This window comes from Molossus molossus, unplaced genomic scaffold, assembly GCF_014108415.1.
Source record: "Molossus molossus isolate mMolMol1 unplaced genomic scaffold, mMolMol1.p scaffold_m16_p_11, whole genome shotgun sequence".
NCBI lineage: Eukaryota > Metazoa > Chordata > Mammalia > Chiroptera > Molossidae > Molossus > Molossus molossus.
The window spans coordinates 43008348-43266897 of NW_023425346.1; the positions used below are offsets into that span (position 1 = coordinate 43008348).

A 258550-nucleotide genomic window follows, 5' to 3' on the forward strand; every position below is an offset into this window, starting at 1 on the left:
TAGGGTATTGGGGGGTGGCGTTTAATCTCTATTTAAATGCCTATAACGCTAATTGAATTTTAAAATTAAAATAGTCATTTATTTCATTTTTAAAAATAAAAATATATTTTAGCTCTGTGATTTGTCTAGCAAAAGATTATTATTTTAACAAAATCAACATATAATTTTATTTTAATGATTTAAAAAAATAAAATGCCTAGATGCTGACCTGGAATAATGTGTAAGCAAAGGAAACCAAAGCGACCAGTCACTTGACACAAAACATAAATTTCAATGTCTGTGTTATAAATATTTGTTAAAGTATTTTATTTTTCTAAGTGTTCATTGTGAAAATTATGGAAATAATAAAATAAAATAAAAATCACCCACAACCCAGCTAGTTAGAGATAACCACTGTTATTATTTTACAGTATATGCTTACAGCATAATTTACATATATATTAAAAATAATTAGAATACATGACATCTCTCATTGTAAGCTACACTTTTCATTTAAAATATATCACAAATGTGTCCTATTTTATTAAATATTTGTCAACATAATTATTTTGAATGACTATATAGTGCACCACAGTTTATCTAACAAGTTCTCTAACACTGTATATTTGATGGCTTTTATTTTCCTACATTATAAACAATGCTATGACTAACTTCTCTGTAGACAATTATTTCCTTCCCATAAGTTTCTAAAAGAAGAACTTCAGGTAAAAACATTTTGTTTTGTTTTTGCAAATTTTGAACATAAACCCAAAGTGTCTTACAAAATGGATGTGTATGAGACTGCCCATTTTTTCATATCTTCAGCAACACTAAATGTTTTTAAGTTTCTCTAATTTAATGTTTGAAAAAAAAATTTTGTTCTTCTGCCTTTCGTTACTTTGATTACTTAAAAAATTTAATGTATTTCATATGTTTATTTGCTATTAATATTGTTTCATTGTGGCTTGCTTTTTTCCTATACATCTTTCTTTTTTTTTCTGTTGAGATGTTTGGTTTTAAAAACTAATTTGAGAGTTCTTTACATAGTAGAATAGTAACACTGTACTATACATTTTATAAGTTTTTTTTTCAGGATAATATCATATTTTGTTATTGACTTTTTCACTTTTAAATGATCAATTTCTGAAATGTTTTCATTAACATGTCTACCCTTGCACGTATGTTAAGAAATTATTTCTCACAAAGATTAAATATCTCCTTATATTTTTTCCAACATAGTTGATGACTTTGTTTTTGTTGTTGTTTGTTTTCATTTCATGCATCTAATGATTTAATTAATCTGCAATTTACTTTGATTTATTATGTGAGGTGAGGATTTGATTATTTTTTCTATTGTTAAGTAATTGTCCCTGAATATTTATTGAATAATATACTTTTTCCTACTGATTTAAAAAGACTTTGAATCAAGCTGAAAGCTTTTCTATTTCAGGGTCCACTCCTGAGATTAATTTCTGCTCCACTGATTTTTCTATTCTTCCACCTTTATCATAATGTCCTAATTATACATTCTTACATCTGGTATCACAAGTGTCTCTTCAGTAGTTTTTCCCCAAAGTTTTCTTTGTAATGTTTTCCTATTTATTCTTTGTATACTTCAGAATTACTTTATTAAATTAAAAAAATTCGCTTGAGAACATATGTTTTGCTATGGAAAAATGCCAAAGATATATTAAGTGAACAAAGCCAGTCATAGGACAGTATATACACCATCTCTCCTATCATTATAAAAAGTTGGAAAAATCACAGAAGTGTATGTGCATATCCATGTGTATGTGAGTGTGTGCTTTTTAGATACATACAACATTTCTGGAAGAATAGACCAAAAAAAGAAGAAAAAAAAAACTTATTAACAATGGTTACCTTTGGGGAGTGGGAATGGACACTGTGGAGATGAGGGGATTTTGCTTATTACTATAAGGTGGACTTTATAGGTAGCTGGGACTTTAAAAATTCACCAAAAACTCAAAACAGAATTACATTAAATTTATAAGTGAATTGGGACATCCTTCTAATATTGTCTTTTCCCATATAGGAACATTTTTTAAAACATTGTATGCCTCTCAGTAAAGTTTTGTAATTTACTTCAGATGGGTCCTACACAAGCTCTGTAGTTTATTAGTTTATTAGTTTATCCCTGGGTTTATATATTTATAAGTACATGCAAATTATGAATCTATATCAATAGACTTTTATTTACATAAATATAGGTATATAATGTTATAAATATATATATTGCATAATTGCTATTGTTTGTAAAGTCCATTTGTCTTTTTGAAGACTATTTTCTAATTATATATTTTTTTTAAATAATTGAGGAAAAGTTGACCTAAAAATTTTCTTGACTTTAACTTTAAAAATAATATTGAAGTAATTGGTCAGTTCAAGTTTAGGCTAAAATTATTGGTTTACGGAGAAATCCTCTAATTTTACTCAATGTAATTGTTTTTATTTATATGATTTTTTTGAATTATGCAAACATAGCTTAAGAAAATAGCAATTATGAGTAATATTCTAAAATATAGATGAATGTCACTTTTTGAAAATAAATGCAAAGGAACAGTAAACAAAAATAATTATTAGTATAGATAGGATATCCATGAATAAATTATGAGAACCTAGACAAGGAAGAAAAAATAGATATGATCTATTTTTCCATATATATAGTAGAAGATACTATTTGCCATACTTCTTTTCAAAAAGGAAAGTGTTTTATTGCTATTGTTCTTAACTATAAATATATAATATTCTCACTGCAAAACACATTCAAATATTATAGAAAAAAGTACTTTCTTATATGGTCAACTATAATCCTGTCATCTAGGAAAAAACCAGTTAATAGTATTTGCCTATTCTTCAAGAACTAATTTTATTTATTTATAAAGTGAGACTACTATACATACTGCTTTTTAGCCTCTTTTTTCCTTCTTAAGTATAATCACTGCTTTCTCTTAATGTCCATAAATGCAGGTTTTCATAATTCCTAGTGGCTACCATTAAGATGTATATTATATTTCATGGTATTCCATGATTTATTTGATTAATTTTCCATAGATTAACACTTAGGTAGTTTCTAATATTTCACAATTAATATTCTAACACATCTTTTTGCATTTGATCCATTATTTCCTTAAGAAATAAAAATGCTAGATCAAAAAGTCTGCATAACTTTAAGACTTTTGATAATACTGCCAAACTGTCCTCCAAAAATGTCTCAGTGATTTTGTTTTCAAACCTATTCAATACTGAGTGTTAATATTATCTTTTAAATCTTGTGTAATCTAATAGGTGAGGAATGGTATTTCATTGTTCTTTTAATTTCAAAAACTTGATTACTAATGAGGCTTATTGAGGTTTCATATGTTTACTGTCTGTTGTTATTTTTATATTTGTAAATTAACTATTCTATTCAAGTCCTGCTTTTCTTTTGGAGTATATATCTTATTGTTCTTGACTTTTAAATGGCTCTTAAAAATTAAAAATATTAATCTTTTATTTGTGATATGTATTTCTTTCAGTATGTCTTTAACCTTTTTACCTTGTTTTTGTCATTTTTGCCACACAAAGTTTTTATGTAATCATATTTATAAGTTATCACTAAATTTAATGTGTTTGGTGTCATTCTTAGAAAGACATTCTTTATGACAAGATTATTAAGAAAAAAATTCTCCTATAGTTTAGTCTCACTGTATTTATGTTTTCATATTTTACATATATATATATATATATATATATGTATTTTATCCTCACCCGAGGACATTTTTCCATTTTTTGTACAGGGAGGGAGAGAGAGAGGAAGGGAGAGAGAGACAGAAACATCGACGTGAAGGGACACATCGAGTGGCTGCCACCCGCACGACCAACCAGGGCCGGGGACAAACTGCAACCGAAGTATGTGCCCTTAACGGGAACCGAACCCGGGTCTCTCCGGACCACAGGCCGACGCTCTAACCGCTGAGCCAAACTGGCCAGGGCTACATTTATATTTTTAACCAATATAGACTTTCTTTTCTAATGGCTAAGTAGATATCTAACCATATTTTTTTCCAAATGATTAATTAATATTTTCACACTATTTTTTAACAATCTATATTTTCTCCACTAAGTTTTTGGATATACTGTAATCTAGATCCATATTTTATCTGGATTAACTACAATATTACATTTATCTGATTTAATGTGACCTGTTTTAGTGAAAAATTGAGAATATTACCCAGATTTTTCTGTAGTAGTGCTGTGTAACAAATATCCCCCAAATTTCAATGGCTCACAACAATAAACATTTATTTCTCTCTCATGGTTATCTGGGTCAACTGTAACATTGCAGTGTTCTGCTGGACACAATGGGCTTTGCTTTGGGCTCCAGGTCATGTTTATGACTATTCCACACGCCTCTTTTTTTCAGGCTGAAGTAGTAACAGCTCCCTTGACCATATTCTTCTGATGAAGAATGGCCATAGTTCAACAGAGCTGGTGAAAACTTAGCCACACTTCTTAAATCTCAACTTAGCACATTCCCTTTTTCATCCGCATTCCCATTGGTCCGAGAAATTCACATGGTGAAGCCCTAAGTGAATGAGAAAGAAAAGTGTATCGCCTTTACAGGACTTGGAGAAAATGAGCATTTGTAAACAAAAAAATACTTCTACCACATTGAGCTAGTTATATTTTTTAAGTCTCAGGTTCTTTGCTCTTAAAATACAATTATTGTTAAGATGCAATGACATAGATAATAAATGTCAAACACATTGACACCTGGCATCTAGTAATTCAATACGTGTGCATCTGCTTTCTCACAGTACACTATAGCTTTGCAAGATACTTCAATATGTCGAAGAGCAGAATAGGTCTTCACCATCACTATTTTTTTGTTCTTTTTTACATTTTTTCATCACTCTTTTTTTTTTTTACAGAATTTTTCTGACTATTCTCTACCATTTTTTTTTTCCAGATGAATGAATAGATATTTGACTCCATCACATATGTTCATCTCATACTAACTGAGGAAAGCACCTTCTCAATCACACTACTTTTAGAAGAATGAGCAAATTTTTTCAAGGTCTTACCAACAGAAGTTAAGAGATGACTCTTTTTTTTTAAGTTTTTTTTTTTTTAAATCTATTGGGGTGACATTGGTTAATAAAATTATATGTTTCAGGTGTATAATTCTATGATACATCATCTTTATATTGTATTGTGTGTTCACCACCCCAAGTCAAGTCCCCTTCCATCACCATTTATCCCCCCTATACCCTCTCCTACCTCCGTGCACCCCTCTTCCCCCCTGGTAATCAACAGCGTGGTGATTACTGTGGAAATCAGTATGGGGTTACCTCAAAAAATTAAAAGTGGAACTGCCTATGACCCAGTGAATCCACTTCTGAAGAAACCTGTAACACAAATTTATATGCACCCTTATGTTCATTGTAGTGTTTTTTATAATAGCCAAGATTTGGAAGCAGCCCAAGTGTCCATCAGTAGACAAATGGATAAAAAAGCTGTGGTACATTTACACAACGGAATACTACTCACCTTTAAAAAAAAAAAAAAAAAAGATTTACACAATGGAATACTACTCGCCTTTAAAAAAAGGAAATCTTACCCTTTGTGGCAGCATGGATGGACCTGGAGAGCATTATGCTAAATGAAATAAGCCAGTCACAGAAAGACAAGTATTCTATAATTTCACTTATATGTAGAATCGAATGAACAAAATAAGGGATTACTCTTGGGACCCATAATAATCAACATAGTCTTTGTTTATTCAGAAAAGTCAAAGCCAGGAATGCAATTCCCCTTTCCACTGAAGACTGAATCTCTCTGTCTGAGCTGAAGCATGGAAGATGTCTGACCAGAGCAGAGCCGCAGAGCAAGCCGACCACTGACAGCAGAGCAGAGCAGAGCTGTCCAGCCAGAGAGGGGCCTGGCCCAGGGCTGCCTCACAGCTGTGCTGTGCTGTTCTCGCGACTGACCTGTTTTGCACTGAATAAAGTTTTATTCTTTACCACACCCCAAATTGAGGATTCCAAATTGGGGATTCCTGTTGGCACTGAATTGGCACCAACACCGTTGGTTAACAGGTTTCTTCTCATTTGCTGATAACAAAAGGGTCTCCAAGGATATCTGCAGAATATTTAGGGTGAACTTACCTTCATTGTCCAAATTGGCACCCTTTTGGAAGTGAAAGGGAGCACTATTACTAATTACAGTAAGGCAACAGGCGTAAACAAAGTCATCTGGTATTAGACCTAGTGATTTTCATGCCATAAACTCTCTCTCAACATGAGTAAGGACAGCTGTCTTTCTCCTCCTATTCCTTTCTGGGCACACCATCACCACACCCATAGATTGTCCTATGTGATCCCTGGTATCCTTCTCAATTTTTTATTAAAAAAATATTTTTTATTGTGTCCAACTTTTTTTTTTACCTTTGTTCTGTAAGAATTGTTCTAACATTTCTTTAGTGGTGCATTTGGAAGAGAGGAAAGGGGACTAAAATTAGTGATAAAGTCAAGTAATGTCTAGGGAAGGATGCCGGGGAGAGTGGGTTGGGTCTAGTTTGATCAGCAGAACGTCAGTGTGTCTTGGTGGCAACAGGGACTTTTGTCCCCTCAGTAATTCAGAACACTTAGAAGCAATTTTCACACAAAATAAAACAAAAAGTCAAAACTATACTGCACAAATTTTCAAGTGATGTTAAATTAATTGAGGTGGTTAGTATCCTGAAAACAATACACTAAAATTTATTTTAGGATAATGATCATATAAAAATAGTGCTCAAAAGAAGCAACTGAAAGGAACACTCATAAGCATTCAGTGCAATATAGGATTGCACTAGAGTCTAGGCAAAAAAGACTAAAGGAAAAGACTTTGAGGCTTATCTGCAAAGTACCGTCAACAATGTGGGAGAAAACAAACATAATTTTTATGATTTCCTAAATAACGTTAAATAGACAAGGGACAGCTTCTCCTCTGTATCATGTATTAATTATACTTTTGTTTGAAAATTACTTTCTGTTGGATCATACTTTTAAAATATTTAGAGATATTGATGAAAGTTCAAAAACAGAAAAATAACCAAAGAGATCTAATTTAGGTTTTTGAGGAAAGCTAAAGGAATTGGCATTATTTCATTTTAAAGTCTAAGGTGTGACTTGATTAGTATTTAATTGTAAGATTTATTTTAAGAGAAAAGATGCTGAACAAGGGTTCTCTATGTCTACATAAGAACAAAATATTAATTAAAATAGACAGTTTTGCCCAGCCGGTGTGGCTCAGTGGATTGAGTGTTGTCCCATGGACTGAGAAGACTTGGTTCGATTCCTGGTCAGGGCACACGCCCAGGTTGAGGGTTCGATCCCCAGTAGAGTACGTGCAGGAGGCAGCCGATTGAAGTTTTTCTCTCACATCGATGTTTGTATCTCTCTCTAAAAAAAAAATCAATAAAAACATTAAAAAAACAAAAAGACAGTTTTACATGACTTTTATAAAGATATTGATTGTAAGGTTGAGGAAACACTATAGTAAATATCAAGAAATATTTTGAAATTTCTATTTCTGGAAGGAGAAATATTCTATTTTATAAGAGAATAGACAATTATCAATCTGGTTAAAATTGCTATTTGAAGGTCAGTGACAGACAAGATAAACCCTTCTAATACTGTGAGCCTATGAATTTATCTCAAGATAAGTTGCCCAACACTTCAATCTGTATTATTCATTAATAAATTAACTCAACTATTTATTATGTAGTTCCATCATAATATACTGACATATTTATGTACATTTTAAATATGAAACAAAATAATACGGGGCTGTACTTTTATTCCTTCTTAATAAATAGCAATAGATATATTAGAAATTCATTTGGTCAGTTATGGTATGTGGATTGTTTTGGGATATTACTCACAAGCACCCAATAAAATGTTACCAAAACTATACTCATTCATTCTTTTTTTTTTTTTTTTTTTTGGTATGTGCCCCTAGCAAGAACCAAACCTGGGACTCTCTGATCCACAGGCTGACGCTCCAACTGCTGAGCCAAACCGACCAGGGTCATTCTTGATTATAGCATACAAATTCTGGGTTTAAATGTATTTATTTTTTCTTTATGAATCCTTTTCTTTTTAAAATTAATAATGTCTTTTTTTAAAAAATATTTATTGTTGAATCTAGAATGTATTACAGATGTTCCACATTTTCCCCCCATTGACTCCCTCTTCCCCACTCCCGCCCCCCTTCTGCCTTTTCCCACACTATTGTCTGTGTCCATTGGTTATGCATATAAGTTCTTTGGTTTATTTCTTCCCACCCCCCCAACCCCTTTCCCTTTAAGGTTTGTCAGTCTAGCAATGAATTTGTACTTTTTTTTTTTTTTTTTATCCTCATCCGAGGACATTTTTCCATTTTTTGTACAGATAGAGTGGGAGGGAGAGAGAGGAAGAGAGAGAGAGGGAAACATCGATGTGAAAGGGACACATCGAGTGGCTGCCACCCGCACGACCAACCAGGGCCGGGGACAAACCGCAACCGAGATACATGCCCTTAGCGGGAACCGAACCCGGGTCTCTCCAGACCGCAGGCGGACGCTCTAACCGCTGAGCAAACTGGCCAGGGCGAATTTGTACTTCTTAATCCCTTCACCTTTTTCACCCATTCCCCCAACCCCCTCCCATCTGGCGACCAACAATATGTTCTCTGTATCTATGGGAATGTTTCTGATCTACCTGTTCATTTTGTTTGTAGATTCCATTGTTGATAGATATGTATTCATTGCCATTTTGTTTGTTCATATATTTTATCTTTTTCTTCAAAAACACCCTTCATCATTTCATATAATAACGGTTTGGTGGTGATGAACTCCTTTACCTTTTTCTTGTCTGGGAAAGTTTTTATATGTCCATCGATTCTAAATGCCAGCTTTGCAGGATAGAGTAATCTTGGTTGTAGGTTCTTGCTTTTCATCACTCTGAATATTTCTTGCCACTCCCTTCTGGCCTGCAAAGTTTCTTTTGAGAAATCAGCTGACAGCCTTATGGGAACTCACTTGTAGGTAACTAGCTGCTTTTCTCTTGCTGCTTTTAAGATTCTCTCTTTGTCTTGACCCTTTTGCATTTTTTTTTTTTTTATCCTCACCCGAGGACATTTTTCCGTTTTTTGTTCAGGTAGAGTGGGAGAGAGAGAGAGGAACAGAGAGAGAGAGAGAGAGAAACATCGATGTGAAAGGAACACATCGAGTGGCTGCCACCCGCACAACCGACCAGGGCCGGGGACAAACTGCAACCGAGGTACGTGCCCTTAGCGGGAACCGAACCCGGGTCTCTCAGGACCGCAGGCCGACGCTCTAACCGCTGAGCCAAACCGGCCAGGGTGAACCTTTTGCATTTAGATGATGATGTGTCGTGGTGTTCATCTTGCTTGGGACTCTCTGTGCATCCTGGACTTGTATGTCTGTTTCCTTCACCAAGTTAGGAAAGTTTTCTGCCATTATTGTTTCAAACAGGTTTTCGATTTCTTGTTCTCGCTCTTCTCCTTCTGGCACCCCCAAGATGCGAATGTTGGCACACTTGAAGTTGTCCCAGAGGCTCCTTACACTATCCTCATTTTTTTGGATTCTTTTTTCTTTTTGCTGTTCTGATTGGGCATTTTTGCTTTCTTATATTCCAAATCGATGGTTTGCTTCTTGGATTTACATACTCTAGTATTGAAGCTATGTACATTATTCTTTATTTCAGTTAATGCCTCCTTCAATTCTGACTGGTCCTTTTTTATGCTCTTGAGGCCCTCACTAAGTTCACTGAGGTTCTCACTAAGTTCATTGAGTATCCTTATAAGCAGTATTTTGAACTCAGCATCTGTTAGGTTGCTTATCTCCATTTCGCTTAGTTCTTTTCTTGGGGTTTTGTTCTGTTCTTTCATTTGGGACCTGTTTCTTTGTCTCCTCATTTTGGCTGCCTCCCTGTGTTTGTTTCTGGGTATTACTTAACAAGCGGTATGGGGCTAGCTGAGATCAGATGCTGCTTGTTTGAAAGAATTTAGGAAAAACCTGAAGCAGGATCCAAGACAGGCCAATCCTATGGTTAAGTAAGTGGCAACAGCTTGGGTGGGCCTGAAAGTTGGGTGGGGAGGGGCGGGGCCTCAGGGAGTCACCAGGGCGGGGCTACCAGAGTGAGGCAGGTTCCTGGAGTCCCAGATATGGCTGCTGTCTGCCGCCCCAGGGAAGGGCTCACCAAAGGAACAAAGGCCTCTGACAGCACGTTTGTCCCGGAGAAAGCCCCCTCTCCAGCCCTCGCTCCAATGCCAAACAGCTCAGTTCTTCCCTGTATGTCTCTGGCGCCCCTCGAGCTGCCTCCCCTCCAAGCTTAGAGGGGGAGAGTCCGATAAGTTCGTGCTCCGATAAGTTCCAGCCGCTTCAGCTCCCCTGAGCCTCAGTTTCCGCTAGTTTTCCAGCCAGAAGTTATGGGGATTCTCTTCCTGGCACTGGAACCCTGAGCGGGGCACCTGGTGTGGGATGGGGACCCCTCAGTCCTCAGGAAGGACCTTCCCAGCCGAGGTATCCTCCTGATTTTTATCCGCCACACTTGGGTGTGGGACCAGCCTGTCTGCCTCCGCCCCTCCTACAAGTCTGGATGTGGCTGCTGCTTTAATTCCGTAGTTGTAGGACTTCCATTCAGCTTGATTTCCAGGGGTTTTGAATGATGGTTGTTCTGTAGTTTAGTTGTAACTTTGATGTGGTTGTGGGAGGACACGATACCGCCTTTACCTACGCCGCCATCTTGACTGGAAGTCCTACATTAATTTGTTTTTGTTACGGATGTTTCTTCCTAGACACCCTCCTCCTGATCCTGCCCTCCACCCCAACATTGTTGTCTATGTCCATTGGTTACGCATACATGCATATAAGTTCTTTGGTTTATGTCATCCCTCTCCCCTAGCCCCCTGCTCTGAGGTTTGTCAGTCTGAACCATACTCCTTCCTTCCTATGTCTCTGGGTCTATTTTCTTTATCAGCTTATTTTGTACATTCCACAAATAAGTGAGATCATGTGGTTTAAATGTATTTTTAAGCATTACTTTAAGTCTTAATTTTAGAACCATTTAAAAAAATTTTTTTTCCCTTTATTGATTTTAGAGAGAGAGGAAAGGAAAGGGAGAGACAGAAACATTGATAAGAGAGAACATCAATTGGCCACCTCCTGCATGCCCCCTACTGGGGATTTGGCCCACACCTGGGCATGTGCCCTGACGGGGAATCGACCAGCGACCTCTTGATGCATGAGTCGATGCTTAACCACTGAGCCACACCAGCCGGGCTAGAGCCATATATTTTTAGTTGTCCTCCAAAGACCCAAGTTTTGGAACTAAAATGCCCCTTTAAATGTTACTTGTTAGTTTCGAAAACCTAATTTTTGAAAGGGAATATTCAGTGCATTTTAAAAGAGGTCTTTTATACAAAAACACCCAAGCAATTCACAGAATAAAGGCAATCGTGGGGAGCTGAGACATCCTTTGTTTTCAATCTTATGAGGCAGTGGCTGTTTCTTGTGTGTATGTATATAACAAATGAGAAGTTGTAAGAAAGAATAAATGTCAATTTTCAAATATATGACACAAACCTCTCTATTAATTTAGATTCAATAGTAAGAAATGTGTTTTGGACAATTGTTAAGAAATTCTATACATATCTATTCTACAGGGTATATGTATATCAAATCACCATGTTGTACACTTTAAACATATGCAATTACACTTGTCATTTATTCTTCAATAAAGTTAAAAATAAAAAGAAATGTGTTTTGGTAAAAAGAAAGAATAGAGTAACAGGGTTTTGTTTTTATTTAATCATCTGCCAATGGTCCTGAGAAATATGTGCATATATGTAGAAAGCACATTAGTTTATTCCCAACTCTTGGCTCAGTGGTGTAGCCTTTATACAAGAAAATAAGTGCATTGGCATATTATAAATGAGTCAATTTATGCTGTCCAATTTTTAAAGTATTTTTCCAAAACTGTTGATATTATCAGCACTGATTTCCTTCTGGCCCAAATGAAGGCCTGTTCTCATTTTTCTTACTTTACTCATCTTTACCTGATTAAATGGCCTTCATTGCTTGAAAGCCTTCCAACACATTACATGGTTTTGGTTTTTTAAATTGCATTATTCCAACTGTTGATAACTTCATATTTGTATGGCTAATAGCCTATCAAAATGTGCTGGTGTCTGTGTTAGTTTTGAATTAATAAATCTGAATGTCCCTTAAAGTTTTCTTTGCATTGGAGCTAGAGAGATCAATTTATTTGAAAGAGTGTGATCACAAGGGATAGCCTTGCTTTCTTAGTCATAGAGTCTCCAATGCACTCACACAGATGCACAACTAGGAAATAATGTAAGCTGTCGACTTCAATTTAAAAATCAAGTTAGGGCCCTGGCTGGTTTGGCTCAGCAGTTAGAGTGTCGGCCCGTGAACCAGAGAGTCCCAGGTTTGGTTCCCGGTCAGGGCACATGCCAAGATTGTGGACTAAATCCCCAGTGGGGGGCATGCAGGAGGAGGCCAATCAATGTTCTCTCTCATCGATGTTTCTCTCTCTCTCCCTCTCCCTTCTTCTCTTTCTAAAATCAACAAAGAAAAAAAATCAAGTTAGGAAACAGGAGGGACACCTGTACCAATAAATAATTTTAAAAATCAGCCCTGGCCGGTTTTGGCTCAGCGGTTAGAGTATCGGCCTGCGGTCCAGAGAGACCCGGGTTCGGTTCCCGCTAAGGGTGCGTACCTCGGTTGCAGTTTGTCCCCGGCCCTGGTTGGTCGTGTGGGTGGCAGCCACTCAATGTGTCCCTTTCACATCAATGTTTCTCTTTCTCTCTCTCCTCCTCTCTCTCCCTCCCACTCTATTTGAACAAAAAAATGGAAAAATGTCCTCAAGTGAGGATAAAAATTTTTTTAAATCAATTTAGTTTTAGATTATTTTGTATTTTATTCAAACATTTATTCCCTTTTATTTTTTCCCCCCCATAAAACAAAGAAATTGCATCCTGGGATTTTGCTGTCAGAACTATGATCTTAAGAGTAAACAGAGTGTAACTTACTGTCCCACCACTAAACAGCATGTGAGGCTTGACAGCACTCAATACTTATTTGTTGGTTGGATGAACCGACAATGTAACATAATAGTTTCAAAACTGAACCTTTGGTTCTCTGAACTTCTATATTGTTTTGTTGCTTTTAAAGCTGCAGTTTAAAAGTCCTTAGCAACCTGGCCACTGTGGCTCACTGAATGAGCTTTGACCCTGCACCAAGAGATCACTGCTTCAATTCCCGGTCAGGGCACATGCCCAGGTTGTGGGCCTGATCCCCAGTGCGGGGCATGCAGGAGGCAGTGAATCGACGTTCTCTCTCATCGATGTTTCTATCTCTCTCTCCATTCCTCTCTCTCTAAAATCAATAAAGAAAAAATATTTAAAATATATATAAAAAAAATGTCCTTAGCAGATATTTTTGTTCATTGTGGTTGGCAATTTGGCAGTGTTCATCAAAATTTAGCACACATGCATTGACCTAGAAATTCCAGTTCTTTTACTATATCATATAAAATACTCAAATTCACCCACAAAGATAGGTGTACAAGGCTACTCATTGCATCATTGGTTTCAATAGAAACTCCTTGAAAGAACCTAAATGTTCATCATTGGCAGGTGGTAAAATAAATTGAGGTGCATCTGTACTTGGACCACAATGCAGAAGTTTTAAAAGTAAGTGGTGGATCTGTATATATGTATATAGAAAGAGCTCCAAGATGTATTGTTGAGAGTAAAATAAATAAATAAATAAACAAACAAATAAATAAATCTAAACAATTTATGTGATGTAAATGCATAAAAATATGTTCTGAAACGATAGACACTACACTTTTAATTTTGTTTATCTCTGGAATAGGATGATATAATTAAATGTTTTAATGTATTGATAAGGGCTTTCACTTTTTACTCTAATATATTGGTATACAATTGGTTTTAACAACAATTGGTATATTGTTCTAAATTTTAATTATATTAAATAATTAAATAAACCTGTGATTTTAAATAAAAACCACAATGCTTATTTAAACAGAAAAATTTCCCTGGTAAACAATTATTAAAACATAATGTAAAATATTTATAATTATTCTCTACATCTCTGTCTTTCTGCCATTCCTCTCTTCACACATCCCACCCATTACAATGCTATAAAAAGCAAACTAAGAAAAGTCTCTTTAAAAACAGAAAAATGAGGGTTCAGGAAGAGATGAGATAAACCAAAGAACTTATATGCGTATATACATAACCAGTGGACATAGAAAATAGTGTGGGGAAGGCAGGAGGAGGGTGGGAGAGGGGAGGAGGGGTCAATGGGGAAAAAGGGGGAGACATCTGTAACACTTTCAACAATAAAGTTAAAAGAAATAATAAAATTAGATCATGTGGTTTTGTTTTTTAAATAGAATACAATAAAAACAGAAAAAGAAAAATAAAGATATACTTGAGAAATACCTTGTTCAGATTATGTCCATCTCCTTGTTTAATGGTAAATAATAAATTTCTATTTAACTCAGAGGATACTATTCATACACATGGTACTGAGAGCACCGGAGAAACTGAAGTATTGGTCCCTCTTAATAAATGTCCAGAGGGATGCAGCTGATCATTTCCACCAGAAGTTAAAGGTAGAAGAGTTCCTAAATGCTTTTGAATGAGTGGCTGCATCCCATGTTAGCATTTTATCTAATTGTTCTACAGTGAATAATATCGTACTGGGTTAATATTTTTCTTTAAATACATCTTACATTGCTTTAATTTCACTAGCTATGAATATTTATTAATGTATGTTCTGTTGTAATATATTATTTTTACTTATTTGCCTATCTTACATGACATTGTTTATTGCTAAGACCAAATCTTGTGCCTTTGTATTTTAAGTATAAGAACTACAAAAGCATTATATATCTCTTGTCATTTCTTACTCTCTACTTTTATAAATACTTGTATACAATCTAAAACTGAATTATAAAATTATTTTCTGTTTCTATGTTATCATATGAGAGATATTTTAAATAATAAGAAAGATAAATAGTAATATATAATGAGAAATTGCCTTCCAAAGAAAGTAAATTTTTTAAATGTTACAAATGCTTAAACTTACTTACTCTATGTAAACTATCACTTAGGTTTCAGCTACAGGTTTTGATCTCCACTTTTCAAAACTCTATCTCAACCAAGACTTTCTTTATTGTCTCTGAAGACTAATTTAACCTGAGCAGATTTCTTTCTTGAAAAGAGAAAAATGTGTGATTGAGGCCCAAGGCTGTTTCATTCAATGCCAAGAAAATATGGGCGTCACCTGTCCCAATAACCTTCATAGAATCTGATCTGGTCGGTAGAATTACAAACCAAAAAATCATTTCAGAAAACTTACCACTATTCTAAGTGAAAAGGCATTATGCTAATAAAATGGAACAAAAATTTATAAGAGTTACTCCTTTCTATTGTAACCAAATTCAGAAACAGTGATCCATTTTTCCCAAGGGAACTTTTTTACTAAGTTGGTAGAAAATAAAATTTCTTTCATACATTTTTCTATTAAAGCATTTCAAGGAAGAAAGAAGAAGGTAAAAACCTTAAAGTTGGAAAATACAGCAAAAAATGATGTGGCCTTTGGTTGTCTTTAGTTATTCTTATTATTTACTTTATTCTTTAAATCTACTTCTCTTTTCTTTCTAAAAGTGTTGTACTTCTAAAGTCAATGGAAAATGAAGGCATTATTGTAGACCATGTAACCAAAGATATGTTAATGATGCGTAAAATGTGGAAAATCTCACTGAGGTCTTAACAGTCATTCAGGACATTGGCCTCTCCTTACATTCTATTTTCTCACTTCCTATCACCTCCATTTTTAATTGGTACTGCCATCATTACTGAGATGAGCAGAGTAAATGATGCTGTGAGAGCAACAACTTTCATTTATTATTATTTTTAAAATATGTTTTATTGAGTTTTATAGGGAGAGGGGGAAAGAGATAGAAACATCGATGAGAGAGAATCATCGATCAGCTGCCTCCTGCAGGCCCCTTACTGGGCATGTGCCCTGGCTGGGATTTGAACCAGTGACCTCTTGGTCCATGGGTCAATGCTCAACCACAGAGCCACACCAACTGGGCACAACTTTCATTTAAATATAGTTCGATTTTTTTGTTCAGTATTCACCTCAGGATATTTTTCTATTGATTTTCTTTTTTTAGATAGAGAGGGATGGAGGAGGGAAGAGAGAGAGAGAAAGAGAAACATCCATTGATTTGCTCTCCCCCTCAACGCACACATGATCCCAACCAGGACTATTTTCCATACAAATCTAAAGAATATACATTGGAAGAAATGTCTACGTCTTCATCTGAAAAGAAAATGTTATATTACTTTACTATAAATATAACCAGTCCTCAAGTAACCTTCACTCAAAAGAGCCAAAGGCAAGGTCAATGCATCTCATTTACGGAAACCACCATTTATCTTTCTGACGCTGACAATTTTTAGTAAGGGTAGACTTTTCAAAAGTTAACAGACTTTTTATATTTACCTGTATCTGTATAAAGGAATAAATGAGACTATAGGACTAACTTTATTTATTAGCTAGCCTATGTTTCTATAGGAATCAAACTCCAACAAATCTGCTTCTAATAATCTTTGTCCTGTCCTTTGGGTCAGCTGAGACACCATTTTTTATATCTTTTTTCTGAGGATATTTCCATAGTACTTCAAAATCCAAATAATCTTGATGATCCCATCTAACACAAGTTTGGTTAGAGGTATATTACCTACCTGCAATTAAACAGCAAAAATAAACTTCTGTTCAACAACGAGTGGAAAAAGTATTCTGAAGTAACGTCTCAAACTTGGTGCACTTCTCTTTAGGGTACAGTGAACAACGAAACACGTTTCTTTCCCAATTTTCTTGGTTAAATTGACTTTTTTTTTTTAATCGTCACCGAAGGATACTTTTCCATTTATCTTCAGCTAGAGTGTGAGGGAGAGAGAGAGTGAGAGAGCGAAACATCGATATGAGAGAGACACACCGACTGGTTGCCTCCTGCACTACCCAGACCAGGGGTGGATCCAACTACAACCGAGGTAGGAGGTTCGTGTCCTTGGGCAAAATCCGGTTCTAACTCTTGGGTCTGTGGGCCCACAGGCTAACTGCTGAACCAAACTGGCCAGGGATAAATTGCCTTTTCTAGAAAAGCAGGCCACCGACATGGTTCTCCTCTGAGATGAGAAGCAGAGATGTTGGGTTGCTTCACCCACAAGGTTGCTGTGACTAACACATGGGTGTGCTCTGAACCGGATCCTTGCTGTGCCTGCCACCGCCCCGTTTTCTAGGCTCTGAGGAAGGCAGCGTCCAGGACTTTGCTGGGAGGACAACTTCCCAGTGCCATGTTTTAAGGCTGACCTCCATCTCTTTAAAATAGCTGGGGTCGCCCTGGCCGGTTTGGCTGCGCGGTTGGAGCCTCCGCCTGCGGACCAGAGAGCCCCGGGTTTGGTTCCCGCTAAGGGCGCGCACCAAAAAAATAAAATAAAAAAATCTTTACAAAACTTTATTTAAAGACAAAATAGCTGGGTTATCCACGTTTGAAAAGCAACTACTGCGTAAGCAGCCTGACTTAAACTGACAAAAGCAAGGAAATTCTGGATCCATAATTCACCTCCCCCCCCCGACCCCGCAACCCGCCATATTAGCGTGAACACACCAAAATACCAGCTTGTGTTTACAGTCTCAGGCCTCCTGACAGCGGACGGGCGCGTGTACACGAGCACTGCTCTGTGTGCACTGAATAGGATCACGACCCGGAGAGCTGGCAATGTAAACACAAGCTGGTATTATGGTGTGACTGGCGGTTTGTGGTTCTTTGTTTGGATACTTTAAAAATGGGCACCCTGGCAAGAACGGAAGAGGCAGAAAGCAGAACTGCTCTTAAATGACTTCTCTCATCTTTGTCCTTTCTCAGGTAGACCCCAGATAACTTACCCACTTGACCAGGTTCCCCCACAAGCATTTGCTTTTGCCTGCTTGGCTACACTTCAACGCAACAGTTTTGTTTTCAAATGCAGGCCGTTAATACTTTGCCTTTGGTAATGTAAAATTATTTTCTGAGTATTTGCAAGCACTGTACTTGTCTAGTTAATATTTGTATCAAAATCTTCCATGTGGCAAATGCATTGTAATGTTTGGTGTGTTTAAGCAACAACCTAAATGCCTTGTGTGGTCTTGTTTTAATATTTGTAAATTAGCAATGGTTCTTTTACCCTAAATGAGGATGGGCATCAACATAACCCTATTAGACAACTTATCTACCTACTATTCTTGCCTATGGTATTTTAATCGTTGGTTTTGAAGTGCAGGAGTTGACCTCAGGAGAAATATAAAGCATAAAAACACTAAAATTACAAGCTTTATTTTAGCATAACATCTACTGGCATAGTTGGTCCTTTAGTTTTCCATGCAGTCTTTGTCATTTCTCCACCTTAACCCTAAATAAGTTCAATCATTGGCTCTCCATGTGAACTTTGATTCTGAAATAGATTTGTTTGTAGGATGAAGAGAAAACCATACATTTCAGGGAGAAAATTAAGACTTATAAAGGAGAAAGGTTAAAAAAAACTTATTACTTGAAAAATGTCAACATAGCTCAGATATACTTGACTCTGTGATAAAGTACATCATCTTACTTTTTTTTTTTTTTTTTTATCCTCACCCGAGGGTATTTTTCCATTTTTTGTACAGATAGAGTGGGAGGGAGAGAGAGAGGAAGGGAGAGAGAGAGAAACATCGACGTGAAGGGACACATCGAGTGGCTGCCACCCGCACAACCAACCAGGACCGGGGACAAACTGGAACCGAAGTACATGCCCTTAGCGGGAACTGAACCCAGGTCTCTCCGGACCGCAGGCTGACGCTCTAACCGCTTAGCCAAACCAGCCAGGGCCATCATCTTACTTTTTAAAGACCAAACTTTTCTCTTTGGAATTCAGTATGCCATCACTACCAAAAATCAGTAACTAAAGGAACAGCAGGTTGTTTTGCAGATTCCTTTTCTTAAATAATAATTACAAATAGATTTTACACCCATGGAGGCAGCCATTCCCCACTGTATGTAAGTTGATTTCTGACAGCTGTTTATTTTAGAATCCAATAAGTAATTGAAAAACAAAACTGATTTTCTCAATACAGTTGAAAAGCAGTTAATATAAAGAAGTAAACACAGACAACTCATGGTTGTAGACAGTTTTGATGTGGACTGCAGTACTTAAATAACAGGGGTTTATGCTTGGGGGTTTTAATGACATGCCACTCAAATGGAAGCAAGTGAATTCACAAGTGTTGTCAGTCACTTTAGACTAAAACGAAATAACTCTTAAGATATCAAATAATTTGCACTAAAATTCTGTGGCCAACAATTTGCCTTGTGTACTTAAAACCTATTGTGCCTGATGACTTCACGAAAATACACAACTTGACTGGTCTTTGCCATCTCATATCTTGATTATTTCTCTCCATGTGAAATGCCTCCCCAAGACAGCTTGCAAGCATTTCACAAATGATAATAAAGGAACCACCTACATAAGCACCATTACTGACAGATCTGGACCATCTTATTTTCACCTGATATGTGTTCAGGCTCAATTGAAAACTAAATTATGGAATGACTAGATTTACTGGAATAGTGAGTGTGGCCTTATCTTACACACACATTTTGAGAACAAGTGTATGAAGCTATTTTGGAGATTCAGTATCTGGTAATATGTTCAGATATACAAATAATTATTGTAAAAAGAACTGATATTTTCACAAGTTTTATCCCCGATACCACCTAAATTCATATCCTGTGTGCTATAGTTCACATCCTAAAGAAAAAAATATCTCATCCTACAGGATTTCGTCGCTTTTAACTTCAGTGTTTTAGTTTTAGAGATTTAAAAAAAATATATCTTCACTTCAAATATATGATTGTAATTTTTCAGAAAGTTTAAAGCATCTTTGAGCCTTATCACTCCTCACCATTTGCTCTGGCCCATCCAGTTTCCAATGCCACTTTTCTTAGCTGCCTCATGCTATTAGTGTCTGTGGGTGGCAAACACATAAATACATGTGTGTGTTTTTTTAGATTAGAAGGCCTTTGGCAAATTTACCTTGTGGAAACCCACTAGAAAGGTAAAGTGGGGGTCAGAAAAGCTGCAACAATGCCCCAATTCTACATCTCTAGCAATAAGGATTTTTTAAAAAGATATATGGAGATGGAGGGTGGTGATAATTGTACAAAAATGTGAATGTACTTAATGACACTGAATTCTGCACTTAAAAGTGGCTAAAATGGTAATTCTTATATTATGTATATTTTAAACAATTTTAAAAATAGAGGTTAAGATTAATTTGAATGAGAAATTAGAGGTGACTCTAAGAACCCACGTACCCCACACACAAAAAACTATTATACTACAATAAGGATGTAAACATATCTGAGAAATTAAGCAGAAAAAAACAAACTTTCTTCCCAGTTTATTGCAGCAAACATTTTTATTTATTTATCCTCACCGAGGACATTTTTTCCATATTTTGTTCAGATAGAGTGAGAGGGAGAAAGGAAGAAAGAGAGAGAGAGAGAGGAAGACAGAGAGAGAGAAACAGGAAGACAGAGAGAAAGAGAAACATCAACGTGAAAGGGACACATCGAGTGGCTGCCTCCCGCACGACCCAACCAGGGCCCGGGGACAAACTGCAACCGAGGTACGTGCCCTCAGAGGGAACCAAACCCAGGTCTCTCTGGACCGCAGGCCTATGTTCTAACCGCTGAGCCAAACCGGCCAGGGCTATTGCAGCAAACATTTAAGAATCCTTTGTCATTGGAGTTCATTCAAACATAAATATCATGTAAAGTAGCCAAAAGATAATATCAAACTAAGATAACCTTTATTAAGTTTAGTCTCTCCTCTATATTTTTTATAACTGGACATCTCTTTTTTTTCCCCCCAGTTTGTTTGTTTGTTTTTTGGTTCATGCCCCTAGTGGGAACCAAACCCAGGACTCTCTGGTCCGCAAGCCAAAGCTCCAATCGCTGAGCCAAACCAGCCAGGGCCAGTTTGTGATTTTTTTAAAGCTCATGCACATGAGCATAAAACTTGTTTATATCACGTGTATATACATGAAAAAGAATAAAGTAAAAAAAAAGTGAAAAATAGCACTGCCTTAAATACTGATGAACTTTAAGTAGTTGAATTTTTTAAAGTAAACTCTAAGTCATACTGTAGGGCCTACTTTCCCACTTTTTAATAGCGTTCTAAAAAAACTCAAACCTTGAAGTGCATGCAATTAGAAACATGCAACAGTGAGGCTAGGCTTAGTCACAGTACTATTTCAATGCAAGCTGCTTCTATTTTTGGTGTCCCACAGAGAAATAGAATTAGAATGTTCTAACCTCTGCTCATTTTGTAGGTGAGAGCATAGAGCTTACTGCTAAAAAAAATTGGGGCGGGGGTATCCTTTCTAGCTAATTCTTTCTCATGTATTATGTACTACGTAATTATTGTACTATGATGTGGACAATTAAGAACAAACGTTAATTTTGTATACATAATCTGTTCCAAACTTTCATGACAGATTGTCATGAATGTATCTGATCTACGAGCATCGGAACATGGTTTCTGCCTCATATTCATAGTATTCTAATGGTTCTGTGCCCTAGCTGTGTGTTTTTTAAGGCTTCTCCATGATCTAAAATAGAGTAGTGTTACATAAATGTATAGAATCTTAGGGTTGGGTGAATTTTAAACTCATCCAGTTCAAGCACTCATCTGATGTTTGAATCTCTTCAAGTACTTACATGGCCTTAGCATTAATAGTCTTTGCAGCTAACTGAGGGTAATGTTCACTTCTACTAGAGCATATGTGATTGACAACAGGAAAACTAATAAGCCGGGAGAAAATTCTTATTTCTTCATCTGCAAAAGATTTATGAGATCGAGAATTAAATGAAATAACCTATATAATCATGCCAGCACAGTGCCAGAAATATAATATATACTAACAATAGTTATTTTTAAATCTATATATATCACACTCACTACTCCTTGTGTTTCAAGTGTCTAATGCTAGTTAATGTCACATAGGTTTTGGGGTAGCTGGTTGTCTGTGATTATATTAATGTTAGGGTTACTAAAGTGTCATTAGTATAATGTTATGATATAGAACAGTTTACAATTTTTAAACATGAAAATAAAGATGCTTCTATTATATATTCGATTCTTGTGGTGTTAGGGTTATGGCTGTACCATGATATATTTACATACATATTTAGCTGGTCATTAAATTCACCTTTCTGTTAACTCACTAATGCTAACGTCTCAGTTACAAACTATAAAAATCACCACGTATTTTGGAATCGTATGATAAATTCAGTAAGTGCTCATCTTCACAAATGTAATATTGTTCTTCTACTTCATTCATACACTTTATTAACTAGTTATTGAGGAGTACTAAAACCTATTAACTTCTTCATCTAAACTATCCTTTATGTCTATTTCTTAATTTCATATTAAGATGTTAAAAACCCCACAACATTTTCCTCTGGTAAAATCACACTTGAGCTATGTTTTTAAATGTTCTTAAAGATTTCTAGTTCTATGGCTACGATTATTATTAAAGCAATCTTTATATAAGTAGTTTTGTTGAAGATAAACTAATTCGAATTATGAGTGTGACCTAAAACTTCTTAAAGTAATTAGCAGCTCTGGTTTACCTGAAGGATGCAGTTATCAGGAGCATGTAGTTTAACATCAGCACATCTCTAATACCGACGTTATTTAAAGCCATACATTAAGAGTCATAAGCATCTGTAGCGACAGAAGCAGCATGTAGCAAAGCACTAGAAAACTGGAATAGAATTAATTGGTTTTGGTCTACCCACTTCAAATTAGAAAATAGGAACAGAAGAAAAAAACCCACATTGAATGTATTCGTTAGGCAGGATCAGCAATCATGCTGCCCACACATGATCTGCAATTAATTTGTAAATAAGAAGATTCATCACCTGGAGGATAATAAACTCTAGTTTTATGACCTAAAAGACTAGACAAGAAAAAAAAACAAAACACTAATGAATGTACTGTATAAACACAGGGACAAGAATGTACATTAGTTGAGTAAGTGAGGATAACAAGGAGACTCTGTTTTGTTATTAAAGTAGGCCAAAAGATACATGACACAAATCTGGAGATGTCCCTACTTCTAAGAACAGGGTCACTTAAAAGGCATGGAACAGTGTTACTACCAGGTAAGTTGGGCAAAAGTTGATTTTTTTTTTATTATTTATTTTTTTATCCTCACCCGAAGACATTTTTCATTCAGATAGAGTGGGGAGGGAGAGAGAGAGAAAGAAACATTGATGTGAAAGGGACACATCGAGTGGCTGCCACCCGCACGACCCAACCAGGGCCGGGGACAAACTGCAACCAAGGTACATGCCCTTAGCGGGAACCGAACCCGGGTCTCTCTGGACTGCAGGCTGACACTCTAACCGCTGAGCCAAACCGGCCAGGGCCAAAAGTTGATTTTTAGAAAGAGCGTTGTAAAAATAAGTAGGGCTCAGTGCAAAAAAAAAAGGAAAGAAAACTGAGACAATTACCTTAATTTTAATTACATTTGCATATTAGAAAGTCCTACTCATTAATAGTAACCTGATGTGACTTTAGTTTACCATCTTCAGATATGACTTAGACTATGAAGAGATGTACCCAAACATTATTTATTGAGAAAATAAGTATTAAATTGAATTATCAGTATTGTCTTACTTTGGAAAAGGCATTGATGTGAAAATCAATTTCCTTCCTGTAAGTTACAGTTGTACAACACACCTTAATTTTGAATCCAAAATAAAACACTCAGCTTCACATCTATAGAAGTGAGAATTTCTTCTTTACTGTCAACTAAGAATTCTGAGAAACACAGAGAGGTAAAAGAATCAATAAGGTGTTTATTTAAAATACAGAGTCCTAGTCTCTGCTTCATAACAGTCAAAACACAATCTCTGGAAGTGGGGGCCCTGCGATCTGTATATATTTGTGACAAAATCTCTACTTGAGTTAGATGAACACGAAAGTTTAAGAATGATTTCATTGGTTAATATCCATGTTTTCATAAATTTCTATAAATATTTCCTTTTTATAAACAAAATTATTTTTTCAATAGACATATGAAATTACATTTTCAAAGTGGAAAAAAACAGACTTGAAATTACTTATATGAAATAAGTTCTCAGACCTGAAGTCACCTTAATGAGAAGAATGAAATGAAAAGGAGAAAGGAGTCAAAGGGAAGTCTTAATATAGTAAACAGCATTTAAAATTATAATGTTTTGCACCTCAATTATTAAGTATAAATATAACCAATATATTCAAATATATCACTTGTTAAGCAACTTCAGCTATCAGAACATCTCTACTCAAACAGATCAGAGTACTCAAAACAGATGCCATAAAATATATTAAGCATATGTAGTTCATTAATAAGACTTATATTTGACCCAGTTTTGATAACTTCATTAGTCTGATTTATTTCATCAAAATACATTAGAAGGAGCAATATTTCAAAATAATGTTTGGGCAAAAAAAGACATTTGCTTCTAGAAGTTAATTTTATAAAGTAATATTTGGAAAGGAAAAATGCTTATTAAAAACAAGCCTCAAAATACTAGACTAGACAGAACAAACATCCTTCAGAACTGCCTGAAATTGAGCTGAATGGAAGTCATACAACTGCAAAATTAAAGAAGAAGCCACATCAAGACTGGATCCAGCTTGGGGGACGCAGCTTGAAAGGCACCAAAGACATATATGGAAGAACTGAGTTGTTTGCCACTGGGGCGAGGGTTGGAGAGGCAGCTTTCTCCTGGACAGACATGCTGGTGGAGGCCGTTGTTCCTTTGGTGAGCCCTTACCCCATTGGACAGGCAGACAGCCACCATATCTGGGACTCCAGCAACCTGGCTCATACTGTTTGCTCCACTCTGGTGATTCCCTGAGGCCCCGCCCCACTCAACTTTCAGGCCCACCCAAGCTGCTTCCAGTGGCTTTACCATAGGATTGGCCTGTTTTGGCTCCTGCTTCTTATTTTCCTAAATTCTCTCAAACAAGCAGCATCTGGCCACGGCGAGCCCCCTACCCCTTGCTAAGTGACCCCAGGCCAGGCAATAGAAGCAGCCAGTCTTGGTTCACAGTTTGGCTTCACCTGGGCATCTCCAAGCCCAGCACAAGAAGCAGCCATCTGCTGATCACTTAGTAGCTTATGCCTGGTGGCCCCAGGTAGAACATAGGCAGAAGCTGACCTTGCCCCAGAGCCAGCACACCCAGTGGACAGCTTCAGACCACATCGAAGCACCACCCCCAACCACCTCCACAAGTGACAGACTCAAGGAATAGACTCAGGGGGTACCAGAGCACTGCTGAAGTAAGTCTTGCTCTGTGTAGTGGGCCCCTGCACAGCTGATCATCCAAGGTAGTCAGAGGTCGGTGGTTAGTGGGCACAGCCAGTCCTTGCAGCTGCTCAGTCTGAGTAAAACCCTCTCACTGATGTGCCAATAGCAATCAAGACTCAATTACAACAGAAGGGTGTAAAGTCCAAATGTTGGGTGCACCTCGAGGGACCAGCTGGGTGATCAGGGAGGCTGTGCACTGGACCCTACAGGACACCTACTACAATAGGCCACCCTAAGAAGCCTAGGAAACATAGCAACTCAACCTGATACATAGAAACAAACATAAGGAGGCAGCCAAAATGAGGAGACAAAGAAACATGTCCCAAATGAAAGAACAGAACAAAACTCCAGGAAAAGAACTAAATGAAAGGGAGATAAGCAATCTAACAGATGCAGAGTTTAAAACACTACTTATAAGGATGCTCAATAAACTTAGTGAGGGCCTCAAAAGCATAATAAAGGACGAATCAGAAATGAAGGATGCACTAACTGAAATAAAGAATAATTTACAGGGAATCAGTAGTAGAGTAGGTAAAGCCAAGAAGCAAACCATCAATTTGAAATATAAGGAAGCAAAAAACACTCAATCAGAACAGCAAAAAGAATAAAGAATTTAAAAATGAGGATAGTATAAGCAGCCTGTGGGATAACTTCAAGTGTACCAACATTCACATCATGGGAGTGCCAAAAGGAGAAGAGAGAGGGCAAGAAATTGAAAACCTATTTGAAAAACTAATGACAGAAAACTTCCTTAACTTGATGAAGAAAACAGACATACAAGTCCAGGTAGCACAGAGAGTCCCAAACAAGATGAACCCAAAGAGGTCCACACCAAGACACATCATCATCAAAATACAAAACTTAAAAACAAAGAGAGTCTTAAAAGCAGCAAGAGAAAAACAGTTACCTACAACGGAGCTCCCATAAGGCTGTCAGTTGATTTCTCAAAAGAAACTTTGTAGGCTAGGAGGGAGTGGCAAGACATATTTAGAGTAATGAAAAGCAAGGACCTACAACCAAGATTACTCTATCCTGAAAAGCTATCATTTAGAATCGATGGACATATAAAGAGATTCCCAGACAAGAAAAAGCTAAAGGAGTTCATCACCACCAAACCAGTATCTATATGAAATGTTGAAGGGTCTTCTTGAAGAAGAAGATAAAAAATATGAACAATGAAATGGCAATAAATACATATCTATCAACAATGGAATCTACAAACCAAATGAGCAAGCAGAACAGAAACAGACTCATAGATACAGAGAACTATTTGTTGGTTTCCAGATGGGAGGGGTGTTGGGTGAGAAAGGTGAAGGGATTAAGAAGTACAAATTGGTTGTTAGACTGATGACCCTCAAAGGAAAGGGGGGAGGTGGGATGGGAATAGAGAAACCAAAGAAGTTATATGCATATATGCATAACCAATAGACACAGACAGCAGTGTGGGGAAAGCAGGAGGGGGGAAGGATTGGGGAGGAGGGGGTCAAGTGGAAAAAAAGAGGTACATCTGTAATACATTCAACAATAAAGATAAGTTTTAAAAAAATACTAGACTAGACTAAAATACTATAAAAAGTGAGCTTAAAATGCATAGTCATCTGGGGCTCTTTAATGTATGAGCAAACACTAGAATAATCTTGTGTTGTACTGTAATTGATGTTTATAATAATCACTGAAAATCATCGGGAAACAGGTTTATTACACTCTAGTTTAAGAGAGAGAAATGTATAGATCAATATAGAAAGATTTTAATCCAAATTATCTAAAATTGACAATTCTTTAAATCTTAAAGAGATAAATTTCACCCATTATTAAAATTCACGAGCAGGATATACCTCAAAGGAAGACAAGTTTATTTAAAAATAGTTTAACTTAAAAAATAGAGATTGTGTTATTTAGGCATAGGCGCCATCTAGTGTTAAAAGGCAACAGTTTCAGGGCAATTGTTTTGTCATTGGATTAGGATAATATGGAACTGGCTACATCCAGAGGTTTTGTTTAAGGTTTATAATAATTGTCAATTTTAAATTGTATGGTTTAAATTGAAAATTATTTAATTTCAAAATAACTTAGACTAATGGATATCACAAACTGAGGAAGAAGTTGAAAATGATGAAGGCATGTCACCATAAATGAAAATTTAGGAGGTAAAAATGAAAAATAAACACAAATAGAGTTTAAGAAAAAAAACTTTGTTTAATATGGGTTATGGATAACTACGTTGAGTTAATACATATATATATAAATATATATATACATAATTATTAGACTTTTGAAAGCAAGGTGGAACTTGACAATAATAATATGGAAGATGAAAGAGGAGTTTATTGGAGTTCAAGTATCTTAAAATCCTTGGTTTGGGAGACATGAAAGAGATACTGTCCAAATTTATACAGTGATAAGTTAAATAGTCATGTTAAGATATAAGGGTAGTGAGTTAAAAAAAAGGTTAAATGTATAATGTACAAGCTAAATCAATTGATTTATAGATTATATGCAATAATTATAATAATAACTAAGTGCTTTACAAATATTAAGACATTTAATTCTCACAAGAACTCCATTGAGTAAGTAGTATAATGTCCCCATTCTGGCTCCAGAATTCATGCTCTTAATCACTATGCTAGTGTTGTTTATATATGTCTTATTTGGTTACCATTGCAATATATATCAATATTTTTTGCACAGTTTACAATAAAGAATAGTAAATGTGGCATGAAAAGATATACAAAATGTTAATAATCAGTATACAGACCTGAAAGTCTTTATAGTTAAAAAAAAATAAGGACTAGACAAATTTTATATGATCTCACTGATTTGTGGAATATAATGAACATAACAGTTTGAGGACAATCCCTTAAGGAGTGGGGAGGTGAGAGAGGGATGAACCACAGAACTTATATGCATGTATGCATGAACAGTGGACATGGACAACAATCTGGGGAAGGGGCAGGGAGGGAAGGGGGAGGGGGGAATCAGTGGGGGAAAAAAGGAGAATCATTTGTAACAAAAATTAATAAAAAAAAAAAAAAACCTGAAAAAACAAACAAACAAAAAAAAATTTAAGACATTTGCTCAAGAAAACAAATAAATATAATGAGAAGCATTTCTATATAAATACTTAGAAAATACAACCAGAAAGATACCATTTACATTAGCATCAAATAATATACAATGTCTAAAAATACATTTTACAAAAAAATGTAAGATTCTTTTAGGGAGAGCATTATTGGACTATATTAAGGTAGAACTAAATAACTGGAGAACTATGCCATGTTCATGTTTCAGAAAACTCGACAGTAAAGATGTCCATTTTCCCCAAATTTATCTATAGAGTCAATACAATCTCAAATAAAATTTCACAAAGGAAAAAAAAAAATAAGGACTATAATATAATATTTGTTCTTGGAAATAGGTAAAGGATGTGGAGAGATAGACATATCCCTAAAATGAAAGTACCAGAAATTAGAATTAAATTTGATGATATATGAGAATTTATTATAGGAGAAGAGTGACATTTCAAATCATTAGAATGAAGAGAAAATAATAAATGGAAGAACAATTAAGTAGTAATCTTGGAAAATGTGAATTTGGAGATCTATGTTACTCCTTACATGAAAGTAAAATCCAGATAGATCAAGTTATAATGTAAAAGTCTTTGAAAAAGGAAGATATGATTGTTTAACACATTTTGTGCTGTAAAATACTTTCCTGAGTATATACAACCCAGAAACAAAAGCAACGTTGTTAGACTTTTTTGAAACCTTTATACAGTGAGAAACAACATAAATAAATCTGCAGAGCGCTCCAGGTTTTCCCATCCACCACCTCAACAAAGCCGTTCTGCATTTATCAGCTTTGTGTATTGGTGCTCCATGTCACATACCATCTGCAGATACCATTTGATGAAGTGTTCTAATGCTAGAATAAGAAAAAGAAGAGGAAGAGGAAGAAGTTGAAAACCACTCTCCAGTTGTGCACCTGGAGAAGCTACGTGATTTAAACTCACAGCAGCATAATGTGGTCCAGACTTGTGCAGTTTTTTTTCTTTCTTTTTACTACCCCTTTGTTAACACTAAATGAAACACTACATTAGCCACTGAACTAAATCCTCTTTTGAAGTAAATAAATAGCCTATTGACTTTTTCAGTTTGTTTAGTTCTTACTAGTTTTGATTGGTTTTAAATCTTTTGCATGTGCCCCATTATTGATTATTTAATTACTTATTAAATCACTATAGAGTATAGAAGTGTGCAGGTTAGAAAAAAATGAGTAGACTATTCAAAGAAATATGCAGTGTATGTGTTGCTTTTAGAGTTATTTTTAAATTCCTCCAAACAATTAAAAATTCATTAGAGACATTTTCCAACCTAATGAAATTTGGCATAATGCCAAATTTCCAAAGTATTTTATTTTGAGAAGATGTCACTTTTGATTCGAGGCAATTTTGTGCCACAGATTTCATGGTTAGTACTACAACTCTAGCTAGCCTTTTTGCATACTAGTCTCATAAAGTTACTTTTGTATTATACATCTGTAAAAGATTTGATCTGTTATGTATGTGAATATTATTTTTAAATGTTTTTGGTCAGAACGACTAATAGCTCAATTGCTCTGTTAAGCATTAATGCCCCAATTATGTTTTGAAACATAAAATAAAAGTTATCTCTCAGTGAAGAAAAATAATCTGCCCTTTAATTCTTAATCAAGTTATTTGTTGTCTCAGAATTACCATTCTTGAACCTTTCACTCAGTGGCTGAGATTTATTTAAAATTTTACCATCTATCTATCGAGAACTCTTGTCATTTTGTCAATGAACATTGAATCCTCTCCATGAATGAGCTCATTTTCACCCAAATCGTTAGGAAATTCATCTATTACAATAACAATTTATAGCATTAAGTTTATTGCTTAATTCATAAAATACACAATAATTATAGAAAAAAATCACAAAATGCTAAGAAAACTAATACAAAGATTAAAAGGGTTTATAGTGAACTAAACTACAAATCAAGTAAGTTCATTATAAAAATAGTTATATTCTAATAATAGTCTTCTTTATAGACCCAATTAATATCACCAACAAAGATGATCTTGTTTAAGCTACCTCATTAGAGGCCAAGAAAGCTTTTGAAGTTTAACTGGAGCAACATTTTCTGGTACTTAACACATTTTGATTTAATTTTCATATTTGTAAGTGGATCAAGTTATCTTATAAAAGGTTCAGGGCTTTATGTAAGTCCAAACCAATGAGTCACTAATATTTTTACACTTAAAGTAGGAGCTAATTGTCAGTTTGATAACATCTAAAGCTTTTAAACTAGGTAGTTAACTGGTGTCTTGTGAACTCTCTGCTCAAGATAGTTGAACCTGTTTCTTTCTAAGGCCCCAAGGATACACTGACAAGGCAGATGCAGCCCCTGTCCTTTGGAGCCTGAGTCTGAGTGGATAATAAAAGCTGACTTTCTTTTTACAGGTCCAGTACAGTGCTAAATGCATTATATACTATTCCATTTAGTCACATAATCCTACAATGTCATTAATATTGTGATTTAGATTTTACAGATAAGAAAACTGAAGTTTATAGAGGTTAGGTGACTTGCCAAAGGTAAGTAAGAAATGGAACTGGGATTTGATTCCAGAATTGTCAAATACCACAGTCTGGATTATTGAAGCTGTGTAAGTCTTAAAGTCAGCTAGTGTCAGTCCTTCAATTTTGTTCTCCTATTTTTTAGAGTTGTTTTGGTTATTTTAAGTCCTTGAATTTCCATTTGAATTTTAGAATCATCTCGGGGAGAATCTTAATATTGAATCTGGTTCAGTTACTTAGAAACACTTTGGTTCTTTGGAGTTTTACTTTAATTTTTTTTAAGCAGGACCAGATCTGCATTTAGTCTAGGAATAATTATTTCCCACTACTGAAGCATCCCCTACTTTGTACTCTAATGCTACTGCTTCAATTATAAGGGATTTTTTTTCTCCCAAGTCTATTGCTGTTAGAAACAAGCATCATTTCTGGCCCCTACCAGCCGGTCACCATTCCCTTGAATCCTTTCACATGATTCTTTCTCCAGCCACACACTTCACACTGATCACCACTGAACTCAAGTGGTCTCTGTAAAGATCTCTGGCATTCTCCCTCTGCATCTCTCTCCTCTCTAGTTCTCGGCCCTGTGAATTCTAGCAGCCTGGCTTCCCCAGACTCCCAGCTCTGTCTCCTCAATTCACATAGACCTCTGGGTTCTCCCTTCCTGTGCTGAGGCTTGGAAACTTTCTCCAGGCAGTAAGCTAGGAGAACTAGGGAACTAGAGGACTCTCCTTATTTGTTTTCCATCTCTCAGAATTCATTTTCCTTTGCTGTTCGATGTCCAATGTCTTAAGTTCCCTTGTTTTCCTCCTTCCTGTTAGAAATGACAGTACCTTTTGCAATTAACCTTAGATAGTAAATAAAAGTGATATGTGTAAATTCTAGTTCATACTCTTAATAGAAAGCTGGTAGCCCATACTTCCTCTTTTCCCCTTTAGGCATGCTGTTGTGTGAGAGGATACTGGAGCAGCTAAGTAGGAGGACCCCAGGCTCCTGGACAGCTTCATGGACCAGTGCCCCCCTGGCCCCCTCACCACCATGAACTTCCATGTGAGACAGAAAGAAATGTTATAACTTGTTTAAGTCATTACTATTTTGATCTTGCTAAAGCAACTAATATACCAACCAATTCAGCCAAGGGAGGTAAATAACTTCCACAAAGTCAATTTATAAGCCCAGATTGACCTATGATCAAAATAATAATTCAATGTTTCCCAAATTTGGGTCATTTCTGCATTCTTTTCACAATTTCTCCCCACCCACATTACTATTTGTGTTATTGTTTACTTTATATATTTTTTAAATAAATGCTTTAAAAAATTAAGTGTTGTTTTAAGAAATAATAGCCATTAAATAATGGGTCTGGTATGCTCTTTGTATATAGTACACAATAAAATAAGCATATATATCTATTAACGCAAAAAAATGTCCATGGACATATTGTACCACCAGGTACTCATGATGAACAATGAGAAATACATTGTATGTTAATGCTGCCTCTCAGTCATTTTACGCAATAACTACATTGATCACAGTGAGTTGAAAAATCAGACTCATCTGGGGTCGTCATTACATTACACATTTTCCCCTCTTTGTTGTCTCCATTAGAGTTTCCAGATAGTTGTTAACAAATTCCTCTGTTATTTGAAAGAACAGTCTTCTGACTTCCCAAAGTTCACTGTGAGGCATAGCTTCCTTGGAGCAGCATTCTAATCTCAGAGGACAGCTAAGCCCATATATCCGCCTGGCTCAGAAAGGAGGTGACCTTATGTAATCCAAATTGTCATAGAAATCTGACATTATACTTGTTTCCACTTTAGAAAAATAAAATTGTGACACAGAAAGAAATGACATTAAATGCACATAAGTTGCTTTTTCACCAAAAAAAAAAAAAAAAAAGTCACTGATTACTATGAGTTTTGACTTTGCTACTAACTCCCTACATGACCTATCCCATGCTATGTATCCTTTTTGGGTTTCATTTTACCGAAGTAGAAAATGAAGAGTTTGTAATTATAAAAAAAGGACAAATAACTTTATAGGAAAGAATGTGCCAAAGTTGTGAACTGGCATTTCAGAAAAGTAAAAGTATAAATGACCAACAAACATCTGAAAGATGTTTAAACCTTTTTAGTAATAAGAAACATGCAAATTAAAGCAAAATAGTGTTATTTTATTCCCATTAGATTGGCCAAAATTAAGAAATCTAACAAAATTTAGTGATGATGCAGAGCAATGAGAAAATTTGAATGATATATTGGAATACTGTTTGGTATTATCTAGTAAAATTGACAATATGCATGCCTTAGAACCTAGCAATTTGACTTCTAAGTACTATACACTCTAGAGAATCTCTTAGTGAGATAGACCAGGGAACACAGAGAATATTTATAGAAGTGTTCATAATAGCAAAAACCTGGAAACAATCCGAAAGTCTATCAACTGGAAAATGGATAGTGATATAGTCATACAACAATGAAAAACCTGGATAATAGATAGGCACAGATGGTAGAAATTTGCAAGTCTTCATAATGTACATGGTATAAACTTTAAGCCTGAATGAAATCATAAATGGAGTCCCGTAATGTAAAAAGAGACATTGGTTGAGAATGGCAGAGGATAATGGACCCTCAAACTCTCTTTTCAAAAAGGCAATGAAAACACAGGCATGTACAGTAGTCCCCTCTTATCCATGGGGGATACATTCGAGAACCCGCAGTGGATGCCTGAAACCACAGACAGGACCTAAACCCCACATATACTTTGCTTTTTCCTAAACATCCATAGCAATGATAAAGTTTAATTTATAAATTAGGCATATTAAGAGATTAGCAACAATAACTCATAATAAAATAAAATAATTATAACAATATACTGTAAGTTTGTGAATGTGATCTCTCTCTCTCTCAAAATCTTATTGTTCTGTACCTAACTTTCTTCTTCTTGTGATGATGTGAGATGATGCAGTGCCTATGTGATGAGATGAAGTGAGGTGAATGACATAGGCATTGAGGAGGACAGTCCACTAGGCAGGTAGCATATACAGCATGGATATGCTAAAAAAAAGGGGTGATTCATATCCTGAACAGGATGGAGCAGGATAACAAGAGACTTCATCATGCTATTCAGAATGGTTTGCAATTTAAAACTTATGAATTGTTTATTTGTGGGATTTTTCACTTAATATTTTGTACTGCAATTGACAGTGGGTAACTGAAACAGTGGAAAACAAAACCACAAAATAAGAGGGGAACTATTGTAAAACCTTTGTTTTAATAATCATCTGATATGAATTATTTTTTCCATTTTATTTTTTTATTATTATTATATAAATATGTTTTTATTTATTTTTTAGAGAGAGGAGGGGAGAGAGATATAGAAACATTGATGTGAGAAACATTGCTTGGCTACCTCCTGCACGCCCCCTACTGGGGATCAAGACCGCAACTTGAGCATGTGCCCTGACTGGGAATTGAACCGGGACCTCTCAGTCCACGGGACAATGTTCAGTCCACTGACACGTAGTCTGGGCATCCCTTTTTCCACTTTAGATTGAAGGATATTTTCCATAAGGTTTTTAAAATCAGAAGGCCTTTTGTAATGTGCAAAATTGTGTAATACAATCACCAATTTTAAAAATCTTAATATACTGGGTGTCTGAACTTAAGGCACATGAATTTGGAATCATTTGAGTTACTCTGTATGTTTTATTTACTTTGCTAGGATACAGTAAATTACATTTTAGAGGCTTTTTGAAAACAGAGGTTATGCTTTTTTACCTAGTAGCAAATGGAATGTAGATCCTGGATTCTGATGTAGCCTCTTTATGATATTCCTTCTTCATTAAATTATTTGGTCAAACAGTTAATAAGAAATAATAAAAATTTTTTGAGAAGATTAAATTTTATTGACACCAAGGATACTCAGGCCACATCACCAAAAATTTTATGGCAATATCAGTAGTGCCTTTTAAATTAAATGACAAATTGGAAGAATTTAACAACATATGGTCGCTTTTTCTTGACATATATGATTAAGAATATATCTTTTTATCAAAATGTAAAATACCATCTGGCAGAAGTAACAATTATTCAATTGGTCTTATACATTAAATTAATTCACTGTACTTTAAAAAGTAAATATTTTCCTATTTTCTTTTTTCTTGTGCTAAATCTATATTTATTTATAATACTCAGAAACTGCATAATTCAAAACTATAATTAGGTATAACAATTAAAACTGATTTTGAATTTTGAATAGAAAACAATGTGTTTCTTAAATTTTTTCCAAGCATTTCTTAAAAATTCAAATGGCAACAGTCCTGATATTCATAATTGTAAAGCTGGGCTATCTGAAAATTTGCTGTTACAATATTTTATTAGACACATAGTCAGGCTTTGTATATAAAAGGAATTATATGTATATGCACATAATGCCCTTTAAAATGGGAGAAAAATTTTATAATAAGGTTGATGAAATTTGAGTGAATATGTTAATAATGCTACCAGCTAGAGATAGTCATTCATTTAACAAACCTATCAGGTTCAGAAGATACCAAATGAACAGAAAAGTTTCTCTGACATAATGTATATATTACATATTTAATAATGTGAACTTTTAGCATCTTATGATTTTAGGAAACATATCAAACGTTTCATAATTCCATACAAAGCCACAATGGGACTTACCCAAACAATGAATGCTTTGAGCATTAGCATATAATATTCATATCAGATATGTGGCCATTCAAATTCCATAAATTTAGTTATTTGTTTATTTTTAAAGAATTAATCATTCCAAGAGGGGTCTAAATCTGGGTTTAAAATGTTCTGACCCTGGCTGGTGTGGGTCACCTGGTTGGGCGTTCTATTCCAGGTTGTGTTCCCAGTCAGGGCACACGCCCAGGCTGTAGGCTCCAGCCCTGGTTGTGGGTGTGCAGGAGGCAGCCATCAATGTATTACCTTTACATCTATATTTCTCTCTCTCTCCCTTCCCCTTCCTCTCTCTCTTAAAAATTCAATTTAAAAATCTTTTGAGTCTGGTTGGTGTGGCTCAGTGGTTGAGTGTCAACCCACGCACCAAGAGGTTGCCAGTTCTATTCTCCATCAGGACACATGCCCAGGTTGTGGGCCCCATCCCCAGAGGGGAGCATGCAGGAGGCAGCCAATCGATGTTCTCTCTTGTGGATGTTTCTATCTCTCTCTCTCCGTCTCACTTCATCTCTCTCTAAAATCAATAAAGGAAAAAAATTTTTTTAATAAAAAGTAAAAATCTTTAAAAGCATGTTTCTGATCCTTTTGAGTATTATCAGTAAGCAAAGTACTTAGACAAGTATTATTTTAATTGTTAGAACCTACAATGGCCAGGCCATGTTTTCTGTTCTTAAGCTTAAAGTTTAGATGGGAAGGCAGACGAGTAAAACAAGGATGATAGAGTTTGATTTCAGAGTAATACACATGGCTGATTTTAACTGACCACGCTCCAAAAAAGTGGTGTGGAATAAGGGGTTAGGAGATGGGAGAGAGGCATTTCAGATAGGAGAAACAATGCGTTTGAAGATTCTGAGGCACAAAACAACACGATTAACCACAAATATTTTGGTGTGGCTAAGAAAAGGGATAAACCAACACATTTGAGGTTTTTTTTTCTTTTAAATTAACTTGATTGTAGTATAAATTATATGCAAAAAAGTACCCAATTTTCCTACACAGTTTGATGACTTTTTTTTCTTTATTGATTTTAGATAGAGAGGAAGAGAAAGATAAAAACATGGATGAGAATATTGATTGGCTGCCTCTTGCATGCCCCCCATTGAGGATTTGACCCACAACCTGGCATGTGCCCTGACCGGGAATCAAACTGGTGGCCTCCTGGTGCATGGGTCAACGCTCAACTACTGAGTCACACTGGCCGGGCAGTTTGATGAGTTTTGACAAACCATCATCACAATAAAGATATAGAACATTTCCAACAACCCTAAAATTTTTTCACACCCCAAGCAGTTAGTCCTCCCACCGAACTACTTCTAATTCCCAAGGTAACCAATGATCTGCCTTCTGTCATGTATTTGATTTCATTTGTTTAGAGTTTCATTAAAATGCTATTATACAGTATGTACTTTTTTGGGTCTCACTTCTTTTCCTCAATGTGATGTTTTTGAAAGTCATCTATGTTTTTGCATATATCAGTAATTTTCTTTTTATTGCTGAGGATTATAGCATTGTATGGATATACTACAACTTTATCCCTTTAACAGTTGGAAACATTTCTAGTTTAGGGCTTTTATTAATAAAACTATTATGAACTATCATATTCAAGTATTTAGTGTGAATATATGTTTTTATTTATTTTTGGTAAATAGATAGAGTTGTTAGGTGAAACAGTAATTGTGTTTTTAACTTCATTAAAAATGCCAGAACAGCCCTGGCTGGTTTGGCTCAGTGGTTGGAGCGTCGGCCTGTGGACCAGAGTCCTGGGGGTTCGGTTCCTGCTAGGGGCAAATACCAAAAAAAAAAAAAAAAAATGTCAGAACAATTTTCAAAGTTGTTATACCATTATAGTTACTGTTTGTATGGTATATATATTTTTTCATCCTCTTAGTTTCAACATATTTGTGTCATTGAATCTAAATTGTGTCTCTTGTGAACTGCGTATAGTTCGATAGTTTTTGTTTTTGTTTTTGTTTTTTCCCATTATGCCATTTGCTGCCTTTTAATGTTAATTACTGATATGATAGTATTTACATCTGCCATTTTGCTATTTGTTTTCTAAATGTTGTACTTTTTATTTCCCTTCTATTCCTCCATTACTGCTGCCTTTTGTGTTAAATACACATTTTGTGGTATCACCATTTTAATTTCCTGTCATTAATTTTATTATATATATATTTTTGAGGATTTTCTTAGTGGTTGTTCTGGGAATTAAAATGACCAAGTTATAACAATATAGTTCAGACTAATACCAACTTAACTTCAGTAGTACACAAAACTTTGCTACTATGTAGCTTCATTTCCTTTCCCGTCTTTTATGCTATTATTGTAATATAAGTTACATCTTCATACATTAAATGCCCATCAAAATACACTTATAAGTATTGCTTTATACAGTTGTCTTTTAAATCATATAGGAGAAAAATATGAATTACAAATAAAAATATATTTGTACTCTTTTATATTTACTTATATAGTTACTTATACGTGTCCTTTTCTTCCTTCATGTGAATTTGAGTTATTGTCTAGTGTCATTTCATTTCAGCCTGAAGGACTCCCTTCAGTATTTCTTGCAGGGCAAGTTTCCTAGTGACAATTCTCTCTAATTTTAGAGTGTTAATTTCTCCTTCATTTTTGAAGGATAGTGTGTTTGGATATAGAATTCTTTGTTGAAAGTCTTTTTCCTTCAGCATTTGAATGTCAACCCACGGCTTTCTGCTTCCATAGTTTTGGCTGTAAATCTGAGAATTATAAGTGGATTCTCGTTTGATACTTTCAAGATCCTCTCCTTGCTTTTGGCTTTTAGCAGGTAGATTATAATGCGTCCAGATGTGGATTTCTTTAAGTTTATCCGACTTGGAGTTTTAACAGTCTTGGATGTGTAGATTGTTTTTTATTAAATGTAGAAAATTTTTTACCACTATTTTTCAAATATTATTTCTGCTTTTTGTCTTTCTCTTCTCCTTTTGAGACTCCCATTATACATATGTTGATATGCTTGATTGTGTCCCACAGGCTTCTGAGGTTCTGTTTATATTTCTTTATTCTCTTTTCTACAGGCATGCATTGGAGTTTTGTGGGTTCAGTTCCAGACCAGCACAATACAGTGAATATCATAATAAGTGAGTCACATGAATTCTTTGGTTTACTAGCACATATAAAAGTTATATTGATACTGTTCTGTACTCTATTAAGTATACAAAAGCATTATGCCTGAAAAATACTCTATATACCTTAATTTTAAAATACTTAATTGCTAAAAACCTAATCATCATCTTAGTCTTCAGTGAGTCATAATGTTTTTGCTGGTGGAGGGTCTTGCCTTGATGTTTATGGATGCTGACTGTTCAGGATGGTGGTTGCTGGGGGCTGAGGTAGCTGTAGTGATTTCTTATAATAAGACAACAATGAAGTTTGTCGCATCAATTGACTCTTGCTTTCAGGAATGATTTCTCTACTGCATGTGATGCTATTTGATAGCATTTTCTCCACAGTGGAACTTTCGAAATTAGAGTCAATCTTCTCAAATCCTGCAGCTTTATTAACTAGGTGTTTGTAATAGTCTAAAATTTTTGTTGTCATTTCAACAAACTTCACAGCATCTTCACCAAGAGTAGATTCCATCTTAAGAAACCACTTTCTTTGTTCATAAGCAACTCCATTCATTGAAGTTATATCATGAAATTGCAGCAGTTCAGTCACATCTTAAGGCTCCATTTCTAATTCTAGTTCTCTTGCTATATTCACCATCTCTGGAGTTACTTTTTCCACTGAAGTCTTGAACCCTTCAAAGCCATCCAGGAGGGTTGAAATCAAGTTCTTCCAAACTCATGTTAATATTGATATGTTAATGTTCATGGTACCCCAAAACAATTACAACAGCAATATCAGAGATCACTGATTACAGCCTGGCCGGTGTGGCTCAGTGGCTGAGAATCGACTCATGCACCAAGAGATCGCCAGTTCAATTCCCTTCAGGGCACATGCCCAAGTTGTTGGCCAATCTCCAGTGGGGTTGTGCAGGAAGCAGCCAATCAATGTTCTCTCTCATCAATGTTTCTCTCTCTCTCTCTCCCCCTCTCTCTTCCTCTCTCTCTAATATCAATAAAGAAAAACATTTTTTTAAAAAGATCACTGATTATAGATCACCGTAACACATATGATAAAAAAAAAGTTTGAAATATTGTGAAAACTAACAAAATGTGACACAGAAACATTAAATGAGCAAATGCTGTTGGAAAAAAGTGATACTGATAGACTTACTCAATGCATTCAATTTGAAAAACAATCGGCAAAGTGCAATAAAGTGAAGTGCAATAAAACTGACCTGTATCTAAATTTGCAAATTCTTACTTCCACCTGATGAAATTTCTGTTGAGACCCTCGAATAAATTTTTTATTTTGGTTATTATACTTTTCAACTCCAGAATTTTTAATTATATTTTTTAAATGATGTCTATCTCTTTATTGATATTATCTATTTAGTGAAACACACTTCTCATATTTTTCTCTAGTTTTTTAGACATGGCTTCCTTTAGTATTATGAACATATTTAAAATATCTTATTTAGGCTAGATGGTGGCGGTGGGCAGGACCGGAGGGAGGGTAAGTGTGTGAGAGAGTGAGCTAGTGTGTGAGAGAGTGAGTGGACGTGAAGGTGGACGACCAAACCCGAGCAGTGCAGAGCCGTGGAGCAAAAGGTTCCTGTGCTGTGGACGGAACAGCCAGCTACCGCAGTAAGTGACCCTTCAGGGTGCTTCTCCCTGCGCCGCGGGGAGGTCCCACCATTTTGGAAGATCCCGGGTCTTCCCTTGGAGGAGGCAGTGTGAGCAGCTAGGGCCTAGCGACCTGAGCCCACCAGCGCAACTGGCACCATCGGACCAGTGGACACTCTGTGTCAAAATAGACCAGTGCACAGTAGTGGAATCCTCAAGGTGCTGGTCCAGAAGCCACAGACACCCCAGAGCCCAGCACCATCCCCCACAGTAGCAGCCTGATCAGAGTCGAGATATACCCCCAGCAACAGAGGCTGGGGAGCTAGACATTCATCCCCAGGCAACAGAAGCACAGAGCAGCAGCTGAGGCCCATCCCCAAAAACTACAGCCAAAGCTGAGCAGGAGTTGAGCCCCACAGGGCGGCAGCACTCCCCAGCCACCAGCAGTGGGAACTGGGGCTCCACAGAGCCCTGTGTGGTCCAGCAGTTCACAAGAGCAGTGGGAAGACGGAGCCCGAGAGAGACTGGTGCGATCCAGCTGTCCGCCTGTGGGAACTGCAGGGTGCAGGGGCACCAGAGAGGCCTGTGCGACCCAGCAGGGACTGTGCCATCCAATTACCCATAGGACCGGTGGGGTGCTGAAGCACCAAAGAGGACTGTGTGACCCTCAGCCCATAACATAGGCACAGAGCCGGGTCCGCAAAGGGACTGTGCCATCCAGTTACCCGTGGGACCTGCCAGGTGCAGGGGCACCAGAAAGGCCTGTGTGACCCAGCTGCACACAAGATTGGCCTAGAGGATATGAAAATGGAGGTGGAGTGAATAGAAGCTACACAGACAATCTCCCAGGACCAAACGGGAATTACAACTAAAATAAAGACAAATCCTTGAAAAAAGGCGACAGAAAAGCAGCAGGACAGGACCATATAACCAGGGACACTGGTAGAATCTGTGGAGGCAGGAGAAGGTGGCAGGCTGGGAGTCCATGGACAGCAGTCTTAACTGTGAGCAGCACCCAAGCCTGCTCCACAGCGCAGAGAGCGGGGACAGAGTGCTAAAATAGCCACAGCCATTCACCTGGGGGCTATGGCAGAGGGAGGGCAGACTGGGCTGGAACTCTGTGGGGACACCTGGGATTTCGAGGGCATTCAGAGTTTCTGCTGAGTTGTGGCCACAAAGGACGGTGGCCAGTGTGCTCCTTCCCTGAGCTGTGGGGAAAAGCAGAAGTCCCCCACCCCAACCCCGGAGATTCAACCTTTCCCAGGGGAGGCAAAGAAATGCAAATTGAAGCTCATTAACAACCAGCATCTATCCAACCCTCGGGAAATCATCTTATGCAGAACACCAGGGCTACATTCCAAGGCAGTGAGGAACTGAGACTACTAGCCTCCAGGAAAAAGCTAGAGGATAACAGAACCTTTCCTGGGCTTGCAAATTTACCCAGGAAAGTAAGACTTGACAGTGGCGTTTAACATAGGCGCACCTAGGCTCATCCAAACCCAGTAGAGGGAGCCACAAACAGCAGAACACCAACATCCACAGGGAAAATTTGGCAGGCTCCACAACCCACTGAGATAGCCAAAATGGTGAAACAAAGAAACAAATCCCAAATGAAAGAAGAAGAGAACTCTATCGAAGATGAGATAAATGAAATGTAGCTAAGCTAATTATCAGAGGTAGAATTCAGAGCCATGATCTTGAGGAAGCTCAACAGCATGAGTAAGGACATCAGCACCATGAGTAAAGATATAGAAACATTGAAAACCAAACAAGTGGAAATGAAGAATGACATAGCAGAAATTAAGAATACATTGGGCCCTGGCCGGTTTGGCTCAGCGGTTGGAGCGTCGGCCTGTGGACCAGAGAGTCCTGGGTTCGATTCCCACTAGGGGCACATACAAAGAAAAAGAACACATTGGAAGGACTAACCAGCAAAGTAGAGGAAGCTGAGGACCGGATCAGTGAATTAGAAGACAGGGTAGAAAAAAATCAACCAATCAGAAAAACAAAAAGAAAAAAATTAAAAAACAGGAAGACAGCTTAAGAGAACTGTGGGACAACTAGAAATGTAATAACATTTGCATCATAGGAGTCCCTGAAGAGGAAGAAAATGGGCAAGGGTTAGAGAATATATTTAAATAAACAGTGACAGAAAACTTTCCTAAGTTGGTGAAGGAAGAAGGCATTCAAGTTCAGGAAGCACAGAGAGCCCCAAGTAAGAAGAACCCAAACAGGCCCACACCAAGACACATAGTAATTAAAATGCCAAAAATTAAAGACAAAGAGAGAACCCTAAAGGCAACAAGAGATAAGCAACAGGTTACCTACAAAGGAAACCCCATAAAGCTCTCAGCTGACTTCTCAACAGAAAGACTACAGGCCAGAAGGGAGTGGCATGAAGTAATCAAGGTCATGAAAAACAAGGATCTGAATCCAAGACTACTCTACCCAGCAAGGATATCATTAAAAATAGAAGATCAAATAAGGAGCTTCCCAGACAATAAAAGGCTAAGGGGATATATTAACACCAAACCAGCACTGCAAGCTATGCTAAAAGGACTGCGGTAATAGTAGACGAAATAGGAAGAAAAATAGAACCACACTAAACAAAAATGGCAATAAATGAGTACATATCAATTATCACCTTAAATGTGAATGCTTTGAATGCTCCAATAACAAGACACAGAGTAGCTGACTGAATAAAAAAGCGTGATTCACATATATGTTGTTTACAAGAGACCCACCTCTCAACAAAAGACTCACATAGGTTGAAAGTGAAGGCATGGATAAAACTCTTCAAAGTAAATAGAAAAGAAAAAAAATGGTGGGGTAGTAGTACTCATATCTGATAAAGTAGATTTTAAAATGAAGGCCATAACTAGAGACATAGAAGGCCACTATATAATATTGAAAGGATCTATCCAACAGGAAGATATAACCTTGATAAACATATATGCACCCAATATAGGAGCACCAACATATATTAAAAATCTTTTGGAGGGCTTCAAAGAAGAAATCAACAGCAATACTATCATAGCAGGGGACTTGAATACCCCATTGACATCACTGGGTAGATCTTCTAGACAAAAAATTAACAAGGAAACACAGACTCTAAATGAAGCTCTAGATTAAATGGATTTAATAAATATCTACAGAAAATTATACCCCAAAATGGCAGAATTCACATTCTTCTCAAGTGCACATGGGACATTCTCAAAGGTAGACCACATGTTAGGGCAAAAACTAAGTTTTTACAAGTTCAAGAAGAGTGAAATCATATCAAGCATCTTCTCAGATCACAATGGCATGAAACTAGAAATCAATTGCAACAAGAACATGCAAAGACATTTGCAAACATGGAGGCTAAATAGCATGTTATTGAACAGTGAATGGGTTACTATGAAGATCAAGGAAGAAATTAAAAACTTCCTGGAAACCAGTGAAAATGAACACACAACAACACAAAATCTACGGGATGCAGTGAAAGCAGTTCTGAGAGGGAAGTTCATAGCACTACAGACCTACCACAAGAAGCAAGAAAAATTTCTAACAGAATATCTAACCTCACAACTTAAAGAACTAGAAAGCAAACAAAAAGAAAACCCCAGAGCAAGTACAAGGAAGGAAATAGAAAAGATCAGAGCAGAAATAAATGACATGAAGACCAAAAAAACAATTCAAAAGATCAATGAAACAAAGAGTGGGTCCTTTGAAAAGATAAACAAGATTGAAGGACCCTTAGCTAGACTCACCAAGAAACAAAGAGAGAGAACCCAAATGCATAAAATCAGAAATGAAAGAGGAGAAATAATAACTGATACCACAGAAATACAAAGGACTGTTAACAAATATTATGAACAATTATATGGCAACAAATTCGACAATCTAAGCAAAATGGACAAATTTCTAGAAACACATAGTCTCCCAAAACTGGACCAGGAAGAGATATAGAACTTTAACAGACCAATAACAACAGAAGAAACTGAAGATGTAATCAAGACTCTCCCATCATACAAAAGCCCAGGCCCGATGGCTTCATGGAGGTTTTACCAAACATTCAAAAAAGAACTAACACCCATCCTCCTCAAACGATTCCAAAAAATTCAAGAAGGAAGACTTCCAAACTTGTTTTATGAGGCCAGCATAATTCTAATTCCAAAACATGAAAAAGAGACTACAAAGAAAGAAAACTACAGACCAATATCTCTGATGAACATAGATGCCAAAATCCTGAACAAATTACTAGCAAATCGAATCCAGCAATACATCAAAAAAATGATTCACCCTGACCAAGTGGGATTCATCCCTAGGATGCAAGACTGGTACAATATTTGCAAATCAATAAATGTGATACACCACATAAACAAAATGAAAGATAAAAATCACATGATCATATCAATAGATGCTGAAAAAGCATTTGACAAAATCCAGTACCCATTTCTGATAAAAACGCTCAGCAATCTGGGAACAGAGGGATCATATCTCCACATAATAAAAGCCATAAATGAGAGACCTAAACCAACATTATACTCAATGGGCAAAAATTAAAAGCATTTCCCTTAAGAACAGGAACAAGACAAGGATGCCCACTTTTGCCACTCTTATTTAACATAATACTGGAAGTCTTAGCCACAGCAATCAGACAGGAAGAAAAAATAAATGGGATCAAAATTGGAAAGGAGGAAGTGAAACTGTCATTATTCGCAGATGAGATGACACTATACGTAGAAAACCTCAAAGATGCCATCAAAAATTTACTAGACTTAATAAATGAATTTGGCAAGGTAGCAGGATACAAAATTAATGTCAAGAAATCAATGGTATTCTTATACACCAATAATGAAGTCACGGAAAGAGAAACTAAAAAAACAATCCCATTTACCATTGCAGCAAAAAAAATTAAGATATCTAGGAATAAACTTAACCAAAGAAATAAAGGACCTATTCACAGAAAACTATAGGTCATTGAAAAAGGAAATAGAGGAAGATATAAAAAAGTGGAAGCACAGACCTTGTTCATGGATTGAAAGAATTAACATAATTAAAATGTCCATACTACCCAAAGCAATCTATAGATTCAATGCAATATCCATCAAAATACCAACAACATACTTCACAGAACTAGAACAAATACTTCAAAAGTTCATATGAAACCAAAAAAGACCTCAAATAGCCACAGTAATCTTGAAAAAGAAGAACAAAGTTGGAGGGATCACATTAGCAGGTTTCAGGTTATACTACAAAGCCACTGTAATCAAAACAGCCTGGTACTGGCACAAGAACAGGCATATAGATCAGTGGAACAGAACAATGAACCCAGAAATGGACCCAAGGCAATATGCTCAATTAATATTTGACAAAGGTGGCAAGAGCATACAGTGGAGTGAAGACAGCCTCTTCAATAAATGGTGTTGGGAAAATTGGACATCTACATGCCAAAAAGTGAAACTAGACCTCAACTTACACCATACACAAGAATAAACTCAAAATGGATAAAAGACTTAAATGTGACTCATGAAGCCATAAAAATCCTAGAAGAAAATGTAGGCAACAAAATTTTAGACATCATACGCAGCAGAATTTTCACTTACATATCACCTAAGGCATTAGAAACAAAGGAGAAAATGAACATATGGGATTACATCAAACTCAAAAGCTTCTGCACAGCAAAAGATACAATCATCAAAATGGAAAGGCAACCCACTCTATGGGAGAGCATACTTGCCAATGATATATCAGATAAGGGGTTAATTTCCAATATATATAGAGTGCTCATACAACTCAACAAAAGGAAGACAAAGAACCCAATTGAAAAATGGGCAGAGGAACCAAATAGACACCTCTCCAAACAGGACATACAAATGGCCAAGAGACATATGAAGAAATGTTCAACATCAGTAATCATCAGAGAGATGCAAATTAAAACAATAACGAGGTATCACCTCACACCTGTCAGAATGGTCGCCATCAACAAATCATCAAACAACAAGTGTTGGCGAGGGTTTGGAGAAAAGGGGACTCTAGTACACTGCTGGTGGGAATGCAGACTGGTGCAGCCACTATGGAAAACAATATGGTGTTACCTCAAAAAATTACAAATTGAACTCCCATTTGACCCAGTGATCCCACTTCTAGGAATATACCCTAAGAAGCCTGAAACACTAATCAGAAAAAATATATGTATCCCCATGTTTGTAGCAGCACTATTTACAATAGCTAAGATCTGGAAACAACCCAAATGTCCACCAGTAGACGAATGAATATAAAAGCTGTGGTACATATACATAATGAAGTACTATGCAGCTGTAAGAAAGAAAGATCTCTTATCCTCTGAGACTACATGGAGGGACCTGGAAAGTATTATCCGAAGCGAAACAAGCAAAACAGAGAAAAACAAGTATCCTATGATCTCACTTATTTGTGGAATATAATGAACATAACAGTCTGAGGAATGGGGTAGTCCCAGAGACGTGGAAGTGGGGTACAAACTGACAATTCCCAGAAGAGGGGGTGGTGGAGGGAAGATAAACCACAGAACTTATATGCATGTATGCATGAACAATGGACATGGATAACAAAGCTGGGGACAGGGCAGGGAGAGAGGGGAAGGGGGAAATCTGTGGGGGAAAAGGAGAAACATCTGTAACAAAAATAAATAAATTAATTAAAAATAAATAAATAAAATATCTCATTTAATGTCTTTATCTAGTAAGTCCAATGTATGAGCTTCCTCAAGAATAGTTTCTACTGATTGCTTTTACTCTTATGTATGGACATCACATTCTTGTTTCTTTGTATCATACTTTTTTTTTAATTTTGAAAACTGAACTTTTAATAATAAATAATAATAAAATAATAAGAGTATGGCAACTCAAGAAATCAAATTCTACCCTCTCCCCAAGATGTTTTTGTTTGTTCTAATAATTGTTTTGGTGACTTTTCTGAATTCATTCCTTCAGGTCTGTATCCTTGTTGTGCATGAGCCCTGAAGTCTTTGCTTAGTTGGCTTAGTGATCATTTGATGACTGGACAGAGATCTCCTTAAATATCTTCAAATAATGTCTCCCAGTCTTTGCTGAGGATCTTAGAATGTGTGTTGGACCATGCCTTCCACACTCAGCCAAGGAATTTCCAATTCTACCTTAGTCTTTACTTCTTACTTTTATCAACTTCAAGTTCGGCAAGAAGTGAAAGTTTAAGGCCTTCTCAGGTTTTTCTTGAGCAAACAAATGGCCCGAGGTATGTACAAACCCCAGGCAGGCATATTTCCGTTAGATTCCCAGGAATATGTCAGAATTTTAAAAAGTCTCTATGGACATCTCATTCTCCAGCTAAATACTTTAGTATGGGTGGAGCAAGGGTGATCCAAAAAAAGTTGAAGGATTTTTAATATTTTATTGGATATTATGAGGAGCCACTGGTGAAATTTTTTGCAAAGAAGGGGCATGACTGTATTTGCAAAGCAGAAAAAAAATCTTTGCCAATCAAGTGAAGAATGGATTGAAGGGGGACAGACTGGAGAGGGAGAAATCGAGGAGATTATTGCAGCTTCGAGGTAAATAGTGATGAAGATCTAAGTTAAGGATCAAGTAGAGAGAATGGAGAAAGGGGAGTGATGGATTGGGAAAGCTATTTTACAGATTAGACACTTCATGATTTCCAGGTTGATTAACTGGGAGGCCAGTGGGAACAAGTAAACAAGAGGGAAGTGTCAACTCTCCGGTAGGATTAGGAAAACTGGGTGAAAGATGGGTTCATTCACCAAAAATGTAAACAGAGAAGGCGCAGGTTTGGAGGAAAACATAAAGATGAGGATCTAAAATAATTAACATTACCTATGTTCAATAATCTATGTAATTTTTAGATAGAGATGGGGTATATTTGAGAGGGAAATTCCGTGTAATTGTGCTACTCAAAAAGCTTTTAATTCAGATGCTAAAATCCGTCTTTGCCCTCCACCCAGTAAACTCATCACCATTCTTGGTTTAAGGATGTTTTAAAGATGCTTATTATTTGCAATATACTTGACAAAGTAAGTGGGACTTCGTAAACATGCTGCCTTAAACGGAGCCTGTTCCTAAGTGTGATATAAACTTCCAATAGTCATTTCTTGGGCGGTTTTGCCCTCTGAAAGCCTAGTACAGAGCAGGTAATGGATAAAACGTTGTTGTCAATGCAAATTACATGGAGAAACACTAGTAAATGATTCCTTAAGCCCTGTCAATTAAATTGAGCTTAAAATAGATGGTTTTAACATTTGGTAAACGATGGTTTTCCTTGAAATCCAATCCTTGTCTTAAAGACAAGAAGGTGGGTGGATGGCACTGTGGAATAAAGCGTCTGATTCCCCTTCTTTTCCCACCCCTCCTTTTTCTCTTTTGCTTCTCAGATGACCACGTAAACCTTTTCGTTTTCGAGCAGGACCGCGGTGAACATCAAAGTGAAAGGGATTTTTCTCCTTGCTACCCTGCAGTGCTGTTTCCCAGCCAGTCACCTCCGGGCCGGGTGGGCCGGCGTCCCGGATCCGAGACGCTGGGGGCAGGGGCAGACCAGGGCGCTGGAGCGGCGGGAGCAGCGGGCTCTACTCCGCCCGCCCCCAGCCTGGACTCGGGAAGCCGGGCAGTCCGAGCCGGCTGTCCGAGGCGCTCCTCCGGGGACGCCGGCCGACTCCCGGGTCGTCTCCAATTGGCCGTCGGGGGAACGGAAGCCGAAGCAGCGCAGTGAACCCGGAAGTGCTTCGCAGCGGAGTCCCGGGCGACTCTTTTGAATGGAATCGGGCTGATTCATCGCCGGTTCGCAGAGCCAGATCCCGGCCGAGTCTGACCTCCTGCTGCCGCCCCCACCACCCCCGCGTCGCCGCAGCTGGAAGACCGGGGTCCAGACCGCAGACCCCCGCCCGCCTTCAGGTAAGACGGAGAAGTCCGGTCCTGGAGGTCCGCGGAGACGGCCGCGCTAGGCCGCGGCTAGCCCGGTGCTTTCCTGAGTCACGTTGCCCAGGCCAGTTGCGTCCGGAGGCCGGGGCCCTGACGGAGGGGCCGGGGCTCCTTCGTCTTCCTACCGGCCACCCGGGTCTCTGGCCGAGTTAGGTCTGCGGGTGATCTCCTTCCTCCCGGCGGCTCTGCTCCGCTGAATTCGCATCCTGGGCACCTCTCCTTCCTAGACCTGGAGAACCCGAGTTTAGGGCCTCAATTTGTGCTCTGTTGATAGTTGCTCCGGTTTTGAAAAACTTCAAAGCAGACAGAGGAAACAGGGGCGAGAGAATAAAATGAACTTTCTCATTGAATGCATGTTTGCTCGATCACTAGCCCTTCCCACAGGCCTTGGCTCTTTTCTTGGTGTTAGGTTTTCAGCTGCCTTCCAAAAAACAAACACAAACCCCGGAGAGTCACTGGTTTTTCATCTTGAAAATTTGCACAGCGAGGTGTGCTTATTCCTGCTATGCCTCTTAACTTTCAATGAGTAGTTGTTGGTGAATTGATTACATTTCCTGTTTTCAGTACAGTAGAGATCGGCTACTGTGTGTTACCTCTTAATTTTGTTGGGGACGTTACTTAGTTTCAGTCAAAGGAAGAAAAATGTAAACTTTTCGAAAGAGTGAATATAAATCTGGTGACTGAATGAAAAAGCTTTGAAATTAAAATGGTACCGGAAGTTAATAAAGATTTCATGGGAGAGGCAGGAAAGCAACTTTAAAAATTAGCATAGAAATATAGTTCTAGGGTGAAAATTTTTTTCACTGTTCCCAAAAGTATGTTTTTAGAGCTGCTGACTTAATGTTTATGAGTAAAGCAGTAAGGCAGTCATTGATAATGTTGAAATAATAGAAAAGAACTGAATACAATTTTAGTGGAGATGATTAATATAATGATGACCTGTTTGTCATGTAAGCCTACCATCCTTCAAAGTTTAAATTATGTTTCAAACAAATTGTATGGATTTTTGTGCATTTGAAGAGATTAAGATATATGGTGACTCAGAATTAACTAGTTGTGATGTGTTTAGTGAAGTGGCATTGAATGAAAAGCCCGAATATTGTCTTAAATTTGTTCCAGAACAAAATTATATCAGGTCAACAGAAGAAAGTTGGGAAGTCATAATCTTTCAATGAAGCTTCACCTGTTGAATTTAGGAGTCCTTTTTTTTTTTTGTCCTGGATGCTTAGCAAACGCTATATTGCTGTTCTAATGGACAAGCTGGATTTTAACCTCTAACATGGGTACATTCTATTTTTATACTTGTCATGTAAACTGTGTTTAATATCTAACTTCAGAACCCATGTTTGTAAATCAGTAACAAGAAGCAATAGTGCTTTTATTTTATTTATTTATTTATTTTAATCCTCAGCCGAGGACATTTTTCCATTTTTTGTTCAGGTAGAGTGGGAGGGAGAGAGAGGAACAGAGAGAGAGAAACATCGACGTGAAAGGGACACATCCAGTGGCTGCCACCCACACAACCAATCAGGGCCGGGGACAAATTGCAACCGAACCCGGGTCTCTCGGGACCGCAGGCTGATGCTATAACCGCTGAGCCAAACCGGCCAGGGCAATAGTGCTTTTATTTTATTTCCAATGGAATAAAAAGCAATGTTAGCCTTGGCCGGTTTGGCTCAGTGGTTAGAGCGTTGGCCGGTGGATCAGAAAGTCCCGATTGTGTTCCCACTAAGGCCACGTACCTCTGTTGCAGTTTGTCCCTGCCCTGGTTGGGGTCGTATGGGTGGCAACCAGTCAATGTGTCTTTCTCACATCGATGCTTCTCTCTCTTCCCTCTCTCCCTCAAGCTCTATCTGAAGATAAATGCAAAAATGTCCTCGGGTGAGGATTTAAAAAAAAAAAAAGCAATGTTCATTTAATAAATCAGTGTCTACCTGTGAAATCCTTACTTGGATACTTATGTGATTTCATACTCATGAACTTGTCAAATTTCCTATTAGATTTTTCCAAATTGCTCTTATTAGATATTTGTATTCTGTTTTGTGATATTTTCCTGTCCCCATCTGTAAAAGGAGAATTGAATTCAATAATCTCTGGCTCTAAGATAGTAATAATAGTAACAACAACAATAGTTATTGAGTACCTATGAATATTCCAGGTACTATAATAGGTGCTTTGTATGTATTCTATCAACAGACTTGCAAGGTAGGTATTGGCCCCATTTGATTCAGAAGCTATCTTGTTCTAGATCCTGTATTGAGTAGGTATTGAAATAAGGATTCAAATCTAGGTCTGATTGGCTCCAGAGCCTTTCAAGTTCTACTTGTTATCCTTTCACTTTCTGTATTTTTCATGGGTTTATATCATGCCTCCCCAGGTAGATTGTAAATTCTTTCAGTGCAAGCCACTAAGTTTCTTGGTGGATCTATTTTTGTATTACCTTATACACATGGTAGTAGTTAATGACTATTTTACTTGAATGCTGTAATTAGGAGACACCACAGAGATACTTATGATAATTCTATCCTCACTATTCTGAACTGGGGAAAATCTTCCTTTCAAAATCCTGTTTATATAATTAAGTTTAATGTTGACTCTTTGTATTTCTTCCACTGAAGAAAGCCCTTAAGAATGTGAAAGAAGTTCCTAATTACTTTCCACAAATCAGAGAGTAGAGGAATTAGAAATACAGCGAGATCACAAATGTGGAGTAGTTTTAAAAGGATTTAGCATCAGTCTGAGAAATAATAGTATTTAACTGCAGCATGGGTTGGGGAGTAATAGGGAAAATAAGAAACATAATGGTAAACCCAAACAGCTAAGGGTTTCATGATTTTGCTTTCATTTTATGAAATACTGGAATACCAATGTCTTGTGAAAAGGTTGAAAATTAAAAAAAATTCTCACATTCTTGATCCAGATTAAGATAATTTTGAAGGATCTCTGTTTTTTAAGTTTATTCATGGTTCCATAAATTTTCCTATAAATATCTGAGAATGATGTATTTTAATTACAACATGACTGTAATCTAATTGTATCAGGTTCTAATCAGGTATTAACTCAGGAGATGAAAGTATGGAAAAGCATTAATCTTTTGAAAGTAATGACACTTTGTACTGTTTTTACCAGTTAGAATACATTACTGTATGTATGGCATATTACATATAGTTAAATACTTGACTCATATTATCTGGTCATGTTTTAAGTAAAGTTAATCATATCATGAATAAGCTCTTAAGTCCTCCCCTTTTTGATAGGTGTAAAAACTTGGTTTAGATCCATAGACCTTTTGTATTGCTTTTATTTCTAAGAATTGGAATTATTTTCTTTTATAGTGTAACACTTGAATTTTATTTTTCATTAAAAAAATTTCTTTTTCTTTATTGATTTTAGAGAGAGAGGAAGGGAGAGGGAGAGAGAAATAGAAACATCAATGAGAGAGAACATGGCTTGGCCGCCTCCTGCACGACCCCTACTGGGAATTGGGCCCACAACCTGGGCATGTGCCCTGACCAGGAATCAAACTGGGGACCTCTTGGTGCATGGGTCAAAATTCAACCACTGAGCCATACCTGCTGGGCTATTTTTTATTTTTTTAATACTTTAATTTTATGAATCCCTGTGCTAAATTCTTTAAAATGCAAGTCCCTTCTCTCCACTGTGATTCATTTAGTGCTTTGAAGTATGCCCTGTGTTCTGAAACTCCCTAAGTGGCAAACTATGTAGGAAGAAGAATCTGTGTTGAATGAACTGTAGCTCTGCTCATAGGATAGTAGTGCTACTGACAGCAGTTAGCGTTCATTGTTACTTACTATGGGCCAAACATTGTGTTACATGTTGTTTATGTCCATTTTCTTCGTTAGTCTTTAAAACAACTCTATGAGATGGTGCTATCATTATCACCATTTTGCAGATGAGGAAACTGAGGTTGACAGACATGACTGATCCAAGGACACAGACCTAATAAGTGTTAGAGCCAGATTTTGAATCCTACAGAGTCATAGCTCTTAACCCTCATGTACCAAGAAAAATAGTCATCACTATTTCCCATTTGGGTCCAGTGGATCTTTGAAAAATTTTTATGCCTTTGAAGTCATGAATAATATATAAAAGTAAAAATAAAGAGAGTAAAAACAACTATATTAGAGATGTTAATAATTTTAAACAGAAAACACAGAGTTTTATTCTGTATTTTTCTCCTTTTGGAGGTACATGTACCTGAAATGGACAATATCCTTTGAATATAATTAACTGCTCATCATTCATCATACATGAACCTGGTTCATATCCATCTTGTAACTATCAGCTCCACATCTTAAATACCTCTCTAAATGGGCCCTAGCTTATTATTTCTTCTGGTTCTTCTTGCACTTGCAATGCTTGATATGAGTGTTAAACCTAACCTAACATAACCTAAAATTTACTTTTTTTTTGTTTTTAAGCTTTCTTTTTAAAAAAATATATTTCATTTATTGTTGACAGTATTACAGATGTCACCCCCATGTTATCCTCCTTTACCCGCCTCCTCTCAGCCCCTGCCCCACCCTAGGCCTTTACTACACTGTTGTCTGTGTCCACTGGTTATGCTAAAATTTATTATTTTAACTGTGTTTAGGTATACAGTACAGTGGCATTAAATACATTCACTTTGTTCTGCAATCACCACCACCATCCATCTCCAAAATATTTTTGTCTTCCCAGTTATAATACTTTTGAAAACATTGACAGTTCATAATTTTGTTGAAGAGAAGGAGAGTCATCATCTTTACTTGCAAAACATTTTTATTTTTAGATTTATGAATGCCAATTACAGTTAAGTCAGTGATTTTTTTTCTTGTTTCTACATTATCTATTTCCTTTTAATCACCTTTGTATTACACTTAAGCATTTGTTCACCTATGAACTGTATCAACATCATAAAAGGTAAAAGAATGTGCTACACATTCTTTATTCTTTATTTTTTTTCTTTGTGGGTTTTTAGTGAGAGAGAAAGGGAGAGGGAGAGAGAGATAGAAACATTGATGAGAGAGAACATCGATTGGCTGCCTCCTACATGCTCCCCACTGGGGATTTGGCCCACAACCTGGGCATGAGCCCTGACCTGGAATCGAACCGGTGGTGCATGGGTCAGTGCTCAACCACTGAGCCATACTTGGTGGGCTGTTATACATCTCTTTAGCAAAACAGGTTCTTGTTTTAAAATAGTGTGTCCTTGTTGAATACCTAACTGTATGAAAATGTCATATCTCTTTTTTGCTCTTAGAAATGTTGCTTGTTCAGTTATCCTTTTAAGAAATAATTTATCGAGGTGAAATCGGAATACCATAAAATTAACCCTTTTAAAGTGAACAGTTAGTACATTCACAATATGTGCAACTAATGCCTATCTGGTTCCAAAACATTTCCATCATTCTAAAGTAAAATCTGTTACTTTAAATCTGTTCAGCGATTCTCCATTTTACTCCATCCACCCAGCCCCTGGCAATCACCAATCTCCCTGCCTCTCTGGATTTATATATTTTGGATATTTTGTATAAATGGAATCATACAACTGTGGCCTTTTGTACATGGCTTATTTCAGATAGCATAATGTCTTGAGGTTCATCAACATTGTAAGATGTATCAGTACTTCATTCCTTTTTATAGCTGAATAATATTCCATATGTTCCATTGTTTGTACAATGCTGGATTTTTTTTTTTTTTTTTTAATTGACATTTGAGTGGTTTCCACTGTTTGGCTATTGTGATTAGTGATGCTGTAAACATGCATGTACCTGTACTTTAAAAATTATTTTTTTCTTATTTATTGATTTGAGAGAGAGAGAGAGAGAAAAACATTGATTTGTTGTTGCACTTATTTATGCCTTCATTGGTTGCTTCTTTTATGTGCCTGACTGGGAATTGAACCCTCAATCTTGGCATATCTTGGGATGATGCTCTAATCAACTGACCTACTTGGCCAGGCCCTGTATATGTACTTTTGAATACCTGTTTCACATCTTTTGGATGTGTATGTAGGAGTGGAATTGCTGGGACATATGTTAATTCTATGTTGAACTTTTTGAAGAGCTCTGAAACTATTTCCAGCATTCATTGATTCTTAAGTTTGAGAAAATGAATCTAGGATATTGTCTAGGATATTGTCATCTGAAGATGCATAGTCTGAGATTTTGTTTATATGAGTGGTTCTTAACTGGGAGTGATTTTGCCCTTTCAGGGAGCATTTGGCAATGTCTGGAGACATTTTTGATTATCACCACTGGGTAGGTGCTACTGGCATCTAGTGGTTAGAGGCCAGGGATGCTGCTAAATATCCTATAATATACAAGACAGCCCCCTTTAACAGTTTTTTTTATTCTGAATGTCAGTAGTGTCCCCCAAACCCTGACTTATACCATCAATTTTATTGTCATTGTTAGAGAATAGAGTACTGTTATTTCTTTCTTTACATTCATCTTGTGATTCTCTAATAATTGTGAAACATCTTTCTCAATTCTCTTTTTGCCATTATGGGTGGGATATGGAAAATTCTGAATTCTCAACTATTCAATGAAAGCTAAAAAAAAAAAAAGATTACAAAGACAATGTCTCTATAGTCTTTTATGTCTTTTTGAAGATGAAGCAATGCTTTGAACAGCACAATAAAAACTAAAGAATGATGTAACTAATGTAGTTCTTGATTGCTTCACTTTGGGTGGTTATCATTCTTCTATTTTCTTAATTTAGTCTTTTTTGGCATAATTGGGAATAATGGATTAAGAAATGATGAATTGCCCTGACCTTTGTGGCTCAGTGGTTACAGTGTTGGCCCACACACTGAAGGGTCTGGAGTTAGATTCCTGGTCAAGGGCACGTGCCTGGGTTGCAGGTTTGATCCCTAGGTTGGGGTGCATGTGGGAGGCAACAGATAGATGTGTGACTCTCTTTCATTGATGTTTCTCTTTCTCTCTCTCCCCCTCCCTCCTTTCCTCTGTCTCTCTGTCCCCTTTCTTCTCTCTAAAAATCAGTGGAAAGGGTATCCTTGGGTGAGGTTTAACAAAACAAAACAAAACAAAAAAAGAAAGAAATGTTGAACTAATTTCTAGGATAATGAAATAGCAAATTTTAAGATATAGGACAAATAACATCACAGCGAATCCATAATGTATCATAGATTTGTAATAATGTTGCAGTGGACCTATATGCTAATTGTACAATTCAATGAATTTTGTTCTATTTAAAAATATAAGTAGCCCTGACCGGTTTGATTCAGCGGTTGGAGCATCGGCCTGTGGACCAGAGTCCTGGGTTTGGTTCCCACTAGCCGCACATACCAAAAATAAAAAATAAATAAAAATATAAGTAAATTTTCTCTTTGTTCATTCAAACACCTCTAGAAAGAATAAAAGGCATGAGATGTCAATTTTTACATATAATTAGAACTGCTCAAAACACACACACACACACACACACACACACACACAGAAAAACCTTAGAAATAAAATTTTGATACAGGATTAATCACTATGTTTTATAGCTCCCCAGGCTGGTATTTCATTCTATACCCTCTGGAAATGGTGATTAAAAAAATCAGTTTTGATTTTTATTTCATTTTTAGAAATTTTGCTTCTTGTAAAGCTCTGGCTAAATTTTCTTCTTTAGTTCTCAATATAATTATATCTTATTTACTTTTTTTAGGAGAGAAGAAAGATACTTGGAAAAAATCATACCTGACAGTATTAGCAAGAGCTTGACTTAAGAAGGAACTTGTCAAAGTCAACAAATTGAGACTTAACACCAAGGACTTGTAGTTACTGACCAGGTGAGAATTAAGAATGTATTTTACTCTTACCTTTTTTTTTTAGGAAATGATGTAAAGATGTTATAAAACCATATCATTTTTTGCACACATCACATTATAAATCAGATAACCAGCTTTAAGGGCTCATGGAAGTCATTTAGATAACTAGCATTTTTGTTTTTGTTTGCTTTCTATAAACTTAAAAAGAGTGGTGTGATTTAGAACATGTATCAATATATTTTATTTCCAAAGTTAGTATTTTTATTAAATCTGATTATCTTATCTTAAATGTTTTAGTTTGTTAAATATTTTTTCCTGTTTGCCGAGACATCTAATTTTGGTAAAAACACAAATTTGATCTGCCAGATTTTCTTTCCCTCTATTCCCCACATTGCTCATGTATATTCACAGCATCTGGAGTCTGTGTAAAGTCATCAGAAACAACACAAGGGGAATAGATAAACTGAACACAGCTGGGAATTGACTTTGGCCTGGAGTATATAGAATGTCTAAAGCATACTGTATGGTGTTAAGTTTAAAAAATATTTTTTTAAATCCTCATCTGATGGTATCTTTTTATTGATTCATTTTTAGAGAGAGAGGAAAAGAGAGAGAGAAACATTGATCTGTTGCCTCCCTTACTGCCCCAACCGGGGATCCAAATAGAAACCTAGGTATGTGTTCTGACTGGGAATCAAACCCACCACCTTTTGGGATATGGGACAATGTTCCAACCTACTGAACCACCCTGCCAGGGTATGTTACTTTTTTTTTTTTTCCAATTGTTTTTAAGTTTGTAAGCTTGAAATAGTCCAAAAGAAATATTTTTCCTTTTGTAGTGTATTCCAGAGAAATGTCTTTAGTATTTTAAAATACACAGGTGTTTTGTTTTTTTCTGTCTATAGCTTTTAAAAAACGCTGTGTATTGAATGCCATATTTGAGCTGAAGAATTTTAAATTTTTTTTTTTTTTTTTCCTTTATCCTCACCCGAGGACATTTTTCCATTTTTTGTTCAGATAGAGTGGGAGGGAGAGAGAGAGAGAGAGAAACATCAACGTGAAAGGGACACATTGAGTGGTTGCCACCCACACGACCCAACCAGGGCCTGGGACAAACTGCAACCAAGGTACATGCCCTTAGCGGGAACCGAACCCGGTCTCTCTGGACCGCAGGCCGACGTTCTAACTGCTGAGCCAAACCAGCCAGGGCTTGAGCTGAAGAATTTTAATGAGAATTTGATGGAGATTTTATTTGTAAATATTGCTGTTAGGAGTGTGAGTTAAGGTTGTAAAGCAGAAAAATTTGTCTGGACTATCAGGTTTTCATATGTGCCTTTTCATTTTTAAAAAGGAGTTTATTTGTTTTGAATCTCACAAACTTCTGGAGTGAAAGCTGTATACTAAAGTATATGATTTCATTTATATAGAATTCAAAAACAGCAGAACTAATCTGTGTAATTAGAAGTCGGAATTCTACTCCTGTGGGGTAGAGACTGGGAATGGGGCATGAGAGGTGTTCTTAGGTGTTCTGTTCCTCCAGCTAGGTGGTGGTTATATAGGGGTGAGTTCACTTTGTGAAAATTCCATGGCTGTATCATTTATGTACTCTTCTATATCTGGACTTGAATAAAGTTTGCAGTGTTAACATTGTTAAATAGTCTCAGGATTAAATTCTTAGCAGGATTCAACAGAGTTAGGCAGTAAAGTAATGATCATAAGTACATTATTGAGTTTCAGTTTGCATAGTAGTTTTAACTAGTAAAACAATATGGACAAGTGGCTAAATAATCTGTTAGCATTTAGCTTAGAATATATATATACACACACACACACACACACACACACACACGTATATGTATATATATATATATATATATTTTTTATTTATTCTCACCCCAGGACATTTTTTTCCCCATTTTTTTATTCAGATAGAGCGGGAGGGAGAGAGAGAGAGAGAAACATTGACGTGAAAGGGACACATTGAGTGGCCGCCACCCGCACAACCCAACCAGGGCTGGGGACGAACTGCAGCTGAGGTACATGCCCTTAGCGGGAACTGAACCCAGGTCTCTCTGGACCACAGGCCAACGCTCTAACTGCTGAGCCAAACCAGGCAGGGCACTTAGAATATATTTGTAACAGTACCATTTTTCTGAAGCATACACTTAGGAAGAAGAGGAATTTTAAGGCATAGTAGCAAGTAGAAAAAATGCTTCGTTCTTATATTTAAGTATTTAGTTGTACTGAATATTAATTTTTATAACTTGATTACTCCTTTCTGTGTATTTGAGGCCATATTAGTACCCTTGCTATTTTTTTTCCTTTGAGTTTTTTGTGAAATTTTCAGGCTTCTCAGAATGTCTTCTTTAGTTATTCCAGATATAAAAAACAAATCAGATTGGTATTTCAAAGTTAATCTTCTCTGTATTGATTAACTCTAGGATTAAAATTGAGAACAGCTGAATTTCCTTAGTGAAAAAGGTACATATCTCTACAATACCTGAAATAACACAAATGTCTGTGTAGGTTCTAAAACACTATCTTAATGCATTTAATGTTTACTTTTAATATTCCTTTTAGTATAATGAATTCATTTTGTAAAAGCCTTTGATGCTAATTCAGAGATCCATAATCTGCTCACAATGTCTTTCACATGTAGTTTTGATGATAACTGACAAGCTGTAAGTTAATTAGCACAGAACTTACTAATGAGGATGTTAAAATTTAATTTAAAAGTGAGGATTTTTATTTGTACACTCTGGACAAATTGAAGGAAATTCAATATACATATGATAAGCATTTCAGGCACTTTTTCCTCATTCAGGTACTTTATTAGATAGCAATAAGAAAATATAATTAATGATAACAAAATTTTGAAATTATGCTAAGATTGCTTGTCTTTAAAACTGGGGATAACCCAAAACCAAAGCAGTAAAATAAGGTCTGTTAATTAGCATGGAAGACAGCTTCTTGAATTAATATGTGGTGTTAATTAACAGGAAGTCTGATGTTGTGTTGTAATTACCACCAATATTTTTGACATACTGGGTGACTGAAGGTGAATTATATAGATAGCAATTGAGTAAACACTTTTGTGCTTAGAAACGTTTTCCTTTGTTTCTGTTTTCTAGAAATATGGACAGACTTCTTAGACTTGGAGGAGGTATGCCTGGACTGGGCCAGGTTAGTATGCAGACTCTCTGTATTTATTTGTGTGTAAACTGCAAGTCCTTTTTGAGTTACCCAAAGAGAAAGAAATAGCTCTCCAGAATAGCCCCTCATAGGTAATAACATTTTGGTAAGAAGCCTACCTTATTTCCGGTTGCTGTGTTTCAACACTAAATAACATGTGAAGAACATTTTCTACTATCTTAATTTAATTTCCACCCAGCAATAAGAATAATCTCTATTTGCTTTTATTTAAAATTTGGGGATATGTGAGATTACTAGATTTGCCTTTTAGTAAAAAAGGAACTCAAAATATCTTACTGGAGGGTTTATAATGTAGACTTTAGAAGTGACATATGAAAAAGTAAACATGGTCTACTTTTGATAAGATGCAGAAAACTGACCCATAGAATGTTTGTATGTACAATCTTAAGACTGATAAATTCCTGTTAGTAATTATGATACATGGATAAATTAATAAGTAATATGTCTATTTTCTTTAAATTTGATACAGTTTTTTTTTTTTTTTTACTTTCTTATTAAAATAAAATAAGTTTTCTGTTGTTTTAATATTATCGTTTGTCTTGTTCCTTACTGTTGGGCAGATGACCTCTAAGTAGATTTCTATCTCAGGGTTTTCTGTCTTCGTCTAGTTAAAGAAGAAATTTCTGCCTCTTTTGAGTTCTATACTAATTATCTTTTCACTTCTCTATGAACAAGAAAGATGACTATGTGTTGTTCTTTTCTTTATGTAATGGATTGTTTTATTACCAAATTTTGGTGATATTTTTATAACTCATCTTTGGAAACCTTTTAGTTAACCGACTTTACCTCATTTCCATATTACTATCAATGACTTGGTCTTTCTTCATTCAAAGTAGTTTGAATTCTGTGTAAGAAACAGTTTTGTATGAAATTTTCAATGTTTTAGAGGCTTTTTTTTTTTCAATAATTCTTTGATTAGATTTATCCTCCTAATGACTAAAAAATATTTTAGAAAGTTGAAAACGTTTTGTGATTCGATATTTCATCCTTGAATAGACTTCAGTTACTTTTTGTTTACTTTTGCTAGTTTTAAATATTCTCATGTTTCTCTACTATCAGCCTGTTTCTTCATGATTCTTCAGTTTTATAAGGGGTAATCCATTTTTTATGAGGCCTAAGCATCTCTGAATTTAACTGTTCTAAAGCTGTTTCTATACTTTTTAAAAAATTCCTCACTGGAGGACATGTTCATTGATTTTTTTTGAGAGAGAGAGAGAGAGAGAGAGAGAGAGAGAGAGAAAGATGAATGTGTGAGAGAAACATCCATAGGTTGCCTCCCCCACACGCTCTGACTGGGGCTGAGGATCAAACCACAACTTAGGTTTGTGCCCTGACCAGGAATTGCATCCTCGACCTTTGAGTGTAAGGGATGATGCTTCAACCAACTGAGCCACATTGGCTAGGTCTGCTTCTATACTTTTGTAAACTTTTGATGGCTTCTAGAATAACTGTAATTTATTCTGGAATTAACAATAACAATGTTAAGACATATAAAAATGTCAGAAATGATCTAGGTGGTATGGAGGTACTGCAAATTTGCCTGCAAATTATTGGTAAGCATTTTGCCTTAGTAGACTTTTTAAGGGAAGTTGCATCAAATTTAAATACCGAAATAACTTTCCGTAAGCATTAGATGCAATAAATTATATTTTGATGTTGAGAAATTGCTGGATGTGAAATAATGGTTTTACCGACCACAAATTGAGCTGTAGGATATCTCAATAACCAGTGCAAACCTTTGCATTAACTGAAAAACTAAGTTATGGTTCAGTAACCTCTCTTTGATTTGTAATAATTTATTTAGCTCTTGGTCCTCAATTTTTTTCTCATTTGAACTTAAAATTACATTACTTAAGAATCTGTCATATGTATGTGTTTCATTGGCCCAATTAGATGACAAACTCTCAAGGAAATAATTTGTGGGGGTTCTTATTTCTGTGATATCTCCTTTATCAAATTTTATGCATTAAAGGATTAAACTTTTTCTAAAATTTTGTTTATCCTTATTCTAGACTAATTTGTCATATACTTATGATGTTACTTCTGTAATATGAAATGTTAAGTGCATTATTTTTAATAAATAGGAATAAAACATTAAATGTAATGTTTATTTTCAATAAGAAAAGTACTTTGGATTGATAATAGCCACTCTTGCCACTAGTTAATGCACAGCAGCCAATAAAAGTAGAAAAGGAGACATAAGTTGTACAGAATTTGCTGATAAGTTTTCAGATGGCCCTTTTAAAACATGGGAATAAGAGCAGAATAGGTTTCTTCATCCTTTCTGAGGACTCTTACCTTTCTCTGAATAGAAGGAACTTGCTCTTTTCCATGGCTGATCCTTCACCTTACTGTCTGGTTCCATCCTCTCTTGAAACCTTGCACTGTTGACTGACCTCTTCTCTGCCTACAAAGCTATTTAAGTCTCTTGTGTCCGAAAAACAAACGTCACTGCACCCTGCCATTAAACCTTTTCTTCTACTTATTACTGGAATTTCTGAGATAATAGCATATATTCACATATTCTACTTTCTTACTTCCCTTGACTCTCCTGAGATTATATTTTGGCCCTCCTCCATTACTGTACTGGAATTGCTTAAATTGTCAAGTCTATTTGCCTGCTTTTAGTTCCTTTTTTTTTTTTTAATACGTCTTTATTGATTTTTTAGAGAGGGAGGAAGGGAGAGAGAGATACATGGTTCAGCTGCCTCCTGCATGCCCCCTACTGGGGATTGAGCCTCCAACCCGGGCATGTGTCCTGATTGAGAATTGGATTAGGACCTCTCAGTCCATGAAATAATGCTCAATCCACTCAGCCACACCAGCTGGACTTTTAGTTCTCCTTTAAGTATTCCACACTGTTTACAGTGTCTTTCCCTTTTTTTTTTTTTTTTTGTTAGAGAGGAAAGGAGAGGGAGAGAGAGATAGAAACATTGATGAGCAAGAACATCGATTGGCCGCCTTCTGCATGCCCCCCACTGGGGATTGGGCCCACAACCTGGGCATGTGCTCTGACAGGGAATCAAACCGGCGACCTCTTGGTGCATGGGTTGACGCTCAACCACTGAGCCACACCGGCGGGGCAATGATGCCTTTTTTAATACTTTCTTTTTCATAAGCTTCATCATGGTAGTTTTTCCCTAGTTCTTCATTATGTTGTCTATACCTACAAAACAACTTAATTTAAAGTTTTTGGTTTTTTTTCTAATGGGAATTTTATACTTTTTTTTTTAATCCTCACCCGAGGACATATTTTTTGCATTTATCTTCAGATAGAGCATGAGGGAGAGAGGGGGGAAGAGAGAGAGGAACATTGGTGTGAGAAAGACACATCAAGTGGTTGTCACCTATACGATCCTAGGCAGGGCCCTTAGCAGGAACCAAACTGAGGTACATGCCCTTAGCAGGAACCAAACTGAGGTACGTGCCCTTAGCAGGAACCAAACCCAGGCCTCTCTGGTCTGCGGGCCAACGCTCTAACTGCTGAGCCAAACTGGCCAGGGCTAAAGTTTAATTTTTTTAATATTACATTTTTAAGTTAATATTTGGACAGTAGGCTAAAATAATTACATCTGTCCACAGTCTCCTACTTCAGTATAACTTAGTTTGAAGCAAAAACAAACAGATGTTTATTAGAACCATTAGAATTTGTAAACAAATTGCTTTAAATTTTGTGTGGTTTTTAATATACTTTGCTAAAGTGTTTACAAACTTGAAATTACTATAAGATGTGAGATGATTGTATTAAAAGCATTTACTGCTGTAGTTTGGCTACCTAATTATCTTTATAACTATCCCAGTTTAGGTCTTGGCAACTAAACTATTTCCAAAAGCAGGGCAGACAAAACCCAAGAGATGTGCGTAGCTAAAGCAGTCTCCAGTCTTTAAAAGCATTAGTTTAAGTCTAGGTCCATTTTAGTTTTAGAAACAGTCAAAGTAAGTTAAAAGTAAATGAAACTTAAGTAAAATGTCATTGGCATTTATTATCCTGTCTCTTATTTGAATTTGTTAGGCCAGTATTTTGAGAATCTCTGTGTCGGGTGTAATGCTATAGGGAATTACCAGAATATATAAGAACATCATTACTTAATCTAGTAGATACATGGTAGTTTACATTCTACTAGATACACGGCAATTATGTTTGAAGTGCCTGGCACATATGAACTTCTTTGAATGAGAGAATACTAGCTTGTTATAAATAATGTGATTTGTAAGTATAGTGGATGTAGGATTTAATTTTTTCCACAAAAAGGGAAAAATGGGCCTGAGATAATGTTGAAACTAAATTTTGGAATATATGCTAAGACATATTTAGAAAGCCTAGAGAATAGATAATGTGAGGGGAAATAATGGGAAAAGAAGGTGGTCAAAGACTTTGGAGAAGATTATGAAAGGTGTTGAGTGTCATTTTTGGTGAATTTTACTTTTTATCCTATAAACATCATAGTTTCATGCTTTTCCAAAGCAGTATGAGATAATTCGGTCTGTGCTTCTAGCGGTAGTTTGGAGAATAGGTAGAAGGGAAGAGACTAAAGGCAAGTCGTCAATTATAGGAAATATTTCTGACTTTTTACCTTCCAGGCACATTCTAGAATTATACTTTTTCATCAATTTTTAAGTTAGGCTGACCATGAATTTTACTTTGACCAACGGGATATGAGTTGGGAATTAACAGGTCACTTTTAGGTGGAAGCTTTAAGAGTCTTGCCTACAGTGGTAATCAAGGAAGCATAGAGATGGAATCTCTCATAGCTAGGTCCCTGAGGGAGAATAACACAACCTTCAAGTCAGAAATCCTGTGATTTTTGTGTGAAATGCCCTAAGTTTTTTGGTCTACAGTTTTTGTTTTAAATAACCTGGTGTAGGTCAAACTAAGCATGTATGCAGGCCTGTGTTGTCTGTTGTATTGGTTTGTGGCTCTCTGATACAGATTTCAGTAATTTCCACATGCAAAAATAAGGGGAAATACTGTAGACAGATGAGTGATCAGAGAAGACTTTCTGAAAGTGGTGAGGAGTAAGCTACCTTTTGAAGGATTATTTGTTAATAAGCTTTTTTTTTTCTTTTGATTTCCTAATATGGCTCTTGGATGAGAAATAATCTTTCTTTCTTTTTTTTTTTTTTAATCCTCACCCGAGGACATTTTTCCACTTTTTGTTCAGGTAGAGTGGGAGGGAGAGAGAGGAACAGAGAGAGAGAGAGAAACATCGATGTGAAAGGAACACATCGAGTGGCTGCCACCCGCACAACCGACCAGGGCCGGGGACAAACTGCAACCGAGGTACGTGCCCTTAGCAGGAACCGAACCCGGGTCTCTCAGGACCACAGGCCGACGCTCTAACCGCTGAGCCAAACCGGCCAGGGCGAGAAATAATCTTTCAATTACTTGTCTTTTAGGAGTTAGTCTAATGTTTTATAGAAAGGATTAATTTTAAATAGCAATGGGAAAATGACGAAATAATATAGTTTTTATGGGTGAGGAGTCTTAATATCACATTCTAATTTTCTCCAATTAATCATGAATTCAGTGTAGTTCCAATAAAAATGCCAACCAAAATTTTCTTGGACTTATGAAACTAATTCTAACATTCATATAGGAGAAAACAATCCAAGAATAGCAAAAAATTTCTTAGAAAGGAAAATGAAACTTGCTTTATCAAATATCAAAAGATATGTTAATGCTGTATGACTCAAGGAGTGTTATATTGGTATAGTGATAGCCAGTATAATCAGATAGAAAGCCCAGAAATAGATTTATGCATATATGGGAAATTAATTTGTGATAGAGATGGTATTAAAAATTAGTGGGGAAGGCGAGGTCTGCTCATTAAATAATGCAGAAGCAAGGGGCATTTTATGTGGGGGGGGGGGGACTAATATTAGATTCCTACCTTATTCGGTATATAAAAGTATATACCAAATGAAGACCTAACTGAAAATCAAATTTGACAGTTTTGGAAGACAAACCTATTTGGGTGGCTATTCTCCACAAATAAAGCAAAAGCAACTGTTAGTAAGGATAGAACCCTTGTGCATTTCCTGGTAGAAAGGTAAAATTGTGTGGCCTCTGTGGAAAACATAGACTTACCATATGATCCAGCAATTCCATTACTGAGTCTATGCCCCAGGGAATTGAAAGCAGGAACTCAAATAGATATGTGTACACCAGTGTTCATAGTAGCTTTATTCACAATAGCCAAAAGGTAGAAACAGCTTGTATGTCTTGATGGATGAATGAAACAAAATGTAATGTATATATACTATGAAATGTTATTCAGCCTTTAAAAGGAGGGAAATTCTGACATATGGTACAATGTGAATGAACCTTGACATTATGCTAAGTGGAATAAACCTGTCCCAAAAGGACAAGATATTGTATGATTCCACTGATATGAGGTACTAGTATAGTGGTGGTTGTCGGGGATGGGGCTCATAGTGGAGTGAGGAATTCGTGTTTAATGGGTACAGAGTTTCAGTTTGGGAAATGAAAAGTTTCTGGAGATGAGTAGTGGTTATGGTTGCATGACAGTGTGAATGTACTTAATGCCATTGAGTTGTACACTTAAAAGTGGCTCAAATGGTAAATCTTATATATAGTCTACCACAATAAAAATTCAATCACCTTATCTTTAAAATGAGATTAATAATATTCACCTTATATGGTTCTTATACAGATAACATAAACAAAGAGTGAACATGTCAAACACACACAGTAGATAGCCGCAAAAAATATTTTTGGAAGAAAATTTTATGTCCTTGTGACCTCACATAGGAAAGCACAACTCAAAAGAGAAAATTGGGAATTTGACTACCTCAATACATTACTAACTCTTGTCCCCACAAAGATGATAAGAAACACACTTTAAAGACAAGCTATAGAGGGAGAGAAGTTGTTTACAACACATTAAGCAAAACCATAAATCAGGAAGACACAAAGAAAACCTCACAGAGCAAAGAACATGAAATGGCAATTGGTAGAGAAAGAATTGCCAATAAGCATATGAAAAGATACTCAACCTCACTGTATATCAGGGAAAAGAAAATTAAAACAAGTATTCGGGTTTTTTTTGTTTGTTTTTACACCAAAGTCTGTTGAATTAAGTGTTAATAAAGACTTGGGGAAGCAAATTTTCTCATGTGAGGTTTTTCCCCGAGGGTGGGTTGGTGTGGGGTATGGGGGTTGGTTGAAAATTGTATGTCAGTATTTAAAACATTACCAGGCAAATGGAAGATCATAAATATATGTTGAATGAACACACTGTATGTGGAGTATAAATGATTAGTTACTTTGGAAAGAATTTTGACAGTATCTAGTACAGTTGAAAGTGCCCTAACTTCTGTGACTCAGCAATTTCATTTATTTACTTTAGAGAAACCTTTACACATGTGTGGAGACATGTGTAAGGATATTCTTTATGATATTGTTTGAATTATTGAAAAATTCCAAAATACTCAAACATCTATCTGGCAAAGTGTGTTAATGATGGACTATTATGCAGCAGTTAAAATGAACTAGATTCTATATATCAGTATGTATAATAAACCTTATAAACATATTAAGAGAGAAATTCAGGTTGTAGAGCTATATTTACAACATGAAAACAGTAACATTAATTTAAAAACATCAAAGAACACCTTTTTTACCTGTACATAACTCTTGAGTAAGAGGATTACAGAGTTTACAGCAGCACTGTCCAGTAGAACTTTCTACAGTGATGGAAATGCTCTATATCTGCACTGTCTAATATAGTATGCATGTAGCTATTAAGCCCTTGACATGTGACTGGAGCAATTGAAGAACTAAATTGTAAGTTTTATTTAATATTAATTAATTTAAATTTAATAGCCACGTGTAGCTGTTGAGTACTTGTGATGTGCTTAGTGTGACCAAAGAACTAAATTTTAGTTATATTTAAATGTACGTAGTCCCATGTAGCTGTGGCTACCGTATTGTACAGCACAGACCTAGATAACCCACACCAAATTCATGAGAAGGGAGGGAAGCTAAGGGAACTTCCATTTTATATGTAATGTTCTCTATTTTTAATAAACTAAAGCAAAAGAACAGTACATTATGAGTGACATTAAATGACATCAAATAACATTTTCCTTTTGTACTTATTAATAAAGCCACCAAGTAAAACAAAATAAGAATTTCTATTATTGTTCATTACTTTTTCTCATGTCTTACTTAGGCATTCCATATTTTCCCTCAGTCTTGGAGTTGAAGAGGTTAATACTAGACAGGTTGCCAGAGGCTAGATCATGCAGGGCCTTGCAGGAGGTTCTCTTCTAAGTGAGTTGGGGAGTCATTAGAGATTTTTGAGCAAAGGAGTTATGCTTATCAGACTTACATTTTAAAAGAAATTGCGAACTCTGGGGATGGGCTGTAAGAAGGTAAGAATGGAAGCATAGACAAGAAGCTACTACAATGCTTTTTTTTTTTTTTTAATCTCACCCAAGGACATTTTTGCATTTATCTTCAGAGAGAGTGGGAGGGAGAGAGGGAGGAAGAGCGCGAGAGAGAAACATCAATGTGAGAGAGACACATCGAGTGGTTGCCACCCACACAACCCAACCAGGGCTGGGGACAAACTACAACCCAGGTATATGCTTTTAGTGGGAACCGAACTCAGGTCTCTGATCCGTGGGCTGTTGCTCTAATTGCTGAGTCAAACCGGCAGGGCTCAAGAATGCTATTTTTAAATTATAGGTTATGATGTTTGTTTTATTTTAAATATTTTTTCTTTTTTATTGATTTTAGAGAGGGGAAGGGAGAGGGGGAGAGAGACAGAAACATCGATGAGAGAGAACATTGATTGGCTGCCTCCTGCATGCCCTCCCACCCCCCTTGGGATTGGGCCCACAACCTGGGCATGTGCCCTGACCCGGAATCGAACCGGCCACCTCTTGGTGCATGGGTCACTGCTCAACCACTGAGCCACACTGGCCAGGCATGATGTTTATTTTTTATTGTATATTTATTTGATAGAGAGATTCTGGTGTGGCTTAACGTGTACAATTAGTCTTTACACCTGTCACATTTGAAATAAAACTTGACTACTGTCACAGCAGCATGAAAATGAGCAGGCTTTTTGCAAAGGCTTTTTATGAGTTCACTTTATGTTCCTTGAGCTCTTTAGCCTGTCTGTGTTGACAATTTTATGTATGCTGATGGATGCTTCTGGCTACCTTTTATTCCCTTTGATTCTTTGAGTAGCTACTCTGATGTGATCCTCTGAACATTTGCAGAGACCTTTCTAAACATTGGTAGACTAATTTGGCCATTTTTCTTTTAAGAAGTAGGGAAGGGTCAAAAATTTTTAGTTGTTTTGTTTGTTTGCTTAAGTACTTACTAATAGTGATTTTGCTTTAGAAACAAAGCAAAAATACAAGACTCCTTTAAGTTTTTTCATTTGTTGCTCTTGTTGTGTGATAATTTTATTATTTTAAAAAAGTATAGTTTCTAATCATTCTATTCATGTAACTGAACGGTTCTACCACAGGAAATAAAGAGGTCGGGTCAAAAGCAAGCTAGTTAGAGCATATTCTTTCTAGTTGTCATTGCTGCATTCTTCTTTTAAAAAAAAAAAAAGTTTATTTATTATTTATTTTTTATTGATTTTAGAGAGACAGGAATGGAGGAAGAGAAAGAAACATCGATTGGCTGCCTCCTGCATGTCCCCCACTGGGGATCGAGCTGGCAACCTGGGCATGTGCCCTGACCAGAAATCGAACCAGTGACCTCTTGCTGCTTGGGTCTACACTCAACCACTGAGTCACACTGGCTGGGCACATTATTCTTTTAAATAGCTATTAAACCCCATGAAGAATGTGGTGCTCCTGAGAGGTCTGAAATCAACTCTTGAGAGTTCTCAAATAAGTAAAGGGGAAACAAATACATGGTGGGTGCATTCTAATCTGTCATTTTGTTTGAACATTCTAGTTGTGACTGGTCTTTCAAGGGGGAAGGTCTCTGACATTATGAATGTTAAATTTCTATTTTGAAATTACCCTAAATGATAAAGGGAATGAATGGTGATATATTTTCAGTTACAATGAAATTGTCTTTTAAAATTCATCACATTCTGATGAAATAAAGTCAAAATTGTGAGGAAAAATGAAATGTAAAGATTTTAAATTTGAAAAAAGGAAAAAAAGGATTTTAAATTTGAAATAAAGGATATGATAGATCTTGATATCTGATAACATTTTTTGATAGAAAGGGTATATGGGATGAGAAACAAGAAGATATCTCTAGTATAGGAAACTAAGATATTGCAGTATAATCTCAATATTCCAAATTTATGGGGATGTTATGATCATAAAAATCCAATCTTTGCTTTCCCTACCCACAACATAATTTTACATGTGTGATTTACTGGTTACGTTGCTCACTTGGAACATTGGTCTTTGGTTCCCTATCTTAAACTTGTATAACATAACTTTCAATTTTTCAGTTCATAATATCATTTGGACAGTTCTCATTTAAAATCTGGGCAGTCATGGCCAGTGTTCTCTCCCTCAACACACATTCAAAGTGGTTCTTTGTAGGATGTTATCTGGGTTGAGGGCCCTGGAAGTATGCCACCAGAGCAAGGCAATGATCTCCACTGGACAGACTCCCAGTGCTGCTTTTCAAACTGTTCCCAGTGATTTCACAGGCTCTTCCCTCCAGGATACTGAATACCACATATGTTGGGTACAATGGGAAGGCTTAGGGACAATAAAGAGTAAATTAATCATTGTGATAGTTAGACTTCACTCTTACTCATTGTATATACATTTCCCCTCTTTTTACTCGATTACGTTCTTACCTTTCTGTGGTAGCCCAGTGTTAATTAGTTCTTTATTTTCTAGTATGTAAACACCGGAGCCTGACTAATTGGAAGCAAAATGCTTATCTAAAGTAGATAAACCTAGTTTTGAAAAACACCCCTTTATGTTTTATAGAAAAGGTGTTTTTTGTTTGTTTGTTTTAATTTCATAGGAAACTATTTCGTTACCTAGTAGAATTATTTTTGTTATCATTATCTAGCTTTGTCACTGTGGAGAGATCATTTTGATTTTACTTTAGTTTGCACTTGGTTGTACAGTTTCTGGCTACTACTTCCTTCCCATTTGCAGGTTCTGGTTACATTATACAATTACTAATTTCTATTTTATAGACTAAATGAGATCTTCAAATATTTTGTAGCTCAGTCTTTCTACGAGGCTCTTTGTTGGCAGTTTCCTTGAGGGCAATGAGAATTGTAGCAATGCAGGGAGATAACAGATGCTCTCAATAGGGATTGTAATTGTCAGTGGGATCTGGAGCAAATGTATGGATCTGTAAAGAGGACCTACCTATTTTGACAGTTGTATTCCCTTCTAGAATTTATAGAAATGGGGTGGGGAAGGAGATGGACTAGTGCTGAGTGCCTCCCATGTTTGATGTGAGGTGTTCTATGCATTTACTCCTCACAGCAATCCTGTGTGGGTAGGGATCATCATTGCCATAGTATAGGGTTGAGCCTCAGAACTAACAAGAAGTGGAAGTTGAGTTGGAACATAAGCCTTTTGAATGCCAAAGCCTGTTCTACATCTACAGCATTTCCTCAGGTGGATAATATCTATAGTGTGGTCACTGGCTACTTGCTTCATAAAGTAAAACACCTTAAATAGTCTGGAAATTTTTACTGCATATAGGTGAAGAGTAAGATGCCTGCTTTTTAAATTTTAGGAAAGCTAAAATATTTGAGAGGGTTTTTCTTTATACCAAGATGCAATATTTGGTCTGTATTTTAAGATTATTTAAGGAATGTGTGAATATTTCATTTCAGTCCCTATGGTAATGTATTTCTTGACATATTGATAAAGGTAGAAGATACAAATAGTACAAGTTGTTTTTTTTTTTTATCCTCACTCGAGGACATTTTTCCATTTTTTGTTCAGATAGAGTGGGAGGGAGAGAGAGAGAGAGAGAAACATCGACGTGAAAGGGACACATTGAGTGGCTGCCACCCGCACAACCAACCACGGCCGGAGACAAACTGCAACCGAGGTATGTGCCTTTAGCGGGAACTGAACCCGGGTCTCTCTGGACCGCAGGCCGACGTTCCAACTGCTGAGCCAAACCGGCCAGGGCACAAATAGTACAAGTTTTTAATGAAGGTTTCTTACTCCTTTTAATTTATAAAATATTTTTCTTACTATTTAGAAGCTGATTAGTCCTGTAAACTAATTGCCAAACTATGTTTTTTCATTAAAAAAAAATTATTTTGGGAAAGAGACTTCTCTTATTAAGCTAATTTGAATGACCAATCTTGTTGTACCTTGACTTGTAATAATGAAAGAAGAGGTACAGAGAGCTGTTTTATTTGAATAATAGACTTGCCAATTAGCCATCAAGTGCTTCCATCTGTGAAATTGTTGATCAGATGGGTTAGCTGGGATGTTTCCAGACTAGGGCATCATAAATGGCACTTGAAAACTGTCACTTTGATGATGAGGTTTCAAGTATTACACTGCTTAATGCTGTGGAACCTTTATTTCCTTTTGCAGTACCATGTTTTTTTAGAACATACTGATCCCACTTATGAATTCTGTGGCATCAAGAGAACTTGGGAGACCTGCCACTGATGTAAAGTTCTGCTTAGTCTGCTACTCTGGCCTGTGCCGAGATTAAACCAGTGTTAACAGCTTCTTTCCTGGCCTTCACAGTAATGTTGTTTAGTGATCTGACTGGCACAGGCAGGTGATGCTCATTGCTCGTGGGCCATGGAGCTGGCACACACTGGCAAGTTTCTTTGCACTTTCCCATTAATATAAACTCACTTTCAAATGTCTTACTCCTGTATTGTATTTTATTCTTTTTTATCCTCACCCAAGGACATTTTTCCATTTTTTGTTCAGATAGAAAGGGAGGGAGGAAGGAGAGAGAGAGAGAGAGGGAGGGAGGGAGGGAGGAGAGAGAGAGAGAGAGGCATCGATGTGAAAGGGACACATCGCGTGGTTGCCACCCGCATGACCACCCCAGGGCCGGGGACAAGCTGCAACAGAGGTACATGCCCTTAGTGGGAACTGAACCCGGGTCTCTCTCGACCGCAGGCTGACGCTCTAACCGCTGGGCCAAACCAGCCAGGGCTTTCTCCTTTAAATAAATGTAGTCTAAGGCCACATGAATGTTGAGATTTCTACAAGTAGTATTTGTGTGAAATGAATTAAACATCTGCCCTATAAATTTTTAAGGATTTAAGTTAGTTATTGGTAAATATTACATTTTAAAATTTAACAATAACTTGAAAATATAAATTTCTGAAAATGTCGTATGTTCTTTCTCACTATGCCACATCTTTGTTGTTTGGTTTTATATTTTATAGGACATTTTCTTTAGTAAGTAGGCTTCTTTGAATGATTGTGGATATGATTAGATATTGTAATCCCTGAATAACATTCCTATCTGATAGTACTATACCATGATTTTGTTTTTCTACAAACCCAGATTCCTGAAATTTGACCAGGCTTCCTGGTCACCAGGCTGTATGGGGACAAATTCATGTCCTTGTCACTTTGTGGACTCCACCTTGGCCTTTTGTCTGCCCTGGCACACATCTCTGACCTGCCCAAAATCACTGTGAAAGGCAGTATGTATTGGGAAACAATGAAAGGCAGTGGTCTTGAGCTATACTTGATTCAAACAGTGGCTGAGATCCATGGTGTAAGATGAGTGAATGAAAATGCAGTGTTACCCTAGCTGGTTTGGCTCGGCGGTTAGAGTGTCGGCCTGCAGTCCAGAGAGACCCAGGTTCAGTTCCCGCTAAGGGCATGTACCACGGTTGCAGTTTGTCCCCGGCCCTGGTTGGGTCGTGCGGGAGGCAGCCACTTGATGTGTCCCTTTCACATCGATGTTTCTCTTTCTCTCTCTCTCCCTCCCACTCTAGCTGAACAAAAAATGTCCTCAGGTGAGGATAAAAAAAAAAGAAAGAAAGAAAGAAAGAAAATGCTGTGTTAATGTGCAGGGAAGAGGATAGTTTGGGATCCTGTTCCTGTTCATTTTTCTTTCAGGGTCAATTTTCATATATTAGCATCATTGCCAGGCTTTTTAACCTCCCTAAGCTGACCATCTTCTAATGAGAGAGAAGTATCTATTCAAATGTTTTGTTGTTTATTATTTGTAGTACCTGATCTCTGTGCCTTTTTTGTTCTCCAAGATTTGCCTCTTCCGTCTCCTAAAGCAATAATGCCCAGTAGTTATTAAATACTGTTGGTTAAGCAACAGGTTTCTGTTTTACAGGTGAGGAAATTGAGGCATATAGCAATTAAATCCGTATATTATGACATTTGAAGAAATACAACATTTGGGGGGAGGTGGGGAAGGACAGTGATCTCAGAGCAGAACTGAAAGACTATGTTGCTTTTCAGTTCTTTTCTGTAGAGCATTAAATGGAAGTAAAAGAAAAGATTAATAGATGTGAGTATGACCTGTGTCTTCCTTCCCAAAAGAACAGAACTTTCCCCTGTGCCTTTTAACCACAATTACTCTTTCAAGTGCTTTATAAGCATTTTTCTTCTGATATTTTTTTCTGGCCCTGTTCCCTCAATTCCTCAGAAATATCAAGTCTGTAATACTTTGCATGGTATCCCAAATAGTATCGTGAATAGATAAATGCTTAATAAAGTTAGGGTAGTGGTCAGATGTATTTCTAGGAAGTCATGAAGAGATGTTTCCTACCTTTTATCCTTTATCTGTTATGCCTCAGAACTTCTAAGCCTTTTTTTTTATTTGCTTCTAATTAGCAAATCAAGGACTTTTTGAAGAACTAAACAAGGTATTTCAAAATAGGTAAATAATTATTTTTAAATTAGTATATGACATGTTACAGAGTTCAGAAATTATAACTGTATATGTTGAATAAGTGTCCTGACTGTTTCTTCCCCTTCCCTATAAACAATAACTGTTACCAGTTTCTTTCTGTCCTTCCAAAGATATTCTATATTATTGTTGTCCAATAGAACTCTTGTGAGGGTGCGAATATATTATATACCTAGCTGCCTAATATTGTAGCTACAAGCCACGTGTGGCACCAAGTTCTTGAAATGTGGGTGGTTTAACTGAAGAACTAAATGTTTAAATTGAATTTAAAAGTATTTAAGTTTAAATACCTGCATGTGGCCAGTGCCTACTATATTGGACAGTACAGTGTCCATTCTTTATAGTATATATGCTGGAGTTGTCCCACCCCATATCTATACATATAAAGTCTGCTGTATTTTCTTTAAATGATTGTTTGCTATTCCATTTTGTGGATGAATCATGATTTATTTAACCAATCTTTTACTGATATACACTTAAGTTGTTTCTAGCTCAATATCTTCAAAAGGATATTTAGTACAACACTGGCAGCTTTGAATTTAGACTTCACCACTTACCTTGATCACCTTGAACACATTGGTTAACTTTGAGCCTCAACTTCCCTACTTGTACAATAGGCACAGCAATATTTACTTTGCAGAATTATATGATTAGTAGAGATAATGTATGTAATGGACCTCTAGAATAGTGCTAGGAGCTCAAATTAAGAGTGGTACATAATGATAACCTTATTATCACTTATTATTTTAATAATTAGACCATAACAAATCCAGAGGCCTGTGTTTAATGTTGAATTTTGGCAGAACATTTGAAAGCTTTGCTTAGCCCATTTTAGGTTGGTAAGTACAGGCACTCTCCACCTTTTCACTTGACTTTTCCAAATTGCACGTAGCCATCCGTACGTAGTTTAGTTTGCTAATTGAGGACTTTTGTATATCTGCTGGCAAAATTGTACATTTTGAGCTCTTACATGGTACCTTGCTTGTCAGCCAAAGGTTAAATTTTAGCAGCTTCACTGTCTAAATACTATATTGCTTGTATTTGAATAGTTTATGGTATATTGGAATATATTGGTATATTGTCATGTTTTCTTTTTTTTACTTTTTAATTGATTTTTTTTTAAGAGAGAGGAAGGGAGAGAGAGATAGAAACATCGATGGGAGAGAGATATATCAATTCCCTGCCTCCTGCATGCCCCCTACTGGTGATTGAGCCCAAAACCTGATCATGTGCCCTGACGAGGAATTGAACCGCGACCTCTCAGTCCTTGGAACAGTGCTCAATCCACTGAGTAACACTGGCTGGGCCATTGTCATCTTTTTTATATACTGAATTTATTTCTTTTTTCCAGTCTGAATGGCTTTTATTTGTTGCCTTACTGAACTGACTGGAATCTTCAATAAAATGTTGAATAAAAGTGATAAAGGGGGACATTTCTGTTTTGTTCATGATCTTGGGGGTAAATCATTCATTCTTTTCACTATCAAGCATGCTATTAGGTGTATGGTTTTTAATAGATGCTCTTATCAGGTTATAGAAGTTCCCTCTGTTCAGAGTTTTCATCAGGAAAGTATGTTGGGTTGTGTCATATCCTTTAACATGTTGACCCTTTATCACAACATAATGACCTTTACTTCTTGTAATATTCTTTGCTCTGAAATTGTTTGATATTAATGTAGACAGTCCAGCTTTCTTTTGGTTAGTGTTAATGTAGTATGTCTTTGCCTATACTTTTTTTGTTAACCTATTTAGGCCTTTATTTAACCTAGTTGAAGTACCTTTCTTATAGGCAGCATATAGGTAGGTCTTGTTTGTTTTTTATAATCTTGACTTTAAAAAAAATTATTTTTCAATATTCTGTGTGTTTCAGATATATAGCATAGTGGTTAGACGATCATGTACTTTACAGAGTGGTTCCCCAATATTTCAAGTACCCACCTGGCCCCATACATAGTAATTATGATATTATTGACTTTATTCTCTATGCTGTAATTTACATCTCTGTGACTATTCTGGAACTACCAATTTGTACTTCTTAATCCCTTCATCTTTTCCACCCATCTTCCTAGCCTCCTTCCCCTCTGTCAACCATTAGTCTGTTCTCTGTATCTGTGAGTCTGTTTTCATTTTGTTTGTTTATTTTGCTCTTCAGATTTTACATTAGTGAAATCATATGGTATTTGTCTTTCTCTGTCTGACTTCTTTCACTTAACATGGTACCCTGTAGGTTCATCCATGCCATCACAAAAGGTGAAATTTCATTTTTTTTTTTTTTTATGGCTGAGTAGTTTTCCATTGTGTATATGTACCACCGCTTTTTATCCACTCATCTATTTTTTTTCCAATCCTTACCTGAGAATTTGCCTCCTGATTTTCAGACAGAGAAACATTGATGTGAGAGAAAAACATCGAACGTTTGCCTCTCCTATTACGCACCCCCACTGGGGATCAAACCCACAACCCAGGTATGTGCCCTGACTGGGAATTGAACCCACAACCTTTTGGTGTACAGGACAACACTCCAACCAAGTCAATCTGTCAGGGCTCCACTTGTTTATTGATTCATGCTTATTGTAAATAATGCTGCAATAAACATGGAGGTGTATATGTTCTTTTGAATTAGTGTCTTTGGTTTCTTTGGATATATTCCCAGAAGTAGAATCACTGGGTCATAAGGCAATTCCATTTAATTTTTTGAAGAACCTCCACACTAGTCTTATAAGCTTGACTTTTTAATTGAGATATGTAGGTAATTTACATTTAATACATTTATCAATGTGATTAAGTTTAAATCTATCATATTATTTGCTTACTATTTTTCTTGTTTGTTCTTTTGTTGTATTTTTCATGTACTGCCTTTTTTTAGATTGAATTTTTAATAATTCCATTATACTGCCTTTGTTGGATTTCTCACTATAATTTGTTTTGTGTTTATTGCTTACTTTAAGGTTTATAGCATACATCTTTAACTTATCAGTTTACCTCCGGGTGATATACTACTTCACTTGCAGTACATGAATGTTAAAATAGTATACTTTATATCTGGAACTTCGTGTTATCATTGTTAATACATTTGCTTCTGGCAGCCATGCTTCTATTTTCTGTCTTTGTGAATCTGACTATTCTACTTTTTCATATAAACAGAGTAATACCTCATTTGCCTTTTGTGACTGGCTTGTTGTACTTAGCATAGTGTCTTCAAGGTTCATTCATGTTATAGCATGTATCAGAATTTTTTTCCTTTAAAATTTTTTTTATTATTTAAAAAACATTTTTTAATTGTTTTTAGAGAGAGAGAAGAAGGGAGAGATAGACAAAGAAAAACATCGATATGAGAGAAAAACCTAGAATGGTTGCCTCCCATACATACTTTGATAGTGGGTAATGAACCCACAACCTAGGCATGTGCCCTGACCAGAAATCGAACCAGCAACCTTTCAGTGCATGGGACAATGCTCAAACAACTTAGACGTACCAGCCAGGGCATTTAAAAATTTTTTTTATTTATTAAATGTATTGGGGTGACATTGATTAATAGGGTCATATAGGTTTCAAGTGTACATTTCTATGATACTTGATCAGTATATTGCATTGTGTGCCCACCAAAGTCAAACCGTCTTCCGTCACCATATATAATTCTAGCTTCTTGGATCTCTCGGTAATCTCAGCTCCATCACCTAAACTCAGAGAATCTCTAGGCCCTGCCTGTTTGCTTTCCCCTGGACTATAGCCTGGAAACTGTTTCAAGGCAGTTAACTGGGTAGTAGTTGGGCTCACCTCCTTTGTTTTCTGGTTCTCAGAGGTCACTGTCCTTTGCTGCCTAATCAACAACAGTGTCTTAACAAGCTCCTGTTTCATCTGTTTGTTTGTTTGTTTCAGGTGGGAATATAAATTTAGTTCCTGTTATTCTATCTTGGACATAAGCAGATATCTCTTTTATTTACTTTTTTTTTTTTGATACATGCCCCTAGCGGGAACTTAACCCGGGACTCTCTGGTCCACAGGCCAATGCTCCAACCACTGAGCCAAACCAGCCAGGGCTCTTTTATTTACTTTTTAATGGGAAGATTTTGTGTTGGGCTGGATATTCTAGATGGAGTGCGCTTTTCTGCTTGAACTTCAGAGAGATCAGTATTAAAATTGTACTTAGATTTCTTTGGGAAATATGCTGAAATTGAATAGTTAATTGAAACCAAATGAACGGGAAGTGCTATTAGCATTCAGAAGTACTACATAAACTTAACATTTGTGAAGCACTCACATGTGCTGGGCACTGTTCTAAGTACTTTAAGTGTATTAACTCATAATATTTGCAACAACTATATGAATTTGGGCTGTTATAACCTGCATTTTTCAGATGCACCTCAGGCATGGAGAAATGTAGTAAGAAAAGGTGAGCCACAGATGGGGAAAGACATCTAATATATAGTAGACAAAGCATTAGTTATCTCTCTTTATATATTTAGCTCCTACAGATCAGTAAGAAAAAAGACATTGTTTTTAAAGGGGCAAAAGATATGAACATTGGAAGAAACACAAATAGCCTAAATGCATGTTGGCTAATGGCAAGCGTACAACCATTTTGGAAAACATTTTTGTAAAATCTAGAAATGGTAAAGATTTGCCTACTCTACAGCCTAGCAGATCTTTTCCCAATTATATGTCCCATATGTATGCAAGGACATTCATAATAGCATTGTTTATAACAGAGGTCAGTATTCTTTTCTTAAAGGGCCAGACAGTAAATATCAAGGGTCTCTGTAGCAACTACTCAATTCCAGTCTGCCATTGTAGTGTTAAAGCAGCCATGTATAATACAAAAATGAATGGGCTTGACTCTATTCCAGTAAAACTTTTTTTGTTGTTGCAAAAACAACCAGCAGGCTTGCCCACAGGTAATAGTTTGTTGATCTCTAGATATAATGTCAAAAATTGAAAACAGCCTAATTGTCCATTAGTGGGAAAATTCAAAGTGTAATTCAAAGCTAATTACACTTAACAAAGGAATTCTGTAAAGTAGGTAATCTACATATCAACATGATTAATCCATACTAACATAATGAAGGGAAAAAGCAAGTGGAAAAATAATACATTCTACATGAAGTTTTCATATACAATTTTAAAAACATGCAATTACCATACAGTCTATTACCTGTGTATACTTATTAAGTGGAAGTATAAAGAAATGCACGATAATCACCAAAATTAGACTGGTGGCTGCAACTTGGGGAAGGGGAAGATGCAGTCATTCGAGGAGGATGAAACAGGAGCTTCAGCCCAACTGTTTTAGTGATGTTTTATTTCATAAGCTGTGTGGTATGTTTATTACTTACTAGGTATAGTTTTGTATCTCTTAAATATTGTTTAAGTTTTAAAAGAAAGTTTAAAAGAAGCACACTAACAGTGGTTAGTTAGAAAAAACATTAGTCGTTCACTCTGTGGAGAGTTGTCACTTGGCTCTCTCTTTCCTTCACCTACCTGCCTCATTTGCCTCTCCCCTCCCAGGAAGGCAACTTTCTATTCTTAGGCCTAAGACAGATCAGCTCTTTAAATTAATAACTCCTATGCCCCATCTGGTGCCTGATTGATTTCATATCTCAGTCTCTTGTTACTTTCTAAGAAAACAGTAGTTTTCTCTAGCCTCTCACTTATTCTATCCTTTGAATATACTTATCCTTCTGGGAGAAGAGATCTAAAGTTCTTTTTTTTTTTTTGGTACCTGCCCTTAGTGGGAACTAAACCTGGGACTCTGGTCTGCAGGCCGAAGTTCTAACCACTGAGCAAAACCGACCAGGGCCGGATCTAAAGTTCTTTTTTTTTTTTTTAATCCTCACTCGAGGACATTTTTCCATTTTTTTATTCAGATAGAGCTGGAGGGAGAGAGAGGAAGTAAGAGAGAAACATCGACGTGAAAGGGACACATCGAGTGGTTGCCACCCACACGACCCCAACCAGGGCCAGGGACAAACTGCAACCAAAGCACATGCCCTCAGTGGGAACCGAACCCGGGCCTCTCCGGACCACAGGCCGACACTCTAACCACTGAGCCAAACCAGCCAGGGCAGGATCTAAAGTTCTTAATGGAGACCACACAAGCAAAGGATTGCCTTTGGCATTTTCATGTATTCTTGGCTCACAGAGGCATCAGAATACCTGCTTGGCATGTTTTAGTGTGAGATAGTGATCAAAATAAAAGCTAAAACTGCATTTATTTATGAAGAGATTGAAAGGTTATTTATTTAGCATCTTTTCTTGTGTATATTAGATAATCCTTCTCTAGTGTGGAATTCTTTCCATGATGTCAGTATCCTCTTAACCTTAACGGCTTTTCTGTTAAGGTATACTATCAGGGAGCAATAGTAATATGCAGAGCACTGCCCCAGATGCCATGTGAAGTTACAAACAAGTAAATGCTGAGCCCTTACAGAGTGTTTTACTTAATGGGAACTTTAATGACACGATGAGGAGAAAAGTAACGTAGCCAAGAAAATCCAGTGCTTCTTTCCGAAGAGTGCTACTCAGGGCATGCATGGTGAGTCCACTGTTAGTTATACCAGGAGCAGAGGTTGGAGAGACCAGCAGGGTCTTATACACGATGTGCTCTGAACTGTGAATGTTGTCTTGCAGAAAATAAACAACATTTGTTGGTTAATGAATGATTAGTTAGGTATTTGGAGAGAGAAGCTATTTCAAAGTAGATCCGGATTTCCAACAAAAATAAAAATATGTGTATATATTATTCAGATGTAACTTTTATTTGTGCTCTTTTTATAAGAAGGACTTGAGTGAATTGAGTGACCATTTGCCAGGGTGCTTTGGTCTTAAAATTATTCACAGGACACTAACAAAGAATCACTCCGGGTGCTGAAAAATAAAAAAAAAGATTTTTGGGCCTCACCCCAGAGTAGTTTAAATCAGTATATCTGAGGGTGGGCCCAGGCATCAGAATATTTTAAGTTCTCCAGGTGATTCTGATGAATAAACAGGGTTAAGAACCACTGGCTTTTATGTTTGTTATTTATTTGCTTTCTGGGGAGGCTCTTTGAAAATAAGAATTGTTTGTATTATGTCCCCAAGGCTTATTTATGCTCTTTTATTATTTTGGTACCAAACCCAAGTTACAATTATATATTCATTTCTATATTTATTTGTATTATCTGTCATCTACATACCTTTTAAGGACTAACTCCACAATCATCATATACCTGATGCATATCATTGTGTATGGCACACAGAGCTTTCCCAAATCTTTCTTTTTCTTTTACTTTTTCTTATTTTCTCCTAGCCATGCCCATATTCACTTTTTTAAAAAATAAATTCCCTTTCCTCTGTATGGTGCTTTTTTCTTCTTATATATTGTTCCTTGATCTTCTTTCATCAGGTTTGACAAATCACATACTTGAAAAATATAAAGCAAGATGCAAATATAATATATTTGAAAATATATAGAGCAAGGTACACTCAGAATGGCAAGGTTATTAGTATTCTTTGTTAAAAGCTCCAAAGCCTGGCTTTACGGCTGTTTCGTTCTCTAACAGCTGATCACAGTAGCATCCACTTAACCTTCAGCTCCTTTGATCAGTGATCCAGATAATCCCAGCCTTGAACTGTCTTCTCTTCCAGTGGTACACATTACTTGGATGTCAGATAATCAGGTTTATAATATTATTTTTTGAAAGAACATTTGTTTTGAGAACCCTATATTAAAGAGAAATAGTCCCTGGCCTAAAGACTATGAGTCAGATATAACATTTGTACTAAATTCTGTAAATCAAAGAGATACTGCATATTACTGTAAGACAACATTTTGTATGGAAAAACACATCACCTCCCTTATTGTCTTGTATCTGTGTGTTTCTTTTAAGCATGTTTGATTTACATTTTAAAGTGCTGAATATTTTTCATAAAGGCAAAAGTGGATAATAAGAAAAGGCACTTGTGTGTGTGTGTGTTAAATTGATTTTAGAGAGTAAGGATGTGAGAGGGGCAGAGAGAGACAGACAGACAGACCGACATCCATGTGAGAGAGAAACACCCGATCGGGGACCAAACCTGCAACCTGGGCATGTGCCCTGACCAGGAATCCAACTGGTGCATAGGACAATGCTGAGCCAACTGAACCACACTGGCCAAGGCAAGAAAAGACATTTCTTTTAAAGGTTATGTTTTATTTTTATTTATTTATTATTATTATTTTAATTCTCACCTGAGGATATTTTTCTATTTATCTTCAGATAGAGTGAGAGAGGGAGAGAGAAAACATTGACATGAGAGGGACACATTGAGTGGTTGTCTCCCACAAGGCCCTGACCAGGGTGGGGGATGAACCGCAACCGAGGTACGTGCCCGTGGCTGGAATTGAACCTGCAACTCATTGGTCCATGGGCCGACGCTCTACCGCTGAGCCAAACCGGCCAGGGCTAAAGATGACCTTTAAAACAAAAGTTACATCTTCAGAAAAATACTCATTGAAATTGAAGCAGTATAAACTCATGTTTGACTTTTTAAGAACTCATGGTTTAGCCAGCTTATTTTATTGTTTATAAAGCTTTGACTGGTTATGTGCAGGATGATTGTTGTTTCATGTCTCTGTACCTTTAAATGTGTCATTTTCTTTTCTGGAAGTGGCTTTACCCATCACTCCCTTCCCCCTTTCTTTGCTTGGAAAAGTTCTACATAGTCTTCAACCCTTAGCATAAGGGCAGATTTTATCAAAAGATTGCTCTGGCTTTTGTGCCCTATATACATGCCGCTTTTTTTGCAGTTAATCTACTTTGTTACATTTAAGGTTTTTCTTTTTCTTGCCTGTCTACCTTTGTATAGCCAGTACATGGTATGTGGGCTCTTAAGTCTGTGACTATTGAATAAATAAATGAAAACATTCATTCTATGTATGTGTGTGAAACATTCTATACTTGGCTTTGCATAGTATAATTTAGAAGATTGGCTAATCAATGAATTATGAATGCTTTCCAAAATAACCAGTTAATTTGTGGCTGACTATATTTTACATGCTTTGTAATTTGAGTGCATAAATACATAGCACTATAGTTGAACAGTATAAAAGAAGAAGGGGCTACCCATGACTATAAGAACTTTAAAGCTAAAGCCAGTTATAGGGCCTATTATATAACAGTCTGATATCTTAACGTTCTGTTGTAGGGCATTCAGGGTCCTGCTTCATTCTGGAACACTATCTTCAGTTATAAATGATAGTGTGTTTTAGCCATCCTAAACATTTGTAGTTATCTTATGGCTTCTGAAGTTTTACTGAGTGATCCATGTGAATGATTATGCTTTATAGCAAAGGTTACCAACCATTGTGCTTGCTCCTTTCTCATTGCTGTGGCTCAGAATGAAAGTTACCCGGTATGAGAGATAGTCCCTATTCTGGTGAGACAGATTTCAAAGATGTCTAAAGTGGTTGGAGCTTATGGCATATTTCACACATACATTTTTAAGTAGGTGAAATTGTTTCAAAGTGAGTATCAAGGGTGGTCTTAAAGAAATGTCACAGTTGGTTATTGTGCACTGGGCCATCAGCCCCTATGTTACTTTGATCGGGTGTCTTTGTAACCAGGTACTGGTGCCATCTTCCCCTTTCTCTTCCTATTGCTATTATATTGCCTCACCCCACTGCCTGTTCCCCACTGAAGTTTTTATATTCTTAAAATATTGGCTCCACAGCAGCCACTTAGGTTTGCTCTATTGAAGGAACTCGTAGGTCCAGAGAAAGAATGTTTTCAGAGAAGCAAGAACTGAGTTTGTCAAACAATTGGAAGACTTCAAAGAAAGAGATGAGTGAAGTAGGGAAAGGAATATAGACTAGAATATAGGAATATAGTATAATTTTTTTTTTACATCCTCGAACCATTATATTGTCATTATTATCTAAGCCCTTGCTGATCAAATTTCTAATAAGTATATTATTATTATTATTATTTTAATCTTCACCCAAGGATGTTTTTCCATTTATCTTCAGATAGAGTGGGAGGGGGAGAGAGACACACACACATACATCGATGTGAGAGACACATCGACTGGTTGCCTCCCACATGACCTGGACCAAGGCTGGGGACTGAACTGCAACCGAGGTACATGCCCTTGATCATAATCGAACCCGTGACTCTTTGATCCGCGGGCCAACACTTTAACCGCTGAGCCAAACGGCCATGGTGTCTAATAAGTATATTATTGGTAATATTTACTCAAGAGCCCAGGTATATTACATCAGTGGGTGAAATTATGCCTCCATTGTCCTGTTGGTAATTTTTAATTGATTCATCACAAGCTACATAGTGTTAGGTATTGCAGGTTTTTTAGTTTTGGTTCTTAGTCTGATATTATTTTTATTAAAGAAATACTTCCAAGATTACTCAGAGATGAATGATGCAGCATATGCATGCTAATTTCTTAATTATACTATTTAGAATATTATTTATGTATTTGAATTTTATTTTAAATGCTTATAATGTTTAAAAATATATGAGAATATTAGCATTTATAAATAGAGCATTTCAAAGCAATGCATCATTATTTTGACATTTGCATTCTTATTTTTTTTCCTTCTTTTTGTCTTTTGTTTTTAAGAATTATTGTGCCATCCAGAAACCTCTGAGATCATGCCATAAAAGGAATTTTGGCTTTTTGGCTACCAGTCATCAGGATATGCTGTGACTATACACCTTACCAGAAAAATGAAACATAGTTAGAGTAGTGTTTAACATATATGTTTCAAAACATTTTTATATTGGGGATTCTTATATGAACATTGTGGGAATAAAAAAATTAGTACTGCTCCTTCCCAAGGTTAAAGTGATTAAGTTACCATCATGGGATAGTTGTTGGATCCTTAAACAGAAATGTAAAATCAAAACTCTATGTGACTAAAATGTTCCAAACTATTTCTAAACACTGTATTCGGTGTCTTCTTTTCACTGTTTAAAATAAGCAAATACAATTAGCTTATATGTTTTTCAGAGGGGAGAGTTGCAATAATACATTGCAATTAACTTGTTCCGTTCTTCCCTTCTGAATAATATAGTCATTGGAAGTGTCAGCCAAAGGACTTTTTTTTGGAACATTTTTTTTTTTAATTCTAAAAAGTAACAAGTTTTTAAAATTAATTGAAAGAACACAGCTGAAATCATGCATTGAAAGGGTTAAGTCGACATGAAAGAATTCATTTCCACTTTAATGACCTAGCCTTGCTGGGTTAGGACGATAGGGAACATGCTTCTGACTTGTACTCCTATTGCCAATTAACACCTCCTATAACAGGTTGCCTCAGCTAGTCATTGAAGCTCAGGCAGTAGAAATAGTTTACATGCAGCTTGTTTTTCACACTAGTTGTTTAATACTCACAAAATTAAAGTATTAAAAGGTTGTTTCTTACCTTTCTGAGTAAGAGATAAATAGTACAGTGGTAGTTATTTGTATATGTTTGAATTTGTGTGTGCTTTTTTTTTCTTCCGTTTTTTTAATTGAGGAAACTAAAGATGCTAGTTTCATCAGAATTTTAAATATTTGACAGAATTTGTTGAGGGTTATATTGGATACCATAAATTAAGAATTATTTTCTGCACAGACAACAGTGAAGTGATGGCCAGAGGGGAGGGGTGTACAGGGGTTGGGTGGAGGTGGACAAAGTTGGGGGGTGGGGAGACAGCTGTAAGAGTGTCAACAATAAAAATAAAGTAAAAAAAAGAATTTTTTTTCTGTTAACTATTCAGTATATTATGTTTAGGTTTTATTTTATTTTTAAAGTAGTCACCTTTGTTTATACAGTTTATTTTCTCTTTGTTGAAAAATACGTTTTAATAGACCTTTAAACATAATTCTGTAATGCAGGACCAAATATATACCTTTAAATAGCCAGTATAAAAATAAGTCCTATGTAATATTTACTCCTACCACAACTTTTTTTTACAAATTTTAAAATGTCATTTCCTAAGATAACTTTCTAATTTCAGTTATTTTTGGAGTGTTGAAGTTCAGTGATATTCTTTATTTTACATTTCTTTCAACTGACACTTTGGTTCAGGTTTAATCAGCAGGTATTTTAATAACATAATAAAATGGGCTAAGTAATTGATACCAGTTCACACTAAGAGAAAGGTGGAGTAATATAACTAATAGTGTTAACAAATTTGTTAAAAGGCCTGAGTAGGTAACACTTGGAGTTGTTAGTTTTTATTCTGTTATAATGGCAAATGCCTTTTTTTTTTTTTTTTTTTAACACTTAGTCAACAAGGGCTATCCAAGTAAAAGTCACACCTTTTTATGCTGGATCAGATTTTAACCTTCCAAATGGAAAAATAAAAAAACAAAAGCAGAAACTCAACCCATGTCTCATTTAATTTAACCACACTTAAAATGTATGGACCTGGATAATGATTTCTGTTTTACTAAATGTGGCAGATCAAAACTCATTGTAGAGAGGTAGCTTTGATGCCTCTGTGAAGTCCATCATAGGTATTATATCTCACTGGTTGGGTATATTTTCATGTATGTATAAAGGTCAGTCTCGCTCCTTGTGCCTATGGCTCATCTATTTACCCCACACTTCTGTTAGACAGCTGGTTTATAATCTTAGTTTAAAGGAACAGGGTTTCCCCCTTTTAAAAAAAACTTATTTAAAGAGTCAGACTTACTTGAGTGATTTCAAAGTTGCCTGTAAGAATTGGGTATTAAGAGATATAGAGTGAAAGTAATTATTTCAATGTCTTGTTTATATAGAGGTATGTGCATTTAGTTTTATGCTTTTTATAGCAGTTTTTAATAGTCGTATTCCAATTTTCAAATTTTAACATTCATTTAGGTTTCTATAGCAGAAAATTATAAAGTTGCAGAACATTCAGATGTTTCTTATTTTATTTATCTGTTGTCAGTGATGTGTGTGCTTCTATTTTATAGTGGCATTGTGTGACATACAGACCAATTTTCTTTAGTTTTTTTCTTTTGCTTAATACCACTTAAGTTATACCAGTGCCTCCAATTATTCTAACATTTGTTATTAAAGGACCTTAAAGTTACATCATGTTCAGTCTCCAAAAAAGTGACTTTCTGTACTTGTTTATATGTTGGTAAATTAGTTGTTGTAAGGTCAGCAGAATTAACTTGAATAGTTCACACACTACACAAGCTGATAATTTTAGAACTATGCAGTTGATAAAGCACCAGAAAAAAAACATGTTCTCTGTTATTTTTTTTATGATAGTAACAACCTAAGCTAGTTTTTAAAATTCAAATATATTTGGACCCATGTTTTCATTTTATTTATATTGTAGTTTTCACCTTAGTTTACCCAGCATTTAGCTTAATGTCTTAAGCATAAATTCAGAATAAATGAAAAATGATTGAATGGTTGTGGAAGAAGGTATAAAGGAGGTAAATGGTGATGGAAATATAATAAAGAGAAAAAAATAAAAGATGATTGAAGTAATTAAAATTCTGTACATTTCTTCAGACTTTTTTTTCCATCCTATACATGGGACATGTAGAATTTGTCATTACATGTGATTTTAGAAAACAGCCCCACGTGTTTTATGTGACTTAAATTTCCTACAGTGTATTTTAATAAAAAGATATATTTTTGTTTTCATAGTAGGGTATGTACTGTTTTATAAGTAAATTCAGTAGTGTCTTTTACTTGTAAAGCCCATTGAGCCCATCTAGATTTCAGAAAATACGGGGAGGCTCTTCAAGTATTCCCTGTTCTCAGTGGGTATACTAACTGCTTTTGGGTAGAAACAACATCCCAAGTCTTATTTCCATTTTCTTTAATAGGAAAAGGCTTCAGGTGGCAGAGGATTCTAAAATTGTAAACAAAGGAAAGGAACTAAGGTTCCAAAATAAAAGTACATTTGGGCATCTGAAAATGGGATGGTATGCTGTAGTGGAAAGAGCACACAGCTAGAAGTCAGAAATTGCATTTTAGTCCTGGTAATCTATGCCAATGTGTCTTTTGTCTGCCTTTCTAACTACATCATAAGCTTCTTGAATCCTTCATTTAACCATACAGCTAAAGTGCTAGGCACATGGTAAATACATATTATTTAGAGCCTGGGATTGATCTCTGCCTTCACATTTGAAAAAAATGATAAATTTTTTCAGAGCCTGAGAAAGAAACTCCAGATTTTCTCTGAGAGGACCATGTGGCCCATGGAATGATTCAGAAAACTTTAGGTTAAACAAAGATAAACAGATTTTTCCACTCCAGGATTTTTCTCAGAGTCTTTAATATTCTAACATACAATATAAATTTGGGGGGTAGAGTACATATGCAGTATATTCTAAACTTATTTGACTAAGAGTGAATTCTTTGGGTGGTATTTTCTTGAAACTGTTTTTTGTTTTTTTCAAAAACAAATTTAAAAAATCTGTCACACTGCAAAATAACAAAGAATTGATAAAATTTGGTGATATATTCAATATGAGGACTGAAGGAGAGTCAACAAATATTTGTGTAGGTTTCTAGTTTGAGACAAGATAATTAATTACAGTTATAAGTTGGGAAAGTTAGTTCGTAGAGAAACATAGTAAGTTTGATTTTTGAAGATGTTGGATTTGAGATGTCCCTTTGGAGACAATATGATGATTGTTATGTGAGGGAACCTAAAAACATCATCTGACTTAAGCAATTATCAAATGTTTGGGCCCCTTCTATGACATTTTCATAAACTTGAACACTTATATTTTAATAACTTTACTTACAGTGAACTCTAACTTCAACTCTTCTTTAGATAACCTGGACCAGTACAAGATTTTTCTTATATCGAACCCAAATTAATCCTATTAGCCATAGTTCTACAGACTATGTTGTCTAAAATCAGTGGTTCTCATAATTTAGCTAGCATTAGAATCACCTAGAGGGCTTTTTCAAAATCCAGTTTTCTGGGCTTTGCCCCCAGAATTTCTGATTCAGTAAGAATGTGCATTTCTAACAAATTCCCAGATGATGCTGATATGCTGTGTCTGTCTGGTTCAAGGACTGCACTTTGAAAACTATTAGTCTGAACTTTGTCTGACAACTTTTCATATACTCGAAGATCGCTGTTTTGTACCTGGAATCTTTCCTAAGCTGTATCAGGTTCTTTTTTTTTAATGAAGATTTAAAAAATAATTTTTTTTCTTTATTGCTTTTAGAGGGAGAGGGAGAGAGAGAGAGAGAAACATCGATGAGAGAGACTGAGAGAGAACATTGATTGGCCGCCTCCTGCATGTCCCACACTGGGGATTTGGCCCACAACCTGGGCATGTGCCCTGACCAGGAATCTTGATGCACAACCACTGAGCCACGCCGGCTAGGCTATATCAAGTTCTTTTGAACCTCCACTATATATTATGATTTTAAGCCATTTCCCCACACTGATAGCTTAGATTTTTGAGAATGAAGAAAATTTCTGAAGTGGAATCTTTTGCATATAGTCAGGAACTGGCCCCAAAAGGCTGCATCCTTAAGTGCTATAAAATACTTTGCTCTGGCAAACATTGAAGACTATGTGGTTGGTTGTCTTATGGGCTAATTCCTAATTTACCTCTTTTACTTCATAGCTCTCAAGAAGGGAGAGAAATCTACCTCCACATGAATGTTTTTAGCAGCCATGCTCCATTGTCTTAGTTTTCCTTTCCTTCCCTTCCCTTCCCTTCCCTTCCCTTCCCTTCCCACCCCACCCCACCCCACCCCACCCCACCCCACCCGAGGCTATTCTTCCATTTATCTTCAGACAGAGATGGGGGTTTAGGGGGAGAGAAACATCAATGTGAGAGAGACATCAATTGATTGCTGGACTTGAACCCACAACTCTTTGGTCTGCAGGTTGATTCTCTAACTGCTGAGCCACACTGGCCAGGGCTTAGTTTTCTTTTTAAATTAGGAGAGAATTCCTTCAAGATTGTAAGTTTAAAATATTCTGTATAGCAGCAGGCTGGCATACTTTTAACTTAAGGTAATATTGCTGATTAAGATGGCTACAGACATCAGAGATCTGAGAGAGGAGCTTTCAGTAATACTCTTTAATTGTTATATGTTATTTTGTTCCTAGGTTTATTTGCATTATTTTAAAAAAGAACTATCATGAACATTCGGGTTCATGCACATATTTTTGTTTGTTTACTTAAATATTTTCTAGGAGTGCAAAAGTAGGTAAAAAATTGTGTGTAGTTTAAGATTCTCAACATACATTGCTTAGTTGCTTTTCTGATATATTATTACCAATTCACAGTCCCACCAACAGTGCTGAGAGTATCTCTTTTATTAAACCCTCTTCAAAATTGGGCATTATAAACCTTGTTTGATAGAAAACAAAAACAACAGTGTTTTAATTGGCATATTTTAATTAAAGAAAGTCAACTAGTGAGGTTGGATATTTTTCATATTTATTTCTTCATGTGTTTGTTATGTAATGAATTGCTTTATATTCTTTGCCCATGTTTTCATTAAGGTTTTAGTATTTAACTTGGATATTGACTTTTTGTCCTAAACGGAACAACTATTTTTTTAGAGTTTCTTTTCTCGTTAGTTTTTTACTATTTAGTAATTTTAGATTATGTTGCTAGCTTTATATTGTTTTGTTTGTTCAGTTGGGTTTGTACCTAAAATGTGTTTTCTTACCTAGATCAGATGTAAATGCATAGAGTTGCTCATCAGTAAACAGTATTTCTTCATACCCCCCTCACACCAGCCCCTGGCAACTACCATTATATGTTCTGCCTTTATGATTTTGATTGCTCTAAGTAACTCATCATATGAGTGTAAACCTATAGTATTTGTATTTGTGCAGTATTTGTCTTTTTCTGACATGCTTATTTTATTTAGCATAATGTCCTTATCCATGTTGTATAGCATATTGCAGAATTTACTTTCTTTTTAAGGCTGAATAATATTCATTTGTATATATATACCACATTTTGCTTATTTTGTCCATTCATCCATCAATGGACAGCTGGATTGCCTCCATGTTTTAACTATTGTGAATATTATTGCTGTGAACATTGGTGTACAAATATCTCTTTAAGACCCTGCTTTTGATTCTTTTGGGTAGATATCCCAAAGTGGAATTGCTGCATTCTATGGTATTCTATTTTTAATTTTTAAAGAGCCACCATACGTTTTCTATAGTGACTGTACCATTTTATATTCCCACCAGTACACAGGGGTTCCAGTTTTTTCACATCCTTGTTTTCTGTTGTTGTTGTTGTTTTATAGTAGCCATCCTAATGGGTGTAATCTCATTGTAGATTTGATTGGCATTTTCCTAATGATCAGTGATGTTGAGCATCTTTTCATGTCCTGGTTGGCCATTTGTGTATCTTCCTTGGAGAAATGTCTATTCAGTTCTTTGCCCATTTTTGAATCAAGTTGTTTTGTTTTGTTTTGTTTTGTTTTGTTTTGTTTTTTGAGTTTCAAGAATTCTCTATAGTATATTCTGGATATTAATCCCTTGTCAGATGTATAATTTAGAGGTATTTTCTCCCATTCTGTGGATTGCCTTTTTACTCTGTCGATAGTGTCTTGACCCAGGGATATGTTTCTCATTGATTCGAGAGAGGGAGAGAGAAACATCGATGTGTGAGAGACATATCAGTTGATTGCCTCCTGTATGTGTCCCAAGCAGGAATCGAACCCATGACCCTTCAGTGCACAGGCCAGTGCTCTAACCAACTGAGCCATACCGGCCAGGGTGATGCACAAAGTGTTTTAATTTTATGAAGTCCAATGTGTATTTTGTCTTTTATTACTTGTGCCTTTGATGTCATATCCAAGAAATCATTGCCAAATCAGTGTTATGAAGCTTTTGTCCTATGTTTTCTTCTGTTATTGTTTTAGGTCTCACATTTATGTCCTTGATCCATTTTGAGTTCATTTCTGTATGGTGTTAGGTAAGGTTCTAGCTTCATTCTTTTGCATGTGGATATCCAGTTTTCTTAGCACCATTTGTTGAAAAGACTGTCCTTTCCTTTCTAAATGATGATTTATTTCTGGGTTCTCTATTCTATTCCATTGATCCGTATGTCTGTCTTTATGCCAGTGTCACACTGTTTGGTTATTGTACCTTTGTAGTAAGTTTTGAAATCAGGAACTTTGAATCCTCTAGTTTTGTTCTTTTATTTTCCCTAGAATTGTTTTTGTCTATTCATGGTCATTTGAGAGTCTGTATGATTTTTTAAGATGAGATTTTCTGTTTCTGCAAAATATATCATTGGGATTTTGATAGAGATTGCATGGAAACTATAGATCACTTTGGATAATACTGACATTTTAACAATAGTAAGTCCTTGAATCCATGAACACGAGATATGTTTTCATTTATTTATGTCTTCTTTAATTTTTTGCAGAAATGTTTTATAGTTTTTGTTATACAAATCTTTTACTTAATCTTTGGTTACGTTAATGTATACGTATTTTATTCTTTTTGATATTGTTATAAATGGAATTTTTAAAAATGTTTCTTTCTTTATTGATTTTTTTAGAGAGGAAAGGAGAAGGAGAGTGAGAGAGAAACATTGATGAGGGAGAACATCCATTGGCCGCCTCCTGCATGCACCACACTGGGGATCGGTCCCATAACCTGGGTGTTTGCCCTGACCAGGAATTGAACCTCTTGGTGCATGGGTCCAGTGCTCAACCACAGAGCCACACCGGCTGGGCAATGGAATTGTTTTTATAATTTCCTTTTCGGATTGTTCATACATAGAAAGACAAGTGAGTTTTGTGTGTTGTCTTTGTAGTCTGCTATTTTGCCGAATTAGTTTATTCTAACATGGTTTTGTTGTTGTTGGGAAATATATATATATGTATAACTATATAAGAGTGTCACCTGCAAACAGATACTTTTACTTCTTTTCAATTTCAATGTCTTTTATTTCTTTTTCTTGCCTAATTACTCTGGATAGAACTTTCAGTGCTATGTTTAATAGAAGTGGTAAGCGCTTCCAGTCTTCACTTATGGAGTCTTGTGTTTTTCATCTATGGCTTTTATTCTGTTGAGGTGATTTCCTTCTGTTTCTAGTTTGTTGAACGTTTTTATTGTAAAAAGGTGTTGAATTTTGTCAGATCCATGTTCTGCATTAGTTGAGATGATCGTGTTTTTTCCTTCATTCTGTTGATGTGGCATATTACATTGGTCCGTTTTTGCATGTTGAACCATCCTTGCACTGCAGGCATAAATTCCTCTTGGTCACGTGTATAATCCTTTTAATATGCTGCTGAGTTCTGTTTGCTGGTATTTTGCTGAGGATTTTTGCACCAATGTTCATAAGAGATATTAGTCTATAGTTTTCTTGTTCTATCTTTGTCTGACTTTGATATCAGGATAATGTTGACTCTTAGATTGAATTGGGAAATGTTTCCTTCAATATTTTTAGCATAGTTTTTGTTATGATTTTATTTTTTTAAGAATGTAAATCATTAATTTTTCTGGGTGGTATTATAATGTGATGTGGGAAAACATTTAGTTTTATATATTTTTGGTATCAAACAAAAGAATAATTAAAATAGAATATGTTCAGTTCTGTGGTGATAACTTTGAAATCTAAATGAAATGAACCCTATGTCTGAAGACGTAAGTAACCTAAATACCACTGAAAAAGTTATAACAATTAGCTCCAAAGTCAGCTTCAAAGACAAATATTTTACTAATGAACTCTTCAAATTTTTTAAAGATATGGATAATTTAGTGTGTATATATATAAATATTATTAGAACACGGAAAATGGGAAATTATAGCCTGGCTGGTGTGGCTCAGTGGTTGAGCATCGACCCATGCACGAAGAGGTCGCTTGTTCGGTTTCTGGTCAGGGCACATGCCCAGGTTGTGGGCCAAATCCCCAGTAGGGGGCATGCAGGAGGCGTCTAGTCAATATTCTCTCTCATCAAGTTTCTATCTCTCCCTCGCCCTTTTCCTCTCTCTAAAAAAAATCATAAAGAAAATAGGAAATTATAAAATATTTTATTTTATAAATCTAGCATAGTGATTAAAAAAAACCTGAGAAATCTAACAGAAAAAAGAAAATGCCAGACCAATCTCACTTATGAATAAGGAAATAAAAACCTTAAGTAAAAAAAAAAAATGTTAACCAAAAACCAAACTTGAACATCTTATCCTGGAAGTGCAAAGGTCATTAACACCCGGAAATCTATTAGTGTAATAATACATCACTGAAGAAAGGCAGGGTGAGTGAAAAATAGTGGTCATTGTGGCTTCTTTTACAAAAAAATATATAGGTATGTCACTGACAGACAAATCTCACCAATCTTTTGTTTTTTTCTTTGTAAACAGCATATACATGAATATCTTTTTTATTTATTTTTTAATTCTCACCTGAGGATGTATTTTCCATTGATTTTTAGAGAGAGGGGAAGAGAGGGGGAGAGAGGGAGAGAGAGAGAAAGAAAGAAAGATAGAAAGAGATAGAAACATCGATGTGAGAGAGACACATCGATTGGTTGCCTCCCACATGTGCCCCGACCAGGGCTGGGATCTAACTGGTGATCCTTTGGTCCATGAGCCGATGCTCTAACCACTGACCCATACTGGCCAGGGCATGAATATCTATCTTAAAGCCATTGCAAGAGACCTTTAACAAGGGACTTTACTTCTATTTTTTCATTACTGCTATAGTTGATCATACCTTATGTTGTTTGCTATTTTTCTTTACTCCCTTTCTGGTTCTGTACTGTTTTTGTTTTGTTTTTTTATGTCAGTGCTGAGTTTGCCTTTTCTTCTCTTTTTGCTAAGTATGCCTTTTGCTAAGGTGTACATTCACCTTTAACGTTTATCATGGTTATTGTTAAGTTCAAAAAACTTTTGAAATCCATATTTCTGTAATAGTCAAAGTCTATATGATGGCTTTTTTATTTTTAAGGTTCTAATTTTGATTTTTGGGGTTCAGCTGGATCATTTATTAAAAAGTTATCTGAGGGAGGAAGATACATAGTATCATGTTTTTTGAACCTTTACAGTAATATATTTGTGGGCCTTCAGACAACTTAAAAATTGAGTATAAGATTTTTAAGGGTTTCTCTCTTAAAACTCCAAACATTTAATGTTGCAAAGAAATCCAAAGTTGCATTTTTGCCTTTAGGTTATTTCGTTTTCTTCCTTGTATGGCTTTAGAAATTGTGTTTTATCCATGCAATTAAGATTAACTGAAGATTTTCAAGATATAATACTTTCGCCCTGGCCTGTTTGGCTCAGCGGTTGGAACATCGGCCTGTGGACCAGAGAGTCCCGGGTTCAGTTCCCATTAGGGGCACGTACCAAAAAAGGAAAAAGATATAATACTTTCTTCATTGATTATTACCTGATATTTAGTGATCCAAAAGTTAACTTTTCATTAAGAAAGTTTTCTTCAACTTTGTCTTTACTTACTGATTTTTTCCAATTCTTTTTTATCCTTAGGAACAACTGTTTGTTTTAAAGGTAGTGGTCAGGATTTGGAAGTATTTTCATGTTAGCTATACCATCTCAACCAATTTGTTCACACCTGGGGTTTACTGTGTTAAATTTGTTGTATAGGGGGAGGGGAGCAACTTCATAAAGTGAAGTGTAGAGTATGTTGTTCACAGCTCATTTACCTGGGGATTAGAAGTCTTCCCCCACTACACCTACTGTCTGCAGAAAGATCTCATAGCCCTATCTACATACTGTCTTTAGCTAAAAATCATACTCAGAGAATTTGCTGTTTGTATTGATTTTTCAGTTAATCGTGCTAGTCTAACAGCATTTTACATTCAAATTTCGGTAAGAAACATGTCTAATTGATGCATTATGGTTATTTTAGATTGGAGGTAGGTTAGCAATGCTGAAAGATTTAAGCCTTACGTCCATTGGACACTTACTTGCCTTAGTACTGAGCTTGATCTGTTTTCTATGTATTTGATATTTCAAACTTGCTTTATTATTTGTGTTGTACCTGAATAAAAGGATACTTTTTATTTTCCCAAAACTCTTAAAGCCAATCAAATTGTAACTTTAATTTAAAACTCATAAACTCTGTGTTTATAACAGTTGATATGCTTGTTTCTAGGGGCCACCTACAGATGCTCCTGCAGTGGACACAGCAGAACAAGTCTATATCTCTTCCCTGGCACTGTTAAAGGTAAGTATTGAATGGAGTAATTTGCTAGAGCTCTGTTGCTCTCACTGTGTCTTTTACTCTGGAATATTTGTCACCTTAACGCTCTCAAACATAAGCTATTGTTTTAGTTACATCAATAAAATAGAATTGTTTTATTTCCACTGAAACAAAATTAGGTTCTTAATTTTTTTTAAAAAAAGGACAACAATTTCAAAGCTTTGTGTCCACATATCTCCTTCTTACAGATGTTAAAACATGGTCGTGCTGGAGTTCCAATGGAAGTTATGGGTCTGATGCTTGGAGAATTTGTTGACGATTACACCGTCAGAGTGATTGATGTGTTTGCTATGCCACAGTCAGGAACAGTGAGTACTTTCATGGTTGCCTGCTGCAAGTAAATGTGTTTCTTTTCTCTTTACTGTTCCTATGCAAAATAACATTCATCATATTATATTTTCTCTTCCTGATAGGAAAAATTCATCATAAGATTAATGACAGAAATTTCTAGATTGTATTGAATTAAATTATTTATGTTTTAAGTGCATCATTCCCCGTAGGTCCACAAACTGAATGATGCTAACATTAAATCCGTTTTAAACTAACATAGCATACTGGGTTTATAAATTAGTTACTCTCAAATTATAGGATATTAATTTGATTAGTTTGAACACTTGGCTCAAAAGATTTAAGACTCTTAATTAGATTTTCATCAATATACATTATCTGATCCTCATATTTTGTTCCCATTGTTTTGAAATATGGCCCTTTTTAAAATGTTCTATATATGGTGATAAATGACTCTTAAGCTTCTACTCAAAATGTTAAGTTTAAAAAGAAATCTGTGGCAAATTTTAGTGCTTTTGCACAGGCATGGTAATATGTTTATGGAAGAAACATACAGAGTTTAAAAGTCATTGACTCTCTCTGTTTAGAATTGTTTTTTCTGTAACAATGATTATGTTCTGTTTCTCTGAATTGTTCAATGCATTGCATACCTTGTAGATTGGTATATATTTCAATTTAAAGAAAATGGCCAAGAAACAATAACCATTCTACCTACCTTCCTCAAAACACACATATCCTTCTCATCTGTTTGCTGAGAAAACTATATGTATATTTTTATGATAGATGTTTTTTCTCTAATGTTCAATCTTTTTCTTATTGAGCCTTATAAAATATCTAGGTTAAAAAATTGTTTTCATAAAACTGCTCTGTTTGAGGCTCTTTACTATAAGTATGTTTTGATAAAATAGATGCTAGAGAAAACAAATTTTGTTTTAAAATATTGCAATATGTGTGTGTATATATGTATAATAAGCATTTAAATGGAGTAGTTGCTACAGAATGCAGTTTATTTGTAAATAATGCAAAATATAGAAAAATATGCAATGAGATAAACTAATTTGGATCTGCTCATTTTGTCCTGATTATCCATTATGTTTATTTTGTACATTGGACATAGAAAAATGCACTACGTATTCACTAAAGATTTAGATTTGAATATTAGACTATTATTTGTATCTATCTTTCATGTTAGAATGTACAAAACATAAAATTAACTATTTTTTCTGTTATATGTGATTCTTATATGCTTTTTCGTTATAATAAAGGGATCTTAAACTTTAATATTCTGTATAAATGCTTGTTTGACCATATAAAAAGAAGATTTTGATCCCCATGTTTTCTCTAACAGAATTTAAAAGTTTTTCTTCTGGCCCAAGAGTTAGCACACTTTTTATGTAAAGACATATTCTTTTAAATGTAAAAAAACCAAAAAACCTTTCTTAGCCTGTAGGCAGCAGATTGCATGCCCTTGTTCTTGAGTATGCACTCTTAATTTGCATGCAAAATACTGTTTGTTTGGTGGGAAGAAAATGCTCATGTTAACTGGTTTGTTTAAGTAGATTAGACTTAAATTCCTGATGTTAGAAGTAAGCCTTTAGGAGCTATAATGGCAGTGGATCTATCTATGAAGAGATGATATGAAAGACTTTGATAGTTCCATGTTGTAAAATCTTCTTTTGGTTGAACTAGCAAAATAATGCAACGTTTAAAAGACTTGGTGATAGATAGTCTCTACTGGGGATTTTTTGTGTAAATGCTTTTATATTTGAGGTAAAATTCAAAGGTATGTATTTCCCTCCAACCACCTAATCTACCAACTCATCCTAACTGAAGCACTAAACTAACTTCCTCTTTTTCCATCCCATCCACCCACCTCAAAAACAACTGTGGGAAACTAATGCATTACTTTCTTTCTTCAAAATGTTTACATTATTGGAAAAAAGTTGCAATTGTTGATTGTTGTAATAGCTGAATAGTTGTGGAACTTTGGGTGAGATACTCATAAGTTATCAAAGGATGGCATTTGGAAATATGTTTCCTAGATATGTCTAACCAAAAAATAGTTAATTCAATGGTTTGGTATTTCTAATACGTACGTGTGCGTGCATATATACACACACACACACACACACACACACACACAGAGACATGACCATAAATTCTTAAAGGCTCCTGAAAATTGTTTTAACACATTAGCTAACAGCAGTTTAGTAGTTGGCAATTTTAGAAGCTTGACTGATAATATGTTTTATAATTGAAGGACAGGAGTGGATATCAAATTTGGGTATCTCAAAGTTATTTTGATATCTCAATAACATACCTATGTTTTCTTGGGTAGCTTTTTGTTAATTTACATTGTAACATAAGGTTTTTTTTATAGTTGTAAAAGCTAATTATTTTTCTTTCTTTTTTAAACCAGGGTGTCAGTGTAGAGGCAGTTGATCCAGTATTCCAAGCCAAAATGTTGGATATGCTGAAGCAGACAGGAAGGTAAGTATTTTAACTGATCATATAAAGGGATAATGGAAAATATTTTCAGAAATGTAACTCAAAATTTTGGATGTTTATGAATATCATTCCTAGGGTAAAAAAAAAAGCCATGTAGTTAATGTAAAAGTATCACTGTCAATGCTAGGCACTACCTATCTAGTCGCTCTTCCATCTAGAATTAAAGACATTTGCCAATCAGAAAACGACTTCATGTTAAAATTCTCAACCATCACATAGTAAGCTTTTGCTGTAGCTTCCCTCTGTTTAGCATATGGAGTTACTCTCTAGTCACTGATAATTGAGAGATTTTATATTCCATATATTTGAGAGTTGCAACTGAATAAGATTCTGAATATTTAATTATATCTGTAGGCATATGAGTTTTAAAGACAGGGCAAATAGAATCCAAATATTCTTCAAGTCCCCCCCCCCCTATATTAAACCTCTCAGTAGTTGTCATTCTCTTGCTCAAATTCTTCTACTGTGGAAAAAACTTCAAAATTAATGTTAGCAAAAGGCTCAGCAGCTGAGCAGAACAGTGCAAATTGGTTTTTGACTGAGTTCCTAGTTCTACTGCTGGTTTAATTGATATTTAATCTTTTCACAACAGTGGATCCTGGTGTCCATTGTTAAAAAATATACTCTGCCTGGAAAATCCAACTCCCAGAGCTAAGGAGTTAAAGAGTAGATATTTACTTGAATGCTGAAAGGGTAAAAACTGGCTCTGAGAAAGTGTGGTAACAAGGTGAAAAACTGAAAGCCTTATCTACCACTGCTAATGTGCATCTCTTAATGATAGCACTCCTTTATCACACTTACTCATTTCCATGTTTTCTGGATAGTGTGGTGTATGATTTCAGTGTTTCTAATGGTGCTTTTTCACACCTGTGTGTTTATCATCTCTTCTTAATATATACCCAGTTAGCATGTTGTTTCTTTTCATATTATAAATGTATTACTTGTTCTGTTCTGAACAGCTGAATGCCCTCTTTGTTTCAGGCCGGAGATGGTTGTTGGTTGGTATCACAGTCACCCTGGCTTTGGTTGTTGGCTTTCTGGTGTGGATATCAACACTCAGCAGAGCTTTGAAGCCTTGTCGGAGAGAGCTGTGGCAGTGGTTGTGGATCCCATTCAGAGTGTAAAAGGAAAGGTAGAGTAGATTCTGTCTTTATTAGCATCTACTGCCACATTTTGTTTACAGCTACATTAAATAAAAATTATTTTCTTTAAAGCAGAATTCTTAATTACACAACCCCTTCCCCCCTCCCCGACTGTTTACTTTAAAAAGAAGACTGTACAAGTTGATAAATGTGTCTTGGTATTATTTAGAGATTTGATTCTACTTTAATCAGGTATTGTCTAATTATAAATGTTTATCTTTAAATTTTATTTCATGGATTTAGGAATGTTAAACCATACTAAAAGCCTGCTATACACATTTCATTAATATTTTAATAAACATTACCTATTTTTATTTTAAAATGGGGAATTTGGGAATTGGCACATTTAAAAAATCTAGTTAAAGTGCTCTGTTTTGCAGACATTGTGCAGGCATATTCTGGAGTTGTATGTTCCAAATATTTTAGACAATGAAAACTTGCCCCAAAGACTTGGTATCAGTCATTCGAATTTTTGGAGTGAGGACACAAATGAATGATTAAATATGCTAAATGATTCTGAAAAGCGATTAACTTGCAAGCATATTGGGTTATAGTTGTTCTTTGTTGAAATCTTTTGTTCTTGTTTAGTTCTTTTTTTGTTTTTCTTTTTTGTTCGTTTGTTTGTTCTTTCTTTCTTTCTTTTTTTTTTTTTATTCTTTCTTTCTAGCCCCATATGCCATTTTCCTATTTCCTGCCTCATGACAGCAGGGAGCAGCTCTATTATCACCTTCACAGAGCTGTCTGCAAATGTGAGAGGCAATTCGATTTTGCTCAACCACAGGGAGAGTGGATTAGAAAAACTACAGAACATACAGAAATTGGCTAGGTGGTTACTGCTTTAAAATACTGCTGAGGTGTCTTGTTTGAGCATGTACTTCCATTGTAGTGTAGAATAATTGTTAAAATAAAATCACAATACATTTATGGAATTCTTTTTATGCAGCTTTTACAAATTATTTTTAGAGCACTTAAAAGTAAATATTAGCTTGCTATCTATCAGACCTGAAGTTTGATAGTACTGCAGATTACATTAACATCTGCTCACCAGCTCAAACAAACTAAATCTAGCTGTTAAAACATGGAGTTTTTATCTGTCATGAATTTGAAGTTAAACACTTGCTGATATCATATTATTATGATGAATAAAAATTGAGGTCTTTTATAAATTGTGATCTTATTAGATGTGATTTAGCTTTTCAGAAACAGAATCTAGCCACAAAAACAATAAGAATAGTTGATATACTAGGCAATTCAGAATAGATAACTTCTAATACTTGCTATATACCTGTATTTTAATTTACTTTTTTAACTAAGTGTACTGTTACTTAAATGATATAGATAAAAGGAGTTGAAAATCCTTGATTTTTGTTTTTAGTTTCCTGAACTAAAGTACAGTATAATGCTTCTTAAGTTTAATTCTCTGATAATTAACATACATTTTAGTAACTCATTTAAGTAATTACTCTTATTTTAGAAATGTAACAGAATTATCTGATTAAGTTTCCCTACCAAAATGTTTACAGATAATAATTGAAGCTTAATTTTAAATAAAATTAGAGTTTTATTTTGTATTAGTGTAATAGATTTTTTTCTGATACTTAGTTGGTTCATGTGGTGGTAGCCACTTTGAAAAGGAAAATATAAACTTATATACAATAAAAGAAAGCATTCTCAAAATAGAATGTAAATAAATTAATATGTATTTTATTTTTGGTTATCTTGTGTATAGTTTTTAAAATGGCAGTTTTAGTTTCCAAACCTAGTTTAAGTATTATACAACATTGGAATTTGCAATGTTTGCTTATAATTAATCATAATTCATATTAAAAGAATGCATTGCATTTAAAAATACTTGTATCACATGACTGTTGTCATGTGGTAAAATGTAGTATTTAAAAAATATATATATATAAAATTCTGAAATCACAAGTGTGTTCTTTTTTGTCATAAAATATTTTGTCAAAATATTTTTGAAAAATTTAAGTATTAGTATAAATATGTATTGTTGATAATTCATATCATTGTACCTAACTTATAGATTTTTACAATTATATTACCTAAAATAAGGACTACTTCTTTGTTAATTATGTAGCTTCATCTGTAAAGTTCTGAGTATGGTTATAATTTATGATTCTCAGTGTCAAGATGCCTCAGAACTATGAACTAAGTTAAATGCTAGTACATGGCCAGTGTTCCTAGTTAAATCATTAAAGTTAAGAATATAAACTTGTAAAACTGAATAACGTAGGACTCTGCCTTCCTCTTCCTTGCGCTTGCTTTCTCAAAGCTGTCAAAATATTTAGTAAGGCAATGAGTAGCTCAAGAGTTAAAAATGGCAGTCTATATGTAAATGATTTAAATTGGGTCTATGTTCTCTAAATACCTCTTTCATGTATATTTTTATTTTTCCATTTTTATAAATCTCAATATTATCTCTGTCTTTTTGAATGATAGATAAGCATGGATTCTTTCTTTGTAATCACAATTAATTCATAATGTGTTATTTCTTTTTATGTGACTTGACTGTATCATTATGGTATTACTGCTGTGTGCCAGGTATTGTGATAATTATTTTAACTTGTCTCATTTATTCTTTTCAGTAATTCTGGAGATAGGCACTATTATTATTCCATTTTATCAATGAAAAGATGAAACAATTAGGGTCAAAGATAATACTTTGCCCAAATCATACCATTTTTAAGCAGCAGAACAAGCTTGCAAATCTCAAGTTTAAATTTATAAAATTTCAGAGCTCAAGCTGTTTTACTTGCTCTTTAAAGTAGGCAGTTATGAATGATATCATTAGAGTGACTCAGGTCATCACAGTAGCAGAGGACCAGAGGTCATCACAAGAACTTCTCTTAACTTAAGTAGATAGGTATCACTCCTTTCAGCATTAGTCAGGGAAAGAAGCTACACATTTTCTCATAAGTTTTCAGTAGTTCTCTGTCTTCTTATAGTAGGTTTTATATATTAATTTTTTTTCTCATATCCTATTTGTTCTATTCATTTTTTTTTAAAAATTTAGACTCATCCCTGTTAGCTTTTGGGACGTACTGAGGGCAAACATTGAGACCAACATAAATAATCAAGTATATAATATGATAAACACTCTATATCACTTCATATATTATGTAATTCTGTAAATGTTTAAAAATCATATAGGTGAAAATCAATGATAGTAACAATTAAAATGGAGAGCTCTACTCCAAACTTACCAGTAAAGTAGATTTTATGATTCTGTTTTAGTTTTTGTAAAACATACACATTCAAATATTTTAAACCTCAGTTCTCAAGTGGCACATGGCACCCTCTAGCTTAATGTTTTGTTATCTTGTATATTCAGCTCACAACTGGGACTTGATCCAGCAGCAAATTTAGTAGTTAATTCAACTTGTAATATGACTATATTCTTTCCTTGGGGCAAAAGGAATGGTCACTTTGTACAAAGTCATAAAACTAGCAAACAACTATTACTACTTTTAAAAACTAATTTTCTTGTCAGGATTCCTGTCAGTAAAATGTTCATATGTTACTGCTAACTCCTAACAATCTCTGTGTCTGTTCTCTATTTTGAAAACATTAAAAAAACAAAACAAAACACTAATAACCTTTTAATCCAAATAAGTCTTGATTTTCTTGAAAATGTTTTATTTAATCAGAAATATTTAATGGACTTTTAAAAATATGTGTGTGTGAGTGAGAGAGAGAGAGAGAGAGAGAGAGCGCAAGAGAGACAGCTAGAAGCCCACAATCCAGGCATGTGCCCCGACCGGGGATTGAACCATTGACCTCTTGGTGCATGGGATGATACTCAACCACTGAGCCACACTGGCCTGGCCATTGGACTTTTAAAAATATGTATTTGTATTGACTCGTAGAGAGAGAGGAAGGGAGAGTGAGAAACATCGATGTGAGAGTAAAACATCAATATGAGAGTGAAACATCGATCTGCTGCCTCCTGCATGCCCCCCTACCAGGAATCAAACTAGCAACCTTTTGGTGCACAGGCTGATGTCCAACTAACTGAGCCACATCAACCAGGGCTCAATGGACTTTTGTAAAGGTGATATTTATCTAGTCGCAGATCAACTCACCATCAGCTATTACTTAAGTATACCCAATGTATCTGTATACTAACAATTCTGGGGTACCACATAAAGAAAAATGGTCTGTGTGTCTTTGAGAAAATGAGTCATATACATTTGGTATTACTAGTGAGCCAGGTAATATTATGCCAATTATATGCCGATAATCTTACATTGCATACTGATAGAATACAAATTATACTGATACTGCTTTGTTTCTATAAAATAAGTATTAAATTGGTTACTAGAGATAGATATAATTCAACAAATAACTTATTTGGAAACTTGTATGTACCAATATGCAATAAAGTACTTGTATAGCAAACAGTAAATGCAAATTAAATTAGAAGGGAGAAATGGATATAGGCTGCACAAAGTAGATAAAACTTGGACTGATCTTTGAGGGTTAGACAGGACATCACTCAGAAAAGAGCTTGTACCTGTGGGGAAGAATGTAGGAACAATACCATTCCAGGTGGTACTTACCTCTTTGTGAATTCTTCTTTCACAGATGTATAAGAATGTAAAATAAATAGTTTTTGTTGTTACTTTTTTTAAAATTAACGATTTACAAAAAAAAGATGGGGCTCTGAAGAATAAATACAAATACAGGAGAAAAGAATTAAGGAATGAATGTTAAAAGATCTTACCTTTTATTTTCAGCTATCTAGAAGGTTATGTCTTTTTCAGGGCAAGGGGGCAAATATTGTATTTACTAATAAGCTTTGTATTGGAAAGTTTTAAGGTGGTGGCGATTTTAAAGTACTCGACTAATAGTTTTGTTTTAGCTTTTTATTTAAAAAACATATCATTTAGGGAGGACATAGAGTAATGAAGAGCACAGGGTGTGGGATCAGGCCTGCATTAGAATTCCGTTTTTATATCTTCTTTACAGCAATACCTTGAGCAAGTGACCTAATCTTTTTGAGCTTCAGATTTCTCAACTATAAAATAAGGATTTTAACTATTATGATATTGTGAATATTATGGAATGACATATGTAATGATTAGCAATGCCGTAATAGGAGGTGTGCAGTAAATGGCATTTTATTATTCTGAATGTTAAAATAATTTATACTTAAAAGAATTAACCAGTAGCATATTTAAAAATGTGAATATCTCTGAAAACTTTGTTGAGAACAAGTCTATAAATTAATTACTAACTTGCCCATTTTAGTAAAATGAAGGTAATGACTATAAAAGAAATGAAAACTTTCCCTTCTTGTATTTTTACATCCTGATGAATTTAGGAATGCTTTTCTGATTCAGCTCATTTTTATTGAGCAATTACTGTTTTCTAGCATATTTCTCTGGGGCATGCTAATGAAGAAGAAAATGAATACGTTACATTAAAATTCTGGCCTTTCAAGTGATTAAATGTATTACAATTAAAATCATTTTGTGTTTTATTCATCTGTTTATGTGTTATCTTCCCCACAAAATTGGGGCCCCTTCCGGGGTGAAATGTTTTCATATCCTGGAATTTATATGTTGTCTGGCAAAAGTAGTTTTTTTCATAAACGTTTATAAAATAAAATCAAGGAATAAATGTATTATCAGTGGTCAGTTATCAGTTTGGCTTTCAGCATATAAAAAAACTGCAGTTACTTTTATGAGGTTTAGTAAGTAATTTTTATACATTAGCAGTCATAGGGTTGTTTATTAAATGCATGAATTGACAAGGTCAATGAGTCAGTTTGTTCATAGACATTAGCCTTGATGAATTTGAACTGTGTGTAATCAGAGCTAGAGTCTAACATGTCATTTGTCTTCTAAAAGTAGTGTAAGATATTTAGAATAGCTGTTACTTATAAGATTTTTTTTTTTTTATCACCATCCCATAAGGGTCAATTAGAGCTGGATAGTCCTAATATCAAATTGTACGTACACACATGCCCTTTCTTCATCAAGTTTTCCAGATTGAAAGAGAAAAATAGGACACAAAAATTCTATTTCATCCGGCTGGTGTGGCTCAGTGGTTGAGTGTTGATCCATGCACCAAGAAGTTGCCAGTTTGATTCAGGGCACATGCCTAGGTTGTAGGCCAAATCCCCAGTGTGGGGCATGCAGGAGGCAGCCAATCGATGTTCTCTCCTATCGACGTTTCTCTCTCTCTAAATTCAATAGAGAAAAAAAAATTTTTTTAATTATATTTGCACTTTTAATGTAGCTCTGTGAGCTTGTCCACCCAACTCTTGGAACAACTTTAGTTACTATATTATCTTCTGTTTGCTTTCTGTTTTCTCTTGTTACCAGTTTGAAGTTTTATAATTCTGTTAGATTTAATCTGTGAGGATAGCTAAGAAAATATTTTAGGTGTTAATATACCCATACTACCCCTGACAAACTTGATAGTTTATAACATTTAGCTAAGATAATCAGAAATCGTTAGCTGGGATGTTAAAGGAATTTTATGTTTACAATTCTAAGAAGGATAAATGTTATATATAAATTTAATATTTCTTAGTGTGGTTCTTTTAATTTAGAGCTTCTATATTAATAATACAATCTCTGAGCTAATTTACTGTTATTTACTACTTGCTATGCATTTTGAGTGATACAACTGTGCTTCTGATAATTTGATTCCAGCTGTTTCAGTAAAGAGAAAGGAAAACCTTTAAATCAATGTCCCATTATCTCTAAGAACTTTACTTATTCATTCTTTTGCTTCTTCGGTTCTTCTCTTTCCCCAGTCTAATCTTTGGTCATTCATTCAACAGACACTTTGTGACCACCACTCTATGCAAGTTATTACAATGGAGACACAGAAGAGTCACATCTACTCCTTGTCCTTAATGCCAGTGTTGTACCAGCAAATAGAAATGTGACTGTATAAGAGGCCTTTTCATAGCGCATATATATTATTTAAAATCATGTTCAAATCACTTGACATTAGCTCTTAAGTATGAGGATGTTTCTGGACCTGAAACTTAGTTTTGGCAATTTTAATATGTTATTACCATTGTAATTTCCTGAAGAGAGTATATTTTACTACAATGGTAAATTTTCTTCTAAATCATAGTTGATTCCTCAGTGATTATTCTTCGACTGCTGGTAAGCTGATTAGTAGATGTCCTCTGACACTTTCTACATTTCAGATACCCTTATTCTATGTGGTTTTTATTCTAAATTAAATACAAGCCAGTGCTTTGTGATGTTGAGTTTTTCAGTTCAGTATGCCATAAAAGAGTTTTTTTATGAATTCATACTGAGGAAATGGGAAGTGTGTATTTTATAAAGCTCATGATTAGATTTTTTTTTTCTTCATAGATAATGAATGTCTCTTTTTTTGGAAGGGAAAATAAACATGAATAGTAAAACTATATATAAAATAATATCCCCAAATGCTTTCTTGGAATGTTTTATTTCAACAGATATCTATTCTGCACCATATTATGTGTGCCAGGTACTCTACTGGGAAATGGATATTCAGTGGTGAATAAGACTCAAACCTTGCTGTTAAGAAACTAAATCTAATAGCAGTTTTTTCTTGCTTTTGTGTTAGGATAACTGTTACATCAAATAGCTTAGTGATGAAGAGTACTGGTTTTGGCATGCTGTGTATGTAACAAATCATAGTGGTATCACTTACTGGTTGTGTTATCTCATTTAATTTATTCAAGTCCTCTGATGACTTTCAGTTTCCTTATCCATAAATTGCGAATATTAATATCTACCTCTTAATTGTTGAGAGAATTAGACAAGATAATTTCTATAGAGGCATTTAACTAATAAGCCCAATAAACCTAGGTAAAAGTGATATTTAGAAAAGCGATTGACCTTTACATATTTTTCCTACGAAAATGGCCTTGTCTTTTGAGAGATAGCTATTTGAAAGATATATTTGCATTTTTCTTTGAAGGTGATGTTAAAGCAAAACAAATATATGTAAGTCTTTGATTCCCCTTATTCACCCTTTCTTTGTCCTTGCTGACATAGTCAAGTCCCAGCTCTTCGTCTCTAGAGCCTTTTATTCCTTTACTTTATTTGGAACTGTAAGTGAGCATACCACTTGTCTTGCTTTAGTTTGTTTACTAGAAAGGAATGGGGACCCCATTCACTTTATGTAGGCTGACTGAGTAGCCACCAGGTAGAATTGATACTCTGTGTTGATATCAGACCTGTGACCCAGAGATGATAGTCTCCTGTAGCTCATGAATAGTCCCCTGAGGAATTCATTTTAAAGTTCACTGTTTACTTGTCACATATATGTCTAGAAATACCTATCTTTCAGGAGTGTTAAGATTTTAGGCATATTGTCTTTTGTTTATAATCATGTTTTATTTTCCCATTATAGTTAACATACACGAATATATTAGACATTATAAAACCTATTAAGTGATCTTTCTGAAAAATCTCATACCCATCTGACACCATACATAGTTATTAGAATATTATTGACTATATTCCCTATGCTATATTTTACACCCCCATGACTACACTGTAACTACTGATTTGTACTACTAATTTGTACTTCTAAAGCTCTTCACCTTTTTCACCCATCCCCCCAATTCCCTTCCCTCCTGGCTTCTGTCAAAATGTTCTGTCTATCTATGAGTTTGTTTCTGTTCTGCTTGTTCATGTATTTTGATTTTTAGATTCAAGGAGCTTAGTGAGAAAACTTCAAGGAACTTAGTGAGAACAACAACAATATAGAAAAGAAATTGTCCTTTTTAAAAAGAGATAATATTCAGTATAACTGCATACTGCTTTTATTTTAATTAGGAATTTTCCTAAAGAAGTTATATGCCCTTAAATATCTCTCCCTAATTCATTTTGATGTTTTCATATGCCAAGTGTTCGTGGATGCCAGATTTATAATTCTGATTTGGTTTTTGAGGTACATAGCTTTTTTCTAACTTTAGTGCTGTATTCCAGTAGCTGTCTTCTGCTTTGTTTACTGTGTCACTTTGTGTGTTTCCAGAAGCAGATGCCAAAATGGGACTGGGTATGTAAGAGATTACAAGGGGAAACACCTGTGATGCATAAAGAGGACCCCCTCAGACAGTAGTACAGATGTAGTCCTATGGAAGAGAAAGGGTAGAACTTTGTAGGAAGAGCATTAGACTGCAGCATATTTCTAAAAAAGTTTCAGCCGGACTGATGGGGAGTCCTTGAGGCAAAGTTTCCCTTTAGGGGAATCCCTTATTTGGCAGGAATGGCTAGGTTCTAGTATTCCTACTGCGTAGTCATTGGCTGGGAGCAGCCCAAAGGAAGCATAACCTGGGGTGAACCCCCAGAGGACCTAAAGGTGCATCATATAGAGGCTGTGAGTCAGCTGTATTCTCCACAGCAAGTTCTGTTGAAAGGAAATCTGAGGTGGGCAACTCCATGACTGCCACACTTACCAACACTAGGAACTATGACGCAGGTACACATGTATTATTTTATTTAATCAAATGACCAACTCTGTGAGGTGTCATTCATGTACAAATGGAGACATTGAGAGGTTAAATATCTTATACTAGATCACTTAGCCTAGCAAGTGCTAGAGCTAGAATTCTAACTTAGGCAGGATTCTGACAGCAGAGTGTCAAGCATTTAAACACCTATATCAGATTTGACTACTGCATACACTAAAAAATCATGCCAAACTAGAAGACTTACTTATATGTTTTTAAACAAAGCTTTATGAATCTGAAAATGTCTAATTACCTTTTGCCATACTAGTTTATAAAGATCAGTTTGTTTTCATTAAGTCATGTATGTTCAAAAATTGTGGCTTTTCTGTTTGAATTTTGATGCACATCTTCACTTGAAAAAAAAGTACATTATGCTAGTTACTCCCCATCCTACTTTCCCCCCAATATATTGAAGTTGTACTACAGATCTCTAGCTACAGTAAGCAATTCTCCAAGGATGAAGAAAGAAAATGTACATACACATAGGAATTTCTTTTCCAGAGCTAAAATTGACATTTTATAAATAATTTGCGTGTTGCAAACTTGAGACTAAGAAATCATAGCAATTCAGTGATATGCATTTGGCATGAGTCAGTTTTAGTTCTTAGTGCTTTTCATTGGAAATGGCATAAAAAGTAAGATTTCTTTGAATTTTTTATGCTGTGGGCTTACAAGAGACATAAGATGTTTTTCTCTTGTAGATGTCTGGCAGTGCATGGCAGCAGAAGTAACGAAATGGTCACAAACCCCAGCAGTACTTCCCAGGTCACATGCACCCTTAATTTTTAAAGAATCTGGAAAGAGTCTAAGCAGTTGATAACAGGTCATTTCTAGGTGATAAAGGATGTTTGATATGGGGTGTTGCTTTTCTTTCCACACCTAGCGTTTTTATAGTCATTCAGAGACTTATTTTATGCGATGGTAGGTTGTATGATTTTAAAAATGTAACTTAACTGGTAACCGAATTTAACTCTTTTTCCTTTTTCTGGTGTTTGACATTGATTTTGAGGTCTTAAAACTTTTTTTCAAGCTTTAAAAAATATTATTCTAGTTCAGTTTATATATAAACACTTCCCATAGTCATTGACTTCAATAAAGTACAAGTGGAAATGCCATGCCAAAGGCAGCTCTTCTTTAAGTATATAACTACTGCCAGAAGTGCTTATGTATTTTCTTTCAAACATCTTTGTATTAAACTAATTTTAAGAACTTTACTTAACAAATAGATTCATTTGAATGTAAAAATTGGGAACTATAGATTGGTGCTTTAGAAATTTAGTTTAGTCTTTCAGTGACCTAGCAGTTGATATGAAAACTGAATTTAAAAATAAATAGCATATTGGATAAACTGTACTATACTCATGAAGGAAGCCAAAAATATGGATTAAGCTGAATTAAAAAATAATTCATTTTGAGTCCTAAACCATATTCATTATTAAATTGAAATGATAGGTCCTTGACCCTTGGGTGTGCGTGGAATAAATATGGAACACAGTATTGTTTTTAAAACTATTTTGCTTTTATAAGCTAAGACAGATGTACAAAAAAGATGTAGTTTTTATTTTGTATTGGCAGCTTCCAAATATTTAGTGTCTATTTCCAAGAGTTGCAATTAGTAAAGCAACCATGGTACTGAAATCTGCACATCCCACAAGCTAATTATATTTGCAAGGTCAGAGTGAATACATATTTTCAGAAAAATAAAGGGTTATATAAATATGTGTCTTCTACTTGGCTGTTATATCACAGTTTGTTGATCTGGAATATAATGTGTACAATTCACAAATTTGTCTGATAACAGAAAGTGGTGTGTGATTGTGTTTATTTTACTAACCAGTATATTCACAGCAATCACTTCCAAATATCTCTCCAGTAAAGATGTGTTAATTACAAAACAGACAAGGTCTTCTATTATATTAAAGCTACTAACAAGAAGACAGCAGGAATCACACATGTAAATAGCATCATCAACCCCTATTTTAGTCCTCTGTTTTGATCTGTGAGTTGCGCATAGACCAAAGGTGCTATTAAAGACTGAGTGTATGAAATAGGCAGCATTATATGAACAAAATTTATTCAACAAGAAAACAGACCTTTAACATGAATTTAACAAGCCTGAGAAATTATAAACTATCATATGCTGCAGATTCATGCAGTGATAATAAACAAAAAAGGAAAGTAAGAGGTTTCCCTAAGCTAGCCAAACTGCTAATGGTTTTGTTATAAGCTGTCTACTGTTGCAGTGACCTCTGAAAAGTCTCAAGGCACTTGTACCAGAAAAAAATTAAATGATTAGGCTGGTGAATAGAGATTCAATGTGGTGTGTAGGACTTCACCATGGAAGGGAATTATAAAAGTATAGCATCATGTTCCTGAAAATATTCTTCATACTTTAGCTTGCAAGTTTTTATTACATATTAAGAAGATAGTTTTTATGTAGTTTTTTTGGCTAAATTCCTGTTTGGATTTATAAGACATAAACTGAATTGGTTTAATGTATATATACTTTAAAACAAACTCTTTAGAAAATTCATATAGCTCCAAAAAATGAATTATTTCCCTTGTTCCCCCCTGTCCCCAATGCTTTAATTAATCCTTGGGAATTGGGGGTTCTTTGTTCAGTATATTGTATCTAAGCTTTCCATTCTTAACCATGGAGTGACCACTTTGCTGTCATTCTATTGCATCATGCTGTAAATACATAAACATGGAGAAACGCCTTCAACTTGTACACACCTCCAAGTGCTCACTAGGGCTTTTTCTTGAATCTTAGTGTGGCGTAATTAACACCTTCTTTACCCACTGCTCATTAGTGCACTGGACATTAATGAGTCTATTTTGATAAGTTGCTTTAAAGGAGAAACCCACTTATTCTCACAGCACAAAAAGCAATTATAAAATTTTATAGAATTTAAATGTAGACTGTATTGCCATATTTATACTTTCATTGTGTACTAAATCTAATTTTGGTCTGCAGGTTGTTGAACATGTTAGTTTCCTTAAGACAGTTGCTATAGTGATGGCAGCACATTCCTTTAATCTTAGTGTAAAGTATTCATTTTCTGTTGGTTATCATACTGCGACTCAGGAATGGTCCATCTAAGCATGTCATTTCACATAGGCCATCATTTATTAATTGATCAGTATATTAAATTGTTGAATTTTTCTCTTAGCTTTTTAATAGAATTAAAAATTTTATTCAGATTTATTTTTGACTGGTCATGAGATCTGTTTAGGTAGAATTTTCATTTCTTTTTTAAGTTTCACACCTGCTTATAATAGTCTAGAGAAATATTACAGAGATTTTTGCATGTAAAGTAGCTATCTTCTGTTTTAGTTTAAACGTGTTCAATATAAATAAAACGTATTCAGGCATTTTGTTGTGATACAAAGTAGAAGTTTCATGGTTTTGTAGACTGTTTTTTTCCTCTACAAATGATTTTACTAAAATCTTAAAAACAATTGGACCAAAATGATACTTTGCTCTTTAATATCTACCACTCATAGTAAGGGTAGCAATTCTTAATTCTGTGTTTATTTAGGTTGTACATCTATCTGTCAAAATAGTCACTTTTATTTTGGCTATATTTTAATTTTATCTTATTTTATGTGCTTTTTAGTAGAAAATGTTAGACAACTTTAAACAACTATTTTAAAGTATTATAATGTCTGATATTAGTACATTTATTTATTCATTCATTCATTTATTTATTTATTCATTTATTTATTTTATAGGCAGAGGAAGGGAGAGAGAGAGATGGAAACACTGATGAGAGAACATCGATTGGCCGCCTCTTCCACTGGGGATCGGGCCCACAACCTGCGCCTGTGCCCTGACCGGGAATCGAACCGGCAACCTCCTGGTGCATGGGTCGACACTCAACCACTTAGCCACACTGGTTGTGCTTAGTACCTATTTTCATTGTTGCTTTATAGAAAAACACAATTAGAAGCATTTGTAAGTATAAGGAAGAGGTGTAAACCTAGGCCATACTTATTTATATATAAATGTGAAAGTTAAGTCTGGATTGTAATCGATAAAAAGAAAGAAGACCAGCTGCTGTGGCTCAGGGGTTGAGCATCGACCCATGAACCAAGTCACCGGTTCAGTTCCCAGTCAGGGCACAGGCCCAGGTTGTGGGGCCCAATCCCCAGTGGGGAACATGCAGAGGGCGACCAATTGATGTCTCTCACCGATGTTTCTCTCTCTCCCTTACTCTCTCTCTAAAATCAACAAAGAAAAATTATTGGGAAAAAAAAAAAAAAAAGAGTTTTCAAAAACTATTAAATCATGCATGTTCTGGGGATACTTGTTTTTATTTTGAGGCAAGAGAAATCTTTGGGGAAATTCAAACTGTTAGAAGTAAAAGCAAAATTCAAAGTTGATTTATTTTTTATTCTTTATTTGTTTGGGCTACCAGAGTGGACAGAGGCCTTATATTGACTCACTTGTCATATTGCTGTGGTTTAAGCTTGTACTCTTTGATACTGTTGACCCTTTGTGGCAGCTTTTAGAAAGAGTGATTTTTGTTTTCTTTATGTCTTTAAATCTTTAGCATACAGCATGTAGTAATGCTTATTACAAACATCAGGCTTGATTAGATTTCAGTTGGTTTAACTTGAATATAAATTTTATTTTAATTTCTTGGTATTCTCAAGTAATAGTTATACAAATGAGAACCAGTCTAGTTTGCAATAGCTTTTAAAATGTTGATATATCCCAGTTGTGTAACACTATTAAAGACAAATTTGGAAATACTATATTATCCTGCTTTATGTGATCAGTGTATTGTGTTTATTCTCTCAGCAAGTGATTTCAGTTCCTTGAAAGAGGCATCTGTCTTAAAGTCCTAGTGCTTTACTTAAAACTTCACAACATTTAAGAGCTTTAATGAGTTCTTTCAAATCCATGGTAATGAACAGAAAAACAATATAAGAGTATGTGATTCTTGTTAAAACTCTTAATATATGAGCTAACAGATGACATTGTGTCATGTAAGAATATGAACCATGAACCATATACAGAAATATTGCATACACTTAGTACAGAGGATACCTATTGTTATTTCTTTACTGTGAACTTAGCACTTTGTCATTCTATACCATGTTCCTGGCTTAAAGCACAGATGACCTTGGTTTTCTTTTGTTGTGCCTCCTATTTTTGGCAGTGGCTTGGACACTTAAGGCCATCAGACAAGGTATAAAGTCTTTTATAGTCACAAGAAGTAAAAGGTATCTGACTAGAAGAGAATACATGGAGCAAGTGCCTTGCTGGTTGTAATTTTGTTGTCATTTCAAGTACTGTGGTGGTATAATTGATGTGACAGGGCTGGGCTTTAGATGTGGTCCCTTAGCTTGTGCTCACTTTCAGTTTTAGTTTCTCTTTGTCATTCATTTTGATTAGGTAAAATTTAGGTGACAAACATATGCACACCAATGGAGGCTGTTTGGTGTAAGTTTAGTAATGACTTATTTCAATAATAAAGATGCAAAGTTAATATTTTTCCTTACTGCTTCATGAAAATTGCAATAATTGGTGTCACTTTACATTACAAGAATGAGGGTGGTGTGCTGATGGCACAGTCAGCAGGAGGTTCTTTTTTATTAATATTATAATTAAATGATTTTCTGGAAATAGGCCAGAAACAGATGCAAGTTGATCATGCCTTGTCCACTGTTGCTTGGCATCATCACTTGCTTTTTAAAAAAGAATTGACCTGACACCTTGTTTTTACAGGTTGTTATTGATGCCTTCAGATTGATCAATGCTAATATGATGGTCCTAGGACATGAACCAAGACAAACAACCTCAAATCTGGGTCACTTAAACAAGCCATCTATCCAGGTAAAGCCTATATTTGTTAATGTGTTAAAAACTGTGTTTTACATTTTAAAAGCTGTTATAAATGACCATTCTAAGATTTAATATTTAGCATTTTAATTTGTTTACAATTAATTTTTCTTGTGCTTTAAAAGATTATGAAGTATTGTTGCAAAAGTAAGTTAGATTTGCTTATTATGTGAGTCAGTTTTTAGTAAAGTCTAAACTTTTCTAATAGTTTAAGGACACCTTTTTGGGGAGCATAGTAGAGCCTTTATCTTGAGATAACTTATGGCTTTGCATGGTTAACATTAGTAGTAAAAGATCAATAGGAGTTTCGGGTGGAGTGCATTAGGTGTCATTCATAATTGGTTAGTAGACATTTCTCATAGCAGCAAACAGTACTTAAAATTTTCTACTTTTTCTGTTTAATCTGCACCTTTAAAACATATCCTACAAAACACATCTAGATATTACCTTTGATTAGAGTTTTTATCTTGTTTGAAGTGATGTCAACCACACTTGTTACAGTTATTCAGACACTTAATATCCTCCTGAGTGATTTATGTTTTCTTTGTATCATTTACATGCCTCATTGTTTTTACACAAACCTTTGTAGTCTGCAAAAATTATTTTAAATGTGTTTTTAAATGTACTACAACCTGTGTCTATATAGTTAATTGCTTCTCTGAAGCAATTAATCTGAAGATTAATTAAAAGGACAGAAATACCATGTTTGGTTAAATAGAACACATAGGACAAAGACTTTATAGTAGCTATTGCTGTTCTCCCTCTGAAACCTTGTGCTGTCATACCATTGTCTTTGGGGAGTTGTGGCTTTAATAGTTAGCCATGGTTAAGCCTTTGTTATACTTTGATAACTGTACTTTTTGACATTTACTTATGTAACAGTCACTCATCTGAAATCTTCATCAGAGTGAAATGTTTTGTTTCAAAGGATTCGAGGTGTTGCTTTTGAAAAATGATTTTTTGTAAGTCAGGGAAAACTGCAAAGTATAATGAGTATGAAATAAGCTACCAGTGTTTTTGATTGGGTACAGACAAGCCCATGCTTGCATGTTCCAAGAGAATATATTATTGGACCTGTTTAGCTTGTGATAATGACCTTTCTGGTAAACCCCCATAACATCATACTACTTCATTATTTTTTTTGCAAAAGGTTAAGTAGCATCTCACAATCTAAGAACATTGTGATTACTTCATGGTATGTTTCTGCCAGAAGTTTTCACTAATTGCAAGTCAACAGCCACCTGTTGCAGATTTCATCTTTTAAATTTAAACACTGCCTTTTAACCTTAAAAACTCAGTATAGTCGATGTTAAAAATCTTTCTGTTCTATACTGCCCGCTTTTTATTTTTTGGACCTAACTTACAGTCTGTGACTTAAGATGGACCTTATAAAGCAGGTTCCAAACTGAAAAAGACCTGTGTATATAGTATATAACAACTACAGGATCATTGGTTTTCTTATTTTAGTTTGTTTTGCTTTCCATTTAAAATTTGTAAATATATTTATTTCACAGTTTATATAGCGCCCATCAGAATGACATATATCTGGGTGCTTTACAATATTAAGACAATTTCAATACTAAACACTCAAAATGGGGTTAAGCCAAAAAGTAACAGAATAAAGCTACACCTTAAAACAATTTAATAGTTTTCTTTTTGCTGTTGTTGTTAATCCTTACCTGAGGATGTGTTTTCAGTTATCTTCAGATAGAGTGGGGACAGGGGGGAGAGAAACAGAGATTGAGAGAGAGAGAGAAAGAGACATCGATGTGAGAGACACATGACTTGGTTTCCTCCCACACAACCCCAACCAGGGTGGGAATTGAACCTGAGACCCTTCAGTCCGTAGGCCGATGCTCTAACCATTGAGCAAAGCCAGCCAGGGCAATTTTTAAGTTTTTTAAGGCAAGCTACAAAGAAAGCAACCCAGAAGAACATGAACAGTAATAGCCATAATAGAATTTTAATACATGTCAGCAGAATTTTTAACTCGGGGATCAGAAGCTCTTCACAAAAGCCATGTTTTTTATTTAGAAAGAAAATGAATTCGTGTTAAGATGGGTTTTGCTCCTAAACCATCTGTCAGGTAGTGGAGTCAGAGACCCAATAGCAACCTTCAGCACTTATGCTGGTGGTCACTATGCTTTCCTAAGGCTGGCTTTTTTACTGTTATTCCTATAGTAGTAGTAGTAAAAAATTATGATTCTATTGGATGATGGTATTTAATAATTTAAGGAAAGTTTCTAATATATTAAGTAGGAAAAAGATTTAAAATAAGATATACAAGTTGCAAAACTATATATTATAAACTGTGCCTATATATTTACACCAAAATGTTAGTATCACTTATCTTTGGGTAGAAGGATTTTTTTTTTTTCCTTGTTTTTCCTTCTCCAGATATTTCTTAAACTTTCTACAGTGAAACATATATTGCTTTTAGAAAATGTGATTTTTAAACCACGAATAACAATGTTGAAATAACTACCACAAGACAAAGCTAATAAAGTTTATATTAACTTTCGTATTTTAAATAAGAGAAGCCATTAATAATCCTAGTAGAGAGGAAAAAGTATAATGCCTATACTATAGACTTTTTTGTTAATATATGAGATTTTGTATTATTTTGTGAATACAGAAATATAAATAATTTAGGTGGTGATTGATTTTGAAGTTTATTTTACTGTGCGGATTGTGTACTAGTTTTACATTTGTTATACCAACAAAATTATAAAGCTCTACTCTAAAGATTAACCAGAGGAACTGAAATAACCTGAAAGTTAATCAGCAGGAAGCATCTCAGAACTGCTCTTTGTTTAGTTCCTTCTCTAAACCATTCTTTGTCTAGAATAGATAGCATCTTAGACTGGTACTAAGTACCAACCTAGGCAGAACTTTCTTCTTGAAAGGGTGGCAGTCTTTGAGCAAAGGAAACATGGATCAGGATATCCAATGACCAAGTAAGTTAAGTGCTGTAAGTAAATCCAAAATACATTGTCATACAAGCAGTGCTATAAAAGTTGGCTAATTTCCCAGGTCAACCACCAAATGCTTATTTGGCCTGCAGTATATATTATAGAATAGAACGATACTTTAGAACACTGCTTCTGTGAGACACTGTTGCAGATTTCAAATGGCCAATTAATGAATGAGGATCTGGAACATATCCTGTTTTAATGAAGAATGGCTTAAATTTTCCTATGTCCATCATATCTTTGTTAAGTGTAACTGAAAAAGTTAAGTATTGATGTTTTAAGAAATTTTCTGGCTATGTAACTTTCTCCTTTATCTGCCTGACATGCTATGGCATTTGCTGGGATATTGTGTTTAATTTACAATTTGGCTTTTTCAAAAACTTAGTGTCTTCCTTGGTAAAACTAATCATATATTTGGCATATGCTGCTACAACTTGTAATTCAGTGTCAACTAGATTGGTTAATTTGAGAGAATTTATTATGTATTGAGCTAAAAACTAAGCTGTGCTTTTTGGGCTTGTGTGGAAAGAGGACTGCACGTGGCTAATGTACTTAGATTTGTGATAAATGCACTGGGAGTACACCGCAGGTGAGGAAATGAACTTGGAAGATGGCTTCGAGATATCATTCAATTTAAACTAATTTTTGTTTTGCTATTATACCTGCTAATCTTTCACGCTGCCTGTGTTAGTTCTACTACTTTTATCTAAATAATGTAATTGAAATTTACATAGGTAGTGCTTTCAAATACCAAACTATATATTTCAGCAGTACAGTTAATCTCCAAAATGTGGACCTGACTGTGGGCACATTGGCTGACTTCTATAATTGTTGACCATATCTGTTATTAACTATATGGCCGCTATGTAGAGGTACGTAGTTAGGACATTGCACAAAGGTACTTGGATGAGGGAACAGTTGGCACCTGAGAAATCTAGTGGAGCCAGGCTGTGTCTGTTTGGAGGACTGGGCACCTTTTTCTAATTCTTTCACCCAGTGGATACATTTCCTAGTTTGCATAAAGATGAGTAATTAAGAAAAGCCCGAATTTCACTTTTTTATCTGTACAGTACAGCATTTCTGTACACTTAAATTTAATTCTGGTGATTATTAATAATCCTGATGATTATTAAAATGGATAAGGATCTGATAGGTACTCTTAGTACTTTAATTTTGAATATCAACCATTTTACTATAGCAGATGGTAGGAATATAAGTGGATTATTACAATACATATTAAAATGTTTTAGTACTTGGAGTGATTTTTGCTAGCAAAGTAAGCTATGCTTTGTTTTTATTCTGATCCTTAAAGTTCAAAGACTTACTCCAAGAATTTCCTAAGACACATTATAGCATAGCACGGTAGAAAAAACATGAGCTTTGGAATCAGAAAGACTTGGATTCAAATCCCAGCTTTACCTTTTACTAGCTACAAACCAGGACAAATTAAGATTTGTGTCTTATTATCTTTATCTGTCAAACTACTTACTGGGTTGTTGTGAAGATTAGAAGACTTAACATATAAAGCAGATGCTAGGTGCTCAGTAAATAGTTCCATTCCACCCCTTCTACTTCGACACCATAATACCTACACTGTGAAAATCTAATAATTAGAGACCATGGCATTTGCTTTGGTTAGCTTTATCTTTAGTTCCTTGAAGTTAAACCCAGGGTCCTCTTTGTTTTTGTACTTGTTGAAAATATGTCCAAGTTATATTTCTGTATTTTGTCTTAGTAGGCTGATAGAGGGTCCCTCAGAATCCCATTCTGAACCTCATTTGAACTTTTTTGGCTAGTGTTAGATATTTGAGCAGTTATGAATGGATTCTAGCACAAGCAGGGTTATTGCTTCTTAATAAAGCCGTGCCATTAACTTTAATTTTTATTATGATTTGCCTGTTTGTCTTGGGGAAGAAAATCTTGCTAGTGAGATTGTAGACCCAGTAAGAGAAAACTCTCTACTTTGTTCATTGGGAGACATATGTAGACACAATTATTTGAATCTATTAGAACTGAATTAAGAAGGGAGAGCCCAGATTAATGTGAATAAAGAAGTAAGTGTCTTATGACTTTTTAGGCTTAATTTTTAAATAACAAGGAGCCCCCTAAATGTAAAATCAGGCTTAATACATTCTATATTATTTATAAATTATGAATAATTAATGTTTAATTTTGATTATGATGAGGCAAACCCTATCTCAAACTGAGCAAGGCTACTGAAACTGTTGAATTTGTGCTGCACTATATCATGTTTTGAAGAATGTGTGACCTATGAGGGGCAAAAAATTAATTTAATTTTTATTTAAGATAAAAAGCCTTTTTTAGATGATGATAAAGGTATTGTCTACAGGATATGTTAACAATTTCAGACAGCTGTATTTATTTTAATAAAAGAAAAATATTAATGTGTCTTTTTCAAATTATTTGTCTATATAGGCATTAATTCATGGACTAAACAGACATTATTACTCTATTACTATTAACTATCGGAAAAATGAACTGGAACAGAAGGTAAGTTTAAATTTTTATGTTAGAGGAAGAAAAAAAGTATTTTTCATACCATTGAAACTATGACCTGGTATATTTGAATTTTAATTGTTGACCTATTTCATGGATGTATTCCAAATACATATTTTCTTATTCCTGATGAATTGGAGCATAAAAGAAAGGAATGTTTTATTGAATATGTCATAAGACATTTTACCTTATTGGTAGGCGCTCAAGTAGGAAATAAACATTTCAGTTTGGCTCTATGATAAATTATAAAAATCTTTCCCCTAGTTCTTTGATTTTCTTGATTAATTTATCTTCTCCAATAAAATGATCTTTTGTAACTAAATTACTAAATAGTTTTCCACATTGGCAAGGACTAAATTAGATTGTAATTGTGTATTGCTTTTTAAAAAGTACCATGTTTACCTAAGGTAAACTAAAGGTGAGTCAAAAGGGAAATGCATTTTGGGGTTTTCAGATATTTAGAGCTAGATTCTTTTTTTTTTTAATTGATTTTTGGGAGGGAGGGAGGGATAGGAGGAAGGAAGAAGAAGGAGGAGGAGGAGGGGGGGAGAGAGAGAGAGAGAGATTGATTGATTGATTTGTTGTTCCACTTTTCATGTATTCATACCTGGCCAGGGCTAGACCTATATTCTTTTCCCTGTTTATACCTGGCAACTTTCAAATTTGACTACTTCTAAAATTACATAACATCTTAGTGGATTAACATTCTTTTGTTTCTACTATTTTAGGATTGTTTCAAGTATACTTTTTCTCTCCACTAACATCGAGTATTTAAATCTGCCTATTGCTTTTTGAAATTACAGTATGAACTGTTCTCTTTTTTTTTTTTTTCCTTTACTATTAAAATTACTCCTCCTTCAAATTAGCTGCTTGTGTTTTTCTCTCAGAAAAACAAAAAAAAATTTTAAGCCGCTGTGTACTATTGACAGGCCAGTAATTTTGGTTCCTTCATCCACTCTGAAGTCCAAACATGATAAGTAATCAGGAGTAAACAAGACCTTGCCAGATGAAATTGTTCCTCACAAAGATACCTTAAAAGGGGATTCTAATGCATATGATGAGTGGGATGGGGAGTTAGTTGGGCTCTCCATCTACTCCCTCTTTCTACTAGATGACTTCTAATTTTATCTCAAGTTTTATAAACTATTTTTTAACAGTTTAAAGCTACCAATAAACTCACCTAAAGGTCCTAGGGGCCGGAAGCTGCAGGGTACCAGTTCTTCCTTGGCCTGAGGGAAGACACAGCCATAAAGCTCTCTTCCAGTTGCTTGCTGGTGTCCCAAAGTTTATATCTGCTGTGGTAGATTTATTTAATCCTCACCCAAGGATATGTTGTACTGATTTGAGAGAGAGAGAGAGAGAAAGAGAGAGAGAGAGAGAGAGAGAGAGAGAGACTGAGAGAGACTAAGACCATTGATGTGTGTGAGAAACATCTCTCAGTTGCCTCCCATACACACCCCAACCGGGGATCAAACTGACAACCTAAGTATGTGCCCTGACTAGGAATTGAACCGGCAACCTTTTGGTGTACAGGACCACACTCCAACCAACTGAGCCACCTGGCCAGGTCTGCTGTGGTGAATTTAGTTGATAGCTTGAAGTATGTTTTCATCACTTTTTTTTTTCTTAAGTATGATCAAGTTTTTTTTAAAATTTTGATCATACTTTAGAAAATAGAGAAATACAAAACATTTGCATTTTTTAAAGTTAAAGCGTTCAAAAATTGGTTACATTTAATATTTTTCTTCATATATATTTCTCTAAGATTTAACAGACCAAAAGCAGACCTCACATTAAGCTTTATCAATATCACACACACAGAGGATTAATTCCATGAGAAACCAGTTGAACAGGTCATATATTTTTAATGCTCCAAACATACACTCCGATATGATGAGCCTTAGAGTCAGGTTGCAACCACAGGTTCATCACTTATCTTTAATTTTACATAGAATAAGTACCAACTGTGGAAAGAGGCATTTCTTAAACATAAACTGAAAAATTCATTCAGATATATATAAGTATTTTATCAGTCTGATATCTTACATCCAACTATTGGGAAATATTCATCTAATTATATTATATTTTTTCCCTTTTTTTATCACATAAACTTAGCCACAATCCGTGGCTTAAAAAAACACACATACAAATACATAAATTAATTGATGTGATAGTTATGTTCCTAGTATATCAATTCAGGTGCTTTCTTGTTACCAAAAGATTTGCCTTTACTCTTATGCCACCAACCTGTATACTTATTTAACTCCAAGCCTTATGTGAGGGTCCCAAGGAATCCTTGTCCAGGCATGGTAGGGATATCCTGCTGCTCTGTGGGAACTTGGTTTGCTTTTGAGGTGGTAGGAAAATCTAATTCTCAACACTTAATTACAGGTAGCTTTATAGCATGAGTATCTTCACCTGCCCTGAAATTTCCCAAGGATATATTTTCTAGAATACTATCAGTGGCAAAGATGGGAGGCAGTCAAAGAAATCGGAGCTACTCGTGCAGGAATTTTCCAGGCTTTCTCCTCCTTTCCTTTCTTCCTTCTTCCTTCTCCCTCCTTTTTCCTTTAACAGGTAGAGTAATTTTTCTACACTAAACTGAAACATTTCCAACTATGTCTTTGGATCTTCATGGCTCAGGGATCTCACTTAAGTAGACTGGTTCAACAACAATCATTCTGTAGTCACCATTTTTTTCCACGTTGGATAATTGTATTAATCGATAAAAAAAAAAAACAAAAAAAAACTTTTATTCAGTGATAGTCTGCTACTGAAGAACATCTTTAGAGTTAGATTTAAAAAAAACTATTTTGTCCTGGCTTGTTTTGCTCAGTAGTTAGAGCGTCAGCCCTTGGACCAAAGAGTCTCAGGTTCGATTCAGTCCCGGACCTGGTGGGAGGCAGCCAATCAATGTGTCTTTCTTGCATTGATATTTCTCTCCCTCCCACTCTGTCTGACAATAAATGGAAAAATATCCTTGGGTGAGTATTAAAAAAAAGAAGAAGAAAGGAAAACTATCTTAAGAGTCTAAACTTGAAAACTTATGAACTTCTGAGAATGTATACTCAGAACTAGGAGTCCAGTTTGCAAAACAATGAACTACGGTGTATGATCTCAATCTGCTCATGTAATTGCAAACTGGATGAATTTGTTATTTCCTTCCCAGTTTCATGACTTTTCATTCTGACCATAAAGACATTTTAATTTTTAAATTATGAATAGAATGTTAGAATATGAAAGTAACTTAGAGATTATCTAATGCAAGATTATCTAATAGATTATATAAACTGAAACTCAGAAAGTTTGACACATGGGGCATTTTTCTTCTTGGCATTTGAAAGCTGAGCTATGTGAACTGTGCGTGACATAGTTTCATTCATTCATTTAACAGATATTTATTGGGTATCTGCTATGGTTAGATACTGTTCTAGAATCTAGACCCTGGTGATCTTGAAATAAACAGGGCCAAGTCTTTGCCCTGTTGATTTCTCTTTAGTAAGAAGAAAATGTATTAAACCAGAAAATATCTTGTGGTGAACACACCATATAATATGCAGATGATGTATATAGAATTGTACTTGAAACCTACATAATTAACCAATGTAACCCCAATAAATTCAACAAAAATAAAGGAAGGAAGGAAGGAAGAAAGAGAAAGAGGGCGAAAGAAAATTCAGATGTTGATGGTGTTATAAAAATAATAAATTGGGTTAAGGGAAGAAAGATGTTTAGGATAGTGTGGGGTGGCTTTTTTATATAGCATGATGAGTGAAAGCATCCATCTCTAAGAAAGTGAGGAAGGTAGGCTATGCAAAGATAAAGAAAATGGCCTTTGAGGCAGAAGAATAGTAGATATAAAGGCCATGGGGTTGGAGTACTCCTTAGGTTATATAAATTTAGAAGAATTGTTATGAGAGTTTAAGTTAATACAATTAAATTCATTAATTCCAAAAGTTTTTGTGAGGTATTCTCAAGACAAGTGAAAGAAATATTCTCCATATAGGAAAATAATTACTTTTTCTTTATATTTTTTAGATGTTGCTAAATTTGCATAAGAAGAGTTGGATGGAAGGGTTGACACTTCAGGACTACAGTGAACACTGTAAACACAATGAATCAGTGGTCAAAGAGATGTTGGAATTAGCCAAGAATTACAATAAGGTAAAAGTTACTTCCAACCTTTATTTCTTGAAATCTTTGGAATATGTTTGATTAGATGTCAAGCACTGTATACATATAATTAGTTAAAATAGATTGACCTACTTTGTAAATCAGATAGTAAATATTTTAGGCATTGCAGCCATCCGGTCTGTCACAACTACTGGATTCTGCTGTTGGAATGTAAATGTTTGTAAAGGATGAGTGAGACTGAGTTCTAGTAAAACTAGCTACCAAGCCAGGCAGCTAACTAGATTTGGCCCCTGGAGTATAGTTTGCTAACCCCTTCTGTAGACCTGTTAAAATAATTTTACATTTGAAGTCTCTTCATTATTCAGAGGACTTTTTGTTGAAAGGACAGGGGAACAAGGAGGCGTTAGATTTTAATACTTGCTACATAAAATTTATTTTATGAACTTGTCTGTTTTAATAAGTATTTATTAAAAACCTACTATGCCAGGCATTGGGAATATAATAAAAAGCAAGACCTGTCCTCACAGAACTTATTTTCTGATAAGATAAACAGAAAGTAAATAAGTAAATACAACATAATAATTTGTGATTAGTGCTAGGAAGAAAATAAACAGGTTGACGTAAAGAAGAGTAACTAGGGGAAACCACTTTATATGAGGACATTAAAAAAGTTATATTTTGCAGAATCTCTTGAAAATGTTTATTGTGTACTAAATTGTTGTGGCCATGACAATGTTTTTCTTCATAGTTTTATATTCTTTTACCATTTTGAAATTAAGAAAACACTTGAGCTATGATTAAAATGTATCTTTTACATTGTATTAGTTTCCTAAGTGCTATCATAACAAACTTCTATCAACTGAGTATCTTAAAACAATGCATTTATTCCCTCACAATTCTGAAAATTAGAAGTCCAAACTCAAGGTGTTGGCAGGGCTGTGTTCCCTCTGAGGTCTCTAGGGGAGGACCTTCCTTCCTTTTTCAGCTTCTGTTAGTCCCAGTCTTTGGCTTCCAGGACCATAACTTCTATCTCTAACTAGGGTTAGGATTTCTTTTTCTTTTTTAAAAAATACTGTTACTGATTTTTTAGAGAGAAATAACGATGTGCAAAACATCGATTGGCTGCCTCCTGCACGCCCCCTACTGGTGATTGAGCCTGCAACCTGGGTGTGCACCCTGACGGAGAATTCAACTCTGGGACCTGTCAGTCAGTCCATGGGATGATGCTCAGTCCACTGTGCCACTCTGGCCAGACTTTTTTAAAATATATTTTTATTGATCTTTTAGAGAGAGAGGAAAGGAGAGAGAGATAGAATAGGGTTAGAATAGGATTTCAACATATCTTTTGGGGGATAATTCAATCTGTAGCATTATTTCCAACTTTTTTATCAAAGCCACATATAGAATAGGTTTTATATTTTGACCCAGTACAATGAAAATGTATATGTATATGTTCAGATATAATTGCGACAAAAGTTTCATGAAACAGTATTTACCCTTATTATGTGATATATTCTATTTTCTTTTTCATTGGACCCTAGTTTATTGTTTCAATTATATACATAAGTATTATGCACAGATACATATAGCTTACAACCCATTAATGGGTTGAAAATCTAGAATTTGTAACACACACACACACATAATATGTAATGCTATGTTTACAAATATTTATTGAACATCTCCTGTACAAGTTGCAGTGGAAAACAGGGATTCTTCCTTCATTTATAGGAAAACAGGGGCAGTAAGAAAATCTGATAACCAGAATACTACAGAGTACTAGACCAGAACTGGGGTATTCCATAACACCTTGGTATTGAAATTGTTTGCAGACCAGCTGCATCAGTATCACCTGCACTCTTCTCAGAAATGCAGACTCTCAGACTTACTGAATCACAATCTACATTTAAACAAGATTTCTAGGACATTTGCAGACTCATTGGTTAGAGAACACTGCCATAGAGAAGTCCATGTGAAGTACTGTGGAAGTTCAAAGGCTCATGGTTTCAGCTGTGGAAGACATTGGAGACTTTTAGAGAATAGCAGCATGGAGCATACATAAGATTTAGACACACAGAGAAATGTTAACCCTAGGCAAAATGAACATCACAGGCAAAGACTAGGAGAGACGGAAAGGGCAAGGACATGTTTTAGAAACTGTGTTTGGCTAGAGTACATAACGCATGAGGGTGATAATAGGAAGTAAAGTTCTTTTAAAGTTATTGAAGTCAAGTAACTGGGTTTAGAATATCAGGATAGAGTTATTTTTGATCAGGGCCATGATATACCCTGAACCTGACTTTAGAAGCATAACTTGACAGTGGCATAGAAGAAGGAGTGCTGTAAATGGAGATGCCATTTAGGAGGAGCTTGCTATTACCCAAACAAAAGGGAGTGAATGTCTGGATTATCATAGTGGCAATGGGAATGGAGGCATCAATAGACAAATAAATAAAACATGGCACCCATTGGGTAGATGACGTGAAAGAAGGAGGAGGAACCAAAGATGAATTTGAGGTATGGTGGTACCATTAACATTTCCAATTTAGGTAGAAGTGGAAGAATTGAAAGGAGATAAAGAGTTCCATTTTAAACAGGCAGAAATGTGGGACTACAAAATAATGGTAGGGGCTAGAGCTTAAGATTTTGGAGACAGTTAAAATTGATATTGGTTATCACACCAAAAAGTAATATTTCTCTTTTTAATTTAAACATATCTTGCCAAAATAAATACTAATTTAGAGACCGTGTATAAAATTTGCCAAGTATAACAACGTCTTTTGAGAGAATTGAGCTTTAAAAAAAAGTTGCTGGCCCCATACAAACTAAATTTCAGCAGAATTAGGTTTGACTTCGAAGAGCATGCCCTGATTTATATGTAATGTTCAAGCTGGAAGTCCCCATTGGTTCTAGGTTGTAAGGAAACTATTTTTTATCTTTCTAGTATATGTTTGTATGCTGTAAAGAGCAAAGACAAAGAGTGGTTTGTCATACTTGAAACAGTTAAACTTTTATAAATTAAAAAGGTATGACAAGTTATTATTTAGCAGACTGTAGGAATGGTTTTCATTTCTCAGCAACGTTACAAGTTTAAGTAAATTCATGTTGGTACCACTGCCAGGAAATAACCTATTTATGGTTACTGCTGCCCATCCACAGAAGTTTTTGCTATTTTACAGTTTTAAAAAATCTCTGTAGTACTAAAAAACTTGTAAGGTTTGGTTATAAAATGAAAACAATGTGTAAGCTGTGATATGAAGGAGTCCAAATTTGGAAAATGTAATTCCCTCTGTGATTGAAAGAGAATGCAGTGGAGTTTTTAGTAACACTTAAAATATAAAAAGAAAAGCCCATGCTACCAATTTTTCTTAGTATTCTTTTTAATTGGTTGGTGTTTTAAATTAAGGTAATTATTGTTAGGTGCCAGTTAGCTCCTAAAGTAAAAAGGAGGTCAGAAAATAATTGAATTCCTTTGTTCTAACTTTTCAATTTTAAGTCTGAATTTCACACAAAGATTCTGCTTGATCATTAGTCATTGATTTCTCTAATCACTGAATTTCAACACCCACCACTGTTAGTCCAAATTTCCTAATTTATTCATGCCAGTGCATCAATTTTTAAAATATTGGTATTTGATTGGCTATTTGTAAATGAATGGGCAAGTGAAAAAAATAAATTGCAAAAGAGCATTTTAAGAATAGCATAGACACATAAAAATTTGCCATGTTTTCAAATATGTAGCCCTATAAATTTTGAGTTCTGACAGTTTACTCTTTTAGGTAGAAATATTGCCTGTTTAGAACCTGAAAGAAACTTTGGATATATCTTTTATATGGTTACATATAAAATTTGTAATTGTATGATAATATTTTATTTACTACAGTAGCAGTATTAAATATGAACATTTTTTTGTGAGTGCAATAAGAATAGAAAAACAAAATAAGATGTAAGTATTGGGAAAATCAGAACAGATTATCATATTTAAGTATGATAGGATATGTTTGCAATCAAACATGGAAATCCAATAGACTAAGCTAGAGAACTATTAGGATTATTATAATCTCTTTGGCTGGGTAACTTAGTTGGTTAGTGTCATCCCAATACACCAAGGTTGTGAGTTCGATCCCTGGTCAGGGCATATAAAAGAAGCAACCAATGAATGCATAAATAAGTGGAACAGCAAATCAGTGTCTCTCTCTCTCGGTCCCTGAACTCCATATATACAATTTAAAAAAAAAATAGAATTATTATAATTGAAAATTATGTAGTTGCTAACCATACAAATGCTTGTATTAAAAAAATATATGCATAGCCCTGGCTGGTTTGGCTCAGTGGTAGAGCATCGGCGCACGGACCAGTGAGTCCTGGGTCTGATTGCAGCCAAGGGCACATACCTTGGTTGTGGTTCAGTCCCGGCCCTGGTCGGGGTTGTGTGGGAGGCAGCTAGTCAATGTGTCTCTCTCACATCGATGTTTCTCTCTCCCTCTCTCTCTACCTGAAGATAAATAGAAAAATATCTTCTGGTGAGGATTAAAAAAAAAAGCTTAATATCTAAAGAATACTTGTAAAATAGTTTTTAAAAACAATAATAGCTCAGTTGGTGTTGCTCAGTGGCTGAGCGTTGACCCATGCACCAAGAGTTCACCGGTTCCATTCCCAGTCAGGGCACATGCCCAGGTTGTGGGCCAAATCCCCAGTGGGGGGCATGCAAGAGGCAGCCAATCGATTTTTCGCTCTCGATGTTTCTCTCTCTCTGTCTTTCTCCCTTCCTCTCTCACATCAATAAAGGGGGAAAAAAAAGTTAAAAAAAATAAATAAATGGACAAAAGACCTAGGAATCTCTGAAGACCAGTGGCATGTGAACATGAAAAAAAAGTTCAACCTTATTAACTAGTCAAAGAAAAGGTAAAATTATAAGTAGAAAATTTTCTTTCAGATTAAAAAAAAATTGTTTAGGGAAATGCACCTCTGGTGAGAAAGTAAAGTGATAGAACAATTTTGGAAGCCATCTTCCAGTTTTATGTTTCAGTTTTAAATGCATATAACTCTTTAAACCAACATGTTTTTGTTTTTGGTTCTCTTTTAAGGGTTTATTATGGAAAATAAAAAGTACAAATACCAACCGAGGAAAGTATTTGCAACCTGCTATTATGTGTAAAAAATTAAATTGTATTGTATAACAATTAAAAATCCCCGCTATGTTACCCCTCACCCCCTTTTCAAAGACACCTATCTCACATATATTGCAACATATTATGTTGTTAAGTGTCACCTTTCAGGTGCAAGGGAGGGGAATCATATACTTTATGTAAATCCTGAATTATTTTCAGCTTTTGCACTAAGCAAGTGTTACTTATACCTAAGATTGTGTTACCTCAACAAAACAATGATTTAAACAAAATAGAAATGTATGTTTCTTGCCATTGAAGGCCTGTATGAAAGTTTGAAGTCATCACAGATCCATAATCCTTATGTCTATTGCTCCACTTTCCTCTTATTGGCTTCCATCCTTTAGATCTCCTCATGATTTTAGAGTGATTGCTACATTAGCCATCCCATCTGAGTTCTAGGCAACAGGACAAAAAGGAAGGACAAAGAAGGATACCTCCCAGTTAAATCAGTTCCTTTTCAGAATCCTTTCCATAAGTCCCACCAGCACTTCTGATTATATCTCATTGGCAGAACTTAGTCAAGTGAACACACCTTGCTTTGATATAATGTAGACTTCACCTGGGAGCATTTCTGCCTTTAATAAAATCAGGGTTTTATTACAAAAGAAGAAAGGGAAGATATATACTGGGTAGGCAACAAGTAGGCTCTGCCATAGGATTTTTTTCCCCCACAAACTGAAATCATTTCTGTTACACACACACACACACACACACACACACACACACACACTATATTTTATATCCCTATTTCATGTGATTACATTTTAAAATTGGGTTGCCTGTATGATTTTTAGAAAGACCTTATGCTGGTCAAAGCCACTTATAAGTATGTGTCTCTTAAAAAGTAATTTCCTGAATTACTATGAATGTTGCTTTAATCTTTGGAGACTGATAGGACTGTGTTTAAGTCACAGTGTCATTGTTTATTGGCCAAATGGTTATATGTGTCCCCATTGTTCTTTGTGCACACTCCTTTTTTGTGTATTTCATATTGCATTCATTATGATTGGAGATTCACAGGCAAGTAAACCCAAATGTGAGCTCCTTAAAGAGAAGAACTAGCTTACTGAGGGTACTTAATAGTGATTATCGAATGTGTAAAATGATAAAAATTCTGCTGAGGGCACGCATAGAATATACTGGAGTGTTATAAACTATTGCAAGAGAATTGGTTTTCCTACAACTATAAGGAATTAAATATTAACATACATATGCTTTGCAAATATTAATTTACTGAATCCTTAAAACATCTCAGTGAAGTAGTTAATCTACATTTTATATATGAAGATATTCGGCATTATTGGGAGAATCACGTGTTAATTCTAGCAATACTTACACTATAAAATTGTTTTCCAGTTTTCTTGTTTTCCATACTCATACCTCTATACTTTTTCAGATAGTTTTTCATTGTTTTATGATTATTAATTTTTCCCCAAGTATGTTTTATAAAAACTATTTTTGAAACTTATCTCTACCCCCAAACCCATAATGTGATTTTCAGTTAATAGCCAATATGTTGACTTGATATAAAAATCAAGAAAGAAGTAAAAGTACATTATAGTGAAATTCACTAGCAATTATGTAGAGATTATTTAATAGTGAAAAATACTATATAGGTGATTTTAGAAAGCATGTACTTTAAATAAGATTAGGTTATGATATAGAGTAAACAAACTTAACATGTCAAAGGGGAAAAAAGAAGCCCACCAAATAGTCAGAGAACTATGAATTAGAATAAGAGACATGGTGTTAAAAAAGGAGAGGTTAAAGAAGGGAGAAGAGAAAACAGATATTGGAATAGCTGTAAGGTGTTCAGAAATGTCAAGAAAACTGAGTCCTTTGGAAGTCACCTGGTGGAGATTCTTAAAAGACTGTTAATGAAGTACCAAGGATATAATTCGTGTTTGTTAAATGGTAAATAAAAGGTAGAATTTGAGATACAGGTTTTCCACTTGTGAAATGCGACCATTACCAGAAAAAAGAAAATGAGGTTAATGAGTTTAGTAAAAGCCTCTTTGAGATAGGGGGTACGTCTGAGGGGATTATGATAACATAACAGACCAAATTCCAGGAATTTCTTAGAACTGTGCAGACCGTGCATGATGGGATAGCCATCTGGGGGTCTTTGTTGATAAACTGTTAAAAACGTTTCTAGTGTGAATAGCCACAAACATTTTCAGTGCTTTTTTGTTGGTTGAGTAAACCGAAGAGCACGAATGCAAAAGCAAAATTTGATGCCAAATCACAGAAGTTGCCATAAACACAGAAGTTCCCCTAGTGAGGACACTGCCTGTGCCTGAATTTTCATTTGTTTCTGCTGCTACCATTTCTTACTTTTTCCTGGTGACTGGCCAGATTAGAATTATGAATGAAGAAAAACTGGTCTTGCCCAGATGGTAGTTGAGATAGGTAAGTTAGGTAGAAGGAGAAAATATTTCAGTGGTGGTCTGGTCTGATCTGGTCTATCTCAGAATGTAAGAGACGTGCCTACTCTTTTGTCATGGGGGTTTGCAACCTTAGTATATGCCTAAATCTACAGCTGCTCCTCATTTTCCAGATGGCATCTATGGCTGGGAGTACTTTTTACCATCTGCACTTCTCAAAGAGTTTGTGAACTCTCTATTTTAATTATTGGAAATGGAAAAACTAATTGGTAAAGTTGTTATATAATGTAAAATATTTAAAAAATTAAGTTCTTACATTCTACTGAAGCTTTCGTATAAGGTCAATGCTTTAAATGACTTTTGACTCATCTTTGCATATCTACCATCTTTGATATTTTCAGTACTCTAAAATACCCCTTAATAACTATTTTGTACATGGATTGATATTTTGAGCCAGATTCCAAAACTCTTACCTCCTTCCAGTACTCTCAAGTACTATTTTTGGCATGTGCATAGAACAGCTAACGCTGAATGGATATAGAGTACAAACTTATGTGAATTGTTCCATTCATCTAATATGTTTTCAAGTCAGTCATTAAGGTATAGTGTCATAATTTGTAAAAGTAATTGAGAAGGACAAACTTTTTGTGCGTTACAATATATCCATATTCAATGAGATAGTGAGAGAGGCAATTTCCCAGTTAGGAAATACTTTTTTTAACTAGCTGAGAATATGAGTGACATCTGACTCTGAAAATGAACATCTTCTCTGTCTAGGGAATTCTGGATTTGGAGTGTTATTAACTTTATTTTTCCTTTTGCATCCTTATGAGTCATAAGTGTATTTCCTAATGATGTGTTGTAAATAAGTATACTGTAATAATCAGTAGATACAATACGTATTCACCATCTTTTCTTTTAGGCAGGTTCTACCAGGGAAATTCTCTAGATAGTTTGTCCATTTATAAAATTAGACACTTGCCATCTTTGCTCATTTTCAAGTTCTCTGTTTACAAAACTATTAAGAAGGTGTGAAATGCAGCCAAACTTCCCAGTTTATGGGAAATGTCTGATGATTGCATTTCCTACATGTTCATTGTTCACACATGAAGAAATTTGGCAGCTGCAAGATTATTAAGAGTATCCAAATCTAACCCTCACTGGGATTTTTGTTTTCCTGCTTTCTGCCACCACTATCTTATCCCCTTTTGTAACCATATTTGTGGTAAGTGCTATGGAGTTCTTTCTTAAGATTAGTGATCCTTAAATTTTCTTTGTTTACATTTATCGGATGCTATGAGTAAATCATAGACCAGGAGTTCACCCGGTGTACTTCTTAGCCTCCAGTTTAGCCATCCCTCAAAGAATTCCAGAACAATTTCCAAATGGTTAACTGGTGGTCCAGTTTGGTATTTTCAGTGCCTTTTACATATTTCTTAAAGTCTGTTTTCAAAATGATAGTGGTGTTAGTTTTTATCACCTTGAAGGATATTCTGAAGATGAAGAAAATTACTTTTTGTTCAATAAATTACTTGAATAAAAGGTTCTGTGAATGAAAATTATGATAGCCATTATCTTTAATGATTATTCTGCAGTGAGAAAAGTAAATTTAGGATTTGAAACTCTGTCCTTTGTGTTTCATTCACAGGCTGTAGAAGAAGAAGATAAGATGACACCTGAACAGCTGGCAATAAAGAATGTTGGCAAGCAGGTGAGGTGTACTGTAATAGGTTATGCAGTCGCATAATAACCTGCTCCTGTAGAGTTAAAACTATTTTAGGGCCTGCATGATTTTTTCTCCCTGTCTGTTCATTCTACATTTCTCTTCTGTCATGGAAATGTGATGCTAATTTTAAAGGTCACTGAATTATTTGATGCCATATTCTCTCTGCCATCTATAGAGAAGTAAATCACAAATATACCTGTGAGATCTTTAGTGAAAATAACTTACTAGAAATAAATTAGGAAACTTGTGTCCTGAGTTAATTTTTAAGTATTATTTTTACTTGAAATAATATTATCAGTGAAGATAACAGAATGGTAAATTTATTTCACTGTAAAAGTTTTTAACGATATAGTTTAGCAGTATGTAGGTAATGTTCCTAAGAAAGCTTAGAGCCCGATTGGATAATACTGAGTGAAGAGAAAGGGTTTGAAGTATTTGCTCTTTCACTTTTCTAAGATGAAATATATTTTTTAATTCCTGTTTTCTGAGGGTTGGGGAGAGCACACCAACCAATTAAAAGAATCTACAGATTAATTAGACTGTTTTTTAAAGAATGTTGATTACATTTTTTCATTTCATGGAACATGGTTATCATATTGCTGATGTTGGCAGAATCTTGATATTTCAGATGCAAGACACTAAGCTGTCTTTGCTTTCAGCCATCCTACCATATGCTCTGATCCCATCACATCTCACAAGCTATGTAGGTTTGGGCCAGGACCATTCTTGGATGGGAAATCTCTAAGAATCACCCAGCTGCCACAAGAAGTAATGTAGATAACTGAGGGAAGTGTGTTACCAATTCACTACAAAACCGGTTACTCCAGCAGAGCAGTGGGGGCAAAGGTCTGACTTAAAAATATCACAATTGGTGAAATCAAATCTCACTACATTCTGAATACTATAATTTAAAAACAACAAGAACCTTCCAAAAGCAAAAGGAAATACAAGTTCATCTTATTCTCTCATCCTATGGGATGTAGTCACCCCTGTTGTGTTTTCCTACTACTTATTTTCATCTAATACATTAGATCACCACTGTGGAGACTTGCACTGTATAAAATTCAGTAACTATTTTTTGAGTAAATGACTCTCTGAAGCTATAGTTTCTTGATGTGTAGGTTTTATATAACAATTAGCAATTAATTAAAGGACTAAGTTAAAATAAAAATGAAACTTAAAAATGTATAATTGCAAAGTGTAATAATCATCAGAATAATTTTTAAAATATAGTACTTGACTGGTTTGGCCTACTGCATAGCAAAAGCAAAACTGTCTATATTGGAATTAGACCAATAATCGTCTTCTCCTGTCAGTCTTTCTCAGTCTCTTCCACCTAAAATGCCCTAGGTCTGTATTTGTGAAATAAAGAAAATTTAATATTGTGGTCTAGTAACTTGAAATTCTTTGTAGCATGTTGTATCTCTGGGTTGTTTAAAGAAATCAAGTACATTGAAATTGTAGATTAGAAGAGAACAGCTAAGAAACAATTCCAGTAATGAACATTTGTTTAAAGTTAGGAGTCAGGGATTTTAGTAATAGTCATAAGAAAATAATGCTTTAACTGAAAGTCTTTTTATTGTGTGCAGTGTATATCCTTTATTTCAAAGCTTTCAAATTTAGCTGGAAGATTTTTTTTTTTTTTTTTTTTTTTTAATCCTCACCCGAGGGTATTTTTCCATTTTTTTGTACAGATAGAGTGGGAGGGAGAGAGAGGAAGGGAGAGAGAGAGAGAAACATCGATGTGAAGGGACACATCGAGTGGCTGCCACCCGCACGACCAACCAGGGCCGGGGACAAACTGCAACCGAGGTACGTGCCCTTAGCGGGAACCGAACCCGGGTCTCTCCGGACCGCAGGCCGACACTCTAACCGCTGAGCCAAACTGGCCAGGGCTAGCTGGAAGATTTTAATTTAACTTCTTTTACTACAATGCAATATTTTTAGGCTGTATTTTTTAAACATATGTTAATTGATTTTTAGAGAGAGGGAAAGGAAGAGCAAGAGAGAGAGAGAGAGAGAGAGAGAGACATTGATGTGAGAGTGAAACATCAGTTTGCTGCCTCCTGCATATCCCTCCCTGGGGATTGAGTCCAAAATCCATGCATTGGCCCTGACCGGGAATGGAACTGGCAACCCTTTGGTGCACCAGGCCATGCCCAACCAACTCACCACACCAGCCAGGGCTACTACAATGCAATTTTAAGCCTTTCTAAATTCAGACATTTCAAATATAGAATTGATCAGATTTAACTTAAAGGGTTGTACCTATACACTTTTCTCAGATGACATTTATTTTTTCAAAATAGCTGCATGAAAGATTTATTCTTAACATTTTAGAATTGATCCTAATTGTAGTTAAAATTGTAAACTACTAACAGTGACTTTTGACCCAAGAATATTTTCTGAATCATTTAAAGCACTATTCCCAAAACATCAAAATTATACAGGAATTAAATTTAAATTTAAATTTTAGAGGAAGTGATGAGCACTCACACTGAACTCTTACCTACTGATATGTCTGCTTTGAGTAAAGTACCACTCAGACAATCAATATATGTGAATGGCAAAAAATATACACACATACTCGGGCTTAATACACACATATAAATACTTATACTTTTTAATAGATGATTGCAGGTTGTATAGAATTGTGTTACTCTTTGTAGCGTGTTAGTCTTTCACTGTGTAATCTATTATTTTATCTGTTAATTTTTTAAGATTTAGAAATTCTAAAAATGTAACAGTATATTAGGAGAGTTAAATTGTGAAATTATATAAATTTAGATTTGGCTTTCTTGACTGATTTTATAACTACTGAAAAAAATCTAAGTAATTTGTCTACTAGTAATATGGTTCTTTTTTCTTTCTCTTTCCTTATTTTTTTTTTTTTTAGGACCCCAAACGTCATCTGGAAGAACATGTGGATGTACTTATGACTTCAAATATTGTCCAGTGTTTAGCAGCTATGTTGGATACGGTCGTATTTAAATAAAGCAATGCAGAAAGCTTTTAGTGATACCTTCAGTGTATATTACTCTATTGTTCCCACTGCTCCAAATCAAGGGACCTCTGAAGGTGTATTTGGTTAAATGTACGACTCTGGCATCATTGGCAGCACTATAACACCTCCAGTCTCAGTTGTGCAATTACATCTGTTTCTTCGGTCAGGGGCTTTGCAGATTCCAAAGTTGTATAAGAGTACATCAAAGTGGACAAATTTTGTTAAGGTCCCATTTAATATTTGAAGAAATCAGTAACACAAATATATTTTGATTGTTGCTTACAAAATAAAATACATTTACAATCTATGTCTCCTGAGGTCTTTGTGGCACTGGGTGGAATTGACAATAACATTTGACAGTGCTTTAGAAATCTCACGCTAAGATATGTTTCCCTTTGCGTTTTAAGATTTTATAACACATAAAACATCAATGTGATAATAAAACTTGGCAAATGTAAAATGATTGCCATTAATGAATGGCTACCTCATTAGTGGGTAATGTAGTAATAATACTGACATGTTTCATTTAAAGTATTTGTCACAAGTTAATACTGTATACACACTCTATCTTGTTAACATATACATTCAGAATTTCAGAAGAGTTTATTTAAGAAGGGGGCAATTTTGATGTAGACTATCATTTTTTAAAAGAGTATAATCCACTAACCATGTTGATTGATATGATGTGGGAATTGTCTGCTGCAAACTCCACTAGACTTTCAGCTAAGACAGCCAGAGAAAGTATACTATATAATGTCTTCAAAAATGAGGAAAGTAGCCATCATGTTAGTTTAATATAATAAGCACATAAGCAATACTTTTCTTACTGTTTTCTCTCATCTTTTGCAAATTAACTTAGAAGTACTCAGTTTTCTGATAAAGACAAAAATTTGACTTAATGACAGTTTTTGTAGATGACCTCATCCCACAACATGCTTCTAACCTGGTGTACATATAAGTTCAGCGCCCATTAATACTTTCTCATGATACAGCACCATACTGGGTACACCAAAGAGAATTGGCAAAACATGTAGACAAAGATTTAATTCTTATCTGTGCCCTGTGTAAAAATATGGCAAAATGTTTCTGAGGCTTCATTAAAGGAAGGTTTTACTTGGACACTTAGAATTTAGACTTAGCTTCTACTAGAGAAGGTATGAATGAAGTGGTAGATCGAATTCCTGTCCTATTTGAACAACCCAGGCTCTTATTGCTTGCCCAGTGAGAAGGTAGGAGAAACTAAAAGTGGAAATGTCTTAAATTTCCACTATATCTTGCAGTCTCTTTTTGGTGGAATGAGATATTCTGAGTATTTCTTGCTTTTCCTGTGGTTTCTTCTTTTAAATATGGTGATAGTATATTTTATGTAGGACGTGTAATATGTATTGTTGGGATTACAATTAATCATTTACAATTAAAATATAAGTGGAAGGAAGTTTTCCTTTTGCCTAATTTAAATGTGTGTGGACTCCCCCCTCCCTATACATTATTTTCCCCTTTACATAAATAAGGTTCTATGACTTATTTCACAGTTATTGTTCATTAAACCTGGTCAGATTTTTTTTGTACAATATGCCTTCAGAAGAAGGCCTCAATAATGCAAAGGCTATTCTCAACATTCTGTTTGGAAATACTTTTTTCCCCTTCACTTTATCCCCTTGAAAATACTTCCTGAGTGAGTACAGTGACTGAGAAGGCTTATACAATTCTTGTCTTTTTCTGGGCTCCCCACAGCCACTTACCACTTTCTCTCACTTGGTTCATATTAGAGGCATTCCCAATTTCAAAACCACATCAGAATCCCTCCTACCAAAAACCTGCATTTTCTTTGTAGATCTAGAGTCTATCAAAATTAGGATGCCCGAAGAAGCAGCTCATTGCATACACCTTTGTCTCAGAATGCAGCACTATTTTAGCAGCAGCCTGATGGCCCTTAGGCATTGAAATGACTTGATGAGCCATTTCAGGGGTGTGTGTGTGTGCATCTTTACCCATGTACTAAACAACATTAAAGCAGCACTAGGACCCAAAGTCTTGCTTACCTCTAATACAGAAATGTCCCTGCTTTACTCATGAATGCACTGGGAGTTCCAATCTCACTATTCAGTGTGATCTGCCTGGAACAGGAACACCCGGGTGTTCTGGGAGTTTACTATATACACAAAATTCAGGCCCCACTCCAGACCTGAATCAAAATCAATAATCCTGGCATGGTTCATATGCACTTCAAAGTTTGCCCTGCTCTGCAAACCTCTGGCTCAAAAGCAGGTGTGCTGATCCTGGGGCAAGCCTCAGTTTGCCTTGAGTATATATAAATTAAAGGCATAGCCTATATGTGAAGAATCACTGAATTTAGTACTGATAATTTGAGTGCACATTGTCTCCTGATCCAATTCCTTAAAACCTCTTGAAGTGCACTCTAACCCTTTTCTATAACATTTTATTTTAGCATTCTTCATTTTAAAAAGTCAATTCAGGGTGCTAGGAATGACAGCCTCAAAAAAGAGCCCAGGTGGAGTCTCACCTTTTTGCTACACATTTAAAGCTCTGTGTTCCATTGAAGAAGGAGGGGGTAACTTTGGAAGCAAAGGAGAACAGAGGGGAGACACTCAGGGACAAAGAATTTAATGATCAAAGAAAGGAGAAAACAAGAGTATCCAAAATAGAGCAAAAGCCTCTCATGAGAAATAGCGGTGGAAGGTAAAGGGCAAAAAAACAAAAAAACCAAGTGTCATAGCCACTGTCTGCAGCCCCGCGCCCCACCGCCTCAACAGCTAAGGCTCTGCTTGCTTATTAAGCTTCCAGGCAAGAAGCTGAGAGAGATGCTTCCGAATGGGAAAATGGGTCTGGCTGTATTTTTCTCCCAGAAAACCGTCTCGGTTGAGTCTGGACATCTGGTCATCAACCAGTCCAGCCCAGTGCCGCCAGCGCCGGGCCTTGCTCGCGGCGCCCTGCTGGAGGCCGCAGCTGGTGCCCTCTGCAGCGAAGGCGGCCAGCCCTCCTCGGGGGCGCAGTCTGAGCTCAGCGCAGACCGCTAGGCTCACCGAGGCCCCGATCTAAAAACGCGCCCGCCTAGGGTTGGTCGAGTCTGGTTAACCCCTCTCAGCCCCTGCCCAGGACCCACCCAGTGTCCCCAGCGCCGCTTTGGGACTTGGGGAGAGCAGACGCGCTCTTTCGAAGGCATAGGCCCCACTGGGCGGAGGTGCCCGCAGTGTTTCCGGCACCGAAAGCGTGTGCCCGGGGGTCTGCGCCAGCCAGACGCCGCTTGCCCGCGCTCCCTCCGTCTCCTAGGCGGCGGCTCCCTCTTAGGATCGCCTGGGTCCTAGGGAACCATCTCTTGGGCCGCTCGGGACTTTAACAATGAGCCAGAGCCGGGCGGCTGGTGTCGGTCTGAGCGCCGGGTGCCGGGGGGTGGCTTCGCCTGCAGCCAGCCCCAGCAGTGCCCCGCACGGCGCCGCCCTCCTGTCAGCCAGCTCCCCGGGCCGGGGGAGCTCGGTGCGGCGCTTCTGCACACTCCCGCGCGGCTCCGCGTCCGGGAAAGCCGCAGGAGGGCAGCCCGCGGGTGCCGCGCCGTGGGAAGCCGCTTTGGGCGCACAAAGCCTCTGCTGCTCTTGGCCCTCGGGTCCAGGCAGGGGCTGGTTCCTTTGCAGAGCGAGTACTAGATTTCTTCTTACACCTGGGGTCGCTTTGGGCCTCGTGCTAGGTATTTGTGCCAACATCCTTTTAAATTGCTTTTCTCTATTTCCCCGCAGATTCTTCCGCATTTTAAAATTACTGGCATGGATTCTTTTCCTCTCTCTCAGATTATATAAACATTACGCGCGTGCGCACGCGCGCCCGTGCACACACACGAGTCTTCGGTAACGATCGCAGCGTTGACACCACTTCCACTCTGCCTCCCCAGATCAGCGCTTCTAGCGAACCCATTTGCACGAGGACTCAGCCCTCTCTTTTTCTGGCGAGGCTTTTGAACCTGTCGCCAAGCCAGTACCTCAGAGAGAAAGAAGAGCAGTGGGATGCGAGGGGCGCAGGGCGCTTGCCCCCGGTTAGATGCTCTTCAGACAATATGCAACCAAGCTCGCTGATAAAATATTTAGTTAACAGCACTGCAAATACATTAAGGCACTTTAGCCCGACAGCTTATGATTATTTCAAAACTTAAAAAGAAGATCATAGATTGTCACTGTTTCTGTGCTCACCCAAGAAACCGAACCTTCATGAGGTGGGTGGACGGGTGGGTGAGTTGCTGCTTTCGCCCCCCACTTCTCCCTCTTCCCGCCCACTTTCATCGCTCTCAGCAGCAGTGATTTATTTATTTATGTATTTAAAAGGTGTATGTTGGGGTGGGGGTCGCCGAGGACACGCAGGACCTGCTCACAAAAGACTGGCTCAGGTGTTGTGTGCTTCTGTATTAACTGGAAAAGACAGACTCTGGAACTTTTACAGGGCGAGAAGAGGCCACCGGCTCGCGCTTTGTATACTTTGCACTTGAAATCGTTACATTCAACTGAATATTTGGCTCATTCAGATCTGAAGTCTCCTAGCATCGTCGAATTCCCTCCTCCGCCCCTGAGCTCGAAAGGAGGGGGGGGGGGTGTAGGAAAATGTTTAGTAAATTGCACATCTTTGAATCTTCCTAAAGCAGTGGTCATAAAGCTTAAAGGTGACACAACAGTGCTCACGTAAAACCAACACATATTCCCCACCCCTCAAGCCAACAATAAAATCATCCCCTTCAATTTGCCGTGATCGTCGCGACCAGGAGCCAGGTGATTATCCTAATTAATGTCTATCTAATTAAATTACTGTCAGCAGTTAACCAATGGCAGGAGCCGTTTCATCGGCTGCACAAGCAGCAAGATCAAAAGTGAGCGAGCCTTTTCTGATTGCTGCATAGTGTCAATTGGCCAATCTCTTCTCCCAGGGGAAAAAAAAAAAGTAAATCAAACCTTTGAGAAGCATTTGCTGGATGAAGTGCTTTCTGTCTAGTGAGGGGGTCTGTGGATTTCTAGTTTATGATAAATAGGACTTTAAAAACCAAGGACAGGAGGGCGAGTGTTCAGGTTCTAGAGCTATGCAGCTGGAGCACTGCCTTTCTCCTTCTATCATGCTATCCAAGAAATTTCTCAATGTGAGCAGCAGCTACCCACATTCAGGCGGATCTGAGCTTGTCTTGCACGATCATCCCATTATCTCGACGACTGACAACCTGGAGAGAAGTTCACCTTTGAAAAAAATTACCAGGGGGATGACGAATCAGTCAGATACAGACAATTTTCCTGACTCCAAGGACTCACCAGGGGACGTCCAGAGAAGTAAACTCTCTCCTGTCTTGGAGGGGGTCTCTGAGCTTCGTCACAGTTTCGATGGCTCTGCTGCAGATCGCTACCTCCTCTCTCAGTCTAGCCAGCCACAGTCTGCGGCCACTGCTCCCAGTGCCATGTTCCCGTACCCCAGCCAGCACGGACCCGCGCACCCCGCCTTCTCCATCGGCAGCCCCAGCCGCTACATGGCCCACCACCCAGTCATCACCAACGGAGCCTACAACAGCCTCTTGTCCAACTCCTCACCGCAGGGCTACCCCGCTGCCGGCTACCCCTACCCACAGCAGTACGGCCACTCCTACCAAGGAGCTCCGTTTTACCAGTTCTCTTCCACACAGCCTGGGCTTGTGCCCGGCAAAGCGCAGGTGTACCTGTGCAACAGGCCCCTTTGGCTGAAATTTCACCGGCACCAAACGGAGATGATCATCACCAAGCAGGGAAGGTAATGCTACGTTCTCGGCTGCCGCTGCTCCAGGCGCGGCCCGGGGGCAAGTTGTGACCGCCACGGCTGCGACGATTTGGGATCGGGAGCGGAGTGGAAGGCGCTCTGGTGCACCCTAGAGTTGGCTGGTTTTGGAAAAGGGGGATATGGAAGGTAGAACCACTGCGGTGATGTTGGGGGTGGGGGATGATCCCTCTCAAGAAAGGGATCAGAGAGGCAGTGGCCGGAGAAAGGCGAAAGAGAGAGGGAAGACCCGGGCAGCGGCAGCGAGTGGGGATGAACGACAGGTGGAAACGCAGGTCGCCAACCTCGCTCTCCACCTGGGCAGTGATACCTGCCGACTCCCCCACTCCAGCTCACCCGCCAAACCCCCCAACTTCGGCCGCACTTCTTTTCCTCCCCCCTCCCGGCCACCCCTTTTCTAACCCAGCAAACATTCGCTACCAACGTTGAGAGAACAAGTTTTACTTTGCTATCTGGCGCCGCGCTTCTTGCTTTTAATCTTTAACATTTATGTTTTTCCCCCTTGTTTTCTCCCTCCCCCCTTAATTTAAATAGGCGCATGTTTCCTTTTTTAAGTTTTAACATTTCTGGTCTCGATCCCACGGCTCATTACAATATTTTTGTGGATGTGATTTTGGCGGATCCCAATCACTGGAGGTTTCAAGGAGGCAAATGGGTTCCTTGCGGCAAAGCGGACACCAATGTGCAAGGCAAGTCCTTCCAATTAACACGTTTTCCTGACACTTATTTAGGTGAGAATGATTAATTAAGGCCTTTGTGGACTGGCTCGACCGACTTTTAAAACGATCGGCCAATGACTTCTAAAAGGAAACCAGGGGGATAGGGAGACAGACAGACAGAGTGGTGAGAAGGGGGAGGATTATGCAAAAGCTATTTTAATCATCCCCTGTTAATAAGACGAAAGCGCGGCCTAAAAAGCCCCAGTTTAATGGGCCTCACAGTGGAATAAGGTGTGTGTGTGTGTGTGTGTGTGTGTCCTACGTAGTGAAGAGTTGGGACTGGGCAGTGCCCGTGGCATATGTAAACAACATATTTCTTTCTCTAGGAAATCGGGTCTATATGCATCCGGATTCCCCCAACACGGGGGCTCACTGGATGCGCCAAGAAATCTCTTTTGGAAAATTAAAACTTACTAACAACAAAGGAGCTTCCAACAACAATGGGCAGGTCAGTGGCTCAAGCTCTCCTCTCTCTCTCACTCTCGAGATCCCGGCCCCAACATTCAGTTCGTTGGTTTAAATCAGCATGAGAAACTGGATATATGTTTCTTTGCTTCATTAAAAAGACTTTAAAATTCTATGTCCACCCTCCAAAATTATATTAAATAATCTATAAAGTTGTGCTCTTCGCCCCCCGCCCAATTCCCGAGCTCACGACCTAACCAAGTACAAATACTTGATTGGCTTAGAGAGCAAACCCACAGAATCTGCAGGTTGTGAAAATCTTTGTTCCTCGCTAAAGGAGGACTAGGAGAAGGGCCCAGAGGAGGGGGCTGTCAAATCCGTTTTCCTCTGGCGCTCGGGCGATCCTTGCTCCCCGAGGAGTGCGGGCTGGTCTGTCCCAGCAAGCGAGTCGCCCGCCAGGCGAGGCCATGTAGCTCGGGGGCACGAAGCCCTCGCACAGCCACCGCGTTAACGCGTCGCCCGGCGCTTCCCTTTCTCTTCGCGGGACAGATGGTGGTTTTACAGTCCTTGCACAAGTACCAACCCCGCCTGCATGTGGTGGAAGTGAACGAGGACGGCACGGAGGACACCAGCCAGCCCGGCCGCGTGCAGACATTCACTTTCCCCGAAACTCAGTTCATCGCTGTCACCGCCTACCAGAACACCGATGTAAGGAGTCCTGGCTGGGGGCTGGGCGCGCGGCGGGCGGCACCCGCGGGTATTCCCCCGCCACACTGGCTCGGGCACGACCACCAGCAACAGCTGGCTCTCCCGAGCCTTTTAGACGTAGGGTAGGGGCCTGAGGCGCACCTTCCCTAAATACCTAGCCCGTGGAGAAACGCTTCCTATTCTCCTATTCGTCTCCGTTGCGGGTCATCCGGGCCACCTTGGGATTTCTGGGGCCCTTTCTCTTAGGAATGTCGAATTCGGTTCTCAAACTAGAACTGATTTAAATCTGCCTATTTTTTAAAAGCCCTCTTTCCTTTATAAAACAAGCAGATTTCCCCTTGCATTTTATACTTGGCAATATGTGGCATTATGTATATATCTAATATATAATGTGGCATTAAAAGTCTCAGAACTGATGGCTGAAATAAACATTACTTTTAGGGTGATCGAAAGGACACATTAATTCATATATGTAAAAACTACATTACATTAAATTACTGTGGGCTATGGAATGAGTTTTCTAGCTCTTGAACCTCTTCAGCATTTGCAAGTTTTGCAAAAACCAAAACTGATTTTAAGATGCAACTTCCATGTTCTTCATGTTGTGACTCAGAAGTGACCAACTTTTAAAAATATGGCAAAACATTTAAAATAGGCAATTTTGGTGATTAATTCAAGTACCCCTTAGAGACTTTTGTCTGAGTAAGTGCATTATGTGTAACAAGCATTTTAAAAATGTGCATTTGAACCAATTTAGAACACATAAGAGAGCTCATTAAAAGCAATGCTTTAGTTTTAGGCATCATTAATTTAAAGATGTTCCTCGCAACTTTCATGCTAACTTTCTCCCCCCCCCTTTCCATTCATTCCCTCAACTTTTCCAGTTACAGAAACATTGCTATTTGATGAGGTTGTAGGCCTTAATCCCCGTTAAAAAGTGTCAGATGATGTACCGTCAAACACCCAATCCTCCTGTATGGAAGGTGAGATAATATTAATCTTTTCTTCTCTTTCCCAGATTACACAACTGAAAATAGATCACAACCCCTTTGCAAAAGGATTTCGGGATAATTATGACACGTAAGTAATTTTGCACTTTTCTTCTCAAACAGTTGCGGAATTGGGCTTTAGGTCAAAGGTGAATTGTTATGTACAAGGTTTTCGGAAGCTAGAATGTGTGAAGACAAGGTTGTTTTCCAGGTTTTCCCTCTCCCTTTTGTCAGCTCCCTTTCTCTCTGGTGACCTTCTGGCTTAGCACTTCAGTGATTTTGGTCAAAGGTTTCCTCTACCTATCTTTAGCTTTCTTATAAATTACAAAGTTGTGTTGGAGGGCCTCTTCGGCTGGCTGGCTGGCAGGGGAAGCTGCCCTGGTTCCCTGGTGCGGGAGTTGTCTGTGGCGCTGCAGATGCTCAGCTCAGATTGTCTGTGTCTGAAACCTCCCGATTCTGCCTGAAAGTGCATGTGGCTCTGGCAGTTGTTACAGTCTCCTTGGCATCTGTGACTTTTATTTACCCATTTCCAAGTTTTGTGTAATCGCTTTTCCTGTGCAAGTTTACCATGGACTGAATAAAAATGTGCACCCACCACAGGCAAATTCATGAGCAGAGCCACTATAATAGTCATTTCAGGCTTTGGGAAGGAACTAGGTACTGTAGCTGTGTATTACTTATAAGCTTTAAGAGAAAAATATTTCCTCTTACATGGGTTTTAATTTAAAGTGTTGGTTCCCTTTTCTCAAAGCCTTCCTTACCTATCATCATTTCCTTTCTCAGCACGCTGGCCTCTGGGGGCAACAGTAGGTGTAAACAGTGCTTTCTGTGCTTGTTCTAGCATTCTTGCTCAGAGTCCTGGTACAGTGCCCAAGAGTTCAGATAGTGCTACATAGCACAATCTAAATCTAGATTGTGGGGCTCCCCATACTTTTTTCTGACCACAAAAGGGGGAGGGCATATAAATTTTAATTTCACAATTTGCCTTAAGCTCCTGGGATAGAGCTACAAAACTGAAGGTGTCTGTGACTAGATATAGATTAAATTTGTAGAGAAAGACAAGTGGCCACTTATATTCTATCTCCAGGTAGATACCAACATTCCCTCCTGATATTTTTATAACATATTGACAAGAGAGTCATTGCTATTACTCCCTATAACTACCTTGTGCATCCTTCAAAAGTAGTTCAAAAGAAGCCTCGTCAATGATTACCCAGAATAAAAACTTGGCTACTTCGGTCCTCACAATCTAAAAAGGTGGATCTGACACAATGGAAAGTGTGTGCCCCAGGAGACCAGGGACACTGGTCTCTGTTCTAGGAGGTCTTGCAGATTTTGAGCTTTTAATTCTGTTGTGAACATCTGTTCCAAAGCATTTTATTTCGCACAAATCAATGCGGTAATCCCGAGTGGGTAGGAACCTGGATGGGCATCTAAACTGTATCTCTTGCAGACTGTTGTGTTTTTTTCCCCTCTCTTTTAAAATATTGTGGTGGTAAACAGAAAAGATATTTGCACCTTGATGCTTATGTTTCCTTTCTTCCTTACTCTACTTCTCTTATTTGAAACTGGGATTACATTTCAGTAGGGAAACATTGTGCCGTAAACAAAATGGACCTAAGCAGCTGCAGTGTAACCCTCACCTGCCCCTCCTCTGGCTGACTTTTGTTAGAAAAGCAGAACTTCCTTTTGATTCTTAAATCACTATATATTTTTCATAAAAAGCGTCTTCACCTATAGGAATAGATACTTTAGTTTTTTAAGGGTTAGGGAAGAGTAGAATGGTTTATGACACTGTCCCTTTCCACTGTTGTGTTGGTTACTTGGGCCTGGCTCACTTCTGGAGAAGCAGGAGAGCAATGAGAGTTCGGGGGACTAGACGGTAGTTTGGCCACTCACCAGGGAATCTCCTTCCCAAAGGCTTAAGGTCTGACAAGAATGAGGCTCTCTTTCAAAACAGTCTGTTGATTAAAGATTAAGACATTTAAGTGTGAGCTAAATAAAAAGAGAGGCATGTGTGTATGTGTATGAGAAAATGCTTCTACCCATCTTGATCCAATCTCTGGTTCCCTCTCAATTCTAATGAGATTTTCTAGGCCCAGGGCCTACAGTTAATTTTTGATTATTTTGTATAAGGTGATTTCCCGTTAACACAATTATTAGCTGGGCAATTACTGATAGGTCAAGTTATTTAACTTCCTTTTGCCTCAGTTTTTTCATCTGTAAAGTGGGGTAATGATGGTACCTAATTCCAAGGATTATTGTGATAGTGAAATAAATTACTATCTGTATAGTCCTAGACAACAGTGCCTGGCACGTGGTCAAGGTGTATAAGGTTAGCTATTATTAATGGGAGATTGCTTGGAGGAAGTTGATAACTGTACTGTAAGAGTTTGCCCCAAAGTGCCCCCATAAGGGAATCAAAAGCTGGTCAGAGAAGGACAGAGTAAAGAATACTTTTTCTTTATAAAATAATTTTATTGATTGTTGACGTTGTTTCTAAGTAGTCACTGTTGTTTGTATTGGTAGAGGTGGGGGTTAAAGGATCACACATGGGAAACAAGACAGTCAGTACTGTGGAGGCTTCCAGCAGCCAACCTCTGGTCTCAGCAGGCTGGTGAAGGCCAGTGTTTAAAGATTAGTACCTGGATGCCCCGCATATGTGTCAAAAGGAAGAAGGCTGTCTTAAAAGAGTGGAGGAGTGGGTATCTTGTTTAGAAATTTGGCTCAGAAACTCTCACGCAAGAGGCAAGGCCCACTGGGCAAATACACCGTGGTCCCTGGGTTAATCTGCCATAGTGTATCATATATTGGAGATGTGGGATGGGAATCCGCTGCTGTGCTCCCCTCTCGGTCCTGTGTACACTTGGCGAGTGAGAGTAGGAGACGAGGAAGTCCTTCCTCTTGATTTGTATCATTTTTGGGTCCCTGAATAAACAAATGGATCTCCTTTTAATCTCACGATTTATTTTGGGGAAGATGCAGGCCTGTGACCTTTTGTCTGTCTCCAGTCTGGATGCAAGTTACAGATGGAGAGTGAGGGGATGGGCGAAAAGTGGTGTCCTGTCCTTCTGTCCCCCGAAGGGACCTCTGCGCCACCCCTCGGTTCTCTCTCTCTCTCCTTCCCTCGCAGGATCTACACTGGCTGCGACATGGACCGCTTGACCCCCTCACCCAACGACTCCCCGCGCTCGCAGATCGTGCCCGGAGCCCGTTACGCTATGGCCGGCTCTTTCCTGCAGGACCAGTTCGTAAGCAACTACGCCAAGGCCCGCTTTCACCCGGGCGCGGGCGCGGGCCCTGGGCCAGGCACGGACCGCAGCGTGCCGCACACCAACGGGCTGCTGTCGCCGCAGCAGGCCGAGGACCCGGGCACGCCGTCTCCGCAGCGCTGGTTTGTGACGCCGGCCAACAACCGGCTGGACTTCGCCGCCTCGGCCTATGACACAGCCACGGACTTCGCGGGCAACGCGGCCACGCTGCTCTCGTACGCGGCTGCGGGCGTCAAGGCGCTGCCCCTGCAGGCCGCCAGCTGCACCGGCCGTCCGCTCGGCTACTACGCCGACCCGTCGGGCTGGGGCGCGCGCAGCCCCCCGCAGTACTGCGGCGCCAAGTCGGGCTCGGTGCTGCCCTGCTGGCCCAACAGCGCCGCGGCCGCCGCGCGCATCGCCGGCGCCAACCCCTACCTGGGCGAGGAGGCCGAGGGCCTGGCCGCTGAGCGCTCGCCGCTGCCGCCCGGCGCCGCCGAGGACGCCAAGCCCAAGGACCTGTCCGACTCCAGCTGGATCGAGACGCCCTCCTCCATCAAATCCATCGACTCGAGCGACTCGGGGATTTACGAGCAGGCCAAGCGGAGGCGGATCTCGCCCGCCGATACGCCGGTGTCCGAGAGCTCGTCGCCGCTCAAGAGCGAGGTGCTGGCCCAGCGGGACTGCGAGAAGAACTGCGCCAAGGACCTAGGCAGCTACTACGGCTTCTACTCGCACAGCTAGGCCGGCCCCGCGCGCCCTGGCCCGCGCCCGGCTGCGGCCCGGACCCCTCCAGCCCTCACAGCTCTTCCCAGCTCCTCCTCCCAGACCCCACCTCGCGCACCCCCTCATTTCATTTGACCGTCGATTACCGTCTGCAGCGATTAACTACAGGTCTCCGAATGGGACTTTAACCTTTTTTTGCACAGCAGTTTCTGAAGTTAGCGCACCGACCTTCAACTTTTGCTGTAAACCGTTTGGTTTTCCTACTTCCTCTCCTTCTGTGAAGTTATACTCCTGACACTTCTCCCCCTCGTCTTTTTCTCGCCCCCTCCTTCTAGTTCTTGTAATGAAACTCTTCATCTTTGGGAGACCTGGGGCAGTCCTGTCAGGCAGCAGCGATTCCGACCCGTCAGTCTCAGCCTCCCCATTAACCATAGGATGTTGACTCTAGAACCTGGACCCACCCAGCGCGTCCTTTCTTATCCCCGAGTGGATGGATGGATGGATGGATGGTAGGGATGTTAATACTTTCAGTGGAACAAAGCCTGTGAAATGATTGTATATAGTGTTAATTTACTGTAATGAATGGCTAGTTTTTATTCTCATCGTCAAGGCACAAAACCAGTTCATGCTTAACCTTTTCATTCATTTCTTTTCCTTTCTTTGCTTTTTTCTCCACCCACCTCTCCCCTTTTAATTTTTTTTCTTGTGAGATAATTAACAATATTCTAAGAGGCTCTGGAAACCTGAAATACTTGATAGATAAAATAATGAGTTTTTCGCTTCTCCTGAATCTGTTGCATGAAATAATTGCTCTGTGCCCTAATGCACAAACAGATAAGGAGAACCCGACCAAACACCTGCAAAGGATAGGTGTCTGTTCTAGGCAAGCCGATTAAGTGGCATGATGCCCGCAAAGCAAAGTTAACTGGAGTTGTATGTTTATCCCTCCTTCCTTTTAAATAGAATAGCTCAACATAGCAATATTATTTTGCCTTATTTGTTTTTCCCCAAAGTGCCAAATTCATTACTGGTCTGTGCAGGTGCCAAATATGCTGACAAACTGTTTCTGAATATCTTTTCAGTCCCCCCCCCCCCTCCACCTTTATATGCTGTAAATCTTTGTAATGAATATTCCACTAATGATATAGATGACTGAATTGTTGGTAACTATAGTGTAGTCTAGTGAAGATGAATTGTGTGAGTTGTATATTTTACTGCATTTTAGTTTTGACAATGATTTCCCCACCACCTAGAAACAGCTGAAATTTGACTTCCTTGGGAAAACACTAGCATTAATGCAAGTAAGACTGATTCCCCACCCCCCAAGTCTTGTTATATTTGATAAGAAGCATTTATCCCCCTGGAAATAGATTAGTAGGATTTCTAATGTTGTGTAGCAAACCTATACTTTTTTTTTGTATTTTAAAATTAATGTGAAATATGCATCATACACAATATTCAATCTAGATTCCAGTCCATGGGGGGGATTTTTCCTAATAGGAATTCAGGGTCTAAACGTGTGTATATTTTGGCTCTTCTGTAAATCTAATGTTGTGATTTTTATATTTGTTTCGTTTTGTCTGTGAACTGAATAATTTATACAAAGTACACTCTCCATTGAGAAACGTTTTGTTTTTTGCTCGTTTGTATCGTCTGTGTATAACAAGTAAAATAAATCTGGTAAAACACTATGGTGTTTGAACGCAGTTTACAGTTTGAGAATAATTTAATTATTATAGGTGGTAACTTTTAAGGGTTAAGGAAGAATGGCTTGTCCCCACTCCAGTATGGGACAGTCTGTTTAATAGGAACCACCGCCCATTTCCCCCTTAGATTTATTTTACATTACTGCCAGTGATTCCTTTTCCCTTCTTATGTACAGTTACTTAGTTCCCTATGAATCGTTTCACTTTGTTGCACTCATTTTTTTCCACCAGGAAAATGTATGCACTTCATCATATGTCTGATCTGTTAAGTTGGAAATAATTTGAGCAGGAAAAAGGAGGGTCTTTAATAAGGAGTTAAGAATTTCTTTAACTTCTACAAAGTAAGGCGTGAGGCTTTGAGCAAGAATCGGGCGTAATTTAGATGCCTGTCAAATTAGGCTGTTGACCGAAGCTTTAGGCAGAAATCGAAAATTCCGATCTTTAAAGACAGGCCTTGGAGGCCAGTGGCTAATCTGTAAATGAAAACACAGAATGGCCTACCTTTCTTCAGTGGATAGTTTGGGGGTTGGGGAGGTGTTGGGCGGTGTTGGAGAGGGGTCACCAACTTGTGAAAAGTCAGTTTTTATAACCACTGAACTTAAAATTTGATTTGGGTCATATTTGGGGGCACCGCTCCATCCTTTCTACAGTGGAATTCATGTGCTAATCCTGCCCAAGCCAGATCCCCTTCCCTGGAGAACAAATGCAGAAATGTGCATTTTCTAGCTGGGGGGTCGCAGCGTCTTAGTCAAGGAATCCGCAATGCTCTGCTTTACCTCGTGGAGAAGCTGCTTTTGTACTTTGTCTCCAGAGGAAGGAGATCTAGGAAAAGGTGGAAAATGGTCCAACATCCTTGCTTACTCTGGTCCAGTCTCAGATTATGGGTCTAAATTTACCATCACCTAGAGATTGTACTGTCTCATCTTTGGTATTGGACAGATGCAAAGAGGTTTCAAAGTTCCAGTTGAAATGAAAATTAGAAGGGGGGGACGTGACCGATTTGCCTTCCCTGGACAGTTTCGCCACTAGACGGCGTTCCGCGGAGTTTTGTCTGTTACCTAGAAAAGCGATGACTGATTTTCCTTTGTGCTTTTTTCCCTTCCCACACCTAAGAACTAAACAAGAGGACAAAAAAGTACAAAATATGGTGCCTGAGTAGTGAGTAAAACTGGGCAGAGTATTTTTGCAATCCCGCCCTGGGGCTGCGCTCCGGTGACCTCGAGGCCCAGGGCTGCGGTGGGGACCGCGCCGGGCGCTGGGGATCGGGAGCGCAGCCCAGCGCGGCCCGCCGTCCCCGGGCCACAGGCACCACGAACACAAGTGAAGCTGGGGATAGATTTCACAGGAACGTAGTGGCTTGTACTGAAAGACGCACTTTAGCTGGCTATTAGGAAGTACTTTAAAAATTAGTGAGGTCGCTGCCCTTGCAGCGCTGCTACCATCTGCTATGTGGACTGAGGCAGCACGAGGTAAATTTGCAGCTACGCGCTCATCTCCCAGGCAGTGTGCTTTCCTGCCCCTTTCAAGCGTGATCATTTCCCTTCGCTTCCAAGGAGTCTCGGGTGTCTCGTGAAGTGACACTGTACATGTGTCTGAGAAGCTGCTGCTGTTCCAAGGCAATCAGAGCTGGATTTGGGAGGGCCCGCGGGCAGCAGAGTTGCCTTTTTATCTCCGTGAGGGTTGGGGTCAGAGTAAGGACAGAGAGGGACGGCGATTGCTCCTCTTTAACTGCAGAGTTAGTTCTTCAATTTTCAAAAGCGTATTTTCAAAAGAGGGAAGAAAAAAAGGGAGCCTGCAGCGAGCACTCTATTCTGGCTCGTGCCTTCCTGCCCCTCACAGTCCGCGCCATCTTAAGTCACCTTCCGTCCCCGCCCGAGGCCGAGCGCGCAGCCGGCAGGTGCTGCTCCAGCCGAGGGGGCTGCTCCGACCCCGGTTCCTAGCCTTCGGGCGGACGCCGCGGGCCCCGTGCACGGGGGCAGGAACCGAGCGCGCCGCGGTCGAGGGCTGCGGCCCGGGCGGCTGGTCCGTCCTGCTCCCGCGAGCGAGGCCGCAGCGTGGCCCCGGCCAGGGCCGCCCGGGCGCAGTCGAGCCCAGGCCACCGGGCAAGGGCACCTGCCGGGGATCGGCCAGGAGTGGGGTCGTTCCGGAAGCCTGGCCTCGCCGCTGAGCAGGGGCCGAGGCGAGCTGGCTTCGTGTTGGGCGGGCCGGCCGGCAGCGGCGCCGTGGTTGTTCCGGACTCGAGTCCAGGCTGGGAGTCCAGGTTGGGGTTCCAGACAGGGAATCCAGGCGGGGATCCGGGCGGCGGGGCTAGGCCGGGAGGCCAGGCCCCAGGCCGAGCCCGGAGTCCAGGCCTTTCTAGCCCCCGCGGAGTCCAGTTGAGCCGGGCCGGCGGCCGAAGGGCGCGGCCTTCTCGCAGGTACATTCGCTGAGCAATCGACTAGGATTTAGGGCTTGAAAACCTTTTTTGGGCCTAGCAGAAATTTACCGAACTGTTTCTTTCAAAATTCTGGTGGTTTCAGTCTCCATAGCACTGACTTACATCATCTGAGCTCTTGAAATGCAGTGATTTAGGGTCTATAGAGAACTTTCTGAACCCTGGCACCTGCAGTTATATTTTCTTATAAATCCTACTGCTAAAACTCTTCGTGATCCACCCTTTTTTGGTGACGTTAAGTGTTTATCTTTTTTAGCACAGAAGCTTTCAAGGATGTTCTGTTTTCTGTTTAGGGTGCAAGCTTGGAACAAAGGCCTTGTTGAATACAGGCCATTTATATTAACGGCAGAATTAAAAATTATCTACAGCGATATTTGGGCAATGTGTTTGTGGTCATAGGTGATTTAGGAAATAGTCGGTCGTCAGGGGCAGTATTTTTTTCTTGTGTATATTATTTTATCATGTAAGCATTTTAGCCATCAAGATAGGGAAAAAACAACAACAGAATTTATGATCCTGTGGGAAAATAAACCAGTCTAGATTCCCCCAGAGGAAACAGCAACAATTATTATTTTTAGAAAAACTTACTTATGAAGAAGTTAGCAACTTTAAATACCAGTGATGCACATTCAGGTTTTTAAATATTTAATTTACTCTGGTATGTGGGCAATTTGCTTTAAGCATTTTAATATTTGAAAGAGTAAATTTTGCCCTGGCTGATGTTGCTCAGTGGTTGGAGTGTCCACCCCTGCTCCGAAGGGTCATTCCAAGTCAATGGCTTGAACCTGGGTTGCAGGTTCTATCTTTACCCTTACCGGGTAGTAGGGGAGGCAACCAATGGATGTCTCTCTCACATCAATGTTTCTCTCTCTCTCTCTCTCTGCCTGCCTCCTTTCCATTCTTTCTAAAAATCAACAGAAAAAATATCCTCTGGCAAGGATTAACAACAACAAAGGAGTACATTTTTAGCCTAATATCAGGAAAATCAGTGTTTTAAAAGGTAGCTGAGGCTTTTAAAACACATTAAATGTATATGATTTATTGAAGTTAAGATCAGAGGGCAAGATTTACTTTTGGACAGTCAGATCTTCTTTTGCCAGAACAACAAGGTAAAATAAGAGTCTCTCAGGGAAGACAGGGACAAAGTAGGCAAGATTTAAGACATTATTATACTGGATTAATTCAGTTGCATTGAGATTTGTGTGTTTTCTGGTTCCCCTCTCCAGCTTGTAAATTGGGCTGCAACATATTTAAAAATATATTCACTTGAAAGAAAACCCCACTGCTTTCACAATAAAGTAAACTTGATGGTGTACAAGTCACTGGTCTCATCTGAGCTGATTATATTCGCCTTGCATGTATTTTACACCCACAGTATGGTTTGCAGCGGTGTTCAAGGCATGGCGTGAAAAATTTGATTTGAAGAGTTCCATTAAAGCAATAAAAAATAAAACTGTGGCTTAATAGACCTTCTAGTGATAGCTCCCCCTCTTACTATGCTAACTCTGAAATAAATATGTAATCTAGTATTAGGAACATGGCATTTGGAAGAACCTTGCTGGTAATATTTAATTTAATAAACATACTAACTGTAACATTATTAATGCAATGAAGCTTGTACCACAAGCTGATTCTTTTAGGTTATTTGACCAATTACTTATCACTAGATTCCTTATAAACATATTCTGTGACTTACAACTTGAATTTTATATTAAAGCTATTTTGGCTTTCAACTCTTTAAAAATATCTGCATGACACAGCGCTCCCTTTATATACAAAGCATTTCTACTTAGGTTTCTTGGCACACCTTTTATGAAGAGAAAAGAGGGAATTTAGGAGGCAAGGGCACTTCTAGGGATATGCCTGTGGTCATTTTAGCCAATATAGTTATTTTGCTCCAATACTAGTAGGAAAAAGGAAGAATAGAACTTAACTTTAAGTTTTGGGGCAAGGGTTACCCTTACTTAGTATATATATGTTTATGTATATATAAAATATGTTATACATATGTTTATATATAAATATGTTATAGATATGTTTTATATATGGTAATACTAAGTTTTAAGGTACAGCAAGTTAATTGAACTTCCTAGCTGAAAAATATAACAAAATAAATACGGTTTATATTAGGTTTCATGCTCATATTAGGTTTATTTAGGTTTTGGTTTAGTACATATCTTCATGTTAGGAGAAGTGTCTTATACATGAGAAAAAAAACCTTTTTATTATAATCTTATTTCAGGTTCCTAAAAATAGAAAACAAGTCAACAATGTTCTCAAATCATAGGATCTTCCTAGCTCACATTTCAACTTTTTCAAGACGTATCTGTCTTTTATTTTGTCATTCCTTGTATGAAAGGGAAGGCATTTTTCAATCTTAGGATAATCCAGAAACAATTTTTTGGTTCTCAGTTAATTCAGTTTCATCTTAAAAGTTCAAATTTAGCAAAGCACATGTTCCCTTGTTCATGCCAAGTGTGATAAAAACTAGTCGAAAAATAAAACCATTGCAAACAAGTAGAGCACTGCACTTCACTGTGTGCACTATAGGCCACAGCATCTCTAGGGCTGATGTCACTGCCTGTCCGGCTGTCACTTGTGGACACAAGTAAGGCTGCCTTCGAAAGTGATAGCAGGCACTACTGTTTCAGCTATGTGTTTGAATTGAGTATATGTTTTAAATATCCTCTGTGAATAGTGATATGCTCATCCATGAACATTTAAACATTGGCTGTCTTCTGTCAATAAAAGATTATTCTCTTTAGGCTCCGGAATATGGATGTGTTCTCTCTCTGCATTAGAAGGTATTTTCTTTGACTGTATCTAAAAACATGAAGTAGCAAAATCATCTCTCTCCCTTTGTCAAATTATAGGCTACTTTGTGGAATTATAACTTTTTTAACAGTTTAATCTTTGTGTTAACAATATTATATAATATTGAACTTCAAGGAATAAAATAGACATACATGTATAGATTCAATTTAGGCCATCTGCAATCAACAGAGACATTTTATGATAACTTTTCAGTTATCATATAGATTTCTGTTATTTTGAATGGCTTGCTTAATGGGGAATGTATTAAAGACCAAACCATATTTCTAATTAAAAATGTTTCAAAGGTGTTTAAGTACTTTTATAACCTGATGTGTTTTTTAATTAAGCATTTTAAATTTTGGATATAATTTTATCAAATAATAGCAGTGTTTACTACTCAGCACCTACCTTTGAGTAAGCAGAATCTATGAGGATGTATCCTCTCACAGTTTATGGAAGAATGTTATGGAAGAATGCGGAACCATTGAATGCTTCATATTTTGTTCAAATAAAATCTTTTTCTCTTTCACCAGTCTTAATTTGCTATATAGTTTTAAAAATTGACTGCATTCTAAATAATCCTTAGAACTCACTCACCTTTGGGATTCACCCTCTTAATTTATGCTCACATGCTGCTTTGTTCCTGTGGAGAAAGTCAAGGAAACATATTGTTCTTTCCTCCTCCAACTCTGCTGTCTCCCTGACACTCATTTTGCCCTTGTTGACTCTCTTGCCAACAACCTCATTTAACTTTTTTTTTTTTTTTTTCCCTCATGCTCTCTCCCCAATAGCAATCGTAAAGTTTTCAGGACAAATCTCAATGCAATGTCTTTTTATTTAACCTCTCCCACATTGCTTATTTTTATTATATGCCTTTTCCTGTATACTTCTATAATCACTTCATCTCTTAATATTTACTTTATTATGTTATCTTTTTTTTTGTATTTGTAAAAGGACAACTTTTTTGCCTCTTATTAGTATTTCTGTTTTCTTCTGTACCCATAACATTCTTAGCTATGTGAGGCATTCCATTTATCCCTGCTCTTTTGTTCTTCGAACCCATCTATCAATGCTTTCTTTGATCCTTTTCAACTCAGCTTCCTCATTTGCACAGACATCAAAATCTTTGTTACTACATTTACCAGTGTGCTCTTAACCAAATGTAATGTCTTTATTATAGACTAATCTTTAGTCTCTTAGGTATTTAAAATCATAATTAGTTCTTTTCGTGATTCAGAATCATGGATTCTGTAACTCCCTCATTTTCCCTTCCTTCTTCCAGCTTTTCTTTCATGGGTTTCTCTGCTTGCCTATTTATTTATGAAGTTTATAGCTTTCTATAGGATTGCTTTACACGGGGTGTGTTCTCATATACCTTTCCTAAGAAAGCTTGCTAGACATGTGTTATGGAAGAATGAGGAACTAGTTTTCTTAATATATTTCTTCCACTCATTCCCTAACAGCCTTCCCCACCTTGATGGTTTCTTATTTCTTGTAGCCTGGTACATTTTAATTGGCATGCTGGGTTTTTTTATTTGTTGTTCCTTGAACCATCTGATACCAACTCAAGCTCTCTTTGCCCTTAAGATTAACATAATGAAGTTTAAAAATTTTAGTTTTTCTAAGTTAATATTAATTTAATGACTTAAGGAGACTGCAATATGAAGTATACATGCCAACACCATTAAGAAGGAAAGTGGAAGGTCTTTTTTAATGGCTATATAAATGTGTGTTCTTTATCTTATTAATGATGTCACTATAAACCCTTTCTCTATATGGCTACAAAAAAGAAAGTACTGAACCTAAGAGATTCAGGCCCCATGTACCATGAGAAACAGTTTTACTTGTATCACCACTTCTTTGGGAAACTCTTTGTTCCTGACTTTACAGGTACACAGAGATTTTCCTTTTTCTTTTTTTTAAATTTTAAGTTACACAGATTTAAAATTTCATTTTCAATTTTTTTTTGTTCTACAGTAATCTTTCAAAATATAAATATGTGCATGTGTGCGTGTGCGCATTGTATGCATGTGTGTGTGTGTGTGTGTGTGTGTGTCTGTATAACACCATGATAAGATGGAGAACAAGAACATCAAGTCAATAAAAGTGAGTGAGGAATTTTGACACTCCTTGAATTCTGCTGCCTTAGGTACTGTCGTGCTTGTGTGCTTTTTGAGAACCTCCTATTAGAGCCTGAAGAATGAGCCTTTTAATAGTCTCTTATCTATAAAAACAATTCTCTACTTTCAAGCAGTAGAATCAAGAGTCTTTAAATTAATTACTTGATTTGCACACAGTATAATTTATTTTTTTAATTTATATTTTTATTGTTGACAGTATTACAGATGTTTCCCACTTCCCCTGCTTTGGCCTCCCTCTGCTGGCCCCGGGTCTTCCCCACAATGTAATTTCCAGTTGAGTAAGAAGTTGGTGAAAATTCCACCATGTCAAAGAAATGCTTGTGTAATATCACTGAAAATTTGTCGCTGGTGCAGTAGCTGTTTAGTATGTAACAGATCTGCCTTAAATTTGTTTTGAAAATATAGGTCTCAAAGGAACCTGACTCCTGAGGTATATATAGGAGAAAGCACTGCACACAAACAAGACACTTCACACTTACGATGTTCGATATCATTTGTAAATGAAATTGTAACAAATCTTTCAAGTATCTCCCAGCTTTAAAGAGCTTTGTTTTGGGGAGACCTCTGCCTTTCTATGCAGTTTGAATTCAGACGTTCTGAGCTAGGATAAACAACCTCTAGAGCAGTGGCTTTCAAAGTTTCGAACTGATACAGTAATAAATACACACACACACACACACACACACAGCTTCCCAAACTATTTACCCCATTTGATACACTCTGATTGTTTTTCTCTTACATTCAATTTCATTGAAAAGAAAATTCTGGTTGTGATCCAGTTAGTTTATTTCATGATTCTCTGGTGGACCGTGACTCCAAGTTTAAAGAACATTGCCATAGTGATACTGTTCATTTTTCTAGGCTAGAACGTCCTTAGTTTCCTCTTATATCTCTACATTTTAATATTTCTCTGCTAGAAGGGCAGAATATATAGTGAATCACTTCTTTAATACCCTACTTGAATGTATGGCATAAAGGATGTTGGTTATAAAGATTGAGAGACTGTTCTTTGCAATATTCTTACTGTTATGATCTGCAATTAAAAACGAATCTTTAAGTTCTCTTTCTTTGAGATTGCTCTTTTTTATTTAAAACTTACATTTATTTATTTTTCAGACATGTCTCTCTCTGCCATGCACATGCATATTGATTTATTGAAATCGGGTCACTTCTAGTCCTGGACATAAACAGGCCCATACTTGCTGGTGTGGTTCTTTGCATGAACTGCCTGTTTCCCCTTTTTGACACTAAGGCACAGCTGGATGGAGGGAAGAGGATATCAGAAACTTCTCAGGTCCTTTAGATCAGTGACTTCACATTAGAATCACCAAGGGAGCTTTTAAAAATTCTGTTGCTCAGATTTACGTTCCATCTCAAATAAATCAGAATGTGAATGTCTGGTGGTGAGAGCCAGGTATGTCAGTGTTAAAGATTCCTAGGTGACTCCAATGTGCAACAAAACCTGGGGACCAATCCTCTAGGTTTTTTGTTTGTTTGATTATTTTTGTTTTTGAAATGAAAGAAGAGATCGAGGGTTTTTGTTTGTTTGTTTTATTTTTAATTGTTAGCCACTATTAACCACGGTGGCAAACCAACCCTGATGGTGCCAACTTTCTTAGAAGTAAATATATAGATTAAAAAATAACTAGTTTCAAGTGACTCTATTTTTTTTTTAAACATTGTGACAGTATGGTCATGTTTTAGAACAGAGAGTTTATCCCCTTGACTGTAAGAGAAAAGCAACCTGAAGGACATGGTTTCCTCACCCTCTGTGTATAAGAAGCACTTGTACTTCTCCTCCAGCTTATCATGATTAAAACATGGTAATTAGTGCTGTTTCTGGAAACTGTACAGTCATCCATACGGGAGCCTTTATCTGGATAGACTGAAATTGGAAGGTCCTTGGAAGTATTGCATGTTTGACATCTGATGTCATTCTCAAAAGAATAAATGCCAGAGTATCCAGAATAGTCCCAATCCTTGGAACAAATACTTCCTGGGAAGTCAGAAGAGCAATGCCAGCCATATATCATATTTCAGTTTGGTTATGAAGGGATTACCTCCAAAATGTGTCAGATGGAAAAATTTCTTCCCCTTAATACAGGCCAGATACAAGCAGCTTACTTACTCAGATAGCTTCATAGTCCATGGCAAACTTCCAAGTCATTCATGTCTAAGTGGTTGCATCCATTTGAGTCATGATGTGAATATCACCCAGCAAACTGAGTCACAAATTAATTTACACATTTGAGAAGTTGTTGTATTTGGTATATTGAAACAGAAATATCATAGAAACTGTGTTTTTGTGTTGTTCAGACTCAGATTCCAATTGTGTGTGGAGTTATTATTTTATCCCTAGGAATAATAAGTAAGTATAAATTAATCTGCTTCTCTTTTGCATAATATTTATATGTTGAAGTATTATACAATAAGTACAAGATAAGATGAAATGAGGTCTGTGTATTTGCTGGGAAATATTTAGAATATGAAAATTCACTAGCTCTAGGACTCAAAATGATTAAAACTCAAAAGATCAAAAGGAAAAAGATTGGTTAAATATATTTTGGGATCTGCTAAGCTTAAAGTACTAGAAAAGTCCTAGAGTTTTTGTTAAGTATAAACAATTCAGTTTGTCCAACCTGTAGAAATCTGCAGGTACTGGTATTTAAAAATAAAAGAGAACCAGCAGAAGAAAAGTTAAAGTTATTGACTCCATTTATTTTTTATGCTGCCTACTACCTAACTCTATAGATGCAATATATCATCGGTTTGGGAATTAAGTATTTATTAATGTTCAAGAAACTAGGTAGTCATCTGACCATGGTTTATTATAGCTACTCCTAAATTTAGAAGTGTTCCCAGGCTGGAAAATGGTAAAGGAAATAGGGAACAAATGCACAGTTTTTGGTCTTCTTGTTTTGGACTTTATATATTTTTTGAAATTATATTTCATTGTCTTAATCATAATGCATTGAACCTTTTAAGAGAGTTGTCAGATTTTGTCAGAATTTTTTGAGATCTCAAATTTATTTGTATAAATTACATTTTTTTGGTCCAATTGACATACTTTCTAGACATGATATATAGTCAATGAAAATAAATTCAAACATTTCCTATTTCTGAATTATCTGTGTACATTGCCTCTCACTTGCTTCCATCTGCCAATCTTTTGATTACTTTTACTCCTTATTTTTTACTAGATAACAAAAAAGGGAAGTTTATGGTAAAAATGAAATCTGTTAATCTGAATACAATTTGGCAAGAAGGAGGATACAAATATTTCTAAAATGAAATCTTCAGACTAATGGATTTTATTTATCTTTGCTCTTTTTTTAGTCTTAAACTACAATTAAATGAAAGGTTTTAGTTCCTTTTTATTTTATTTTATTTATTTATTTATTTTTTATCCTCACCTGAGGACATTTTTCCATTTTTTTGTTCAGGTAGAGTGGGATGGGGGGGGGGTGTGAGAGAGAGAGAGAGAGAGAGACATCGACATGAAAGGGACACATCGAGTGGCTGCCTCCCCACACCATCCAACCAGGGCCAGGGACAAACTGCAACCGAGGTACGTGCCCTTAGCGGAACCGAACCAGGGTCTCTCTGGACCGCAGGCTGATGCTCTAACTGCTGCGCCAAACTGGCCAGGGCTAGTTTCTTTTTATTGCAAACTGAAAGCCACATTTTAATAGTCATTTCATAGAAATCCTAGTGAATATGTGCCTACCAGGTGAATTTAATAGGACAGGAATATCTGAAGCAAAGTTCAGGATTTCTCTGTTACTATTTCGAAAACATCCGTAGCTGACTGCCTCGCCACTCTTCTCCCCCGCCCCCCCGCCCCCCCCCATCGCCAGTTGAGAGAAGAGTAATCGTGGACATTGTATATCTCGTTTTCATGTCTCTGTTTAGGGTTATTGTAATTTAGATGAATTCCTTTCTCTCCTTTTATCACTGTTGGCACTCACACCTTTGAGAAATGAAAAGTAGCTCCTTTTGTCTTGGCCAGTGTGGCTCAGTTAGTTGGAATGTCATCCCCTTCATCGAAGGGTCACGAGTTCAATTTTTGGCCAGGGAACATACCCAGGTTTCGAGTTCGATCCCTGATCAGGGCATGTACTTTCAGGAGGCAGCCAATTGATCTCTCTCTCTCTCTCTCAAAAAAAAGGTAGCTCCTTATGGCCCTGGTTGGGTAGTTCAGTTGCAGGTTTGATCCCCAGTCAGGGCACATACAAGAATCAACCAATGAATGCATAAATAAGTGGAACAACAAATCAATGTTTCCCTCTCTTACCCTTCTTCTCTCTCAAAAATCAATAAATTTTAGAAAAAGCAAAGGAGCTCCTTTTTCATAGAGAGAATGGGGATTCTTTATCTGAGATAAATTGATATAACAAGAACTTTCTATATCAATTTGATCATTTTAATTTAGTAAGCCTTTGTTGATTGTTGACTATGACGAGCCTTATATAAGACACCATAGAGGTTGTAGGATGAATTAAATGCGGGTTCTCTGTGATATGTGAAAAGACTGTATTATAGGATAAAAAGTGTTGAGTGATGAGTTCCAGAAGAGAAGTATAGGTAAAACCTTTGGGACCATAGGGGAGGGTGTGGTTACACCTGGCTGAGGGAATCATGGAATGCTTTGTGGATATGATACTTATTGAGCCTGAACTTACAGAAGTCCAGGGGTTGGGAAGGCATTCTGGACAGGGAAAAAGAAGCCATAAGCAGTGTCTAGGAGGTAGAGAAGCAGAGGAAAATAGGTAATCGTTTTGATGCTTGGGAAATTGAATGGGTAGAGGAGATGGTAGGAAGGTAAGTTTAGAAAGGATGGACAAAATGTAATGGAACTCTGAGTGTTAGGACAAACTGGGCCACTGATGAAATGGAAATAACTCAACCCGATTAAATTTAACTGACTTTTTCTGTGAATTCTGTTAGAAGAAACCATTTGTACTGTTGTCTAACATATATTTTTCATTTAACAATAATTGTAGGCTGTATTTCTAACTGTACATATTAATCTCATTCTTTTTAAACATCTTTACCATTAACATATGGATAAATGATACCTAACTTAATTTGTACATGCAGTTGTTTTTGGGTTTGTGCCATTGTAAAAATGCTACATTGTACATTTATCTTTGTATACTTGTGTTAGTTAGCAATTGGGTAACTTCCAAAAAGTGGAGTTTCTGGGCTAAAGGCTGTATCAATTTACAGTTACTCTGTAAGAATATGAAAATTTGTTTCCTCACCCTCTCACCAGTTCCAACTATGTCAGTCTTGACATAATTAAAAATTTGATCATATTGATGAAATTAAAAATTGGCATCTAAAATAGGAAGGTATTCATTAACTAGAGAACATATAACATAGGAGGATGTGTAATCCTGGGGTAAGAAATGGTGTGAAAGTGTAATAGAAAACTTATAGGAATAATATTACATACTGTCCTAGATTGTTAGTTTTACTTAAAGATTTGGGAGGAATACATCTTATTTTCATTTCAGTTCATTTATATTATTTTATTATTATTTTTTTATCCTTGCCCGAGGACATTTTTCCATTTTTGGTTCAGATAGAGTGGGAGGGAGAGAGAGAGAGAGAGAAACATCAACATGAAAGGGACACATCAAGTGGCTGCCTACTGCATGACCCAACCAGTGCCAGGGACAAACTGCAACCAAAGTACATGCCCTTGGCGGGAACCAAACCCGGGTCTCTCTGGACCGCAGGTCGACGCTCTAACCTCTGAGTAAAACCAGGCAGGGCTTATTTTCATTTTAAAACAAGCTGGAAAATTTAAAGGTAGAATGTAGAACATATATCACTTCTTTTTTTATTAATAAAATCAAAAATTTATTCTATTTTATTAAGTAATATGTATGATAGCACTTTGCATATTGGGAAGTGCTATACAAATTTTATTACTGTGTTAACCAACCACCTATTATAAGATAAAATCTTTGTTCATTGCTCAACCAAGCCATCAATATATAAGAAAAAAAAAATGAGAAAATGTTTATTTATTCAAATGTTCTGATAGAATTGTCATATACACATGTGAAAAAGCATCATAGAGTAGAATTCAGTTAACACCTACCTTCTTCTTTTTTCAGTTTCAGGTAGTAAGCAAACTATTACATTGCCTTACATACATTTAATTTTTTTTATTGCATATTGCATTTAATTAAGAAAAGGTCACGTAATTTTTTAATTTTTCAGTCACAGTTGGCATGTAATATATTAATTTCGGGTGAACAACATAGTGATTAGGCATCTACATAACCCATGAAGTCATTATCCGGATAGGGCTAGTACCCACCTATCTGAAGCCACATGTAGCTATTACAGTGTTATTGACTGTATTCCCCACGCTGTACTTTACAGCCACGTGACTGTTTTATAACTGGCAATTTGTGTATCCCTTCACCAAAGGGTCACTTTGTTTAACTTGCTGTGTCAAATACTTTTTTTATAGTTACCACATAATCTACTCTACAGTCTTGACTGGTAGATTTATTGTCACCACATAATCAACACTACGCTTTTCACTGGCAGATGAACTGAAGGGAGCAGAGGTGAATTCATTTTTAAGAGAACACCTTCAATAGAAAGAAGAATTAGCAAAATATCTTGACTTTTCAGTCTCTCTAAGGTTCCCAACTGGATGGTGTCTTCCTACTTTAAAATATTTTAACAACACGAGTCTTCTTCAAAATGCAATGATATGCAGAATGTAAAACATGTAAATGTGGAGGTGCTCTGTTGAAGCAAGGTGAGGCCCCCCCAACATAGGTCACCAGGCCTCAGTTCCTCCAGTGACACCTGAGGTGCCCCCAACAATATCTAGGTTGTTGGGAACACAGTGCAGGAACAATACTCTCCTAGGCAATTTTGGTACCCCTGCTTTTTAGGAGATACCAGATGAAAACTCCCAGAGTGCTTGGTGGGTTATTCCATACTCTACTTATCCTTGGAAGACAGGAAGTCCTTAATTTGATATGTGAAATCCTAAAGGCTCAAGATTTTAGGTTCTAAGTTTCTTGGCTGAAGCAGACAGATCTTTGAACTTCATTTTTTCATATTGTTTATTAATTTTCATGAGCTTGGAAAGCATAATAAAAAATTATGCTACCTCTGTGACCCTCAAATAATTTTCCTGTTGTGATTCATTGATCTTTTCTCTCTGGATTTCTTTTAAAAGCCAAACAGAGAAAGATAAGTATCACATGATCTCACTTATTTATGGAATATAATGAACAAAATAAGCTGACGATCAAAATAAATCCAGAGACATGGAAGTAGGGAACAGACTGATGAACCTCAGAGGGAAGGGGGGTGGGGGGGAGGGAGCAGGAATAGATACATAAAATAATTTGCATAACCAGTAGACACAGACAATAGTGTGGGGCAGGCAGGAGGAGGGTGGGAGTGGGGAGGATGGGGGTTGATGGGGGAAGAAGGGAGACATCTGTAATATTTTCAACAATAAAGATAATAATTAAAACAACAACAACAAAAAACATGAGTCTTAAGGGATATTTTATGCTTAGGTTAGATGCTTTGAGGTCTGATCTGGACTTCTAGGATCTCCTAAACCAAAATAGTTATTTTGGTGGAAAAGTTAAAAAGGAAGTCATTAAGTTTTATGCTAATATTCTCCTTTATAATAATCACGTATTTCTGAGGTATGTTAAGTAAGCTTTGTTGATTGGTACATTGATCATTCCAAAGGTAGATTCACTCCAGAAATTCTGCCTTAAATATTGCATTATAATAATACCACCTTTTTTTAAATTTTTTTTTATCCTCACCCGAGGACATTCCTCCATTTTTTGTTCAGGTAGAGTGGGAGGGAGAGAGAGGAACAGAGAGAGAGAGAGAGAGAGAAACATCCATGTGAAAGGAACACATCGAGTGGTTGCCACCTGCACAACCGACCAGGGCCGGGGACAAACTGCAACCGAGGCACGCGCCCTTAACGGGAACCGAACCCGGGTCTCTCAGGACCACAGGCCGACGCTCTAACCGCTGAGCCAAACCGGCCAGGGCCCACCTTTTTTTTTTAATCAACATACTGCAGATAGATCTGGCCACAGAGCAGGGAAACCACAGCATGTGGCAGTGACAAAGCGCTAATGCTAGCCTGTGCGTTAAAACGTGACTACAAAATACAGAGTTTAACTGGCTTCTGGAATCTGCTGTTGCAGGAGGATGTGTTTTTCTTTAGAGTATCATTTCATAGAACACGTTGTACTCTTTCATGTGATGTTTAAATTATCATGTTTATGTAATACTTTCAAAATCATTGTTCAAGATTTAAAAACAACAAACCTTGTGATGAAATCCAAAGGAGATTGGAAGTGCTATAAAGTGCTCCTGTTGACCTTCAAAAACTGTCCATGAAGTATGAACCCAGATTGAATTGAAAAGATAGAAACTTCACAGAGATCTAATTTTTTTTTTAATTAAAAAAATTTTTTTTTCTTTATTGATTTTAGAGAGAGAAAGTGAGAGGGAGAGAGAGACATAGAACATCCATGAGAGAGAACATCGATTGGCCGCCTCTTGCATGCCCCCTGACTGGGGATTTGGCCCGCAACCTGGGCATGTGTCCTGATCGGGAATCGAACTGGCGACCTCTTGGTGCATGGGTTGATGCTCAACCACTGAGACACACTGGCCAGGCTTTGTCAACATTCTTTTTTTTTTGATACGTGCCCAGCAGGAACTAAACCCTGGACTCTCTGGTCCGCAGGGCAGTGCTCCAACCGCTGAGCCAAATTGGCCAGGGCTGTCAACATTCTTTAATAAATACTTAAAATCATTGTGGTAATTGACATTGATGAGCAGAGAACTCTGTATAACCTGGGATGTTCTGGATAATCTTCAGTATAAAAGGGTCCATGTTCGTCAAATCAGTTTTCTCCTTTAATGCCATATCTCACAAAGGCATTAAGTTAACTGTATTTATTAACTTGGGGGATTTAAATGGAATTTAAAAAAATACTCTTTTACCTTTGACTGAATGGATAAGAGAAAAATGGTTATTCTGCATTTTCTAACGATGTTCTCATTTCTTTAGTTCTGATCAGCACCATAAGAACCCTCTGACCATTTAAATGATATTTTTCTTAAAGAAAATATTTATAAAATGCTAATAAACTATTAAGTGAACAAATAATACAGTATGTGATAATTTTTACACCCTTCCTACAGTGCATAAAATTTTAATACAAACTTAGTATATACTTGATAACAATTTACATGTTTATTTTACCATCTGGTAAATGTGTAAACGATATTTTGAGAAGCACATTTCATATTCACTTTAACAACTTATCCTTGACAATATGTGCCCTATCTTATGTATCGACTGGAATGATCTTGGAAATTTATGAAAAAGATGAATCCAGGGGAAAAAAAATTCATGTCCTAGTTTGTTTGTTTTAAAAATATTATGGAGATTTAAGACTTAGTTTTTAGTACCAAAATGAGGGATTATGTTGTTTGCCGACTTTTACCAGACATCCTGCTAATTAGGGTAGAATAATCAGAGCAGCTTCCAAACATTATAGCATGTACATCAAATCAGGTTTCCTGCTAACACTGTAGGCCACATAGGTAGCAATAATAAAATAAATACGGTGCTGTGTGTTGTTGTATAACAGTATCACATCTTTTTCAGAGTGTTTGGCTTGCCATTGCTTGTGTCTAAATATGGGAAGACAATTTTTTCCAATGTGTTGCAATGAACCTCAAGTGGATAGCTTTTATCGAACACTTTAACAGCATTTATGACACTTTGGCCTTCTGCCTTTTTTATTTCATTCTCTTTGCTTTTTGGTCTCACTGGAATAAATCTCAGGGACTTAACACAAAACAAGCAAATAGATAATTCTCTATTTAGTTTTGTTTTAATGCACTCTTTCTTAGCTGGTAGTAATCTAAGAACCCTTGTAAAATTGCATGGACTACTTATACAAACTAATTATCATCTGCCGTCTATAATGAAGAGGTTCGATAAGCAAATTGCAAATGTGGGCTATAATAAATACATTCTTCATCGCTAAATTGTTAATTTGAAGTCAAAATAAAACTCAAAACCACAATTTTATGTACTAGATTTAGAAATCAAAGTATAGGTGTATCTTAAAAATATTTTTGTAAATGAATGAGGTCACCAATTATTTTTTTATTTATTCTAAATAGCATTTAAATCTCAAATTGGTTGTCCTTATCATTTGTTTCCTCATAGAATGCATATGATTATATTACACTGAAATATATTGTTTGTCTATATCTTTATCTACAACTAGGATGCTAAGCTACCTTATTCCTGATGCTTTATAAAGCGTGTAACCTACTCTTTGCAACAACCCCACAAGAAGGGCCTCAGCTTCATATTACAGATAAAGAGATCAAGGCATAAAAGTTTGTTATCTTTCCTATGTATATACAAATAGTGAATGTTAGAACAAAATTAAATCCCAGATTTGCCTTTGCCTGGAACCATGCTCTCTTCAAAACATTATTGCCTCATTTTTATTTATATTTATTTATTTATTTATTTATCCTCACTGGAGGACATTTTTGCATTTATCTTCAGACACAGTGGGAGGGAGAGAGGGAGAAAGAGAGAGAGAGAAACATCGATGTGAGAGAGAGACATCAACTGGCTGCCACCCACACAATCCCAACCGGGGCCGGGGACAAATTGCAACCCAAGGTATGTGCCCTTAGCAGAAATTGAACCCGGGACTCTCTGGTCCACGGGCCAACGCTCTAACTGCTGAGCCAAACAGACCAGGGCTATTGACTCATTTTTAATCAGGAGGACTTGAAATTTACTTTTATTGAAGTATTTAAAAGTTCAAGGTAGTGTCATTTATCTTGGAAGAGTGAAGCTGCCTGGTGTATATACATGGCATGACAGTGGTGGAAACTGGGTAGAGAGGAACGAAAATGGAGATGACCCTCTAGAATCGTATCAGCACTTTGATTGCATAGTTCTAAAATCTGCCTCTGTTTAAATTATTATTATTGTTTTAAATGTATTTTAAATTAAAAAATGTTTTCAACGATAGTTTATATTCAATATTATTTTGTATTGGTTTCAAGTGTACAGTATAGTGGCTAGACCATCATATACTTTTCATAGTGTTCTCCCTGATATTTCCAATACTCACCTGGCATCAGAGATGGTTATTACAATATTATTGGGTATATTTCCTATGCTGTACTTTATTATTGTTATCACGCTTCCAACTCTTACCTCAAACCAGTGCATGTGGATTTGGTTTGTTATAAAATGAAATAAAAATTCAAATCAAGTGTTTAAGAATCAACAAATATTCAGATTAAAAAAATACAAAAATAGTATCTCAGACACCATGGCAACTATGGAAGAAAGATGTTTTTGAAATATTAAAAGTATTATGATAATAACAAATATTTACTGAATGCTAACTTTCTGACATGTTCTAAGATTTTTTTAAATGAATATTAACTACAGTCCTGTGAGATAGATACTATTATTATTATTCCTATTTTTAAGATGAAGGACAGAGAGGTTAAGTAACTTGCCTAAGGCAACAGCGCACAGCAGTTGAGTCGGGACTTGAACTCAGGCAGTCTGGTTTTAGAGCGATGATTACTAGCAATGGTATGAAGATAAATGAAACGAAAATTGATCTCTCTCTCAGAACTACTACAAAAAGCAGTATGAAGAAAAAAATTGAATCAAATAAGACTTAAGAAAGAAAGTAAATCTGCAGTGGATCCTTTAAAACTTTAAGGATGTAAATATGAGCAAAACAAATGGACAATTTGCATTTTCAAAAAAAAACTAGCATTTTATTTCACGTATACAATATTCATTATTTCTTCCAGTTGGAGTAATAGGATAGTATTTGTTTGTGAATCTGCTAAAATGTTCTTGGTCTGTCATGGTTCTTTATAGTTTCTAGTAAGTCGAATTAAAAACAGTTTCAGCCTGGCTGGTGTGGCTTAGTGGATTGAGCGTCCTACCATGGACTGAGAGGTCCCAGTTGGCTTCCAGGTCAGGGTACATGCTGGGGGGTTGTGGGCTCAATCTCCAGGAGGGGGCGTGCAAGAGGCAGCTGATCAATGTTTCTATCTCTTCCTTCCTTCCTTGAAAAAATGCCCTGGCCAGTTTGACTCAATGGTTTAATAAAAAAGAAAAAAAGTCAATTAAGAAAACATATTTTAAAAAAGTTTCAGCTGTGTAAGCTTGTTTTATAGATCATGACTTGAAAGGATTTCAGTTTTTGTTCACAATTAACAGTGTCCCAGTGATATTTTTGTTATATTACTTCCTTGTACCACAGAAACAAAATGGTTGTTAAAATAAAGTTATTATTTTGAATTAGAAAAGAAAGCATTTTTTTAACCAATAAAATGGTACATTTTTAAAGATAAGACAGTGTTTGTAGAATTAATCAGACATGTTAAATTCATGCAGAATCATTTTGTCCCTCATTTGGCCAATAATAGTGGTCAGAACCTTTGAATGGGTTTGCTAAAATTAAAAGTTTTAATAGTTTTTTTGAGGTATCATTGAAATACAAGATCTAAAATGTAGTATATGTAAATTACTAAAATGTGATCTACTAAAATTATGCAAAACACTTGATAGGCCTAATCATTGGGTATTTAAACTTAGAGATTAAGTTTGGTAACAGTTTTTGTTCTAAAGTTGGACATCCTCTATTTTACATGTTTTATATTGTTATTTCAAAATGTAAATATACTTGTCTTTTTCTTTAAAAAAAGAGCAAGTTCTACAAAAGGAAACAAATAATACATGTTAAAAGGGAAAATAGTAATGAAGTATTTTTTACTTATATGGCTTATTTTGAGTTTCAATTTAATTTAATATATTTATGTGCAAATTGAGATTTATTTATTTCCATCCTTTAGAAATGTTTATTTGTGTATTTGTATGAATGAGCTTTTATTTTGTGGTCTGAACTTTTAAGTAAGTCTGTAAAAGGGAGTGAATACTTCTGCATTAGTGATTAGTTTTATTAGTTTAGTTCATACCTTACTATGGAAAAATTCACTGAGCCTGTTTGTGAAGACAAACTCTAAAAGACTCCTATCTATGTCTGTAGTGGTAAAGTGATCTGAAACTACATCTTCCTAGATTCCTCACCCCCCCCCCCCCAACATTGCTCCTTGTCCTCCCACTCCAACAGCGTCCCTCTGAACAAATCCTAGGTCTACCTTGTTGGCCACAGGCAAAATTGTAACCCTTGTTTGCAACTGCACTAGCCTCCCCAGACTGTGTCTCTATTTTATATACAAAGTGGGGCAAAAGTAGGTCTTCAGTTGTGAGTATGTGAAACACAGTTTATTCTTATATTCTTATTTATTAAATATTGTATTATTTTCCATATAAACAACTGTAAACCTACTTTTGCCTCAGCCTGTGTTGCTTCTCTCCTTTCTCAGTTACACAGATCCTCTGCTTTCTCTCTATCTATTCGGATTTGCTTGACTATCCTACCAGTTTTTCTCAATCATGGCTGACTATTTTATTTTATTTTTTTTTATCTTCACCCGAGGACATTTTTGCATTTATCTTCAGATAGAGTGGGAGGGGAAGACGGGTGAAGAGAGAGAGAGAAACTTCGATGTGAGAGAGACACATCGACTAGTTGCCTCCCACACAACCCCAATCAGGCTGGGGACAAACTGCAACCGAGGTACATGCCCTTAGCGGGAACCGAACCCAGGTCTCTTTGGTCCAGGTCGACGGGCGGATGCTCTAACCAATGAGCCAAATCGACCAGGGCAAATCACCTGTCATTCTTAAAAAAAACAAAAACAAACAAAAAAACACAACAAAAAACAGATGCCAGGCTAAAATAAGACTGTCTGGGACTGAAGCTAGACCACCCATGCTTTTAAGAAATGCCTCGGATACTTCTGATGATTAGTTAGGGCTGAGACCATTGAGTTAAAGGACGAAATGCTTTAGGAATCAACTGACAGGGTGGGAAGAAGATATTTTGGGCCTGGAGACTTTCTGGTATCCTTAGATTCACATTGCATGGAGAGTGCTTTCTCAGCTTATTCATAAGACTAGCCATGGTATCGCTGGTAATCCAGTGAGGAGAGGCTAAGTAAAATTGCGTTATGTTTGAAAAGCCTGTAGAATTTGCTTCACTTGAGTTTATCATCCCCAGGTAGCTGAAATAAAGAAAATGGGGTAAAATATATCTATCCCCTCCCCAAGGAACCTGCATGGCTAATTCTCTTAATATTTGGCATTTTGAATAACAAATTATTCTGACTTAGTCTATACCTACCGAGTGTTCACAAAGATTTCAACATGTTACATGTTACGGAAATTGATGCTGATTTTGATAGCTTAATCCATTATTTAAGTACCTTTGTAGAAAATTTTTAAAAAACACCTTTTCTAGATAGATCAATAAATAATGTCTAGAACTTGATTAAATCTGGTTACAAACTCTGCCATTCAGATTAGGTGCTATCTGAAACTTGCGTGGTTAATCAATTTGGTACTTTTAAAGATCTCGCACTGAGATCCACCACAGTGGATCAAATAGTTTTAATTAACTGAAATGAAAGCAATATGCAGCACCTACCCATGGTTTTGGAAACTGTTTTTCTTTTTGATTGAACTAAGATTGTTCAGACTATTAGATGGAACCTGTTCAAACTCGCTCTTGAGGAATTAAGCTCATTTGAAGAGTCTTTAAAGTCTATATTACTTTGGATTAAATAAGATTTTTGTAGAAAAATTAATTTTACATGGGGGGAAGCAGAATGTGGCACTGGGAGTTACTTCTGAGTTCTGTAAGTCATTGAATTTTGTTGAGCCACTATTTCTCCACCAGGAATTTAGATATAATGATTTAGAGTGGTTTGGAGAGGAAGATTTTGCTATAAATAAGTTAAAATATTGTTGAGCCTTCAGTAAAGCTTTGTTGAAATCCTTTAATAAAAAGTGTTATAAAGATAGTGAATTAAAGCTATTATTAACAAACCAACAGCCACAAATGGCGTAATGTGCCCCCTCTATCATGTAGCAGACTGTATTTTAATGAGTTGTTTATGTCTATTTCTCCTATTAAACTTAACTGACCTTGAGCAGGGACTGTATTTGTCTCCATACTGAGTCTAATATAAATCTTGGCATACAAAAGATTCAATAAATGTTTTCTCAATGGGCACTTTTTTTGTATTTAAGATAAAATGTTTATTACTTTATTTATTTTTTAATTTTATTTTTGTTACAGATGTTTCTCCTTTTTTACCCCATTGACACCCACCTCCCCATCCCCCCCACCTCATCCCCAGCTTTGTTGTCCATGTCCATTGGTTATGCATACATGCATATAAGTTCTGTGGTTTATCCTTCCCTCCCCCTACCACCCCCTCTTTTGGGGGTTGTCAGTCTCTACCCTACTTCCGTGTCTCTGGGTCTACCCTATTCCTCAGACTGTCATGTTCATTATATTCTGCAAATAAGTGAGATCATGTGGTATTTGTCTTTTTCTGCTTGGCTTATTTCGCTTAGGATAATATTTTCCAGGTCCCTCCATGTAGTCTCAAAGGATAAGAGATCTTTCTTACAGCTGCATAGTACTCCATTGTGCATATGTACCACTGCTTTATTATCCATTCGTCTACTGATGGACACTTGGGCTGTTTCCAGATCTTAGCTATTGTAAATAGTGCTGCTATGAACATGGGGGTACATATATTCTTTCTGATTGGTGTTTCAGGCTTCTTAGGGTATATTCCTAGAAGTGGGATCACTGGGTCAAATGGCAGTTTAATTTTTAACTTTTTAAGGAAACACCATAGTGTTTTCCATAGTGGCTGAACCAGTGTGCATTCCCACCAGCAGTGTACTAGAGTCCCCTTTTCTCCACACCCTCGCCAACACTTGTTGTTTCATGATTTTTTTATGGCGGCCATTCTGACAGGTGTGAGGTGATACCTCATTGTAGTTTCAATTTGCATCTCTCTGATGATTAGTGATGTTGAGCATTTCTTCATATGTCTCTTGGCCATTTGTATGTCCTGTTTGGAAAGGTGTCTATTCAGCTCCCCTGCCCATTTTTTAATTGGGTTCTTTGTCTTCCTTTTGTTGAGTGGTATGAGTACTCTATATATTTTGGAAATTAACCCCTTATCTAATGTATCATTGGAAATGATGTTCTCCCATACAGTGGGTTGCCTTTCCGTTTTGATGGTTGTTTCTTTTGCTGTGCAGAAGTTTTTTAGTTTGATGTAGTCAAATGTTTATTACTTTAAAACTATATCACCTTTATTTCTTTCTTGGACAAATACTATTAGAGAGCATACTTTTACTGTCTCTGAAAGTATGCAAGTGTAAATTTAAGAGGAGATTCAGTGCTTTTGAAAATGTGCATTGGATTGGGAAGTAAATATTTAAGTCAGAGTGACCAACTGGAGCACTGCCATTGCTGTTTTATAGCAGGTAGGTACTGAGGTGTCGAGGAAAGATCGTGTGCTTTGGAGCTAGATGGACATGGATTTGAATCTGCCACCTTCAAGATGGGTGATCCTGGGGAAATTTCTTTCTTTCTTTTTAAAAAATATGTTTGTATTGCTTTTAGAGAGAGAGGAAGGGAGAGGGGGAAAGAGAGAAACATCAATGTGAGAGAGAAACATCGATTGGTTGCCTCCCATATGCACCCCAACTAGGGACAGAACTCACAACCTGGGTATGTGCCCTGACTGGGAATGGAATTGGCGACCTGTTGTTCACGGGATGATGCTCCAACCAACTGAGCCACACAGGCCAGGGCCTAGGGAAATTTCTTAATGTCTCGGTTTCAATTTTCTTATCTGTGAAATGGGGATCATGCTACTTATTTTACAGACTAGTTTAATGATCAAGTATAATCCTTATTAAAGCATCTGATACAATGTCTGAACACATTAAGGAATACAATAGCTGTTATTAATCATTAAAGTTAGAGCCCAGCTGGTGTGGCTCAGTGATTGAGCATTGACCCATGCACCGAGAAGTCACTGGTTCAATTCCCCGTCAGGGCACATGCCCAGGTTGTGGGCCAAATCCCCAGTGAGGGGCATGCAAGAAGCTGCCAATTGATGTTCTCCCTCATCAATGTTTCTATCTCTCTCACCCTTCCTCTTCTTCTTTTATAATCAATAAAGGGAAAAAAAAGTTAGCAAATAATTCTTTTCAGGCAGAAAATGATTTAAAGATGTGCTTTTCTTTTTCAAAGACAGACTTTTCAATCAAATAAGATTTTCTGCCTTTTACTTTTACTTTAATTGCTGGAAGTTAATTTCCAAATTAAACATTATGAAGGATTGCGTAGAATATATTTTACTCGTTGCTCATGAGGGATCTTGTACTATCAGAGGATTACAAGGTGAAGCTAAGCTGGTGGTGTTCATTGTAGCCTCTGTTAGTCCCTGTCACCAAACTACCACACAGTTTGGAACATTTGCCAGTGTTGGCTCAAGAGAGGCCAATCGAGACACACTAATAGATGCATTTTCTCCATGAGTACACCTTTGGATCACACATAGAATTCCTATTAACAGCAATGAGAGTTAAACTTGTAAATCCCTCATGCATTGATGGGAGAATAGACCTTTTAGTTTACTTAGCCATCTTCCAGTTATTTGGCACTTTCCCCATCCCTTGTGAGTTCTCCAACATTTTCATTAAAGGCTTTTCTATTTTCTATTCTGCTTCATTCAGTTTGGGTTGTAATTTACGTTGGCCTGATGCCTTGGCAGCCATGAATGATTCTAATTGCCTCACTATCTATCTAGTCTGGCCTAATCATAAAGCCTTTCAACTTTTCATTCAAGCTTCCAGCAGAATCCTCTACATGGGTCACACACTTCCCACTCAGCTCCTTTCATTGCCTCTTAGTTGCTTACCTCTAACATCTATAAGAAACGCGAGAGAGTCTTATCATTATTTCATTCATTTTCTGTTATACCATTTTATCCTTTTTGTAAAATTAAAGCAGCACACAGCAGAAACCTAAGGATGCCGGAGGACTTTTGTCCAGATATTGCCTCAGAAGAGCTAGATACTCTAGTTCTCATTTATTTGAGGAAGTTATAACCAAGTGTTAGAAACTGGAATGCTTGAAATATTCTTCGTGTACTCTGTTACCCCTTTAACTGTAGTCAGCTCCACTTCCTCCTGCACCTACTGAAATGCATGTTTTTTCCTTTCTGACCCTGAAGATACATGCGCAGGAGGATCACAATGGTAAACTGAAAACAAAGGCCCTGCTTTGAACTCACGTGATGTTTCTGGCAGACGGGGAGGCTGCTCCAGTACTTTGTATAGTAGGACATTCTGTTTGATTCTGTGTGGCAATGCTCATTTTAGAGATTTTATGGGAACCTTTCTCGTGTGGTAAAAAAACGTATTTTAAACAGCCCCAAAAGGCTTAAAAGGAAAGACTAACACATGAGTTGATTATGAAATATTGTACTTTTTGCCTTCTTCCCCCTCCTTTTAAAAAGTATTCTAAAAATTAAAAAATAATTTTATTATAGCAAATTTCAGTATTTCATAAGAGTTTAATGAATTTCCATTTATCCATCCATTGATAGATCTAGAGTCTTTATCAGATTTAGGAGCGTGTTATGTGGTACGATTACTTGAAATGTGATATATTCTATGATATAAATGTGTACTTCTATGATACCTGTTTGTCTCTTTTTTTGTCAGCCAAAGGAGATGTCACTTTTGTGTCTCTTATCAGCCAAGAGATTATTACCTACAACTATTCATTCATTAGAGTTTGCAAAACAGAATTTACAAATTCTATCATTTTTTTATTTATTACCTAGAATACTTATGTAATACTTAACTATTACACCCCCTATTTGGTTACAATGTAAATTGATTATTTCCCTTTATTTGCCAGTTTTAAAAATAATAAGTTGACTACCCAATATTTTCCAAAGGTGACCAATGAGTTAATTTATTTTATCATTTTGAATGCATGGATTTAAACTTATTTGATGTGTATAATTTATTTGTGGTTATTATCAATTTGTTCCATCTTTGGCTCAGGATGGCCTTTTCATTTTGGGATGTAAATCTTGAATCCCTTTGACAGGACTCCTGTAGTCTTTGATAGCATCTTTTCCTTTCTTGTATAACAGCATATTTCAGCCTCATCTTGAGTTCTAAAGGATTCATCTAACTTTCATTTTCCACTCCTTATATGAAATCACTTAGTGCTCTAAGGAGTTCTAGTTCATTTTGGTGTGAAATGGAAATTACAAACCACAGTCTGGATGCAAAAGGTGCTCACTGTTAGTGAGAATGTTACACAGGCATGCAAACACACACATACACATACATGTAATAAGGTTATACAATAAAATACATCTTGGGTTTGTACTAATATTTCGAATTCCAATGCAGAACTCTAGAGTTTTTATTTATCTGTCTTCAGTCTTAAATTTGTATTGGATTTCTCTTATGCTGAAAGTCTGTTTCCTCTCGTACTGAAAATCTCTGTTTCTTATCTCAGTAGTCTAATTATTTGCTTCCCCCCCATAATATACTCATAAGAGTCTCACAATAAAAATACCAATAGTACTACAAGCAATATGATCACTAAAAACAATTTAAGATTTCTTTACCATTTTTTTTATCCTATTATGTATGTAAAGTCAAATCACTATGTTTTAAAGTTGTGTAGAATGAATGTTCCTTTCTTGGTGGTTGTCTCGCAGTTGGCGTGGTAGACAGAATAATGGCCTTCTTAAGATGTCCTAAACTCTGGAACCTTTGAGTATGTTCCCTTACATGGAAAAAGGGACTTTACATATGTGATTAAGTTAAGGACTTGAGATGGGAAGACTTTCCTGGATTATCCAGGTGGGTCCAGTATAATCACAAGGGTCCTTAAAAGTGTAAGAAGTAGAATAGGAGGTTGGAGTGATACGATGTGAGAAGAAAGCAGCACACTCTTGCTGGCTTTGAAGACAGAAGGGGTCAGTTGACATTATATGGTATTATTTTTTCCATAAGTAGAATACACTGGTATGGTAATTAAAGGCTTGAAGGTGAGCCTTGTGCCTGTTGCAATAACATGTAATGATACATGTGCAAAATTTTTACTAAGCATGCTTATAATTCCAGGGCTTGGTACAAGGGTATCTGGCTTTTTACTTATAGTATGGTTAATTGAATATTAAAAAATATTGATAGTTTTGATAGTAATCAATGGGTACTAAATTCTGACCTTGAAGTTTTATGGATTTTCAATGAGCTTCAGGGTCCTTACATGGCTTCAGTCACTTTCCTCCAGTATTCCTGGATGTTTCCAGTGCGTGTGCTATAGGCCACATTTATCAAGCAATGTGACCTCTGCCTCTGAGCCTTCATTGGGTGAGTCAGAACAGTACGGAGTAGAAGAATTTCTGAAAGCCAAAGCCATAGTGGGGTGGCTAGCAATAAGTCACAAAATTGACCACATATATATGTAGCTAAAGCAAAAGTATGTGTCTTTGATACAACTTTCCCTTAGCAGGATCCTCCACATGTCTACAGACACTAGCACTAGCCAAAATGAGAAGAGTGGTGGATGAAGAGTGAAGTGGAAAGAGACAGTGGTCTTAAATAATTGTGGCTAAAATATATGACTTTTGCAAATTTGACAAAATCATTACCATGTGAACTTGTTGCTAAAACCTCTTCCAGAAATCTGGAAGGGGTTTGTATTAGTTTCCTATTGCTGCCGTGCAAATGACCACAAACTTGAATGCTTAAACCAACTGAAATTTATTCTCTTATGGTTCTGGAGGTCAGAAGTTCGAAATGGGTTTTGCTGGTCTAGAATCAAGGTGTCAGTTGGATTGTATTTTTTCTGGAGGCTCTACAGGAGAATCCATTTTTTTTTGTCCTTTCAGGTTCTAGAGGCTGTCTGCATTCTTGATTCCTGGTTCCACCTTCTAAACCCGTGACATAGTATGTCCAGGTCTTTCGTTTTGATTCTCATGCTTCTGCTTCCCTTTTATAAGGGTCTTTGTGACTACACCAGGATCCAAAGTAATTTACCATCTCAAGATCCTTAATGCAGTTACATTTACACAGTCTCTTTTACCGTGTAAGGTAACATAGTGAACATATTCACAGTTCTGGGGATTAGGACATGAACATCTTTGGGGGCCATGAAGTCTACCACAGGGCAGGTGCAGAGCCCTGAAACTGAGGAAGCTTTTCTTAGTTTTATAATAAATCTGCTTTTGTCCTTTAGCAAGATCTTAAAGTTTTCTCTATTCGGGTCCTATATAGTCCTTGTTAAATGTGTTTTCAAATATTTTGTTTTATTATCATAATTATAAATAGCTGTTTTCCATTTTTGTTTCTAGATGGTTATGGTAGTTTGGAGAAGAGGTACTGATTTTGTATATGTTCCTTCTCAAATGGGGTATTAAAAAGCCATAGAACATTTCATTATTAATTCTACTGTTTTATTTTAACTAAAATCATTTATTCTTTCTAGATACATAATTATATCATCAGCAAAAGGACTGTTTTATATTGTCCTTACAAATTATTTGATTTATTTTTTCTTTTTTAAAATTTTATTTTTCCAAATGAATTTTTATTGTTTTTCTTTTTCTTTTAAAAAAACTTATCTTTATTGTTGAATATATAAAGATTGTTTCCCCCTTTACCCCCATTTATCCCCTCCTCACCACTGCCACACCACTCCTGCCTTCCCCACACTACACTGTCTGTCTCTATTGGTTATGCATATAAGTTCTTTGGTTTATCTCTTTCCACCTTCCCTCCTCCCTTCCCTTTGAGGTTCATCAGTCTAACAACCAATATGAGTTACTTTTATTTATTTATTATCTTATTTATTTATTTTTAAATTAATTAATTTAATTTTGTTACAGATGTTTCTCCTTTGCCCCCCACTGATTACCCCTCCCCATCCCCAGCTTTGTTGACTATGTCCATTGTTCATGCATACATGCATATAAGTTCTGTGGTTTATCTCTCCCACACCATCCCCTGTTCTGTACCCTACTTCCACGTCTCTGGGACTACCCCATTCTTTAGACTATTATGTTCCTTATATTCCACAAATAAGAGAGATCATATGATACTTGTCTTTCTCTGGCTCATTTTGCTGAGGATGATACTTTCCAGGTCCCTCAATGTCGTCTCAAAGGATAAGAGATCTTTCTTTCTTACAGCTGCATAGTACTCCATTGTGTATATGTACCATTGCTTTTTTATCCATTTGTCTACTGATGGGCATTTGGGCTGTTTCCAGATCTTAGCTATTGTAAATAGTGCTGCTACGAAAATGGGGGTACATATATTCTTTCTGATTGGTATTTCAGGCTTCTTAGGGTATATTCCTAGAAGTGGGATCACTGGGTCAAATGACAGTTTAATTTTTAATTTTTTGAGGAAACACCATATTGTTTTCCATAGTGGCTGCACCAGTCTACATTCCCACCAGCAGTGTACTAGAGTCCCCTTTTCTCCACACCCTCGCCAACATTTGTTGTTTGATGATTTTTTGATGGTGACCATTCTGACAGGTGTGAGGTGATACCTCATTGTTGTTTTAATTTGCATCTCTCTGATGATTAGTGATGTTGAGCATTTCTTCATATGTCTCTTAGCCATTTGTATGTCCTGTTTGCAGAGGAGTCTATTTAGTTCCTCTGCCCATTTTTTTTTTTTTAATCCTCACCTGAGGACATTTTTCCATTTTTTGTTCAGATAGACTGGGAGGGGGAGAGAGAGAGAGAGAAATATCGATGTGGAAGGGACACATTGAGTGGTTGCCACCCGTACAACCGAACCAGGGCCGGGAACAAACTGCGACTGAGGTACATGCCCTTAGCGGGAACCGAACCCGGGTCTCTCTGGACCGCAGGCCAATGCTCTAACTGCTGAGCCAAATTGACTAGGTCCCTCTGCCCATTTTTTAATTGGGTTCTTTGTTTTACTTTTGTTGAGTTGTATGAGCACTCTATATATATATTAGAAATTAACCCCTTATCTGATACATCATTGACAATAATGCTCTCCCATATAGTGGGTTGCCTTTCCATTTTGATGATTGTATCTTTCTCTGTGCAGAACCTGTTGAGTTTGATGTAGTTCCATGTGTTCATTTTCTCCTTTGCTTCTGCTGCCTTAGGTGATATATAAGTGAAAATACTGCTGCATATGATGTCTGAAATTTTGTTGCCTACAGTTTCTTCTAGGATTTTTATGGATTCGTGAGTCACATTTAAGTCTTTTATCCATTTTGAGTTTATTCTTGTGTATGGTGTAAGTTGATGGTCTAGTTCTAATTTTTTTGCATGTAGCTGTCCAATTTTCCCAACACTATTTATTAAAGAGGCTGTCTTTACTCCACTGTATGCTCTTGCCACCTTTGTCAAATATTAATTGAGCATATTGCTTTGGGTCCATTTCTGGGTTCTCTGTTCTGTTCCACTGGTCCATATGCCTGTTCTTGTGCCAGCACCAGGCTGTTTTGATTACTGTGGCTTTATAGTATAACCTGAAATCTGGTAATGTAATCCCTCCTACTTTGTTCTTCCTTTTCAAGATTGCTCTGACTATTCGAGGTCTTTTTTGGTTCCATATGAACTTTTGAAGCATTTGTTCTAGTTCTGTGAAGTATGTTGTTGGTATTTTGATGGGGGTTGCATTGAATCTATATATTGCTTTTGGTAGTATGGACGTTTTAATGATGTTAATTCTTCCAATCCATGAACAAGGTATGTGTCTCCACTTTTCTATATCTTCCTCTATTTCTTTTTTCAATGACCTGTCGTTTTCTGCAAATAGGTCCTTTATTTCTATGGTTAAGTTTATTCCTAGGTATCTTAATTTTTTTTGCCGTGATGGTAAATGCGATTGTTTTTTTAGTTTCTCTTTCTGTGAGTTCATCATTGGTGTATAAGAATGCCATAAATTTATTGACATTAATTTTGTATTCTGCTACTTTGCCAAATTCATTTATTAAGTCCAGTAAATTTTTGATGGAGTCTTTGGGGTTTTCTACATATAGTATCATGTCATCTGTGAATAATGACAGTTTCACTTCCTCCTTTCCCATTTGGATCCCTTTTATTTTTTCTTTCTGTCTGATTGTTGTGGCTAAGACTTTCAGTACAATGTTAAATAAGAGTGGAGAATGTGGGCATCCCTATCTTATTCCTGCTCTTAAGGGAAATGCTTTTAATTTTTGCCCATTGAGTACGATGTTGGCTGTAGGTCTTTTTTTTTTTTTTTGAGGTTTCATCTAGTTTTATTTTTTATATATTTTTTGCAAATCTTTATTGTTGGATGTAAAATGTATTATTGAAATTATACATTTATATTCTTCACCCGATATGAGAAATTTTTGGCCATTATTTCTTTCAATTTTTGCCCCCTGCACCATTCTTTCTTTTCTCTGATTCCTGGATTCCAATTACACATGCTAGAGTTTTTTTTAAATCTTTATTGTTGAATGTAGAATGTATTACAAATGTTCCTCATTTTTCCCCCATTGACCCCCTCCTCGCCACTCCCGCCCCTTCCCGCCTTTTCCCACACTATTGTCTGTGTCCATTGGTTATGCATATAAGTTCTTTGGTTTATTTCTTCCCACCCCCCAACCCCTTACACTTTGAGGTTAGACAGTCTAGTAATGAATTTGTACTTCTTAATCCCTTCACCTTTTTCACCCATTCCCCCAACCCCCCTCCCATCTGGCAAGCAACAAAATGTTCTCGGTATCTATGAGAATGTTTCTGTTCTACCTGTTCATTTTGTTTGTAGATTCCATTGTTGATAGATATGTATTCATTGCCATTTTGTTTGTTCATATATTTTATCTTTTTCTTCAAAAAGACCCTTCATCATTTCGTATAATAACGGTTAGGTGGTGATGAACTCCTTTAACTTTTTCTTGTCTGGGAAAGTCTTTATATGTCCATCGATTCTAAATGACAGCTTTGCAGGATAGAGTTATCTTGGTTGTAGGTTCTTGGTTTTCATTACTGTGAATATTTCTTGCCACTCCCTTCAGGCCTGCAAAGTTTCTTTTGAGAAATCAGCTGACAGCCTAATGGGAACTCCCTTGTAGGTAACTAGCTGCCTTTCTCTTGCTGCTTTTAACATTCTCTCTTTGTCTCGAACCTTTTGCATTTTGATGATGATGTGTCTTGGTGTGGGCCTCTTGGGGTTCATCTTGTTTGGGACTCTCTGTGCTTTCTGGACTTGTATGTCTGTTTCCTTCACCAAGTTAGGGAAGTTTTCTGCCATTATTGTTTCAAACAGGTTTTCGATTTCTTGTTCTCCCTCTTCTCCTTCTGACACCCCCAAGATGCGAATGTTGGCACGCTTGAAGTTGTCCCAGAGGCTCCTTACACTATCCTCATTTTTTTCGGATTCTTTTTGCCTTTTGCTGTTCTGATTGGGCATTTTTTGCTTCCTTATATTCCAAATCGATGGTTTGCTCCTTGGATTTACATACTCTATTATTGAAGCTGTGTAAACTATTCTTTATTTCAGTTAATGCCTCCTTCAATTCTAACTGTGTATCCATGATTTCTAACTGGTCCTTTTTTATGCTCTTGAGGACCTCCCTAAGTTCACTGAGGTTCTCACTAAGTTCATTGAGCATCCTTATAAGCAGTATTTTGAACTTAGTATCTGTCAGGTTGCTTATCTCCATTTTGCTTAGTTTTTTTCCTGAGGTTTTGTTCTGTTCTTTCATTTGGGATCTGTTTCTTTGTCTCCTCATTTTGGCTGCCTCCCTGTGTTTGTTTCAGTGTATTACTTAATGAGAGGTATGGGGCTAGCTGAGACCAGATGCTGCTCATTTGAAAGAATTTAGGAAAAACCTGAAGCAGGATTCAAGACCGGCCAATCCTATGGTTAAGCAAATGGGAACAGCTTGGGTGGGCTTGAAAGTTGGGTGGGGCAGGGTGGGGCCTCAGGGAGTCACCAGGGCAGGGCTACCAGTGTGAGCCAGGTTGCTGGAGTCCCAGATATGGAGCCTGTCTGCTGCCCCAGGGAAGGGCTCACCAAAGGAACAAAGGCCTCTTACAGTACGTTTGTCCCCGAGAAAGCCCCTTCTCCAGCCCTCGCTCTAGTGTCAAACAGCTCAGTTCTTCCCTGTATGTCTCTGGCGCCCCTCGAGCTGCCTCCCCTCCAAGCTTGGAGGGAGTGAGGTGAATAAGTCCGTGCGCGGGCCCTTTAAGGAGCTGCCTGGGGCTCCAGCCGCTTCGGCTTCCCTGAGCCTCAGTTCCTGCTGGTTTTACTGCCAGAAGTGATGGGGACTTCACTTCCTGGCACTGGAACCCTGAGCAGGGCACCTGGTGTGGGACGGGGACCCCTCTGTCCTCAGGAAGGACCTTCCCAGCTGCGGGAGCCTCCTGATTTTTATCCGCCACACGTGGGTGTGGGACCAGCCCGTCTGGCCACCGGCCCTCGCGCCTCTGTCCCTCCTACCAGTCTGGATGTGGCTGCTGCTTTAATTTCGTAGTTGTAGGACTTCCATTGAGCTTGATTTCAGGCGGTTTTGAATGATGGTTGTTCTGTAGTTTAGTTGTAACTTTGATGTGGTTGTGGGAGGACGCGATACCGCGTTTACCTACGCCGCCATCTTGACCGGAAGTCTGTAGGTCTTTTATATATGGCCTTTATTATGTCAAGATATGACTCCTCTATTCCCAGATTGCTCAGTTTTTTTAATCAGAAATGGGTGCTGGATTTTGTCAAATGCTTTTTCAGCGTCTATTGATATGATCATATGATTTTTATCTTTCATTTTGTTTATGTTGTGTATCACATTTATTGATTTGTGAATATTGTACTAGCCTTGCATCCCTGGGATGAATCCCACTTGGTCATGGTGAATAATTTTTTTGATGTATTGCTGGATTTGATTTGCTAGTATTTTGTGCAGGATTTCGGCATCTATGTTCATCAGGGATATTGGTCTGTAATTTTCTTTTTTTGTAGTGTCTTTTTCTGGCTTTGGTATTAGAATTATGCTGGCCTCATAAAACGAGTTTGGAAGTCTTCCTTCTTCTTGAATTTTTTGAAATAGTTTGAGGAGAATGGGTATCAGTTCTTCTTTGAATGTTTGGTAAAATTCCCCCGTAAAGCCATCCGGGCCTGAGCTTTTGTTTGCTGGAAGAGTCTTGATCACATCTTCAATTTCTTCTGTTGTTATTGGTTTGTTCACATTTTCTATCTCTTCCCGGTACAGTTTTGGGAGACTATGTGTTTCTAGAAGTTTGTCCATTTCACTTAGATTGTCAAATTTGTTGCCGTATAATTGTTCATAATATTTGTTAACAATCCTTTGGATTTCTGTGGTGTCAGTTATTATTTTTCTTCTTTCATTTCTGATGTTGTGTATTTGGGTTCTCTCTTTTTGTTTCTTGGTGGGTCTAGCTAACGGTCCATCAATCTCAAAGAATCCACTCTTTGTTTCATTCATCCTTTGAATTGTTTTTTTGATCTTCATGTCATTTATTTATGCTCTGATCGTTACTAATTCCTTCCTTCTACTTGCTCTGGGGTTTTCTTTTTGTTTGCTTTCTAGTTCTTTAAGTTGTGAGGTTAGATAGTCTTTTAGAATTTTTTCTTGCTTCTTGAGATATGCCTATAGTGCTATGAACTTCCCTCTCAGAACTACTTTCATTGTTTACCATAGATTTTGTGTTGTTGTGTGTTCATTTTCATTGGATTCCAGGAAGTTTGTAATTTCTTCCTTGATCTCCATGGTAACCCATTCATTGTTCAATAACATGCTATTTAGCCTCCATGTTTGCAAGTGTCTTTGCATGTTCTTGTTGCAATTGATTTCTAGTTGCATGCCATTGTGATCTGAGAAGGTGCTTGATATTATTTCAATCTTCCTGAACTTGTAGAGACTTAGTTTGTGCCTTAACATGTGGTCTGTCTTTGAGAATGTCCCATGTGCACTTGAGAAGAATGTGAAGTCTGCAGTTTGGGGATGTAATTCTCTGTAGATATCTATTACATCCATTTGATCTAGCACTTCATTTAGAGTGTTTGTTTTCTGGTTAATTTTTTGTCTAGATCTATCCAGTGATGTCAGCAGGGTATCGAAGTCCCCTGCTATGATTGTATTGCTGTTAATTTCTCCTTTGAAGTCCTCCAAAAGATTTTTAATATATGTTGGTGCTCCTAAATTGGGTGCATATATGTTTACCAAGGTTATATCTTCCTGTTGGATAGATCCTTTCAATATTATATAGTGGGCTTCTTTGTCTCTAGTTATGGCCTTCATTTAAAAATCTACTTTATCAGATATGTGTGTAGCTACCCCAGCTTTTTTTTGCTTTGTGTTTGCCTGGAAGACTTTTTCCATCCCTTCACTTTCAACCTATGTGAGTCTTTTGTTGTGAGTTGGGTCTCTTGTAAACAACATATATGTGAGTTATGCTTTCTTATCCAGTCAGCTACTCTGTGTCTTTTTATTGGAGCATTCAAACCATTTACATTGAAGGTGATAATTGATATGTACTTATTTGTTGCCATTTTTGTTTAGTGTGGTTCTATTTTTCTTCCTATTTCTTCTAATTACAGCAGTCCTTTTAGTGTATCTTGCAGTGCTGGTTTGGTGTTCATATATTCCCTTAGCCTTTTTTTTTTGTCCAGAAAGCTCTTTATTTGACCTTCTATTTAGAGTAGTCTTGGATTCAGAGCCTCGTTTTTCATAACCTTGATTACTCCATGCTACTCCTTCTGGCCTGTAGTGTTTCTGTTGAGAAGTTAGCTGAGAGCCTTATGGGGTTTCCTTTGTAGGTAACCTGTTGCTTATCTCTTGCTGCCTTTAGGATTCTCTCTTTGTCTTTAATTTTTGGCATTTTAATTGTTATGTGTCTTGGTGTCAGCCTGTTTGGGTTCTTCTTACTTGGGGCTCTCTGTGCTTCTTGAACTTGAATGCCTTCTTCCTTCACCAAATTAGGGAAGTTTTCTGTCACTATTTCTTCAAATATATTCTCTAACTCTTGCCCATTTTTTTTTCTTTTCGGGGACTCCTATGATGTGAATGTTATTACATTTATAGTTGTCCCACAGTTCTCTTAAACTGTCTTCCTGTTTTTTAATTGTTTTTTTTCTTTTGGTTTTCTGATTGGTTGATTTTTTCTACCTTGTCTTCTAATTCACTGGTCCAGTCTTCAGCTTCCTCTACTCAGCTGGTTAGACCTTTCAATATGTTCTTAATTTCTGTTATGTCATTTTTCATTTCCACTTGGTTGGTTTTCAATGTTTCTATATCTTTACTCATTGTGCTGATGTCCTTACTCATGCTATTGAGCTTCCTCAAGATCATGGCTCTGAATTCTACCTCTGACAATTTGCTTAGCTGCATTTCATTGATCTCATCTTTGATAGTGTTCTCTTTTTCATTCATTTGGGATTTGTTTCTTTGTTTTACCATTTTGGCTATCTCAGTGGGTTTTCGAGCCTGCCATATTTTTTCTGTAGGTGTTGGTGTTCTGCTGTTTGTAGCTCCCTCTACTGGGTTTGGATGAGCCTGGGTGGGCCAATGTTAAACACCACTGTCAAGTCTTACTTTCCTAGGTAGATCTGCAAGCCCAAGAAAGGTTCAGTTATCCTCTAACTTTTTCCTGGAGGCTAGTAGTCTCAGTTATTCACTGCCTTGGAATATATTCCTGGTGTTCTGCATAAGGGGATTTCCAGAAGGTGGGATAGATGCTTGTTATTAATGAGCCTCAATTTTTATTTCTGTGCCTCACCTGGGAAAGGCTGAATCTCTGAGGGGGGGAGGGCTGCTGCTTTTCCCCACAGCTCTGGGAAGGAGCACACTGGCCACTGTCTTTTGTGGCATCAACTCAGCAAAAATTCTGAGTGCCCTCCAAATCCTGGTGTCCCCACAGAGTTCCAGGCCGGTCTGCTCTCCCTCTGCTGTAGGCCCCAGGTTACTGGCTGTGGCTATTTTAGCATTTCATCCCAGCTCTCTGCACTGTCGAGTGGGCTTGGTCTTTATTCACCAAGGGCGCTGCTCACAGCTAAGACTGTGGCTGTCTGTGGGCTCCCAGCCTGGTACCCTCTCATGCCTCCACAGATCCTACCAGTGTCCCTGGTTGTATGTCCTGTCCTGCTGCTTTTATGTTGCTTTTTTTCTGAGGATTTGTCTATATTTCAGTTGTAATTCCCATTTGGTCCTGGGAGATTGTGTAGCTTCTATTCACTCCGCCCCCATTTTCACATCCTCTATGCTTATCTTTTGTGCAGCTGGGTCGCACAGGCCTTCCTTGTGCCCCACACCCTACATGTCCCAAGGGTTAGTGGGATGCACAGGCCTCTCTGGTTCTTCAGCACCCCGCAGGTCCTGTGGGTAATTGGATGGCACAGTCCCTGCTGGGTCACACAGGCGTCTCTGGTGCTGTAGCACCCTGCAGGTCCTGGGTGTAACTAGATCCCACAATCTCTGCTGAGTCGCACAGGCGTCTCTGGTGCCTCAACACCCTGCAGATTCTGTGGGTAACTGGATTGCACAGTCCCTGCTGGGTCGCACAGGCCTCTCTGGTGCCCTTGCACCCTGCAGTTCCTGCAGGCAGGCAGCTGGATAGCACCAGTCTCTCTAGGGCTTTGGCTTCCCACTGCTTTTGTGAGCTCATGGACCACACAGTCCTCTGTGGAGCCCCAGGTCCCACTGCTGGTGGCTGGGGAGTGCTGATACCCCATGGGGCTCAACTCCTGCTCAGCTTTGGCTGTAGTTTTTGGGGATGGGTCTCAGCTGCTGGTCTGTTGCCTGGGGATGGATTCTGCTCCCCAGCCTCTGTTGCTGGGGATATATCTTGACTCTGATTGGGCTGCTACTATGGGGGAATGTCCTGGGCTCCGGGCTGTCTGCGGCTTCCACGACTAGCACTGGGAGCTCCACTACTGTGCACTTGTCTGTGTTGACACAGAATGTCCACTAGTTCTATGGTGCCAGGTGTGCTGGTGGGCTCAAGTTGCTGGGCCCTAGCTGCTCCCACTGCATCCTCCCAGGGAAGACTTGAGATCTTCCAAAATGGTGGGATCTCCTTGCAGCGCAGGGAGAAGTTCCTGGAAGGGCCGCTTACCGCGGTAGCCAGCTGCTCCCATCCACAGCACAGGAACCTTCTGCTTTGCGTCTCTGCACTGCTCTGGTTTGGTCGTCCACCTTCACGTCCACTCACACTCTCTCACACACTCACTCACTCTCTCACACACTCCCTAACAACCAATTTGTACTTCTTAATTCCTTCTCCTTTTTCACGCATCCCCCAGGTCCCTCCCATCTGGCAACCAACAAAAAATTCTCTACATCTATGAGTTTGTTTCTGTTCTGCTTGCTCATTTTGTTTGTAGATTCAATTGTTGATAGATGTATTTTTATTACCATGTTATTGTTCATATTTTTGTTCTTCTCCTTCAAGAAGACCCTTCAACATTTCATATAATACTAGTTTGGTTATAATGAATTCCTTTCACTTTTTCTTGTCTGGGAAACTCTAAATGTCCATTGATTCTAAATGATAGCTTTGCAGGATAGAGGAATCTTGGTTGTAGGTTGTTGCTTTTCATCACTATGAATATCTCTTGTCACTCTTTTCTGGTCTGCAAAGTTTCTTTTGAGAAATAAGCTGACAGTCTTATGGGAGTTCCCTTGTAGGTAACTAACCGCTTTTCTCTTGAAGCTTTTATGATTCTCAATTTGTCCTTAACCTTTGGCATTTTGATTATGATGTATCTTGGTGTGGTCCTCTTGAGGTTTATCTTGTTTGGGATTCTCTGTGCTTCCTGGACTTGTATGTCTGTTTCCTTCACCAAGTTAGGGAAGTTTTCTGTCATGATTTTTTTTCAATTTCATGTTCTCTTTTTCTTCTGGCACCCCCATGATGTAAATGTTGGTACATTTGAAATTGTCCTGGAGGCTCCTTACACTGTCCTCATTTTTTTTGGAATCCTTGTTCTGATTGGGTGTTTTTTGCGTCCTTACATTCCAAATTGATGGTTTGTTTCTTAGCTTCACCTACTCTACTATTGATTCCCTGTAAATTATTCTTTATTTCAGTTAGTACATCCTTCATTTCTGATTGGTGCTTTTTTAAATTATTAATTAATTTTTGTTACAGATGTTTCTCCTTTTCCCCCCACTGATTCCCCCCCCCCTCTCCCTCCCTGCCCTTTCCCCAGATTGTTGTCCATGTCCACTGTTCATGCATACATGCATATAAGTTCTGTGGTTTATCTCTTCCCCACCACCCCCCTCTTTAGGGGATTGTAGTCTGTACCCCGCTTCCGTGTCTCTGGGACTACCCGATTCCTCAGACTGTTATGTTCATTATATTCCACAAATAAGTGAGATCATATGAAACTTGTCTTTCTCTGTTTGGCTTGTTTCACTTAGGATGATACTTTCCAGGTCCCTCCATGTAGTCTCAAAGGATAAGAGATCTTTCTTTCTTACAGCTGCGTAGTACTCCATTGTGTATATGTACCACAGCTTTTTGATCCATTCGTCTACTGATGGACACTTGGGCTGTTTCCAGATATTAGCGATTGTAAACAGTGCTGCTACAAACATGGGGGTACATATATTCTTTCTGATTGGTGTATCAGGCTTCTTAGGGTATATTCCTAGAAGTGGGATCACTGGGTCAAATGGAAGATCAATTTTTAATTTTTTGAGGTAACACCATATTGTTTTCCATAGTGGCTGCACCAGTTTGCATTCCCACCAGCAGTGCACTAGAGTCCCCTTTTCTCCACACCCTCACCAACACTTGTTGTTTGATGATTTGTTGATGGCGGCCATTCTAACAGGTGTGAGGTAATACCTCATTGTTGTTTTAATTTGCATATCTCTGATGATTAGTGATGATGAGCATTTCTTCATATGTTTCTGAGCCATTTGTATGTCCTGTTTGGAGAGGTGTCTATTTAGTTCCTCTGCCCATTTTTTAATTGGATTCTTTGTCTTCCTTTTGTGGAGTTGTATGAGCACTCTATATGTATTGGAAATTAACCCCTTATCTGATATATCATTGGCAATTATGCTCTCCCATACAGTGGGTAGTCTTTCCATTTTGATGATTGTATCTTTCGCTGTGCAGAAGCTTTTGAGTTTGATGTAGTCCCATGTGTTCATTTTCTCCTTTGTTTCTATTGCCTTAGGTGATGTGTCAGTAAAAATTCTGCTGCGTATGATGTCTGAAATTTTGTTGCCCACAGTCTCCTCTAGGATTTTTTTGGATTCATGAGTTACATTTAAGTCTTTTATCCATTTTGAGTTTATTCTCATGTAGGGTGTAAGTTGATGGTGTAGTTTCATTTTTCTGCAAGTAGCTGTCCAATTTTCCCAGCACCATTTATTAAAGAGGCTGTCCTTACTCCACTGTATGCTTTTGCCACCTTTGTCAAATATTAATTGAGCATATTGCCTTGGGTCCATTTCTGGGTTCTCTGTTCTGTTCCACTGGTCTATATACCTGTTCTTGTTCCAGTACCAGGTTGTTTTGATTATAGTGGCTTTGTAGTATAACCTGAAATCTGGTATTGTGATCCCTCCAACTTTCTTTTTCCTTTTCAAGATTGTTGTGGCTATTCGAGGCCTTTTTTGATTCCATATGAACTTTTGAAGTAATTGTTCTAATTCTGTGAAGTATGCCGTTGGTATTTTGATGGGGATTGCATTGAATCTATATATTGCTTTGGGTAATATGGACATTTTAATGATGTTAATTCTCCCAATCCATGAATAGGGTATGTGCTTCCACTTTTTTATATCTTCCTCTATTTCTTTTTTCAATGACCTGTAGTTTTCTGTGAATAGGTCCTTTATTTCTTTGGTTAAGTTTATTCCTAGGTATCTTAATTTTTTTGCCGCAGTGGTAAATGGGATTGTTTTCTTAGTTTCTCTTTCTGTGAGTTCATCCTTGGTGTATAAGAATGCCATTGATTTCTTGACGTTAATTTTGTATCCTGCTACTTTGCCAAATTCATTTATTAAGTCTAGTAAACTTTTGATGGAGTCTTTGGGGTTTTCTATGTACAGTATCATGTCATCTGCAAATAATGACAATTTCACTTCCTCCTTTCCAATTTGGATCCCTTTTATTTTTTCTTTCTGTCTGATTGCTGTGGCTAAGACTTCCAGTACTATGTTAAATAGGAGTGGCAAAAGTGGGCATCCTTGCCTTGTTCCTGTTCTTAAGGGAAATGCTTTTAGTTTTTGCCCATTGAGTATGATGTTGGCTGTAGGTCTTTCATATGTGGCCTTTATTATGTCTAGATATGATCCCTCTATTCCTACACTGCTGAACATTTTAATCAGAAATCGATGCTGGATTTTGTCAAAAGCTTTTTCAGCATCTATTGATATTATCATGTGGTTTTTATTCTTCATTTTATTTATGTGGTGTATCACATTTATGGATTTGTGAATATTGTACGAGCCTTGCATCCCTGGGATGAATCCCACTTGGTCATGGTGGATAATTTTTTTGGTGTATTGCTGGAGCCGATTTGCTAGTATTTTGTTCAGGATTTTGGCATCTATGTTTATCAGGGATATTGGCCTGTAGTTTTCTTGCTTTGTTGAGTCTTTTTCTGGTTTTGGAATTAAAATTATGCAGGCTTCATAAAACCAGTTTGGAAGTCTTCGTTCTTCTTGAATTTTTTGAAATAGTTTGAGGAGAATGGGTACTAGTTCTTCTTTGAGTGTTCGGAAAAATTCCCCCGTGAAGCCATCTGGGCCTGGGCTTTTGTTTGCTGGGAGAGTCTTGATTACATCTTCAATTTCTTCTGTTGTTATTGGTCTGTTCAAATTTTCTATCTCTTCCTGATCCAGTTTTGGGAGACTATGTGTTTCTAGAAATCTGTCCATTTCACTTAGACTGTCGAATTTGTTACCATATACAGTAATTGTTCATAGTAGTTGTTAACGATCTTTTGTATTTCTGTGGTGTCAGTTGTTATCTCTCCTCTTTCATTTCTGATTTTGTGTATTTGGGTTCTCTCTCTTTGTTTCTTGGTGAGTCTAGCTAAGGGTCCATCAATCTTGTTTATCTTTTCAAAAAACCAGCTCTTTGTTTTATTGATCCTTTGAATTGTTTTGTTGGTCTCTATGTCATTTATTTCTGCTCTGATCCTTACTATTTCCTTCTTTCTACTTGCTCTGGGGTTTTCTTTTTGTTTGCTCTCTAGTTCTTTAAGTTGTGAAGTTTGATAGTCTATTAGAGGTTTTTCTTCTTTTTTGAGGTAGGCCTGTAGTGCTATGAACTTTCCTCTCAGAACTGCTTTTGCTGCATCCCATAGGTTTTATGTCGTTGTGTCTTCATTTTCATTGGTTTCCAGGAAGTTTTTGATTTCTTCCTTGATCTCCTCGGTGACCCATTTATTGTTTAATAACATGCTATTTAGCTCCCATGTGTTCAAATGTCTTTTTATGTTCTTCTTGCAATTGATTTCTAGTTTCATGCCATTGTGGCCTGAGAAGATGCTTGATATAATTTCAATCTTCTTGAACTTGTAGAGACTTAGTTTGTGCCCTAACATATGGTCTATCTTTGAGAATGTCCCATGTGCACTTGAGAAGAATGTGAATTCTGTAGTTTTGGGGTGTAGTTCTCTGTAGATATCTATTAAATTCATTTGGTCTAGTGCTTCATTTAGAGTCTCTGTTTCCTTGCTAATTTTTTGTCTAGAGGATCAGTCCAGTGATGTGAGCGGGGTTTTGAAGTCCCCTGCTATGACTGTATTGCTTTCGAATTCTCCTTTGAAGTCCTCTAGAAGTTTTTAAATATATTTTGGTGCTCCTATATTGGGTGCATATATGTTTATCAAGGTTATGTCTTCCTGTTGGATAGATCCTTTCAATATTACGTAGTGGGCTTCTTTGTCTCTAATTATGGCCTTCATTCTGAAATCTATTTTATCAGATATAAGTCTTGCTATCCCCGCTTTTTTTTCTTTTCCGTTTGCTTGAAAGATTTTTTTCCATCCCTTCACTTTCAGTCTGTGTGAGTCTTTTGTTGTGAGGTGGGTCTCTTGTAAACAACATATAGATGAGTCATACTTTCTTATCCAGTCAGCTACTCTGTGTCTTTTTATCGGAGCATTCAGTCCAAAAAACCATTTAAGGTGATTATTGATATGTACTTATTTATTGCCATTTTTGTTTAGTGTGGTTCTATTTTCCTTCCCATTTCTCCTGCTAATTACAGCAGTCCTTTTAACATTTCTTGCAGTGCTGGTTTGGTGCTAATGTATTCCCTTAGCCCTTTTTTTTGTCTGAAAAGCTCTTTATTTGACCTTCTGTTTTGAATGATAGCCTTGCTGGGTAGAGAAGTCTTGGATTCAGATCCTTGTTTTTCATGACCTTGATTACTTCATCCATTCCCTTCTAGCCTGTAGTGTTTCTTGTGAAAAGTCAGCTGAGAGCCTTATGGGGTTTCCTTTGTAGGTAACCTGTTGCTTATCTCTTGCTGCTTTTAGAATTCTCTCTTTGTCTTTAATTTTTGGCAGTGTGATTACTATGTGTCTTGTTGTGGGCCTGTTTGGGTTCTTCTTACTTGGGGCTCTCTGTGCTTCTTGAACTTGAATGCCTTCTTCCTTCACCAAATTAGGGAAGTTTACTCTCACTATTTCTTTGAATATATTCTCTAGCCCTCGCTTATTTTCTTCTTCTTCAGGGACTCCTATGATGCGAATATTATTCCGTTTCCAGTTGTCCCACAGTTCTTTTAAGGTGTCTTCTTGTTTTTTAATCGTTTTTTCCTTTTGGTTTTCTGATTGGCTGATTTCTTCTAGCCTGTCTTCTAATTCACTGATCCAGTCCTCAGCTTTCCCTACTCTGCTTTTTAGACCTTCCAATGTGTTTTTCATTTCTGATATGTCATTCTTCGTTTCTTCCTGTTGGTTTTTAATTTCCAACTGGTTTATTTTCAACATTTCTATGTCTTTACTCATGTTGCTCATGTCCTTACACATGCTGTTGAGCTTCCGCAACATCATGGCTCTAAATTCTAGTTCTGTTAACTTGCTTAACTGCACCTCATTTATTTCATCTTCCGTAGAGGTGTCTTGTTCTTTCATTTGGCGTTTGTTTCTGTTTTTCACCATTTTGGCTATCAGAGTGGGCTTTGGAGTCTGCCAAATTTTCCCAGTGGGTGTTGGTGTTCTGCTGTTTGTGGCTCCCTCTCCTGGGTTTGGATGTGCCAGGGAGGACTCACTTTAAACACCACCGTCATGTCTTCGCTTTTCTGGTTAGTGTTGCTCGCCCAGGGTATTGTAGTTATCCTCTAGCTTTTTTTGCCTGGAGGCTATTAGTAGAGGTCACCTGCAGACCCTTGGTTTCTGAGTTGCCTGAAAAACTCCCTCAGGTGCTCAGTGTAAGAGGATTTCCTGAGAGTGAGGCAGGTGTTTGTTGTTAATGGGCCTCAATTAGCATTTCAATGGCCACCAGGTGGGGTTGAATCTCTGAGGGAGGGGCCACAGCCTCTCCCCAGGGCCCTGGGAAGGAGTAAAATGACCACAGTCCTGCGTGGCTGCACTCAGCGAAAGCTCTTAGCACCCTCCAAATCCCGAGTGTCCCCACACAGTTCTAGTCCAGTCTGCCTTCCCTCTGCCAGAACCCAAGGTGAGTGGCTGCTGCCAATTTAGCCTCTGTCCGGACTCTATGTCGTGGAGCCGCCTGGGACTTTTAACCCGAGGGCGCTGCTTCCAGCCGAGGGCGGCCGCGGCTGTGACACCAGCTGAGGGTTTTGCACTCAGCAGAAGCCCCAGGACTGAGCCGCAGTAGAGGGACACTGCAGAGGTGGCAGTAGCGTCCAGCACAGTCCCCTGGTCCCCGCGAGTCAGTCCGTGCGGCACCAGCTTGGCACGCAGAGTTCGCGGGACTCAGCCTTGGTAGCAGCGTCCCGCCGAGTTCCCTGGTCCTGCCGAGTCCCCTGGTCCCTGGGAGTCTCTGCGGCACCAGCCGAGAGCTTAGCAGGCAACAGAGTTCCCAGGGCCCATGCAGGGTCGCAAGGGAGGCGGTAGCAGTAACTTCCCACCGAGTTCCCTGGTCCCTGCCCAGGCCGCTGCGGACCGTGGGCTCCTGGCCCCCTCTCGCATCCTCGCAAGCCTACCAGGACTGAGTGGGTGTTTCTGGTTATGTGTTCCTCCAAGGTGTCTTTCGGTTGCCCTTTCCTGACGATTTGCCTTTATTTTCGTTGTAAATCCAGTTTGGTCCTGGAGATGGTCTGTGTCGCTCCATTCACTTCGCCGCCATTTCTTCAATCCTGACTGGTGCTTTTTTATGTTCTTGAGGTTCTCACTAAGTTCCTTGACATTTTCACTAAGTTCCTGAAAATTCTCACTAAGTCGTTGAGCATCCCTATATCCAGTGTTTTGAACTCTGCATCTGTCAGATTGCTTATCTCTATTTCTTTCAGTTCTTTTCTTGGAGTTTTGTTCTGTTCTTTCATTTGGGGCATGTTTCTTTGTCTCCTCATTTTGACTGCCTTCCTGTATTTGTTTCTATGTATTTGGTAGAGTTGCTATTTCTCCTAGGCTTCCTAGGGTGGCCAACTCTAGTAGGTGTCCTGTAGGGTCCAGTGGCAGAGCCTCCCTGATCACCCCAGCTGGGCCCTCGAGGTGCACCCCTCTGTCCACCCTTCTGTTATAATTGAGTCTTGATTGCTGTTGGCATGTCAGTGTGAGGCATTTACTTAGGCTGATCAGCTTCAAGAATTGGCTGTACTCACTGACCACTGACCTCTGACTACCTTGGAGGATCAGCTGTGCAGGGGCCAATCACACAAGAAAACTTACTTCAGCAGGGCTCTGTTACTCACTGAATCCACTCCTTGAGTGTATCACTTGTGGAGGTGGTTGGTGATGGTGCTTCAATATGGTCTGAAGCTGTCCACTGGTGTGCTGGTTCTGAGGCAGGGTCAGCTTCTGCCTGTGTTCTGTCTGGGACCACCAGGCATAAGCTACAAAGTGATCTACAGATGGCTGATTTTTGTGCTGGTCTTGGAGGTATCCAGGCAAAGACACAATACTGTGTTTACCTACGCCACCATCTTTACCGGGATTTCCTGATTTATTGCATTCACAATATGCAGCCAATGCCCAGGTTTTGATGAAATATTTTCTACTTTAGTTTCAGATTGTTATTAGATTTTTCACAGTACTATGCCTCTTCTATTTTAAAAAACTCTTATCTAACACTTATATTAGAAATTTTTGTCACTTTGTTATCTGAATTAATAATTATAAACTATATTGGTGATTCTTAACCTGGGGGCAATTATGCCCAAGGAGCATTTGGCAATGTCTGAAGACATTCTGGGTTTTCACAACTAGGGAGACTGGGGAGGGGAGAGGCTACTGATATCAAGTGGGTGGAGGCCAGAGTCAAACATCCCACAATGCGCAGAACCCCCCCGCCCCAACCAATAATGATCTAGTCCACATGCCTAAGTTGAGAAACCCTGAGCTATAGGCATTATAAGGTTCATTGTTTATCTCTCTTCCTCTCCTCTGTCATTTTCTTATATTTAAAGGCCGTTATTCTGATGCATGTGTTGTTTTGTTAGAGTACTATCTTGAATATTTTTTTCCCTTGGATGGCTTATGTCTGTGTTCTTATATATCTGGAGGCATCTTTATTATGCTTGGCAAGTGAATGATATACTGTTTTTCCATTGTAAATAACTTGATTTTGAATGATATCTTGGCTAGGTATAGGATTTTTGAATGCATTTCTTCTCAGTGTTCTGTCAATGTTGTGTTCTTTCTATTTCCCGATGTTGCTGATGCCAATATGATTTTTTTCCTTTATGAATAACATCTTTAGCTCTGATGCTTGTTATATAGTTCATTTTATCCTTGAAATTTATGATGTTTACTAAGATATGCCTAGGTATATTCCCTTCATCCCTTCCTCCTCCCACCTTCCCTCACTTTCTTAATCAGTAAACTCTTAATTGGAAGCTTGAATCATTTCTTATCCCAGTGAAAATTCTTTCTTTTATTTGTTGAATGATTACCCGTCTTTCATACTTCAATTTCTCCTTCTGGAGTTTCTATTATTCATATTTTAGTCGGTTGAATCTGTTCTCCAAGTTTCTAAACTATTCCCTCATGATTTTTAATGTTTTTTTGTTTTTTCCCCCTGAGGCAAACAATAGCTCTTAAAATTAAATTGAGATTTACATACAGTGAAATTTACAGATTTTAAGTATACAGATTTGTAAGTTTTGACAAATGTGTATACCATGTAACTCACACTTTAGCAAGATTTGGAGCGTTTTTATCATCCCAGAAAGATCTCTCATGTCTCTTCCCAGACATTTCCAAGCCACCCCACCAGACAAGCATTCTTCTGATTTTCTTCACCTTAGATTCGTTTTGTCTGTATTAGAATTTCATGTAAATAGAACCACAGTGTCTGGCTTCTTTTATTGTGCTTCTAGAATCTATCAATTTATATTTTTCATTAATTTTGGAAAAAATTAAGGTATATTAAAATTTTTTTTTTCTCTGTTACCCTCTCCTCTTTCTGGGACTCCAATTATGTGTATTTTATAATGTTTGGTGTTGTTTCATGGGTTACTGGTGCTCCTTGCATTACTTTTTTTTTTATCCTCACCTGAGGACATTTTTCCATTTTTTGTTCAGGTAGAGTGGGAGGGAGAGAGAGGAACGGAGGGAGAGAGAGGTACAGAGAGAGAGAGAGATATCGATGTGAAAGGGACACATCGAGTGGCTGCCACCCGCACGACTGACCAGAGCCGGGGACAAACTGCAACCGAGGTACGTGCCCTTAGCGGGAACCGAACCCGGGTCTCTCAGGACCGTAGGCCGACGCTTTAACCACTGAGCCAAACTGGCCAGGGCTCCTTGCATTACTTTTAAGTCTTTTCTCTTTCTGTGATTTATTTTTGGATAGTTTTTATCACTGTCTGAAGCTCATTTACCTTTTATTTTCCATTTTTGATTTGCTACTGGTCTTGTACAATAAATTTATTACTTTTGATATTTTATTTTTTAAACCTATAAATTCAATTTAGTTCTTTTTAAATATCTTTCTTTTCTGTTCTCATTGTATTCTTATTATTTAAATATTTTAATAAGTTATAATAGTTGTTTTCACATTCATGTCTGCTAATTCTCTCATCTCTGTCATACTCTGGCCTAATCTTGCCAAAGCAGAACCAGAACTAATAATTTTTTTATTGTGAATTTTATATTTTGAGTGATTGACTTTTAAAAAGTGTTGGACCTTGTTCTGGAAGGCAGTTTAATTATTTAGAGATCATCTTGAATTTGAGAGGCATATTTTTAAATCTTTGTAATCGTTTTTGAGTAGCATTTACTAGTTTAGTCTCAGTAGTAAGGCATACTCTTCTCAGCATCTTTATTAAATGCCTCATATTTTCAACACAGTCTCAACTCTGGCTGATGAGAATTTGAAAACTTCTCTGCCTAGAATCATTTAGCTTAAAGCAATCTGGGAAATTGTTCTTTTCTTGGCAGTTGATCTTTGCCTGACATTGTGGACTTTTACTGTTGAGGCACACAAGTTTGTAATCAGCCAGAAATTCAAAGGGATCCTCTCGAGGGTTCTGGAGCTCATATTTTGTGTAGCTTTCTCCTCTACAGTATCACCCTACAACGTCCATTCATCTCAGTGTACTTGAACTCCAGCGTGCCTCCTCCACGTTTGGCACTGTCAGGTTCTGTTTCCTTTCCATCACCTGTACCACAGGGATGCCTCCAGGGGTCGCCTTAGTTGTTTCTCTTCTCTCAGGGATTGTAGTTCTTCACTGTCTATTGTCTGATGTCTGAAATGAGTTGCTTTATATATTTTGTCCTTTCTTCTGGTTGTTTATAGTAGGGGGGGTAAGTCCCAGAGCAGTTACTCCTTTGTGGATAGTAGCAGAAGTCCATCTTTTTATATTTTTGCTCTGTGCTTCGAGATATTTCTTCTTGGGCTTCTCATGTGGTTTGTAGTAGTGTTCATCCTTTTTTAAAATCCAGCTATTGAATCTTGGAATCAGAAAATCATGCAAAATTCTAAAAAGTCCCTTTTGTGCTATAATTGAATCTCATGTATTTTTTATTTTTGTGTTAAAGTAGTTATTTATCTTCTTCAACATATCTATTTTATTAGCAGCTTCTTTTCCTTAAATTTTTGTTTGTTATTTCTTCATGAGGCATTTAAGTTCCCTTAAATATAGTGTTTTTTTTTTTTTTAAAGAAATTACTCATATTCACTGTCAGGGCTTACATTTTTGGGGTAGCTTGAGTAATAGTAGCAAGTCCATGAATAGAAGGAGGGACCATAGTGTTACTTCCTGTGAATTATTTATGATTATTATTTTTTGAAATATTTTCTCTTTATTGATTCTAGAGAGAGAGAGAGAGAGAGATAGAAACATTGATGAGAGAGAACATTGACTGGCTGCCTCCTGCATGCCCCTCACTGGGGACTGGGCCCACAACCCAGGCATGTGCCCTGACTGGGAATTGAACCATTGACCTCTTGATTTATAGGTCAATGCTCAACCAGTGAACCACACCAGCCAGGCTACCTCCTGTGAGTTATTAATGAATTAACTGATAATGTGTCAGACTTTTGTCCTGTCAAGCTAGAGTCTAAAATTTTTAGAATGGTATTTAATATCCCTGTTATTTCACTAACTCCCCTTTTCATCTTCCCAAATACATTCTGTGTTCAAGACATTCTATTTGGGATTCCACATACAACCTTTTTTCTTCAGCACTTCTGCTTGTATACTACTTATTCTGCCTAGTATACTCAACACTGTCCTCCCAGTATATTCTTGCATATTCATACTTTGAGATTCAGATGAGTAGGCCTTTCACCCTAAGAGGAGTAGGACATGTCCCAAGGGGCTGATCACATTGATGAGGTAGGATCAGAGAGAAGAACACCTTTTGGGCAGATAATCAATTCTGAAGCAGAGAGCCAAATAGTGTCTGTGCTATATATGTGCCTCATATTAATCATGCTCAAAAGAGAAATATAGGCCCTGGGATGTAAGTTTTATATTTTCATATAAATACTAATGAGAAATAGAGAACAGGCTTCTTGCTCTGTACTCCTGAGAGGCCAGATGTTTCATTTCATGGGTCAAGGCAGGAATGTGGAAAAGAAAGAGAAAAATTTTTTTCTACAGTGTTGGTTCCCTACCTCACATACAACTCATGGTTTTGATTCCTGGCTCAGATTTTTCTCTATATCCCAAGATTTTGTCAGAATTCAATTCAGTGTCAAAGACCCATTCAAATATTCCCAATCTCCAGATCAAAAAACATTTCTTATGGTCATACATCAAAGTTGGACTGCCCAGGTTTGAAATCTTAAACTTCTAATGTTATCATCCTTTTATAATACCTTTTTATCTTACTAGTTCTTATAAATTTCTCATATTATGCTTCTTTATGGCTTTTATTGACACTTATGAGTCCTTGAAAATTCATCTTCTTGCAAAGTCTTAGCACCCTTCTGGTTGTATTACTGTCCAGCCTAGACCCACGGTACATAAATTCAACTACTGTCTTGTCAATACTCTCAGCTTTCCTTTCATTTTTCATCTCATTGTATCCAATCTTCACAACCTCAGATCATAAACAATCGAAAACCTGTCCTCTCTATTCCAATATATGAGATACTGGAAAAAATAATAACAACCATAAATATTAGTATTAAAAATAATAGAAATGTGAAAGTTGTTATCATGAATAATAACACTTATTTTTATTCATAATATAAACCCAAACCAATTCTTTAGGGGGAACCCAAAGAATTTTCATGATACTATCCTATGACAGAAACTGTTCCTAAAGTTTACATAAAGATAATAACCCATAATGTATTGGACATTCTGTAAACAAAATAATGAGTATTTTAGAGCTGTATCATAACATGCAACCAAAGACACCAAATGAAATTTTACTCCATAAAGATAGTTTTAGGGAGCCCACATAATATGATCTAGTTACAATAGGGTTGTCAATTTAACTAATTTAACCTATGGAATATATATATGTGTATATATATATATATATATATATATATATCATATAGCATTCTTAGTTGCAAATAAGAAAATGAACTAATTTATTATTTATTTATTTATTATTTATTTAATCCTTATCCGAGGACATTTTTGCATTTCAGATAGAGCAGGAAGGATAGAGGAAGAGAGAGAGAGAGAAACATTGATGTGAGAGAGACACATTGACTGGCCGCCACCCACACAACCCCTACCGGGGCCAGTGACAGACTGCAACCGAGGTACGTGCCCCTAGCAGCAACCGAACCTGGTCTCTCTGGACTCTCTAACTGCTGAGCCAAACCGGCCAGGGCATGAACTGTCTAATTTAGAAGAAAAATAAGAATTTGTTGGAAGGATATCATATAGGACTAACCTGGAAAGGACACTTATGAAACTGCTCTCCTTAAATAGGCTCTTGTCCCCGTTCTGCTCATTCTTCCTTTTGCTGCCACCACTGTGGCAGATAATTTGATTGTCTCTGCATCTTGCTTCACTTTCTCCTGATACAAAGTTGCAGGATAATAAACCATCTAATTGATCAAGCCTAGATTACATGAATGCTTCTAGTTTCTAGAGAGTGCTCTTTGATGTTTGTAAGGGGAAGCCAGGACCCTGACTCTCCTCCAGTTTGGGATTTTTCCAATATGGGAAAGGTGTTTGGATGTCGAACTGCCCAAAATAGCTAATGTCCACTCTATCCTTCAAGCAGTCCTCCCTAAATATTGTTTCCCTTGGCCAAGATTTTGATCAGTATCGGACAGCATGAGTTCAAGACTGTATTTGCTGACAACTACCAGGAGTACTGCTAGTCTATGTTGCCAATTAAATAAAGACCAATATGCTTTAACAGACAGTTGAGTTGGGAGTAGGACTGATATCCTCTTGTGAAAATTGAGTTGCCTAATGTAGACACGTGGCTGACTAGAAGGCCACCCCCGGTGCAAGGCAAGCTGTGGGTGTACTTATAGGCATGGCCAATAGTCCATTTTTAAAAGTGATTATGACTTAATCAAATATACAGGCAAAGAGAATATTTATGCCCCATGTAGCAAAACCATAATAATATTAGCCTGGAAAATTTTAAGAAAAGTATAATTGATGCCTCCTTAGCCATAAAAGTTGTTTTAGTAAAGGTCTTATAGAACAGAATGCCTAGCTTTGAGAATTGCTACAGAGTAATACTATAAGGTATACTTTTCAAAAAAAGATATTTTAGAAATATACTCCAGGATAACTAAAAGAGGAAATTTTCATGAAATTTTTTTTTCTTCTGAAAAATATGGATGTGAAAAAATTTTATGTTAAATTTCATTTTGAATAGATAACATGGTCACATGGTTCAAAAATGGTGTAGATTTTGTAATCTCTTCCTACTCCATCTGACCGGTGGTCTCTCCACCATAGTTAACCACTTAAATTGTTTTTGAATTTCCTTCCAGAGTTACTTTTATGCAAATATAAACAAATTTATATATATATATGTAGTTTTATTTGCCCCCTTTATAAAACACATGTAGCATACTATTTTCACTTTTCTATATTTCTTTTAAAACTTGATATTGGAAATCTTGATATAGAAGTAAGTAAAAAGCTTTCCCGTTCTTTTTTCTTTTATTTATTTATTTATTTATTTATTTATGCATTCATTTATTTATTTATTTAGTTTATTTTTTATTCTCACCCGAGGACATTTTTGCATTTATCTTCAGATAGAGCAGGAGGGAGAGAGGGGGGAAGAGAGAGAGAGAGAAACATCGATGTCAGAGAGATACATCAAGTGGCTGCCGCCCACACGACCCCAACCCGGACTGGGAACAAATGGCAACCGAGGTACGTGCCTTTAGCGGAAACTGAACCCAGGACTCTCTGGTTCGCAGGCCGATGCTGTAACTGCTGAGCCAAACCTGCCAGGGCCCATTCTTTTCCTTTTAAATAACATTTCATTGCCAGGCCGGTGTGGCTCAGTGGTTGAGCACCGACCCATGCATGAACAGCTCACTGGGTCGATTTCTGGTCAGGGCACATGCCCAGGGTGGGCCAAATCCCCAGTGGGGGGCATGCAGGAGGCAGCCAGTTGATGTTCTCTCTCATTGATATTTCTGACTCTCTCTCTCTCTCTCTTCCTCTCTTTCACAATAAAGAAAAAAATTTAAATAACATCCCATTATGTAGATCTATTATAGTTAAAAAAAGAAAAAACTAGTCCTCTTTAGAAGGATATTTGAGTTGTTTGTACAAAAATTATTTTGCACATATGTATGTCTGTGTGTAGACTGTATACCCAGAAGTGGAATTGTTGAGTCAAAGGGCATATATATTTGTGAATCTGAAAAATATTGCTAAAATATACCACTTAATCCTTTCACCAGTGTTACTGTCTCTCCAACAGTAAATTTATTACAATTTTGAATTTTAAAAAATCTGTTAGGTAAAAATGGTATCTGAGTATAGTTTTACTAAATTTAATTGGTTTATCTTACTTTGGGTGAAGTTGGGAAACTTGCGTATTTATTTATTTTATTTTATTTTTTTATCCTCGCCCGAGGATATTTTTCCATTTTTTGTACAGATAGACTGGGAGGGAGAGAGAGGAAGGGAGAGAGAGAGAGAAACATCAACGTGAAGGGACACATCGAGTGGCTGCCACCCGCACGACCAACCAGGGCCGGGGACAAACTGCAACCGAAGTACGTGCCCTTAGCGGGAACGGAACCCGGGTCTCTCCGGACCGCAGGCTGACGCTCTAACCACTGAGCCAAACTGGCCAGGGTGGGAAACCTGCGTATTTGAAAACCATTTATATTTCCTTTCATGGAACTTGTCTGATTTTATCTTTTGTTCTTTTTGCCTTCGGGTATTGATCTTTTACTTGTCAATTTATGAACTCTTTATGAATTTGTGAGATGAACTCTTTGCTTATGATATGAGATGCAAGCATTTTTTTTTTAAACATTTTGTCATCATCTAATGACTTTACTTATGGTATTTGTGCACCATTCAAAAGATTTATTTTTTAATTTTTATTTCTCCTATGGTTTCTGGATTTTGAGTCATGGTACTATTATGGCTTATGGTTTTAAATCTTTTATTAATTTTAAATTTATGCTGGTGTACCGTGTGAGGTATGACTATATATATTTTCCAAGTGATCACCTTCTCCCAAGACTACCAAATACTCTATCTTGTTCCTTCTAGTGTTAGATGCCCACATTGAAAATATACAAAATCATTCAATATTTGCTGGACTTATGTCTTGATTTTTCTTTCTATTTCATTGCTATGTTGGTCTATTTATGCATTAGTGCTATATTTTAAAAATTATTGAGGTATTAGGGTAATGACAATAGCTATTCTGAATAAAACTCAGTAAAAGTGGTTTAACACAGATGTCCCCCATCACCCCCCCCCCCTTGTAATACTCTCAACAATAAAATAAATTTTAAAAAAAGAAGTGGTTTAATACAGCAGAAGCCTGTTTCTCCCTTTTGTAACAGTTCATTCAAGCTAGTCCCGGTCAGTGGATGGCTTTCCTTCATTCGGAGCTTGCATTCAGAGACGCAGCGTCCCTCCAGCCTTTGGCTTCGCCCTTCCACAGAGTCTCTTGTCATCAGCATCTAGTCAGGAGCAAGACACAAACAGTATGACAAAAACAACATATCCGCTTTTTAAAAGTCTTGTCTGGGAAGCGACACACAGCACTTCTGCTTACATTCATTGGTTAGAACTAGTCATGCCATATATATACATATATTTTCCCAAGTATTCAATTTCCAAATATATATATTTGTATATTTTTCAAAGTATTGCTCAAGTCATCTGCATATGATTGCATTGGGTAGTGTATTTATTTATTTATTTTTATTGATTTTAGAGAGAGAGGAAGGGAGAGAGAGAGACAGAAACATCAATGAGAGAGAACATCGATTGGCCGCCTCCTGCATGACCCCACTGGGGATCTGGCCCACAACCTGGGCATATGCCTTGACTGGGAATCAAACTGGCAACCTCTTGGTGCATGGGTCGATGCTCAACTCCTGAGCCACACGGGCTAGGCACATTGGGTAGCGTATTTAGTCCACAGTAAAGAATAGTGGTGATAGTAGCTTACTACTGCTACATTTGGTAATGTCAATACTTCTAATGTTTCCTATAAAACACAGTGCAAGCTTTGAGGCCCTAAAAGAAATATTTTATCGATTGGCTGGAGTGGCTCAGTGGTTGAGCATCGACCCATGCACCAAGAGGTCGCTGGCTTGATTCCTGGTCAGGGCACATGCCCAGGTTGTGGGCCTGATCCCTAGTAGGGGGCATACAGGAGGCAGCCAGTCTATGTTCTTCCTCATCGATGTTTCTATCTCTTTCCCGTTCCCTTCCTCTCTCTCTAAAATCAATAAAGAAGAAAAGTAATATTTTATCATATAGGAAATATTTCTCTATCTATACTCCATTCAGTTTTTTCTTTAACAAAAATAAAAATTTCAAATTCTCTTTAGCACTTTAGAGATAAACTTTTTAAAAATTAGAACTACTAATAAAGTTTATATATGAATAGTTTTGAACTATTATTGCATTTATGAAATGAACCCTGGTCATTTCCAGCGAAAGTTGAACTTCTGGAACAAATCTCATTAGGTTTTATGTATTAATCTTTTAATGTAGTACTGAATTAAGTTTAGCAATGTTTTACCTAAGAAGAGTTTTGTATAAATTTTCTTAAATGTTATTAATTTGTAGCTTTCTTTTTTGTGCAATGTTTGTCAGGCTTGGTATTAATGCTATTGTTTCATGAGACTACATGGACATTTTCTTTCTATCTCCATGTAGTTGTCAGTTTAAGTAGCATTGGGACCACTTTCCTTTCAAGCTTTCATAAACTTCTTGGAAACTAATGTTCCTTTTGGGGGTGGGGATGGGCAGCACGCTCTTCAGCAGTTTCTCCAATTGCTTCTGGGAAAGTTGGTCTGTTAAGATTTTTTGTTCTGTTTTGTTGTTGTTGAGTTTTGGTAAATTATATTTGAATACATATTTTCATTATTTTGTTGTTTTCTACAACTTTTCCTATTTTGGTTTATATATTTTCTTTGACCTGACAGTTATTTTGCAGAGTTTTAAAATTTCCAAATGGAAGAGCCTTTTTGTTTTGTGATTTACTTAATTTCCAGTGTTATTTCATAGTGGTCAGACTGTTACCTGTTTTCTAGAATTTACAGATTAAATGTAAAAGCATATATTACAATCCAGATGTCCTCGATCAAGTTAGATATTAATACTATTTACAACATAATTCTACTCTTTTCACTAAATTTTTGTTTGTTTGGAAAATGTAGTTTTTCATAAAAATGTTATTTATCATATAACATTTAGTGGCTTGTTTTTAAATGAATTAATAAATTTGATAATAAATGTACTATACAGTAAATAATAAATAAATAAAAGTTTCAGTTTTAATTTTCAGAACAGTAAATACCAACAGATATAATCTACACAAAAAGATACTCTTTGGGGTCATCGATAATTTTTACCAGTTTAAATGGGGTGGGTCCTAAGGCCAAAATGTTTAACTGATGCACTATAGTAGAATTGGTTTTTGTTTTATTATCCATTTTGAAAATCTTTTCCTTCTAATGATTGAATTAAACTCATTTAAATTTACTAGTATAACAAATGTTTACTTTTAATTCTGTCCTATAATTTTCATATTATGTTTTCTACTTTAATGATTTTTAAACATCTTTACTCTGTTTTTTCCTTTTTGCATAATTCTTTTGCTCTTATAGAAAGTTTTATATTTTTATCTTAATAGTTCCTTTTAAAACTATATCTTTACATACTATGTTTAGTTCTCTTACTTTAAATAGTATCAATTGTTTTCCTACTCTGAGCAATGATAATGTGTTTTCTTTTTTTCTTCACACTCTTTCATCACCTTATTTTAGTTAATTATATAATCTTTCTTAGGTGTTACTGTTGTAATGTTAAATATGCTTATATTTAAATTGTGATATATCATAAAAAGATACCCTTTGAATCCCAATTATTATAAATGAGGCAACTGGTAAACATACTGATTCTCCTAACTTCCTCTTCTTCATGGAACTTACTTCTATCTGGATTTATTTTAGCTTCTTTCCTTTCATCTCAGAGTGCTGTTCATTTTTCCCCTCTGAGCTTTGAATCCATGCCTTTTTATTTTTTGGATATAGCAACTAATCACTTTGTATTCTTTATTTTCAACATCATTTCTATAGACATATTTCTTTCATTATTTGCATATTCTGAAGTCTTTATCATCTTAAAACATAACTTAAAAATCTTTTTCTCTCAAAATTACAGCATCTTGAGATGCTTTCTTTCCTCCTATTTAGACTCCTGAAATAAATACTAAATGCTTCCTCCTCGTTAAGTCATTACCTCATGAGCTGCCACACTCTGCCCCCAACTTCAGTCACACTATTGAACGCATTCTTGTCATGATTGCTAGTAATTTCTTGCTTATGATTTTTAGTTAATGTCTATTTGGCCTCTCTGTAGTGTTTGACAATGCTGAACACTGTGTCCTGTCTTAGTTTTCATGAGAATATAGGATACTGATTTTCTTCTCACTACTCTGAATCCTGAATTTTCTTTGTTCCTGCTCCTTAGGAATAAAAATTATATATATTTGATTCTCTTTTCTTCTTTTTCTAACTTCCTTGGAAGATCTATTCTTATGGCTTTAATTTCCATTTTAGAGTAGTTCAAAACTTTGGTCTTCACAAATTTATAAAATATCTGCAGCTTTAGGATAGCATATAAAATTTTAAGTATTTAGCCTTTGCTTCTTCTCATTGCTCATGGAAAAATTACATATGCTCATTGTAAATAAGTCAGAAAGTGTGGGAAAGCGCAAAAATTAAAATGAAGAAATAGCCTACATTTCACAATTCAAAAATTACCATCATTAACATTAAGTGATTATTATTCCAGATATCTTTCTTTATGTGGAACTTTTTGCAGATATCTCTCTATATGTATAATTGTATACATACACATGTGCACATGTGCACACACAAACACACACACAGGGAGAACTGTAGATATAAAGAAATAGTGTAGGTTGGAAGATTTAAAAATAGTTTTTTTACTTTTAATCCTTACCCATGGATAGTTTTCTGTCTATCATCAGATAGAGTGGGAAGGAAGGAGAGAGAGGGAGAGAGAGACAGGGAGAGAGAGAAACATTGATGTAAGAAAGACACATCAACCTGACCAGGGCCGGGGACGAACCACAACTGAGGTATGTGCCCTTGACAAGAATCAAACTGCTGAGCCAAACTGGCCAGGGCTATAAAAATAGTTTCGTGCCCTGGCCGGTTTGGCTCAGTGGTTAGAGCGTTGGCCTTTGGACCAAAGAATTGTGGGTTTGATTTCAGTCAAGGGCACGTACCTTGGTTGCAGTTTGTCCCTGGCCCTGGTTGGGGTCGTGTGGGAGACAACCAATAAAAAAAAAAAAAGAAAAAAAAAGTTTCATAAAAGTGGATCATTTTGAAAATTCTATTTTAATTAAAATATTAAAAATTATTTTATGTCAATTTAAGAGACTGAAATTTAATTAAAACAATGTTGAACTTTGAATAAATTTCTACTTATTGATTGATTTTGAGAGAAAGAGAGAAACATTGATTTGTGTTCCAGTTGTTTATGCCTATCATTGGTTGATTCTTGTATGTGCCCTGACCAGGGATCAAACCTGCAACCTTGGCATATGGGGATGATGCTCTACCCACTGGGCTACTGGGCCAGGGCTCAAATAAATTTCTTTTTACCACAGCATTTATTTATTTTAAGATTCTTCTTATGGTTACAAGGATTATGAAAACATTACAAAATTGGAGCATTTTATTATATTAAATGAATGTTTTAATTTTAGGCAGAATTGATTGACACCTTGCTATGAAAAGTGATAATATTAACTCTCTTTTACATCCTCCAGGATTACCACCCTCCAACTTTAATAAATTATGTTGTTATTGTTACATTGATTATTGGGTTCTCTGGTCTGATACCCTAGTACCTGGGATCCTTTGCCAGTGGATTGCACATACCATAAGCCGTGCGGGGTGAGGTCCTGCATGCAGGAAAGCAAACCCATACCTGGAATATGAATATGTGTCTGTTTCTGTGGGAATGAGCTATACTGGTTCTTCAAGGATGGAAGGGGGCCAATGTAGTTAACTTGCTACAAAGAGGTGGTTGGTCTCCTAGAAGAATGACTTATCATTGGTCTTTGTTGTTGGCAGGTTGAACATTCAGTGGTAGTACTAGCTATATGAACCTTAATTGGGGCCTATGTACAACCTCCAGTTCTTCTATTCTGGCCACTTCATTAATGTGCTTTTTGGGCCATCACTGGGTGGTCAGCAACAGAGACTTGACAGCGTCAACTGAGTCATTTTGTCTACCTGATTGTTTTATTCCTCTTTTGTGGTAGATGCTCTCTGATGCTTGTTAACGTATGATACAATGTTAGCACTTTGTGCCCAGTCCAATATCTCCATCTATGGTTCTGTACCCAAGACCTCTTTATTCCTGACCTTCCAGTGTTTTCACTTTTTGGCACCCAACCAGCCAGCCAGGCCATTCACTAATGCCCATATATTTTAATCTCAGGCTTCTTTTCCACACAAAGTAGATCACTGGGTTTACTGCCAGATCTGCTGATTGGGAGGATTTTTCTTCACTACTGTCTGTGTAGGCTACCCTTGAATGATGCTGTAGTGTAGCTGCCGTCCGTTTTTTGTTCGTTTGTTTTGTTTTGTTTTGTTTTGTTTTTTTGTCTGCTATGCCGTTCCATTCATAAACTAAGCTCAGACTTTTTCCTTTTCCTTTAACTTGTCTTTTGAGATGTCCTGTGTGACCATACCTGTTAGCTGAGGGCAGGGAGATGATATAAGAGTGATAAATTCCATGGGGGTCTGTACTGTTTGCTCATGAATCTTGCTTGTACTTTGTTCTACATGTACCACTTCCATCTTATGATGGATTGTTGCTGGGCCCACCTGACCTTATGACTTTGTAGGTCTGACAGGATTCAGCTCATAGTCAGACATTTCATTGCTACCTGGATCCATAGCAAACAGGTTTTGACTTTCTTAGGCACATAATTCTACTGCAGTTGGTAAGAGTTTCCTCTAATATTCCAAAGGACAGCAGTTTCTCCCACTTGAGGCTACTACAAACTCAACATGGTAACTTTTCCTGCTACTCACATCTTCATCTTGAGGAGGATGGGGGATATGGGGCGGTGTTGGTTAAAGGGTACAAACTTCTAGCTATAAGATGAAAAATGTACAGCATAGTGACTATAATGAACAGTACTGTATTGTATTATATACTTGAAAGTTCTGTGGAGAGTAGATCTTAAATGTTATCACCACGTAAAGGAAATGGTAATTATGTAAGGGGATTGTGGTTTTAAGTAACCTTATTTAAGTAAAATTATTGTGGTAATAATTTCTCAGTGGGTATGTGTATCAAATCATTATACCTTACACTTAAATATTATATGCTAATAATATCTTAATAAAGTTAGAACAAAATTCTTCATGATAACTTTGAAAAATTAACATGGAAATGAAGATATAAAATTTTTGGAACTTTCATAGAAAATACATGTTTAGGCTCCCTAAGGCCTTAGGCCTATTTTGAGAGACATTTCTGTGCTCGTTTCTGTCTCCTCAGTCTGGAGTAATGTCTGAATCATGGAAATGCTCTGGAGATATGAAGGACTAGATCCCTTTAGGGTTCCTTTTATTTACCCTGACTGCTGCTTTCCTTGGCAAACTGCTAATTTTCTGTCAGTTCATTTTTGACTGAGTGTTTTCCAATGTTCTTTCTATTATTTAGACATAGTAGATTTGCACCCCTCCAAATAGAAGGATGGTAGAGAATTGTTCGCCTTTCCTGCATTTTTCACCCTCGGGTACAATCTGGTTGAAATTGTTATCACTTGGGGCTGAAAAAGAAGTCAATAACCAGGTTAGGTCTTGTAAGTCCCAGTCCAGAGGTTTTTCTACCAGGCTATGCTATAGATCAAGTCTATGGAATTAGTCTTAAGGTGATGGCACTATCACCTTAAATATCAGTATCTTACAGAAGTTAATTATGCTTATCTAATTAATATTTTTAATCATTATTTTATTTATTTATTTTTATTAATTAATTTTTGTTACAGATGTTTCTCCTTTTCCCCCCACTGATTCCCCTCTCCTCCTCCCTCCCTGCCCTTTCCCCAGTTTGTTGTCCATGTCCACTGTTCATGCATACATGCATATAAGTTCTGTGGTTTATCTCTCCCCCACCACCCCCTCTTTAGGGGATTGTCAGTCTATACCCCACTTCCACGTCTCTGGGACTACCCCATTCCTCAGACTGTTATGTTCATTATATTCCACAAATAAGTGAGATCATATGGAACTTGTCTTTCTCTGTTTGGCTTGTTTCACTTAGGATGATACTTTCAAGGTTCCTCCATGTAGTATAATTAATATTATATAACAATAAAATACATGCAATATATTCTTCTGAGCATGTGGAGTTGACAGAGCTGACTTAGTGTCAATAGGACATGAATTGCTTCTCAACTATGGTGTCATGCTATTTGGTAATCTATAGTTACCTCCTTTGATATTGATGAAATGGTTGGCTTTTTAACCACCATTGAGATATATAGGGGATACGTTCCAAGACTTACCCTCCCCTCAACCCATGGATGCCTGAAACCATGGATAGTACCAAACCTTACACACGTATACTGTATTTATTTTTTTCTTTATTGATATATTTTTTTTAGAGAGAGAGAGGAAGGGAGAGTGGGACGGAGATAGAAATATTGATGAGAGCCCTGGCCAGTTTGGCTCAGCAGTTAGAGCATTGGCCTGTGGACCAGAGAGTCCCGGGTTCAGTTCCTGCTAGGGACATGTACTACAAAAAAAAAAAAAAGAAATATCGATGAGAGAGAACATTGACTGGCCACTTCCTGCATGCCCCCCACTGGGGATTGGGCCCACTACCTGGGCATGTGCCCTGACCGGGAATTGAACAGACAACCTCTTGGTGCATGGGTTGACACTCAACCACTGAGCCACACTGGTCAGGCCTGTGTTTCTTCTTATACAAACATACCTATGATAAAGTTTAATTTATAAATTAGGCAATTTCATAGATAGAACATTAGTTTTTACCATCAATCTTAGCAACCTCAGCAAATGATTTTTTTCTTTTCTTATAAAGTCAAGAACTTTTATCTTTTCACTTAAAGGAAGCACAGTACAGCTTCCCTTTGGAATATTTGAATTGCCAGCATTCATACTCTTGCAATTTTGGGGCATTAGTAAGTAAAATGAGGCTTACTTGAACACAGCATTGTGATACTACCATAGCTGATCTGATAACTAAGACTGCTACCAAGTGACTACTGGGGGGGGGGAGGGTAGCACATACAGCTTGTAAACACTGGACAAAGGGGTGATTCACGCCCTCAGTGGGACTGATGAGGATGGCTGGAGATTTCATCACACCACTTAGAAAGGTGTGCAACTTAAAACTTATGAATTGTTTATTTCTGCGATTTTCCATTTAATATTTTCAGATCACATACACATGACTGTGAGTAACTGGAACCGTGGAAAGCGAAACCACAGATAAGAGGGGATAGCTGTAGTTTGTGACCCTAAGGCAGGATTTTGACTTTTTTTTTTTGCTAATTTATTATATCACTTGAACCCACACCATTGGCTTACTTATTAGAATGTTCCTCAATTAAGTTAGGAAACATTAGAATGTTTCTCACTTAGATATTTGACCTTAAAACATCATTACAGGAGAAGATAAAAATGTCATAAAGTATGAAAAAGTCTGTGAACATGAGGTTATTAGAATGTTGTGCACATGTTTAATACATCTAAGAGTCAAAGCAAAGCACAGCAATAATCTGTTTGGGGGAGCAGAGACACGGCTTGTCAATGCCGTCCCACTGAGGGCACGAGAATAAAGGTCTTACACAGTCAGCAGGCTGGAATTAAAGGCCACATGGCCAGATGAGAAAATTTGCTGAAAATGATGGTATGTGAGATGAACTGATCATTTCCTCTTTGACAATTATGAACTGAGGATACATAGTGTGGGAGGTACAAGGGTTACAAAGAGGATCAGGTGTAAGAATAACAAGGCGGAGTGGGAGGGTATCATTTAGTGCAAACTGTACAGACTGTACTGTAATGTATTGTGGCCTTATTGTAGGGCACATTAAAACTGGCTAAAGAGATGATTTTAAAGTTGGTGAGAATAAACATTTTCAAATAATCTTTATAAAGAACAGATGTTACCTTTCATCAAAATTAGGAATGGTTGACTCATTTATGAAATAAAACACATTTGATCATATTAATAAAATGAATGGATGTAAGGGAGATTTATGTGAAGTGTTTGTTACCTGTTCTGCGTAATCTGTATAAACAGTGAAAACCTAACCATGGAACTCCTCTCTTTTTTCAGTAAATATTATTTGGCATAGCTATGGCCTAAAAAATAAGTAAAAGGGATTCTTGACCAAGTTGGGTAGAGTGCAGAAGAAAATGCAGTTTTCTTGAGTAAGTTGATAGGGACACCAGAGCACATTAGAAAGTTTTCCACATAAATTTCATAGTACACCTGTACTACTTCCTACAAACAAGTGTTCCATAATAAGGAAGTCTGAGTGATCCACACTGATTGCAGCAGATGACACATGCTTCAGTAATGCATTTATTCTCAGAAACATTCAATAATAAAATACTAACAATAGCTTTCTACTGGAATGAAAGCCCACTCTTTTGTGGGCAGTGTATTTGTGACCCAAGGATACTGCCTGGCACCTTTACAATGTAGGCACTCAATAATATTTACCGAGTGAATGTGTGAATGAACAAGAATTGCACATAGTAGAGGTACTTGCCTAAATCGGCTTTCAGTAGTCATGCAAGTGAAGTCATTTGAGGTATTTTAGGAAATCTTTGCACCAGTTTATCAGCCCAGTGATCCTCATCACATTGCCTAAAATTGCATTTTACAGGTTTTTGCTGTAGGTTAAGGCACTGCTTTCTATAAGATTTCTTACTAAATTGACAAAGTATCTTCAGAAAAAGGTAATAACTTACCTGTAATACACCACAGCACACAGATACATACATTAGAAAATTTGCTTCCCCCCAAAAAACTGAAAGGAAGTAATGAGAGTACGGCGAGGGATATGATCAGAGGGAAGAGAGAGATAGCATAAGCATTTTGGTGGGGAAAAGAGAGGAATTTCCTAGTAGGTCTGTCCCTGTTTGTTACCTTAGGTAGGTGGTATGGGAAGACAGGGAGTAAAGGAAAATGATAAAGGAAAAAAAACCTACTTTGTTATTTTTATATTAAAGAGACCAAGAAGCTAAGAGCCTTTTATATTTCTACACAACCTGAGGAAAATGGCCACAGATGATTCCTTGAATATAAGGCTTCACGTTTTATGCTGTGTGACTTGATACTCGAGCTATGAGAGACTGGGGACCAGGCACTGGTGCACTAGCCAAGACACCCTCCTGGCTGCCTATTGGGCGATGGATCTGAACAGACACTCACTACTCAGTGGTGATTAACTCAGACAAGGAGTCTCTCTTAGGAGTTTTGAATTCTGGACAAATGGAAGTAGAGTCAGTAGAGAGAAAGAAAGACAGATTGACATTGAGTCACAAGAAGTAATTAGTTCATTAAACAAATATTGAAGCTCTATCCTGTGCCAGGCACTATTCTAAGGCCCTGAAGATGCAGTAGTGAACAGCAGTTTGTCTTCATAGGTTTACATTGTAGTTGGGGACACTGGCAATGAATAAAGAACAATTCTATACTATTATTTCAGGTAGTGATAAATCCAGAGAGAAAAATAAATTGGAGAAGGGAATAGAGTTCCTCTTTTAGATTGGGTGGCCAAGGAAGTCCTCTCCTAGGGCCTTCCATGTTGCAGAGAATACAGGTGCACAGAGGTGATATGGACTTGAATGGAGAGAGATCTAGATGAGATGAGGGAAAAAGCCATGAGAACCCCTGGGGGAAGTGTTTGTAAGCCATGCAAAGCTTTGAGGCAGGACTATGCTTGTCATGTTTGAGAAACAGCAAGAAGCCCAGTTGGTATGGCTCACTGGTTGAGCATAGACCCATGCACCAAGAGGTCGCCGGTTCAATGTCAGGTCATATGCACAGGTTGTGGGCCAAATCCCCAGTGAGGGGCATGCAGGAGGCAGCCAGTCGATGTTCTCTCTCATTAATGTTTCCATCTCTCTCTCCCTCTCTCTACTTTTCTCTAAAACCAATAAAGAAAAAGGAAAAAGAAGAGGGCCAATGTTTTGGAGCAATAGGAGACAGGTAATGAGGTTGGTAGCTAATGGGATGTACCCAGGGATCAAATTATATAAAGCCTATAAACCATGGTGAGGCACTGTTTTGTTTTAAAGGTGATGGGCAGCCATTGGAGGTTTTGATTAGCAACGTGACGTGAAATGATACGCGCTTTAACAAGAACTTAGAAGCTGTGTGGAGAACTGACTGAGGGAGAAAGAGTGGAAGTGGAATGATGGGTTAGAAAGGGATTGTGGTCATCCAGGAGAGAGAGAGATGATGGTGGCTTGAGACAGGGTACTAGCTGTGGAGGTCATAAGAAGTGGCTGGATTCAGGCTATATTTTGAATCTAGAGCAGTCGAAATTTACCAGTGGTTTTGTTGGGCATGTGAGAAAGAGAAGACTGAAGGATGACCTCAAATGGCAGAGTTACTGTAAGACAAGGCAATGCACACCTGAGACAGATGAGATCATTAGCTAAGCATGTTGTCAGGGCCACTAGTTGGTTCCTAGAGCTGCTATTTAGGTTTAAAACTGTTGTATCCTGAACAACAAGGAGTTTACATGTCTCCATGTCTGGTTGTGTGGCAGCTGAGTTGTCCCCTTCTTTCCTGTGTATCTGTGCAATGAGTCTGTGCACCTGTGTCTTCTGCAACATGAAAGGCTCTACAAATATAGTTTTTCTGAGGACTCCCCAGGTTCACGTAAATGTTGTTAATGTTGGTAATGCTTAATCCAAAGTCTTGGCAGCACTATCAAACATTAAGCTTTAATCTTGAAAAACTCTGGTAGTTCAGTTTAATCCTAACGTTTCATGTTTTAATCATGGCTTTACAAAGTAAATTAAAAAATATTTGAAATAAAAAAAAAATCACTTGAAAAGAGACATGCCATGATTTTTTACAAAATTATTTAGTTATTTGAATATTGTCAGTACCCTGACAACAGGGTAACCTCCTTGAGAACAGAAACTGTTCTCCGCTATGTTGTAAGTGCCTTGTCTGGTACCCAACAAACAGTTGAGTGGATGTGCAACAGGTCTTATCTTAAGGTGTGAATGAATTGATGTATGCTAACACTGGATCTGTACTGTTTAATTTATATATTGTGCCTGTCACTCCCCTCCACCCCAGGATATTCCGAGAGATTTAGTGATTTGTCACAAAGCTTCTTTACATTCAATGTAGTCATTGATTAAAAAAAAAAAAAAGAACTACAGAGGGTAGATTTCAACTTGTGGGATTGAGCCAGAAACTTATTTTGGTTTAAAATGTAGATGTCATCTGTTTACTTGAAAAAAAAAAAAGCTCCCAAATTTTGGATGTCACATAAAAATAAGCATAACTAGAATAGGAAGAGGAAGAGGTTATTTTCTTTTTGTAACATCTGTGTACAAATTATTATTAGCAATGCTAATCCAAGAGCTTAATCATTGGCATGATACCTGTATCACCACCAGATGCAAGCTTTCTGAACCTAACAGTAAATAAATGGTTTTGAATAATTTTAGTATAATTTTTAAAAAGAAACAAAAATGTAAACATTTTCCGCCAAGCTAGCTCATTGGTCCAAAGCTAGCCCATTTAAAAATGAATATTTTAAAAATGTGCCTTTGTGTTTCTAAATTACAGTTTTCCTTTCATGTAAAACAAAAATAGATATCTGTGAATAGCAGTTGTTATGAAAACAGAATTTTAGTGGATGCACCAACATAATTAGAAAAAATACAGAAAGATTTTAAAACAAACTTAATCCTCAAGACAAGAAACTAACTTTTGTTAGAAATGGAAACCTGTCTGGCTGGTGTGGCTCAGTGGATTGAGCATCGGCCCATAGACTGAGAGATTACGGTTTGATTCCTGCTCAGGGCACATGCCCGGGTTGTGGGCCAGATCCCCAGTGAGGGGCATGCAGGAGGCAGCCGGTCCATGTTTCTCTCTCACATAGATGTTTCTATTTCTCTCTCCCTTCCTCTCTCTCTAAACAACAACAACAAAAATTAATAAAAACATATTTTAAAAAAGGCAAAACTAAAGAATACATGGTTTAGGAATTCATATACATGGGGTGAAACTTTTTTTTTTAAGCAAAGGAGTGGTAACATTCAGGATAGAGATTACTCTGAGAGAGGGAGAAGGATAGTCAGAAAGGATCACAGAGATAGTTTCAATGCTACTGGTAATCTCATTTAAAAAATATGGTGGGTTCATATATTGTTTTGTATGTATCATGTATCAAATATTACATAAAGTTAAAAGAATATAAAATATTTCTAGTAAATGCTACATTGCATTCTTCTGTATAAATATTCATTTACAAATGAGAATAAAAATAATCTTACTTTTAAAATTCCTTTTCTTTGATATGGAAAGTAGTTTAATAGCTAAATAGCTGTAATGGTGCTTCTTTTAATAGTCTTTCATTGGGAAAAAAATATGTTAGTTCTGTTTCTCCATCTGGATAGACTAACGTGCATTTCCTAATTTCTTTTCCCCAAGCCATTTATAATGGAATGGTCTCTGAGAGGCCACACCTGATTTACATCTTTTAATGGTCATTGAAGTGAGCCTTGGCAATGATTTTATTTCATTTCGTATAGCACCTTAGAATTCATTCATATAGTATCTTAAGATGAATTTTATGTAGGAGGTAACAGAGTATATTTATTAATCTTTAATTACTGCTTCACCAAGAATTTTTTCACCTGACATATTTTTAAAATGTGTAGTTTTATAAATTTTATGAATATAATCCCAAGATAACATGAAGAAAGTTTTTTCCCCCCTATAATATACAGAACCAGCATCATTATAAAAGTCTCCAGAATTGACCTAGGCACTATATAAAAACTATGTAAATTCTGTTGATTTAAGGTAAGACAGAGCTCCGAGAAGCAGCCACCAAATTTTTGCATGGTACCAATTTTATTCATAACTAGGTGGGAATAATGCATTACCACAAAATATGAACCAAATTTGTTTCTAAGGATCTTTCAGAAAGATAGTTTAAACTTTATGGTGGCTCTTGATTTTTAATTATGACAGGGTACTGCAAAATATTAGATTTGTCAGAAAAAAAAAGGATAAAGAGATCACACACACACACACACACACACACACACACCACGTACATTCTGTGTCTCCTATCTTACAAAAAGGGTAGCATGCTTTGTGTCTTACTTTTTTCATACAATATGTCCTGGAGATCACTCCATGGCAGTACAAAGACTTTCCCCCTTCTTTTCTATAGCTGGGTGGCATCAGTCCATTTTGTGGATGTACCATAGTTGTTAACCTGTTATTTTTAAAGGATATTTGAGTTATTTTCAATTGTTTGGTATGACAACTAATGCTTCATGGGATAATCTTGTGGATATGTTGATTATATTTTTGTAAAGTGTGTATTTAGGGAAAATTGCCAGAAATGGGATCGCTGGGTTAAAGAGCAGACACATCTGTAATTTCTGTGATATTACCAACTTGTCCTCAATAGAAATCACATCGTCTGTAATCCAGCCACAAGTGTCTGAGGGTACCTACTTCTGGACATCTGGGCAATGCAGTGTGGTCAGGCTCTGGGATTCTTGCCAACCTGATAGGTAAAACATGGGGCTCAGTGTAGTTTAATTTGTATTTCTCTTATGAGATAGGTAGATAATATTTTAATTTGTTTAAGGGCTATTAGCATTTTTTGGTTTGTAAACTCTTATTTTCTGATATTTCTGTTAGATTTTTTATTATTTTATTTATTTGTTCTAGGCCCTCTTTGTATATATCCTATTCATATTTATATATAATAAGTATATATGTTTTTTGCCATGCAATCTTATTTTTTTTTAATTATGAAGTCAAACTTTGCCAATCCTTTATTTTATTTTATGGCTCCTAGATTTTAAGTTGTGGTTAGAAAGGCTTTCCGACTCCCAGGTTATAAAGGTATTCAGTCATAATTTCTTCAACTTAATTTCCATTTATATGGTTTCGATGTTTATATTTAGACTTCTGAGCCATTTGGAGTTTATTCTGTACTGATCCAATTTTATCTTCTTCCAAATGGTTATGCAATTGTCTCAGAATCATTTATTAAGAAGTTCTTTTTCCCAGTGCTTTGAGATGTCACTTTGATGATATATTAAAATTCGACATGTACATGGGTCTATTTCTAGACATTATAATCTGTTCTATTGGTCTATTTATGTGTTGGTAAGTTATAGTGTTTTAAAAATCTGATAGGACTAGCCACCTCACCCCCTCTGTTTTACATGTAAACTTTAGAATGAACAGATCTAGATCCAAGAACTTCTTGGTATTTTTTTTTTTTTTTGAGATTGTGTTAATTAAACTTTAGGAGAATTGATAATCTCAAGAGCATAATGTATCTTTCTGTTGTTCACACCTGCTTTTATGTATTTAATAAGAGTTTTATAACTTTCCACATGTAGGCCTGCACATTTCTGTTTGAGTTTAGACATTTTCCCTTATCTGTGATTTATATATGAAAACTATTGATTTATGGCTTAATTGTCTGTGCTGTTACTTGACTAAATTATAGTTTTTTCCACTGATTTTCTTGGATTTTCCAGTTACATCCCCAAGTCATCTGATAATAATTTTTCTCTTCCTTTCTAATTGTTTAAAAAGTTATTTATTTATTTATTTATTTATTTATTTATTTATTATTTATTTTATCCTCACCTGAGGACATTTTTCCATTTTTTAATTCAGATAGAGCTGGAGGGAGAGAGAGAAAGAGAGAGGAAAAACATCGATGTGAAAGGGACACATCGAGTGGCTGCCACCCACATGACCCACCCAAGGCTGGAGACAAACTGCAACCACGGTACATGCCCTTAGTGTGAACTGAACCCCGGTCTCTCTGGACCGCAGGCCAACGCTCTAACCGCTGAACCAAATCGGCCAGGGCTCTTCTAATTTTTATCTTTTTATTTTTAATTTGATTGAGCTAAAATTTCCAGTGCAATTTATATAGTAGCAGAGCTTTGTTCCTGACTTTAGTTGGAATATATTCACCCCCTTTTCAGCTTCCCCAAGGCTCGTCTGTGCCCTACTAGGCCTGGCCATTCTCTATGCTTCCAACAAGTCTTCCCCCCATCTTCCTAGCCTCCGCCCGATCCAAATATGCTTTCCTTTGGCACACTTACTGAGGGCTCTGTTTTCCCTTCTGATTTGCACTTTTGTAAGTGAGGAAAATTCCTTTGTATTCAGTTTTAGTCTTTCATCAGGCAGCTTAAATCTAAACCTAATTCCTATTGTTAGTGTTTTAGTAGAAGTGGAGAAAGGAAGAGTTCTTTTAGGTATGAAAAATTTTCCCATGTTTTAAGACTGTTGTAAACATATCCCTCTGTCCTTATACAATCATATACCTTTTCTATGGACAATTAAGATGCAATTAATAAAGCATAATTAATACCTTTCATGGCTCTTGACAAAGCTTTTCTTGCTCTCTTCTGTTCTGTCCTAAGCTTTATGCCAGCTGGCTATGTGCCTTTGATCACCAAAGTAGCCACACTGTATCGTCGGTGTGAACTTCTTTACCATGCAGAAGATAGACAGGATCCCAAACTATCTTATGAACAAATCTTGCGAAGGTTGAACAAAACCGAGACGAGTCTTACTATTGGGAAACAAATAATTTAAGATCAAATTTAAATTTTCTGTTTTGAATTTAACCTAAAGCCTAGTGTGGATAGCATAACATTTAAAAATCCTTTATCCCACAGAACTTATATGCATGTATGCATGACCAATGGACATGGACAACTAAGCCAGGGACAGGGTGGAGGGGGGGTGGGGTGGGGGGTGCCAATGGGGTAAAAAGGTAAAATATCTGTAACAAAAAAATAAATTAATTAAAAAATTTAAAAAAAAAAAAATAAAAAAAAAAAAATAAAAATCCTTTATCAATGTTTCTGAAAAAGAGACTTTTTTTGCCCTGAAATTTTATTATAATATATAATGCTCATATAAATTTGACTCAAAATGACCCTTCTAGTATATGAAATATCAACTCAAACAACCTAGTCTATAGCAGAGAAGGCAAATAGGTTTTATCTCATGCCAATTTTAATGGACTGGCTGCTGAGAAGACTCTGTTAAGAATAGTTCTGAAGTTGAATCTGTGTTCAGAGGAAAGAGTGTTGTGATGTCTGCCAAGGGCAGGGATGGAGAAGTGGCCTAGGGCCTGTTTGAAATATCTCACCTATCCTTCAAAACCTTAAACCTATGAGATGAGCATTTATCAACCATGTTTCAGAAAGTAGCCCTTTTATTTATGTTTAAAAATGTCTTTATTGTCTGTAAAGAAATTTTATGTGTATTTTAATGTGTCCAAGTCTGAATTTCTAAAGGCCATCTTTTTTAATGGTTAAAAATGAAAATCACTAAACTATTATGAAACACTTTATGGACGCTCTGGTAAGTAATTTATATGGCTGATAGCTTGGCTGGTCTCTGTCCTGTGGGGATGATGGCAAGCTATTGCTCAAGGTCTGCACAAATTGGCATTTATTAACTTGGGATCAAGCCCTCAGCTCAGCAGACTTAGAAACTTAGTTTTGTCATTAAATTCAATCCATATGTCATGAGTGACTCACAATAACCAAATTCATAAAGCGTATTTGTTAATTTGTGCTGAGAAATTTAACTGGAACAGGTACAGAAAAACTCTAGTCAGCCTGATTAGCTCATGATTAACTTGTAGTAAAGTTACTTGTGAAGCCAAATATTAATACGAATGTCAAATTATTGATTTATAATAAGAAATAAAACTGTCATTAGAACTAGAACACTCAAATCTATTTGACTTGCCTATCTTTTCCTTGTAGACATACCTACATAGGAAGTAAAGTTATATTCTTTCTTTTTTAAAAAAATTGTTACTGACTTTTTAGAGAGAGAGGAAGGGAGAGAGATAGAAACATCAATCGGCTGCCTCCTGCTCGCCCCCTACTGGGGAACAAGCCCACAATTTGGGCACGTCCCCTGACCAGGAATTGAACCATCCTTGGGACGATGCTCAATCCACTGAGCCATACCGGCCGAGCAAGTTATATTCTTTTTTGAGCATTAATTAGGACAGAGTTAGATTAATTTGATGGTCTTTTCAGTAGGTTTTGTTTTGGCCCAAACAGAGTCTTCCACGTATAAGCACTTGAATCAGTGGTGCCAAAGTGTAATTCCTGAGAATTCTTTATTTATATGTATTTGATTGGATGGTTCCCTTTTGATTGACATATTTAATAAAGCATCAGCATATAATTAATCAAATAGCAGCCAAGTTTTTCAGGCCTGACTTCCATTTGTCTTTGTTTTGTTTTGTTTTTTATCCTCACCCGAGGATATTTTTCCATTTTTTGCACAGATAGAGTGGGAGGGAGAGAGAGTGAGAGAGAGAAACATCGACATGAAAGGAACACATCGAGTGGCTGCCACCCGCACGACCAACCAGGGCCGGGGACAAACTGCAACCCAAGTACATGCCCTTAGCGGGAACCGAACCCGGGTCTCTCCGATGCTCTAACTGCTGAGCCAAACCGGCCAGGGCTGACTTCCATTTGTCTTTGACAGTGACTTTGCATCTTTACTCCAGAAGACCATCCTACAGCTCTGATCTCCAGGTTCTTGTGGAAAGCCGGACTAGCTCATAACTGCTTAGAATTCATCTTACTGAAGCTTATTTTTAAGTGAGTAACCTGAGGATTATTTAGTTATCTCAATTGTTTAAAATGCAGATACCGCAGAGTAAGGGTGGAGAGAGACAGATAAAGGTTATGTGTTGTGTGCAGCACAAAGAAAGGTTTTAATGGATGTTAATATTCAGTAAAATCTTTCAGAAGTGCACGGCTGTTTGTACATTTTTTTTGCTGCATGCTCCAGCGTTAGCCCTCAGACCTCCCATGCAGACAGCACGTATGCTCCGCGGGGCTGTGCTGTTAAAGTTAGTATCTAACGATGTGTGCTATTAGTCTGTGGTAATGTCATAGAGAAGCTGAACTGGACTCAGGATGCTAGCTAAACAGCACTGCAGTGCTTATTAAAAATGGAATTTTGTTTCTTTTCCCCATTTTATTGGAGACAATGTTTCTAAGATTTTTCTTCCTGTAAATGTCCACATTTCTCAAATTCTATTCTACTCAACCCTGGAAAACAAAAGCTGACCCCATTACCACAATTTCATTGGAAGCGCATACTATTAAGCTTTACAGCAATACTTGCTTTTCTGTAGCAATTTCTAGTTGAGGAGCTCTACATAAATACGGCTTTCCTGTCTTTCCTTTAATTGGAATCAGGGGTGGGGGTTTTAAAATTTACCTTAGTTCTGTGGTCTCTTACATGGCTTATGGGGCACATCATAAAATTATAATTGGTTATGGCGACAAGTATTCTTTTGTATGAAATTGTTACTGTTGGGGTAAATTCACAGATATAGTTTATAGGGACTTACTCCTTCTTCTAAAGAGCACTAGGGAAATTTACACAAATTTTTCATTTTGACTAGAAAAAGACCTTATGGTTATATAGTAAGATAAAACAATACAGAGCATAACCAAAAAGTGCTATTTTTAAAATTAGCTATTTTTGAATTTGGGGGTGGGGGGTGATCAAATAAAGACCATTTTATTTAATAAGACTGTGCTGCACTCGGATCATGTGTGTTAGGCACCTGGAGACCGTTGGTAGTGCTTCAAGGAGAGGAGAAAGGAATTCCCAATATTATTCCCTGGGGTTTGAAGTTAGGAAGATCTTTTGGAGGTGAGTAAGGAGCCTCTGACTAAGGTAGGTCAGAGAGGGAACTGGGACAGGTGGACAGAGGGGGACAGGAGTGGGCGTGTGGGTAGACGGTGGAGGTGGTGGTGGACACCGAATCTTCGAGGCAGTGGATTCTCCAACCGATTCCAACTCTTTTGGGACCAGTTTTTATGATGGGAAGGGCTGTGTGTGTGAACCCAGACCTGAGCCCTAAGAATGGGAATATGTGGCATTTGGGCTTATTGAGAAATGACTCTCTTTCTACTGAGCATGAGCAGGAGGGCGCCTTTCTGACATCAGAACGAGGACGTAGGCTGCAGTTCTGTTTCATTCCTGTCTTTCAGGGATTGGTTTGCAACTGCAGGAAACATTTTCTGAGCTTAAGAAGTATTTTGCTTCTTTGAAATCTGTTTCTCACTTCAGAGACTTCTTATACCATATTTTTGTTGTAACCAAATGTTAAGTTAGACTTCTGTTGATGAGGACTCACAGTTGGGGACAAGAAAGCATCAAGCACATCAGACAGTATGAAACAATTAGGGACAGACCTTGCCCCTCCTTCTGGCACATGAGGTAACAGGCTCTGCGGCTCCTAATCGTGGCCTCAGCACCAACCTTATCACTGTCCCCTCTCCTCCCTGCCGGCTGCTTAGGCAGAAGACCAGAGACGAGGGTGGGAGAAAGGAGAAGTACTGGTACCGAGTCATCGGCCTGTGGGAGAGGGCGGTGGTTTTCCTCTTTCTCATCCAGGAGACAGAGGAGGTCCTCAACACCCTAAACTAAGTGAGGGGGATTTACTCGTAAACATTTTTGGGCTCTGCTTTGATGTTTGCTTATGCTGTAGCTTGGCTGATCCGTCCAGTGCCAATCTGAACAGGAGAGTAGAGAGCTGGAGAGGTCCGGTGAGGGGCAGCGGGGAGCAGCCCAGACGCCCAGGCTCGGCCCATAAAGGATGCCCGAGTTTCCGACCAGTCAGATGTGAAGGTAGCTGGGCCTTAGCAATCTTGACAGGAGCCTACTCAAGAGAGCTGGCTACCAGGCAAGGATATCCTGGCAGAAAGATGTGAAGGGAAGGGTCCTTTAGGGGTGCAAACCGAAGTGACATTGGCAGAGGACAAGCTGGACACAGACTTTCTGCCTCGTGGAAACCACATTGGCTTAATGAAAGCGCTAGCATTTGGATACCCGCCACACAGAGCTCGTTCGTATCCAGCTTTGGGCGAGAAAGGATAACAAGGGGTCAGATGAACCACTGTCTCTTTCCATCTCTTTCCCCCTTGCCACAGCAGACCTGGAGAAAGGGTCAGAAATGGGGCCGGAGGAAAAAGGAAAGATCAGACCATTTTCTTTCCCACTCTGAGTCCTCAGGCTCAGACAGTACTACAGGGAAAGGATGAAGAGAGCTCAATGTTGGAAGTTTCATTGCCTATCAGGTTCATAGCATTCATGTTTTATATCGAAAAATGATCCAGAAAGTTGTGTGATTGTTCTGAGATGTTCGCAATGGATAAGACAGGGAGACTTCAGCTAGGAGAGCCGAAGGCAGTGCTTGGAGAAATATGGAAGCCTGCAATGTTGGTACCCTGCTGGGGTCGGAGTTCTGAGTTCCGGAGCTGCCTCGTGGAACGTGTTCCATAGACACCACTTCTCCTCTTGATTCCTGCCTGTGAGTTGTTTGTCACCAGAACCTACTCCGTCTTCGCCTGTAGCACAGATTCCAGAAGTTCTTTCAGTCCCTGTCACCTGCGCTTCTTCAGGGGAAACCCTTACTCTGCCCTGGTGCTCTGCTCACCGTCTCCGGACACACCGCCTCCACCTTCCCTCACACCAGTCCATCTGCACGAGCCCTCGCTCCACGTTCAGGCCGAAGGAAATTCTGTTCATATATTAATGTGTACTTTTAAAGAAATAGGATTTAAAAAAATTATACATGTCTAATTTCTCAGCTCTGTACTTTGGAAGTACTTATTTTTTGTGCTAATTTTTTTTTTTAATCCTAACTCGAGGACATTTTTTCCATATTTTGTTCAGATAGAGTCAGAGGGAGAGAGAGAGAGAGAAACATCAACATGAAAGGGACACATCGAGTGGTTGCCACCCGCACGACCAACCAGGGCCAGGGACAAACTGCAACTGAGGTACATGCCCTTAGCGGGAACTGAACCCGGGTCTTTCTGGACCGCAGGCCGACGCTCTAACGGCTGAACCAAACCGGCCAGGGCCTTTTGTGCTAATTTTTTTACCATCATTAATTTTCCTAACTTGTAAGTATAAAAGATTACCCAGCTTCATGATGAAATACTCAAGATTGAACAAAAAACAGAAACCAAACCAAACCTCACAAACAACCCCCCCAAACATACCCACTTTGATGGGACTAGTAGAAGTGAGAAAAACTGTTATTTCAAAATGGAATAGATTCATTATTTTGAGGGAAGGCCTTTGAAGGGATCTTTTAATTGCAGTAAAACTCCAGCAACAACATGTATTTTAATCCTCTAATGGTATGGCAGCATAACCAGAACAATAATATTGCTATTTTGATATAGCAAAACTTTTACATAAGATGAGTGGTATGGTTGAAAAACTTGTTATTTTATACTCTGAGTATATGTCTGTTGAATTATTTTAAAAAATATCTGTAATGGTTACGGTAGCTCAGTGGGTTAGAGCATCGTCCCAATGTACCAAGGTTGTGGGTTCGATTCCTGGTCAGGGCACATATAAGAATCAACCAATAAATGCATAAATAAGTGGAACTACAAATCAATCTCTCTCTCTCTCTCAAAATCAATAAAAAAATACCTATAAGGGGCAGAGCATTATGCTGTTGTCTAAAATTTATGCACTCTAAGAAATAAGGTCTATAACTTGTGAGCATTGAGGGAATTCTGTCATTAATCTAAATTCTTGTATGTGGGGTAAAGGGAAGTCTGCCTGCCTCTTCCCTCAGATGCTCAAGCCTGAATGGAACCTCTCTGGAATTGGCTTTTCCTACAGTACCAGCTAGACTTGAAACAATGAAAGTAGCATATCTGATCACAAGCAGTTGATCCCAGACATGTTTATTGATGGCACTATCAAGGAAAACAGCATACTGACATACAATACAAAGAAACTTGGCAGACTTTATAGTGGCAATTCAGTTTTGGCATTTATATTGGTAAAAACAGATTACAAGGCTTAGTGCAGCTCAAACCTTATTTAAGCTTGCAAAATGTCTCATTTGATCAGTTGGCATTCCACTGAGAGCAACACCTCTATCTCTAGGAATTCCTCTTATGCAGCCTACACGGGTGTAGTGCCTGTACTTTGCTTTGAGTGTTAATATAACTTAATATTTTTTTCCTTTTTTTTCTGGTTGACCTCATTCAAAAGATTCTAGTCACCTTGCCCCTGTCAGTGCAGCTTAAAATTTTTTACTGAACAGTGACACTTAGTGGCTAGAAATAGTCATTACAGTGCTCTTCTGTAGGAATCTCCATTAACACGTCCCATGGTAATAAAGTAAATGATACCAAAATTTTGTCTTCTTGGCAAAGTGATATATAGTATTTGAAGTGTTGTTGGTTTTGTAGCAGCTGTCATTCCATACCAATCCATTTAGTTGAAAAGCAAACAGGTGGCTCACACATATTGTTTGTACTACATAAATTTTTAAGTTTTCTTTAGTCCCACTGAAATAAATGGGGCATTTTTGCTGTTGATTTTAATTTACCGGAAGAATATATAACAATGCAGTGAAGCTATTGTTAGGAGCATTGTTCAAAATGCTTGCTTTCTTCTAAGCAGGTATCTATTGTCTTGAAATACGAGTAAGTATTTTAAGCTAGACAAGTAATTTATACTTATACCCATGAGACTGCAAAAGCAAAACAAAACAAAATAAAAAACCCCAGACAAAAGATTACCATGTCCTTAATTAAACCCTTTGATTTGGTACAAAGGCATATAAGAAGTTAAATTTATAGTGAGGTTTTAAAATGTTTACTCCTAGATCAAGAGTTTATTTCTTTAAGGTCTAGGTTAAGTTTTCTCTCAATTTTATTGCATTTATGGATTTTTTTTTTTTTTACAGTTATGGAAGGTTTTAGGACAATAATTTGTGTTTTATTTTCCTGCAAAATGGAAGCATATTATCTTACTTGAGGTTACTGTGTTTTTAAGTCTCTTGAGGTGCTGTGATTGGAAAGCAATTTAGAATATTGTCTTCTGGCAGCTTCATATAGAGTGGAGACATGAGTGGAAAACATCTGATTAGCGGGTGTGACAGAAGAGCACAATAGCCATAGAGAAAAGGTAAACCATGTTGTTCTACTTACACATTGATTTTTTAAGTACCGAAACAAATACATTTAAAAATTTTATTTTAACAGAACTGATTTAGGGAGTGGGAGGGGTGAGGTGATACCTTAGTCTTTTACAAGTATAGTGAAAAGTGTTTTTAAAGTAAATCAATTACGTAAAAAGGTGATAAATTTGGATGTGATTATGAGGTTTATAGAAGCTTTTACCAAAGTCTTAAAGTAAACCATGTGTCATCCAAAACAATTGTTTTGTTTAGATACTTTCTCAGTTGAGTAAATTGAGTAAACACTTAACAGAATTCTCCACTCTCTGGTGATTTTGAACTCTTACTCCTCCACCCCCTCTCTCCCTGCATAGGAGGAGGTGGCGCCCCTCCTGGGCGCTCAGAGTATATGGAAGTACTCTTAACCCTTGACATACTCTACTGGAATTGCCTGTAATTGTTTGTTTCTCACAGATGGCAAACTCCATGAGGCTCGGTATTGTGTATCTTAGTTGCTGTCTCTAGCATCTAGCACAGTGCCAGGTATTTAATAAGTACTCATTAAATATTTAATGTCTGTAGTTGCCAGAATGTTGGAATATAGCTAAAGGGAAAAGGCAAATGGAATTTCTACCTGGTCTCTAAGGGTCAAGGGGACCCCTTACTTGTGGGGCTCTCTTTTGTGATTGTCCAGGAGGGATGATGAGCTTCTAGGTTACTGATGGTCTTTTTGCTATTGACAGTTTCGAAGTATGGGTTTGGGGATCAGCCATTCTATATAAAAAAGGCCATTCTATTCCAGAGACTGCAGTTAGAGTTCAGTTTCATGTGATGCACAGAAAACTTTAAATTATTCTCTATAAAGACCTCTCAAGGAGGCTGTCTTCACTCCTGGGGATGATAAATCAAAGTACTATGATGAAAAGAATGTTGTATTTGCTGAATGGAAGCTCAGATCCACAATTAACTTTGCATTTAACCTTAACCTCATATTTAATCTTTTTTATCCTCAATTTCTTTTACAAAATGAAAGAGTAGGATTGGATGATCTCTAAAGTTCCTTCTGACTAAGGTTCCTTCTACTAGGCTTTTAGCTCATCAGGTCACAAAACAAAGATGCCGAGTTTGATTTTAATTACTAGAAAGTCAAGACAAGGCTGTCCACAAGATGAAGCACAGGCCAAGGAATTTCCTACTCATTTATTCTTTGATTTAATACAGCTCTGCAACATATGCATTTTATTGACTAATGAGATAATCAATTGTATCTCCTTCTTTTAGTTCTTAAAGCAAATTATTTTTTTTAAAAAAACCTTTTAATTTAGATATAATCAGACAGTTGTAAAAAATACAAAGAGATTCCCATGAACCCTTTACTCAATGAAAACATTTAGCAAAACTATAGGATACCGCAGTCAGGATATTGACATTGATATAGTCACGATACAGTACATTTCCATTATTACAAGGCTCCCTTCGATTGCACTTTTATACCCACATTCAGGTTCCCTCTGCTTCTACTCCTAAGCCCTGATAACCCTAATATGTTATCTATTGCAATAATTTTATCATTTCAAGAATGTTAGATATATGGAATCATATAGTCTGTAACATTTTGGAATTGACCTTTCCCACATAATGCTCTGGAGATTTATCCAGGTCATTGCTTGTATCAAAACTCATTCCTGTTTTTTTTTCTTTTTCTTTTTTGGGCTTCCACAAAAACGGTTATATTTCTTTGCAAGAGGATGTTACTGTGAAACATTGCCCTGGAGATGGGGCAGAGCTGAGGACACAGGACCCACGGAGGCGTCACTTGTCCTTGTCCTGGCTTCACAAAGCCTTCAGTGATCAGTGAGCTTGGTTCCCTCCTCACCCCATCGTCCAGGCCTTTCTCACAGGGCTCTTTTGTGAAGAAGTTGCATGCCACTGAGCTTGCCTTGTCCATGCCCTGGAAAGGCAGGAGGCCAGTGCCCTTCTGCATCTCTACATCCTTCTCCAGCCCCGCAACCACCTCATACCCAAACTCATTTCTTTTTATTGCTGAATAGTATTCTACGGTATGGATGTATCACAGTTTGTTTAACCATTCACCCATGGTAGGACATCAGGATTACTTCTAGTTTTTGGCTATTATGAGTAAAGCTGCTATAAACATTTGTGTTCAGGTCTTTGTATTACCCTGTATTTGAGATAAATGCCCAAGAGTGCAATTGATATGTCCTATGTCAGTTGCATGCTCAGTTTTTTTTTTTTTTTTGGTTTGTCTTTTGTTTGGAAATTGCCAGATTGTTTTTCGAGTGGCTGTATAATTTTACATTCCTACCAGCAGTATATGAGTGATCTGGTTTTTCTGCATCTTCACCAGTATATGGTATTGTCATTATTTTTTATTATAGCCATTCTGATAGGTGTGCATTTTACTAATGACTAATGATGTTGCACATCATTTCATGTGCTGATATGCCATCTGTGTATCCTCTTTGGTGAAATGTTTATTCATTACCTTTTACCTATTTCCTATTTGGTTAAAAAAAACTGTTGATTTTTGAAAATTCTTTATATTTTCTGGACACTAGACCTTTGCTGGATATGTGGTTTGCAAATATTCTCTTGCATTCTATAGCTTGTATTTTCATTCTTTTAATAAGGTCTTTCACAGAGCAAAACTTTAAAATTTTGGTGAAATTTAATTTGTCAATTTGTCCTTTTATAGATTGTGCTTTTGGTGTTGTCTTAGAAATCTGCCTAGTCCTAGATCCTGAAGATTTTCTCCATATTTTTATAAAAGTTTTCCTGTTTTATATTTTATATTTAAGTCTGTGATCCAATTTGAGTTACTTTTGTATAATGTGTGAAACTTGGTTGAAGTTCAAATGATTGCCAGTGAGTGTCCAATTGCTCCAGCACTATTTGTTTACAAGACTGTCTCTTCTCCAAATTGCTTTTGTACCTTTGTCAAAAGACAGTCAGTCATATGTGTCTGTCGCTCTAATGCCCGAGTCTTGATTACTAGAACAGAGAGCACAGAGAGAGACTGATACAAATATGACTGACTGTCTTTTGACAAAGGTACAAAAGCAATTTGGAGAAGAGACAGTCAGTCATATTTGTATCAGTCTCTCTCTGTGCTCTCTGTTCTATTTCACGGATCTATGTGTCTGTCGCTCTAATGCCAGAGTCTTGATTACTAGAACAATATAATAAATCTTGAAATCCAGCAGACTGATTCTTCCCACTTCATTTTTCTTTTTCAAAATTGTTTCAGCTATTCTAGTTTTTTTACTATTGTTGGGATTTTGATAGGAATTGTATTAAAACTCTGTGCCAAGTTGGACAGATTTAACATGTTTAATATATTTTATCTACCAACTCATGAACATGGTATATCTCTTTATTTATTTATGATTTTTTTCTTTCTTTCTTCAGTTTTGTATAGTTTTCAGCATGCAAATCATGAACATGTTTTGTTAGAATTACATTTAGGTATTTCCTTTTGAGCATTTATAAATGGTATTACATGGTAAATGTTAGTGTTTATGTATTCATTGCTATTATATAGAAATACAGTTGATTTTTGCATGTTAATGTTGTATCCTATGACCTTGCTGAATTCACTTATTAGTTCTAGGAGATTGGCTCTGTGTGTGTGTGTGTGTAAAATCTTTGGGATTTTTTAGGTAGATAATCATGCTATTTGCAAATAGGGCCAATTTTATTTCTTCTTTTCTAATCTGTATGTCTTTTGTTTCTCTTTTTGTTTTATTGCCAAGGCTAGCATTTTCAGTACTTTGTGGAACCAAGAGTGGTCACAGTGGACATCTTTGCCTTGTCCCTTATCTTAGGGGGATAGTTGCCATAAGAAAGATGCTAGCTGGCTATAGGTTTTCTGTAGATGCTTTTTCCCAAGTTAAAGTGGTTCCCCAAGTCCTATTATATTATGAGATTTTGAGTTTTATTTAAACCTTCCCTTTTGATTGACTTTCTCTGACACCACCCAGGCAGTGGAAAGAGGAGGGAGATGCTACTGTATCAAGTGGAGCAGAAGTCTAGCTTGTTGCCACTAGAGCAGGAGCGGCTTCTTATTACTGCTGGGTGGGAGTACTATAGAGATTCCGGCTTCCCACATAAGTGTCCTCTGACATTGTGGCAAGGGTGCCTCCTTTGACACTTCCCAGTGGGGTGGGGAGGGTGCTTGCTGGTTTGGGGAGGAAGGTATGGCTCTTCATATAGTCTCCAGTGACATGGCAAGGGAGGGGGAGGTCATGTTACTGGCCAGAAGGGATGAAAGTCCCAGATTCCTATTTGGACTTATTTGACACCACTTGATGTTGAGGCATCTCATTATTGTCTTTTGAGGGTGGAAGTCTAGGCTTCCCACTTAACCTTTGCTGGTTTGGGTAAAAGTAGAGCCACAGTTTTTCTGGTGGTATAACAGTTGTTTTCTAAAAGTTTTCTGTTTAACTAATCTGACCTTTCTTGGTCCTTTGGTTAGAGAGAGTAAGGTTTTGTTGGGCTATTTTATGTCTGTTGGTGTTCCCAGGTTGCTGGCTTCTTCAGTTGCAAGTCTGCGATGTAAGAGACAGAAAGAAAACCCAAGGAACTAATAGCCATGTTGCTTTTTACCATTTGATGTTCTTAGCCAGTCTGCCTTCTTCTCACTGTCTTTCAGTCTTCTTATATTTATATTATATACAATGTTTAGAATTTTCAGTTGTATCTAGTGTAAGGAATATAGAAAAGTACCTCCACTCCATTTTCCTGGAAAAATGTGTATTTTAATGTCTTAAAATAGAGAGGATCTTTTATTTGCTGCTAAGGTCAGGAGTTGTGAACAAGAATGGGGTAGTTGTAGGGAAAGGGAGAGAGTTCCATTTTGATTTATTTATAGAGTTTTTGAGTGTTTGAGGAGAGGAAAGGAAAACAGATTCTGCCACTTCTAAAAAAAATCTGAGTTCTAAAAAACGTTTGAGTTCTGCTTGAATATTGGTTTGTTCGTTCGTTCATTCATTCATTCATTCATTCATTCATTCATGCATTCTTTCATTCTTCATTCAACAAACATCTATAAATTAACACTGTATGCCTGGTAGAGTGGTTGGTGATAGGATAAAAAATAAATAAGATAATTTTGCCTATTAGGATGTCAAAGTCTAGTATATGGGAGCCTGACACCCAAATAAGAAAATAATCAGAACATATCACGGTAAGAGAACTGAGTCTTGAAGGATGAGTGGACGTTCTGTAGGTAATCCTGAAGATGATCTAAGCAGAAGAAATGGCTTGTGTAAAGGCACAGAATTGTAAAATTGCAAGGGTTTAGGAGAATGGCAAGCACTGATGAGAAGCGTAGGGGGTTCACGGCAGTGAATGGTGAGTGATAGTTGGGTCATAGCGTGGAGGGCTTTGATACGTTGTTATACTAAAGAAATTTCATACTTTCTGCAGGCAGTGGGGAGTAACATTGAAGCTATTTGAGTGAAGCACTTAAAAATAATGATTTTTGTTATGTGTTTATTTCTGTCCATATGTATCCTTCAATGTTCTTTCACATGTGTGAATCTAAGATTTGCCATTCTGCCTTCATCTCTGTTTTCCCTTCTACCTTCTCCTATATGATCATCTGTGGCTAGAAACTGGGGAAAGAAATGTTCGCTTACACATCTAGAATTACTAGATAGAGCTGTCTAAATGTAACAGATGCACAAGTGAAGCTCAGGATGAAGCTATTGTTTCAAATCTGTTCTCACAGGCCGTTGCATTTTCACTAGTTGTGAGTGTGAATATATGTGTTTAAATATAGTAGCACCCAGTTAATCCCAATAGTCACCACACAATCTCTTCACCTCCCACAGTCATTGCAGTCTACTTATCAAAAGTGGTTTTCCATAGAATCTAGTAGAATTATACACTGATGGGCTGTATTAATTTTAGGAAATGAAAAATCTATATTTTCTCCAAGAAATGGGAATGTATGATTCTAGCTCATTATGCTAAAGTAGATAAAATATTCTTTATCATGCAGAGTGTTACATTAATTTTTCATTGTTTTCTTTTTAATCATCTTTCTCTCCTGTCTTCAGGCATATCTATTAGTGTCTACAGACTTTCCCTCTCTTCTGTAATAGCATATATTTAAACCTTATGGTATCCCCAATGTATTGGTATACTTAAAAAAAATTCCACATACAATAACACTTTATTTTTATGCTGTCTAAATCTTTTATTTAAAGGCATCTGGCATGTTTGGCTCAGCGGACAAAATATGACAGTGCTGAAAAGTAGTATTAGCAATTCTTATGACTTCTTACATATTTTAAGATGTTTATGGCAGAAATTACATACTGTCGTGGATAGAGTAGCAGAAAACTCATGATATGCAATTGTTTACTTGTCGGTAACCTTGGGAAAACCATCAGCCTTTCCTATGATTCTTATTTTTTAACTACAATTTTATAGTTATAAAAGAGGAAACATTTCCCCAAATATCTGCATAATAGAAATACTGAGATTTTTAACATACTTTAAAAAATATAGCATAATATATTGCTACTGTAATGTTCTTGAAGTGTCTCACTGGAATACATTTTCTTGCAATGATTAAAAACATGCCCTTTATATGGCCAGTGGTAACTTTTTGGTTTGAACTTCTATATGAATTATAAATGAAAATATAATATTCAGCTGCACTTTCATTTGTTATAGAAATAAAAATTCTTTTTATTTATTTATTATTTGTGGCAAAATTGGTATGCACAATTACATGTATTTCAGGTGTACAACAGAATACTTTGATATTTGTATACACCACATAGTGTTCACCACTCTAAGTCTAGTTACCCCATATATCACCACACAATTGATTCCCTTCACCCATTTTGCCCTCCTCCCAACCCCCTTCTCCTGGTAACCACCAATTTGTTCCTGGTATCTGTAAGTTTGTTTTTGTTTTGTTTGCTCATTTTTATTTTTAAGATTCCACATATAAGTGAAATCATATGGTATTTGCCTTCTTTGTCTGACTTATTTCACTTAGCATAATACCTTCAAAGTCCATCCATGTTGTTGCAAATGGCAAGATTTCCTTCTTTTCTATCGCTGAATATCAGGAAAATGCAGAATGCCTACTATCAAAAAGACAAGAAATAACAAGTGTTTGAGATGATGTTGAGAAAAGGGAACCCTCATACACTGTTGGTGGGAACATAAACTGTTGCTGCTACTGTGGAAAACATTATGAAGGTTCCTAAAAATTTAAGAATAGAACTACCATATGACCCAGCTATTTCACTTCTGGGTATTCATCTGAAGAATATAAAAACACTAATTTGAAAAGATATATGCACCCTTATGTTCACTGCAGCACTATTTTACAATAGTCAAGATATGGAAACAACCTAAATGTCCACTGATGGATGAATGAATAAAGAAGATGTCTAATCTAATCTAATCTAATCTAATCTAATCTAATCTAATCTAATCCAATCCAATCTATCCATCCATCCATCCATCCATCCATCCATCCATCCATCCATGCATCTATCTATCTATCGTGGGGCAAGTAGATTTAGAGTTGTTCATATGAAAAATAATACAATAATTTATAGATAGTAATACAAGAATAAACTCTGTGTTTTGTGTATTCACCACTGCAAATCTACTTTTGCCCCCACTCTGAAAAAAAAAAAAAATCACATCACACAATAGGATAGTAGTCAGTCATAAAAATTCCCTAAATATTAAACTATTTTAGATATTAAAACAATTTGTATTAAACTAAATTTGAAAAAATTGCTATAAAATTTCAATTTTATTTTGCTGCTTAGTTTTTTTTACAGCGCACATATTAAACATTTTTTCAATTACAGTTTATATTTAATATTATTTTGTATTAGTTTCAGGTATATCAGGTATACAGCATAATTATTAGACACTCATATACTTTACAAAGTATTCCCCCTGGTATTTCCATTACCCAACTGGTACTATACTAGTTATTAGAATATTATTGACTATATTTTCTATGCTGTACTTTACACTCCCATGACTATTTTCTACCAATCTGTACTTCTCAATCCCATCTCCTTTTTCACCCAGTTCCCCAACCCTCTCCTCTCTGGCAGCCATCAGTCTGTTCTCTGCATCTATGAGTCTGTTTCTGTTCTGTTTGTTTGTTTATATTGTTCTTTAGATCCCACATATATGTGAAATCATATGGTATTTATCTTTCTCTGACTGACTTATTTCACTTAGCATAATACCCTGTAGTTCCATCTATACAAATGGTAAGATTTAATTCTTTTTTATGGTTGACTAATGTTCCATTGTATATGTATACTACTGCTTTTTTATCCACTCGTCTGTTGATGGGCATTTGGGTTGCTTCCATAGCTTGGCTATTGTAAATAATGCCACAGTGAACATAGGGTGAATATATACTTTCGAATAAGTGTCTTGGGTTTCTTTGGATATATTCCCAGAAGTGGAATCTGAGTCATAAGGCAGTTTCACTTTTAATTTTTATTTTTCAATTCTAACCTAAGGACATTTTTACATTGATTTTTTTTTTTTTTTTTTTTTTTTTTTAGATAAAGTGGGGTGGGGGGAGATATTGATGTGAGAGAGATACATCAATTGGTTGCCTCCTGAAAAGCTCCGGGCCAGGATGAAACCCCAAAACCAAGGTACGTGCTCTTGTCTGGGAATTGAGCCTGTGACTCTTCAGTTAAAGGGCTGATGCTCTAACTGCTCAAGCCAGCCAGGGCCACTTTGAATTTTTTGAGGAACCGCCATACTATCTGAAATCCCACCAATAGTGTCTGCTTATAGTTTTAATTCAGACTTGTTAATCTACTTAATACTATCTTCTTAATGAAACTATGATAAATAATGCTATTGTGTTACACATGTCTAAGAACCAGTTCATAGTTTGATATTTCAGCTTGGGTGTACTGTTCTCTGCTGGATGGAAAATGTAATCCTAGTTCAAATGAGCAGAACCTTGCTACCTTACTAGTGATTTATCTTGTTTAAACTTGAAAGTGTGTTACATTTGCTGATGATGGGGTTATATACCCTCAGAGATAAGTGATTTGAGGAAGTTCTTTGATTTATGGAGTAATTAACTTCATTATACTTTTTTCACAATAATCTGGAAAATTGATTAAAAAGAGAAACTTAATTTAATTTACTATGATATATCTATATTTATGTATATTTATGTACTTGTTTTGAAGCCAAAGATCAATATTTGGCCAAATCAGGGAACTAGAAAGGCCATGATCATTGGAAGTTTTCCGTGTGGTGGCTGATGGGATTTTTATGCATTTATTTTTCAGACTGAAGTTATTTAAAAATCGTGCATGCTTCATGGAGGTGCTTGAGAAGAAGAATGCTGGATTTTGATCTGATTCACAATACACATGCCAGCTCTATTTTGCTTTCCTGAAAAAGTTGTACTATCTTTACTCCTCTAAATCTGCTGCCTTTCTAAGCATGATACCAAAGGCAAATATCTTGAAGAAAAAAGTGATAAATTTTACTACAAAAATTTTAAACCTTCTGTCTGCCAAAATCAACTATAAACAAGATTGAAAGGCAACTGACAGCTAGGAACAATGGGGCAACACATATGGTGAACAAAGGGTGGAACGCCTTATGAAGAGCTCTTAAGCCCTGGCCGGTTTGGCTCAGCGGTTAGAGCGTCAGACCAATGAGTCGTGGGTTCGATTCTGATCCAGGGCACGTTCCTCCGTTGATTCATCCCTGGCCCTGTTTGGGGTCGTGTGGGAGGCATCCACTCGATGTGTCCCTTTCACATCAATGTTTTTTTTGTTTTTTCCTCTCTCTCTCTCTCCCTCCCACTCTGTCTGAACAAAAGAGGAAGAATGTCCTGGGGTGAGGATAAAAAAAAAAGAGCTCTTAAAATATGAAAGAGCACATAGTGTATGCCAGGTCATCATTTCATGTGGAGAGTTAGGTGCTGTTATTATCTTTATTTTATAGTTGAAAATGTAAGGCTTGGAGGGCCCTTACTGCTTGAATTAAATAAGGCTTTACACCCAGGTGGGCTAACTCCAGAGCTTCTGCTCTGAACCACTGTACTGTACTGCCCCCCATTCCAATAGATGGCTAGACACGAAAAGACAATTTATGAACAAAGACATCCAATAGCCAGTAAACATACACAATTTTTCTCTTTCTAGAAATAAAAAAAATGCAAATATATAAATGCAAATGAACATAGAACACATTATTAGCTATCAAACTGACATTAAAAAAATGTTCATGTTCATTATTAGCAAGATAAAAAGCAGACAATTGATAAGTACTTTCATTGGCAAAATCTTAAACATTTCTTAAAATTCTGTGAGGTTTTAACATTGCAATTCAATTTTTAGTTCTTTATCCAAAGAAAGTAACTGTGTGTATGAGATTTAGTTACAGGGATATGAGCTCAATATTTGTTTATAATAGCTAAAAACTGGAGTCAACCAGAATGGGGGATTGGTTAAAAAAATTAGTGTGTATCTATAAAATGGAATGTCAGTTGTTTAAAAAGACATTTTAAAGGGCATTTTAATATATATACTGTATATTAAAAGAATAAATTATGTTATTAAATCATTGGGATTATGTTTAGAACATGTACATTTTCGTATTGATAAAAAACTGGAAAAGTTTATACCAAAATATTTAATAGTGATGATCTCTAGTTAGTGGGACTATAATTCAGTATTAAAAAAATTTTTTTTTTCTTTATTGATTTTTAGAGAGAGAGGAAGAGAGAGACAGAAACATCGATGAGAGAGAACATCGATTGGCCACCTCCTGCATGCCCCCCACTGGGGATTTGGCCCACAACCTGGGCATGTGCCCTGACTGGGAATCAAACTGGCGACCTCTTGGTGCATGGGTCAACACTCAACCACTGAGCCACACCAGCCGGGCTATAAATCAGTATTTTGAATTTTCTAAATTTTCTACAATTTTAATTTTAAGGGGAAAAATGTTAAAATGAAATTTAAAAAATTACTTTTGTTGCATTAAGATTTTAAAAAAAGCATAGGCACAAATTTCAAAAAGGAAATTTTGATCCCTCTATCATTTTTAAATTTCTAATGAATAGTACATGTGGATCATTATTTTGGTCTTAAATAATTATCAGTAATGTTTTTCCCAAGAAAACTTGAATGACGTTATTTTATTCATAGTTTTCATGTGAATTTTTCTTCGTCTTCTTTCTTTTCTTTAACTTCTCCACATTCATATTAGTTTTTCTATTACTCACTTTTTTTTTCTGAGGTATATTCTACTTAAGAAATTGCTTCTCTTGCCGTGGCTGGGTGGCTCATGGTTGGAGCATGGTCCCCATGCACCAAGGTTGTGGTTCCATTCCCAGTCAGGGGCACATACAAGGATAAACCAATGAATGCTGAATAGGTGGAACAAGTTGATCTCTCTCCCTCTCTCTCTAATCAATCAATAAAATTAAAAAAAAAATTATTGTCTTTTTAACAGACTGATGGTTGCCAGAAGGGAGGAGTTTTGGGGGATGGGTGCAAAAGGTGAAGGGATTAACAAGTTCAGATTGGTAATTACAGAACAGTCACCAGGAGGTAAAGTACAGCATAGGGAATATAGTCAATGATATTATAATAGCTATGTATGGTGCCAGGTGGGTACTGGAAATATCCGGAGAACACTTTTAAAAGTATATGATTTTCGAATCACTATGCTGCATACTTAAAACTAATACAAAATAATATTGCATGTGAACTGTAATTGAAAAATAAAAAATTTTAAAAATCGCCTCTCTTGTTTTTCTGTTTACTCGTTTGTAACACAATCATCCAGTATTCATCCTTCACATTCGTTGTTCCCCCACACAGTTAAAATTTTGCAAACTTGGCATGGAATGTGTTCTGAGAAAAGGCAGATGCCTACTTGCTTATTTTATCTTATATTATTTAACAGGATTAAGATTATATAACCTAGTTCTCTATAATTGATGGTTTGATTTCAGTATTTGTTTATAAATGTGCATCAGTATTTTTGTTTTTATTTTCTGTTAATGTGGGATTTATTAACTAGGTTTTGTTCCTGAATGGCTGCACTTTTTTTTTTCCCCTCCCTGAGCAAATGATTTATATTTGGAGACATGGCACAGTACTAGATATTTCAAACAGGAAGAAAACAAAAAAGATCTCTGGCACTCATTAACCACTTTCTCCTGATCCGAGTTTCAACAGGTGTCTAGTAAATGCTGAGGTTTTCATCTTGCTCATACGTATCAGGCAAAGTAAAGCAGGTAGGGATTAGAGACTTTGAACTGATGTCTTTAAATCCAGAAGATCTATTTCTAGGTTGTTGGGACAGATTTGGTAGTTTGATTTGCTGCAATTCTATCATTTGAACACTGAGTGGCACTAAAGCCTAGGTCACAGATAGACTATTGCCGATTAAAATTCTAAGATTTAGGGGTCTATTGATGGGCATGGCTTTGGAAAAGTGCAAAAAGGATCAGTAAAAGGCACTTTGAGCTAAACAAAAAGAAAAGAAAACTTTGACGATTCGTTACTTTTGAGAACTGGAAATTTAATCAAACTATTGCTGTTACTTGCAAATTACTTGAAAACAAGAAGAAAACTGCTGTTAAAATGACCTAAGATGATTATTTTCACTGCAATCTATTCTTGAATATTTTCCCTTTTTCTTTGCAGGGCGGTGGGGTGGCTATACTTAGAAGAAGGTTGCAGACAGACTGACCTATATGTGTGCTATTAAGCTCCTGTGCGCTTGCAGTTGGCAATACCCATAGTAAACATCACTTCTGAACCCAAGCTTCTTTAGATACTATTTAGTTATACCTGTAAATGTGTGTTCACACATATGATTGAATTTGGGAAACATCAGTGTCATTGCAGTTAAAAGAAATTAGAATTTGGTTATTTTTGAAAAGGAAGAAAATTATACTTATGTTTTGTTGCTCCTCTAAACTATACATTCTTCATTTTTTCCTGCTAGTATTCCATTGGTATTCATATTCCTCCCTGAGAAAAAGCATGTTCTTAATATCTTGAAAAATTTTTTCTAGCATCTAATGGATTTTTAAATACACTCCATTTCATTATTTTAAACTTATTTTTCTCTTAAATTATTTTCTCTATGGTTGCAAAAACACACCCTTAACTTTACAGTCTATTTAGAATTAATATTAATATGTATGACTTCACCTAAACCATAAGAATTTTGTAACTGTAATGATTCATTTACCTACTTCCTATCATTGTTGTTATAGTAGTCATTTATCCTTCTTGGAAATTAAGAGTTAAGAGTAATATTTATATTTATTCATATATTTAATATTTTTTATGCTTTAATTCCTTTCTTTTTAGAACTTTCGTTGTGTTCTCCTGTCTTCTGATCACCATAATTTCTGATGAGAAGAGAGTGTCCATGTGAATCCTTGTACCACTGTAAGTACCTTGTCTTTTTTTTCTGGCTGCTTTTAACACTCTTCTCTTCATATTTGGTTTTCAGAATTTTTACCATGATGTGCTTAGGTTTAGATTGCTTGGAGTTTGCCGAATCATTGAAATTATACATTTATATTCTTCACCCGATACGAGAGATTTTTGGCCATTATTTCTTTCAATTTTTGCCCCCTGCACCATTCTTTCTTTTCTCTGATTCCTGGATTCCAATCACACATGTTAGAGTTTTTTTTTTTTAATCTTTATTGTTGAATGTAGAATGTATTACAAATGTTCCTCATTTTCCCCCCACTGACCCCCTCCTCGCCACTCCCGCCCCCCTCCCGCCTTTCCCCACACTATTGTCTGTGTCCATTGGTTATGCATATAAGTTCTTTGGTTTATTTCTTCCCACCCCCCAACCACTTTCCCTTTGAGGTTTGTCAGTCTAGCAATGACTCTGTACTTCTTAATCCCTTCACGTTTTTCACCCATTCCCCCAACCCCCCTCCCATCTGGCAACCAACAAAATGTTCTCTGTATCTATGAGAATGTTTCTGTTCTACCTGTTCATTTTGTTTGTAGATTCCATTGTTGATAGATATGTATTCATTGCCATTTTGTTTGTTCATATATTTTATCTTTTTCTTCAAAAAGACCCTTCATCATTTCATATAATAATGGTTTGGTGGTGATGAACTCCTTTACCTTTTTCTTGTCTGGGAAAGTCTTTATATGGCCATCGATTCTAAATGCCAGCTTTGCAGGATAGAGTAATCTTGGTTGTAGGTTCTTGCTTTTCATCACTCTGAATATTTCTTGCCACTCCCTTCAGGCCTGCAAAGTTTCTTTTGAGAAATCAGCTGACAGCCTTATGGGAACTCCTTTGTAGGTAACTAGCTGCCTTTCTCTTGCTGCTTTTAAGATTCTCTCTTTGTCTTGAACCTTTTGCATTTTGATGATGATGTGTCTTGGTGTGGGCCTCTTGGGGTTCATCTTGTTTGGGACTCTCTGTGCTTCCTGGACTTGTATGTCTGTTTCCTTCACCAAGTTAGGAAAATTTTCTGCCATTATTGTTTCAAACTGGTTTTCAATTTCTTGTTCTCGCTCTTCTCCTTCTGGCACCCCCAAGATACCAATGTTGGCACGTTTGAAGTTGTCCCAGAAGCTCCTTACACTATCCTCATTTTTTTGGATTCTTTTTTCTTTTTGCTGTTCTGACTGGCGTTTTTTGCTTCCTTATATTCCAAATCGATGGTTTGCTTCTTGGATTTACATACTCTACTATTGAATCTGTGTAAATTATTCTTTATTTCAGTTAATGCCTCCTTCATTTCTGACTGTGCATCCATCATTTCTGACTGGTCCTTTTTTATGCTCTTGAGGCCCTCACTAAGTTCACTGAGGTTCTCACTAAGTTCATTGAGCATCCTTATCTGCAGTATTTTGAACTCAGCATGTGTTAGGTTGCTTATCTCCATTTCGCTTAGTTCTTTTCTTGGGGTTTTGTTCTGTTCTTTCATTTGGGACTTGTTTCTTTGTCTCTTCACTTTGGCTGCCTCCCTGTGTTTGTTTCTGTGCATTACTTAACGAGAGGTATAGGGCTCTCTGAGACCAGATGTTGCTCGTTTGAAAGAATTTAGGAAAAACCTGAAGCAGGATCCAAGACAGGCCAATTCAATGGTTAAGCAATTGGCTACAACTTGGGTGGGCTTGAAAGTTGGGTGGGGCGGGGCCTCAGGGAATCACCAGGGCGGGGCTACCAGTGTGAGCCAGGTTGCTGGAGTCCCAGGTATGGTGACTGTCTGCTGCCCCAGGGAAGGGCTCACAAAAGGAACAAAGGCCTCTGACAGCACGTCTGTCCCAGAGAAAGCCCCCTCTCCAGCCCTCGCTCCAGTGCCAAACAGCTCAGTTCTTCCCTGTGTGTCTCTTGTGCCCCTGGAGCTGCCTCCCCTCCAAGCTTAGAGGGAGTGAGTCCATGCGCGGGCCCTTTAAGGAGCTGCCTGGGGCTCCAGCCACATCAGCTTCCCTGAGACTCAGTTCCTGCTGGTTTTTCCAGCCAGAAGTTATGGGGACTTCTCTTCCTGGCACTGGAACCCTGAGCTGGGTACCTGGTGTGGGACAGGGACCCCTCAGTGCTCAGGAAAGACCTTCCCAACTGAGGTATCTTCCTGATTTTTATCTGCCTCACGTGGGTGTGGGACCAGCCTGTCCCACCTCTGCCCCTCCTACCAGTCTCAATGTGGCTGCTGCTTTAATTCCGTAGTTGTAGGACTTCCATTCAGCTTGATTTCAGGTGGTTTTGAATGATGGTTGTTCTGTAGTTTAGTTGTAACTTTGATGTGGTTGTGGGAGGACGATACCGCGTTTACGCAACCATCTTGACTGGAAGTTTGTTAGAGTTTTTTATATTTTAACACAGGTTTCTGAGGCTCTGTTCACTGTTTTAATATTTTTAAATATCTCTCCATTTGTAAGATTGCATAACTTCCAATGTTTATCTGAAAGGTCACTGGCTCCTTTCTGTATTACCATCATCTGCAGTTAAGATCATATAATTAATTTTTATTTCAGGAGTTATAGGATTACAATTTCTATTTAGCTGAAATGTCCTATCTCTTCATTCTAAGTATATTTCCTCTTACTTCTTTGAGCATAATTATGATTGCATCAAAATCCTTATATACTAACTCTAAGATCTCTATAATTTTGAAACTGGGATATAGATTTCTCTTCTGAGAATGGGTTACTTTTTACTGGTTCTTTATTTGTTGAATAATTTTGGATTAATTTCTGGACAGTGTGAATGTTGCGATGTGGATCATTTCTACTACTATAAAAAGTACTGTTATTTTGACCTAACAGGCAATTTTTTTTTTTGGTTGAATCTCCAAAGTATAGTGACTACCAAGTAGCATCTCAAATCTGTTTATTTATTTTATTTTTTTCAGTATCTGTTTTAATATTAAAAATTTTCAATTACAGTTGGCATTTAATATTAGTTTCAGATGTATAGCATGGTGGGTAGACATTTATATAATTTATGAAGTGATTCCCCCCAATAAATCTAATACCCACTTGACACCCTATATAGTTATGACAATTTATTGACTGTATCCCTATGCTATACTTTATATCCCAGTGATTATTTTGTGACTTCCAATTTGTTCAGTTTAGTGTTTTCTATCTTAAGTGGAGTGCTTTGTGTATGCTCCATAGATGCAAGGTTCAGTGAGCACCCAGGGATCTGGGCAAATTTTACTGACAGAATCTGGGCCTCTACTCTTCTGCTTTGGAGATTTTCACTGTACTTACTGTCTCTTGGGAGTGATGGCCCAGAACTCTGTCCTCTGGTTTTAAGGTCAGAAAGATTGTAGGTTAAAAGCCATACACATGGGAAAATTCATTCTGGGTCATTTCCCTTCTCCCCTCCATAATCCATCTTGTACCTTCAGATCTTTTTATTGTGGTATTTTGTCCAGAATTTATTGTTGTTCTGTGTGTGAGGATTATCCTAGTACAAGATAATTCTGCCCTGATGGAGGCAAAAGTCTGTATCACTCTTGTTCTTCATTAATTCCAGAAAAAAATATTTCTAGTTCCTTATCCTGGCATTTTTGGATTATCTATCTCTTCAAGCATATAAATTCTGCCTTCTCTCTTTAGTCTCACATGTATTCATCCATTCTTGATTTGGCTATTACAAAAAATTCCTTGGTGTCACCCCCACACATTTTTAGTGCTATGTGTCTTTTTCTTATAGTTTCCAATGTTTGGAACATAGTTTCTCTTTTTATCTGCTAGTCAGGTTGTTATTCAATCTTCAAGGACCAATACACATATTTATTCTGTAGTAGAAGTAGTTGCTTCCTCTTCTGTGCTTCTGTTATAAATTATTGAAACAATTATAGAGTTAGTTTATTGTATATGTCTGTCTGCCCAATTGGATTTTTTGCTACCTTAATCAGAAGAAATTTCCTTGTATATCTATTTTAATTGCATCTACTTTATTGTGTTCTGATTTATAGTTCTAATATTTGTACTGCAGCAAAATAGTATCTTGGTAAAGAAGAGAATAAAAATGTTATTATATATAATAAAATCTAATTACATAGATAACATTCATTGTTTTCTATTTTTATATAATATTATGACCTTTAGAGTTTTGCAGGTGTTTATTTTATCTTTTATTTTTTAATTGTCTTAAAATACATATAAAATTCACTATCTTAACCATTTTTAAGTGCACATTTCAGTGGTATTAACTACATTCACGTTGTCATGCAGCTGCCACCACCATCCATCCCTTAACTCTTCATCTTGTAAAACCGAAATGCCATACCTATTTAAGAGTGACTCCCCATTGTCACCTATCCCAGCCCATGGACTTTCTGTCTTTATGATCTTGACTAAGTACTTCAATTAAGTGGAATCATAGAATGTTTGTCTTATTTTGATTGGCTTGTTGCAGTTAGCATAATGTCCTCAAGGTTCATCCATGTTATAGCATATTGCAGAATTTCTGTTATTAATGCTGAATGATATTCCATTATATGAATATGCTACATTTTTCTTTTTCATTTATCTGTTGATGGATACATTTTAGCTATTGTGAATAATGCTGCTAGGAACATATATTTCTTTGAGACCCTGTTTTCAAATCTTTTTGGTATATACCCAGCAGTAGAATTGCTGGGTCATGTGGTAATTTTATTTTTAATTTTTTGACAACCTTCCATACTGTTCTCCACAGAGGCTGTGCATTTTACATTCCCACCAATGGTGCACAAAGCTTTCTATTTCTTCACTCTCACCAACAATGTTTTTCTTTCTTTATTTTTTTTTTTTTTTTTTTTATTTTTTTTATTTATTTATTTATTTATTTATTTTTTGTTACAGATATTTTACCTTTTTACCCCATTGGCACCCCCCACCCCACCCCCCCTCCACCCTGTCCCCGGCTTAGTTGTCCATGTCCATTGGTCATGCATACATGCATATAAGTTCTGTGGTTTATCTCTTCCCACCCCCCACCCCCCATCCCCTCTTCTGAGGGATGTCAGTCTGTGCCCTACTTCCATGTGTCTGGGTCTACTGTATTCCTCAGACTGTTATGTTCATTATATTCCGTATATAAGTGAGATCATGTGGTATTTGTCTTTTTTTGCTTGGCTTCTTTCACTTAGGATAATACTTTCCAGGTCCCTCCATGTCGTCTCAAAGGATAAGAGATCTTTCTTTCTTACCGCTGCATAGTATTCCATTGTGTATATGTACCACAGCTTTTTGATCCATTCGTCTACTGGTGGACACTTGGGCTGTTTCCAGATCTTAGCTATTGTAAATAGTGCTGCTATGAACATGGGGGTACATATATTCTTCCTGATTGGTGTTTCAGGCTTCTTAGGGCATATTCCCAGCAGTGGGATCACTGGGTCGAATGGAAGTTCAATTTTTAATTTTTTGAGGTAGCACCATATTGTTTTCCATAGCGGCTGCACCAGTCTGCATTCCCACCAGCAGTGTATTAGAGTCCCCTTTTCTCCACATCCTCGCCAACACTTGTTGTTTGATGATTTGTTGATGGCGGCCATTCTGACAGGTGTGAGGTGATACCTCATAGTTGTTTTAATTTGCATCTCTCTGATGATTAGTGATGTTGAGCATTTCTTCATATGTCTCTTGGCCATTTGTATGTCCTGTTTGGAGAGGTGTCTATTCAGCTCCTCTGCCCATTTTTTAATTGGGTTCTTTGTCTTCCTTTTGTGGAGTTGTATGAGCACTCTGTATATACTGGAAATTAACCCCTTATCTGATACATCATTGGCAATGATGTTCTCCCATACAGTGGGTTGCCTTTCCATTTTGATGATTGTTTCTTTTGCTGTGCAGAAGCTTTTTAGTTTGATGTAGTCCCATGTGTTCATTTTCTCCTTTATTTCTGTTGCCTTAGGTGATGTATCAGTGAAAATTCTGCTCCGTATGATGTCCGAAATTTTGTTGCCTACATTTTCTTCTAGAATTTTTATGGATTCACGGGTCACATTTAAGTCTTTTATCCATTTCGAGTTTATTTTTGTGTATGGTGTAAGTTGATGGTCTAGTTTCATTTTTTTGCATGTAGCTGTCCAGTTTTCCCAACACCATTTATTAAAGAGGCTGTCTTTACTCCACTGTATGCTCTTGCCACCTTTGTCAAATATTAATTGAGCGTATTGCCTTGGGTCCATTTCTGGGTTTTCAGTTCTGTTCCACTGGTCTATATGCCTGTTCTTGTGCCAGTACCAGGCTGTTTTGGTTACAGTCGCTTTGTAGTATAACCTGATATCTGGTATTGTGATCCCTCCAACTTTGTTCTTCTTTTTCAAGATTGCTGTGGCTATTCGGGGTCTTTTTTGGTTCCATATGAACTTTTGAAGTATTTGTTCTAGTTCTATGAAATATGTCGTTGGTATTTTGATGGGGATTGCATTGAATCTATAGATTGCTTTGGGTAGTATGGACATTTTAATTATGTTAATTCTTTCAATCCATGAACAGGGTATGTTCTTCCACTTTTTTATATCTTCCTCTATTTCTTTTTTCAATGACCTGTAGTTTTCTGCAAATAGGTCTTTTACTTCTTTGGTTAAGTTTATTCCTAGGTATCGTAATTTTTTTGGAGCGATGGTAAATGGGATTGTTTTTTCAGTTTCTCTTTCTGTGAGTTCATCATTGATGTACAAGAATGCCGTCGATTTCTTGACGTTAATTTTGTATCCTGCTACTTTGCCAAATTCAATTATTAAGTCTAATAGATTTTTGATGGAGTCTTTAGGGTTTTCTATGTACAATATGTCATCTGCAAATAATGACAGTTTCACTTCCTCCTTTCCAATTTGGATCCCTTTTATTTTTTCTTCATGTCTGATTGCTGTGGCTAAGACTTCCAGTACAATGTTAAATAAGAGTGGTGAAAGTGGACATCCCTGTCTTGTTCCTGTTCTTAATGGAAATGTTTTTAGTTTCTGTCCATTGAGTATGATGTTGGCTGTAGGTCTTTCATATATGGCCTTTATTATGTTGAGATATGATCCTTCTATTCCTACATTGCTGAGCGTTTTTATCAGAAATGGATGCTGGATTTTGTCGAATGCTTTTTCAGCATCTATTGATATGATCATGTGGTTTTTATTCTTCATTTTGTTTATGTGGTGTATCACGTTTATTGATTTGCGAATATTGTACCAGCCTTGCATCCCTGGAATGAATCCCACTTGGTCATGGTGAATAATTTTTTGGATGTATTTCTGGATCCGATTTGCTAGTATTTTGTTCAGGATTTTGGCGTCTATGTTCATCAGGGATATTGGCCTGTAGTTTTCTTTCTTCGTAGTGTCTTTTTCTGGTTTTGGAATTAGAATTATGCTGGCCTCATAGAACGTGTTTGGAAGTCTTCCTTCTTCTTGAATTTTTTGAAATAGTTTGAGGAGAATGGGTGTTAGTTCTTTTTTGAATGTTCGGTAAAACTCCCCCGTGAAACCATCTGGGCCTGGGCTTTTGTTTGCTGGGAGAGTCTTGATTACCTCTTCAATTTCCTTAGTTGTTATTGGTCTGTTCAAGTTTTCTATCTCTTCCGGGAATAGTTTTGGGAGACTGTGTGTTTCTAGAAATTTGTCCATTTCGCTGAGATTGTCGAATTTGTTGCCATATAGTTGTTCATAGTAGTTGTTAACGATCTTTTGTATTTCCGTGGTGTTGGTTGTTACTTCTCCTCTTTCATTTCTGATTTTGTGTATTTGGGTTCTCTCTCTTTGTTTCTTGGTGAGTCTAGCTAAGGGTCCATCTATCTTGTTTATCTTTTCGAAAAACCAGCTCTTTGTTTCATTGATCCTTTGAATTGTTTTTTTGGTCTCTATGTCATTTATTTCTGCTCTGATCTTTACTATTTCCTTCCTTCTACTTGCTCTGGGGTTTTCTTTTTGTTTGCTTTCTAATTCTTTAAGTTGTGAGGTTAGACAGTCAATTAGAAATTTTTCTTGTTTTTTGAGGTAGGCCTGTAGTGCTATGAACTTCCCTCTCAGAACTGCTTTCGCTGCATCCCATAGATTTTGTGTTGTTGTGTGTTCATTTTCATTGGTTTCCAGGAAGTTTTTAATTTCTTCCTTGATCTCCTCGGTGACCCATTCATTGTTTAATAACATGCTATTTAGCCTCCATGTGTTGAAATGTCTTTGCATGTTCTTTGTGCAATTGATTTCTAGTTTCATGCCATTGTGATCTGAGAAGATGCTTGATATGATTTCAATCTTCTTGAACTTGTAGAGATTTAGTTTGTGTCCTATCATGTGGTCTATCTTTGAGAATGTCCCATGTGCACTTGAGAAGAATGTGTATTCTGTAGTTTTGGGGTGTAATTCTCAGTAGATATCTATTAAATCCATTTGGTCTAGTGCTTCATTTAGAGTCTCTGTTTCCTTGCTAATTTTTTGCCTAGAGGATCTATCCAGTGCTGTCAACGGGGTGTTGAAGTCCCCTGCTATGATTGTATTGTTGTCGATTTCTCCTTGGAAGTCCTCCAGAAGATTTTTAATATATTTTGGTGCTCCTATATTGGGTGCATATATGTTTATCAAGGTTATATCTTCCTGTTGGATAGATCCTTTCAATATTATGTAGTGGCCGTCTTTGTCTCTAGTTATGGTCTTCATTTTGAAATCTATTTTATCAGATATGAGAATTGCTACCCCAGCTTTTTTTTGCTTTCCATTTGCTTGGAAAATTTTTTTCCATCCCTTCACTTTCAACCTATGTGAGTCTTTTGTTGAGAGGTGGGTCTCTTGTAAACAACATATAGATGAGTCATGCTTTCTTATCCAATCAGCTACTCTGTGTCTCTTTATGGGAGCATTCAATCCATTTACGTTTAAGGTGATTATTGATATGTACTTATTTATTGCCATTTTTGTTTAGTGTGGTTCTATTTTTCTTCCCATTTCTACTGCTATTTACAGCAGTCCTTTTAGCATTTCTTGCAGTGCTGGTTTGGTGCTAATGTATTCCCTTAGCTTTTTTTTGTCTGGGAAGCTCTTTATTTGATCTTCTATTTTGAATGATAGCCTTGCTGGGTAGAGTAGTCTTGGATTCAGATTCTTGTTTTTCATGACTTTGATTACTTCATGCCATTCTCTTCTGGCCTGTAGTGTTTCTTGTGAGAAGTCAGCTGAAAGCCTTATGGGGTTCCCTTTGTAGGTAACCTGTTGCTTATCTCTTGCTGCTTTTAGGATTCTCTCTTTGTCTTTAATTTGTGGCATTTTAATTACTATGTGTCTTGGTGTGGGCCTGTTTGGGTTCTTCTTACTTGGGACTCTCTGTGCTTCTTGAACTTGAATGCCTTCTTCCTTCACCAAATTAGGGAAGTTTTCTCTCACTATTTTTTTGAATATATTCTCTATCCCTTGCTCCTTTTCTTCTTCTTCGGGGACTCCTATGATGCGAATATTATTACGTTTCCAGTTGTCCCATAGTTCTCTTAAGCTGTCTTCCTGTTTTTTAATCGTTTTTTTCCTTTTGTTTTTCTGATTGGTTGATTTTTTCTACCCTGTCTTCTAATTCACTGATCCGGTCCTCAGCTTCCCCTACTCTGCTTTGTAAACCTTCCAATGTGTTTTTCATTTCGGATATGTCATTTTTTATCTCTTCTTGTTGGTTTTTAATTTCCATTTGGCTTATTTTCAGTGTCTCTATGTCCTTACTCATGCTGTTCAGCTTCCTCAAGATCATGGCTCTGAATTCTAGCTCTGTTAACATGCCTAATTGCTCCACATTGATCTCATCTTCGGTGGAGGTCTCTTGCTCTTTCATTTGGCTTCTGTTTCTGTGTTTCACCATTTTGGCTATCACTGTGGGCTTTGGAGCCTGTCAAGTTCTCCCTGTGGGTGTTGGTGTTCTGCTGTTTGTGGCTCCCTCTCCTGTGTTTAGATGAGCGAGGGAGGACCCGCGTTGAACACCACTGTCAAGTCTTACTTTCCTGGTTAAAGTTGCCAGCCCAGGAAATGTACTGTTATCCTCTAGCTTTTTGCCTGGAGGCTAGCAGTCTAGGTTAATTGATGAGTTTTGGGTTGTCCGTTGATTGAAAAACTCCCTCTGGTGCTCAGCCAAGGGGCTTTCACGAGGGTGGGGCAGATGCTGGTCGTTAGTGAGCCTCAATTAACACTTCAATGGCCCACAGGGTGGGGTTGGATCTCCGAGGGAGGGGCTGCTGCCTCTCCCCAGAGCCCTGGGAAGGAGCAATGTGGCTACCGTCCTGAGTGGCTGCACTCAGCCAAAGCTCTGAGCGCCCTCCAAACCCTGAGTGTCCCGACACAGTTCCAGTCCAGTCTGCCCTCCCTCCGCCGGAGCCCAAGGTGAGTGGCTGTGGCTGTTTCAGCCTCTGTCCCGGCTGCGCTGTGGGGCCGCCTGGGAGTGTAACCCGCGGGCGCCGCTTACAGCTAAGGCTGCTGCCGAGCTGCCGACCGTGGGCTCCCAGCCCCGTCTCGCGCCTTCGCAAGCCTACCGGGATGGAGTCAGTGTCCCTCGTTGTATGGTCCTCGCAAGCTGCTTTTCTGTTGGTTTTTCCCGTCGATTTGTCTGTGTTATAGTTGTAATTCCAGTTTGGTTCTGGGAGACGGTCTGTGTAGCTCCGTTCACTCCGCCGCCATTTTTCCTTCCCCCCTCTTTTTTTTTTTTTTTAAATAGGCATCCTAAATGGGTGTGAGGAGGTATCTCTCTAGTTTTGATTTTCATTTCTCAAATGATTAGTGATGCTGAGCATCTTTTCGTGTGCTTGTTAGCCATTTGTATATCTTGCTTAGAGAAATGTTTATTCAAGTGTTTTGACCATTTTTAAATTGGGTTGTTTGCTTTTTGTAGTTGAGTTTTAGGAATTATGTATATATCTTGATATTGATCCCTTATCAACATATATAATTTGCAAATAGTTGCTCCCATTCTGTGGGCTGGCTTTTTTTCTCTGTGGATAGTGTAATATGATGTACAAAATTTTAAATTTTCATGAAGTCTAATTTGTCCATTTTAAATTTGTACCTGTGCCTTTGGTACAGGTTATATTCAAGAAATCACTGCCAAATCCAATGTCATGAAGCTTTTGACCTATGTTTACTTCTAAGAGTTTTATTGTTATAGATTTTATTTCTAGGTCCTTGATTCATTTTAAGTTAATTTTTGTATATGGTATTAGGTAAGGGTCCAACTTCATTTTTTTTTTTTTTGCATGTGGACATCCTGTTGTCCCAGTACCATATATTGAAAAGTCCGTCCTTTCCCCATTGAATAGTCTTGGCATCCTTGTCAGAAATCAATTGGTTATATATGGGACAATTTATTTCTGGGCTCATTGGTCCAAATGTCTGTCTTTATGAAAATGTTACACTATTTTGATTGTTCTAGCTTTGTAGTAAGTTTTGAAATAAGGAAGTGTGAGTTTTCTAGTTTTATTTTTCTCTTTCAGAATTGTTTTGGTTATTCGTGGTTCCTTGAGATTTCATATGAATTTTAGTATGGGTTTTTCTGTTTCAGCAAAAAACATCATGGGAATTTTGATAGGGATTGTACTGAATCTATAGATTGTTCTGGATACTATTGACTCTTTAACAATATTAAGTCTTTGAATCCCTGAACATGGGATGTGTCTTTATTTATTTATGTCTTCTTTAATTTCTTGCGGCGATTTTTTTTTTTTGTAGTTTTTTGTACAGTTCTTTCATGTCCTTGGTTAGTTCCTAAATATTTTATTCCTTGATGTTATTGTAAATGGAATTATTTTTATTTCCTTTTTAGATTTTTAGTTTGTTCATTGTTTGTGTATAGACATGCGAGTTTTTTTTGAGTGTCAGCTTTATATCTTGCTACTTTGCTGAATTCACTTATTAAATCTAGTATCTTTTTCCGTGGAGTTTTTAGGGTTTTCTATATATAAGATTATACCATCTGCAAACAGAAAATTTTACTTCTTCCTTTCCTCTTCAGGTGTCTTTTATTTCTTCATCTCGCCTAATTGCTCCAGCTAGAACCCCCAGCACTGTGTGGGACAGCGGCAGGGAGAGCGGGCATCCTTGCCCCTTTCCTGTCTCAGAGGAAAAGCTTTCAGCTTTTCACCAGTGAGTATTATGCATTCTGTGGGATCTTGTGTATGACTTTTACTATGTTAAGGTAGTTTTTATCTATTCCTACTTTGTTGAGTGTTTGTTTCTTTCTTTAATCTTGAAATTTTGAACCCTGAATTTTGTCTAATGCCTTTTCTGCATCAGTTGAGATGATCCTAGGCATTTTACCCCTTCCTTTTGTCGATGTGGCATATTTCACTGGTTGATTTTCTTTTTTTTTTTATCCTCACCCGAGGACATTTTTCCATTTTCTGTTCAGGTAGAGTGGGAGGGAGAGAGAGGAACAGAGAGAGAGAGAGAAACATCGATGTGAAAGGAACCCATCGAGTGGCTGCCACCCGCACAACCGACCAGGGCCGGGGACAAACTGCAACCGAGGTACTTGCCCTTAGCGGGAACCGAACCTGGGTTTCTCAGGACCGCAGGCCGACGCTCTAACCGCTGAACCAAACCGGCCAGGGCATCACTGGTTGATTTTCATATGTTAAACCATCTTCATATTTCAGGAATAAATCTCACTTGAATGTTGTATATAATCCTCTTATTATGCTATTGAATTCTGTTTGCTAGCATTTTTTGGGGGGAGTTTTGCATCAGTGTTTATAAGGGATATCAGTCTGTAGTTTATTTATTTTTGGAGAATTTCTGCTTTGCTTTGGTATCAGAGTAATGCTGGTCTCGTAGGGTAAGTTAAGAAGTGTTTCTTCTTCTTTAATTTTTTGGAAAAGTTTTAGAAGGATTGCTATTAATTTTTCTTTGCATGTTTGGTAGAATTTACCACACCTAGAATACTCTAAGGTGTGCTGTGTAGCTAGGAGGCAGGGAGCAGCCAGGAGAACAGCAGATTGTACTCTTGGGGGGCATCAAAATGATATAGATCCTAACTGTGTCATGGACTCTATCAGGAAGCCTGCTTGTGAGCCACTGGTGACTCCTCTCAGATACCCCCAACCTGGCCCACGGGTACCCCCAACACTCTGCACATCTTACCCACAT

At 37.0% G+C, this 258550-nt stretch overlaps 2 protein-coding genes and 1 long non-coding RNA gene across 9 annotated transcripts; all 3 read left to right on the top strand.

Annotated features, from left to right (window-relative positions):
- The first annotated feature begins 49283 nt into the window (after positions 1-49283).
- Positions 49284-138924, top strand: PSMD14 (proteasome 26S subunit, non-ATPase 14). 7 transcript variants are annotated; one of them, XM_036254733.1, is made up of 13 exons: positions 49284-49459; positions 57164-57287; positions 59708-59747; positions 60398-60449; positions 97366-97437; positions 97662-97781; positions 100181-100251; positions 101251-101401; positions 116639-116746; positions 122161-122235; positions 126280-126405; positions 135579-135641; positions 138553-138924. In XM_036254733.1, exons 4-13 carry the CDS (start codon positions 60402-60404, stop codon positions 138649-138651), a joined length of 933 nt encoding a protein of 310 aa, XP_036110626.1. In that variant the 5' UTR covers positions 49284-49459; positions 57164-57287; positions 59708-59747; positions 60398-60401; the 3' UTR covers positions 138652-138924. The 7 variants fall into 7 exon arrangements, with proteins under 7 accessions (XP_036110626.1, XP_036110627.1, XP_036110623.1 ...); XM_036254734.1 differs by lacking the exon at positions 59708-59747 and having other exon boundaries at positions 60390-60449; XM_036254730.1 differs by lacking the exon at positions 59708-59747 and having other exon boundaries at positions 49285-49459; positions 138553-138666.
- Positions 138925-143483: 4559 nt separating this feature from the next.
- On the top strand, positions 143484-152931 carry TBR1 (T-box brain transcription factor 1). The gene is made up of 6 exons (XM_036254645.1): positions 143484-144426; positions 144985-145139; positions 145496-145617; positions 146124-146282; positions 147301-147362; positions 150405-152931. The coding sequence occupies exons 1-6, from the start codon at positions 143735-143737 to the stop codon at positions 151261-151263; spliced, it is 2049 nt and encodes a 682-aa protein (XP_036110538.1). The 5' UTR covers positions 143484-143734; the 3' UTR covers positions 151264-152931.
- A 73566-nt stretch (positions 152932-226497) lies between these two features.
- Positions 226498-257511, top strand: LOC118625128. Its single transcript, XR_004958632.1, has 3 exons — positions 226498-226579; positions 245334-245414; positions 257418-257511. It is a non-coding gene; the product is annotated as an uncharacterized LOC118625128 (long non-coding RNA).
- The last annotated feature ends 1039 nt before the right edge of the window (positions 257512-258550 follow it).

What these genes read in the sequence shown, in the direction of transcription:
- PSMD14 (XM_036254733.1), top strand. Translation starts at nt 60,402, where the DNA reads ATGGACAGACTTCTTAGACTTGGAGGAGGTATGCCTGGACTGGGCCAG. An exon ending in TAAACAAGCCATCTATCCAG is followed by an intron (nt 116,747 to 122,160) that starts GTAAAGCCTATA and finishes TTGTCTATATAG; the next exon opens with GCATTAATTCATGGACTAAA. An exon ending in TAAAGAATGTTGGCAAGCAG is followed by an intron (nt 135,642 to 138,552) that starts GTGAGGTGTACT and finishes TTTTTTTTTTAG; the next exon opens with GACCCCAAACGTCATCTGGA.
- TBR1 (XM_036254645.1), top strand. Translation starts at nt 143,735, where the DNA reads ATGCAGCTGGAGCACTGCCTTTCTCCTTCTATCATGCTATCCAAGAAA. An exon ending in CCGCCTACCAGAACACCGAT is followed by an intron (nt 146,283 to 147,300) that starts GTAAGGAGTCCT and finishes TCTCTTTCCCAG; the next exon opens with ATTACACAACTGAAAATAGA. An exon ending in TTTCGGGATAATTATGACAC is followed by an intron (nt 147,363 to 150,404) that starts GTAAGTAATTTT and finishes CTTCCCTCGCAG; the next exon opens with GATCTACACTGGCTGCGACA.